General features: G+C 38.6%; 1 protein-coding gene across 1 annotated transcript; it reads right to left on the reverse strand.

Moving 5' to 3' along the window:
- Positions 1-18,496: 18,496 nt before the first annotated feature.
- On the reverse strand, positions 18,497-172,865 carry LOC127528037 (uncharacterized). Its single transcript, XM_051928678.1, has 2 exons — positions 172,180-172,865; positions 18,497-19,328 (listed from the first exon to the last, which is right to left on the reverse strand). The coding sequence occupies exons 1-2, from the start codon at positions 172,275-172,277 to the stop codon at positions 18,647-18,649; spliced, it is 780 nt and encodes a 259-aa protein (XP_051784638.1). The 5' UTR covers positions 172,278-172,865; the 3' UTR covers positions 18,497-18,646.
- Positions 172,866-288,358: the final 115,493 nt, after the last annotated feature.

The raw sequence follows: 288,358 nt of genomic DNA on the forward strand, positions 1-288,358 counted from the left end.
GAAATAGAACTTTCTTAGATATATTTGATGTACAGAGTGTTAATTAAGCCAGTTAGGAAATAGTCTCACTGCTAACATGGACTGTTAGATAAGTTTGCAAATAGGAGATTGGCATACAGTTTTATAGCCGTGCTTAATGTTCTTCACATAATTCAACTGTATGACCAAACTTACAGAGTAAGGAAACAAGATAAGTAAACCTTAAATATAACTTTCTTTAAACAAGAACCTTTCTTATTTTTAAATTAGTTTTTTCACTATTTTTTTATGCTCTTGCTTTGAAATTTTTTTAAAACTTTTAAAATGAAGAAATGTGTGTCTGTGAAATTATTTGAACACGTGTCATACTATTGCCAGCACTGTCCTGTGAAGCAAACTAAAGTATGAAGGATGTTGGTAATTTGGGACAAACACAGCTACAGATCATGAACTGTGCATCGTTTTCTTTGTTTACATTAGAGTTTTTAAAAGAATTGTCAAATTACTACCACTCAGGAAATTAAACTATGTCTCTGTCTCTATTAAAATTAATTAATTAATTAATAATTGGGCTTGAATTTCTTCCAGCACTTCATCCTTTTCCTGAATCGAACCCTTGCACAACTAACCTACTCTATCTATTTACATCAAAAAGCATTTAAACACCACATGTCAGAAGATATCAGAGGTGGAGGAGCTTGCCTGTACCACTACAGATATGTATTTTGTACAATGTTACACTCATTTGGCTTATTTTGTTGTCCCTTATTAAGACACTATTGTGACTGAGGTTAGATTCTTCCTTATGTAAAGTCGAACAAAACACAAAAATTGCTAATTTCTGATAAGGCTGTAACATAACAAAAGGTGGAAAAAGTGATGCGCTGTGAATACTTTCTGGATGCACTATATATATATATATTATATATATATATATATATATAATCTCATAGGAATCTGTGTGATCACTCAGTTCTCCAAGCTAATCCAAAAAACATCCACAAGCAGATACACAAAGATCCTTTGGAAATTACACTCATGTTTTGAAGACAGCTGGAAAAGTGATGAAAACAGTAGAGGATAGGAGACTTGCATAGTCAAATGTGTTGTAGTGAGGCAGATTAACAGTAAGAGGTAAATGTAAATATAGTAATAATGTAAATGTAAAGAGGTGTGCATATATCCAGTGAACATTCCCCACTAACTTATTGTAGGTAGCATTAGAAATTCTGCACTGTGAGCAAAACTTATTTGTTCAAACCAGATATTTCCATCAATGCTGTGGCACAACATTCAGGAACCTGAAAAAATAATTGTAGTTACCAATTTCTGATCTTTGTACATCTCTCTTGTATGTTTGTAATGAGTCTGTTATTTGGTGATGTTCAGAATCATGCAGGTTATACAGCCATGATCTGTTGTGGGTCTCCTTGCCACATAAATGAACATAGAAGCTCGCTTTCTTTGTCACTTCAAGTAAGAAACAGTGGTCACAACCATGTCCTTGAGAATACTGAGTAACATTTTAGTTTTAGTTGTTAAAAAGCAGACCTAATAAACAAACAAACAAAAAATGGATTTAAGGTACATGAAATCATCATCATAAATTAGAGCCAGCACAAGACTTGTTTACCAAGACTGAGTGAAGTAAATCTGCGTGTGACAAAATTCTAGAAAGTTGATTCTGTTCATCTGGACATAGTTTTTTTCTGGTACGTTTCATCACTCATCCAAGTGACTTCCTCAGTCTCAGTTGTCTGCAGGTTTCTCCAACCTTATAAACAGTACCTTTGCATAATGACCGAAACTAGCATCATTGACTAACAATGGGCTGTGTGATCAATGATATGCAAATTGTCCATTGATCAATGGCCATGAGTACCATTCACAGAGAGTTGGGGAATGGCTGCAATCACCGCATTGCAATATGGTGAAAGATGTACCCTTAGGCCCCCTCCTCGGTTCAGAGGTGGTCATTCCTTTTCACGTAAATGGCCTCCTTGACTCCTTGCTCAAACCAGTGTTCCTCCCTGTCCAAGATTTGCACATCTTCATCACTGAAAGAGTGACCACTGTCCTATAGATGTAAATAGACTGCTTAGTCCTGGCCTGACGAGGTAGCTGTTCTGTGTTGTGCCATCCGCTTCGCCAATGGTTGTTTGGTTTCCTTGATGTATGATTCACAGCAATCTTCTTGGCACTTAACTGCGTAAACTATATTACTCTGTCTGTGCCGGGGCACCCGATCCTTGGGGTGGACCAATTTTTGCCGTAGCGTGTTTTGGGGAATGAAAGCCACCGAGACCTAGTGTTTTGAAAAATTGTGTCTCAGCTGTTCCGATACTCCTGACACATAAGGGATCACCAAAGGTTTTCGCTTAGACAACAGTTGTCCTTCTTCTCTCCTGGATTGCTTAGAGCATTCTTTAGGTGTCTTCCCTGCTTTGACAAAAGTCCAGCTGGGATAACCACATTTACTCAGGGCCTTTTTGATATGATGCTCTTCTGCTTCCCTGGCCTGATTTGATTTTCACCCAGGTGTCGTCCACATACCTGAACCAATGGCTCGGTGGTGTTTCAGGATAAGATAAAAGCGCCCTCTTTTCCACTTCTTCCATATACAGATTGGCCACAATAGGTGAAACTGAGGAACCCATGGCGCACCCATGTTTCTGCCTGTAATACATGCCTTGGTATATGAAATATGTGGATTGAAGACACAGTTCCAAGAGCAGACACACTTGGTCGGTGCTGAGAGTGGTCCTTTTACTGAGTGTGGGGTCATCCTGTAATCTCTTACGGACCACCTCCACTGCTTCCGTAACTGGAACACAAGTGAATAGAGATGTAACATCATACAAGACCATAGTTTCCTCTGCCTCCATAATGACATCTCTCACCTTCTCCACAAAATCCAAAGTGTTCTGAATATGGTGTTTTGAGCTGCCTACCAACTGGTTGATGGCAGCGGCCAGGAATTTTGAGATGTTATATGTAACCGAATTGATCATGCAGACAATAGGTCTTAACAGTGCATCCTGTTTATGTATCTTCGGTAAACCATACAGACTTGGTGTAGCTTCCCCTGGGTATAATCTGTGGTATGAGGTCCGGTCAATAGCGTTGTCATGCACTAACTGCTTGAGACAATCTATCACCTTTTTCCTGTAACCACTACCTGGATCTCGTTTTAGGGGTTCATAAGTGTTTTTGTCACTAAGCAGAGACAAAATTTTCTCATGATAGTCCACCTGGTTTAGCACCACTGTGCCCCTCCCCTTGTCTGCTGTAAGGATGATGATGCTGTTATCCTTACTGAGTGCCATGAGAGCCTTCCTCTCCTCAAAACCGATATTGGCTGCAGGGGGCTTAGCATTGCTGAGACATGCCGAAACTTTTATTCACTGTTGCTCCACTTCCACATCTGCAATGTTGTTGTTTCTGATTCTTTCACCATCTTACAATGTGGTGATTGCAGCCATTCCCCAACTCTCTGTAAATGGTACTCATGCCCGTTGACAATTTGCATATCATTAATCACACGGCCCATTGTTAGTCAATGGTGCTAGTTTTGGTCATTATGCAAAGGTACTGTTTATAAGGTTGGAGAAACCTGCAGTCAACTGAGACTGAGTAAGTAACTTGGATGAGTGATGAAACGTATCAGAAAAAAAAAACTATGTCCATTTGAACAGAATCAACTTCTAGAATTTCCTTACCTGGATTATTCAGCATGCATCGAGACAGTGTGTCAGAATTATTTTTGAACAGTAAAAGATCTGCACACTGGACATTATAAAAGCACTGTCCATGTGTATAGACATAGCTCTGATTTACCTTGCCATATGTACTTCTGCATTACTAATAATGTCCATAATTGCTTTTGGATTATTATGGAAAATGTACGTAATAGGCAACTACATTTTAGAAGTAAAAACACTCCTCTCTAATCTGAGATGGTGGGAAATGTAAAAGATTTATCAGCGTTCCAGCAAATCCACTGAGGGAAAAAAAAGGCAAAAATGTTGTCAAGTCCAATCTGAGTGATGATCAGCAGTGTGTTTTTTCTCTAGTTATGTGCAAACAAGGGTTAAACTCTGGGTTAGAAGGCAGACATCACAGTGTGTGGGGGGTAAAAGGTCATGAACACCGCACAATTTTTACTAGGGAAAACTCTACCTTATACTGAGTATTTACAATCATCTTTAGAAACAGAGTTATATTTTATTTCTTGACTGCACATACACACATCTATCTATCTATCTATCTATCTATCTATCTATCTATCTATCTATCTATCTATCTATCTATCTATCTATCTATCTATCTATCTATCTATCTATCTATCTGCTAAATATAAGTCAGTCAGTCAGTCATTTTCCAACCCGCTATATCCTAACAAAGGGTCAGGAGGGTCTGCTGGAGCCAATCCCAAGTAGCACAGGGCGCAAGGCAGGAACAAATTCCAGGCAGGGCACCATCCCACTGCAGGGCACACACCCACACACCAAGCACACACTAGGGACAATTTAGGATCGCCAATGCATCTAACCTGCATGTCTTCGGCTTGTGAGAGGAAACCGGAGCACCTGGAGGAAACCCATGCAGACATGGTGAGAACATGCAAACTCCACTTATTTTTTCACTAGGAACATGGCATGTTGCTGGTCATCATGTTTCTTGTATTGCATGAATGTAATTTTATAATGTGCAGCTATAACAGATGGTCACATGCAGCAACTCATTCCAGAACTTTAAAATCTCTTATAATGACGAACCCCTTATCACTAGTGCTAAAGCAACGTTAAAAACTTCTATGGAAATCTGTTCTGGCCTTGAATTGCTGTTTATGCTTTGACTATAGTTTCTGTTTAGTGATTTGAATTTGTCAAAAAATAACAAATCTCTGTGTAACAAACCCTGGCTTTGAACTTGGCTGTCCTATAGGTAAATCCCTTATGAAGATGTTTGCACATCTCTAAATTAAATCCAGTCTGATTGGACTTTATTTGTTGAACTCAGACACTACAGTAAGCTATCAGAAATGGGGAAAGCTAAGCTTGACCTACTATTTGAATACACAGCTGCTACCAGAAGACCATATGGGAAAAAATCAGTACTAGACAATATATGTGAGAAGCTGCTTGGGTCTTCTGCTGTAGAGAAAATTAAGGCACAAAGACAAAGAGGCTAAATTGTAGGAAGTTAACTCTCTAGGCTGGCAGTTTGTAAAATGGACTGAAGCTTAGCCTCAAGGTGGAACACCATGATGCTGGTGCTTCATATTTTCTTTACTAAGGTCTGGTAGACACTGCATTGTTACATCTTTTTCATGACACAGGACTACCTGTCACTGGTTGGCAATTGCTCACTTCCATGTTAGCTCTGGTCTAATACATAATATTGTAAGATTATTCAACATGTGAGCTTGTTACAGTGCAAAAATGCAGAAAGACTTGCAGGAAACAGCAATAATAGCCTATAGGGGTGCAGATGTTCTTGTATAGCTCAGTCATTTTTGCTACAAGTGCATGGCTATTATCCAAGGTAACGGATAAACCACATTAGATGCCAGGAATGAAATATGTCTTGATTAAAAATGTGTCAGAGATGTCCTTCCAGATGCTGACAAATTTATGTACAGAAGAGTGTAACAGTTTCCTGTATTTGAGTCTGTTATGGTGTAATGATGACACCAGAAACACAGATTTCCAAGATGGCAGCAACTTAGTTCAGTTATGTTTCTTGACTGCAGGGATATGAGCACAAGGGCTAAGGTTTGAACCCAGGATGGTCCGAAGCAAATGTTAAGGTTAAACCTGATATTGGTTATGCTGTTCATATGTTTGTTGGAGGACCTCTCTGCTATTGTGTTGAGGGTGACCATACACAGGATAATTGCCTAATGCAGGAGGCACTTGAGCAATTAAGGCTAATTAAAGGTCAATGTGAACCATACTTTTACAATTACAGTGAAAGCACAGAGATTTAGAGAAGCCAGAGAGAAAAGCTTTTAGACAGCTCAGTTGTAATTTTATTACATGTCCTCCAGCCATGGATGGTTAGTATAATGGACACCTACAATACAGTAGATTTAGAATAGCTTAGGAGATAAACAACTTTCAAGAGGAAACAAGAACACTATAAGAAGGAACTATTCACAATTAGATGTATGCCTATAATGACAATAAAAATAAAATATGGCTTATATATGGATTCATTTTTGTTCTACACATACTATACTGCACTATATATAAATGCTATACTGTAAATGTGCCTTGATATTGTTGTCAGTATACAGTTTAAGTCACTTATTCTACAAAAGGTTTGCGGGGAGCTAGAGTCTATTTTGGATGAGGCACAAGGCAGACATTAACTCTGGAAAGGAAGCCGGTCCATCTTATAGCACCTTCACAATTAAAACACACCCTCACTCCTGCATCCAGTGAAAATACTTTGTGGCCAATCAATCAATCCTGCATCACTGTCAATTATGGCAGAAAAGAGTAGTGCATGCTAAATATCCAGTGAAAATGTGCAAATTCCCAGGGAAGTATTTGAAGTCATGTGTCTGAGCATATAAGGCAGCTATATTTTGAGCCCAGCAGCCATACAACATGCACTTCAGAACAGGTAATGCACCTGAAGCAAAGCATACTCGAGCCAGGCCTACACCTGGGTAGGAGATCATCTCGGAAAAGCAAGGGTTGCTGCTGGAAGATGTATTAGTGAGGCCAGGAGGAACGCTTATCATGTGGTTTATGTGCAGATCCTAATGCCCTAGTGTAGTGATGGAGACACTGCTGTAAAAATTGGCGCTGCCCTTTCAATGAGATGTAAAACTGAGATTCTGACTCTCTGTGGTCAAAAAAGATTTCTGGGCATCTTTAGTAAAGAGTAAGGTGTATCCCAATGTCCAGGCTAAACTGCTCATCACATCCTGGTTATTCTAGCACCCTAATCATCCTTTGTTCTTTATTGGCTAATTGTCTCCCACCTGATATCTAACTTGTGGTAAGTGTACTAACGCAAAAATGGGTGCCGGCACAATGGGGGGGTGGGGGGATAAAGGGGGGAGAGAAGGAGAGCAGGCTATATCTAATCTATTCTTCTAATCCCTATAACTATAAATATCAATGCAACAATAGGCTAAAATGCAATAACTCATGGGGAAATTTTAAACTAAGATTGAAACTGCCTCATTACCAGTTAAGACTATAAAATGACATTAAAAACTCAGAATCAATGTCTCCATGATGGGACAGTTAACTTTGTGAGCTGGAATGTTAAAGGCCTGAATCACGAATTAAAGAGAAAGAAAGTATGCTCTCACCTAACAGGCTTAAACGCTAAAATAATATTTTTACAGGAGACCCACTTACTAAGTAAGGATCAGTTCAGACTACAAAAAGACTGGACTGGCCAAATGTTCCATTCTAGTTTTATAAAGAAAACTAGAGGGGTGGGAATTCTCATACACAGAACACTTCCATTTGTAGCATCAAATGTAGTATTGGACCCCAAAGGGAGATATGTGATGGTCATGGGCAACTTATATAACAGTAAAATGATTTTGATAAATGTTTATGCACCCAATGCTGATGATAAGGAATTCATGCAAAACCTATTTGCATCCATTCCCAATGTGAACACTCTTAAAATTATAATGGCTGGGGACTTTAATTGTGTTTTAAATCCACTCTTAGATAGGACTCCTGTGTCAGGGGGGACGATATCTAATACTGCAAAGACAATTACACAGTTTTTAAATGATCACAACTTATCAGACCCCTGGAGGTTTCTTAACCCAAACTCAAGAACATATTCGTTCTACTCACCAGTGCATTATAGCTACTCAAGAATTGATTATTTTTTTACAGATAATAATTTCTTGTCTACAATTAAATCATGCAAATATGACACAATTGTTATCTCCGACCATGCACCTCTAGTCTTGGAGCTAAAATCAATAAGCACCTCACACTCACCTTGCAGATGGCGCCTTAACCCTCTTCTACTGGCAGACAAGAACTGCACAGAATTTATATCCAAACAAATCAGCTTCTTCCTAGAGACAAACACGCCCACAGAGGTCTCCGCAGGAACACTCTGGGAAACTTTAAAGGCCTTCTTAAGAGGACAGATTATTTCATTTGCTTCCCACAGAAATAAATTAGAAACCAAGAAAATATCAGAGCTAATAAGCGAAATTACTAGAATAGATGAAGAACAAGCCAGGCGTCCAAGCGAAGCTCTCCACAGGAAAAGGCAGGCCCTGCATACAGAACTTAACATCTTAACAACTAAAGAAACTGAACAACTTATTTATAAGTCTAGATATCATTACTATGAACATGGAGAAAAAGCTAATAAGCTTATAGCTCAACAAATTCACAAACAAGAAGTTCGCAATGCAATACCAGTAATTACCAACACGAATGGAGAAATTATAGACCATAAAAATATAATGCACACATTTAGAGATTATTATAAATCCTTATATTCTACTGAGCTCAAAGAAGACAACACACAATCTAATGCATTTCTGGATATATTACAGACACCACAAATAGATGCTTTAAGTGCTGAGGAACTGGATAAACCTCTAACGCTAACAGAATTACTAGATGCTGTAAAGTCACTACAAAGCGGGAAATCAGCAGGCCCTGATGGTTACCCCGTAGAATTTTATAAGAAATTCTCCACTCAGCTAGCTCCCCTCTTATTGGCAACATTTACAGAAGCTAGAGACAACAAAATACTACCTCAAACATTTCAACAAGCATTAATCACCGTCTTTCCTAAACAAAATAAGGACTTATTACAATGTGCATCATACAGACCAATTTCACTCCTGAATAATGATGTTAAGATACTCTCAAAAATTCTAGCTAGAAGGATGGAGAAAGTGCTGCCCTCGGTAATATCACAGTGATCCTGGATTTATTAAAGGCCGACATCTATCTTCCAATCTCCGACTCTTGTTTAATGTTATATATTCACCAGCAAAATCAAACACCCCAGAGATATTATTATCATTAGACGCAGAAAAAGCATTTGATATGATTGAATGGAACTACTTTTTCACTGCATTGGAGAAATTTGGGTTTGGCCCGAATATTTGTGCATGGATCAAACTACTGTATACCAATCCAGAAGCTTCAGTTTGTATTAATAACATTTGTTCAGACTACTTTAAGCTAGAACGTGGCACCAGACAAGGATGTCCCTTGTCACCACTGCTGTTTGCAATCGCCATTGAACCACTGGCGGTTCACTGCCAAAGTTCTTATCAGATAAAGGGGATTGTCAGAGAAGGACTGGAACAGAAAATTTCTCTATATGCAGATGATATGGTTTTATATATATCAGACCCAGAAAACACTGTCCCTGCAGTTTTAACAGCACTAACAGAATTTCAAAAGATATCTGGTCTTAAAATTAATCTGAATAAAAGTATACTCTTTCCAGTGAATTCACAAGCATATAATATCAGATTGGACACCCTACCTTTTACCATAGCAGATCAGTTTAAATACCTAGGGGTAAATATCACAAGTAAACATAAAGCTCTTTATCAACAAAATTTTGCTGTCTGTATGGAAAAAATTAAGCAAGACCTGGATAGATGGTCAACCCTTCATCTCACTCTAGTCGGAAGAATTAACATTGTTAAGATTAATATCCTTCCTAAACTTCTTTTTTTATTTCAAAACATTCCAATATATTTCAATAAATCATTTTTTAAGCAATTAGATTCAACAATAACCTCATTCATTTGGAACTCAAAACACCCATGTATCCGAAGAGCAACCCTACAAAGACCTCAGGCAGAAGGTGGCATGGCTCTACCTAATTTTCAGTTTTATTACTGAGCAGCAAACATACAAGCCATAAAAACCTGGACACAAATAAATGAACATACACAGGCCTGGTCCGCAATAGAAATAAAATCCTGTAGTACTTCTTTATACTCCCTGCTCTGCTCTCCAATAAATACAAGTTATCGCAAATATACTAATAACCCAATTGTGCTTTACTCACTTAGAATATGGAACCAAATTAGAAAGCATTTTAAGATGGAAAATTTTTTATCGGTGGCACCTCTGCAAGAAAACCACCTCTTTCAACCCTCGCAAACATATCCAGTTTTTAATACCTGGAAAAGTTTTGGGATTAAAATGTTCAGAGATCTTTATATAGACAACATATTTGCATCTTTTGAACAATTACGTTCAAAATTCAACCTCCCAGCTACACATTTCTTTCACTATCTTCAAATTAGAAATTTTGTTAAACAGAAATTGCCCAATTTTCCCCACCTCGCACCCTCCACAATGCTGGAAAAAATACTGCTCATTGCCGAGGAATTAAACACCATTTCCGCATTATATAAAATCCTATTAGAGTCCCTACCTTTCAAAGATCCAAGACGACATTGGGAAGAAGATCTCTTAATCAATATATCAGAAAAGGAATGGAAGGTAGCAAAGCAGAGAATTCACTCGAGCTCCATATGCGCAAAGCATAGAATTATTCAACTAAAAATTATGTATCGAGCTCATCTGTCTCGCTTAAAACTGTCCAAAATGTTTCCAGGGCAAGATCCAACCTGCGAACGCTGCAACCAAGCTCCTGCCTCACTGGGTCACATGTTCTGGGTCTGCACCAAATTAAGATCATTTTGGACAAAAATTTTTAAGTGCCTTTCAGACAGCCTTGGGGTCACAATCCCTCCTAACCCACTAACAGCTGTGTTCGGTGTTCTTCCAGACGGACTTGAAGTGGAAAAGGACAAGCAAACGGTAATTGCATTCACTACACTTTTGGCACGCAGACTTATTCTGTTAAATTGGAAGAATCCTAACTCTCCTCTGATAAGTCAGTGGGAAACCGATGTTTTATATTATTTGAAATTGGAAAAAATCAAATTCTCAGTTAGAGGATCTGTACAAAATTTTTTCAAAACCTGGCAGGATCTGATCAATATTATTTTAGAATAAGAGAAATAACTATTACTGCATTAAATTCCCTTCTCCATCTCTTATTTACATATATATTTATTTCTCCCTTTCCTTTGCTTATTGTTGTCTTATTAAAAAGCCCTAAGCAATTCTCCTTTAGCTAAGTTCTCCTTCTCAGGGGTGGGGTTTGATTTGTCTTTAATTTGTTTGGTTATAAATTGATCTATTTGTATGGAATGATTACAATAAAAATTAATAAATAAAATTTAAAAAAAAATGGCTGCCGTCACAGGTGGATGCTGCACATTGGTTATAGTTGAAGTGGCTTCCCTCTCCCAGCGTAAAGTACTTTTAGTGTCTTGAAAAATGTTATATAGATGCAGTGTCTTCTTCTGTATTATCCATTAGGACGTTATCCTGCCAACCTATGTGATTTTTTTAATGTTTGTAAAATATAAATAAAAATTAAAGTAAGAGCTTAAATGAGTGTAAGGCATTTAGCAGTCCCTCTGCAACCTACCTATGCAGTTGCTACAAGCTCTAACTATCTTGTTAGAGTAGTCTCTCTCTTTCACAGTCCATTACACCTTTCTCTTTAAATTGACACATTTGGCCACCATTTCCTATAAAAATATCTTCTGTACATCTTGCTCAAAAAGCAATAAAGCTTTTTAACCCCATTCTCTTCCTGAGGTTCACTTGTGGAGTCTGAGTGGGCCTATAAAACCAAGGGCTGTTAGCCCATAGTCCCCCGATCCCTTTACAATCTAAAGACTAACTTCTTTCTGAAGAGGTAATGCATCTTTGAATACTCCGTCTCTACTTGCCCATGCATACATGAAGCAGAGTTCATTTTCTTGTTGACAAAGTTTGCTGTCTTCTATGGTACCAGACAAAGGGTGATCCCTCACATACTTGTAGTTCATGATCAAATGTGCCAAAAGTATACAAAGAAAAGACAACACACTAACATTCAGTACAATATGTGTCAAGCAAAAATTAAAACAAAGACAAAAATCCTAAATTGTTTACAAGTACAAATGTTTAAAAAATAAAACAATATGTTTTTCAGATTAGCCTCATTAAAATAAAAAGTCAAATATTTAGAATGCATTCCTTTCCAGACAAGAATAAGTACATTACATGGCAATCAGGTTTCCAATATCCATTTAAAAAATCTTACACAAATTATTTTCCATTTTTTTTCTATTTTTTACACCAAGAAAATGGGGAAAAAAGACCAACAAAATCAAACCTGATCTCCACATGTGATATTGACTTCAGGATTAACCACAATTTTTAACTAATTAACTATTATTAATTATTTATAATTAACTATTAATCTATCTGTGCCTCATTGAATCGCTTAGGTATGTTGTCTTGAGACTGTGAAATGATACGCCTTGAATTATCAAAAAGGTTTGGGGCAAATTGAAGGTACAATGTTGTACAGTTTGAGTCCACAACAGAACTGATTCACAGAAGGAAGTATGATGGTGTGGGTCCTGCTTCCTGGTCTCTTTTCCATATTCGGGAGACCTTGTACCCAATACTGTCGGTAATGTAACCGGATGAACTGGTAGATGGGGACAAATCAAAATGAGCAAGAGGATGGTGCAAAAGGTGCAAGTGCTTTTATTTAAAAAAATAAAAAAATAAAAAAACAGTGTTCATAGTGCAGTAATTCATAAAAACAACAAGTGATAAGAGTAGGTTAAAAATCCAAAATAAATAAATCAATTAAAACGGGGTTAAAAACAATAGGATGAAAACAGTCCCTTTTTAAAAACCTAGTGCCTTCTTCATTCTACTTGTTGGCTCCCTTGCTTCTCCCAACGGGCTTTGCAACAGGGGAATCACCGTACCTGCAGCTGCAGCTGACCTTCAGCTGGTCCAGTAGCCTTCCGTACCCTGGCTATGTTTAGCTCCTGTCGGAGCGAGACTTTGGTTCCCCAGCTACCAGGGTGCTCACACTGGGGTCACTCTCTTAAGCCTCCCTGACTCCCGCTGCCTTCCGTGGCGAGTCAACCATCATCTGGGACACTCCAGCTCCTGAGATCTCTCAGCTGGAGCTACTGCTTCATACTGCCCCCACTGAGTGTCAGCCTAACACTCCTCCTGCAGGGCTCTCCTCCTAGCTGCTTGCATTTATCAGCGAGCCTGCTCTCTCGCTCGCTCGCTCGCTCCCGCACCGGCTCTTACACCTTCCTTCTTTTGTCTCTCATTCTTAACCTCCATCTGTCTCTCTCTCACTTCTTTCTCCCCTCTGCACTCTAGCTACTCCTACTTATAATGGGGACGTGGCCATTCTTTCTGAGCCACGGACCCTCTATATCACAGGAAGTTGACTGGGTGTTAAGGCAAAGCAGGGGAAGTGATCTCATCGGTTCAGAACTGGAAGTGACATCATCGGGCCCAGAACCAGAAATGATGTCAGAGGTTCCAGGCAGAATTTCCTGTGATTGGTCTGCAGGAATAAAAGAGAAAGGGTTACTGGATCCCTCCACCCCCTGGCCTGATGTGGAATTACCTTCTTTTGGTCATTCTAGCTGCCTTCCATGTACATATGTGTGACACCACAAATTGGTGAAAGGCAAGCTATCTATAAATGACTTCCATGAATGTTGTCTCACAAAGGACCTAGATCATATCTGAAGCCAAGCCTTTGGATGGTATTTGCCAGACGATGACCAAAAAAGCCGTGTTGAGCTGCCATGTGGGGTTTACCCACAAGATGAGAGGTGAGGGTGAAGGTCAGTTGACAGACAAGAATGGGACAGACCGAGGCATACTACGATGGAAACTGCCAGTTATAATATAATATTTCTGGTAGTGAAGACACTGAAGCTTGTTCAGGATTTTGAAATGAACTCATATCATCTCTATGCACAGCTTTGGCTCTGGAACCAAATATCTCTATCAAGGGTGGTGTCTCCCCTACTTCACAGAGGCCCTGGGTGAATAAGGGGATGTTCACAAGTCCTTAACTGGGTGCTTTATAGATGGAGCTTGTTCTGGTGGACAAGAGTATTGTCTAAATGCAGTTCCAGTGAGGAAAACCTTGCCTTTTGTTTATGTATGCACTAAATATTATAAAACTGTCCATAATATTCAGCCTTATCAGATACATTGGATTTGGTGCCCAAAAGGGTACCATCTATGACTAGTTTTACTAGGAGACTTTAACACACATTTTTTTTTTTTTTGCTTTATCAGTTGTCATTTGTAACAATTCAAGTGCTACTGTTTCTTGTTGGTGAACAGTTTAACTAAAATGCATATGCATTTACAATGCAAATTAATAGAATACTTTTATGCACAATGAGAAACTTAGTTGAAATTTCTCTGTTAAATATGGAACAAGTGTCTTAGAAAACAAGTTTATTTAATATCACTTGCAGATGATTGTGTTGGAGAGTCGCTGTGTGTTGCAAGTTGCAAGTTGGTCAGGCATTCAAGTAAAAATTTCACTGAACTCTGTGACAAAACTTTAAAAAACGTCTGTTCTATTGGTCAGATGTCTAACATCTCAATTCGTTTGAGTATGCCACCTATACTCATGTTAGTGAAAAAGGAATACTAAAGCTTGAGAAATTAAGGAACACGCTTAAGGAATTATTGCGTAGTCTAGACTAATTCTAAGGTTGTAAAATGCAGAGTTCATTACTTCTAAGAGAAACCCTCTTTGTTTAAGAAATAATCAGGATGAGCCAATCGGTCATCAAAGTGAGATACTCTACATCTCTTCTGCATCTAATTGTTCAATTTATTGTGGATTTTAATGCTATAGAAAGATAGGCAGTGGCATTTAGAAGGAAAAGAAATGAAAAATGCATCCTCCTTCTTTAATACTGTAATACTGAAGGATTTAAAAAGCTTTCAAGTGTGTAGCTGGCAGTGTTTCAAAAGTACTACTTGTGCCTTTATACTTTATACTGTGAATGTTAATTCATACAAGATTATAAGATCAAGATAAGAAAAAATATATACTGAGTGGAGGTAAATCCTTTAAGTAAACAATGCTTGTGAGTAAGTATATGATAAACTTTCTTGATATTTTAATATTTTATTTTAGGGGAAACAGTGGAATGGTGGTTTTGAGAATGTATTGGAAACGTATTCATCATATTTGATTACTGTACTTACCATTTATTTTCAGCTATTTTTAAATAAAACCCGAAGGCTCAAACTATAAGTACATTTACATAGCCACTGACAAAAGTTAAATGTCAGAGATATGAAGAACTTTTAACTGTAACACTTTACACAGCAGATGGCTCTCTTTGTGACTCTTCACATCCATAAATTAGCAAGCAGGCCATTACTCTTTTAAAGCACATCTACCCAGAAACCAAATTGTTTGCTGTTTTCTTACAATTATTTAAAAGTAGCCAGCCTCTTGTATTTTGTTTTTTTTAAGCTGCTTGGAACAGGCATTCTCTGTGCCATCATTGGGTACCATTGCAGAGCAGTTTTATGTTTTCACATAAGATTTTTTACATTCCATGCTAGATTTGATTATGTTTTATTAAATGCGGTAGTTTAAAACATATGGACTATTCTTTAAATATTTATTAACTATAAACATTTCATATTAAGATATTCATGGTCATTGATCAAAACTCTTACTACTTGCTCCTTTGTCCTACTTTCTCCAGTCTGGAGATTATCTCCTAATTACCAGCACCAGCTTCTACATAAAGGTGTACTTCAGAAGTACTTATCATGACATTGTCCTTTCAGTTACAATCAATGGTTTAATTGCTTCAGTCTTCACTATTAGTATACAGTATGTAATTTTTTCACAGCCGGCCACAGTGTTCTTTTTTGATTAGCAAGTCTCCATTAATCTCTCTGGTGTAATAACCCTTCTGACCTTTTGAAACCTTTAAATGATTCACATGATGTAATTGCACATGATTACAGTTTGTGCAATTGCAAGACTAGACACTTCAGATGTTTCCTGTAGTTCAGTGCTTTCTTGTGCATCTGGTGTTTACAGTGTTTTGTTTTGAATTATATCTCACATATTCCTTCTAAGCATTGCATCATATTCAGCGTGAATAATATAAGATCTTGTCTGTATCTGTTCCTTAATCTTGTAAGTATTCACATTTTTGCAGAATCTTCTTTTATACTTTGTGTTTAGCACTGGAAAAATCCTAAGTCTTTTTCATAATGCCTTGTGTGTTTTCTTTTGTGAACTTTCCTTCTTCCTATCAGTTCTTCCTTCCCAAGTAACTTTGATACTCTGCATCTTCTTATGAGCAACTGTGCTGGAGACGTACTATCTTCCAGTTGTGGACATTAATACAACGGAAGACTTATGAGAATGATCTCCATTTTCACCACACTTTGTGAGACACGTAATTGTGTAAATGGACTTTTTTTATTATTCCATTTAATTGTGGAAAGTTGAATTTGAAATATTGTGACTGAAATCTCATTCTTTTGCAAAGGTTTTGAATATTAAATTTGCCAACTGTAGACCTTTTTCACTAAAGACTATATTTGTTCAACAAATCTAGCAAAAAGACATTTTAATGCAAATTTACTGTTAGTCCTGTTTAACTCATACACTTCAGGGCCATGATTCAAAGTTTCCTCCATAAAAAGGAAACAAGTCCACACCAGCTATCTCATGTGGTCTTCCTAGTCTTAATGGTTCTTCTTTATTGCTAGCTCTGTACTTCCACACAGGAGACACAATCTTCATTAATTATGTTCTGATTAAGCTGGCATAATACCCAATTTTATAAAGCTCTTTTGTTTCACTTTGCATCTTCTAAATCAGGGGTCCCCAACTCTGGTCCTGGAGGGTTCTAGTGGCTGCAGGTTTTCATTCTAACCCTTTTCTTAAATAGTGACCTGTTTTTACTACCAATTAACTTTTTTTTATTAATTTTAATTGACTTCTTTTCTAAGATTTGTTCCCCTGAATGTCTTCATTTTTTCTCTGAATTGCTTTATTTCATTCCTTAAGTGGCACCAAAACAGAAATGAAATGTTAAGTGAGTGAGCCAACAGAAGACCAACTAAGTCAGGGCCACAAACTCCAACCAATTTCACTCCAAACAGTTTCTTAATTAGGTGCCGAGTCTTGTTGTTAATTAACCCCATTCTTTAATTCCATGGCTTTTTGCTGCTGTCATTGTGCAATAGAATCTTCTTCTTCTTTCGGCTGCTTCCGTTAGGGGTTGCCACAGCGAATCATCTTCTTCCACATTTTTCTGTCTTCTGCATCTTGTTTTGTTACACCCATCACCTGCCTGTCCTCTCTCACCACATCTTAGGCCTTCCTCTTTTTCTCTTGCCTGGCAGCTCTATCCTTAGCATCCTTCTCCCAATATACTCAGCATCTGTCCTCTGCACATGTCCAAACCAGTGCAATCTCGCCTCTCTGACTTTGTTTCTCAACCGTCCAACTTGAGCTGATCCTCTAATGTACTCACTTCTAATCCTATCCATCCTTGTCACGCCCAATGCAAATCTTAGCATCTTTAACTCTTCTACCTCCAGCTCCGTCTCCTGCTTTCTGGTCAGTGCCACCATCTCCAACCCATATAACATAGCTGGTCTCACTACCGTCCTGAAGACCTTCCCTTTTACTCTGTACTGTTGATTCCAAGTATTTAAACTCATCCACCTTCACCAACTCTACTCCTTGCATCCTCACCATTCCACTGACCTCCCTCTCATTTACACAGATGTATTCTGTCTTGTTGTTACTGACCTTCATTCCTCTCCTCTCCAGAGCATATCCCCACCTCTCCAGGGTCTCCTCAACCTGCTTCCTACTATCACTACAGTTTACAATGTCATCAGCAAACATCATAGTCCATGAGGACTCCTGTCTAATCTCATCTGTCAATCTGTCCATCACCATTGCAAATAAGAAAGGTTTCAGAGCCAATCCCTGATGTAATCCCACCTCCGCCTTAAATGCATCCGTCACTCCTACTGCAGACTTCACCACGGTTACACTTCCCTTGTACATATCCTGTACAGCTCTTACATACTTCTCTGCCACTCCCGACTTCCTCATACAATACCACAACTCCTCTCGAGGCACCCTGTCATATGCTTTCTCCAGGTCCACAAAGACGCAATGCAACTCCTTCTGGCCTTCTCTATACTTCTCCATCAGCACCCTGTAGTGCTCTTTCTTGGCATGAAACCATACTGCTGCTCACTAATCATCACCTCACTTCTTTACCTAGCTTCCACTACTCTTTCCCATAAGTTTATTCTATGGCTCATCAATTTTATCTCCGTGTAGTTACTACAGTCCTGCACATCCCCTTTATTCTTGAATATCGGCACCAGTACACCAGTTCTTCTCCACTCCTCAGGCATCTTCTCACTTTCCAAGATTCCATTAATGAATCTGGTTAAAAATTCCACTGCCACCTCTCCTAGATGCTTCCACAGGTATGTCATCGGGACTTGACGGCTTTTCCATTCTCCATCCTCTTCATAGCTGTTCTTACTTCCTCCTTGCTAATCCGTTGCACTTCCTGATTCACTGTCTCCACATCATCCAGCCTCTTCTCTCTCTCATTCTGTTCATTCATCAGCCTCTCAAAGTACTCTTTCCATCTGCTCAACACACTCTCCTCACTTGTGAGTATGTTTCCATTTTTATCCTTTATTACCCTAACCTGCTTCACATCTTTCCCAGCTCGGTCCCTCTGTCTAGCCAATCAGTACAGGTCCTTTTCTCCCTCCTTAGCGTCCAACCTCTCATACAACTCATCATACACCTTTTCTTTAGCCTTCACCACCTCTCTCTTCACCATGTGCCTTATCTCCTTGTACTCTTGTCTACTTCCTGCATCTCTCTGATTATCCCACTTCTTTGCCATCCTCTTCCTCTGTATACTCTCTTGTACTTCCCCATTCCACCAACAGGTATCCTTTTCCTCCTTCCTCTGTCCAGATGTCACGCCAAGCACCCTTCTTGCTGTCACCCTTACTAAATCTGCTGTAGTTCCCCAACTGTCAGGTAATTCTTCACTACCACCCAGTGCCTGCCTCACCTTCTCCCTAAACTCAATCTTGCAGTCTTCCTTTTTCAACTTCCACCATTTGATCCTTGGCTCTGCCCTCACTCTCTTCCTCTTCTTGATCTCCAACGTCATCCTACAGACCACCATCTTATGCTGCTTAACTACACTTTCCCCTGCCACCACTTTGCAGTCTTCAATATCCTTCAGATTGACTCTTCTGTATAGGATGTAATCTAATTGTGTGCATCTTCCTCCACTCTTGTACATAACCCTATGTTTCACCCTCTTCTTAAAATACGTATTCACCACAGCCATGTCCATCCTTTTGGCAAAATCCACTATCCTCTGACCTTCATTCCTCTCCTTGACACCATACCTACCCATCACCTCCTCATTTCCTCTGTTCCCTTCTCCAACATGTCCCTTGAAATCCACTCCAATCACCACTTTCTGTCCCTTGGGTACACTGTTCATTACTTCATCCAACTCACTCCAAAAATCTTCTTTCTCATCCATTACACACCCAACTTGCGGTGCATATGCACTAACAACATTCATTATCACACCTCCAATTTCCAGCTTCATAATCATTACTCTGTCTGACACTCTTTTCACCTCCAGATCACTCTTGACATACTGTTCCTTCAGAATAACCCCATCTCCATTTCTCCTCCTATCCACACCATGATAGAACAATTTGAATCCACCTCTGATTCACCTAGCCTTACTCCCTTTCCATTTAGTCTCTTGCACACACAATATATCAACCTTCCTTCTCTCCATCATATCTGCTAACTCTCTCCCCTTACCAGTCATACTGCCAACATTCAAAGTTCCTACCCTCAGTTCCACTCTGTTTACCTTCATCCTCTCCTCCTGCCTCCAGACATGTCTCCCCCCTCCTCTTCTCCTTCTTCTTCAGCCAACAGTAGCCCAATTTCCGCCAGCACCCTGTTGGCTAACAATACTGGTGGCAGTCGTTGTTAACCCGGGGCTCGACCGATCCGGTATGGAAATTTGTATTGTTGTCCGCATATTGATTTTGCAAAAATTTACACCGGATGTCCTTCCTGATGTAACCCTCCCCATTTATCCGGGCTTGGGACCGGCACGAAGAAACACACTGGTTTGTGCATCCCCTGTGGCTGGGTTTGTGCAATAGCATACATTTCCGAAATTGTTGATTTTCACTTTTCTAAGAACACTGTTAAAATGTTTTGTGGACCTGAGCAGATCAGCATTCCTGAGACCTTCACCTTTCTTTATTTTCAGATATTGTGTGATCTACACATTTTGATGGTCATGTTTTGGTCATTTTATATCTCATTATTGTTTGGCTGCTAATTAAGGAAAAAGAAACAATTAAGGGGTCTGAGTCTTCAAGAGAAAGTCAAATAAAATTAATTCAAAAGAAGTTAATTAGCAGCAAAAACAGGTCATTAATTAAGAAAAGAGAATGAAAACCTGCAGCCACTGGGGCCCTCCAGGGACCCCTGTTCTAAATATTCTTCATGAACCTTTTCCAATATATTCTCCATAGCCCTGGTATTATGCATCACCATTTGTGCCAAAATGAAATTAATAAAATGGCAATTATGAAATACTTAACTACGGGTGAAAGTATAGAGATACTATATATATGAATAAGTCAATAATTAAGTAATCATAATCACTGAATTGTTATGAAATACAAAGTCATTATTTTATTATTATTACAGGTTTTATTTCACAATGCCCATATTTTTAAAGACAGTTTTTATTTCACAATGCTTCTTTTCTGAACAGCACATTTTCGAATGGTTCTCTTAATGCCAACACTATTTATTTAGAAAGGTCTCTTTTCATGATGGTCTAGTCACTTGTCAATCAAGACCTAAGGGCTGAACCTTATCCTATTGGTTAATCCTTTGCTGCTGATTACTTTTGCCTGGTATAAGCAGTAGGCTACCAATAATCTTTTAGCACCCATATTGACTTATTTCATAATTGCCACTTTATTTATTTCATTTTAGCACAGATGTTATCCCATATGACAACACAATTTTACTTTATATAGAAAGAATTGCTGCTATAAATATGAGTTCATCTCAGTATTTCCAGAACTTCCAGTTTTTAAGGGCACAGCCATTTGTTTATTTATTACCCTGGTAACGACAGTGCATTACGTCACAGGGACAACAGGACATAACATCTAACATCTTCTCCAATGACATATCGTTTTGCGAGTTTGTAGACACAAAAAAGGTTGACGTGGTTTTCGAAAAACTATTTTTCTTATTTGTGCTGTTCTGCTTAAGAACTTTCACACATCCTGTTTGCTTCAGGTTAATAGTTTTTTTATCCTTATTATGATCTTTGCCTACCTTTTGACCACATTTTTCCTTGATCCCTTCATCTCTTCTTACTAGTTTTCTCCTAGCACAATATCTGTGTCCTTGGCAATCCTACTTTATTCCATCTATCATCTTTTTCATCTCTTTGTTTAATCCTCCTTTCACCCATGCAATCTGAATTTTTCTGTCTGATACAAGCATTGGTTTTACAATCATATCCACATACAGTAAGCATTTAAACCTTGGGTGCTGAATTTCAGCAAGGGTTTTTTTCCCTGACTTTTCTTTATTTTCCTTTTTTGTGCCTTCTTTGTTGGTTTTAATGCATTTTTTCATGAAACTATTATAACTATGTATTTTTTGTTAATATTTTTCTGTTTATTTATTATTCAGTGTGTACGTATGTACTGTATTGTGCTTGCATGCTCCATGTGTTTTGTGGGCAGGACCACACTGATGTCACTGCTGAAGGTCTGACTTTAGCCTTTATGTTTTGAAACTAGAAGTGGATCCTTAAGTGGTTCGTTGCAATTTGGAGAGTTCTGTGCTATGGTTGGTATTGTTTTTGGATTCTGGATTTTTGCTATTGTTTTGTTGGTTTTGACTTTTGATTTTGTATTGGGACTTGTTTGTAATGGATTGACTTTTTAGTGAAGTCATTTAGCCTTGTTTTGCCTTTTTTGCAATTTTTGTCTTATTTTGTTTATAAAAAAATATTTTATAAATATTCTTTGCGGACTTTCTCAGGCCAAAGGTTTTTTATGGCTTTCCTTTCATGTGAGAGACATTTTAATATATTTTAGGACATATAAAGTTATTTGAACATTCAGAACCTGTTTCCCATTTTTAGGCCTAGACAGGCCTAAATCCTGCCTATGGAGTTGGGTAGTGAGGCTGCCTAGGGTGAAGCCTAATCTAGGAAAACCAAGGCTCTGGCCTTGTTTTGTTTTTTATTTTCGAGGCCTCGCACCATTTATCTGTTTTTTGCACACCTCCACCATAATACTGTAAAGTTTTCAGTAAACTAATATTTTACATCTACTGCCCTTGCTAACAAGTCAGCAGTAAATTTTACTACATGGCATGAATGTTACATCCAGCATATATATGTAGCTTAATCACATTGTGTTGTGAATGTTTTAGGCAGTCATTAATAGACTTTTAAATGGCACACTCAATGTCTCAGGATCTCTTTCAACCTTTATCGCTTCCTCCATTACAAACTGAGAAAATATGTCACGGCAGCTCTTTCCTAATATCAGCAAACCTTTTTCCTGTTCCTGTAATTGATCTTGATGTATACTGGCTACCAAATATCTTCATATTTTATAACAATGCAGTTCCTAAAAGTTTTTGTGAGACATCAAATTGATTTATGTGGATCTAAAAATGTAAAACTGGGTGTTTAAATATGTTTTAACAGCCTCACCTCTTGTTATGCAAATAAATTATGTGGTCAGTAGTTAAACTTAAATTTTTAAAATGTATATAACAACGCTAAGTTTTGCCTCCTTACAAATTTTTTTCCAATTTTCTATTGTATGATCAATGTAATTACTTATTTACAAAAATAATGCTTGTTATAATACTGTATGTTTCAGCTACAATCACGTTTCCAGCTATGGGGCTGGACCAATTGGGCCTGCAGTTTTCTCTATACCCTTGGGTGTGTCTGTGTCGTACAGGTGGTGTTATTCCTGCTCAGCATTTGCCTGACGCAACTCCGCCACTGCCCATTAGGTAAGCTGCAGGGTCATCAGCTACAGTGTCATCAGCTGGTGCCACCGTTCACTGATGTTTCTCCCCCTACCCAATACATCTCCTGCTTAAGTGGCCAAATGCCACTCCCTACAGCTGGCCTAACTGTGTGGTTAAGTCCGAAAAACTATCTCTCCTCCATAGCTACAACCAATAGCTAGCCTTCTCCACCTCCTCTGCCAGCTCTTAATGGCCTTCTGTAAGTTGGCACCAGTCATACTTGTAGCCCGGAGAAGCTAGATTACTGATTTACCCATGAAGTCCCTGAATCCAACTTGGGTTGAAGAAAGTTGCCCAGCCTGCCTCTTTGCATTCTTCTGCCAACTCATAGTACTTGAGGCACTTGTAATCATGTGCTACTGGTAGTCCCTCCTCCCAGGGAATGGTACATTCAGTGATGACCTTCCTGGCAGCTGTAGACCACATTACAGCATCTGGTCTTAATGATGTTTAAGTGATTTCTGATGGAAAAACCAGCTGCCTATTGAAGTCCACCCTCTTCTCCCATGCTATCCTGGGGGTCAGCACTGACTGTGACTTTCCTGCTGCTGTTTTTGGTCAAGTCTCACCTTGTTTAACATATACAATGTCTGGCCGATGGAGTTCTGAAGTGTTATTTGCCAACACCTTGCAACTTTCTAATAGCTCGGCCAACTTCCTCAACACTAGTTTATGCCACCTCCTATAGTGCCCCTGTGTCAATGCAACCTTTCATCCTGACAAGATGTGCTGGAGACCTGATTTGCTGTTGTTACACAGTGGGCACTTCTCCTCACTCCCAAACCATAGAGCAATGTTCCTAGGAAGGTAATCATATTCCATGCTCAATCAGAACTTTCCATTTTAGCAATGGAGTTTGAAGGTCATCAGCAGTAGCAAAATAAAGACCACCTTTTGTTATATTTTTTTAATTGCACGTTTGAGCTTATGGTTCAAATGTTTCTCAGGTTGTGATCATGCTGCACATGTCAGCAAAGACGTTTGAAAAGTCAAATACCATTTGTTCCCTTAAAGGTAGCCATAGTAATTAAAAAAAAAATCTATACCTGGAAAGCACTTTTCACAAGACGTTATAATGAATCTTGATTTTCATCCACCACTATTAATTAAAAACCATGTTAAATTTGAAATATGCATCAAGGATGCCTACATATGCTCCTTCCACTTTGTGGTATGGGAAGAACAGGCGTGTTTGTAGAGAAACATTATTTCAATTTGTTGCTGGCCTTGAGTTGACCAGTAAGTAACTGCCCACATGGTAGTTAGAGCTGCTAACAAACAGTGCTACACAGTACAGTTTAAATTGTGCATAGTGTGTAGTCTGTGTGTTCTTTCCATGTTATTGTGGCTTGTACTTTTCACCTCAAAGTCATTTATGTCTAAACCAGAGATGCTGCTGTTTCAAATTAGGCAGTTATAAGCCTATAGATTTTCCTGAGCAGTGGGTGGTTGCAAGGCTCTCACTTTATTTAGTGTTTAAATCTCCACTCTTCAGCCTCAACATTAAAATCTCCTGCCTAATACTGTGTAGGTCCCCCTTGTGCTGACAAAACAGCTTTGACCTATCAAGGTATGGACTCCACCAGATCTCTGAAGGTGTCCTGTGGTATCTAGCACCAGGACTTTATGTCTTGTAAGTTGTGATGTGTGGCCTTGATGGATCAGGTTTGTTTTTCAAGCACATCCCATGAATGCTATACCAGGTTAACTTGAAGCCAAGTTAACACATTGAACACTTTGTCATGTTCCTCAAACTATCCATCCATCCATTATCCAACCCGCTGAATCCGAACACAGGGTCATGGGGGTCTGCTGGAGCCAATCCCAGCCAACACAGGGCACAAGGCAGGAACCAATCCCGGGCAGGGTGCCAACCCACCGCAGGACACACACAAACACACCCACACACCAAGCACACACTAGGGCCAATTTAGAATCACCAATCCACCTAACCTGCATGTCTTTGGACTGTGGGAGGAAACCGGAGCGCCCAGAGGAAACCCACGCAGACACGGGGAGAACATGCAAACTCCACGCAGGGAGGACCCGGGAAGTGAACCCGGGTCTCCTAACTGCGAGGCAGCAGCGCTACCGTTGCGCCACCGTGCCCGCCTCCTCAAACTATTCCTTAACAATTTTTGCAGTGTGGCTGGGCAAATTATCCATCTGAATGTAACCACTGCCATCAGGGCATAGGATTGATTTGAAGGGGTGTACATGATCTGCAACAATCTTTTGGTAGGTGGTCCATGTCACAACAACAACAACAACAACATTTATTTATATAGCACATTTTCATACAAAAAGTAGCTCAAAGTGCTTTACATAATGAAGAGAAGAAAAATAAAAGACAAAATAAGAAATTAAAATAAGACAACATTAATTAACAGTAACATTCACATGACTGTTAGGACCCAAGGTTTCCCAGCAGAACATTGCTCAGAGCATCACACTGCTTCCACTGGCTTACCTTCGTCCCCTAGTGCATCTTGTTTCCATCTCCTTGCCAGGGAAACAATGCACATAAATCCAACCATCGATATGATGTAAAAAAAAAAAAAAGATTCATCAAGCCAATCACATCCTTGCATTGATCCATCGTCCAGGTCTCATGCACGTGGGCACAATGATCGGTCTGCAACTACACACCCTTTAATGCAGTAGGCAGCAACTCATTGTTTGTTCTGACACCTTTCTCAAATGGTCAGCATTACATTTATCAGCAATTTGTGCCACAGTAGCTCTTCTGTGGGATCAGACCAGAAGAGCTAGCTTTGAGTGCCCAGGACCCTGTTGCCAGTTGATGATGTTTGGTAAGTAATAACCACTGCATAAGGGAAACACTCCCAAAAGACCTGCTGTTTTGGAGATGCTCTGATCTATTCATGTAGCCATTGCAATTTGGTCCTTGTCAAAGTCACTAATATCCTAATAACCATTTTTCCTGCTTCTAACACATCACTTTCAAGAACTGACTGTTCACCTGCTGCCTAATATATCCCACCCCTTGAAAGGTGCCATTGTAACAAGATAATCAATGTTATTTACTTCACCTGTAAGCGGTTTTAATTTTGTGGCTGATCAGTGTATATTGCAGTACTTTGTTATGCTGTATAATGGCATCTTCAAAATGTATCACAGTGATATGATGCCAATCGAGACAGACCAAGCACCAGCATTCTTGTTTTTTGATTTTTTGTGATTTAAAAGGTGCATGAGCATGCATGTCACAGTAGATATTAGCAAAAGAGGCACAGATATTATTAATTATGTAAGTTAATGTTAATGTTAGCGAGGTCTTCATACATATAAGATAATTTTGATACGGCTCCACCACTATTTCATACAAAAAATGCCCCAGGACAACACTCTAGTAAAAGGCACTATTTTTCTGTACTATACATACCGTATATTACCATTTGGATATCCAGCTGACTTAATAGGAAGAGTCACCAGAGACATGAATGTCACTGCTGAGGTAAGTAAACCTCTCGACCAGGTCAACACTCTCACCGCAGACAGACACACTGCTGATGGCTGTGCCTAAAAGGTCATTAAAGGCCTGGATCTTGGCTTTTATCCAGGACACTCATAAGCCCAGACACTCAAACTCCTCGCTGAGTTTCTCAGAGCCTCCATTGACACCATGAAGATCACAGCATAGTTGTTGTATATGATTGTTTAATGATGCTTTTGTCCATTGCTTTATGTTTGGGTGTTGATTGCTATGGTCTGTGTCTTTTGAGACGTATGATGGCCGGAGGGAGGGGTGTGGTTTAGGGACACGCTGTATGGAGAGTTGGCAAAACAACATTAACAATAAACAGCATTCGAAACGTTATTCTGAGTGTGTCGCTACTTCAATCTAGAAAACACTACATTTGGTGAACGAGCATGGCTGAAAATGTCCCAATTGTTTCACTGCCACCCCCCAAGCCTTTCTTGCCTCAGCTGGGTGAAGCTCCTGTTCTGTGGGACAGATGGAAGTCTTCATTTCAAACGTACATGCTTGCGGTGGGTTTGGACGCAGTTGCTAGTGCTAGAAAAAGAGCCAATCTCCTGCATTGCCTCGGCTCAGAAGGACTCCGCGTCTTCCAGACTCTCGGCAACACTGACACATACGAAGCCGCTATTGGGCTCCTTGATGGCCACTTTACAAAAAAGCAAAACGTCCTTTTGAAACTGCTACAGTTCTGTCAGCGGACACAACGTGCTGGTGAGTCTATTTCGCAGTATGTGACTAACTTAAAGGGTTTAGCCGCGTCTTGTAAATTTGACCTTCTTCGTGATGAAATGATTAGAGACCAACTGATTGAAAAAACTGCTCTTCCTCTGGTGCGTGAGAGGCTTCTTTTGGAGGATGATGACTTGACGCTCATTAAAGCGTTGACTATTGCGTGCCAAATAGAATCATCTTCTCAATGTGCACATAAAATAAGTGAAATACAGATGCCGTCTGCGAATCCCTTAACTGCTGTTCGGACAGTGAATGAGCCACAGGGCGTGGAGTGTAACTGTGCATCTGACTGTCAGTCTCAAGCATCAGTACAGCAGATGAGACCTCATACAGCTCAGTCTCGCCAGCGCTGTGGAAATGGTGGTTCTACTAGACATATGTCTCATGCCATGGATTGCCCTGCACGAGGACAAATATGTAGGCGTTGTCGAAAACCCAATCATTTCGCAAAATGGTGTTGGTCAGCACCAGACCCTGGAAATAGTAACTGTACACAGCAAAAACAATGCTCTGCTGAGTCTTCCCCTGCAGTTATTCACACAGTCTGTTCCTCTCTACCCGGGTTTCGTTCCTGTGCCGTGTACCTGGATGATGTTTGCATTCCTCTTCTGCTTGACACAGGAGCAAAAGTGTCACTTCTAAACATGGCCACCTATACAACATTCTTATCGCACTTACCACTTCAGCCACGTAACCTTTCCCTCTACGGATATGGCAGTTCCAGAATTGATTGATTGTGCGCTGCACTGTAACGTATGGCAAATACACTGTGTCTGATTTTCCTTTCCATATCACAAGACAATGTAGCAATATTTTGGGCCTGGACTTGTTCACCAGTCTAGAGTTCACACTACTGGACAATGATGGATTATCTATACTGAATGTGACATCACTGTGGCATCAGAAATGGCCTACCCTGTTCACTGGCTTAGGACATCTTAACACATTTACGCACAAGTTCCTGCTTAATACAAGTGTCACTCCTGTTATTCAACCACTGCGGTGTGTGCCCCTAGCTCTGTGGGATGCTGTCACAACAGAACTACAACATCTCCTGACAGATGGCATTACAGATCCAATTCATGCCTCCCCCTGGACATCGAATTTGGTCATAGCAAAAAAAAAAGTCAGGAGGGCTGTGGTTATGTGTGGATTTAAGGGCAGTAAATCAGGCTATCATCCCTGATCGTTACCCCTTACCAACCATCGAAGAGCTCACCACTCACTTCCATGGCTTAATGGCTTTTTCAAAGCTCGACCTTCATCAAGGTTATCTTCAAGTTCAAGGACAGCAGGTATTTGACTGCATTCACCACCCACGTTGGAATTTTTCATTATACCAGAATGCCATTTGGCCTGTGCCCCGCTCCCAGTTGTTTCCAAAAAATAATGTCCACTATCCTGGCAGGAATTCCAGGGGTGGTTGTTTACTTGGATGACATTGTAGTAAATGGGCCAGATAATGCTGTCCATGATGAACGTCTGCAAGCAACCTTTGCAACTCTTAGCCACCACAACCTTACCTTAAATGCAGATAAGTGCCTGTTTGCTGCACATGAAGTGGACTTTATTGGGTTCCGCTTGTCAACTCAAGGTTTATCACCCCTTCAGTCGAATGTGGAGGCCATTCAGCGTGTTCCAGCACCTACTTCAGCTTCACAGTTGCCTCATTTCTGGGGATGACAGGGTACTACATGAGATTCATGCCACAATACTCTGCACTCACTACGCCCCTTCGGCAGCTGCTTAAAAAAGAGGCATCCTGGAGTTGATCGGCGGACTGTGCATAAGCCTTTTGCAAGAGTTGCTTACTACTTCACCAATCTTGGCACATGTTAAGTCCAACTATTGTAACTTGTGATGCATCTGCTTCAGCAGTAGGTGCAGTTCTTTCACAGTTACAAGATGGAGTGGAGAAGCCTGTGGCTTTTGCTTCCCGTGCATTGAGCCCTGCTGAACAGAAATACTCAGTAGGGGAGAGGGAGGCACTTGCATGTGTATGGGCCTGTGAAAAGTGGCATACCTACCTGTATGGGCGTCCATTTACTTTAAGAACTGATCCATCAGGCCCTAACATCTTTGATGTCCTCTGCTGGTTCAGGTCACATTCTGCTGCGCATGCACCGCTTGGGTGAGCGTCTCCAGAGGTACAATTTTAAGTTACAGTTTACCCCAAGACGAGACAATGTAGTGGTTGATTTGTTGTCACGTTCTGTTTTTCATCCCCCTACCACTATGCAAATTGATCATGAGGAGGATCTGATTCACTTGCTGCACTCTCCACTCCAAGATATGGTATCACTCCAGGAACTTACAAAAGAATCTGCATTGGATCCAGTTTTCACAGTCCTATGACAGTATGTTGCTAATGGCTGGCCATTGGAGAGTGCCCCCTAACCTCCAGTCTTACATCCGATTTAAAGATGAGCTTTCGTGTTGGAATGAGACTTGTCTTGCTCGTGGACATCGCACGGTTGTGCCCAGCAGCCTCAGGGGTCGGGTCCTGGCCATGGCTCATCAGGGCCACCTCGGAATTGTGAAACTAAAGCAACACTGCAGGGACCTAGTCTGGTGGCCTGGCATTGACCGTGACTTAGAGGAGCTGGTGCGCAACTGTGCACCATGCTTAACAAGTGGTAAGACTGGGCCCCAACCAATGCCTCCTCTCCAACCCTTGACCTGGCCTGATCAGCCTTGGTAGCACATTCAAGTTGATATCTGTGGCGAATTAAAAGGTGTGCCACATCACCAGCGTTACTTGGCAGTAGCATACGACCTCCATGCAAAGTGGCCAGAGGTCACTCCAATGGGCTCAGTCACAGCGGAGTCCCTCATTGGTTTCCTGGACACACTGTTTGCTCGCTGGGGTTTACCAAAACGCATTACAACGGATAATGGTCCGCAGTTCACATCTGCTGTGTTCACTGATTTTGTCCAAAACCGGGGTATACGCCATATTGAAACATCCTTTTATCACCCCCAGGCTAATGGAGGGGTTTGAACGCTTTAATCAAAGCCTAAAAAATGGCCTCAGGGCTCACCTGTCGCAGGGTTTCTCTTTTAATGAAGCACTGTCACAGACCCTGCTGCATTATAGTGCTGCTCAGCATGTTACGACTGGGGTTTCCCCAGCCAAACTTATGCTAGGCCGTGAGCTGAAACTACCCTTGCATAGACTTCGTCCCCCTACAACTTTTTCACCCACCAAGTCAGCTGAGTCAAATGTGCAAAAACGACAAGCAAAGTCCCAGCATGATTTCAACAGGAAGAGGAGAATACGGATTCCCAATTTCAAGGTGATGGACTGGGTTAGGGTCTGCCGCCCATGTCACTCTAGCAAGCTTCACTCCTTCTGGTCATCACCCCTTCAGATTAAGAGCCAGCTTGGGCCTGCAACCTTTCAGTTAGTGAATGGGTCTCGGTGGCATGCCAGCAGGCTGCGCAAGGTGCCAGCCCCTTCAGGATCTGATAACTTCATCAAGAGCAACCCTACCTCAGATGACACAACTTGGATGTCCCAGGCCCCCCTTCTTCTTTCCCTGAATACGGACCCTCAACCCACTGCTAGAAGTGGAACCCCAATATCTCGAGCAGCAAGACTGCGTTCAAGGCCTGCCCACTTCCAAGACTTTCTAACCTTCTTTTCACACCTAATTCAATTGGTGGGAGAGGGGGGGAAATGTTGTATATGATTGTTTAATGATGCTTTTGTCCATTGCTTTATGTTTGGGTGTTGATTGCTATGGTCTGTGTCTTTTGAGACGTATGACGGCCAGAGGGAGGGGTGTGGTTTACAGGCACGCTGTATGGAGAGTTGGTAAAACAAGGTTAACAATAAACAGCATTCGAAATGTTATTCTGAGTGTGTCGCTACTTCAATCTAGAAAACACTACAATAGTCAGCAAAGTCAAGATGAGTGAATCTTTTTTCACCAAAAGACGCCCCACAACCGCTGGACCCTAAGACCTTGCCAAACACCCAGTCCATGCAAACACTGAACAGAGTAGGAGCAAGAACACACCCCTGACGAACCTCAGAATCAACTAGGAAAAACACAGAGGTTCTGCCTCCACTCTGCACAGCACTCACAGTACAAGTGTACAGGCCGACCAACATATCTAGTAACCTTGAGGGCATCCCGCGAAGTCTCAGGATGTCCCACAGGGCAGCTTGATCAACTGAGTCGAATACTTTGAGAAAAATAATAATAATAATAATTCGTTACATTTATATAGCGCTTTTCTCAGTACAAATGACAAAGGCTGCAAAGAAACTCTGTCGATATTCGTGTTTGCGCTCCATGAGAACCCTCAGTGCCAGGATGCGGTCGACGGTAGACTTCTTAGGTGTAAAACCAGACTGCTCCAGTCGCTGGTAGGTGAGCAACTGTTATCCCCATGTAGTTGCCGCAATCAAGGCGATCACCCTTCCCTTTCCAGATAGGGATGACAAGGTCGTAAACACAGCCAAATGAGGTGACAAATAATATGATGAGATAACAACACTGATGTGGCACCAATACATCTTGTTCATCCACTACTATCAGGCCTATGAGTGGCCATGATACCAAAATTACTTTAAATGTAAGAAAATGAATAATTCAGTGTTTCTGTCAAAACTAGTATGGTACTTTCAATGCACCGTAACATAAAACTTTCCCTTTCTATTGTGATGTTTTACTGTGATAGTGTTAGAGAAAAATTAATCACATACAATATGCTTATTATGTATTAATAGTTCTTCAATAGTCATTGTATTACTAAATATTATTAATGATTAAAGGATATATAAATTAAAGTGAAACAGATCACTCATATGTGCATGCTTGAAAGTTTAAATAAGTAAAGACTTTAAAACTTTGGCCACCAAACCATGTTACTTAAAGTGAACAAGGGAAACTTAAACAACTGATCATATTACCCACAAGGAGACATTTGTTATCTGTTAGTAATGATAGAAAATATGACCTGAAGGTTAAGAAGCTAAAAGATCCTGATGACCATCACCCATTTAAAAACTCATTGCGATCTTAATGCTGCTAAAACTGGTCTAAAGTAAACATTAATGATCTAAGAAGATTAAGAGCCTTGTGGAACATTCTCATAATACACAGTTACACTTGATAGGGTCAGACCCTTTGACCTTTTATAAGGTATGCTGTTTAAATCATAGTTGTTTGTTTTTTTTTGTTTAGTATCCGGTGGCACAGTGGTGTACAGGGTAGTGTTGCGCTCTCACAGTACTTGGAATCCAGTTTGGATTTTAAATTGAGAGTCAGTCGTTGGAAGGCTGTGCATAATTGTCCCTTGTGGTGGACTGGGGCTCCAGTCACAAATGGTTCTAGTCTTCTGTTTGAGGTTGCAGGTTTAGCAAATGGATGGATGTATAATTTAGCAAACCATTAAATGTTTACCTACATAGACCTGTTTTTTTCTTTTATACATTAAGTAATATTTTTGTACAGTAATCAATATTTTTTCTGCATTGTTTGTTAGGTAATACATGTTTATAATTAACAGCATGTGAAAAAGTTAAGGAAAGTCAGTAATGCAGTCTCAAACCTGCGTAAATCATTGGTTGCAGGGACTGAGCCAGTCATGGCAGCAATACGACAAGCCTGAGAAATGCCCAGCACTCGGCTCCAGACTTTCACTGTGACCACTCATGTACACTCCCATACTCAACCTCAGGTCAATTAGGAAACTAATCTGTCATTTTTGGGAATGTGGGAGGAAAATTGGAATATATAGAGGAAAGCACATGCAGGTATGGACTATAAATTAAAAGAGTGTTAGTAAAATTTTCAGTGATTTAAAAGGTTGGCATGTTGACACAGAAATTAGCACTGCTACCTCACAGATAACAGTGGGTTGCGTTCAAGTTCCAGCCTACTATGTGTGTGACATTTACACATTATCTGTTTATTCATGTTTCTCTCGACAATTTGATTTCCTGCCACATCAAAAAAAATTGCAGCTTTAGCTTAAGTGATGATTATTCTTTGATCACATGTATGTATATGACATGCAAAGACCATCATGGTTGTATTTTGGCCTAAGACCAATGTTGCCTAGACAAGCTAAAGTATCCTTTAATCCTGTAATAGTATAAACTAGTTCTAAAAATAGCTTTTTGGATGGATAGAACAGCATACTGAGGTACAACATAGTGTATGCTAAACAGTAACACAAAACATATGAATAAAAGTCAGCTTAGACATCTTTAGAAATCTTTGATATTGGTTATTTTCCGCCTTTCTCTCTTTGACCTAATGAGTTCAATTCATAAAGCATTATGTTGTAGGCCAAGTCCATTTTACTAACTAACCTTAATAATATTAATGCCTTTTATTTACATAGCACCATTAGTTAGTTCATTTACCAGAGTTCTAGTAAAAGAAATCAGTGGAATATTTTAAAGCTCTCTTGGATTGTGTTCACTGTGGGAAAGACAATATACAAAATAAAAATGATGTTTGACATCAAAATATAGGATTACTTTAAAATATTTATAAAACTGAAAAATACTGAGCAAATATACACAATAAAAATATATCTGATTGAGTGAATTTTAAAGTTTAAATAATTAAGGTAATGACATAGCAGGTTGAACAATGACTGGCTGACCGACATTTTAAAAAGAAAGTAAAATGATAATAAAGAAAAATGTAATAAATTAAAACCTATACCAATATTACATACATATGAAGTGGGGAATACTTCATATAGTAAAAATGGAATTAATCACCTCAAATTCTGCTTTCTGTAGGCTAGGAAACTGGAAAATGAGTCCTATGTGATTGAATGTGAGAATATTGACTTGATAACATCTATCTGTCTGTCTGTCTTTCACTATTTGAATAAATGCATTGCAGTAAAAACAACAAGTGCAGGAACCTACTTGTTAATTTCAGCAAATGTGCTTTTTAAAAAGTTTTTTTAAATTAATTTTTTAAAAATGTCTTTAAAAAAACTATCTGAAATAGTTAACATTTAGAGGAAGTCGTTTACATACCTATTACATCTTGCCTTGCTTAACTTCTCACTATTGGTCAGACAAAGTGCAACTTGCTGAAAAGCTTTGAAAATGTGAACTGAGTAAATGTTATTCCAGTATGGTTAGATATTGAACATTTTACCCATCTTCAGTTTGTGTTTCCTCCCCCACCATCGAAGCCTACTCACCACCAGGTGGTGATCAGTTGACAGCTCCACCCCTCTCTTCACCCGAGTGTCCAAGACATGTGGCCACAAGTCCGATGACACGACCACAAAGCCGATCATTGAACTGAGGCCTAGGGTGTCCTGGTGCCAAGTGCACATATGAACACCATTATGCTTGAACATGGTGTTCGTTATGGACAATCCGTGATGAGCACAGAAGTCCAACAACAAAACACCGCTCGGGTTCAGATCAGGGGGGCCATTCCTCCCAATCACGCCCTTCCAGGTCTCACTGTCATTGCCCACGTGAGCATTGAAGTTTCCCAGCAGAACGAGGGAGTCCCCAGAAGGTATGCCCTCTTGCACCCCCTCCAGGGACTCCAAAAATGGTGGGTACTCCAGACTCCTGTTCAGTGCATATGCACAAACAACAGTTAGGACCCGTCCCCCCACCTGAAGGCGGAGTGAGGCTACCCTCTCGTCCACCAGGGTAAACCCCAATGAACATGCTCCAAGTCGGAGGGCAATAGGTATGCCCACACCCGCTCGGCGCCTCTCACTGGGGGCAACTCCAGAGTGGTAGAGAGTCCAGCCCCTCTCAAGGAGATTGGTTCCAGAGTTCAAGCTGTGTGTCGAGGTGAGCCCGACTATATCTAGCCGGAACTTCTCGACCTTGCGCACTAGCTCAGGCTCCTTCCCCTTCAGAGAGGTGACATTCCACGTCCCAAGAGCCAGCTTCTGTAGCCAAGGATCAGACCGCCAAGGTCCCCGCCTTCGGCCACCACCCAACTCACACTGCACTCGACCTCCTTGGCCCCTCCCATAGGTGGTGAGCCCATGGGAAGGGGGACCCACGTTACCTTTTCGGGCTGTGCCCAGCTGAGCCCCATGGCCATGATCTTCAGCTCTCTCTGGATCGGTTCGCAGCTGAGTGTGAAGCGGCTGGGATGGGAATCAGCACCTCCAAATTCGAGACCATGGTCCTCAGCCGGAAAAGGGTGGAGTGCCCTCTCAGGGTTGGGAGCGAGATCCTGCCCCAAGTGGAGGAGTTCAAGTATCTCTGGGTCTTGTTCCTGAGTGAGGGAAGAATGGATCGTGAGATCGACAGGCGGATCAGTGAAGCGTCCGCAGTGATGAGGGCTCTGCATCGGTCTGTCGTGGTGAAAAAGGAGCTGAGCTTTTAAGGCAAAGCTCTCAATTTACCAGTCAATCTACGCTCCTACCCTCACCTATGGTCATGAGCTATGGGTAGTGACCGAAAGAACGAGATTGCGAATACAAGCGGCTGAAATGAGTTTCCTCCGCAGGGTGTCTGGGCTTTCCCTTAAAGATAGGGTGAGAAGCTCAGTCATCCCCAGAGACAGAGAGCCGCTGCTCCTCCGCATCGAGAGGAGTCAGATGAGGTGGCTCGGGCATCTGATCAGGATGCCTCCTGGACGCCTCCCTGGTGAGGTGTTCCGGGCACGTCTAACCGGGAGGGGGCCCCGGAGAAGACCCAGGACACGCTGGAGGGACTATGTCTCTTGCCTGGCCTGGGAACGCCTCAGGATTCTACCGGAAGAGCTAGAAGAAGTAGCCGGGGAGAGGGAAGTCTGGGCATCTCTGCTCAAGCTGCTGCTCCCGCAACCCAATCTCGGATAAGCGGAAGAGCATGGATGGATGGATGGATGGATGGACAGTTTGTGTTTCACAGTGAAAAGGAAAACCAGACAACACGATTCCATCATTGTTGACTTGTGACCATGAAACAAGAACCAGAAACAAAATGCAAAGCATCAATTCGCAAATGACAATACAAAAGAAATATATTGTATGTAACACTTAGATGTCATTATTTGGCTTAATGAATGAATAATACTTTCAAGGTAAAATGCATCATAAAAACAGTTACGAAAGTTGTGTTATATATAGCAATAATGAATGCAGGCACTACTCAATAAAGTCACAGTATCATATACATTACTATATTTTTCTACTTTACTCATGATGTTCTAAAAACTAAAGATAATTCACCAGTTCCTCCACAAGTACACATATCATGTTATTCTGATTTCCTTAGTCACAATACGAGGACAGTATCTTAAACTATTCCTGTCCTATGATCGTGTAACGCATAAAACTGCTTATTGAGATAAATGAAAGTGTGTAAAATAATAAACTTCACTGTGCTTCTTTAACGCTATTGTCTTATTGTCCCATCTGTCACACTCTTGTTGGTGTAAAATAAATCTGTTCATTTAAACACCCCCCCCCCCACCCCCGCTGTGTTTCTTTACAACATATGAACGACCCTCATTCTTAACATTGTTCCTCAATAACAGCATATGAACGACCCTCATTCTTAACATTGTTCCTCAATAATAAATAAACAAGAACAGTTTATCCAAAACTCAGTTTTTAGTTTATTTTCTTACCTGAACAAATATTAATGGAGATGAATCCATACATTTCACTAAGCCTTAAAGCCATTAGAATGAAATTTAGTTAAATGTAGATGGATGTCGTCCATAAAAAGACAAACTCTCCATGCAGCACCTTGAAATTAAAGCAATGTAAATCGAAGAGAACTTCTGATTGCTCATAATTTGCTAGTTTAATTTAAACTCCTGTTAGGAAGGTAAGAGATGAATCATTTGAAGAAGGAATATGCAATCGTGAAAAATTAACATCCTTCATCTCCTCATTGATGATAGTGGATGTCCTTAAAAGCAAATTATTGTATTTCTGAGACTAATTTATTGAAAACTGATTTGTCAAAATGGAAGATGTTGTCCAGAAAAACTTGGGAAAATATTAAAATGTGTGCAGAGGTTGGAGTGCAGCATAAACATAGTTTATCTATTAACTTTAATTAAAATGCAATAAGGAATTTGTGCCTACCCTGTACAGAATTTGTGTTTGTGGTGTAGAAGGAAGGTAAAACACCCAGAAAAAACCCTTGTTGATATCGGTACATTGTGCAAGCTATACAAAGACATTGATAAGACTGCAGAATAAATCCAGATAACTAGAGAAATAAGTGAGGCAACAAGGATTAACTACTCAGATAACACTGAGAAGAAAGTGCGCTTCAAAGCTACCAGATTGTACAAGTATAACTGTAAAGTGTGAATGTTGTACTGTGTGTTACATGACTTGAATATCACACGTCAAAACAGATTTAGATATGTTGTTTTTATTGGTGATCTGAAAATATTTTTTGTTTCCATTTGTTTCTACCTGTGAACTTGTCACAGCCCTCAGTGATGAGCGCTATCCATATTACTAACCGAGAATGGTAAACCGGAAGGCACGGACCCAGGTACATGGCGATGGACGCAGGAGACATAGTGCGCAGGCGCCTACAGCGCGCATCTCATAAACCGCAAACGAAGTCTGATCCACCGCGAACGAAGGAGTCACGGCTCAAAAACGAAAGAGCTCAACTAACGTAAATAAGAAAAGAAGCAACAACGCGCCCATAGCTAACAACTAACAACACAGCCACACAAAAAAGAGGATTCTGCACTGCACCCCAGAGTCAAACGGAAGAGGCTATGGAGGCCCCACAGGTCCACAAAGATAGTACGGAAGGCGCGGGAAAGTACAAAAGGTGCAGGCGCCTACAACACGCTTCTGAACTAAACGTCCACACTACACAGCATGGTCCACGCACTTCTAACACACCTCAAGAATAAACACGAGATAGTACAGAAACCCCACAGATCCGAACTCCACAACATATGTGAATCACATTACAGTAATACAATATTAAGCAATTTACACATGGACAACTCTATGTAGCCCTCTCAAGACAGTACAGAACCCTACACGTCCACACCATCCACACTACACGGCATAGTCAAACCCGACATAGTACGGAAGGTGCAGGCGCCTACAATGCGCTTCGAAAGCACCGCAAGCAAAAACCCGAGATAGTACAGAAGCCCCAAAGATCCGGACTCAACAGCATATGTGAATCACATTACAGTAATACAATACTATAAGTACTCACAGAAAACACAAACAGAAGAGGCTTCGGCGTCCTGTCCCACAGTCAAACCAGAGAAAGTACGGAGTCCCCAAACGTCCACAAAACACAGCATAGTCAAACCCGAGATAGTACGGATGGCGCATGCGCCTATACACCGCAAGCGAAGGAGCCACAGCTCAGAAATGAGAGAGCTCAACTAACGGAAATAAGTCATTTTAACAGTACGTGCAATTATCCATATTACTAACAGTAAACAATGTGTAACTAATGGAGTCACGGTCACGGCTCCAAAACGAGAAACACCATTAACCCGGCCGGATTACCACAACACAGTCTTAACCAACTTTATGTAGCCTTCTCAAGAGAGTACAAAACCCTACACGTCCACACTACACAGCATAGTCAAACCCGACATAGTGCGGAAGGTGCAGGCGCATACAACACGCTTCTAAAGCACTGCAAGTAAAAACCCGAGATAGTACAGAAGCCCCGAAGATCCCGAATCCACAGCATATGTGAATCACATTACAGTAATACAACACTATAAGTACTCACAGAAAACACAAACAGAACAGGCTTCCGTGTCCCGCCCCACAGTCAAAACAGAAAAAGTACTGAGTCCCCAAACGTCCACAAAACACAGCATAGTCAAACACGAGATAGTACGGAAGGTGCATGCGCCTATGCACCGCAAGCGAAGGAGCCACGGCTCAGAAACGAAAGAGTTCAACTAACGGAAATAGGTAATTTTAACATTAAGTGCAATTATCCATATTGCTAATGGTAAACAACGTATACCTAATCAACAAATCCCAAGGACAGACCATGGACAGAGTCGGCCTTTACCTCTCTGAGCCTGTATTTAGACATGGACAACTTTATGTAGCCTTCTCAAGAGTTCGGCATGCATGTGACGTTAACGTCAAGATTATAATAAATCTATACCAAGGAAATCTCATTCAAGGACAACACGCCATCTTTACTACAAATGTGGTGTATGAAGATATCCTTTGTACGTCATCTACACCTTTACACTCCAATATATCTCATACATAGATCTGTGCAAACTCAAAGACATTCTATACTTACATAACATAACAATTAAACTGCTATTGTCATTTACATATATTACACAGACCTACAGATGTCGTGACGGTGAACATGATACATATGTAACAATTACCAAGACAGACAATAATCTCTTTAACATATATTTCGGGTTACCCAAGACCAGGGGTTGGTGAGCGAAGTGAGCAGGGGGCAGAGCCCCCTAGTATAAAAATAACTGAAATGAAATTGAATCTGTAGATACACCATGGGCACTGTATCAATATTTACAAACAGATTTTTAGAAAATATACTGGAGACAAATCACATGAGTAATAATTAGTGATGAGAGGCATTTTCAGTAATTCTGCATTTGTTCAAGTTGGGACAACTGAAGAATGCCATCCGTCCATCCATCCATTATCCAACCCGCTGGAGCCAATCCCAGCCAACACAGGGTGCAAAGTCATATTTATTAAACCGTGCCCTTTTAAATTTTCTTGCTTTAAACCAGGCCATATGTGAATAAGTAATGTGTGATTAATTTTGTGATTTAACTCTATTAAGGTATTATGAATTGTTTTAAATGAGAAAAATGTTCTCAAATATCAAGTATTAATATCCAGTTGCCTTTGAGGTGATAATTTTTGGACTACTTCACGGTTAAATATATTCTTCTGTCACTTACCATTTTTATGTATTCGAGGGAAAAATGATTTTAATCATTAAATAAAAGGGTTTGAAACAATTCAGATATGCTGTAGTTTTCTACTTTTTGATCCAAAATTATTTTTGAATTAAACCTTTGTGCATTTCCAGTCCTGTGTTTATTGTATTATAGCTTCCTGCTATGAGGCCAGTATTTTAGAATATGTGTCTTGTCGATGGTGTTGAATTTATAGCTTGTTAAAAGTAAGGTTTTGACATCACTGGAGACAGCAGTCTCTCTGTTTATCTACAGACTAGACATAGCATGATCAGGCATAATGCTGCAACAAGGTGGCCTCACCCTGACCCGTGAAGAATTCTCCCAGCTTGAGTGAAATCTTGCTGGATGCAAAAAAAAGAAATCTATAAAAATATATTCTGAGCATAACTGAGCTTTCACAAGTACTGATTAAATAATCAAGAATAATGATTCTAATGCTGGCATCTGTGTTGTAACAGAAGTCAAAAAATAGTAGATATTTAAACAGATTTTACTGTGGGAGATTTGTTTTATAAGTGTAAATATGTAAATTATTCCACAGTAAATATCGAAGTAAACTAAAAATGTAAAAAGGAAAAACAAAAATAAAGTAGTCAACAACTCATGGAATAAAATAATATCTGCAAGGGTATCTCTATGTATTACTGTATTATAAATATAAAGTCTCAAATCAAAACCTAATTTTGAAAATGATTTCTTATGTTTAAAAACAAAAATACTAATTGTTATTTTCTCATACTATCCTGTCAACAAATGAACACTGGCATTACTCAAACCCTAACTATCTGGCTCTTTTGGTTCAACAAAGCTTGAGCAATAATTACTTTTAAGAGCACCAATCTGGAACAATTTATTGAATATACACAAACTAAATATACTATATATTGGGACTTCTCCACATACAGTACAACAGGTTGTTTTATTATGACTTATGAATTATGCCCACAACATTTACATGACTATGTTATAGAGCTGAACTAAACAATCACTTTTAACACACACCAGTCCTATTTTCGGATAATAAAAGATACCATAATTACATTGTTATTTACAGTTTATCAGAACTTGTTTTAACTGTTTCTTCTTCCACATATGTTAGTTTCTGCTCCTACGGGGTCTAACGTTCTGTGTTAGCTAGGAAGTGAAAATCCCATTTCTCTTGTGCAAGGTGATGATACCACATCATTACTTTAGTACACTGTTACACTACTGTGACAACACTGACCTAAACTCATACACAACTTTTGAATGTAATATGTTCGTCAGTACTGCCTGGCCTTCTCCTTCCTCAAATCAGTGGCCTCTTCTTTCTTCTTGACAGCTAAACCCTTGTATATGCTCTACTCCTAACTCCAGTCCCCACTAACTGAGAATATGGAAGCTGTTATAAGTCTTCTTATAGAAATATTCCTAGGAAGCACTTCTAAGCTAACTTCCATCCCACAAAGGCTCCTGTAGAATCTACAGTAGTTTTTCGAAATTTTAATACATGCCAGCAGATATTGTTACTGCCAGCTAGCGGCCTGGGTTATTCCTACTATATTGTAGTGTATCCTGAGCAAAGAATGGACTAACAAGTCATCCAGGCCAGGTAATGGCATCCACAGTAGAATGTGCCTTTTCCTACTGTTCTCTATTAATAGCTTTGTTTTTTTTTTCTAATTTTCCTTAACTAATTCAAGATCACTGCAACATTATATTGTCTTTCAAGTGAAGGCCTGCAGTATCACAAATGAATTCACAAAGGGAATGTCATATGTGTCATATTGACCTGAAACAGAAATAAATAGAAAAAACAAAAATTCTGGAGGCTGAAATGCATAATTGAGTCATGTGGTTGTTAACAGCAAGACAAAATGCACCATGACAGGCCCAATCACTAGACCTGAAAAAACTCTAAATGGTTGAATTATGTATAGTCATTAGACTTTTAAAATCTCCATACTCATTTTCAATTTCTCAGTCTCATTTGTATTCTTCTTTTGGTATCCAGAAGTGGAACTTCTGCACATAGGAGTGTTGTCAACAAAGATTCACAAGATGTAAAACTTGTATTCTGCTGACCTAAGAAAAAGGGAGCTTGGGACGAAACATACAGTATACATTGTTGCAGGTGGCTGGGGGGGGCGACCCTTCCAGGACACCCTGGAGGACCAGAAGAGGGCTTACGCCTTCCCCAGACCACGTGGGGGCCGCACCTATGGGGACCATGGGTACAGAGCTTGGAAGCTCATCCCTGTAGGGGCCCGTGGTCACCGCCAGGGGGTACCCGAATGCCATGGGAGCCATGGACCTCAGCACTTCTGCCAAACCCGGAAGTGCTGGGGGGAAGAGGATCGGGGACACCCGGAGTGCTTCCGTGTACACAGCCGGCACTTCCGCCACACTGGGGAATCCCGGTGGAAGATTGCCGGGAAGCACGTGGAGCACATCCAGGTGATTATAAAAGGGGCCGCCTCCCTACATTCAGGACCTTAGTCGGGTGGAAGCAGGACGAGGTCTGGGAGGAGGCAAGGAGGCAGCCTGAAGAGAAGTAAGGCATTGTGTTGTTGTGGCCAGGACTTTGGGGACTTTGGGACTGTGGAGCACTGTTGTAAATATGGACAATGTAAATAAATGTGTGTGGGGTGATTTGAACGTGTCTGCCTGTCTGTGTCTGGGTCATGTTCCACAACATTAACTTTCATAAATATAATTTATCCATGCAACAACAACAATTTGTCCACAAGCCAAGTTCAGAGCTTCGGAGACTATTTCATTTGTAGCACAGCCAGAATTATGCACAGGTTAACCTAGGCTATAGTCTAAGGGCCCTGAGTTTAATTAGCACATATGAAAGAAATGTGCTCTTTTCATAAAAATATCACTGCTGCTAGATGGGCTGATCAAGTCATGTTTAACCCCTCAACTATGATCCCTGAGATATCTCATCCAGAGTTACTTACACATACACCATCATCCTCATGAGTTATGTCATCTCTAGTGAACAGCATTTCACTAGTGTAAGGCAAGTCACCAGTGATGGTGGGCATCTGCTGGAAGAGCGTTTTCAGCAGCAGGGTGAACTGAATATGGACTGTTGGAATGTAAAGTATATGAAGAAGAAAGCAACTTTATTATGTGACAATTCTTAGGAATTGGCCAGAGACAGCATAATAGCTTCTAGTTCCAGTGATACTGAAGTTATAATGAGGAATACACAGTTAATAATTTTGCTCAAATGCTGAATTGTGATGCCACTTCTGCGTTTGTGTGGTTTTTCAAGAGTGCTGGGCAAATTTAAACAGCTGCCATTTTTGGATCACCAGGGCACAAGATAGACACATCAAATACAGATAATCCCTAACAGAATTTCTATCTGTTTATAGTTGATGGCATGTTAGAAGTATCTGTGACTGAGTGCAATAGACTTGCACAGCAAATAATCCAACCACACACACTTAAACACATTACACGGTGCACATGTGCTCTGGTGTCAGTTGGGACAAGTTGCTGGTTTTCTTTGCACTTATTGTAGATAATTCAAAAGTCAGAAGCTGAAATTCACTGTTCAACAAAACCTTTACTTGGCATATCTTATGAACAGCAAATCCATAAGCAGTAAAAAAAATATTTCAGTGTACTTACCTGCCACTTCACAGTAGTGAAAAAAAATACAGTATTAGAGAGATTAACTAGAGTTTACATGCCTGAAAAGAATGTTGTTGATGAATTATGTGTGCTTTGGAAATTTCATTTGGCACGGAAGGGATACAAACATTGTAGGATCACTGAATTAGTAATATCTCCACTGAACAATCGTAAAGTTTATTGCTAGCAAGACAAAAGTAACCTGGGGTCTATAAATCGGAGAAAAACTAAACTTGTAGATATTTTTATTTTATGTTTTCACATTTATTTTTTACTTCTTTTCATTTTAGGTGCATTTACATATAATGCAAAAAACACATATAGCTATCAGCTATAGCTGTTATGTCTACCTATACATCTGTCCAAATGGAACAACTCTGCTTCTAATTTTGTGAAATTTGGTGACCTTCCATTACCAACAGCAAACAACAGAACATCACTCACAGCTATTTTTGCATCTTTTGAATCTTTTCAATTGGAATCTATCTGTATTGGAACTAATTGAGTCACCATAAGCCAATGTGGGTTGTTTAAAAAGTGTGTTATTTAATGTAGACTACTAATACATATAATCACATTCAATTATCACTGTTATTTTTGAATGACTCACTAATGCAAAAATATTTAATAAACAAAAAATGATAACTGAATCTTTGAAGCAACAAAAAATGCTCCAACTTTCAAATCAGTTAACTATGTCCCCAAGTGCACCTGAATGTTACGCTATTTGTATATCTTCTTGCTTGTTTTTTCTTAGTTTTACCTTCACATTTGAAAAAATCTGATACTGTGAAAATAATTTGGTGATACAATATATTTTTTAAAAATATTTTCTCCTTATCTCTCTTTCACTCTCTTTCAAAATAGATAGTTGAAGGTTTAGACTCTGCTTTTAATATTTGACATGGCATACTGTCAAACTCTTGATGCTCTTGTGCTATGCTCTGACAGCTATGTAATATAATTTTAAACTTTGACACTGCATACTCTGTCTCTCTTTTTGTGTGTGTATATATATGTGTGTGTGTGTTTACACAGGGTGGACAAAAGTACTTTACATTTCATATAGAAAAAGACATGCAGGTTATGATTGCACACCCAAACACACTAATAATAATAAAAAGACACATAATACAAATAAATTATACAATAATGTGCAATTGAATAATCAGGTGTGCAATTGAAAAGAAAAGAACAGGTGATATATATAGGAGGGGAAGGAAGCAACAGAGCCTAGGCAGATGAAAAGAGTAAAGCTGAGAGTAGGCAAGAAAAAAGTATCTATTAGTGAAGATGAAAAAGTTATTTGTCATTAAGACCCAAAGAAATATGTGATCCCAGGCTAAGAGAGCATCTTCTGTGATTGTTTATTTATTTATTTACTTTTTTGAAAAATATCTTTAAAGCCATGATCAAGGGATGTGAAGTATTTTACAATAGGCTTTGTAAGGTGTTTGATTTTAATGGTTTGAATGTCATCCCTGAAACAGACTGCCTAGGGTTGACCAACCCCACATGGGGCCGGTTACGTCAAACGCTCTTACTGGTATGTCTGGACTGTATAAACTTGAGCACAAATTTAATAAAAAAATGTTAACATTCATCGGATTTTCCCATTACAGTATTCAGCTAAATTTTTGCAAGATAACACACGGACTATATCAAACTATAACTGGAGAATATAACTTGACAAATCTGCTCAAACAGGACATGTGGACCTCAAATGCAGGGCCCCCTTAGGTGTGGGGCCTGGGGCAGCTGCCCCACTTGCCACCCCCAAACGCCGCTCTTGCTGTAGGGCACCACCTGACTGATGCAAAGCTGTGATGTATCTTATGTACCTTCTGGCCACTTATTGCCAATGTTTCTATCTCAGATGATTTGCACATTCATTGAAGGAAATAAATCCATCCATTTTCTAAGCCCTGTCCATCCAGAGCAGCAGGAGACACAAAGCCTATCCCAGCAAGCACTGGGCACAAGTCAGGAAGTTGTTAGTCCTTCACAGGAAATCCTGTTTTACAAACAGAATTGAGGTTTGTCAATGAAAGAATTAATCCCAAAACATTTGTCATAAATCAGACCAATCATACTGTATTTGAAAACACACAAAATGCACATTTTAAAATTACCAGTGTTAAATGAACTCTTAAAGTGTTAAAGTAACCGTTGAAGAGTTCACCCATATTTACACTGTATATTCAATAGTATTTCACTGTGCATGAAAACCTCCTTTAACAGAGGGTTGTGTTATATAGTACTGTAAAAAGATGAATTTGTTTGGTGCAGGTTAAAGGCACAGAAAACAGACAAAAGCAGAAAGTCATCTCAGCATGGTATTACTACAACCACATATTCACCTTACAGCACAAAAAAAAAAACTCCTTTTCACTTTCTGTCTTCTCTTTTCTCATGCATCCCTTACACAGTTCATTACAATATAGAAAGCAATACTGTTAATGAGGCTTTGGCTGTCAGGACATTGCAAACACTGGTAAATGAGCAGCTTATTTTGGAAGTGCTTGTTCCTAATATATCTTCCAAAATATTGTAAAAAGAGTAAGACAGGGCACACTGCCATCTTATTTACCCTGAAGCAGAAGGTTTGAGTGTAAAACAAAGACTTCTTACTATCTCCTCATTACTTCCTTTGTAAATATATTATAAATACTAATTTGCCTTTCATTCACTTCTGTGGTGTGTCTTTATCTCTGTTGAGGAAAATTTTGGAACCTTAAGCAGATGGCGGACAGTAAAAATGTCAGTTTCTCATCTGCCATCATGATGAAAACTGTATAGATTCAACCACTTGAAAGGGTTCTCACCCCCTCCCGAGGCTCTGAGAGTTTACACCAATTCTTTGTGGCGAGCGGCTGGGGGTGGAAGGACTGGAAGAGGGACTATGCTTCCTCCGGACCACGAGAGGGCAGCTGCCCTGGATAGTATAGGGACCACACGAACAGAGTTTGAAAGCTCAACCCTATAGGGGCCCGTGGTCACCGCCAGGGGGCGCCCCGATGCCTGTGGGGAAGAAGACCAGGGACACCCGGAGTGCTTCCGGCTGAACAGCCAGCACTTCCGCCACACCTGGGAATGCCGGCGGAAGGTTATCGTGTGGCACCTGGAGCACGTCCGGGTGAGCTTAAAAGGGGCTGCCTCCCTCCATTCGATGGCTGGAGTCGGGAGGCAGAAAGACAAAGCTCGGGAGGAGAGGAATGGAGGCGGACCCAAAGAAAAAGAAAGGCATTGTGAGGCCTGGACTTTGGGGTGATTGGTGCTGCCATACTGGAGTGTGTGTATTTCCACTGTAAATATTGTAAATAAAGCGTGTGTGGTGACTTACAATGATGTCTGCCTGTCTGTGTCTGGGCTGTTCCCTACATCTTGCATACACTTCGAGAAAGCCAGTGAGTTCTACCAAGCTCTCCTTACCAGTGAAAAAGCTTCAAGAAACTGGCTCTTTGTCTTGAATGTAGACCCCTAGAAGACTGCCTTACACTCTTCACTGTGGTCTGTAGTCAATAAGGCATTTGATCTGTTGGTACCTGCCTGACTTTTTTATATACAGTAGTATTTTTTGCAGTGGATACTGTCACTGATTGAGCAGTTACATGGTAAATTCAGGAGAACCCAATAAACTGTCAACGTATTGCACAGAAATCAGTTACTTTGAGTTGCTTTCCTCCGACTACCCAATATTAAAATATATCTAAAAGATAATGTACTATTGTTCACACTTACTTTAAGAAAAATGTGATAAAGCACATAAACAGTAAACCTGCTACATTTACTTTGTTCATTGTGTTTATTTGAGTCATCGCTTGTAAGAAAACTATTACCATCCATGGTTTATGAGTTATTTTAATAACAGACCTCAAATTTAAGTGCTCCTGCGTAATTGGCCTTCATTATTCCTTCTCTATGTGACATTTCAGTCTCACATGTGGCTTTATTATGTAGTATTCTATGTAGAATGCAAACAGCTTGTTGACCCATCAATTTAATTCCTGTGACCCATAGTTTAAGAACCCATGGTTCAGCAGTCCTAATTACAGCACTTATATTAACATTTTAAAAGCTTTTAGATCAAATTACCATTATTGTACATGCAAAATGTATACAGTATATGTATTTACATTTTAGATTTATCTATAGATTATACAAATTACCAAGTAAGTATATGCCAATACAAGCAATTAAATGGTACAATATGGTCTTGTTTGTTCCCTGTCATAATGGTAAATTAGCTGGTAATATCTACTTAGGGTTAAGTACCAAGGCAAAGGTTAATGTTGTAAGCTAATGGAATCTTAAGGTATTTAATCGGGGTTTTGGCATTGATCAGCATGAAATGCTCTGTAATATCAAAGTGACTGTAATATTATAAATATCTTTGTATAGTCTTCTCTTAATTATAAAAGAACACAGAAAATTACTTATTCTGTACATTTGTACAAACTTTATTACATCCATCCATCCATCCATCCATTGTCTCCCGCTTATCCGAGGTCGGGTCGCGGGGGCAGCAGCTTGAGCAGAGATGCCCAGACTTCCCTCTCCCCGGCCACTTCTTCTAGCTCTTCCGGTAGAATCCCAAGGCGTTCCCAGGCCAGTCGAGAGACATAGTCCCTCCAGCGTGTCCTGGGTCTTCCCCGGGGCCTCCTCCCAGTTGGACGTGCCCGGAACACCTCACCAGGGAGGCGTCCAGGAGGCATCCTGATCAGATGCCCGAGCCACCTCATCTGACTCCTCTCGATGCGGAGGAGCAGCGGCTCTACTCTGAGCCCCTCCCGGATGACTGAGCTTCTCACCCTATCTTTAAGGGAAAGCCCAGACACCCTGCGGAGGAAACTCATTTCAGCCGCTTGTATTCGCGATCTCGTTCTTTCGGTCACTACCCATAGCTCATGACCATAGGTGAGGGTAGGAACATAGATCGACTGGTAAATTGAGAGCTTCGCCTTGCGGCTCAGCTCCTTTTTCACCACGACAGACCGATGCAATGCCCGCATTACTGCGGATGCCGCACCGATCCGCCTGTCGATCTCACGCTCCATTCTTCCCTCACTCGTGAACAAGACCCCGAGATACTTGAACTCCTCCACTTGGGGCAGGATCTCGCTACCAACCCTGAGAGGGCACTCCACCCTTTTCCGGCTGAGGACCATGGTCTCGGATTTGGAGGTGCTGATTCTCATCCCAGCCGCTTCACACTCGGCTGCGAACCGATCCAGAGAGAGCTGAAGATCACGGCCTGATGAAGCAAACAGGACAACATCATCTGCAAACTTTATTACAACACCATATAAATAGGCTCTAGTATCTATAAAAAGTACATAAGTAGTTGAATGGATGCCTCTTGGGTGCAGTTAAGGGAATTCTCTTAAATTAGTTTTAAATACTTTCATGGCTGAGAAGTTCCCATTAGTTAGTTACTACACATCCTAATAAACACTACATCACAAAACTAAATTAATTTTTGAACAAAAAACGAGTGGCTGGTTATTGAAATCCAGTTATCAATAGGAAAATGATTAGGTGACCTGAAGAAAAATGTAAAAATAAATCAGGCTACACGTAGAGCTTGGTTAAATAGACAGACAGATAGGTAGAACTTTTTTTGTCTCCAGTGGGAAAATCCCTTTTTACAGAAGCTCATTAAATAAAGTAATACATAAATAGATTGATAAATAAATATATTTACACATACACTATGGTCTGAAAACACACCAGAATGACTAAAAATCAAGAAAATAAAAACGAAATAAAACTCTGACTTGGCTGTGTCACAGTGAGGCATTATGCAGACGTATTGCTGTTGGTATAAAGCGTTTCCTGACACACTTCTGCTGAATAATTCTTCAACTGAAAGTACTCACTGTTAGTGTATCAGAGAGAGAATTGCTCATAATGGCACTCAGTTTTTATTTTTAAATGATTTTATTTAACTGGAATCCTCTGTTTGTTTGTCTGGGTCAAATCTTGCAACTGATTTTAAACCCACTTTTGGTAAAGCAGATTTCTTCAAATTTTGCATATGTGTTCAGTTTCAATGACAATACAATAATCTGTCAAAAATGATGCAATTACATAACAAATTTCACAGTAATTAATGATTATGCGATTCCAATTAATGCACACACAACAATGACGGAGAGAGAATCTAGTGAGATATAGGAGCATACAAGTGAGAGACGCATCGGGTTGCCCCCGCTTGCCTCTTCCAGTGAATGGAGTGGTAAATATGCGTGCCGACTTTACCTGTTTTCTCTTGCGAAGGAGTAACCTTGATGATCACGGTGAGGAAATATTGCCATAAGCTTGCCGTTCTATCTCCACATTTTTTTTACACTGACTGATCTCTAATCCCAGAAGAGCCTGAACAGAAAAATTGAGACCAAAATATATATTTTTTTAGTATTCAAATAATTCTACAAAGAATATATATTATGTAATACTTATATGTAATAAAGTAGTTTCCCGTTCATGAAAAATGATTAAAGAAAAATCTAGGAGATCAGATACTCACAACCTCCATTCATATGCAAACATTGCTTTTAAATCCTTAAATTAATGTTTGGTTGTGGGGAATTACTTTCAAAAGTTACATTGCTGATGTGCTCACTGTGGGGCAGTATATTTTCATGCTAAAAACAAAAGAATGTGTGGCCATAATGGAAATGTTCAGCTTGCTCTATATGAACACCTTTATTCAAGGACCGGTGGACCGCACGTTTCCTAGTTAGATAATAATTTCTTTATTGGCACTGATTGGCTTTTAATTAAGCAAGAGGGCTTTAGGAGCCATTGTAGCAAGTTAAGATTAGATTTCACTAGTTAGATTTATCAAGAGTGTTTCTTGATACTAAATGGAATTTATCTTATAACTAAATCAAAATGAATGATTATCTACTATACCAATAAATCCTTAATTTTTAAAATGTGTTCTGTATGTGTTTATTTTTTACAATGTACAGATTTTTATATCATTAAGCCTTTTGTATTTAATTTTATTTTATGACAGATTTTCAGTCTCTTAAGGAATGTGTTGTAAACTGCTATATTTCTACACTATTTTAGTTCCTTTTAGGCACTTTAAATTTTTTCCAGCTCTTGCTTCCCAAAGAGAACTGAGTTCAAAGCATTCCTTACCCTGTGTTATTTGTTTAGTCCTTGGCAGTCTAATATTTAATTTCGTTTTGAGTTAACTTTCTGCTACTATAGGTGTTAACCTCCCCATACTGTGTAAAAGATTGACTTGCTCCACATTAAACTTGGCTTCTGACTGCTTCTAAAAAATTACTCTGTTCAGATTGTATTTTTTTAGCTCTTTCCACTTCCTCCTTCCTCTTCATTTTGACTGCTCTGTGATGTGCCCTTCCCATCTAGTCTGGCAGTGGATTATTCTATTCATATGTGAGATAATTTAGAGTCTTCCTTTCCTGTCTGCTGCTTCAGCCCATGTAGTTTTTTTCTTTAAGGTCTGTTTTTCTATCGTATTTCCTCTGTTTTTTCAGAAAACTACCACATTCACCACCCACCAACCTGTAAGCTACAGTGTGTGGCAGCACACTTGAGTATTTTCCTTTAACTTACCCTATTGTCAATGAAACAAATAACACAAGCACAGTGCCATGAAAGGTATGTAGCTCCTAATTTCTTCTTGTTGCAGTGTTTGACATTGAGTGTTTTCAGGTGTTCAATCAAAATCTAATATTACCCAAAGAACACTTCAGTTTGTCATTTATCGAATGAACAGACTGGCAATGTGAGAAAAAGTATTTGCCCCCTTGTACAGTGGAACCTTGTGTCACAAATGTCTCGGACCACGTACAAATTGGGTTACGACGAAAAATTCACCAAACTTTTGCATCTGTTCATGACCACACACTCGGGTGACGAACAAGCCAGTTTCCTTTCCGGTTCGTACACGCCGATGATTTCTGCACGTGTTCAGTCTCTCCCTGTGCATTCGCTGTGAACACTTTGTGCTCTATTTCGTTTCCCTTCTGGTTCATACGTGCCGGTGATTTACGCACGTTTTCAGTCTCTCCCTGAACAGTACATTGTTCTCGGTCAGACGTGCATTACGCAGAGGGACTTTGTGGTAAAGCGGGTCCACAGCTCACATCAAGAGGCCAGTTTTAAATAAATAATCGCCGCACTTGCAGCTTAGTGAGGGGGCGTGGTCGTTGATTGCTACAGCAAAGAATGCACCGGGCTTGTTTCTAAAGAGACTGCTTCGAGCACTGTTTTAACCTTGTTGTATTTAATGAAGACTTTTTTCTATTGGAGCAAGAGAGTGAGTGAGTGCATGCTCGCAGGCAGGCAGCTGGACAGTGAGCCCAAGCAGGGGTGTTTTGGCTGACACTTGGTGGGGCAGAAGGAAGCGGTCACTCCAGCTGAGCGATCAAGGAGCTGGAGTGACCAGAAGAAGGGCGGCTGACCGTGTAAGGCTGAGAAAGCAGTTAAAGAATGCACTGGGCTTGTTTTTAAAGAGACTGCTTCGAGCATTGTTTTAAACTTGTTGTATTTAATGAAGACTTTTTTCTATTGGATTTTAATCTCCACTTCACTTCTGTTTTTATGGGATCATTTATTTATTGAAGGATTCTGAAAGCACTGCACTTTATTTAATTTGGACTTTGTTTTTGATTGTTGTTTTGTTCATTTTAATAAAAGCACTTGGCACTTTTTGCACCATCCGATTGCTCCATTGTAGTGCCTCACTGTCGTGCTCATCGGTAACATTACCGACGGTGATGGGTTTAAGGGCTCCCGGAAGCGAGATGGGAGGATGCAGCGAACCCGCATCACCATAGACTTTACCTCAAAACTGTAATCTCCTCTCCACTCAGTTACTCCTCACTTCCTTCATGCCAGAACTCGACTCATGCAAGGTTAGTTTTCTTGGTTGTTTATGGTTAGTTTTTGTATAAATTACTGATTTTTCAAATGTTCATTTTTTACCCAGTGCTTAAAACTGATTAAAAAAAAGTGTTTACAGTGAGCGGTTCGTAAGGCTATAACGTGAACTCTTGCAATGTTAGTTTTCTCTGTGTTATTCAATGTTTTTACATTTAGTTTACTATTACACGGTGCATTCTATGGCATAATTAACTATTTTTGCGCTTAAAAATCTTTAAAAAAAATATATTTACAGTACATACAGCTAGTACGGTCCGGAACAGATTGATTGTATTTACATACAATCCTATGGGGGAAATTACTTTGGGTCACGACCAAATCAGGTTGCGACCAGAGTTTTGGAATGAATTACGGTCGTAACCCGAGGTTCCACTGTACTTAATACTGTAACACATTTCTCCACAATTCCTTGCAGAACATTTTGCAATTCTGATACATTAGGAGGCTCACAGCCATGAACAGCTCATTCCAGGTCCTATCACAGCATCTCTATTGGGTTTAGGATACACCTTTGACATTGATTGTGCTTGTTTTCTGTCCTTCTGATATGTTATTGCTTTTGCATTTTGGATCATCATCTTGCTGCATGACATTGCAGAATTCTTGGCAAGTCACCCAGGTAAGGCTTTCTTTGTTATAATTAGCTCTTGCCTTGCTGCTTTACAAAGAAGATCCATTTTCGCCTAGTGCCTTTTTGATCGTGGAGTCAAGAGCACTGACCTTTGCTGAGACAAGAGAAGCTTGAAGTTGGATAGATTTTTTTCAGGGACATTTGTAACTTCCAGAATAATTCTACACTTCATCCTTGGAATAATTATGGCAGGCGGGACACTACAAGAAATATTATCTATTGTTCCAAGTGCTTTCCATTTGGCAGTTATGGCTGTCACTGTGGTTGGTAGAGTCCCAGAGCCTTACAAGATTTGCAGCTCTTTGCAGACTGATAGTAACAATTGATCTCTGCAGGAATGTCCTTTGTTCATTACATTATTTGCTTGTTGAATCTTTATGCTGGCAACTAGACTTTCATGGTAAGGTTCATAATAAGTGAGAATTAATTTAAACAATGATGACCGTAATCAGGCCTGGTGTGGATGGAGGAATAAATGTAGGGTGAGTCCCAAAAAGTGCTTGGGCACCAATTGAGTTACACTTTTTAATTCTAAATACATTTAAATTAAAAGAGGTGCTCGCGGGGACAAAACAGAAATAACAATATTGCAGCCATCTTAGCTTCCTGGAGTTGCTGGCTCTTGAGAGCCGGTTGGTCACGGGGAGCCCCATCCTTTATCAGGTTCAGGTCCAAATGAGATGCTGGCATCAAGAGGCGTTGGACTTTTATAGCCCTTCAACTAGAAAGGGTAGGTTAATTGCCTTCAAGGGTCAATTTCTCACTGCTGCAGAGGAACGAAAAGATGAGACTGTTAGCAACAGTGCTCCCTCTTTTCCTGGTGGTGTATTGTGGGAAGGTGTTCCTCTGATGCACATGGTGACACTGGCTATCTTCATTTTGCTTCCCTAAATTATGTTTTCATGCAGTACCAATCAGTGTTGAGTAGCTTTTTACATTAGCTATATAAAACAAGTAAAAAGAAAGACATGTGATCTGTTCACTCATGTTTCCTTTATCTCATATTACCATTTTAGTTGAAGAGCCACAATATCAGTATCAAAAATGTCCAATAATAGTGTAAATCAGGAAGGGGACAAATATTTTATCATAGCACTGTATGTGCAACAAAGTATATATTTGGTGTCCTTGGTATATATTTGGTTTTCTACACAGAAGCAAGCTTGACCCAAATCCTGGTATAGAGTAAAGGAGCACAAGTTTATGTAAAACTAGTACACTGTTTGGAACAGATGAGATAGATTTGATTTCAGCTTGGGGGCACTCATGTATTTCCACCAAATTTAATTATGAACTTTTACAAAATCTTACCTGGTGTCAGCTAGAAGAACTATTGAAAGTGTTTTTTTAAGACAAGTTTAAGAAGATGGATACCCATTGTCATTCTCAGTTAAACAGTTAAACTTTTTAAAGTTGTCTATTTAAATTGCCCCTGCCTGTCCAGTTTGTGTTTTATGCATTACTTACTCTACTCCCTCCACGACTACTTTAGTAGCTTTTTTCTCAGGGTAGTGTTTCAGGACAACTAGAACATAATCAGGTTGCCCCCACATTTTTTTCCATTTCCTTTTTCCAGAAGAGATGCTTCTGCCAAATTTCATATTTAATTTCTTATTGACGTTGTCTTTTGAAGGATGGACAAACTATTTAAATTTCCAGTGCTGACCATATCTGATTCTTAAGTTTAACATATGCAAAACCTTCAGGAAAGCAATGACTGTCTCAAAATTAAAGAAATTTTGCATTTTTATTATACTCATATTGTGATTTCAGATTGTATATTTTAAAGATTGTAGTGTGGCTAAGCATCTTAAAGTGTCAGTAGAGTGGTATAGTGGTTAGTGCTGCTTCCTTCCAATTGGTTTAGTCACTGTGTGAAATTTTCTCCTAGTACTCTGGATTGCTTCCCTGACTCCAAATTGGCACTATGTGTGCCCTGTGGTGGACTAATGCCCTATCTTGTAGGTTCATGCCATGTGCCTAGTCACATTGACTTAAAATTGAACAAAGCATATTGAGATAATGGATGGATCTCTCTTAAGTCATATGTTATGTTTACCTAAGTAACAATGTTTTTGCCATTATGATAAACCTAATTCTAAATCTTTAAGTTAACCATATTTAAACATTATACTATGTGATATACTGGCCAGGTTGGGTTCTACCTCGTATCTGATGCTTTTGGGATAAGTTCAGGCTCTTTGCATCCATGATCTAACTTTAGATAGCTGAGGAAAGAAATGGACAAAAATATACTTTAATATTACTGCTAAATGACTTTATGCATTTTGTTAAAATACAGTCATTAATGTTTCAAATTTTGCCCCATGAAGACTATTTCATCAGAATATATAAGTACACAGCAGTTAAGTAACATGACATAATTAAAATCAATCTGACTTTTCCTCATAACAGCTACAGTTAAAGATGCCAGAAACAATAGTTATGGATGGGGACTTTTGATTTTGTTTTTTATTTATTGTGGTGTATGATTTTCAGTGATATCAGAAGAAATAGTATCTAAAGGTATTGACAAGACAGACATAATATATTAGTACTTATTAATAATTTGAAATGGCTTCTTTGTATAAATGAAAGGGAGAATTCCACACAAGATGGCAGGTAAGTCCACTACTGTGAGAGGCAAAATCTAGAATGAAACCAACTGTGCAGAACATACCATCAGCATCTCTTAAAGTTATGTGCCAGAATAAATCTTTTTCAAAAGCTGCAGCATATAAACAAACACTGCCTATCAACATTCCCTTAGCGTATTTAAAACATTCCTGCATAAAAGTAGTTGAAAGAACAGCAATATTGGTTATATCACAGATGCATTTAATCAAAGCATTAGTGTAGCTTGGATGGATTTCACTTTTCTCTTAATGTCAGCCTGCCTTTGGTATTGCATTCACCTGTTAACTGCTTTTACAAATTTATTTTTACCAGGTGGCATTGTCATGGTCTGGGCTGACTGCAGCTGCCGTACTTCCCTGAACCCAGGACAGTCGATAATCATGTCTAAGATGAGCTGGGCAATGAGGACACATAACAGAGCAAGTAGTAGGTGTAAAATGCTTAGGTGCTTCCCTAATATATGAAATATATAATAAAAACAGAGATGAAGGTGGAAGTTAAAAGCATCAATAAATAAATAAATCCAAAACAGGGTTAACAGCGAGGTTAAAATACAGTTAGGACCTTCTTTTTAAAATCCATTATGTGCCTCAGTGTCTCTCTCAAAAAATCACGTCCCTGCTGCTCACTACTTTGGGTTTTCTCAGCCCACAGAGATGCCCACCAACAAGTGCACTCACCTCTTACAAGGATTTGCACCCTGGTCACCAGTGGAGTGTTCCAAGCCCAACCCTTGTCCCTCGCTGCCATCTTTGAGTGTGTTCAGGGACCCGGACCCCACAAGCCCTGGTCCCACTCCCACCTCTACCATCTATCATACGGTCTCCAGCAAGTGCCCACTTGGAACATTTGACTAGCTCCTGCTCTCTGATCCATCAGCAGGAGTGACCTTGCCCCTCAAGTGGCAGCTGCTCGCTCTGTTGGGGCCACTTCCCAACCACTTGCCACACAGACACACTGACAGACTGAGAAGATCGTTCCTCCCCCAAACTATGCGACTCTTCAATTCCACCCGGGGGGGTAAACATTAACATTATAAAAAGTTATTATCTGTTTTTACCTGCATTATTATCAATCTTTAATTTAATATTGTTTTTTGTGTCAGTATTCTGCTGCTGGAGAATGTGAATTTCCCCCTGGGATTAATAAAGTATCTATCTATCTATCTATCTATCTATCTATCTATCTATCTATCTATCTATCTATCTATCTATCTATCTATCTATCTATCTATCTATCTATCTATCTATCTATCTATCTATCTATCACCCGCTCTTCCTGACTCTGACATTCCATTCAGTTTTCTTTCTCTTTTAGAAATGTTTTTCTCAGCAAAAATTTCTTTCTTGATCATCAACTAATGTCTCTCATGATAAAGCTCCCCTTTTTACCTACATGAGCTTGGTGTCCTAATTATGATCCTTCAAGATTCAATGAGGAAAGATTAACCAAAAACACCCTCACATGCAAGTGTGATTACCCCATATTGCCCCCACAGACAAACACATCCATGAAGTCTGAGCCGCAATGTTTTTATTTAAAAACCTACCTGCATCCATGGACCCTAATGTGCATAACCACTTGCAGTGGTGCACTTGTACCGCACCTCAAGACCATATTATATTATGTGTTGCCAATCTGAAAAGTTGGCAGCAAAGGAAAAATTGAATAAATGATCTGGAGCACAAAGGACCAACACTACATTCCTACTAGCCACAACAACAAGTACGTAGGACACCGACAAAAGCAAATGTAAGAATGAAAAATAAAATTATTATAAATATTGAACATAACCACGGTAAGGTCAACAATTTACAATATCCTTCACTGCAACCAACACTCTCACCCACTCCCTCCAATGCAAAACAAAAATTAACCCCTTATACATAAATAACAATCATAGTAATGAATTTACAGTAAGCAAAAAGAGTGTAATAAATTCCATCAGAAGTGTTAATGTTTGCCTTACTGTTCTTTAGTGTAAGGATTTTGATCCGCCAAATCTTTATCTGATCAATTTCTGTTGTGTTCAATAGAAATGAACCTGGGTTCAACTTGATGGCTTCCTGTAGGTGGTGTAATTTATCCTCAAATGCAAACAACTTCCAAACATTTCTCTCTTGTGCAGTTTGCTTCCCTCTTTTGGCTACTGTAACCCTTTGATGCTTGGTCAGCCCCCCTTACCACCTTTGAGTACAATCTGAGACTCTAAGCAAGGTGCTCCTTTCAAGGTGGTCCACAGGCTTCCACTACTTATTTAGACAGTTTTTACTATTTACAGAAACAATGAAAGGTAAAAACAGAATAACACCAAATACCCATGACAACTGATTTACGTCTTATAAGAAATTGGTAATATTTTCTTTTCTAAAAAATAACATTCATGAAGCACAAAGCAAATAAAATGGGAAGATTAAAGAAAAAAAAGTGCAATAAACATTTAACATGAAAAAGCTTTTCTCTATAAAGTTACTTGTTAGGGTTTTACATCACAAGCAGCACTAGTTAAGTTCTTAAATGTGCAGAAACAGGTCAGAAGATTTAATAATAATAATAATAATAATTCATTACATTTATTTGCAATTTTTTGTTAAAAAAATTAAGAGTGCATTATTTACATTGTTATAAAGTAAAAATTGGGAGTGGTCTCCCCTAGACTTTCTCGTATACTCATATATGGGGATTGGATATTTGAGAAGTAAACCGCAAGGCAATTATTATATTTTTATATTATGAACATTAGAGTACTATCAACAACAAATCAAATCAAAATAATAATGTATTGAACAATTATTATAAAAGTAAAGTTGAATAAATTGGCAGCTGCATGAATAAAAAACTACCATTTCCGGTTAGCAGAAATAGCTCAAAAGTTGATAGAAATCTACGTTTTGTACCTAATATTTGTTTGTGAAATTTGGTTGACCTAAGTGAAGCGTACTCAAGTTATCATGTTTACATACACACACACATGTGCACACACAGACAGACACATGGACATAATTCCAAAAATGGAATTTTCGGACTCAGAGAGGTCTAAAACATTGAGGTTCATCAAAATGTCAAGGGCAAATTTTTGGATGATTAGAATACTTTCCCATTCTTCGTATACAAGAAAGTAAAAACAAAGAAAAATACAACCAATTCAGTAACAGAACAGCTTCTGTAGATATATCTACATTCCTTTCAAATGCAGACATAAGAGAGAAACTATTTTTCTGTATTCATAAATTGTTCTAAATAATAACCACAATCACACATTTATCTAAATAAAAATTAGACTTTAGTGCAATTTACAATGCTCATGTAAATAATAGGCAAAATTAAGCTCCGCAGTTTACGAGGAATGTTTAAAAAGTTTCCAGACTTTTTTAAACTATTTATTTAGAATTTCAAAAACAAATTATGTCACTTTCTACATAGTCACTTTTGTTTCCAATGCAATTTTCCGAGTGTCGTAACCAACTTTTTAATGCCCAATTACTACTTCTCCTGCCTTCACAGTTTCCAGCAACAATATAAAAGTGCAGAAAATTTTTGAAAGTCCCTCGTATTTTGGGGTGAAATTTACACATTTATGGGTTTTCTTCAAGATACTTCTCATAGGAATACAGGTTAGGTCATGTGGCCTTGTGTGAGTATGGTTGCTTGTGCCCTGCGATGAACTTATCATATGTCTATGTCTGTTTCCTCCCTTCTGCCCAATGCTTCCATGATAGGCTTCAGTCTCCCGTGATCAAGATCTGAGCTGACCCTAATTAATTCTTACATTATTTTAAATATACATGTGTTTTAGTAACAGAAAAGGCACAATTACATTATAGTAGTTACAGTATAATATGCTGAAGTTGTAACAGATGCTTGCTTTTCCCATTTGACTATGTGTAAGGTGGAATGATTAGAAATTTACTGCAAAATAGTTGAAAGAGATCTGTAAACTCCTTTGGGAAGATGATCTGAAGTCAAAGTTCTGTGATGTTAACACAACGCATATCTTGTTTAAAAACTACAGTACAAAACATCCAAATCTATTACATCCCTAGTCTCAGACCCACCACTCTGCCCATGAGCTAGACCATCAGATAAAGCCTCAGTGAAAGGAAATAGTGTCTATATCAGCGAGTCTAGCTTCAGTAAGAAAAAGACTTCAGATATGCACTTAAAATAATGTCATTTATTCAAACGGTTTTATTTTCTAACAAAGCAGATGTTTAATAGACAACAAATTTAATATGCTTTGGTGCTTCAGACAATGAAAAGAACCAATTAAAAAGGAAAACATACTGGCAAGACATTTAAAGTCTGACATATTTTTCCTTTTTGTACCCATTAAATTTCTCTTTATTTCCAGCAATTTTTTAGAAGTTGTAAAGTGTTGTTCATACTGACAAGCAAAATCAAGATGAATTCATCATCACTTGTGAAAATTAGTTTTAATGTGAGATATTGTGGCAAAAATGGAGCCATTTGGATGCACTGCCAAGTTTTCATAGCAGGGAAATTTTGAAATTCTCAACTGAGGAATTAACAATAATTAGCATTTTATTTTCTGATATTCATCAATATACACACTGCTGTGTGCCACCAACCTCTTCTGAGTCCAGATTGGTGACCTGAGTGTTAAGAATCAAACTCTTGATGCTTTTAAGTTTCTGTTGTCTATAATTGCTGCTTTAGGCCACTCACTGGGAATAGCAAATGCTGGCCGAGTGCCCTAAAGAAACGTTTTTTCAGTTATTCCTAAAGCTGTCAGGGTCCAATTTTTCAATTCTGTATACCTTTCCCCCTTATTTCTAACTTCACTTGGCATTTTTGACATGTAAAACTGGCTTTAATGTTTGTGAAATAATCTAGATTGAACACACTGCAAGACATGCAACATTCCCACGAACTCTTGTCTTTTGCTTACATTTAATTTGGAATACATAAGAAGCAAACAGTAATGAACACAACAGTAGATCATAGGAAACCGGATGTTACTGTATATAGCTAAGGGTCTGCTTCCTTTTCAAGTCACTCAAGTTTGTGAGATGCTATACAACTGTTTAACTTTGAAATACGGCATAATTACAAAATTTAATTGTTTCACATAGATAGATAGATAGATAGATAGATAGATAGATAGATAGATAGATAGATAGATAGATAGATAGATAGATAGATAGATAGATACTTTATTAATCCTAAGGGGAAATTCACATACTCCAGCAGCAGCATACTGATAAAAACTATTTATGAAACAATATTAAATTAAAGAGTCATGCAAAATGCAGGTAAACCAGACAATAACTTTGTATAATGTTAACGTTTACCCCCCCGGGTGGAACTGAAGAGTCGCATAGTGTGGGGGAGGAACGATCTCCTCAGTCTGTCAGTGGAGCAGGACATTTTTATGACATTTGATTGAGATAATCCACCCTAGTTTCTCGTTTCTTTGTAAAATTAATGAAAAATATGCTCTGTAAAGACACAGAGGTAAGAAAACACCCTTAGAGTTATGTATTCTTATGACAGGAATGTAGTGTTAGTGTTGGCAATAAACATTCATATGGTAAATGAAGAAGAGTTAGACTTTCATTCCTTGATACTAAGCAGAAGCATCAACTGTTTATGACTTCATTAGACCATCAAATCTGCAGTCTTCTGGTCAGTGAAATAGCACCCAAAGGACTGGTGATAAACAAGCGAGGAGACTGATCCTTAAGCTTCTATCACCTAAAAAGAATCTCTTTTGGTTATAGAAAAACATTTACATTTTAGTAAAGTGTAAAGGCTTGCTTCTCCTGTAAACTACAGTGATACACTATATTTTAATGCAGTGCCAAGTTTTCAATACATTCTAATCTCATCTTGTAAGTTTTTTTATTTATATCATTTACTGTACACACGAACCCAGCCACAGGGGATGCGCAAACCAGTGTGTTTCTTTGTGCCGGTCCCAAGCTCGGATAAATGGGGAGGGTTACGTTAGGAAGGGCATCCAGTGTAAAATTTTGCCAAATCAATATGCGGACAACAATACAAATTTCCATGCTGGATCGGTCGAGCCCTGGGTTAACAACGACCGCTACCAGTACTGTTAGTCAACAGGGTGCTGGCAGAAATTGGGCTACTGTTGGCCAAAGAAGAAGAGGGGGGAGACGTGTCTGGAGGCAAGAGGAGAGGAGAAAAGCAAAGAGAGTGGAACTGAGTGTAGGAACTTTGAGTGTTGGCAGTATGACTGGTAAGGGGAGAGAGTTAGCAGATATGATGGAGAGAAGGAAGGTTGATATATTGTGAGTGCAAGAGACTAAATGGAAGGGGAGTAAGGCCAGGTGGATTGGAGGTGGATTCAAATTGTTCTATCATGGTGTGGATAGGAGGAGAAATGGGGTAGGAGTTATTCTGAAGGAACAGTATGTCAAGAGTGTTTTGGAGGTGAAAAGAGTGTCAGGCAGAGTAATGATTATGAAGCTGGAAATTGGAGGTGCGATGATGAATGTTGTTAGTGCATATGCACCGCAAGTTGGGTGTGCAATGGGTGACAAAGAAGATTTTTGGAGTGAGTTGGATGAAGTGATGAACAGTGTACCCAAGAGACAGAATGTGGTGATTGGAGCGGATTTCAATGGGCATGTTGGTGAAGGGAACAGTGGAGATGAGTAGGTGATGGGTAGGTATGGTGTCAAGGAGAGGAATGAAGAAGGTCAGAGGATAGTGGATTTTGCCAAAAGGATGGACATGGCTGTGGTGAATACGTATTTTAAGAAGAGGGAGGAACATAGGGTTACACACAAGAGTGGAGGAAAATGCACACAGGTAGATTACATCCTATGCAGAAGAATTGATCTGAAAGAGATTGAAGACTGCAAAGTGGTGGCAGGGGAAAGTGTAGTTAAGCAGCATAGGATGGTGGTCTGTAGGATGACGTTGGAGATCAAGAAGAGGAAGAGAGTGAGGGCAGAGCCAAGGATCAAATGGTGGAAGTTGAAAAAGGAAGACTGCAAGTTTGAGTTTAGGGAGGCGGTGAGACAGGCACTAGGTGGCAGTGAAGAGTTACCAGACAGCTGGGAAACTACAGCAGATGTAGTAAGGGTGACAGCAAGAAGGGTGCTTGGCATGACATCTGGACTGAGGAAGGAGGAAAAGGAAACCTGGTGGTGGAATGAGGAAATACAGGAGAGTATACAGAGGAAGAGGATGGCAAAGAAGAAGTGGGATAGTCAGAGAGATGCAGAAAGTAGACAAGAGTACAAGGAGATAAGGCGCAAGGTGAAGAGAGAGGTGGCAAAGGCTAAAGAAAAGGCGTATGATGAGTTGTATGAGAGTTTGGACACTAAGGAGGGAGAAAAGGGCCTATACCGATTGGCTAGACATAGGGACCGAGCAGGGAAAGATGTGCAGCAGGTTAGGGTGATAAAGGATAAAGATGGAAACGTACTCACAAGCGAGGAGAGTGTGTTACGCAGATGGAAAGAGTACTTTGAGAGGCTGATGAATGAAGAGAATGAGTGAGAAAAGAGGTTGGATGATATGGAGATAGTGAATCAGGAGAGTGCAACGGATTAGCAAGGATGAAGTAAGGACAGCTATGAAGAGGATGAAAAATGGAAAGGCTGTTGGTCCAGGTGACATGCCTATGGAAGCATGGAGGTGTTTAGGAGAGATGACAGTGGAGTTTTTAACCAGATTGTTTAATGGGATCTTGGAAAGTGAGAGGATGCCTGAGGAGTGGAGAAGAAGTGTACTGGTGCCGATATTTAAGAATAAGGGGGATGTGCATGACTGCAGTAACTACAGGGGAATACAATTGATGAGCCACAGCATGAAGTTATGGGAAAGAGTAGTGGAAGCTAGGTTAAGAAGTGAGGTGATGATTAGTGAGCAGCAGTATGTTTTCATGCCAAGAAAGAGCACCACAGATGCAATTTTTGCTCTGAGGATGTTGATGGAGAAGTTTAGAGAAGACCAGAAGGAGTTGCATTGCGTCTTTGTGGACCTGGAGAAAGCATATGACAGGGTGCGTTGAGGGGAGCTGTGGTATTGTAGGAGGAAGTCAGGAAGTCAGGAGTGGCAGAGAAGTATGAAAGAGTTGTACAGGATATGTACGAGGGAAGTGTGACAATGTTGAGGTCTGCGGTAGGAGTGACGTATGCATTTAAACTGAAGGTGGGATTACATCAGGGATCGGCTCTGAGCCCTTTCTTATTTACAATGGTGATGGACAGGTTGACAGACAAGATTAGACAGGAGTCCCCGTGGACTATGATGTTTGCTGATGACATTGTGATCTGTAGCGATAGTAGGGAGCAGGTTGAGGAGACCCTGAAGAGGTGGAGATATGCTCTAGAGAGGATAGGAATGAAGGTTGGTAAGAACAAGACAGAATACGTGTGTAAATGAGAGGGAGGTCAGTGGAATGGTGAGGATGCAGGGAGTAGAGTTGGCGAAGGTGGATGAATTTAAATACTTGGGATCAACAGTGCAGAGTAATGGGGATTGTGGAATAGAGGTGAAAAAGAGAGTGCAGGCGGGGTGGAATGGGTGGAGAAGAGTGTCAGGAGTAATTCATGACAGACAGGTATCAGCAAGAGTGAAAGGGAAGGTCTACAGGATGGTAGTGAGACCAGCTATGTTATATGGGTTGGAGACGGTGGCATTGACCAGAAAGTAGAGGATACAGAGCTGGAGGCAGCACAGTTAAAGATGCTAAAATTTGCACTGGGTGTGACGAGGACGGATAGGATTAGAAATGAGTACATTAGAGGGTCAGCTCAAGTTGGACGATTGGGAGACAAAGTCAGAGAGATTTGGACATGTGCAGAGGAGAGATGCTGGGTATATTGGGAGAAGGATGCTAATGATAGAGGTGCCAGGAAAGAGGAAGGCCTAAGCGAAGCTTTATGGATGTGGTGAGAGAGGACATGCAGGTGATGGGTGTAACAGAGCAAGATACAGAGGACAGAAAGGTATGGAAAAAGATGATCCTCTTTGACAACCCATAATGGGAGCAGCCGAAAGAAGAAGAAGAAGAAGACTGTACACACGTACCGATTGATAGTACTGCAACATTTAAATAAACAGGAAAACCTACAAGTTGCCCTACTATAAATTACTTTACATATTAACAATAAGCCAATTATATGCAATCATATTTTTAAACCATTAACACATGAATCCAAAATTTGGAAAATAAAAATTTGACAAACAAGAAAGGAATCGCTTATTTTTTTTTTTTTTTTTTTTATATTTTTATTTTATTAATTTTCATTGTAATCATTCCATACAAACAGATCCATTTATAACCCAACAAATTTGAAAACAAATCAAACCCCATCCCTGAGAAGGAGAGCTTAGCTAAAGGAAAATTTCTTTAAGCTTTTTAATAAGGCAACATTAGGCAAAAGAAGGGGAGAAGTAAATATCTATATAAATAAGAGATGGAGAAGGGAGTTAAATACAATAATAGTTAATTCTCTTATTCTAAAATAATATTGATTAAATCCTGCCAAGTTTTGAAAAAGTTTTGTACAGATCCTCTAACTGAAAATTTGATTTTTTCCAATTTCAAATAATATAAAACATCAGTTTCCCACTGACTTATAAGAGGAGAATTAGGATTCTTCCAATTTAACAAAATAAGTCTGCGTGCCAAGAGGGTAGTGAATGCAATCACCGTTTGTTTGTCCTTCTCCAATTCAAGTCCATCTGGAAGGACACCAAACACAGCTGTTAGTGGGTTAGGAGGGATTGTGATACTAAGGCTGTCTGAGAGGCACTTAAAAATCTTTGTCCAAAATGATGTTAGTTTGGTGCAGGCCCAGAACATGTGACCCAGTGAGGCAGGAGCTTGGTTGCAGCGCTCGCAGGTCGGATCCTGGCCTGGAAACATTTTGGACAGTTTTAAGCGAGACAGATGAGCTCGATATATAATTTTTAGTTGAATAATTCTATGCTTTGCGCATATAGAACTCGAGTGAATTCTCTGCTTTGCTACCTTCCACTCCTTTTCTGATATATTGATTAAGAGATCTTCTTCCCAATGTCCTCTTGGATCTTTGAAAGGTAGGGACTCTAATAAGATTTTATATATTGCGGAAATAGTGTTTGTTTCCTCGGAATTGAGCAGTATTTTTTCCAGCATTGTGGAGGGTGCAAGGTGGGGGAAATCGGGCAATTTCTGTTTAACAAAATTTCTAATTTGAAGATAGTAAAAGAAATGTGTAGCTGGGAGGTTAAATTTTGAACGTAATTGTTCAAAAGATGTAAATATGTTGTCTATATAAAGATCTCTGAGCATTTTAATCCCAAAACTTTTCCAGGTATTAAAAACTGGATATACTTGCGAAGGTTGAAAGAGGTGGTTCCCTTGCAAAGGTGCCACTGATAAAAGATTTTCCATCTTAAAATGCTTCCTAATTTGGTTCCATATTCTGAGTGAGTAAAGCACAATTGGGTTATTAGTATATTTGCGATAACTTTCATTTATTGGAGAGCAAAGCAGGGAATATAAAGAAGTACTACAGGATTTTACTTCTATTGCAGACCAAGCCTGTGTATGTGCATTTATTTGTGTCCAGGTTTTTATGGCTTGTATGTTTGCTGCCCAGTAATAAAACTGAAAATTAGGTAAAGCCATGCCACCTTCTGCCTGAGGTCTTTGTAGGGTCGCTCTTCGGATACGTGGGTGTTTTGAGTTCCAAATGAATGAGGTTATTATTGAATCTAACTGTTTAAAAAACGATTTATTGATATATATTGGAATGTTTTGAAATAAAAAGAGAAGTTTAGGAAGGATATTCATCTTAACAATGTTAATTCTTCCGGCTAGAGTGAGATGAAGGGTTGACCATCTATGCAAGTCTTGCTTAATTTTTTCCATACAGACGCCAAAATTTTGTTGATAAAGAGCTTTATGTTTACTTGTGATATTTACCCCTAGGTATTTAAACTGATCTGCTATGGTAAAAGGTAGGGTGTCTAATTTAATATTATATGCTTGTGAGTTCACTGGAAAGAGTATACTTTTATTCAGATTAATTCTAAGACCAGATATCTTTTGAAATTCTGTTAGTGCTGTTAAAACAGCAGGGACAGTGTTTTCTGGGTCCGATATATATAAGACCATATCATCTGCATATAGAGAAATTTTCTGTTCCAGTCCTTCTCTGACAATCCCCTTTATCTGATGAGAATTTCGGCAGTGAACCGCCAGTGGTTCAATAGCGATTGCAAACAACAGTGGCGACAAGGGACATCCTTGTCTGGTACCACGTTCTAGTTTAAAGTAGTCTGAGCAAATTTTATTAATACAAACTGAAGCTTCTGGACTGGTATACAGTAGTTTAATCCAAGCACAAATATTCGGGCCAAACCCAAATTTCTCCAATGCAGTGAAAAGGTAATTCCATTCGATCATGTCAAATGCCTTTTCTGCGTCTAATGATAGTAATATCTCTGGGGTGTTTGATTTTGCTGGTGAATATATAACATTAAACAAGCGTCGGAGATTTGAAGATAGATGTCGGCCTTTAATAAATCCAGTTTGATCTTGTGATATTACCGAGGGCAGCACTTTCTCCATCCTTCTAGCTAGGATTTTTGAGAGTATCTTAACATCATTATTCAGGAGTGAAATTGGTCTATATGATGCACATTGTAACAAGTCCTTATTTTGTTTAGGAAAGACGGTGATTAATGCTTGTCGAAATGTTTGAGGTAGTATTTGGTGGTCTTTAGCTTCTGTAAATGTTACCAATAAGAGTGGAGCTAGCTGAGTGGAGAATTTCTTATAAAACTCTACGGGGTAACCATCAGGGCCTGATGATTTCCCGCTTTGTAGTGACTTTATAGCGTCTAGTAATTCTGTTAGCGTTAGAGGTTTATCTAGTTCCTCAGCACTTAAAGCATCTATTTGTGGTATTTGTGAATTATCCAGAAATGCATTAGATTGCGTGTTGTCTTCTTTGGGCTCAGTGGAATATAAAGACTTATAGTAATCTCTAAATGTGTGCATTATTTTATTATGGTCGATGATTTCTTCTCCATTCTTGTTGGTGATTACTGGTATTGCATTGTGAACTTCTTGTTTATGAATTTGTTGAGCTAAAAGCTTATTAGCTTTTTCTCCGTGTTCATAGTAATGCTGTCTAGACTTATAAATAAGTTGTTCAGTTTCTTTAGTTGTTAAGATGTTAAGTTAAGGAATCGCTTATTTGAAAGGAAATTCTTTATTTTGGATTATCAGTTTCTAACTTATGCTATCTAGCTTTAAGTGCCTGGAATTAATTAGGATTTTATAATCCTAATTTTTAAGTTTACAGAAACTTAGAGCATAACAAACTCTTGAAATCTAAAAGTGATACTACTATACGATTAATTCATCATTGCTTCAGGATTGTTGTCATTATTGTACATATTTTATACAAGTAGCACATGCCTGTCAGTCGCATTTTATCTTGTAAGCCATCTTGGTTGGGGTCCTTGATTCCAAAACATTTTTCTTTACTTTCATTATTTAAAACACTTGCACAGATCCCTACCTCCTCAAACTGTTCCAACCTGCTCTGTCTCAACCCACCCAAGTGCCTCATTCCCTCTGTCCCTCAAATAAATTGACAGAAAGCATTAATTGTTGCTGCTGTACTTCCTTTTTTTCACCCCATGAAACATTATTTTATTATTGATAAAATGTCACATGCTGATTTCTGATATTCCTTTTTGGCAGTGTTTTGTCTAAGGGCGACCTATGTCAGGAAGAGTAAGAGTGCCTTCTGCTGAAAGGACAATCCTCTTTGCAGAATGAAAGCTGGAGTTGTGCAATTTCTTCTGAATACTGATCAGTGGTCAGGGATGCAGAATGATCAGAATATTTCTGCTTCACAGATAAATGATGTTTAACTCTCTTTATAGTTAAACTGCCCCACCAATCCACCTGTCATATGTGGCATATGAAGTGAGGGCTTACAATCTTTCCTTTATTTTTTTTAAATATATATTTGAACTTTTATATTCTACAGTGATTTATTAATACTTAACAAATCTTGACGGAAGAAAAAAAGGAGTTTATCTACTGTATGTTTTCTGGGGTTGATTTGAACACTCTTCCTTTGCTTCCTTCTTCCTTTGGTCATTTGAATCTGGGAGCTGTCCACGAGTATTGCTGCATTCAATTTACCTTGGATGTTCACTATTCTAAAGGCAAAAACAGAAGGCATGTTAGTGGCTACACAACAGCACCTCACTTCCTCCTATACACTCTTAAATCAGTCCCTGTTGGACACTTACCTGACCCACGGATTTGGCACATTTAATAAAGTCAATCACTATTAAAGTGATAAAGTCAAACACTATCAAGTATATGTATTGTCTTGTGCTCAGCCCAAAAATTTGGGAGTGGCCATCCTCTTACAATGCAACCTTTCAGTTAAAATTTTTGGGTCAGTTTCTGATGGCAAAGGTCGGTTTTGCTATTTACAAAATGAATTTGTGTGAACTGTGCTCCCGCCTTTTATCAACCTTCCTTTTTCGCATCTCTAACTAACCAACTCCTAAGCTTTGATGGTTATACACTTATTCTTGGCATGGATGCAATTTCCTACATGAATCCATTATTGGATAAACTCCCCCCTCCAGTGCTTCACTGTACCGCTCAATCGACGCGTTCACTTTGCAAATTTGTACCTGACTTAAATTTCACAGACTCTTTTAGGTTGCTCAATCTCACCGCTAAGTAATTCTCATTTTAGTCTCTCTCAAGTCTAGACTATATTTTTGTTTTTCGCTCTTTTGCCTCATCTCCGTCTAAAGTTTGTCTGGCCTTAACATCTCTTACAGACCACAGATGTGCCTTGTCCAAATTTTACTTCTCCTCTTTACCATTCTGTGCAGTTTTCTGGCAATTTAACTCATTCCTGTTTCATGACCCCATCTTTTGTCAGAAGTTATCTTCCATTCTGAAACAGTTTATTAAAATCAATTCTGTGTTTGTGTGTGTGTGAGTGAATTTTTTTTTGCTTCTTGAATCCTAAACTGGTTAAAAAATGTAATCAGTTCTAATTTCATCTGCCCAGACCCTGATGATGGTTATAAATGAGACAGACTGGTCTAACTCTCTTTGTGTCGGTAAAAAAATAAAGAAATAAATACACACACAATACTGTTTCAGCCTTTCTTCTGGTGAATGTGCACATATACTGTATGTAATGGAGTTCATTACTGCTTGGTCCTCTGAAGTTTCAACATGGTTGTAAACAACAAGCTTTCATCCACCAAACTGATGAATACAAATTGAGATTTTTTATTAAAAGCACACCTTGCTTGCATTTATATTTTATTTCATTCTGTTGAAAAAAAACTTACTAATCTTAATACTATGATACCATTGTACTAATCATACTTGCTGATCATGTTGCCAAATAATGACTGGAGGTTGTACGTTGTTCAGAAAAGATTTTGAATGGACTGTACATACATGATGACAACATCAGTGTGAACTTGAATTGTTGTCCTTTTCTTATGTACAAATTAGGCCTATAATCATAACATCTTTTTGTAAGCTACTGTATTTAATTTTTATTTTATAATGTATCCATGTTTGTTGTATACATTGACTTTATTAAATGTGCCAAATCCGTGGGACAGATGGGTATCCAACAGGGACTTAAGAGTACACAGGAGGATGAGAGGAGCTGTTTTGTAACCACTAACGTGTTATGTCCAGAGCAGGGTAAAATAATTAGCCAGCCATGGATTACTCAGAACATTAACTTCTTTATTTTACGACAGGCCTGCACTGATCTCCAATCAAGAAGACTTTCTTTTTATTCCTAGACTCCTTTTCTATCCTTTCAACAGGTAACACATTTTATAAGAACTCCCCCTAGTGTTCTGGCAGAAACTACAACTGAAAACAACAACATGCTTTCTGCTTTTGCTTAGAACAGTGAAGATCCTGTCTGAAGATCAGTCATATTATTTCTACACCTTCCATGAATCCTCACCCTTTGTGACACCCTAAACATGAAAGGATGTAACAGAAGGTTGTCATCAGTCTAAGACCAGTGAGCTGTTGAGCACATTACGACAAGTGAGCATATTATTTTGGATAGGGGACTTAAATGATAACCTCTCTACAACCCAGCAATTTATTTCCCAAAGATTTGATTTTATCTTTTCTACAGCAATTGAATAGTGTTTTCCTATCTGGGGTCACTATATTTTCTAACATGTTTTCTCTCCTTCCATTACAGTGGTGACTTAGAAAATAAGCACTGATTGATCCAACTGAGCTAAAGAAGCATTGTAAGAAAAATTCAATTCACTGTTCATGGTTTTTCTGGTTTGGAAATACAGGACTTGTTGTCATCAAATCACATAAGTCGTGCTACTGATATGTGTAGGAGGACAACAAACAGGGCAGAACAGCACTGTGGCTTTACAATGGACATGCTTTCAACTATGGGTCCACTGCTAAAATCTGTTGAGCAAATATATCTTTATTTCTGTGTCACTATTGCTTTTACCAAAAGACAATAATGACCTTTGTGGTGGACGGCCGGGGCTGGGGGAGAGAGCTTGGTCAGGACATTATCTCCCCCAGAATGATACAGGGCAGCCCACCTGGCTTGCAGCAGCACCACAGGTTTGGAGCATGGAAGCTGAACCCTACTGGGGCCCGCAGCATCCTCCAGAGGGCGCCTGGACGTTTACTGAACCCTGTTTGGCAGCACTTCCGGCACACCCAGAAGGTCATTGGACAGCTGGAATCCTTCCGGGTGTCCTATAAAACGGTCCAGTCACCACCACTCAGAGGCCAGAGTCGGGAGGTAGAATGATGAAGCTTGCAAAGAGGAGTGGAGGTGGAAGGACTGGGAAAAGGAACGAAAAGAAAGGGACTGTCTTGGTTTATTTTGGCAATGTATTGTTCTGTGCTCTGGGGAGTGAGGAAAAGCGCTTTCAAGCTTGAAATAGTGTTGTGTGTTGCACTTGTCTCTGCCTGTCTACTTCGGGGTTGTGGCGGCTGTACGTGCCCCTGGTTTCTACAAGTGGCATCCCAGATTGGCAGAAGACCCATCACAAAAAAATTCTTGCGGCAACTCAACACAGCAGCGTGAGCACACGCACACACATGGCAGCAGTGCAGAGAATCATGCCGAAACCGCTGGGCCCACAGAAGCACCACTCCTGACCATTGGGGAAGCAGAAGCCCAGGAGAGGCCTGAAAGCAGCGGGCATCCAGTCGCCTGGTGTCGCAAGTGACTACTGGATAGGCATACTTGAAGAATTGGCCCCCCCCGGAAGTAACATGCTCCAGAAGGCAGGATCCTTGAGGTAGGTGTCGTGCCCAGGGAAGGTTATTTGTCCATCCCGTACACCTACTTCATAGATTGGAAATGTTTGGATCTGCTGCTGTGGCCAAAATATGCCGATCTGAACACCTTATAAACCTCTAAAAATGTAAATTTGTTTTTAAGTGAAGTGATAACATATTATACTTATTTAAATAATGTGTGGTGTTTTTCTTGTCGATTGGCTGAAATTATAGAAAAAAAGTATATAACATAAGTATTTTCTCAATGTAAAGTGAAAAAAAAATTGTTTTAACAGCCTGAGTGCTAAAGTACAATCCTTCCATTGCTGGAACCACATCTAATTATTAACAAGGGAAAATAATGAAAGCAGGAAAAAAAATTCAACTTTGGGGCTTTGAAAACAGTCTGTCACCCATTGCGGCTGGGATAGGCTCCAGTTCCCTACTACTCTGTAATGAAAAAATGGGCTCAGAAAATGGACATAAAATCTATGTCCACACACTAGATGGGGGATTTCAGGGCTCAGGACTATAATTAAGGAGCATGTGATCTGGGGTTAGGTATGTTCTTCTAATTACCTACAATGTTGAAGTGCCCCATGAAAGGAAAACTGGGGGAGCTCTGGAGATCAGTAAAGGGATTCAAGATTCTTGCAAGTCAACCCTGAGAAAAGACAAACAAATGGGAAAAATCCATTTAAAATGAGTTGAGTTACAGGAACAAAAGTTTAAAAAAGGTGAAAAACACTAGAATAAAAATGGAAACTATTAAAAAGATAAGTTAAGCAGAGATCAGAACCAGCCGCTACATAGTTCATTATACTTTTGGACAATGTGGGCAAAACATCATTGAGAAGAAGTAATAGCATAACAATTCTCAAAATTCAGGGTGATTTGGGGACAGAGCCAGTCCTGGCAGCATCAAGTGGAAGCAGAAACAATCCCGAAAAGAGCACTAAGACCATTGTGCCCACACAAGGCCAAAGTGTGACTGCCATTTAACTGAACCTGCAGGTCAGGTTGGGGAGCATGCACTGGTACAGTAACAGCGTAACAGCTCAGGATCCCAGTTGGCAACTGCTCACAGAGTAAAACCAGCGGTACCCAAGTATTTTCTAAGAGACGTAGTACAGGAGTCCAGTCTTCATCTCAGATCACTGGGTAGCGTCCATGTCTTCCAACCATATAGCAAAATAAGATGCACCAGGACTCTAAAGACATGGACATTTGTCGTCCTTTTGCAGAGATACCAGGAATCAACACACACCCCTTTCCAGCAACCTCATGACTCTCCTGGATTGTCTACTGACTTCATAAGAAGAGTCACCAGAGATATGATTGTCACTGCCAAGGTAAGAATACCTCTCGTCAAGGTTGATACTGTCTCTGCATACAGACACACAGCTGATGGCTGTGCCCAAAAGGTCATTAAAGGCCTGGATCTTGGTTTTTATCCAGGACACTCGCAAGCCCAGACACTCCATCTACTCAGCGAAGATCACAGCATCGTTGGCAAAGTCAAAGTCAGTGAATCTTTCTTCACCAACAGATGCCCCACAGCCGCAGGACTCCATGACTCTGCCCAGCACCCAGTCCATACATGCACTGAGCAAGGTAGCAGCAAGAACACACCCATGACGAACCCTAGAATCAACTGGGGAAAAATGCAGAAGTTCTACCTCCACTCTGCACACCAGGCAATGTACAGGCCAGCCATGACATCCAGAATGTCCCACAGGACAGTTCAGTCAACTGAGCTGAACAATTTATGAACATCAAGAAAGGCTGCAAAGAAACCCTGCCAATATTTGTGTTTGCACTCGGTGAGAACCCTCAATGCCAGGATATTGGTCAGTGGTAGACTTCTTAGGTGTAAAACCAGATTGCTCCGGTCGCTGGTAGGTGAGCAAGTGATCATGGATCCTATTGAGAATGACCTTAGCAAGGACCTTACCCGGCACCAAGAGCAGTGTGTCACACACGTGTTCTTGGGAGACAATCTAAGGCCTTAACTAAGGGTAAGACACGGAGTCAGGGGCTGACAAAGTGCACTAATCTCTCTTCTCCCTCTCCTACAGATTGTCAGAAGGGAAGCCCAGCTAAAACACTTCCAGCTCCCGCACTCCCTTCCTGACCACGCCTCCCTCTTGACCTTGCTTTCACCCTATCCCTTATGGACCCACCTCTTCTTGACCAGCACCTTGTTGGTAAATCACAATTTTCATATAGAAAAAACCAACAGAAATATTTTCAGATTGTAGTAAATTATGTATGACAGTACTTATTGTTATGGATAAGACAAGAAGGAAGTAACTGGCAACACTGAGAAGTCCAGTAAGGAGGCAATATTCTTTATTTCATATAATCTGCACAATGGATTGTGTTATATTTTCCAACATTTATTAAAATTAAGAAAAGTAAGATATATTTTTATTTAAAAAACACTGGTTTTTAAATTCAAGTGGAGATCTAGATTCCCAAGCTTCAATAGCCTCATAGCTCCATCAGAAAATAAATGCCTCTAATGCCTCTAATGACCAAGAGCCTCTTAGTATTTAAATGTATTTGAAAGATCAGAAAAGAAAATTTGACAGAAGGAAAAGTTATCTAGATCACTTCTGTCGTACTGAATGAGGAATGTGCAGCAGAATGCAGGGTATAACCTAAGGGCCTAAGGACACCGTCAGATCTTGAAACTTAAATACCTAAATATTCATAAGATTAACAGTTAATACCTGGGTCCACACACAGTGCTTTCATATGTTCAACCACATGAGCAAATGTATATTACAATGCATCCTGCAAAAAAATAATTCAGACAAAAAGCTTGTCTCGAGTGGATATACTATATCAGAAAAGATGACTATACTGCAATATTTATTGTAAAACAAGTACACACATGTCTTTCAGTAACAAGCTGTCCACAACTAAGAAATTACTTGACTTTATAAAATGATGGATTGGTGATGCTAAATTAGCCCTATTGTGCGTGTGTATGTAGTGGGTGAGTGAGTGAGTGTTCACCTTACAATGGACTGGCATTCTGCCCACATTTAGATAAAAGAGACACCACGATAAACTACAAAGCAGACAGAATCATGCCATGACTAATGTTTCTGTGTCATCTAGAGATTTGTTTACCAGAGGGAATCAATATTCTTAATATGTAGGAAACAAGGAAATAGATCTTAGTTGTGTCTGCAAAAGAATGAGACTCTTCTAATAGAAGAAAGTGAAGACAGAGTCACTTTATTAAAATGTGTGTGGAGGAGGACACTGAACCAAAAAGGATGTCAAGGCATTGTGAACAATGTGCATGATGAGACCTCATTCAAATTTGAGAGTACAATTTTATGTGTTAGAACGGAGTTCCCTTTAGAAGGAGCATGATTCTTAACTGTCTGTTATTTGATTGTTGGGTGACAATAAAGCCTGAAGCACGAACCATGTGAATATAAACTGTAGTTGGATTTTGACAAGTGCAGGAACATTATGAAGCAAGCAAAACTTGTACACCAATGGGACATTTAGAATGCCCTTTGAAGTTATAGATTAAAAGGTGTACTAAAGTAAAAAATATCTGATAACTAGAAACAGGAAAATAAAGTACAGTATTCCAAACTCCAAGGATTACATCTTGCCCGAAGAAGGGGCCTGAGTTGCTTTGAAAGCTTGCATATTGTAATCTTTTTAGTTAGCCAATAAAAGGTGTCATTTTGCTTGGCTTTTCTCTAAACTCCAAGGAGAAAGATTACTATAGTCCTGTAGGATGATCCCATGCTAGAAAATTCCTCAAGTAATATTAGAAAAAATTAGTTGATGATGGACATTCTGGTGGCCTATTGTGTAGGATAGAAAAAATATGCAATTACTAGTGCAACAGTTAGCCAATCTGTTCCTGCATTTATAATTAATGAAATGTATAGAAACACTGATTACTGTTGCATTACCTAGGTGATACAGCTTGTAGTGCTGATGCTCCGTTGATCCAACGTCCTGAGTTTGTATCTCATCTTGCACTGAGTTGTACATTCTTCTTATGTCTGCATGGGTTTTCCTCTCATACTGCATAGCTGTATGCATTAGATGAATTGCCAATTCTGTGCTGTGTGAGTGGACCCTAAAATGGATTAGGGTCCTGTCCAGAGTTGATTTCTGAATAAGGCCTTGGTCAACATAGGCTTTAGCCCTCCATGACCCTGATGTTGAGTAAGCAGGTTTGAGTATGGTATCTTCTGACAGATTTCTATTCATTCTGCAATATTCCTGTCAACATTTTGGTATGAATTATAAATTACACTATTTTTGTGTGTAACTGATTCTCCATCTATGGTTTGTTCTTACCTTGTACCAAATGATTCTGAAATTGGTTTTTGTTACTTAAGACCCTGTGTTGGTTATGTGGAATATGCAAACTAATGAATCGATTTTATGGGGATAATATGCTATTAAAAACTTTTAGAATCAACAATTGTAGGGATGTTTCCAAAGAGTGTTTAATATAACTCATGTGGAAGGATCTGACTCGACACACTTAAAAAGGTTCTGGGCAGCCACCTGTATATTATCCCTGGCTGCAATGGGTTTTTTCTTTGTAGACAGAAGTGTCTCTGATGGAGTCCAGACATGAAATGCTTGAGGTCTGAGAAGATGGTGGTTTTAACTGACAAGACCGAAAGTGATGTAGGAGAACCGGAAGTGACCTTCTTCTGAAGTCATCATAGGCACCGGTACCAGAAGTGACGTCAGACTAGGCGCCGGAACTGGAAATGACATCTTCAGCAATGAGTCAGACAGGTTTTCCCGTGGCTGGTCTGCAGAGATAACAGGAGAAGGATTAGCGAACCCTGCCACCCACCCAAGTGGAGTTACCTTCACTTGGTCCATACAATGTCCTCCTACTTGCATGTGCGTGACACTCTTTAGATTAGATTAGATTGGAATTAACTTTTTTTATCACCAGGGGAAGCTATTTAAATAAATAAATGCATAAATAGATAGATATTAATAAATGCTCTATAAACTCCTTGTGGAATATGACCCGGACACAGACAGGCAGACATGTTGTAAGTGCCCCACACACGTTTATTGTGTATCTTCCATCTTTATACAACAATGCTCTAAAACCCCAATACCCCACAGTTCTGGCCAACACAATGCCTTCAAACCGCCTCCTTCTCTCCTCCAGAGACCTCGTCCACTCTTTTCTCCCGACTCAAGTCATCATCTGAAGGGAGGCGGCCCCTTTATATAAGCACCCGGATGTGCTCCAGGTGTGTTCCCCAGCAATCTCCCACCGACACGCCCCAGTGTGGCAGAAGTGCCGGCTGTATCCCCGGAAGCACTCCGGGTGTCCCTGCTTGTCTTCCCCTCAGCACTTCCGCCACACCCGGGTCCTACAGGTATTGGGGTGCCCCCTGGTGGCGACCATGGGCCCCTACAGGGTCGAGCTTCCCAGGGTCCCCAGGGCGGTCGCCACCTCGAGGTCTGGAGGAGGCACAAGCCCTTTTCTGGTCTTCTTGGGCGTCCCGGCTGGGTACCACCCCCATCCGGGTACCACACTCTATAAACGCACAATATTGTCTGAACAGAATGACTAAAAAGAAAAAAAAAATTCTGACTTGGCTATCACAGTCACAGTGAGACATTATGCAGATGTGTTGCTATTGGTATAAAGGAGCCCCAGTTGCGTTTCTTGACACACTTCTGCTGAATAATTTGTTGGCTGAAGGAGGAAAAGATAATAACTAGCCTTTGATGGAAGGCCAAGTTATCACAGAACACACTCCAATAATTGGCCAGATTTACTCAAACCACAGCTAATTAACTAAAATAGATGTCTTTGGTCAGTGACAGGAAACCATACTATATTAGGTAAAACTCAAATGTACACAAGTAGAACATGAAAACTTCACAGAAGTCACCTCACCTGGTAACTGTTCCAAACAATGTGATGGAATCTGAGTTGATGAGCAGCACTGGAAAAGAATGTAGGCTACATGTTGCTTTGGTTAGGATCCTCTGAATCACTTAATGCCTTCAGCATACATTTGTCAAACAAAATGACACGATCAGCTGATAAAGTGGAATCTTAATGCATTAGCTATCACTCTCTCTGTTAATTTCCAACATTCTACATGCAAAGGGCACAAGTCTATTCATTTTAACTGTATTAAACATAAACTCTGCTTGCCTATGTTTTTCAGATCAGCTACTACAGATAGGCCCATCTGGTTTATATTTAGACTCTTGAAAGAACAAGCATACTTCCCTTAAATGTTCAACACAACTAAACACATATGCCCAAACTTCTGACCTATTCATGATAATGTGTTCCTGGTATAGTTTTCTGGTTACTCAGAGGAATTTTATCAGACAATGCAATATTTATTTGTCATGCTGTGAGTGGTTTTCCTTTTTCTAGTAAAATAAGAATTCAGTTATCTAACAAGCATTAAAGATAAAGCAGTGCTTAAAATTAGGAAAACAACATGCTATATTTAACACCAAATAAAATCTACCCTAGTTTTTTGCAGTTTTGGTTTATGCATTGTATGTATATGCAACAAGAAAAAGTAGATAACAGAACAGTTGAATTCACTAGGATCTGTATCCTGCAAAAACATGGATTGCCTTGTTATGATTTACAGTGTAAATGTGAAGGTGGACATCTGCCATCTTCTACCACCATAACTACAACAACAGCTGACTCAACTCAATATCTTGGCCAGAAGGGCCAAGATGTCTGACAGTTATTTGACAAACTCTCCAAAATTGCATTAAACTTTTCAATATGGGTTGATAAAAGTTTGTGTGGGGTAAAATAGATTTTACACAAACACATTTGGCTCCTTGGCCATAGCCAGGGCCAGCTGTAACATTTTTGCTGCCCTAGGCAAAGCTGTAAATTACGCCTCGCCACCCGCTTTGCTTTGACTGGAATCATCACCGACAGACCTATACTTAGAAACATGGAGACATGACAGAGAAGCTAGGAATGGAGAAAAGCAAAATAAAGAGAATTTGGATACAAAAAAGTGTATTAACAATTTACAAAAGTCAACGGGATGTTGAATTTTATATATCAAAATTTGTTTAAAAAACTTTCTCAGAAAAATAGGCTCACAAGGGGAGACATTTCAGAAAACATGTAGGAACTGTGCTCTATTAGCAGGCTTTATGTACTTAAAATTTTGCAAAAGAAAAAAAGAAAAACAATATTTTCACATACTCAGATTACCACTTAATTACAGAAACATTTTCATGTAGGTCTTCATTTAAACTGCTAACTATACCTTATGATGATGGTGACAGTCTAGTAATAATCTTAATAAGGAAGCTCCTTAACATATAAAGTTCATTTAAATTAATCACAGAAATGCAATGAAAATGAAGTCCAGCAAAAATATTTAAACATTTACTCAAAATGCCTATGAAATAATGAACTACAACACTCCAATCGATGCTGGAATTCATAGAGCTTTCCCAGTGACAGGTGAACTTTTTTAGCATTCCAAGAACAAATCTCATGGATGGTGGTGAATCATGGAGATGACATTTGCTAAGTTATAATGCAAGTTTCAATATAGCCCATCTGGGAGATGATTACAGTTTGATTATTATTGATATTTATTCATTCCGGGCACTGTGCAAGCAGCAGCCATTTACAGAAGCTCCATTTTTCTCACTGCTTTTTTCTGAACTTATTTACTAGTTATTAGTCTTAGTTAAGGTTAAAGATGATCTGGCTTCTAGCTTGTCACTGATAGTAGTGTGTTATGATTCAGTCCATGGAAATATGTGCACTCAGGCAGAAGTGCACATGGCGAATTGCAGATGTGTGCGGCAGTCATGAGCTTGATATGTTTCCCAGTGGATGCTGAAGGAAGCAGCGAGGGCAGAAGTCAGTTTGAGGACAGCATTTGCCAGTGTGTCCGCCCTGATTAGCAGGGGAGACTAGGGAAATGGAAGAGTCGATTCTGACTGTAATTTTATCCTCAGCTTTAATTATTTATTTACCTTATTTATTGGATTTTTCTTCCTCAATGCACTGTTTAATCAATCATTTATTGAAGATCTGAGTGCACTGCACTTTTTGGATGCTTTGTTTGCTGACAATAAAGTTGCAGTCTGCAACCATTAACCTCTTGTTGTGTCCTCACCTGCCATAGTTCATCCTTGGTTATGACAATCGGTGTCTTGGGAAACGAAAGATGCCCAATATGCTGGGCACACTTTCATTTCAGTATTATTTTTATCCCCAAGATAGAATAAAGAAGCATGTGGAACATCAAATGCATACACACTTCTAGTGTATATACTATATATCTACTTTAGCATTTTATTACATAACATTTCTTCTGGGCAACCATAACGTCTGTTCAAAATAAGAGCAGGAATTATTTATTTCTAGGAATATTTTTTTTATAAGTTGGGTGTCATTTTAAATTCACTTTTACCTGTCTGCTTGTGTCTTGTTTGGCTGCTAATCACCTTTGCAACAGAGTCACAATCAAGGGGTATAAAGTATATGCATCAGGCAAGATTAAGTTTCGGAAAGGCTATTGTGGCAAATGGACAAACTCAGTAATCATGAAAAACATTTTTATTAATTTTCTTTATGTCAGTAGCATTGTGCCTGCAGTAATGCAGACAATCACTCCAATCAGCAATTTTCTAATTGAGCCTGTCTTTAGCTCCAATACCAGAACACATGCAGCAGGTAGCATCAGTAAGTGATGGCAGGCAAATGCAATCACCTCCTTAAACAGACTCTTATTAGCAAAAATCACAAACAAATACAACAAACAGTTTAAAGCTGAACATCAAAGAAATTATAATTAAAAGTCTAGTATTTTAGCATCGCAGAGCACTATGGGATGTCAAATCCTTCTTGCACTACAATATAGATTTTTTGAGAGTGAAGCAGCATTAAATTAATTAATATATTCTTGTGGTTGCTTTGCTTTTTGTTGGCCTAATTTGTTTAAAAAAAATATGCTGTCAGAGAAAAAAAAGGAATGAAGAGAGGCAGAGTGGCGTATAGGTGAAAAATGGCTGACTTTAGTTTTATGGCTGTATTGAGTGCATGCATGTATTGTTCTCAAGGCATTTACTGAGGAATTTTGTGTTTGGAGAGCAGTTTGACTTCCCAGTTGAATTTGTGCTGGCTCATTCAAACTGATAAGAGAATCTTTCCATCCAATGATCCCAATGCTCCCATATCCGAGATTTCATTTCCATATGCATGAGAGTAGAGGAGGGTCAGAAAAGGTTTAAAAATATTGTATTACTTATATTTCTGCACAAATGACTAATAAACCAAAATGGAGTATGCATGGCTAATCAGCAGCTCTAGTCAGGGTATACTAAAGTAAAAAGTCTTCAGCCTGGATTGAAAAGCTGATACTGAAAGGGCATCTGTTGTATTAGCAGACAGATCATTCCACAACTTCTGGGCCCTGTAATTAAAAGCTTGACCTTCCACTGTTATTTAAGTAGGTTGGCACATTGACAAGCTCAGTGTGCATGCTGGTTTGTAGGTAATAGTAAGTTCAAATAAGTAAGCAGGGCCTTGGCCATTTAAGGCTTTTTAAGTCAAAAAGAGGATTTTGAAATCAACTCGAGCTTAACTTGGAGCCAGTGCAAGGACTTAAGAACTGAAGTTATCTGTTTGTATTTTCTGGGTTGTGTAATAAGTGTTACAGCAGAACTGTGTATTAAGTGAAAGGTGCATAAAAAACAATTAGAACAGCCATTGAATAATGCATTCCAGTAGTCAGCCCTACTAGAAATAATTGCATGAATTAATTTCTCAGGCCTACGCCTGAACACTTTACAAGGCCTAAGGACTGCACTTCCAAAAGGCACATAGGTGTTGTGATATGCTTGTTTATTAATTTTTTTTACATTTTTGTTTGGGGTTTTCAGTTATTTAAATCTCTGTTCTAGGTTTTTCTTAACCCATGATTTTGATTCTAGCATCAGAATTTTGATTTGTCTTATTGATCTAGCTATGACTATTTATTTTGAAATGTCTCCAAAGCCATTTAGTTTATAAATGGAATCACTACTTTTTTTTCCATCAGTTAATTTGTTCTTGAGAGTCACTGAAGCAGTGATCTGACATTAATTACACAATGGGTTAAAATGCCAGTGAAAATAATCTTGTGTGCTATCTTTTGCATCTGTTAATCATTTAAACTCTTGTAATAAGATTTTTTACTATGATTTTTGGTTCAGGTTTTGGTACTTTAGTCTGAGGGCTTTCAATTTCCTAGTGTTCACCTTCTCTGCAAATCTTGTCCCAATCTTCTGATAAAATCACCCTGTGCTTCTTAACAATTTAATAATAACGTTTAAAAATTGCTGGCCCAAAGACAAAAACTATAATTCTTTCAAAAATAAAGTTTATTAAACAAGAAAAGTTTAAAAAGGCAAAGAATAAAAGGATAATGATTTGTGAAACAAGAACTCCTAAATAGAATAACATTTTCAATTTAAACATAACTAGGAAAGAGAACCAAATTAAATAACAAAAATAAAGCCAAAATACCAAAAAACAGAGGGATAGAACCAAAATGGTCAAAAGATCAACAATGTTATGAATCTGCCTGCATAAATAAATACTTTTTTTCATCAATAATCCTCATTGGCTTTTAGGTTACAATCCAGACCTTTTTACATTTTCTCCCTCTGTGTTGCTTTTTGAACTTTAAAACTAGTTTCCCAATTTTCTTGGCCTAGTCAGGCTGAAGCCAACTGATAGTATTTGGGAGGTTAGCATCTTCTAGGCTGGCCAATGAATGTCCCAGCTGGCTTTTATGGTCTTTTTGGAGGCTTCAAACCCTCTTTCACTATGTCTGAGGCTTCATCTCAAAACAGGATCGCTCTTTGCCTATATATTTAATTGAAAATGCTCCCAGTTGAAATTCATAGTTTGATTGATTATGAGAAGGTATTTTTAAGATTTTTCGGTTTTCTGATTATTTTCACTTGGCTGAGACCAATCTCCAGACAGGCTTTTTGAGGTTCTGACCTGATTTGTGGGTCTTTTTGGGGGCTTTCATTCTTTTTTTTTGTGTTCTCATAAACAGAATTAAAGCGAACTGAACAATATGGGTTTGCTAATGCCACAGCACTAGTGTAAGTCATTCTGGCCAGTAAATCCATCCATCCATCCATTGTCTCCCGCTTATCCGAGGTCGGGTCGCGTGTGGGCAGCAGCTTGAGCAGAGATGCCCAGACTTCCCTCTCCCCGGCCACTTCTTCTAACTCTTCCGGGAGAATCCCAAGGCGTTCCCAGGCCAGTCGAGAGACATAGTCCCTCCAGCATGTCCTGGGTCTTACCCGGGGCCTCCTCCCGGTTAGACGTGCCCGGAACACCTCACCAGGGAGGCGTCCAGGAGGCATCCTGATCAGATGCCCGAGCCACCTCATCTGACTCCTCTCGATGCGGAGGAGCAGCGGCTCTACTCTGAGCCCCTCCCGGATGACTGAGCTTCTCACCCTATCTTTAAGGGAAAGCCCAGACACCCTGCGGAGGAAACTCATTTCAGCCGCTTGTATTCGCGATCTCGTTCTTTCGGTCACTACCCATAGCTCATGACCATAGGTGAGGGTAGGAACATAGATCGACTGGTAAATTGAGAGCTTCGCCTTGTGGCTCAGCTCCTTTTTCACCACAACAGACCGATGCAGAGCCCGCATTACTGCGGATGCCGTACCGATCCACCTGTCGATCTCACGCTCCATTCTTCCCTCACTCGTGAACAAGACCCCAAGATACTTGAACTCCTCCACTAGGGGCAGGATCTCGCCCCCAACCCTGAGAGGGCACTCCACCCTTTTCCGGCTGAGGACCATGGTCTCGGATTTGGAGGTGCTGATTCTCATCCCAGCCGCTTCACACTTGGCTGCGAACCGATCCAGAGAGAGCTGAAGATCACGGCCTGATGAAGCAAACGGGACAACATCATCTGCAAAAAGCAGTGACCCAATCCTGAGCCCACCAAACCGGACCCCCCCTCAACGCCCTGGCTGCGCCTAGAAATTCTGTCCATAAAAGTTATGAACAGAATCGGTGACAAAGGGCAGCCCTGGCGGAGTCCAACTCTCACTGGAAACGGGTTCGACTTACTGCCGGCAATGCGGACCAAGCTCTGGCACTGATCGTACAGGGACCGAACAGCCCTTATCAGGGGGGCCGGTACCCCATACTCTCGGAGTACCCCCCACAGGATTCCCCGAGGGACACGGTCAAATGCCTTTTCCAAGTCCACAAAACACATGTAGACTGGTTGGGCAAACTCCCATGCACCCTCCAGGACCCTGCTAAGGGTATAGAGCTGGTCCACTGTTCCGCGACCAGGACGAAAACCACACTGTTCCTCCTGAATCCGAGGCTCGACTATCCGACGGACCCTCCTCTCCAGGACCCCTGAATAGACTTTTCCAGGGAGGCTGAGGAGTGTGATCCCTCTGTAGTTGGAACACACCCTCCGATCCCCCTTCTTAAAGAGGGGGACCACCACCCCGGTCTGCCAATCCAGAGGCACTGTCCCTGATGTCCATGCGATGTTGCAGAGGCGTGTCAGCCAAGACAGTCCTACAACATCCAGAGCCTTGAGGAACTCTGGGCATATCTCATCCACCCCCGGGGCCCTGCCACCAAGGAGTTTTTTGACCACCTCGGTGACCTCAGTCCCAGAGATGGGGGAGCCCACCTCTGAGTCCCCAGGCTCTGCTTCCTCATTGGAAGGCATGTTAATGGGATTGAGGAGGTCTTCGAAGTACTCCCCGCACCGACCCACAACGTCCCGAGTTGAGGTCAGCAGCGCACCATCCCCACCATATACAGTGTTGACACTGCACTGCTTTCCCTTCCTGAGACGCCGGATGGTGGACCAGAATCTCCTCGAAGCCGTCCGAAAGTCGTTCTCCATGGCCTCCCCAAACTCCTCCCACGCCCGAGTTTTTGCCTCAGCAACCACCAAAGCCGCATTCCGCTTGGCCTGCCAGTACCTATCAGCTGCCTCCAGGGTCCCACAGGACAAAAGGGTCCTGTAGGACTCCTTCTTCAGCTTGACGGCATCCTTCACCGCCGGTGTCCACCAACAGGTTTGATGATTGCCGCAACGACAGGCACCGACCACCTTACGGCCACAGCTCCAGTCAGCTGCCTCAACAATAGAGGCACGGAACATGGCCCATTCGGACTCAATGTCCCCCACCTCCCTCGGGATGTGGTCGAAGTTCTGCCAGAGGTGGGAGTTGAAGCTACTTCTGACAGGGGGCTCTGCCAGACGTTCCCAGCAGACCCTCACAACACGTTTGGGCCTACCACGCCTGACCGGCATCCTCCCCCAACATCGAAGTCAACTCACCACCAGGTGGTGATCAGTTGACAGCTCCGCCCCTCTCTTCACCCGAGTGTCCAAGACATGTGGCCGCAAGTCCGACGACACGACCACAAAGTCGATCATCGAACTGAGGCCTAGGGTGTCCTGGTGCCAAGTGCACATATGAACACCCCTATGCTTGAACATGGTGTTCGTTATGGACAATCCGTGACGAGCACAGAAGTCCAATAACAAAACACCGCTCGGGTTCAGATCGGGGGGGCCATTCCTCCCAATCACGCCCTTCCAGGTCTCACTGTCATTGCCCACGTGAGCATTGAAGTCTCCCAGTAGAACGAGGGAGTCCCCAGAAGGTATGCCCTCTAGCACACCCTCCAGGGCCTCCAAAAAGGGTGGGTACTCCGAACTGCTGTTCGGTGCATACGCACAAACAACAGTTAGGACCCGTCCCCCCACCCGAAGGCGAAGGGAGGCTACCCTCTCGTCCACCGGGGTAAACCCCAATGTACAGGCTCCAAGTCGGGGGGCAATAAGTATACCCACACCTGCTCGGCGCATCTCACCGGGGGCAACTCCAGAGTGGTACAGAGTCCAGCCCCTCTCAAGGAGATTGGTTCCAGAGTCCAAGCTGTGCGTCGAGGTGAGTCCGACTATATCTAGCCGGAACCTCTCAACTTCGCGCACTAGCTCAGGCTCCTTCCCCTTCAGAGAGGTGACATTCCATGTCCCAAGAGCCAGCTTCTATAGCCGAGGATCGGACCGCCAAGGTCCCCGCCTTCGGCCACCATCCAACTCACACTGCACCCGACCTCCTTGGCCCCTCCCATAGGTGGTGAGCCCATGGGAAGGGGGACCCATGTTGCCTCTTCGGGCTGTGCCTGGCCGAGCCCCATGGGTGCAGGCCCGGCCACCAGGCGCTCGCCATCGAGCCCCACATCCAGGCATGGCTCCAGAGTGGGGCCCCGATGACCCGCGTCTGGGCAAGGGAAAACGCCGTCCAAAATTGTTTTTCTTCATAGGAGGTTTGTTTAACTGGCCAGTGAATATACCCAGAAAAGTAGCATAAACAACTTAGTCAGGCGGCCCGCCCCCCTCGGGTTCAACATTAAAAGAACAAGACAAACTAACAAACTATGCTGACATATGAAGAAGACAAAAAAAAAATACACAAAGGTCAAGAACAAAAAAGTATGAAATAAAAAACAACACAATGCAATTAGAAAGAAGCTAACAAAAGCATATTTGTTAACAACTAACGACAACAAAGATAAAAAAAACAACAAAATGAACAAACAGAAAGTAGACTAAAGCCAGAAATGAAGCCCTGGCCAAAACATAACACATACTATACACCCACCCAACACCCAGGGAAGGATGTAAGTTAGCTTAACAAGGCAGTGCCTCTCACCCTTTTTCTTGATCTAACCCCTTTTCAGTTGTGGACCCTTTATGAAAATGTGTCCATTTCTCTTTGAAAACAACAATAGTGTCTATATATCCATACAGATATTTACAGGGTTGGCATTTGAACCCATACTACTGGAACTGTACAAGAGTGACACAAAACACTGCAACATTGTTGGGCCCTCACAAAAAACTGGACAAAAATTAGCAGATTATAGGCTAAACGATTAACTAAGCTTCAGACCACTGCTTGCTACAAAAAGTGCACTGCAAAAAATTATCTGATTGAGATATGTACACAGTTTGCAATGTTTTGACAATTTATGCATTTTGTTGAAAAAAAGAGAATTCATTATGTACGTGGAAGTATAAAATTCCTAACAAGGAGGTATAAAATAGAAACAGAATGGATGAGTAATGATGTATAATATTTTCTACTTGGTCACTGAAACTGGCTTATCACCCACAATAAAAGATGCTCAACAATTCAGATTCCTTTTAACAAGGTAATAAGCTACTTAACAACACAAGAACTGTGGATCTGCTCAGCATTACTTTACATCACAATTTTAAATGCACAGTTACAAAAAATGTCATTTATTTCAATCACATGCCCAGTTCTTGATGATGAAAAGCATCCCCACAGCATAATACTACCACAATCATACTCCACTGTAGCTGTGCTGTTTTCTGAAGTTTGAGAAGTGTTACATTCATGCCATATATACAGTATCTCTTTGAGCTTTGCCCAGAAAACACTATCCTAATTTCATGTGGCATCTGGCTAGTTGAGTAACAACCTTTTTTGTATGACACACCCATAAACGCAGTTGTTACACTTGTTGCACTTTACTTCTAATGTTTTTTAGTCTCCATTTTCACAGCTGTCCTTTGGCTTAACAGTTAATGATTCTTTACCTGGGAGTTGTTTATTCAGATAATGTGGCAGTTACTTTAATGATTCACTGATGGAGACCAGTTGTATTGAGATTGTGTCCTTGTTAGCCAATTGTTTTTGATCTGTGTTAACAAAGAACTTTCACAACAGAGATATTGATTTCTTAAGCAAACAGCGTATTTCCTTCATTCCCTTCTTATGATTGTAACATAATAAAATAATGTCATAAAAAAAAAAAAAAAATTTCAGAGTATAAAATTTATCATTCTGTAAATTTTAGCTTGTCAGAAGGCTGTATACTTTTGAAAAGCACTGAATATTTGATTATTATGCTATTTTTACATGTGTTAAACATAGATTTACCTTGTATATAAAACATACATCTAAAAATATTTGACCTGTAGTGGAAATATGAGATTGTATGTGAACAAGGTCTTTTGAATTGTTAATATCCCAGAAAGAAAATTTTGAAAACAAGATTAAAGCTTCAGGCCTAGAAACTTTTGATTACAATGGAAAAGGGAGCATATAAGAAGTTGTTTTACTTATTGAATGTTGCAAGTATTATTTAACACTACAATCCCTGAAGCCTACGAAAAAACTCACAATCCCGGGCCACCTCAAATTCCTTCACACCTCTCTGTCAGCGTCTTTTGTTTTGTAAATGTGTTGAACAGCATAAGCAGCAAGCAACTTTTGAGTTATATGGCAGCAGTTCTTACCCCTGCACCATTCAAGATCACATATCAACTTCCTGTCGACTGACATTTGAGCGTGGGTTTTTAAGTCACTGATAGCAACATGCAAATTGAGTGATTTTTTTTTCTACGGTTATATTCTTGAATAAAAGCGCACGGACTCCGCTCCGTTGGTTCAGGGGGTAAATGAGATAGCAGACTGCTTGCTGCTTGCGCTGATCAAAACATTTGCAAAATGAAAAACACTGTCGGAGAGGTGCGAATGAATTTAAGGTGGCCCGGGATTACGAGTTTTTTGAAGCCTTCAGGGATTCTAGTGTTAAATTTGATAAAAATAAGCCAAAAAAGTATCCTATTGCTGCTATATTTTGAATGTACGTACATGATGTAACATCTCAGTACTGACTTGTTGTATGTCACCAAGCCACCAAGACTTTGAACCAACTCTCTGAACCAAGCAACTGGGAAACAGCTTAAAGAGACAAAATTTGTACATTGGACAAGTACTACGCTTGCCCTGTTGTATTGTACACTCTTGTTTGAATTTGTTCCTTCACAGCTCTTTGTTCCAAGAGAAACCAGCATAAAACCAAGCTATTTTTTTGTAATGTTTGTAAATTTTCTCCTCTGTGACAACTTGCTTTCAGGTGTGCATAGATGTGTTTTTGGGCTTGCATTTTGAACAGAACTGTCATCTCTGTCTTGTCAAGGAGCACATTTAAACTTTTGAAAGAGGCAAATGTTCATTTGCAGTGTTTGAGTTCCTGTCTCTAAAACTTTCTGTGTTTCTGTGCAAATCTGTGACCCAAGCATGACTATATGCTCCCTGCAACAACTGTATTCTATCTAACAACTGTACCCATTTAACCTTATGAAGTACTTTATCTTCTTCTTCTTTCAGCTGCTCCCGTTAGGGGTTGCCACAGCGGATCATCTTCTTCCATATCTTTCTGTCCTCTGCATCTTGTTCTGTAAAACCCATCACCTGCATATCCACTCTCACCACATCCATAAACCTTCTCTTAGGCCTTCCTCTTTTTCTCTTGCCTGGCAGCTCTATCCTTAGCATCCTTCTCCCAATATACTCAGTATTTCTCCTCTGCACATGTCCAAACCAACGCAATCTCGCCTCTCTGACTTTATCTCCCAACCGTCCAACTTGAGCTGACCCTCTAACGTACTACTTTCTAATCCTGTCCATTCTCGTCACACCCAATGCAAATCTTAGCATCTTTAACTCTGCCACCTCCAGCTCTGTCTCCTGCTTTCTGGCCAATGCCACTGTCTCCAACCCATATAACATAGCTGGTCTCATTACTGTCCTGTAGACCTTCCACTTCACTCTTGCTGATATCCGTCTTTCACAAATCACTCCTGACACTCGTCTCCACCCATTCCACCCTGCTTGCACTCTCTTTTTCACCTCTCTTCCACACTACCCATTACTCTGTACTGTTGATCCCAAGTATTTAAACTCATCCACCTTCGCCAACTCTACTCCCTGCATCCTCACAATTCCACTGACCTGCCTCTCATTTACACACATGTAGTCTGTCTTGTTCCTACTGACCTTCATTCCACTCCTCTCTAGAGGATATCTCCACCTCTCTAGGGTCTCCTTTTTCTGCTCCCTACTCTCGCTACAGATCACAATGTCATCAGCAAACATCATAGTCCACGGGGACACCTGTCTAATCTCGTCTGTCAACCTGTGCATCACCATTCCAAATAAGAAAGGGCTCAGAGCCGATCCCTGATGTAATGCCACCCCCAACTTGAATGCATCCATCACTGCTACCGCAGACCTCATCACAGTCATACTTCCCTCGTACATATCCTGCACAACTCTTACATACTTCTGTGCCACTCCCGACTTCCTCATACAATACTACAACTCCTCTCGAGGCACCCTGTCATATGCTTTCTTCAGGTCCACAAAGACGTAATGCAACTCCTTCTGGTCTTCTCTAAACTTCTCCATCAACATCCTCAGAGCAAACATTGCATCTGTGGTGCTCTTTCTTGGCATGAAACCATACTGCTGCTCACTAATCATCACCTCACTTCTTAACCTAGCTTCCACTACTCTTTCCCATAACTTCATGCTGTGGCTCATCAATTTTATCCCCCTGTAGTTACTACAGTCATGCACATCCCCTTTATTCTTAAATATCGACACCAGTACACTTTTTCTCCACTCCTCAGGCATCCTCTGACTTTCCAAGATTCCATTAAACAATCTGGTTAAAAACTCCACTGTCATCTCTCCTAAACACCTCCATGCTTCCACAGGTATGTCATCTGGACCAACAGCTTTTCCATTCTTCATCCTCTTCATAGCTGTCCTTACTTTCTCCTTGCTAATCCATTGCACTTCCTGATTCACTATCTCCACATCATCCAACCTTTTCTCTCTCTCGTTCTCTTCATTCATAAGCCTCTCAAAGTACTCTTTCCATCTGCTCAACACACTCTCCTCGCTTGTGAGTATGTTTCCATCTTTATCCTTTATCACCCTAACCTGCTGCACATCTTTCCCAGCTCAGTCCCTCTGTCTAGCCAATCAGTAGAGGTCATTTTCTCCCTCTTTAGTGTCCAACCTCTCATACAACTCATCATACGCTTTTTCTTTAGCCTTCGCCACCACTCTCTTCACCTTGTGCCTTATCTCCTTGTACTCTTGTCTACTTTCTGCATCTCTCTGACTATCCCAGTTCTTCTTTGCCATCCTCTTCCTCTGTATACTCTCCTGTACTTCCCTATTCCACCACCAGGTTGCCTTTTCCTCCTTTCTTTGTCCAGATATCATGCCAAGCACCCTTCTTGCTGTCACCCTTACTACATCTGCTATAACTGTCTGGTAATTCTTCACTATCACCCAGTGCCTGTCTCACCTTCTCCCAAAACTCAACCTTGCAGTCTTCCTTTTTCAACTTTCACCATTTGATCCTTTACTCTGCCCTCACTCTCTTTCTCTTCTTGATCTCCAACGTCATCCTACAGACCACCATCCTACTGTATGCTGCTTAACTACACTTTCCCTTGCCACTACTTTGCAGTCTTCAATCACCTTCAGATTGACTCTTCTGCATAGGATGTAATCTACCTTTGTGCATCTTCCTCCACTCTTGTATGTCACCCTATGTTCCTCCCTCTTCTTAAAATATGTATTCACCACAGCGATGTCCATCCTTTTGGCAAAATCCACTATCCTCTGACCTTCTTCATTCCTCTCCTTGACACCATACCTATCCATCACCTACTCATCTCCACTGTTCCCTTCACCAACATGCCCATTGAAATCCGCTCCAATCACCACTTTCTGTCCCTTGGGTACACTGTTCATCACTTCATCCAACTCACTCCAAAAATCTTCTTTCTCACACATTGCACACCCAACTTGCGGTGCATATGCACTAACAACATTCATCATCACACCTCCAATTTCCATCTTCATAATCATTACTCTGTCTGACACTCTTTTCACCTCCAGATCACTCTTGACATACTGTTCCTTCAGAATAACCCCTACTCCATTTCTCCTCCTATCCACTCCATGATAGAAGAATTTGAATCCACCTCCATTTTGTCTCTTTCATGCACAATATATCAACCTTCCTTCTCTCCATCATATCGGCTAACTTTCTCCCCTTACCAGTCATACTGCCAACATTCAAAGTTCCTACCCTTAGTTCCACTCTCTTTACCTTCCTCCTCTCCTCCTGCCTCTGGACATGTCTCCCCCATCTTTTTCGCCTTCTTTGGCCAACAGTAGCCCAATTTCCGCCAGCACCCTGTTGATTAACAGTACTGGTGGCGGTCTTTGTTAACCCGGGGCTTGACCGATCCGGTATGGAAATTTGTATTGTTGTCCGCATATTGATTTGTCAAAATGTTACACTGGATGCCCTTCCTGACGTAACCCTCCCCATTTATTTGGGCTTGGGACCGGCACAAAGAAACACACTGGTTTGTGCATTCCTTGTGGCTGGGTTATGAAGTACTTTATAAGATGGGAAATACAGTGCTGATAGAAAAAAACTGTTTAAAAGTAATGCAATAAAAGTCAAGTATAACTGCTCAGAATACCTTGCTGTAAAAGAAATAAAAAGAAAAAAAGATTTCCATTGAGACCCATTAGCTAAGAAAACACAAGTGCTCACCTCAAAGTGTTGTTTTCTTCTTCTGCTAGTTTGATTGCTTAAGGTGTCAATGTCCCTGACAGCATGGGGTGTGAACACAGTAAATCAGAGCAGAACAGCATATGCTGAGTAATTATATTTCAGTGCTCATATGTGAAAAAATCTGAATTTGGTTCTCAACTTTGCACTTATGTCCTTGAGTTATAAATGATAGCTAGAATGTCAAACATAGTATGTTGACACATAGTAATGAGTCTTAAATAGAGTTTAAATAATCAGCTTATTCAAAAACTACATTTACTTGGCATATTAAATAATTAACAAATAAGAAAATAATAAATCAGCAGCATGTACTGTTGCTTCTGTTTGACAAAAGTACACTGAAGTTTGGTAATTAAGATTTTTTTAGCTACTTTAATATGCCATCTGTTTTTAGTAGAAAAATATTGGCTTTCAAGGTACTGTGTTTACACAAGGTTAAAAAACACAGTGAAGGACATGAAGTAGTAACAATGGATTTACACAATTGTATACATTGTTCCTATTACTGCAAAGCAAATTCTCAACTCAGTCCACTGCATCCAAGAAATAGAGGTAGAATTAAGATAATCCCTAACTTGCATTTTGGGGCTGTTAGTTAGTTATATGGGAAGCACATATCAATTTTACATCCAAAAAAATAAAACAGTAGAACACACATATGAGGGGGTGTTCAGAAACAGAAAGAATGGTTTGTAAGAATGTAAATTGGTTCACATAGATTGATTTGAATACACCTTTTCAGATACATACATTGGTTTGAATACATCTGTTCAAACATATACATTGGTAAAATACATTGATTGAGATTTATATACATTGAATTGTATAGCTCTTTTCTGATATATACAGTATACTGTTCATTGGTTGAGATACATTGGTTTGGATATGTACATTATTTTGAATACATCCATTTAGATATATACATTGGTTGAGATATATACTGTATACTGGTTGATATACATTATTTTGGATATATATTGGTTGCTTACATATATACATCTCTTGGTTTGAAAAGAACAGTTTGAATTTACATGCAAGCGCAGCGTGACCAACTAAATTGAATTAAAATTTAAAGAAGTCCAACCCAAAAAAATGTTCTACTCTCAAAGGTCTGAACCTCACATTTGTGCTATGATTCAGATCCCTATATATGTGATCATTGAGTGTCAATAAAAATAAATAAACTAGATTTAATTACCACAGGATTTCATTAATATTTATTTTCAATTTTCAGTAAGGACTTTAAACATGGACTCTTTGAATGTAATTGGCCTTGTATTTGTATTGAATACACATAGCCATCTTTAACATAACATATAAAACAAATAAACAACTCTGTTTAAAAAAGTTCATCACATTCACATTATAAGTAAAAGAAAACAGAGCCATCTGAATCAAAATTAAAAAGTGCACTCCTTTACAATGGCCCCATAAGAAAATGTTTTTATGTTGCCCCAAAATCCACGCTACTTTAATTGAACATTCATTTGGGCTGTAAATAAATGTGAGAGGACTTTGGTGGATCTTTATAAGGGGCTCTCAGTGCGGTTATTTTACGTGACCTCACTTCAGACTGCTGTGGAAATATTTATGCCAACGATCTGTGTTTTCTCTCATAGTGACACTTCACGTTGCTACTTTTTACTAAAGAACAAATGGGACAAACTGTACAGTATATAATATATTAGAGAGTATAGTGTATAGTATACATAATAAGAGAGACAAAAATTTGTTAACCACACTTGTTAAAGTGGTAAATAACTTACAGGTTAATGCGGACTCAGGCCACATATTTGTTCTTCTTCTCCTAGACGTGAGTGCAGCATTTCACACCACAGACCACAGTATTCTAATAAATCACCTTACGCAATGGGTGGGTCTCTTTGGTAGTGTCTTAAGCTGATTATTTAAGTCAGTCTTATTTAACAGGTAAAAAATTCTTTGTTAGTTCTGGTGATTGTAGTTTGGAGGTCCATGATATTGTATATGGTGTACCACAAGGATCTATATTGGGCCTGCTACTTTTTAGAATCTCTCATTAAGTCAGATATCTCAAAACACAAGGTGACTTGTCATAGCTATGCAGATAACACATAGCTCCACTTATCTAGAGCTCAGGATTACACTGATCCATGATATTTAAATACAGTTAAGCATTTTTAAGAGATTACAGAAAATACGTTTTAAAGGTAGTTGACACAGGAACTCAACATAGTCCAAGAGCTTAGTCATTTTCTTTTAGACAGTTGTATTTTCTGTATCTTTCGGAAAGTGACCTCAGCCTGTTAATAGTGTGTCTTTATTTCCAGGTTTATATTACTAAATATTTACAGCCCTTGAAAACCACCTTCTTTAAACATAATAGCAGGCATTGACCGACATTCTTAAATGATGATGATTCTTTATTTATTTGTCACATACATAGTTATACAGGACAACATGTAGTGAAATGCATCTTTTCGTATACCCCTTGGAGTCAGAGCACAGGGTCAGCCATTGTACAGCACCCCTGGAGCAATTGAAGGTTAAGGGCCTTGCTCAAGGGCCCAGCAGAGTAGCATCACTTTTGGCAGTGACGGGGATTTGAACCGACAACCTTCGGGATGCCAGTGCAGAGCCTTAGCCGCAGAGCCACCACTCCACCCACCACTGGTAAATATAATGCTGTGTTACACATCATTCTCTCATGTACTCACTAAATGTTTACGATCTTGGATTCATCCATCCATCCATTATCCAACCCGCTGAATCCAAACACAGTGTCACGGGGGTCTGCTGGAGCCAATCCCAGCCAACACAGGGCACAAGGTAGGAAACAAACCCCGGGCAGGGTGCCAACCCACCGCAGGATCTTGGATTCAATAATAAAATAACTTTAGGGAACTTTAGGGAGGCAGACAAGACAGTTTTAGTTACTTTATTTTGGATTTCGCATTGGGCTTGTTGATTTTGTTGCTATATGCCTATTCTCTGTTCATCTCTGGTCCATTTCAAACATTCTTTTTTTAACCATGTCAGAACAGCACTAAGACTGGATTTTTTTAGCATTATTGAAAACTATTTTATAAATGCATACAATACAATTTTTATGTGACTGGACTATGTATGTTCTGGAATTGCAAGATGTTCGGACTATATTTTGATTATTAAATATATGAGGGGAAAAAGAATAATATTTGGAAAATGTAACAAATGTTTAAATATTTTGCATTTGATTGAAACACACATGTTCATATATTTATTTTTTTGGTTGCATTGTCATAATTGTTTACTTATTTGGATTATTTGTATATTTCCTGTTATCGAAATAAAAGCTTATAGTACATGCCTAAGTCCAGTTTTTGAGAAAGCAAATATTAAGCTTGCATTTTCCAAAAATGCCAAACAAGTTTTTATCCATTGCTCAGAAACAACTAAATGAGTAATTGAAACAAAACATTTAAAAAATACATTTTCAAAATAAATGTGATTTTTTTTATAATCTCACTATTTGTGTTTAATTCAGTATTGTAACATTCCATCATAGACAACTTGTTCTTATAGCATTTGTACAAAATAATAGAATATTACAAATTCTTATTTAACTGAATGTAATACTTTGAAAACAATAAAGCATGCTGTAGCAGGCGTTACTGGTTACTCCAAGACAAGGTAGTCTGTATTCAACTAAAACAGATGGGTAACTGAACTGTTGTCCTAAAGGATTTGAACGCAGAGGCTATAAAGTTAAACAGACTGCAAACAGACGATCAAGAAAATGATAATAAAATTGCAACTGAGAGAAGGACTGAAATTTATAATTGGTTTCAAACTGTGTTTCAAGGCTGCAGGCTGCAAAGGTATTCCTTTTCTTTTAATTACCTTCTCATAGAAGTCCCTTTTGCTCTCTAAAAATAAAAAATGGATTCTGTTGCAAAAAAAGTAACTTTTCTGATTTACAGATCTGCAACAAATTACTTGGTAGCAATCAGTCTGTATCACAGAAGTATATCCAGAACTTCCTCAAATGGTGTAAGCATTTGGAAATGACATAGCTTTTCCTTGATTGCAGCAGTCTTGGGATTTAGTGTAAGGTTACATCCATGAAGGACAGTGATTCTTGCATTCATGTGTATTGTAAATATTTATAGGAGGTTAGATCCTTGAACAATTTTACTTCATACAAAGTGCATACTTGATTTTACCTTGAGGTCATACAATAGGTTTCAAACAGAATTTACTTTTTTGGTGTCTCCAGATGTGCACCCATATCTCAAGCTTGATATAAAATTACTAGTTTACTAGTAATTGTAGGAATTACAATAAGTTACTAGTAAAAGCTGTACTTATTATTATTTTCCATATGGTCCATCTGCTATTGATTAATGAAGGTGTAACTAACTTTTAATTTGCCACATTGTAGAAAACAAATCAATAAGTATTTTATTGCTGGCTTTCCATCTTAACCACATCTTTTTTTGAAAGACTGCCTTTATTTCTTTAGTCCTAGAGACTCCAATACTATATGTTCAAAAATAATCATTTTGCCTTCTGTCCTTAATCTTAACCCTCCATTTTCGCACAAAGTATGTATATTTCGGAAAGGAAATTTAAGCTGTAAATACACATCAACCAGTATTATTATTACAGCATACAATTAAATATTTCATGGTTTATGTGTTATTTCGGCAACATACAAACAAATATAGTTTTGATTTGTTCCCCAAAAAAAATGTATGTTATCGAGGTTAATAAGACAATCTATGCACAAATTTGCAATATATAACAACCACCCAGAAATTTTCTCCCCAACCAACAAAATTGCCAGGAGTATGGAGTACTGTTCCCTAGACTGAAGGTATAATACTCGACAAAATAGTTTCTGGCTGTGATAAAGAAAAATCATTGGGCTTATTTTCAACCTCCTGCACAGAGGATGCAGTTGCATTCATGATGGGAAAACGTTCTTCTTCCTATTAATATGAGGCTTCACCAGGGAATGACCTAGTTGCTCCAAGAAAATTCTTCTCCATTTCAGTTCTCCACATGCTGATGCTGATTTCATTTTAAACAAGTATTGTGAACAGTAACGTTGATGTTAAAAATGACCAAGGGCTAGTAGGCAGTCTTTTGTGGCAATAGTTTTATCTAAATTGCTTACCTCACCTTTCTTGAATCTCATTGTCACCCATTTCATGAGCTTCCCCAGCTCTTAGTTCCAGCTATAAACTCTCTGGTAATTGTCAAGAGATCAATAAAGACCCTGATTGGCTGTCATACCTTAGACATGGTCGAGAGATCACAGAACTCTGGTTCTGCAGACTTTACAGTCAGACTCATCACAAGGGCAAAAAGGATCGCAGAGGTGTTACAGATGGTGCTGATTCTGACCTCCAACATGTGCCACTCCAATGCAAATGACCTTACTGAGAGTCCCTTCCTGATGTGGTCATAGTAATCCAAGAGAAGATTGACTACCTTGGCCTGAGCATGCTTGTCCATATTTATCTGCACCAGCCTGTGGGTAATTGATCAATGTGCATTGGCTAATTTGAACCAGAGAACTACCAGGTCTCCTTTGCTCCACTGTGCCTCTGTAATGTACAGAGTTACCACACCTTTGTAGTCCAAGCACCTAGACAATCTTAAAATGGCCCTTTTTTGCACAGATGCATCAATATATTTTTTGCTCAACAGGTAATTTGCCTGCCACTTCACAACAATGATGAAAAGTATCTTTGCTACAATGTTGACCAAGTAGATGATCGCAAACTGATTAATTCTCCTGGAATGTTTTTTTCTTTTACAACATTGGAACATTAGAAAAATTTTCTCAAGAACTGGCCATTGAGCTCAACAAATTCTTATTCACCTATTTTCTCCAAGATAACATTGAGTCAAGTTTTTCTGGTCTCTAAAGTTCTATGTTCTACCACACTACAAGGTAATTAATGCCATGTGTCTGTGGTACTCTTTGTGAAGCAAAACTTTATAATGTGTGTGCAAAATTTACCTTTAACAAGTTTCCCTGTATATCACTTCTTATTGAACTAATTTTAAAGTAACAGTCCAGATCCTCTGTACTAATTCATTTCATAATTAAAAAAAAACTTTAATCATGTCTTCTCCTAATTTCCATTATCTTAAACTGAAAAGGTTCAGTTCCTTTAATCTTTCCTCATTGCTCATAATTCTCAGTCCTGGATCAAAACTCTATCAGAATACTTCAACTACTCCGCCACCTTTCCTTTCCTGCAGATCACTTTCAATATCTTCCAAAGCCATTAAGCAGCTTTGGGCAAACTAGGAGCAGAAGTAGACTTTGCCTCCACACTGCCTCTTTAATCCCTTCAGGAATGTTTCAAACTCAGTGTTGGGTATGGTGGATATATCAAAATAGAATAGAACACCAGCTCTTGCTCGCCATTGGTGATCTGGCTGTGTAGGTTCCTCTTTGGAGCACATTAGGCTCTCAATGCTTCAGGTCTGGTAGCTATTTAGTGACATCCCAGGGTTTGGCTATAAAGGCTGTCCATTTTCTGGCTCGTTGCTTTTGGCAAATTCCATGCCACTTAGCTCTTCACAGATTCATGAGTCTTTTCCTAAAGGAAACTCCCCAGCTCTGCTGGGGTGAACTCTGCTCATCATTGACCTTCTTATACTGTTATTTCAGGTCTTTCAATTCGTGATAAATTTTGTGGATCTTGACAACTCTCTGTTCCACTGTGCCAAAACTCTCAACATACATTTTAGGGAGGGTTGGTATTGATTGAACTGTACCCTGAACACCAATAATTGAATTATAACGTTTAAAAATCTGCTGCATTGAATGTTTTTAAACTGTGCTCATCAAGACCCCAAACAGAACTTAATGACTTCTGAAACATGTCATCAAGTCAAAGGTATGTTTATAAGAAGTTCTCAAAATTGACAGAAAGCCATGCAGTACTTAATAGGTTTTTTGGCAATTAAAGATGGTGTCTTATTTAAATAACCCCAAACAGAAGAAAAAACATCAATAAGACCAAGTACAGCCTTGTTTGTCTAATTTTGTAGCAGTAAGTCTCTAAAATATGCACTATACATAGTCTTCATTCTAAAGCGTTAACATCTATTTCTGGGTTGTGGGATCTAGACCCTGTGCTGACAGTGTCAGGTTAAAGCAGGGACTCACCCTGTACTGTGTATCAGTCCATCACGAGACATTCTCTCACATACTCACTTATTCTGGTCTAATAAATATAAAACATATTTTAATATACACACATGGTTAATGCTGCTGCCTCACAGTTTCAAAGTATTCAAATCCCAGACTGGGCACCGTCTATGTGGAGTTTATGTGTTTTTGCATTGTCTGCATCAGTTATCTGTGTGTTCCTAGTTAAGTGGGGCTGTGAGGTTTTAGTATTAGCCACTTACTGGATCCCCCACTATGTGACATATTTAAAGGTAAAAACAAATGTTTTCAATAAATATTTTTGCCTCTACTGAAAAAGAATGAAACTTCAGACAGGATTTGTTAACATTAACACTTCAACAAACATGTAATCAAATGCAACAAAAAGTAAAATAACCGTAATATAGCCAAAAGACTATAACTTGTGTTTCCTACATTTTTGACAGCAATTTCCTTCCATTTTTTTTTATCTCATGTTATTTTCTAACCTGCTTAATCCAGAGCAGGGTTAAGGAGAAGCAAGAGCCTAATCAGGCTAACATAGACTTCAAGGCAGTAACAAATCCTAGACAGGGTGCCACACACACACACACACACACACACAGAGGCCTATTTAATATCTCTGATTCACCTAACCTGCATGTCCATGGACAGTGGGAGGAAACCCACACACACAGGATGACCTGGGATGCAAATCCTGGTCTTCATAATGCCAGGCAGCCTCTGTGCTGCTCCCTTCCATTTTTATGGAGTTGAAGTTTAGAAATAGTGAAAAGATAAAAATAAAATCAATACTTTAAAAGCAATAAGGAATAGTACCATTGAGGTACACTGTCCATGAAACTTTATTCTAGATTACTGGGATATGAAGAACAGTTTAAATGCCTTTGTATAACTGCAATTTTTGGCATTTACAGAGTTTCATATATAGAAAGTTCCAACTTAGATACTTCTGTTTTTCTATAGTTTTTTTACTACCTTCAAATTTTACTTTTTTTTTTTGGTACTCTACTTTTTCTTTAATTTTAAACGTTCTTTTTTGACATTTAGGCATTCCTTTACAGTGTACTCAATGTCTGCAGTGCAGCTGCACATATTTACACTTAATTACTGGCTACCTGGGGACTATAGAACCCAGAGGTAGAGGACACGTTCTTTCCAAATGCACTTTTATTTTACAGTTGAAACAATGTAAAAGATATTGCTTTCCATTCATTTTCCATTTGACTAATAATACATTCCTAGATATTCAAAATAAAATAGTAAGTAAAATAGTAACTTTCATTATGTGAAATGTTGGCCATGGGAACTTTTAACATCAGTTCCATATTAAAATGCTTCATTATTAGATTTATGGCATTTACTCATAAGTAGACAGGCTAATTACAGTTCTATAAAAGTGATTCACCTAATTGGAATTATAAAGGGATATAGGTATCTGGCATCCCTATTGATGATCATGGCATTTCAATTCTCAACTTAAATTTCAAGTCTACATAAGAATTACAAATTTAACATGGCTAAAAATGCAACATAAACACAAAACCATAAAACACATTTTAATATCAACATGAAAATAAAATTCTAATGATCCTTCTGTATAAAGCAAATTAACAGAAACAGAAAATATCTCATTCTTGAAGTGTTTACTCCCTGGAGTGTAATATAGTAGAACCTCTTTTCACAGAAATTTTAGCTAATGGCCTATCTAGACAAGTCTCCATCAGTGTTGGATAGCTGGACATTCAAAATTTTGAATGGCACATTTTTTTAATATATTACTAGGGGACTTTGCCCCCTGCTCGCTTCGATCACCAACCCCAGTGCTTGCAGTATGCGCTAGCCTCTTTGTGGTTCTGCGCTCGCGTATGGGGATGAGGATGTACAATTTACTAACTATTTTACATTACAGTGAGTAATTAACCATATTAAAAATAATAAAACGTAATAATTTGAAGGTAAATTGTGTTTCATGTTGCATAATACGATTTCATTCTGTTTGGCTTTGAAATTAACACGCAAATACTTACAATTTTTAAACTTACACTTTTACTGTAAAACTTCAATAAAAACAATTTTTTGAATTACATTTTCATCTATGTCGCATTGAATTGTGATTCTGTGTTTGGACTTTCATCGTGACAATTAAATGTATAACTGCCTGTGATTGAATTTTATTTCTTTCTCTCTATTAAATAAAATTACTTGTTCTAATGTTTGGCTCTGAGATTTGTTAATTGTCTTTGCAAAAGCTATTTTAACGAGAAACTGTTAATGCTTTAATATGAATTTCATATCAAGATCTCCTTTGGTGTCTAATGTTGTCTGCAGATGATGTACTACATTACTATTCTTGGATACATCCTTCTTTCTACAGTAATTCGTATGGAGGAAGACCAGACAGTGTTAATGGTTGTTGATATTTTTCGGGATATTGTAAGTTGATGTTTTCATCTTCAGCACCATCACCACCAACTGTCTCAGCATAGTCTATTGATATGCATTTAAACAATTTGCCATGAAACCAATCAACATTTTTGGCATTAATTTGTTTGACTTCATCGTTTATCGGTGCTAGGATTGCCCGTGTACACATTTTTCTGTTGATAACCAATTTGTGAATTGAAATTATTCAATAAGATTTGGACATAATATGTTTTCTTTAATTGGGAACTTAAAGTGAGGAAAACGTTAACATTTATAAAAGCTATGAGAGCAAGAACTGTGTCTGTCAAAAGCATTCACACGAATGAGAGATGAGATTACTGTGGGTGTGGTTGAATATGGTTGAGAGGAGGGAGTGACTTGAAAACATCTCATGGCCAAAGTCTCAACTCACAGGACTTGAAAAAATCTTTTTATTATTATTATTACTATTATTATTATAGAGAGATGGTTATCCGCATTTTCTCCACCCTGTAATGAACCTTTATTTATAATAATCTGTTTCTTTTGCCATGTTTTGAAAACTAGAATTTAAAATGCATATTTTGTTTTAATGTTTCTGTTTGTTTTTTAATCTGTCTACTTACTGTAACTGTTTCTTGACACTTTCCTTTTTGCTTTGAATTATTTTCATAGATAGATAGATAGAAATGAAAGGCACTATATTATACACAGATAGATAGATAGATAGATAGATAGATAGATAGATAGATAGATAGATAGATAGATAGATAGATAGATAGATAGATAGATAGATAGATAGATAGATAGATAGATAGATAGATAGATAGATAGATAGAACTTTATTTGTTCATAGGGGGGAATTTGACTTTGTACAGAAGCTCATTATATAAATAAGTATGTAAATATTTATATAAGTAAGTTAAGTAAATAAATATACACACATACTTTGGTCTGAATGAACAGCACAATGACTTTAAAACAAGAAAATTAAAAAGAAAGAAAAGTTCTGACTTGGCTACCACACTCACAGTGAAGTGTTATGCAGGCATATTGCTGTTAGAAGAGCTCTAGTAGCTTTTCTGGAGACACTTGTGCAGAATGATTTGTTGGCTGAAAATAATTGTTGTTAATGTGTAAGAGATAGGATGTGCAGCATTGTTTATAATGGTTTGGTTTTAATTCCCTGCTTCGTTACTACCTCCAGGGGGTCCAGAGTGCATCTTATAACTGAGCTTGCCCTTTTAATTAGCTTCTTGGTTCAGTGGGCATCTCTTGAAGTGATGTTACCAGCCCAGCACACCACCATGTAGAAATCTTACTGGCCATCACAGAGTTATAAAAGATGTGGAAAAGTGCCTGGTCTGCCCTTTCTTATATAGTTCCTGTGTTCTCCAAGACCATGTCTAACCTGTCATTAATATGGACCCCCAAACACTTGTAGGAGTGAACCACTTGTACATCTACTCCTTGAATAGTGACTGGACATAGAGGCTCTTTGGTGCGACAAAAGTCAATACCAGTACCTTGGTTTTGCTGATGTTAAGTTGCAGACAATTGTCTTTGCACTAAGAAACAAACATCTCCACCTGACTCCTATACTCTGTCTCATCCAGTTTATGAATGCAACCCATAAGTGCAGAATCATCTGAGAATTTCTGCAAGTGACAGGACCTGGTTTTATATTTATAGTTTGAGGTATACAAAGTAAAGTGAAAAGTAGACATGACTTATTCCTTTATTCTTATTCCATTTTTATGCCATAATACATTTTAGCCTTCTGGTCTAAGGTTCAGTGCTTGAGCTACTAGGTCATACTGGGATCATTTACAAGGACAGATCTATCTATCTATCTATCTATCTATCTATCTATCTATCTATCTATCTATCTATCTATCTATCTATCTATCTATCTATCTATCTATCTATCTATCTATCTATCTATCTATCTATCTATCTATCTATCTATCTATCGCATTAAAATGCAAAATAGAGAATTTAGAGGAAATAGAGGAAATCTCATTTTCACTCATCCTGATATTTCTTAAAACAAAATCTTTATAGTGTGTTCTGGATTTTTACTACCCAACACACAATGAAAATTTTACTTGTTTCAAATGACAATTTAGCTTCTGGATACCTTCATTATTAGCAACCATCCAGATGTCAATTTAACAAATATTTTATGATTGGCTAGGGAGTTTCATGCAGTGACCAAAGCAGATCTTAGGGATTAACATTGCTCAACTTCTTAATCAAGGTACAGTATTTAGCATTAAGTTAATTTTACAATATTATTACAATTACAATATTTAAGTTGTTTTTTTAAACAGTCATGTGTTTGTTTTGTGAAAAATGGACATTAGAAGTCATAAACATTTCATTTCACAACTTAAAAGAGTTATTTCTGACTGTACAGTAATTCCTTAATTATGTCATAAGTGACCTTTCAAGCTTTAGTATTTCTTTTTCCCTAATATAAGTAAAAATAGCATATTAGTTTCTGTCTGAGTTGAATTGAGATGGTAGACCAACACAACAGAAGTTATTTAATGTTGTGTCGAATTCAAGTTCTTTTGTCACAGAGTACAGTGAACTTCTGACCAAATTGCAATGCAATGGTACCCTCCTACACCATGATCTGCTTGTAATCATTTTTTCTGAGACAGTTTAAGGTTGTATTATCATCCATCCATCCATTTTCCAACCCACTGAATCCGAACACAGGGTCACGGGGGTCTGCTGGAGCCAATCCCAGCCAACACAGGGCACAAGGCAGGAACCAATCCCGGGCAGGGTGCCAACCCACCGCAGGACACACACAAACACACACCAAGCACACACTAGGGCCAATTTAGAATCGCCAATCCACCTAACCTGCATGTCTTTGGACTGTGGGAGGAAACCGGAGTGCCCGGAGGAAACCCACGCAGACACGGGGAGAACATGCAGACTCCACACAGGGAGGACCCGGGAAGCGAACCCAGGTCCCCAGGTCTCCCAACTGCGAGGCAGCAGCGCTACCCACTGCGCCACCCTGTATTATTATTTATTCATTATTTAAATGTCCAACACAACTGTTTTTCATGGTGTATGAAAATATTCTATTCTATTTATTACGTGTATTTTACTTACAATAATCCATGTCAGTATACAGTGCCTTTTCCATTTATATTTTGACTAGTAATACTTGTTGGTTAAAGTGCCAAGGAGTCACATTGTGTTCCATGTATGTCAGACATTTAATGTAAAAAATTTTACTGTACTTAAATTGCAATTTAAACTTTTTCACATCTTTAGCTATTTTAATTTTTTTTCCATGGGCTAATTTTCACAAGTTTTTCTCTCACATGAGTAATCTTTAGAAAACAGCCAATTTTTATAATCAGATTATTTCTTCTTTAAATTCTCCTCAATTTCCCAATCTTCCTATAATGCCTAAACTATTTAGGGTATATGTTGAAGTAAAATAATATGTTGAATAGCTACAGGCTTGGTCTAAAATATATAGATTTAAAATCAAAAGGCTTCATTAGGATCTAATGAAAATCCTTAAATCTTCATACACCTGGAAGTACTGTATACCTTTTCCACACTGAATATGACCTTGTCTATTTTGATTACTCTATGTATAACATTCATTATGTCTTTAGAATATTACAGTATTAGAACATGCCATTCAACCCAACAAAGCTTGTCAATCCATCCATCCATCCATCCATTTTCCAACCCGCTGAATCCGAACACAGGGTCACGGGGGTCTGCTGGAGCCAATCCCAGCCAACACAGGGCACAAGGCAGGAACCAATCCCGGGCAGGGTGCCAACCCACCGCAGAGCTTGTCAATCCGTCTCTAAAATATCAAGTCTAATTTTGAAGGCCCCCAGAATACTACTGTCTACCACTTTACTTTGTAACTTCTCTCTCTCTCTTTGTCCTTCTCATTGCAATGCACAATCACACATCTCTGTCTATCTGCCCATAATAATAATAATTCTTTACATTTATATAGCACTTTTCTCACTACTCAAAGTGCTCAGCAATTGCAGGTTAAGGGCCTTGCTTAAGGGCACAACAGAGCAGAGTCCCTTTTTGGCATTTACAGGATTTGAACTGGCAACCTTCCAAGTGCCAGTGCAGAGCCCTAGCCTCAGAGCCACCACTCCGCCATGAAACTATATACAAGGCTAAGCTGCTTTTCTGTTATGATGGAGCTACATAAACAATTCAAGCTTGTTTACTGTTGCTTTCACTCTAGTGATGAGTCACTTCAGCTATCACAGTGCCCTTTCAAATGTAACTCTCAGTTTTGTACATCATTCTTCTGAACTGTACATCTTTATATCGAGGACAGACTTTCCAGAAATTATAGTCTAAAAACACTGTTGTACCGTGTTATTTTCTTACAATGTCTTGTACTACCTAGATAGACAGATAGATAGAACTTTATTTGTCCCCAGGATGAAATTAGTTTTTCTACAACAGCTTTTTAAATAAATACATTATGGAAACCAGGGGTGCTCCAACTGGCTCGAACCCGACACAACAAGCACAGACCAAAGTGCAGCACAACCCACAGTTTATTTATTCTTCCTTGTAGGAACCACTCTCCCTCATTCCCAGTGTTACAGCACAGTTCTAAAGCACAGTCCCATACACACAGTAATTCGTCTTCCTCATTCTGACTCCACCCCTCCACTGTCAAGCTTCGTCCTCTTCCTCCCGACTCTGACTCTTGCTCTTCAAATGGAGTGAGGCGGCTCCTTTTAAGCAGGTACTGGGAGTGCTCCAGGTGGCTCATAAGTGTTACCTGGAATCACTCCCAGGTATGGTGAAAGTCCATTGTAGGGCTCTGCAGTTCTCCCTGTGGTGGCACACGCTGAACCCAACAGGACTGTGCCAAACTCCAACTCCCAGCGTGCCCTGCAGGAATCTATGGTGCCACAGCCACCAAGGAGGGGCCCTCTAGCATCCCAGGGAAGGTAGTGCCTTGTGGCTACTCCTTCCCCTGGTTCTTCCATCCAGCTGGTGTCCCAGCCGGGTATTGGCCATGGCCGCCCATCACAACATATCTAAACAGATAGATATGTAAGTAAATAAATAAACAGACACATACACTTATTATTAAAGACTTATTATACTTGTTTCCTGGTAAGGTTTTCAATAACCTTACCCTGTATTGTCTTTTATCGTTTATGAAAAGCAGATAGTTTTAGATACTTTATTTGTCCAATGGAAAAATGAGCTTTTACAGAAGCTCAACAATATAGAAAAGTAACAAGCAACAACAAGCAATTAACAAGCAATAAACATCCACACTACCCCCAAACACGAAAAAGAATTACAAAAAAAGAAGAAGAAACAGTTTACAAGACCTCAGCTCAGATACAGAGGCTGGAGCTTAAGAAAGCTGTGCATAAACAATGTTCCCAAACTTCAATAAATATGTGTCTGTGCAAGATGACTGAGGTCTTTAAATCATTGAGTCTGCTTTCTTTTTCAACACTGGTGACCACATGTTAGTTTACTTTATAAAATAAATAATTACAAAGTAAAATATGTTTTGTACTGTTTGTCAACATAGTTTTACATTTATGTTGGCTGAAGATTTGGTGAGGAGCAGATGATTGTTGATTATATTCTGATAAATAAAAAACATAAAATTAAAAGAACAGTAATACTTTAGTATAGGTGCTGCAAGAAGTATGCTATTACTCATTTGCTCCTACGTAACAATATTCATATTAACAAGTAATTTTACTGTCATCAATATGCCACACTGTACTTGAGATGATTCAGCTATCTACTGATATTTTCTAAGAGTTATGAAGACCAAAAGAAGCCTTTGTTAAGGTCTTGTTGCATAACAGTAAATGAGCATAAGATACATTTTTTTTCAGCACCTACACTGAAGTGTTACACAGGGAGACTATGTAAGTTCTACAGATTTACCAGGACAGTATACGAACCCAATCCCATGGAGCTCTGGTACAGCAGTAACAAACACTGCAAAAATCTTCAAAGAAATATCCCAGCCAACAATTCTATTGATAGCATGTGTTTTTTCAGTGCTTTGACATTATTTGCAGTTATATCAGGTTAATTTAATTCATGAGGCTATACATACTGGTAGCATCCTTATTAATGCTATATCTCAACAACACTTTTTTAACTATTGTGTTACTTACCTACACAGTTCCGTAATTAAACAGACTAGTTAATATTTCTCTATTATGTATCTTTATTAATATATTTTATATCATTTATATGTTAGAAATTATCAATATTGTAACTAGATGCTGGGTTAGCAAGGCACTGCCAGGTTTAGAAAAGTGTATAGATGCAGTGTTTTTACAGGACACCAAGTAAGGATAGTCCATACTATGTTGGAAGAACTAGCAATTATAGGGATGTGAGTATGAAGGCAACAGAATCTCTATACCTCATCTGTATATAGACAGAGTATTTCTGTACCATGTGAGCTTGTGAAGGCACTAGGTTAACAAAAATGCTGAATGAGATAGGCAGGAGACTGAGAGATTTCCTTTAAACTGTCAGTTGACAACAGAGTGTTTACATGTGACTTACTCTAGAGCAGGGGTCACCAACCTTTTTGAAACCTGAGAGCTACTTCAAGGGTACTGAGTAATACGAAGGGCTACTTGTTTGATACAAACTTCCTGAATAACATAAATTTGCATGGTTCAACTTTAATGATATTATTAATATACTGGAATTTTTTTCTTGAATCTTTCAGTCCCAATAGATAGATAGATAGATAGATAGATAGATAGATAGATAGATAGATAGATAGATAGATAGATAGATAGATAGATAGATAGATAGATAGATAGATAGATAGATAGATAGATAGATAGATAGATAGATAGATAGATAGATAGATACTTTATTAATCCCAAGGGGAAATTCACATAAATATAATCGTGGAAAGATATATTACCTTAAAATTAAACATTTAGTGGTGTGGCTCACTTATTTATTTATTTATTTTTGTTCAAACGGAAGAAAATGGTTGAATACATTAGGAACACTGTGTAATTTTATCCTAAAGAGAAATCCTTATCAAAAACACTCAAGGTAGGTTTCATGCTGCTGAAAATCTACACAAGGATACACTCAAAGTAAATCTAACACTATTCTAAATCCTTTCTCTAAAAATGTTTAATAGACATGGCAACTCATTCAACAGTAGCATCTAAAATGCACATTGAAATTTGTCCATCCCCAAATTACAAAGTTTAGGAGACAGCAACCCACAGATTTTGAAATCTGGAATGTGCCCAGTCTCAAAGGTGCCATTCACTACAGTCATTATTATAACACATAATTGATTTTATTCAGTTGAACAATCTTTTCACAACAGTAAGAAATAAATTGTAGTCACTGCTCTTGTAGCCAAGGCCAACTGTACAAAACACCTGAGAAAGAGGGAGATGTCCACACAGGGCACTATAGTCTACTATTAAGGCAAGGGTGACAACTGCAAAACTCAACTGGGAAGATGACAAACTGTTGCAGAATGCTGTTGATGACATTTTTGAGTACATTACACAAAAATGTCATCAACACGCTTTCCAACACTTTACAATACATTGTTGGATTATTGGTTTATACCATTAAAGCACCAGGCTCCAAATGATACTGTATAGATAGATATACAGTACATTACATGGTTTTGTATTTTGCACATGCTTGGTATTACAGGCTTTTCTCAAATTATAACCACACCACTTAAATAAACATATGGGTATATGTAGAAAGTATTTTTTTCATCTTACAAACCACTATGAAGGTGAATATTTGCAGTAAAAAGACAGAATCTGTAACAGTTTTCAAAGTAATCCACTAGTGCTAACACCTCATTGTCTTTGCACTCATTCCAAGTACTGTAAAACTTGTTATAGCTTGCAGAATGGTGCTTGGCTGGATATTTGTGACACACGATCATAGTCTCAGTAATTTTCACAGCTGCTGCTGTGCTTATGTGCTATAGGTCAGTCAACTTGGCACGTGTGTTGCACGCATGTCTTCTTGCATTATCTTGCACATTATGGATCTAGAAAAGATGATGAAAAAATGTGACAACAACTCTAAGGATCATACAGATAATAAAGTGCTGTTAAAATTTCCTGCTGGCTTACATTTACAGTGACTAATAGCTTTATTCTATCAAAATATGATGTTTAATGATTCACTATTTTTAAATACACTACTGTGCTGTAGTTAAACCCATCCACTAATTTCCTGAACCCAATTTGTCCATTTTAGTATTGCAGAGACACTGTTCTATTGACATCTATTTACAGATGTACAGATGGTTTCTCCATCAAGCCTGCTCTTCCTACTTTATTCTTCTCCATGTAATTGTGTTATAGTGATAAATTGTAAAAGCCTGTGGCACCTCAAATCTTACCTTTTCTCTCCATTTCTTGATTATTCACAGACCAGTCAAACTGTCTTCTGTGTTCTCCTTGAAGAAACGTTTGACGATGAAAGATCAGGCTTATGGCTTGTTCCTACAAGACCTTGTTAATATATGCAGAAGAATTTGTTTTTTCAAAGAATTTAAATATATAAGCCACTGCTGGAGCCTATCCCAGCGATCCCTGGGCAGGGAGACAGTCCATTGCATGGAGAGTACACACATACATACCTCATACACATTAGGCACAATACAGTATCACTAATCCACCTAACCAGCATGTCTTTGGACTGTGGGAGGAACCTGGAGAAGCAAGAGGAAACTCAAGTGGACATGAGGAGAACATGCAAACTCCACATAGGGTGCACCTAGGATGCAAACCCTGGTGTCCTCACTGAAAGGCATCATTGCTACACTACAGGTGTTGCCATTTTGTTTATTTTTTAATGATTGTTGTTAGTGATGGGTTCCCATTGCTACCACGTGACAACAGCAAGTGAGATATGTGACATGATTGCATCACTGGTATTCAAGATGGCAGTACATTATCCCCAACTTCTGAGCCTCTGGATAATTTAGCTATTTAAAGATGTGTTTAGGGTGTTAGGATATATCATGGTTTCTTTAACTTTGATCTTTTGTTTAGTATCTTGCTTCAATTTATTGCATTGTTGGTTATTTGGCTGCTGATCCCTGTCTCTCATTTTCTGTTCCTTGTGGATAATTTTAAATCTACCTTTTATCCATTGTGGTAAAACCGTATTTTACCAATTATGTTTTCTTATTCAGCCTCCTTATATTATGCTCTGTCCCTGTTTTTTAAATTTATTTTATGCATTGACTAGCTGATTACCCAGTGGCTTCGCTCACTGAGTGCAAGGGAAAAAAATAAAATGTAGTCTGCAAGTTATTAAACAATAAAACATTAACATTTAAGAAGTAAAGATACATTGAGCACTACTGGAGTGGTTTTGGGTAAACTACATTTTAAAGGCGCTATAACACAACAGGTACAGGTAAGTAGTACTAACAGCAGCTAAAATGTATTTGGATCATTTCTCAGTAGTAGATCCCTTGTGAAAGGCGCAACATGACCACTGTGGTATAGAAATTACATTTTCTTTGTGATTGTCCATATTTCTGTCTGACAACCTTGCACTACATGCCTGTGATTTACTTCTTAAAATAATTAATCACAAAAGCAACCTTGAATGTTGCGGGGTTTTAGTGACCCGAACTCACCTTAAGGGACAGTAAGTAGTCGTGCAGGGCAATTTACAAACAGAGTCCTGCTTCGATGGCGCCGATTACACTCATTTGCAAAGATTTCCACTCTCCCAGGAGCCGACGGGGCACTTGAAGTGTCTCAAAAGGGGCGAGAAGAGTTCTCACGACCCCTCGCCGCTGAAGGCGGTCTCGTCTTCACATTGTTTACAGCTCGGCGCAGTTAAAAAGTAGAAAGACGCAAAGCTGTTTTCCTCATCTCCTCTACTATCAAGTACTGCCAACTAAAAAAAAAGTTACAATAAAAATAATAATAATAATAACATTTATTTGTATAGCACATTTTCATACAAAAAGTAGCTCAAAGTGCTTTACATAATGAACAGTAAATAAAAAAAAATATATAACAACATAAGAAATTAAAATAAGACAATATTAGTTAACATTAAAAAAAAGAGTAAGGTCCGATGGCCAGGGTGGACAGAAAAAACAAAAACAAACTCCAGACGGCTGGAGAAAAAAATAAAATCTGCAGGGGTTCCAGGCCATGAGACCGCCCAGTCCCCTCTGGGCATTCTACCTAACATAAATGAAATAGTCCTCTTGTGTCTAGGGTTCTCACGGAAGGACTTGATGATGATGGACATGCAGACTTCTGGCTTTTAATTCTTCACTGTTGGAACATCATGGTGCTTTGAGTACATGGTGGTGGAAAAGGACACCGGAAAAAGAAAAAGAAAAGAGAATAGGGGATAGTACAGATTTTAGAGCTACCATGGATAGTTATTATAATGAATTGGATATACAGAGTATCAGGATTAAATTACAGTGAAATTATGAGAAGGCCATGTTAAAATAATGTGTTTTCAGCATGTTTTTGAAGTGCTCCACTGTATTAGCCTGGTGAATTCCTATTGGTAGGCTATTCCAGATTTTAGGTGCATAACAGCAGAAGGCCGCCTCACCACTTCTTTCATGTTTTGCTCTTGGAATTCTAAGGAGACACTCATTTGAGGCTCTGAGATTACGATTTGGAAATAAGATGTCAGACATTCTGATATACAGTGGTGTGAAAAACTATTTGCCCCCTTCCTGATTTCTTATTCTTTTGCATGTTTGTCACACAAAATGTTTCTGATCATCAAACACATTTAACCATTAGTCAAATATAACACAAGTAAACACAAAATGCAGTTTGTAAATGGTGGTTTTTATTATTTAGGGAGAAAAAAAAATCCAAACCTACATGGCCCTGTGTGAAAAAAGTAATTGCCCCCTGAACCTAATAACTGGTTGGGCCACCCTTAGCAGCAATAACTGCAATCAAGCGTTTGCGATAACTTGCACTGAGTCTTTTACAGCGCTCTGGAGGAATTTTGGCCCACTCATCTTTGCAAAATTGTTGTAATTCAGCTTTATTTGAGGGTTTTCTAGCATGAACCGCCTTTTTAAGGTCATGCCATAGCATCTCAATTGGATTCAGGTCAGGACTTTGACTAGGCCACTCCAAAGTCTTCATTTTGTTTTTCTTCAGCCATTCAGAGGTGGATTTGCTGGTGTGTTTTGGGTCATTGTCCTGTTGCAGCACCCAAGATCGCTTCAGCTTGAGTTGACGAACAGATGGCCGGACATTCTCCTTCAGGATTTTTTGGTAGACAGTAGAATTCATGGTTCCATCTATCACAGCAAGCCTTCCAGGTCCTGAAGCAGCAAAACAACCCCAGACCATCACACTACCTCCACCATATTTTACTGTTGGTATGATGTTCTTTTTCTGAAATGCTGTGTTCCTTTTACGCCAGATGTAATGGGACATTTGCCTTCCAAAAAGTTCAACTTTTGACTCATCAGTCCACAAGGTATTTTCCCAAAAGTCTTGGCAATCATTGAGATGTTTCTTAGCAAAATTGAGATGAGCCCTAATGTTGTTTTTGCTTAACAGTGGTTTGCGTCTTGGAAATCTGCCATGCAGGCCGTTTTTGCCCAGTCTCTTTCTTATGGTGGAGTCGTGAACACTGACCTTAATTGAGGCAAGTGAGGCCTGCAGTTCTTTAGACGTTGTCCTGGGGTCTTTTGTGATCTCTCGGATGAGTCGTCTCTGTGCTCTTGGGGTAATTTTGCTCGGCCGGCCACTCCTGGGAAGGTTCACCACTGTTCCATGTTTTTGCCATTTGTGGATAATGGCTTTCACTGTGGTTCGCTGGAGTCCCAAAGCTTTAGAAATGGCTTTATAACCTTTACCAGACTGATAGATCTCAATTACTTCTGTTCTCATTTGTTCCTGAATTTCTTTGGATCTTGGCATGATGTCTAGCTTTTGAGGTGCTTTTGGTCTACTTCTCTGTGTCAGGCAGCTCCTATTTAAGTGATTTCTTGATTGAAACAGGTGTGGCAGTAATCAGGCCTGGGGGTGGCTACGGAAATTGAACTCAGGTGTGATACACCACAGTTAGATTATTTTTTAACAAGGGGGCAATTACTTTTTCACACAGGGCCATGTAGGTTTGGATTTTTTTTCTCCCTAAATAATAAACACCATCATTTAAAAACTGCATTTTGTGTTTACTTGTGTTATATTTGACTAATGGTTAAATGTGTTTGATGATCAGAAACATTTTGTGTGACAAACATGCAAAAGAATAAGAAATCAGGAAGGGGGCAAATAGTTTTTCACACCACTGTATAAGATGGGGTGAGATTATTTAAGGCTTTATAAACCATAAGCAGAATTTTAAAGTAAATCCTGAATGACACAGGTAACCAGTGTAGTGACATCAAAACTGGAGAAATGTGCTCGGATTTTCTTTTCCTTGTTAGGATTCTAGCAGCTGCATTCTGCACTAGTTGCAAACGATTTATGTCTTTTTTGGGTATTCCTGAGAGGACTGCGTTACAGTAATCTAGTCGACTGAAAACAAATGCGTGAGCTAATTTCTCAGCATCTTTCAATGATATAAGAGGTCTAACTTTTGCTATGTTGCTTAAGTGAAAAAATGCTGTCCTAGTGATCTGATTAATATGCGATTTAAAATTCAGATTACAGTCAACAGTTACCCCTAAGCTTTTTACCTCCGTCTTGACTTTTATTCCTAATATATCCAGTTTATTTCTAATAGCCTCATTGTATCCATTATTGCCAATCACTAAGATTTCAGTTTTCTCTTTATTTAGCTTGAGAAAGTTACTATTCATCCATTCTGAAATACAAGTCAGACATTGTGTTAGTGAATCAATAGAATCAGGGTCATCAGGTGCTATTGATAAATACAGCTCTGTGACATCAGCATAGCTGTGGTAGCTCACGTTGTGCCCTGAGATAATCTGACCTAACGGAAGCACGTAGATTGAGAAGAGCAGCGGACCCAGGATAGAGCCTTGTGGAACACCATATTGGATATCATGTGTCCTTGAGTTGTAATTACCACAACTAACAAAGAATTTTCTCCCTGCCAGGTAGGATTCAAACCAATTTAAGACACTGCCAGAGAGGCCCACCCATTGACTAAGGCGATTTCTAAGAATATTATGATCAATGGCGTCAAATGTGGCACTCAGATCTAAGAGGATGAGAACAGATAAATGGCCTCTGTCTGCAATGTGGCAGTTTCTGCAACAGTCACGTGGACAAATAAATAAAACTTCTCTGTCAGAACGTGCCTGGCGGCGGATGTCTAAGCACTGTAGTCTAGACAGGAGGGCTGGAATAGGGTGACGCAGGGCACACTTCTATGAGATAGATCGGCGTGTTTGTGTTTACTTCTTTTCAATATCAGTAAAATAACTCTCACACAAATAATAACAATTCTTAAAGACGATATAAAAATGGCATCCACAAATGAAGTGATTAGTTCCTGTATTATAATATGTTCTGTGGTCATACGTAATTTCCATATTACGTGGTCATACGTAATTTCCGTTTCATACGTAATTTCCATATCACGTAATTTCTGTTTCAAACACGAAAAGAATTTTATATAAATGGATTGTTAGTTTTTATATAAAATACATTATAGCAATTGCTTATTAATCACTGCACATTTATGATCAATGTACAAATGTACAGCACACTACAAATGCAAAAATATATTTCAATGAGCATCTCTACTCAACAAATCTGAATTAGTTCAAATACTACCTGTGTAGTGTTTGGAGTATTAATGGTTGACACTACAAGCTAACTGCTACCATTGTGTTGGAAAAATAGTTAATAAAATATAAATCATGCTTTAATATTTTTTGTTTAAAATATATAATACATACATATTCATCTTCCTCTTCATCTGTTCCCATTTCTATGTGGGGTCGATGCGCTTGATCAACCTTCTCCATGCAGCACCGACCTCCACCTTTTCACCAGTCTAAGTCCTTATCCTTCAAATTTCCTTTAACTTTATCCATCCACCTCCACTTTGACCTCTGTCACCTTCTCTTCCCTTGTACTTTCATTCCATCACACTTTTCCCAAGTATTCATTATCTCTCCTCATCATATGTCTATATCACTTTTGTTGTACCTCTGATTGTCTCATTTCTTATTCTTTCTTTTGTTGTAACTCCAGACATTCATCTCAACATTCTCTCAATATTTAATTTCTTCTGTGCTCCCTTTACTGCCCATGTCTGAGCTCCATACATTATTGCTGGTCTCACAACTATCCTAAAAACCTTACCTTTAACCTTCACCTTAATTATTCAATCACACAATACTGCTGATACCAATTGTTCCATTCACACAGCACTCTATGGTTTATTTCTGCAATTAATTTTCCATCTTGGGATGCCACTAATCCTAGATATTTAAATGTATACACTCTTAAGCCTAACCTCTGAATCCTGCTCATCATTAACCCTTATTTATTCTGTATTCTTCCAATTTATCTTCAATCATCTCTCTCCACTTAATCTTTTCTAGTAAACAAAATGACACAATGTCATCCGCAAAAAGCATGCACCAAGGAGGTTGGTCTTGTATCCCAGGATTCAACACATCCATAACCAGATCAAAGATGTAAGGACTTAAAGAAGATCCCTGGTGCAGACCTACTCTAACTTGGATCTTGTCTCTTACCTCTACACTGCTTTGAACCCAAGTCCTCACCTCCTTATACATATCCTGGAGAATCCTAACATACTTCTCTGGTGCTCATTTCTCTCTCTTGCACCCCCAGACCTCTTGACGTAGCACTCTATCAAAAGCCTTCTCCAAATCAATAAAATATAAAATACTTTTATGGTGATTATAAAATATAAGAAATAATATCTGAAAGGGAGAGCATGCATATTTTGTTATGTTTTCATACATTGCATATTCCAAGTGACAGCAACTTGCGATTTCTTACTTTAAAAGTGTTTTGTTTAATAGTATTAATAATATTCATAATTTTCTGTGGTTGATTATAAAGCAATACAATCTGAGTGGAAATCTCTTAAAAATATCATAAATGAAAATTTCCTTTTTAGTCCATTTGTTAGACTTCTCTAAATTTTCCAGATGCAAACAAAAATGAAGGAACAAAGTGAAAGAAAAAAATGTGATTGTTGCCAGATTGATTGAATGTTGAGAAAATGGTGGCTACACCTGCACTTTGCAGACTTTAAGGTCATTTATTTTACTCAACTTTTGGGGTTTTAAATTCCCAATCAGAGGTGGTAAAACAGATTTTTTTTTCTATTCGTTTTCTTTTTTATGATCATAAGAAATAACCATAATGGAAGTTTGAAGCTTTTTATAAGTCTGATGCCAAGTGGGTTTTGGAATTGTATTTAATTAAAAATGAAAGGTGAATTGTTAACTGTTGTTGTAGTAATTCTTATTAGATATTGAATGACTTCTTTAATATAACTGATATCAAAGAAAAAATATAAAGTGATGACTAAAATATTTTTGTAAAAAAAATTTTAAAAGAAATTATAAAAAATAAACATTTCTAAATGACTGTAGACTTATATTAATGTTTTTTGTTTGTTTCCACCTAGCAAGGGCAGCAAAACTCTGATTTACAAATATTGACAGCAGTGTCCAGCCTTGTTTACATTTTTTTTTGTGTTTATCGTTTATCCCCTGATTCCTTATGTTCATCGGGTCTGTTGCAGCATAGCAGTCTGGTGCCACTCAGATCCACAATGTCATAGGGACGGCAATTTGTTTATTTTTTTTGTGGGGCTCCCAGGAAACACACCTAGCCTTGGTCCAACTCACACTACTCACACATAGAGACACGAAATACAGCAAATCAAAATAAATAAATGACTTAGTAATATATTACATGAAACAAAAACACAAACAACAAATAAATAGCTAACCCTCTCATTTCCCCATGAGGATATTAAATACTAAAACAATAAACAATGGTCACAAATGAAGTGGAATGGTGGAAAAGATGAGAATCTAGGGAAAAGCCTTCTGTAAGTAATGTATTAAACAGTCCTGCTAGTAGTCCTGATGTAGGGAGGGGTGAAGAGATCTGGAGAGTGCTCCCTCCAATGAAGTATGATGATCAATCCAACACTACTCACACGACAGGCAGGCACAAGACAGTCCATACATCTTTACAGGTTCGACGATCCAGGATAGAAATAATATTGCTCAGATGGTATTCGAGACGAGACAGATACAAACACAAAATAATGGGGGCCCCATGACACTTAGCTGGGTTCCTTTTAAAGTTCCTGTCGGCCCTTCTTGTCCCCAGCAGCCCCTGCATCCATAGCAGATGTCCAATCAGGGCAGTACCCACGGGGCAGCTGAGAAACAGAGTCCATTATTCTGTAGTGCTGCTACAGCAGTATGATATACTGTAAACTTGGGATAATCGTGGTGCTGATCTGTACGTATTTATGATAACAAGGACATCCATATGCAGAAACGAAATTCACTATTCGGGTCTTAGAAAACCAACAGTGCACATGATAACCCCATAAAAAACCATAATAAAAAGTGCCCCATAAATAGCCACATTTACTCCATAAACTCCATGATAAAAGTATCACAGATAAACACAATAAGATTGAATGAAACAACAAAACTATCTTTCGAGTTTAGCTATGTTTCAGTGTGCCCCAGATCTATGGACTAGCAATAGACCAAGATTAAGATTACGTGCAGCTGCAGTGTGCTTCTTGAAGCTGGAGAAGGGGAACAAAGTTGCATAGTAACTTAGACCACCTTGTGAGCAGGTTTAGCATACTTATTACAGTAGGTAAAGTTGCAGAATAAATTCTGCATGCATCAGACTGACTATTAAAGACCAGAGAAAGCACAAATATGCCAGTAAAAAAGACAGGAAAGCATATGTTATATTTATGTTTAGATTGAAGTATGGTGTGAAAAAAATTAAGGGAACACATAAATCACACATCGGATTTTGATGAACGAAACATTCAAGTGAAAAATCTATAAAGTCAATTGAAATCACAGGTTGATCCAACTTGTGTGAATTTCATCATGGCAACTCATAATGTGACTCAGTATTGTGTATGGACCCCATGTATCTGTATGCACTCCCGACAATTTCTGGATATGCTCCTGATAAGATGGCGTAATGGTGTCCTGGAATATTTCCTCCCAGAACTGGATCAGGGCATCAGTGAGCTCCTGGACAATCTGTGGCACTACTTGGTGGCATAAGATGCACCAATAAATAATGTCCCAGAGGTCATTGCATTCCATTGCAGGCCAGTTAATGGAATCAATACCTTTGTCATCCAGGAACTGCTTACACACTCTGTCCACATGAGGTTGAGGATTTTCCTGCAGCAGGAGGCCCACTGCACAAGCATAAAGTCTGATGATGGCTCTAAGGCTTTCATCCCGGTATCTAACAGCGCTCAGGGTACCATTGCCTAGCACAGGGAGTTCTGTACGTCCCCCCAAGGATATGCCTCTCCAGACCATCACTGACACATCGCCAAACAAGTCATGCAAGCTTCATAAAGTTCACCATGGCGTCCTGCTCTCATCTGTGAAGAGAATGGGGAGCCAATGGTGGAGCTGCCAATTGTTGATGCCCTTCTATGGTCCGGTCCAACTCTCCTCATGTAATGGCCCGTCTCCTGCTATCTCCTCCATGCTCTTGAGATTGTGCTGGGAGACACAGCAAACCTTCTTGTGAAGGCACATATCGATGTGCCCTCTTGGAGGAGTTGGACTACTTGTGCAACCTGAATCAGGTGCAGATACTGCCTCAGTAGTGACAAGGACACAAGCAAAACACAAAACTAGAGAAGATTTAGTCAGAATAAGGAGAGAGCAATTGTCTGTGGCTAGCACCTGTAAATCCATTCTCTTTTTGGTGGTTGCCTTGCTGTTGCCTCTGCATTGAACCTGTTGTCTCTTTCATTTGCAGCAAAGCTGGTGAAGCTGGTTCACAATCACTTATTCTTCCTAACTGGACAGATTGATATCCCTGAAGCTTAACGGACTTGGTGGTAGACTGTGATAATTAAGTGTTCCCTTAATTTTTATGAGCAATATATTTGATTCCACAAAAAAAAAGACAAGCAATGCATAAAACTATATATATATATATATATATATATATATATATATATATATATATATATATATATATATATATATATATATATATATATCTTGTGTAGAAGGGCGCTGAAACAGAAGAATGATGCCATTTTCTTGCAGATACCAAAGCTCCTTACCAAACAGGGCCTCTGTGCACACAGGTCACCCTAATAGTAGATTCACCCATTAGTTATACAGAGGCAATTGTGCTTCAGGTATGATTCTACTAATGTAAAGCTTTTGTTGTCATTACTTTCTGTATAGGGATTTCTGAGCTTTTTCATATCCCTAAAGGGGTATAATTTGTAATAATTGTCATAATATTTTTATAAGTCAAAATTGTTATAATAAGTGTCATTTATAATAATGATTCTTATTCTAATGTACCTTAATGATTGCAATTAATTTTTAATCAAACGGCCAGCTGAGCAAAGCAAGGAGAAACACAAAGCCAAAACAAGATAAACTGTGTATTACTTAAACTTGGTATTGATTTTCCACTTTTCACTGTTTATTGCTCTTCACTGAGACAATACTTCGACCTGAGGATTATCTCCTCTTAGTATCATCCTATGTAGTCTGGTCTTGACCCAATGCTGGTACATTACTCTTTCAGTTACACTGCAACTGATCCATCTAGTCTGTGTTTTATTTTGTGTTTTTAATTTTTTCCAGTCACTTAAACTTTATTGTTTTCTGGGGATATAGTGGTGGATCTTCTAATTGAATTATTGCCATCAAGTGTTGCGGTCATTAGGGCCTCAGTTACCTTACTCCAATCATCTTTATAACATCGTCATCTAATTAATATTTGTGGGCATTTGTTTATGTATAGCTCTATTTAACCTACATCACTGTGTCAAAAAGTGGTTGAGATTCAGACTTTGTTATTTCAAACCTTGACCCTTTTCTTTATGTTGCCTAATTCTACACTTGCTATGTGCTTTGCATCATTTTCCCTTAACAATAGTCGGCTTCAACTAAATTTTAGGTGTCAGACAGATGAAGTTACATCTTCTTTTGGAATACTCTGGGTTAAAGAGAAGTTCATGGTGGATCTAAAAACTACTAGGTGGTACTGATCCCATGCCAGCAAAAGGGTCCCAAAATCATATACCTTCCATGTTATATTAGGTAGAAGTCTGCATTAAACTAATTTTTCAGTCTCATTCCAAAACACACCCACTGAAGTTTCATTCCACTCCAGGCACCTGACAAAATTCTATTCTGTTTACACCCATGCCCTCCCACTTTCTCCCAGGCCCACTAAATTTCCATTCCGGTCCTGACAATGTTACCACTGCCTCCTCTAAAAGACACTTGAACTGGGGACACAGTCTGAGTGGATTCTTACAATAGCAAGGATCCATAAAAAAAAATCTGTTTTTGACTGTTTTTGTTTTTCACAATATACTTGGAGTTGATCTACTGATATTGTATTGAAATAGATAGATGAATAGGTAAAGGTTGACCAAACATCCTCTTTTTCCTTTCAATGTCCTCTTTTTATGACAAAAATAGTGGTCTTTCTGGTATTTATAAAATCCTGAAAAACTGTGCAGGATTATGTCTTTACTGTTACTTAGATTATGCAAACAAACAACAGAGCTACAGATTTTGACCAAACTATGTGTGACAGGTGTATATGAATCTGTGGTCAGGGTAACTCATGTGTGGCATAGGGTTTGTTTAAAGGAAAGCACACATGGCAGTTTGACTCGGGTGACATCTAGGAGGACTGGCCAGAGCCATATTACAACTTAAAAGTACTAAACTTGGCCCAAAACAAGTGTACATCTACAGATAAGTAAGAAAAAGAATCCTAACAAAATTTTAAAAATGAACACATACAGTATGTTTACAACTAGGGCATAAAAAATAGGAAGTTGAATGTACAATCAGTAGAGCTGGCACATGCGACTTAAAGTTCATGTTCATTTTGAAAAGTACAAACACTGCTTTTAAAGAGAAGAGCTCATTAGCAAAAGTGTCAAACTATTTGGTGAGGCTATTTTCATTATGTTTCAAAATGTTCCATTAAAACTGATCAGTTTTTAAACCAATGAGGACTTCTCCTAATTTAGCATGCATATAGCTGTCTTTATTACTACTTCAGATGTTAAGATGTCTATGTGTTAAAAAAACATTAATAGTAAAACACAGTAGTACTGTATGTTTTTGTGTTTTTCATTTATTGCTACTAAGGAAGAGAAACAGAAACTGTACAAGTCCTTGAAAACATTACTAAGTAGCTGAATATAAACTAAGACATTTAAATTGACCAAATTCTTTGATAAGAAAAATTTCTTTAATTTAATAAAGAATAAAGCATTTTAATTGAACCCTCCTGATCGATGACCCAGTCCTCCTGTTACTCTTGTGCAAGAAACCAGTACAAGCAAAAGTGGCAGATGTTCCATCTCTGATGGTCCATTTATCAGTAACTTGCAAGGACATGAATAATACCCACTAATCAACTACTCTTGTAATTAACTGTGTATTTAAGAAGTCTAATTATCAGCTGTAATTTAGTTTAGTTTACTTCCGTGACTCCATGTGCATGACAATAAAGGTATTCTTCCCATCCTCCTCTTTTCTGACTGTTTTTTCACTAGTTTTGCATTTGGCTATGATCAGTGTCACTACTGGTAGCATGAGGCGATACCTGGACCCTACAGAGGTTGCACAGGTAGTCCAACTTCTCCAGGATGGCACATCAATATGTACCATTGCCAGAAGGTTTGCTGTTTCTCCCAGCACAGTCTTAAGAGCATGGAGGAGATTCCAGGAGACAGGAAGTCACTCTAGGAGAGGTGGACAGGGCTGTAGAAAGTCCTTAACCCATCAGCAGGACTGGTATCTGTTCCTTTTGGCAAGGAGGAACAGGATGTGCAGTGCCAGAACCCTACAAAATTACTTTCAGCAGGCCACTGGTGTGAATGTATCTTACCAAACAATCAGAAACAGACTTCATGACTCTAGAGGGCCCTGTGCTCACTGCCTGTCACCGTGGAGCTTGATTGGCATTTGCCATAGAATACCAGAATTGGCAGGTCCACCACTGGCACCTGTGCTTTTCACAGATGAGAGCATGTTCACCCAGAGCACATGTGACAGATGTGAAAGGGTCTGGAGAAGCTGTGGAGAACGTTATGCTGCAATTAACATCGTTCAGTATGACCAGTTTGGTGGTGGGTCAGTGATGGTCTGGAGAGGCACGTCCATGGAAGGACACACAGACCTCTACAGGCTAGACAACAGCACCTTGACTGCCATTAGGCATCGGGATGAAATCCTTGGAATCCATTGTCAGAACCTATGCTGGTGCAGTGGGTCCTGGGTTCCTCCTGGTGTACAACAATGCCTGGCCTCATGTGGCAAGAGTATGCAGGCAGTTCCTGGAGGATGACGAAACTGATACCATTGACTGGCCCCCACACTCTCCTGACCTAAATCCAATAGAACACCCCTGGGACATTATGTTTCAGTCCATCCAATGTCGCCAGGTTGCACCTCAGACTGTCCAGGAACTCAGTGATGCCCTGGTCCATCGTCTCGTTAGGAGCATACAAACTACTGAGTATGATTTTGAGTTGCTGCAATTAAATTTTGGCAAAATGGACTAGCCTGCTGTGTCATTTTTTCACTTTGATTTTCAGGGTGTCTTTGAATTTTGCCCTCTGTAGGTTGATAATTTTCATTTCCATCAAACATATTACCCGGTCCATATCAGTATACATATCAAGCATGATATTTTTTCCATTTGAGATCTGATATGTTTACAAAGTGTTCCTTTAATTTTTTTTAAAAAAAATTTTATGAGCGTAAATAAAAAAGTAAAGGCAATTTAAACATTATGCATTTGAAAAATGTGCTGTAGTGAGATTTCTTTGACAGAGGGTGACAAACATGCTGAAATTCACTGCAGATCAGTAAGCTGTTTGGGTACCCATATTGCACAAATTTTATGGTACCGCAAGCCAACATGTACTACGGCATGTGTAGATCCAGAGCTGATATTCACATGTGCAGGAACAGTGGAGAATGTATTCTTTCTTCTTCTTTTTTTAAGTTTATTGGAAGAAAATAACATTCTATCCAGTCAAGTCTAACTTATACAATGAAGAAGATAACATGAATGAATGAAGGAAGGAAAATTTTTATTGTCATTGCACATATACAACAAAACTGAATGCCAACCTATCAGTGCAAAACAAGAAATTATAAAACTATAAAAATACAGTATATAAATATGAAAAGTTATAAAAACATATAAAGATTTATTAAAGGGACTCTAAAGACTGCGGTGGGTTGGCACCCTGCCCGGGATTGGTTCCTGCCTTGTGCCCTGTGTTGGCTGGGATTGGCTCCAGCAGACCCCCATGACCCTGTGTTTGGATTCAGCGGGTTGGAAAATGGATGGATGGACTCTAAAGATAAAAAAGTAAAACAAGCATCATACCACAAATACAAGACATTCTTCAGATTCTACTGGTATTCATTGCATAATTTTTCCCTCTAGGGTTTCTGAATATGAGTAGCATTTAATGCAGTCATCACCTTTAAGTAAAAACTGTTTTGAATCTAAATGTTCATGTTTTAATTTTCCTAAAACATTTGCCTAAGAGCAGTATTTCAAACAGAGAGTGATTGGGGTGGGATGGATCTTTAAGTATACTCTGGGTATTTTTAAGACGGTGGGAACTGTAAAAATTTTCCAGGGATGGGAGAGGACATCCAATAATCTTCTCAGTGGTATTGATGACCCCTTGGAGCACTTTTTTTCTGATACTGTGCAGTTTGCAAACCACACACAGATGCAATAAGTCAATATGATCTCTATAGTGCAACAATAAAAGGGCATGAGTAGTTTTTGGGTGAAATTATTCTTCTTGAGGATCCTCGGGAAGTATAGCCTCTGCTGTGCCTTCTTTAGCAGCTCTGTGGTGTTAGTGGTCCAAGTCAGGACATCCTCTATGACAGCCTGTGCACACCCTGGAACAGGAAATCCGAGACCCTCTCCACACATTTCCCGCAAATAAATATTCATTTTCTTCCTCTTAAAGTAAATGATCAGCTTCTTGGTTTTGGTGGTGTTGAGAACCAGATTGTTGACTCTGCACCACCCAGACAGCTGCTGCACTTCTTCCCGATAAGCAGACTAATTCCCTCCAGAGATGAGTCCCAGTACGGTGGTGTCATCCGCAAATTTGGTGTTGCCATTGCTCGAATGTGTGGGGGTGCAGTCATGGGTATAGAGGATAAAGAGAAGAGGGCTCAGCACGCAGTGGAGAACCAGTGCTGTGGCTAAGGGCTCAGGAGATGTGGGGTCCTAATCTTAACCTCTGGGAGCAATAGAGAGGATGTCCATAAACCTGAGGCAGATGGCATGAGATAACCCCCAGGTCTGTCAATTTGGTCACCAGTCAGTGAGGGAGGATGGTATTAAATGCAGAGGTAAAATCTAAAAGAGCAGTCTAGCATAACTCCCCTGCTTCTCCAAGTGGGTTAGGACAGCATGGAGAGTTGTGGCTATGACGTCCTCTATGGATCTGTTTGCCCTGTAATCATACTGTTGTGAGTCTAACATGGGTAAGGAGGCTTTAAATGATGTGAGTCTGGACCAGTTTCTCAAAGCATTTCATGATCACAGGATTGACTCCCACTGGACGATACTCATTCAGGCTGCTGACGGTAGTCTTTTTTGGCAGTGGAAACATAATAGAGAATTTCAGACAGGGTGGAATAGTGGACTGGGATAAGGACTGGTTGAAGATCTTGGTGAAGACCACAACCAGCTGATCCACTCAATCCAACTGCTCTTGTCTACAAATGCCATCAGGTCCTGCAGCGTTCCTCAGGTTCATCGCTTCTGTGCACACCTCATCTCATTCATTTCCACCATGAGGATGTGGCTGTTGTGAGCTGGTGGATGTGCTGTAGCTGTTTCTGATGACTTCACCTCAAAGCGTGCAAAGAAGTGGTTCAGCTCCTCAGGCAGCAAAGCATCACTGTCAGCAGCTGGGGTGATGCTGGATTTGTAGCCGGTAAAATGCTGAACCCCCTACCACACATGCCTTGTATTGTTACTGTAGAAATAGTCCTTAATCCTCCTTTTCTAAGCAGCTTTGGCCAATTTTTATAGCTCATTACAGTTTTTCTCTGACAGCGCTGTATTGTGCCCTATCACCAGACCTGAAAGCGCCATTTCTGTCCCTGAGCGTCATCCAGGGCTTTTGGTTTGGATAGACTCGGACGCACTTATCCGCAGTGACAGTGTCCATGCAGAACTTAATATAGCCCAGAACAGTTGTAAGGTGCTCTTCTAGGTCCTGATGTTCAAAAATATCCCAGTTTGTTCTCTTGAAGCAGTCCTGCAGCTGTTGAGAAGCCCCTTTGAGCTACTTTTTAACAGTCTTCGAATTGATAAGAGCACTTTTCCTAAGGGGGAGGTTTATGCCAAAATTAGAAGCAGGGACATATGGTTGGACTGGCTCAAGTAGATAGATAGATAGATAGATAGATAGATAGATAGATAGATAGATAGATAGATAGATAGATAGATAGATAGATAGATAGATAGATAGATAGATAGATAGATAGATAGATAGATAGATAGATAGATAGATAGATAGATAGATACTTTATTAATCCCAAGGGGAAATTCACAAAGTGAATACCACAAAGTGTGGTAATAGTTGAGCCCTGAAGTCCTGTTTGATATTGGAGTAGACCTTGTCCGGTGTAATTGCTCCCCTAGAAGTATGATCTCATTCACTGTGACCTGTAGCTTCAATTCTTCCATCTTATTTTCAAGGGATCTAGAAAAATGCTAGGAAGAGGCGGCTTGTATGTTTGCCTCTGTGGCTTTGCTAGCACAGCAGCGCTGCAGCCCCACTTTTGCCTCCCTGTTCCACCTCCATCTCCTACCTGAGGAGATGGTAATCTATGTGGAGCAGGGGCACCTGGCTATGTCTGCTGGGATGTCGTGGAAGAAGAGAAACTCAGCTGTAACAGTCCACTCTCTGCCTAGTGCTATTTTTAGGGAATATTGCTGGCTGTAGCAATTATTCGCCCAGCAGAATGTCGTTATGACGAATAGCAATACATACACAAATGGACAACCAGAGTGCTAAAAGGAGGAGCACTGAGCTGTTGTGTTTATGCACACCGCCAGTCCCTTAACATAACATACAATTAAGTTGAACTTAACAAAACAGAATTCAATCCCCACCTGAGAGAAAGAAAATAGAGGCAATATTGAGAATGTCCTTTTCCCTGATATAAATGCTTATTCTAAAATTTTAATTAGATGTTGCTATATTTTAAAAAGTATTGAACAGATACTCTAAGCGAGAATCTGATTTTTTCCAGTTTCAAATAGTATAGAACATCAGTTACTTACTGACTTATAAAAGCTGGTTTGGGGTTCTTCCAATTGAGCAAGATAAGTCTGTAAAGGCAATTACAGTTTTTGTGCACTTCTCCATTTTAAGCCCATCTGTAAGTACCCCAAACACAGCTGTTAATGGGTTAGGAGGGATTGTGATACCAAGACTGTCTGAGAGGCATTCAAAGATTTTTGTCCAGAATTATGTTGATTTGGTGTACTTCCAAAAATGTGGCCCAGTGAGGCTGAGACTAGATTGCAATGTTCATGGGTTGGTTCTTGCCCTGGATACATTTTGGACAATTTTAAATGAGATGAATGTGATCGATAAAAGACTTTAAGTTGAATGATTGAATGCTTTGCGCATATGGAGCTAGAGTGTATTCTATGCATAGCTGCCTTCAACTCTCTTTCTGAGATGTTAAGTGAAAGATCCTTTCCCCTCTGTACCCCACTGGATCTTTGAAAGGAATAGACTTTAAAATGTTTTTCTATATCATTGAGATGCTGTCCGAGTCTTCAAAATTGACTAGTATTTCTTCTGGAAAAGAAAGGGTTGAGAGGTGAGGAAAATTAGGCAGGTTCCTTTTAGCAAAGTTTCTGATTTGAATGTAGTGGAAAGAGATATCTAAGGGGATGGGCACCAACTGTCTGTGAGGGTAAATGGATGTTAAATTATAAACATAGTCCCACACTCAGCTCTAGACTGGAGTCACAGTGTTTCATCACAAGGCACATACATACATGAATTTTTGAGTAACAATACTGAACATTTTGAATGTACTAATACAATAAAAGCTGAACAAACCATCATTTAATTTAAGTAAAATGTTTTTCTTATATACAATTCTACCATTTAATGTTTTTGTTGTGCTTGTTTCTGCATATTCTGATTAAACTTTTGGAAGACATCAGCACGTGGACAGGTTAACATCTTGCAAGCATCAGAGACTGTTAAAATTTTGCAGCTTTTCACTCTACATGATCAGGAGGATAAATTATTCCCCTTACAGAATGTATTCTTTTCTGTCGTGAAGGAGTTTGATTTCAGGTTAAGTGCAACAAAATAGCATTCTGCAGATGTTCAGTCTTTGGCATCTGAGGCTGTTGGATCCTAACATTCCTTTTCTCTGAAAAAAAGAAGAAAAGTAAGATCACAGCATTTACAACTCAGCATATGAGAACGAGCTGTTGCATAAGTGAGAATTGCTGTGAGCACTTTCACCGTTTTTCTATTGCTTTTATTGTTCAATAAAAGAAAATATATCTTTCTGAAAGACTTTTATGCGATTGCCAAAACTGCTGGCTTTAGAGGTAATTAGTTCCATGCCTAGGAATTAGAAATTAGCATGTGTGCAGCTGCTTGTGATGTAATTAGGCATGTTTTTTGAAAGATATACAGTATAATATAGCAAAATTTGGGGGCAGTAGGAAATTCCTGATCTTCTATGGTTGTAGTGAAGTAGACAGAGGAGTCTTACCATAAGTAAGTTTTTTTGTTAGACATTCATTATTTGGAGACCTCTCCTTGCATGCAGTTTTTGGCAGCTGCTTACACTGGTAATCTCCCATTCATTTTTATTCTGTATATAGAATCATTAACATTGTCTCAGATGGAAAACTTGACTGGCACACAGCCATTCATTGTGCAATTTATGTAAGCTTTTGAGGTAGATCATGGGATATTAGTTTGCTCACATTAGGTGCCAGTTCTTATCCATAAATGTTTTGCTTTGGTGAAGGCTCTCAGAAACCACAATCGAAGCAGAAGGTTCAACTAAACATGTAAAAAATGTAATTGCATATAAAATGAACCCCTTATTATAATAATAATAAAAAACTCTTTTTTTGGGTTTGCAGGATATTTCAGGCTAAATTCAGGCTAAATTCACAAGCATAACCATTAATCAAGGTAAAGTGGAATATCTTTGCTACCTTATGTTTTTTGAAAGGTTAGCATGAAGACCATATACTGTACTTAAATGATTTTAGTAAGTTTAACAGAATCATACATTGATCCATCCATTCTCTTACAACAAGTGATCTAATTCATGATCATAATAAATGGAGCCAAAGCCTGTTCTAGTAGCTTACGGTGCATGAAAGAAAATAACTCTGGACCGGGCTGCAACCCATCAAAGGACACAATCCTACAACTTTGAAAAGGGCCAGATTGGAGTTGCCAGTTAATCTAATATGCATGTTTTTGAGATATGAAAGGAAACCTGGAGCAGATAGAGGAAAAAAAAACATGTAGACATGAGGGGGTCCAGTGAGTGGGTGTGAAATTTAATCCTAGTTTGCTGGAGCTTGTAGGGATTAGTTTTAACCCCTGTGTTACAGTGCCACCACTACAAAACAAGCTCCAAAAAGTTTAAATTTTCCATAGTTGCAAGCTGGTAAGGAACTGTACTCCTGTTCTCCCAATTAGAAATTAAAACATCTTTACCACTGGAAAGTTCACTTTAAATACATTCATTTTAACAGGAGTAAAGGAAAGTGATGCATGTTTATGAACAGGTGTTTTCCTTTTGACAAACTGTGGTTAATTGAAGAAATCAAAATGTGTCCCATTTGCAACTCTTCATATTTCGGAATCTGGATACTTTACAAAAAAAATGAGATTTAGGCACATTTAATGTTTCCAGTAAAGCACTCCGGAACAAAGTCTGCTACATCTATTGAATCATTATGTAGATTTGGTAAGTTTATTGAAACATTACACGACCCATGTAGAGGGTATTATTTTTTTCATCTGAAATTGTTGGAAAACGGTTCAATTCTTTGCCTGTGTAAGTTATTAAAAACAGCACCTGTTTTTCTGTATAGTTCCGTATTAGCCTTAATCTATATCTTTTTTGTTGAACAAGTGTAATTGACTCCAGACTTTGGGTAATGAGGTGTTACTGTGCCCAGGAGATCAAGGATAAGGAGCCCAAATTTGAATCCCATAAAAAAAAGCATTTGGATAGTTTGGGCTATGATTGTTTAGTGGTGTGACTATATAGTATCATTTGTCTGCTTTATTTAATTTTATTTTTATAGTGCCTTTCCACAGTAGAGCAATTGATTATTGATTTTGCCCATTTAAGTATTGAAGGAGTGTAATGTACACCCAAAAAATATAACATCAGGGAAATAGAAGACTATGGCATATACCACCATATTCATTCATATTCAACACAGTTCGGCTGTATGAGAGGAGATTCAGAAGTGTTTTGAGCGTGGGAAATGCTCTATATAAATTCTTCTTCTTCTTTTGGCTGCTCCCGTTAGGTGTTGCCACATCTTCTTCCATATTTTTCTGTCCTCTGCATCTTGTTCTGTTACACCCATCACCTGGATGTCCTCTCTCACCACATCCATAAACCTCCTCTTAGGCCTTCCTGTTTTCCTCTTGCCTGGCAGCTCTATCCTTAACATCCTTTTCTCAATATACCCAGCATTTCTCCACTGCACATGTCCAAACCAACACAATCTCACCTCTTTGACTTTGTCTCCCAACCATCTAACTTGAGCTGATCCTTTAATGTACTCCTTTCTAATCCTATCCATCCTCATCACACCCAGTTATTATTATTTAAAAAACTTTCTTTTGAATTTAATGTAACTTCACTAGACAATAAAACTAATATCTCCACTGATACAACATTTGCGTTTTAATTCTTACCAGTCAACTTTAAGATAACCTGCTGTCCTTTGTTAGATCACTTAGAAAGCAGATAACATGCAAATATAATATATCCTTATTGGCTTTGATCTTTAGTTTTCAGCTCTGTTTTTAGTTTTTTTTTCCCTGTGGAAAACATAAGACAAGATAAAATGATGGAGCACTTTGAAGGTGGTGATGGGATAAAAACAACAAATATTAATACAGTGTTTTCAAACTAAGTCAAACAATAGACTGACTCAAAATGGCGGCAGAAGTGATGTCACTTGGATTGCCAATTGTCTGATCTGTAGGGGAGAAAGAGGTGAACCATTAATCAACAGCGCCAAACCTCAACTCAGAGTTGGATTACCATTAGATAAGCCTTCAACTTGTCTCCCAAGCATACGTGTAAGACAACTATAAATACGGGTACAGCTACAGTGGCCTCTTAGAGACATTTTGTTGAAGTGGACTGTTCTTTTCTTTACTGTTTCATATTACATTCTTTTAACAGAATTATAATGGAAAGTAAATGTCAACACACATACATAAATGTAGCTCTGTTACAGTAAATTATGAAATAATTGGCCTACGTTATCTTTATCCGTCCATCCATTTTCTAACCCGCTGAATCCGAACACAGGGTCACGGGGGTCTGCTTGAGCCAATTCCAGCCAACACAGGGCGCAAGGCAGGAAACCAATCCCGGGCAGGGCGCCAACCCACCGCAGGACACACACACACACCAAGCACACACTAGGGTCAATTTAGAATCGCCAATCAACCTAACCTGCATGTCTTTGGACTGTGGGAGGAAACCGGAGCACCCAGAGGAAACCCATGCAGACACAGGGAGAACATGCAAACTCCACGCAGGGAGGACCCGGGAAGTGAACCCGGGTCTCCTTACTGCGAGGCAGCAGCGCTACCATTGCGCCACTGTGCCGCCCCGTTTCCTTTATTTCATTGCTTATTTAGGTAATGTGTACCCCTTGAATTGCTTAAAACTGTAAAAACTGCACACAGTACTCCAGATGAGGCTTCACAAGTGCATTAGAAAGCTTGAGCATAACTTCCTTGGACTTTGTACTCTACACATCAGGGTGCTATATAACCTAACATTCTGTTAGCCTTCTTCATGGCTTCTGAACTCTGTCTGGCAGGTGATAGTGTTGAGTCAACAACAACTCCTAAATACCACTCATAATGTGTACTTTTGATTTTCAGCCCCCCATTGTGTATTAAAACCTAATATTTTACTTCTGCGTGCAGTACTTTACTGACATTAAATTTCATCTGTCACAAATCTGCCCAAGCCTTTATGTTGTCCAGTTCCCTGTGTAATGATTTAACAGATTCCAGATTATCTGCCATTCCACCAATCTTGGTGTCATCTGCCAACTTAACCTTGTTACTTATATTCCTATCCAAATCATTTATATACAGTAAATATTAAAAATAGCAGCTCCCTAGCACTACCCCTGTGGATCACCACTTTTAGCATCAGTCATCTCTGATAAGGTTCCTCTAACCATCACCCTGTTTCCTGTGTCTGAGCCAATTTCTCACCCACTTACAAACAACACCCTGAACATCTATGTCTTTCAGTTTGATGCCCAGACTCTCATGTGGCACCTTATTAAATGCTTTCTGAAAGTCAAAATAAATAATATGATATGCTCCACTTTGATTATATACTTTTATTGCTTCCTCATACAATTCCAGCATGCTAGTAAAACATGACCTCCCTCTTCTGAAACCATACTGATTGTGTGTAATATGTTGCTCATTAGTTGGAAATATTAGTTGGAAACATTATTAAACTATATGATTTACACACATATATGCTGAGGCAAGTAGTGCCCGATTTTACCAACATTGAGCTGCATACAATAATTACATGGGTGGCAGCAACATCTTCTCTAATTAGATTAGTAATCAATATGTTAACAGTTATCATTTGATTTACTGATGTTGATTTTTACTGTATACTTACTACAACTGCAGCTTCAAGCCCCTCTTTTTTCTTTTGTCTCTTTTTTTTGACTTCCCCCAACTTTTTCTATAGCCAGGAAAAGACATTATAGTAGTTGAAAGTCAACTGCAGTAAGTGAGAACCAGACAACAAGGTGAGCAACATATGTAACTTTGGATAGAAAAATACAGAATTTATATTGAAAGACAAAAATATCGACACATTTCAAAAAAATGTTATGACACACTGTTACAAAACATCCTACAATTTTCTCAAAAAAAATTCATTCACTTAATGCCATGAACACAGAGAGCATTCTGTCACAAATGTGCAGTTTCAATGAGGGATACTATAAATGAAAAACTTTGTCTCTGTGTTTCTGTGATAGGAGAGGTCCTTGGTGCAGTGCGATTTTAAATAATCAGGAGTCCTGAAGCGTGCAGGCTCCAGGCGCTTGCTAGTGAACGTGTGAATGTACATACACCACTCTGAGGTTGATTGGGGGCTTAGCTGATAGCGCATTCACATGCAAGTGTGAGGAGGTTGATCAAGTGCTTCATTCACACCTCAGAGCAGGTGGGGGACAGCACCTGCACCCAGTTGATGCTATAAAAGGAACCTGCATGGCAAAACTGGGGAAGAAACAATACAAAAGAAGAAATAGAAGGATGAGGAATGAAGGTTAAAGGAAAGAAGAGAAGAGCAGGATTTCTGAGGAGCTGGTGCTGCAGGAATGAAGGCTGCCAGTTGGGAGTAGCCCTATAAGTAGCATTTTGGCCAGCACCCTGATGGGTAGAGGTCACTCCGGTTGAACCCTGGAACAGCTGGAGCAGCCAAGTGATTGTGAAATCTTCTGCAGTCATCAAGAGAATGATGACAGGAATAGGAACAAGGCTCGGTGTGGCAGAGGAACTGGCAGAAGGGGGCCCAAACCAGGATTTAATGGTTGATGGTGCCTGTTGAGAAGCATCACTTCATCTGGGAAAAGCAGAGGAGATGTCAGTTTTAGAGAGGCAACACTGTGGATTGGATGGTGTTTTTAAAGATATTTTCAGCCCTTGTTTTTAAACTCGTTTTAATTTATTTGCTATTTTAACTTCCACTTGCACATCATTTTATGGATTATTTATTTGAAGAAATCTGCACTGCAATTCTGGATACTGTTTTGTTGTTAAATAAAAGCATTATGGATTTGCACCAATCCATGCTGATTGTGTGTGTCCTCACTTGTCACTGCTCACACTTAGGTGCGTTACCAGTGATTCCGGTTCAAGTGGCTCCCAGAAGAGACCAAGGAGTGTGGACCTGGTCTGGACAGTCATAGTTCCTCAAACCACCTGTTGTTGATTCTTGCAGCCTGAACTGAAGCCTTGTTGTTTTGGAAAACTGTCTTTAAATCTAACAAAATATGCAGTACGTGACAGAAGAATTCATAAATGTAATTTAAAAAACAGAATCAGGTCAAATGTGTATAAATGAGGCATAAATAATTCTGAAACCTCCATACAGAGTTCTATCTTTTTGGTCCATCAGTTGAAAACAAAATAAAGAATGATCTCATGCTGTATCACATTCTCAGATGATTTTTAAAACTACATGCTGTAGCTTCTTTATCAGAGGGTGGTGCATATTGTAAGACATATCCACACAGCAATATTATTTTGTTACGCAACTGAATCACCTTCTCTTTGAAAAAAAAATTCCAATCCACTTTACATTGTGAACACACGTTCCCTACTTTGACTTACAGTCTGAACTAAATGCTAAGTAGTTTGCCTTTGGCTCACTGCTGTCTGTGTATTCTTTCCACTAAAACTTCAGCCGCCAAAGACACACTAACAATTGAAATCCATTCTTGGCCAAGGAGGTCTTAGGTTGCAGTATCTGGTTTCGAACACTTGCCTTGAAGTCCAAGCTGCATATAACAAATGCCTTGTATCTACTTCCATTTTATGGCTGCAGCAGACCAAATCCTCCACAACTTAGCTGCCCTAGCCACTGGCCCACTAATTAAGTTTCATAGCAGCCTCAATTATCAGGCAGTCATTTGATGGGGCATGGATATTTAAACAAGGGTTTCCTATACTGTGGTTCTCAGCCATTGTGCAGTGCTGTTTTTGGTGAGTCATTTCTGTTTTTTTGGGGAACAAGAAAAAAATCAGTTTTATTTCTTGTGCACGGACTTCTTTTAACCTCTTCTGTCATTTCAGTATCTTCTTTTACCTGTTCCTGTGTTTGACAACTGACAATTTGTATTTTATGATTGTGTGTTAATAGTTTGTCACACAAGTCCCATGAATCAACATGGTGGTGTAAGCTTTGGCAAGCAGTGCCAACCCAATTCCTATCCACCATATTGATTCTTTCACCAGCTCAATACAAGACCAGTGGTCAGCTCTTCTCTGTCAATTTAAACAAAAATGGCAACATTGTTTCATGTTGCAATTTTTTTAAAGCACCCACATGAAAGAGTAATTTTCACAATTTAAAGAGAGGCAAACAACACTGTTCCCTTTCAAACTTTCAAACATTGTCATTGGAGCCCAGTTTCCTCTCCATGTCAGTTGATCCAAATTTCTGTGTCATGACGATGCAATAACTTAAATGCTCCTTTAGGCACCTGTCATATCTACTATGCAACAAAATTACCATCACAAATTTACTGTCGTCTGTTGTTTAATTCTAATAGACATACACAGCAAGCTACATTAATACTCCATCTAAGAGGTCATGTGTTGTGATGGCTGGTGCCATGGATAATTTTCTTTGCCTTGGTCCAACATCACTTGGTGTAGTTGTCCTGGAAGTTTGACAGTATACACCCAGTGATGCTTTCGCCTGAACATACCAGTGTTTGCAGAGCCTTGCAGTCCTGCTATGTGCTGTTTTCAAAACAGGCAGTGATACTTCTTGTCAGGATATTTTCAGTAGTATATATGTAATAGTTCTTTAGTAACTGAGAGGGCAGCCTGAAATCCCTGAGGCATTGGAGGCAGTAAAGGCTTTATTTAACAAGGTGTCAATGTGTTTGGACCATGTTAGGTCCTCTGTGATGTGGACAACTGTCAACACTCTTTACCTTAGTTCAGTTAATAATGAAGGGGTGGTGGTGCCTCTGCTGTTTTAGCCCAAAGTCCACAATCAGCTTTGTTGTCTTGCTGGTATTCAGGAATAGACTGTTGTTCTGACACCAGTGTGATAGACTCTGCAGTCCATCCAGGTAATTACTCATTGCTCATTTAGTGTCAATTGCAGTTTTTCTGGGCAGTGTTGGCGTGTGTTTAAGATAGAATGTTCACAGCCATAACAATGACCAAAGTAAACTCCTGGGGAAGATAAAAATGATCTGCATTTAATCATTAGGAGTTTCATATCTGGCAAGCATAGCATGATAAACATTGTTATGTTCCTGCTGTTGCACTAGTTGCTGTTGACCATGACACATACACTTCCACCTTTTGATTTGCTGTACTCCTCTGTTCTGTCCATATGGTAAACAGACAGAGATTCAGCAGGCCGAATTGCATTTTTTGGTATCATCGGAGTCAGCCATGTGTCTGTAAGACAAAAGATGTTGCAGTCCCAGATGTCTTGCTGGAACTTGCTATAAAGTCACCCAGCTTGTTCTCCAATGAATGGACATTGGCTAATAAGACAAACCCAATAAATAAAAAATATCTTAAAATTATTACAACTTCGACATACAGATATCTGGAATGAGTTAAATAACATCAAAAACATATAATAAGAACAAAATTATGTGAAAGGATATCAAAAGAATGGCATGAAGAACCAATCGTGACAGATGTAACATGTTGCGAATGTTCAGTATCGGTTATTGACAATGGCTGTAGTTGCTCGACACTTTTTCAAAAGTCATTCATTCAAACACAGGAAGTCCGCAAGGATGTGTCTTATCACCATTACTATTTACTCTGTACATAAGTGACCTGAGAGAGAACAATTACCATTGCTCCATTATCAAATATGCGGATGAAACTGTGCTCATAGGATGCATATCTAGGGAGGAAGAAAGCCACTATGTAAATCAAGTGGACTGTATGGTAAACTGGTGTAATAAAAACTTTGTCACTCTGAATATAAAAATGACCAAAGAAATTATATTTGATTTCAAAAGACAGAAATATGTATGTTCACCCATTGTTGTTCTGGGGGAGGAGGTAAAAATAGTAAATTAATATAAATATTTAGGAACTAATTTAGATTACAATCTTAACTGGAATGCAAATATAAAAAAAATATTCTCTATATGTAATCAGTATTTATTTCTTCACCGTAAACTCAAACTTTTTAAAGTAGACAAGGACCTCACGTTGTCCTTTTATCGCAGCATGATCCAGTCTGTTATCACTTTCAGTTCCATTGCCTGGTTTAGTGGTCTAAATTACAGCAGATTGCTAAGCATGCAGCTAAAGTTATTAGAGTCACTTTGAAAACCCAAACAAGTTGCTCTAGAAATTCCTTTCTTCCTAGTGCCATACGACTTTTTAATAAGGAATTGCGGAGATAATGTTTAAGGTTTGATGTGTATCCTGTAACAATTATTGTGTAAATATGCATTATCAAACTGCCTTACCTTAACCTGTCTTGTCCCTATTTGTTTTGTTCCATTTTTTTCTGTCTTGTTATTAGATGCAACTGAGAAGGCAAATTTCATGTTTTCTTGTCTAAACATGACTAAATAAAGCAACCTTGAACCTGTTGCAAATGTTCAGTATCAGTTATTGACAATGGCTGTAGTTGCAGTATAGAACATGGCTGCTCTTATGAAAAACATAGAAGAAAAATGGCATTCCCATGAAAAACAAATAAACTGCAAATACCAAAAGGTAATGATAAAAAGCAAAAAAGTCAAAGGAAACAATTTCCAAACTCAAAACAATAATACAAAATAATCAACAATCAGTTATTGAGTAAACATTTACACCACAATTTCAATGCAATTGAAAAATTTCCTGAACCATCCAGACCAGGCTTGGAATCCCATTTATTTCCACCACCGAATGCTCAAAGCCCCTTCAGCACTGTGTCTTTCTATTGTAGTTTTACAGCCACAAAAATCTTGTAAAATGTTGTAATTTAATTCAGTCAAATTACTTTACGTGTTGAATTAGTGAATGTTAGAAGAACATTTATGCTTAAAAATAAATTATATATGGACAGATTTAGAAAAATACATGATCTGACATAAAAGGTGAATTAGGGCCTTTAAAATGACCTATTATAAATAAGTGTGGGTGTTTATGCACAAGTTTACCCTGTGATGCTCTGACTTCTAATTCAGTGTTGGTTCCAAGATGCTGCCAGCATAGGGTCTAGTTCTCTGTGCCACTCTGCTAGCCAACCAATGTTCAGAAAATGTATGGGTACATGGTTATAATTTGAAAAACTAGTTGATTTTTGAACATTTTGATTCTAACTGGCTGATTCTAACTGATTTTGATTCATAACTGGCAATAAAGTTAGTGTGACTAGTAGGGGGTGTTGCAGCACCCTAAACACAACCACACTAGTCTAGTCCTGGGTTCAAATAACTTGGCTTTATTAACCAAAATACCTTCTAATAAGGTTCTTTAACAATATTCTTCTTCACCTCTCTGTTTCTTCCTCTCTCTTGTTCCTCCACTCCTCCTAGGCACATCTTGCCTGTCTCCACTCCTGACTCTGACTCGCCTGAATGTGGCAGAGCAACTCCTTTTATCTTGGACCCAGGAGTACTTCCAGTGCCAGGGCATAGCCTAATGGAAGTATTTCAGGTCAATCGGAAATCTTGTAAAGTGGGAATTACCAATTCCACCAGCTCCCCTTGGCGGCTCCCACTGAACCCAACCAGACTACCCCATGGGACCCCAACTCCCATTATTCCCTGCAGGTATCTGTATGGAAATCCTGGTCTGTGTGTACTGCTATCTAGCGTTTTGTGGAAGACACTGCTCCGAATAAAACTTCTCCCCTTGTTCCTTAATTACATTGGCATCCCAGCCAAGTAATGGGTTATGCCCTGTCCTGGTCTGGACACCAGCCCATGCCTGTTGTCCATTGCAATAGTTAATGATAAACATTACCAAAAAGAAACACAGATGTTTATGTATTTCTGTGAAGTCTGTCAACAGTAAGTTATTGTGCAGAATGAGCTCTAGTAAGGTTGATCTACATTTTAACCTCCCTGGCATTGTTCAAAGTGCTTAGCAAGGCCAAAAAATATCGACATATGTTCATAGACTTAGTGGCAATGGAAGAGTAGCCAGGAGGAAGTCGCTGTTGTCCAAAGTTGGAAAATGGTTTTGAAGTAATATGATTTTTATTTAACTGGAATATTCATTGACAAATGGAATTCAACAAGCTCCATCTGCTACACACATCTAAGCATGGAGAAACACTGGGAATGAGTTGCAGACATGTTTCTTACACGTGGGTTGTGTGGTGAAGGTTTCAGCTGCTATGTTGTACAGTAGTAGCAGAAATGTATTTTTTTATCAAAGGAAATTAAAAGTTTGCTACATGCATAAATATTCTCAGAGTTAAATGAAACAAATGGGCATTTTGTGGTTTTCAACAGCTTTAATTCACAAGGACAGAGTCACCTGCTACCTCTCTTCCATCACATCATCATTGAAGTGTCAAATTGGGCTATGGCTATATACCTAGATTCCCCAGTGGCTGAATGTAAACACTGCAGAAACTGTCTGGAAACATTTGGAAAAAATAAAAAAGATCTAAAACAGAACTTAAATATTTGGAAAAATCTGGATCAGGGGACTATCTAGGAATACAATTATTGTAAAATGCATACTCACTGAGTTTGAAGCCATGTATAACTCAGAAGGTTAGTGTGATGATTACTGGATTCAGATTCCTAGCTGAATAGTCTTGTTGCTTGACCTTAAGCTACAATATCATGAAGGCTGAGGATACTGAAGCAGAGACAGCTGGTCGTTTACTACATGACATAGCCTCAAGGTTGAGTTGAAAAACAAGGGTGTAAGCTGGAAAAAAAGAATGGCCACTAAAACCAAGTAAGCAACAACACTGTGAACAGCTTTATAATGTCATTAATGATAAAGAAGGATGGGCCACTAAAGAACAATACTGTATGAGATGATGGAGTTTCTAGAAGTTGATGTGCATGCACATATGAATTAAGCAATCAGACATTTGATTAACTATTTATAAACTTTTAACCTATTGAATTAAATGAAAAAAGTACATTTAATATACTTTAGAATATTTTAAAGAGTAGCAGCAAAATCGCATTTTGAAAAAACATTGCTGCAGATAGAGAGGACCAAAAGATAAGGTTCTATATGACATATTCCTCATTTAGCCCGTTGCTTATAATCCATCCATTTGGGAAGCACTCATCCTTTAATAAGAGGGTATAAGCTCTGTTTGTCATTAGTCTTTCTGGTCCACCATGAGAGGTGCATCTCATCATAAGCATACAGTCATTCAAGTTAAGGAGTTCAAGAGGTGTGGCTGTGCATGTGCTTACAAGTTAAGGTGAGGTCATGTTTGATGTCTGGAGGAAGGACTCACAGCTAAGGGGGTGTCATTGGTAAGTGGACTACCAGCTGTTAGGGGAGACAGACAGAGAAAACCACTGCTGTGATTCATAGCATAAAATATCAAAAAACAAACATATAACCATTACAGTTAATCAACAAAAATATGCATTTAACTGTAGAGCATAATTATCAGGATTTTGTGATAAAATAAACCCAACAAAAATATTCTAAAATATTCTAAATACTGTAGAATACTATATGTATATAGGTGCCAGTTAAGAAAAAAATAAAGGTTATAACTATGGAAGAAAAAAAATTACAAACTGAGATATGCTGGTTTTTACAGATGATTTCTTCATGGGACACCCGTTAATGTTACATCATTACAAATTTCAATAATAATATATTTTAAAAAGGATTTTTAAGTGAAAAAAAATATATATATATGTAGTTACCGTTGAAGGAACCACACAGGTCACCAGGTGAGCTTTTTGTAGATGCCAGAGCCCTTTACTTTAGTTATGCAATTCAGTCCTTATCCTGATTAGCCTGATGTTAAGGTCCTGGGCACAACATCAAAACAAGAAAATCACAAGCACCTACGGTCTAATTCACTGCTCTACCTCAGTTTTCCTCCTATCTCTCAGTATTCTGTCTCTCCTATGCTCCTGAAGGCTCCTCACCTACTTGTTCTTTTTGTTCCCCAGGGCACTGCCCCTAACTGCTTTCTCACTTATTTTGTAGAAGCAGTTGAGTTGCTTCTTCTTCAATCCTACTATGGGTATGTGGGTTGGGGAAACTCAGTCAGTGTTTTACAGTCAAATGAAAAAGTTTGGGAACCCCTCTCAACCTGCATAATAATTTACTCTATTTTCAACAAAAAAGATAACAGTGGTATGTCTTTCATTTCCTAGGAACATCTGAGTACTGGGATGTTTTCCGAACAAAGATTTTTAATGAAGCAGTATTTAGTTGTATGAAATTAAATCAAATGTGAAAAACTGGCTGTGCAAAAATTTGGGTACCTTTGTAATTTTGCTGATTTGAATGCATGTAACTGCTCAATACTGATTACTTCCAACACCAAATTGGTTGGATTATCTCATTAAGCCTTGAACTTCATAGACAGGTATGTCCAATCATGAGAAAAGGTATTTAAGGTAGTCAATTGCAAGTTCCCTTTGACTCTCCTCTGAAGAGTGACAGCATGGGATCCTCAAAGCAACTCTCAAAAGATCTGAAAACAAAAATTGTTCAGTATCATGGTTAGGGGAAGGCTACAAAAAGCTGTCTCAGAGGTTTAAACTGTCAGTTTCAACTGTAAGGAATGTAATCAGGAAAAGGAAGGCAACAGGCATAGTTGCTGTTAAACCGAGGTCTGGCAGGCCAAGAAAAATACAGGAGCGGCACTTGCGCATGATTGTGAGAATGGTTACAGACAACCCACAGATCACCTCCAAAGACCTGCAAGAATATCTTGCTGCAGATATTATTATCTGTACATCTTTCTACAATTCAGCACAATTTGCACAAAGAACATCTATATGGCAGGGTGATGAGAAAGAAGCCCTTTCTGCACTCATGCCACAAACAGAGTTGCTTGATGTATGCAAATGCTCATTTAGACAACAAGATGTATTTTGGAACAAAGTGCTTGGACTGATGAGACAAAAATTGAGTTATTTGGTCATAACAAAAAGCGCTTTGCATGGCAGAAGAAGAACACCGCATTCCAAGAAAAATACCTGCTACCTACTGTCAAATTTGGTGGAGGTTCCATCATACTGTGGGGCTGTGTGGCTAGTTCAGGGACTAGGGCCCTTGTTAAAGTCGAGGGTCGGATGAATTCAACCCAATATAAACAAATTCTTCAGGATAATGTTCAAGCATCAGTCACAAAGTTGAAGTTACGCAGGGTTTGGATATTCCAACAAGACAATGACCCAAAACACAGTTCGAAATCTACAAAGGCATTCATGCAGAGGAAGAAGTACAATGTTCTGGAATGGCCGTCAGAGTCCCCTGACTTGAATATCATCGAAAATCTATGGGATGATTTGAAGCAGGCTGTCCATGCTCGGCAGCCATCAAATTAAATTAAACTGGACAGATTTTGTATGGAACAATGGTCAAAAATACCTCCATCCTGAATCCAGACACTCATCAAAGGCTATAGGAGGCATCTAGAGGCTGTTATATTTGAAAAAGGAGGCTCAACTAAGTATTGATTTAATATCTCTGTTGCGGTGCCCAAAATTATGCCCCTGTCTAATTTTGTTATGATGCATATTGCATAGATAGATAGATAGATAGATAGATAGATAGATAGATAGATAGATAGATAGATAGATAGATAGATAGATAGATAGATAGATAGATAGATAGATAGATAGATAGATAGATAGATAGATAGATAGATAGACACTTTATTAATCACAAGGGGAAATCCACATAATCCAGCAGCATATTGATAAAAAACAATATTAAATTAAAGAGTGATAAAAATGCAGGTATAACAGACAATAACTTTGTATAATGTTAATGTTTACCCCCTGAGTGGAATTGAAGAGTCGCATAGTGTGGGGGAGGAACGATCTCCTCAGTCTGTCAGTGGAGCAGGGCAGTGATAGCAGTCTGTCACTGCAGCTGCTCCTCTGTCTGGAGATGATATTGTTCAGTGGATGCAGTGGATTCTCCATGATTGACAGGAGCCTGCTCAGCGCCCGTCGCTCTGCCACAGATGTCAAACTGTCCAGCTCCATGCCTACAATAGAGCCTGCCTTCCTCACCAGTTTGTTCAGGCATGACGCGTCCCTCTTCTTTATGCTGCCTCCCCAGCACACCACCGCATAGAAGAGGGCGCTCGCCACACCCGTCTGATAGAACATCTGCAGCATCTTATTGCAGATGTTGAAAGACGCCAGCCTTCTAAGGAAGTATAGTCAGCTCTGTCCTCTCTTGCACAGAGAATCAGTATTGGCAGTCCAGTCCAGTTTATCATCCAGCTGCACTTCCAGGTATTTAGGTATTTATAGGTCTGCACCCTCTGCACACAGTCACCTCTGATGATCACGGGGTCCATGAGGGGCCTGGTCCTCCTAAAATCTACCACCAGCTCCTTGGTTTTGCTGGTGTTCAGCTGTAGGTGGTTTGAGTCGCACCATTTAACAAAGTCCTTGATTAGGTTCCTATACTCCTCCTCCTGCCCACTCCTGATGCATCCCATGATAGCAGTGTCATATTTTCTGTTAATCGAATAAACTTAATTTCACTGCTGAAATACTACTATTCCATAAGGCATGTCATATATTGAAAGGAAGTTGGTACTTTGAAAGCTCAGCCAATGATAAACAAAAATCCAAAGAATTAGGAAGGGTTCCCAAACTTTTTCATATGACTTGTATATAGGTTTTGGTGCACATGATTCTATGACAGTAAAAAAAAAAAAAAAAACATGTTTTCAAGATAAGAAACACCTATAGTACTAGGAAAGTCTAAAATTATAGTATGTCCAGAGAAATATACCACTGAATTAATTTCATGGTTTGATCACTGATTATAAAAAATTGGTTGACAAGAAAACCAGCAGGTACTGATGGTGCAAAAAAAAGAGTTCAAAAACCACTGTATATACTCATTACATTACACATATAAAACATGTTAACTAATTTGCCTAAAATATTATAAATATGCAGAGGTTACTGACATGCTGCCATACACAATTAACAATATACCAGATTATGATATCTATCTATCTATCTATCTATCTATCTATCTATCTATCTATCTATCTATCTATCTATCTATCTATCTATCTATCTATCTATCTATCTATCTATCTATCTATCTATCTATCTATCTATCATCCTGGAGCATCCAGTTGTTTCCAACAAATCACAGAATGAGTGCATGTATGTGTAGTTCTGCTTCATAGGTTTTGACTGTCTGTTAATGTACAGAAAGAGATAAATAAAAATAAACAAAAATGATAAAGACTAAGAATAGTTAATGTTCGTAGCCCAAGAAATTCAATTTGAAAGAATAACATTTTGATGTAAACCATTCAGTGCTGAAATATACTCTGGTATGTGACAATTTCTCTCCCCATATTATTCTTACTCAAGGTGAAAAACTTTGCTCCATCTATATTGCCACACCCTTTGTTTATGTTGCCTACAGGGTTGCCAGCCACCTAAGAATTTATAGACTTGTAAGTAGGAAATGAACTTCTTAAAATGTATAGCCCATAAAACCTTTAAAACATTAACCCATTTGAGATGGCTATAAAAATAGGTCCTGCTGTTCAGATGGGTGTGCCCACATATGGCCTTTCAAGTCCTTTGAACCAAAATGCAAGAATATTAGTGTACAGGAAAAAGAGACTTTCAGTTTGTTATGGGTGGCTAACCTATGTATGAGAAATAAAGAGACATAGCATCTTTAAAAAAAATAAATCAAAAATTGTTTATCATGTTATTAGAACATACTGCCTATGGTGAGTAAAAAAAGACAAAAAAAGTTTTTCTTTTTACTTTCACTATCATAGACAGAGAAATTTGTGAAAGCCAGCAGCCAGCTGAAAAGACATTTATTGTACAGTATTGTCTATGTATCTGTCATCAATTAGGACTATATACCATTAAATTAAGACTAGCTGTATACAGCACATTTTAGCCATGTATGGTCTTTTTAATTTCATATTTTTGGCCTGCTGTCCTTCACAAAGTAAAGTATTAGTTTCCACAGTTTTCTTTCTGCTCTCATGAGGAGCCAACAACATCTGCAAATATCACTTAGTACGCACTCAGGAAGTGGCCTCTTCCATGAAGCCAGCCCTGCCAATCTGGGCACTTTTCTGCAACTTTCTCAGATCACTTTGTATTATACCCTGTAGAACAGTACTTGACCTTACATAGTCTCACCACAAACTATTCGTTCATTTATTTTCTAAATCCACTTATTCCAATACAGTGATGTCAGAGGATGGAGCCTATCCCAGCACCATCAGGCATGAGGCAGAAGCCAAACCTTCTAGGGGCGCCAGTCTACCACAGTGAACACTATCTCACATTTGAACAATTCAGAGCAGTCATTTATTCCAATAAAAACGCCTTAGGAGTATGGAACGAAACCACAGTACACACACACACACATACATAAACAGGGAGAATGTGCAAACTTCACTTAAGCAGTCAGAGTGTGAGTCAGCATTTGAACCCAGAACTCTGGAATAGTGAGGCAGGAGAGCTAAGGAATTTGTCATCATGATGTACCCATACAAATTAAGCCCTTATATTGTACAGTGTGTGTATAAAGTATATATACTATATAGCCATAAACTGGAAATATCAGAATTGTGCTTAGAAATATTGTTGGCATACAGGACCATTAAAGGACATTTATCCCATGGTGGCTAACAAGTAGAAGTAATGAGGAAGCTGCTGTCACTTCAATAATTATAGGAGACCCTTATAATTATTTTCTGGTCAACTGGAATGTGAGGGCCTTATTGATGAAATGTTACATTAGATTACTTCTTATAAACTGGAAAAAGTGTATTTCTTTTCACAGGAAGTGTGATTTTGAGAAATTGCCTTGTTTCCTTTTTAAGTAACCAATTTGGTAAATATTCACAGATGGTGTCAGTATTTTCGGCAAAGAGACAGGAAGCTAAACAAATGCATAGTGCCCAGTTATGGTAAGCTAAGGTATTTGTTTCTGTAGAACTTTTGGATGATCCTTAGTGTGCGTTTTCGTTAATGTGGTATGGTTTCAAGGATTGTCAAGTGAGAGAACACATTTAACAGGAAATTCAGAAGCAAATATTCTTGTAGCAGAAAAGACACATAAAGTAAAGCCTGTGGATTACCTAAAAACCATCCAGAGTAGATCTGCTTTAATAATTTCATCTACTGTCTAGGGAGGTTCTTCCTGAAATACTTAGAGATACTGTGTAGATGGATGTGTTCAGTGTTTAGTGTGTTACACAAATCAATATCTTTAAAACGGAAAAAAGCCTCAAATGTTACCTATGATCACAATTTTCTCTTTTGTCTGTATTTTACAGACTATCTTTATATATAATATGCTACCGTGGCTGTATCTCGCAAACTGTTTCACCTACTGACATAAAATTTGGTACACATATTCTACGTGACGTCTACTATCTGCTTTCAGGGTGATGATTGTACCTCCAAGGATATTCTTATACTTTTTATTTTTATTTTATTGTAGAATTAACTCTCACATGTGTACCAGTGCCGTTCTCATCCCTACCACCTTTGCCATCACTTCCCCTACCTCTTCATATCTTAAATCTTTCTTGAAGCAGATTGAAGACTTAAGTGCCAGCTTAAGTGAAAAATTAAGGAAAACGTACTAAGTAATTGTAATACAAACACTGACTTAATCAGATGCCGACGAAAGAAGAGACGAAGCGGGCTGCTAATGTGGAGAAAAGAAGAGCCGCTCAGGAAGCAGCAAGCGTATCAACTTCTGAGCAAACGAATGGTAAACGTACAGAAAAAGAGTATGAAAACTATAAATGCTCAAGTCAAGTGTGTTCACTGCATGTTATCATGCAGTGTGCCGTTACTGGTATACAATAATAGGCAACAGAGTCACAGTTATGGATTGCTTATATACATTATGGTTTATATCTGGTTTTTTTTTGACAGTCACTATTTCATTAATAGTTCCAGTTCCTGCTAAACAGCACTATATACAACAAATTACACATAATGAGTAATCACTTATCTTTCAATGCTTACTCTCCATGATATGTTTAAAAAGAATATCTTTGCCAACTCAGGAGGGCAAGTGGTTGCATGTGCAACTGAAAACACCAGCTTGGAGCAAGGCAGCTGAAAGTGCAACAAGAATGTTCTGACTCAAAGAGAGCTCACAATGGCAGCAGAAGCATTCCTGCAAATGCTTATGCAGGAGCAAAGGGGCCACTGTTATGTGTGTTAGGGCTAATGAAAGAAATAATAGGCACAGGAATCAGTACATAGAAGAGGAAAGGATAGCCTGGGCAGAAGCATAAACACATGATGCCCCATGGCATCGTGTCTTTATGCATGTCAGCAGATACTTGATCCATTCTGTCATGCATGAGCATCTGGGAAACATCTTCCAGGCTGTGATGAAGTAAGCAGTTCCTTGCTGGGATGAGAAAGGATGTTGACTCTAACATTATCTTCTTCTTATGGGCCATTGTGTTGCCTTTTCATTTGTGTATTAGTAAATGGGGTGACCCAGCTGGTAACTTAACCATTTTTTGGAGTACCCCTGGTTTCTCTTGTCCCATGAACCAGTGGAGCTGACAGAGCTGGTACAGCAGCTAGTAGAACAAGTGGGCCATCTACAACTGCAAGTAGCAGCCCAGCAATACAAATCAACCAAAGCTGAAGCTAAATGTGAGGCTGCTGAAGCAGAGTGCATCACGGAGGTGCAAAGCCCTGCACAAGTGTTAATCCTAACGCATTTGAAAGAGGATATCGAAACGTACCTGCTAATATTTGAGCATACAGCTTCTTGACAAAAATGGACTTGGCAGGACTGGGCACATATACTGGGCTCCTTTCTTTTCAAGGAGGTGCAGTGTGCCACTATGATATGGGCCACCACGCTGCCAGCAATTATCAGCCCACAAAGTTTATTGGCTTTACTGCTATAACTAACTTTCTCAACATAATTATCCCACTCCTGTATGATAACTCCATAGACAATAGTATAATGATAACGCCAGAGAGGGAAGGTACAAGGTTGTTGTATTCCACAATTGCTAGGAGAACATATGGGACCTTACTGTATAGCATAGATGCTGCCTGGGAGGCTAGGCTCTTTAAGGGTAACCAAAGACTCCTAAAGTGCAGTGACACCTGCAGCAAACATAGAGCAGCTCTTGTTCCCAGAAACAATTCTGGCCTTGGCTTTGAAGTGATCCCAGGATGGTCTTTAAAGGGGAAAACCACCTGAATGTGCAATGCCGCTCTTTATTCAGGAAAAGATTCCAGTTGTCCCATGGGAGAAGGACTTTCTGAGACTAAGGTCATAAAGCTTATGGAGCTGTTTCTGCACAAAGGCAGAACCAAAACAACAGTTGCATAAAGTGCAACAGGAGCTTCCAACTGAAACTAAAGTCATTCGCGTACTGAAGTAACATTGCACATGTACTTTGTGAGTATGCCCGTGTCAATCAAACACAGGAAGCTCTGCAGTCTACTTATGACTTTCTGCTGTAGGAAGATAAGTAAATAAATCAAGGTAAATAGGTAAATAACATTAAATCTGGCTTTTATATAAATAACATATAAATGTTTTTTATATAAAGACCATCACAAAACATAATCACAAACAGAACTTTGCATGATACCTTGTTGAGCTCTGTAAGCCCTGCTGTTTCATTGAAGAACATTCGTGCGGCAGATTGACTGGCAGGATGACACCCACCCTGTTGCTGCATCCAAACGATGCCATCTTTCTCCTTTGCGCCTGGTGCAGCTGTGTTTTTCTTATTTGTGAGTGGACATTTCTTGCGGGGAGGGCTTCTGTTCTCTTTCTCCAATGTAGAACCCTCATCCTCATCTGAGTTCACCTCTGTTATAGCACGTCTTTATTTGAAAACAGCAGTGTCAGATCCAGGGGAGCATTAACGTGACTGAGAGAAAAAAACTGAAATAAAAAAAAAAAACCCTAACCTTTACAAGTGCCATAAATTTACACCAGTTGTTACAGACTCAAATCAAATGTATGTTTTTACTCTTTAATAGTAACAATAAGAGCAGATCACTTCTCAAAACTGTAATACTGGGAAACACCTGGAATCAAACCCGCAATCTCTTCTATGAGTCAGCAGTTCTTACCGCTGTACCACTCAAGCAGTCATGTCACCATTGTAACCTAACCCGATTTCTTTTTCTTTGGTTATATTCTTGAATAAAAGTGAACTTGTTTTGTTATACGTGTACCTTTTGTGAAAGTGTTTATTTGATATTTGGACTTCAGTCTTCACACATTATGTACTTCATGTCAAAATTTTGTAATTAGTACTATAACATGAAAAAAGTGTCTGTTTTAGGTATGTGTTCAACATTTCTTGTCTCGCATTTCCTGTCATCCTACTGTACATTTACCCAGATCGTTGCAGTAATGGAATACACATGAAATACATGTGTTCCAAATAATGATACATTATTTACCCTATACAACTCCAGGCACCTCACACCCAGATAAACACACTTGAGCTGGGAGATCATTTTGCCTGAGTTGAGCTGCGGCAGTGGGGGGATGGGATAGCAGGCTGCTTGCTGCTTGTGCTGATCAACACTTGCAAAACAAAAGATGATAATGGGGAGGTGCGAAGGAATTAAAGGTGGCCCAGGATTAAGAATTTTTTCGTAGACTTCAGGGATTCTAGTGTTAAGTCTTAGGAAACACCTGGTTCCTCTCCGCTACACAGCCTCAGTTAATACCAGGACAATTTTGGGTCAAAAATTAACCTGAAACTCATATCTTTGAGATATGGAAAAACTGAAGTATATAGAAAAACTCATACGGACAAGGGAGGAACACTCAGACCCTGCACAGAATAAGAGAAAGTTGGTGACAATAACCCAGTCTCCTGGAGCTGTGAGGCAGCAAAACTCCGAGCAGACCACTGTGACACTCTGCAAACCCGAGGTGCGTAGGTTTAAAATTAGCACAGTGGGTGCAGGAAAGTCAGAGAATAAGAAAGAGGAATAAGGTGATCTCAAAACAATAGGTGAATCTTCAGTCACAATCTGATTGTCAATTCAGTTTGAACCTCATGGACAAGCCTAACAAGGGAGTTCTAAAGGGCAGGAATCACAAATTTAAAAACTATTTAGCAAGACTAGATCAGTATAAGTAGGTCTTTCATGTCAAAAAAAAACAATATGGGGTATGCCAATTTAAGTATTCTGTGATTATAGATTTAAAGGGTCATTACTGTCTTGTGAAAAGTGAAATTCTTAATTGTATGTGCTAATCAGCATGCAATACATTGCCACAAGCTGGTACTAAGCTTACTGTACGTAAGTATTGTACCTTGAAACATATGTCTTCATTAGGTTTGAAACATCAAAACATTGTATTAGCCACACATAGAAACCATTTTATTTAGCATGTACTGTTAATATTAGGTGCTATATGAGCTGACAGACATTGTCATTTTAAGTGAAAACATCCAGATTTAAAGGTTTATAGATTTTTAAATTCTAAGCATTCGTCAAAAAGTTTTTTCAGATATTTTTGTTTCTAAGCCATTTGTGTGAGGGAGCTTGCTGTAATATTGTAATTCATTAACCATATAGTTTAGTACCCTGTTACTGTTGACCTTGGATTCAATTTGCAAATTGTTACCTAGTCACATACATTGCTGCAAGTAGGGATGTCAAAGGAACCAAAGATTGTTGCAAAGTCGACTTTTTTACAGTATCAGTAGTATCGACTGAAAGTCAGTACACCACACTCAAGGCTATTGGCTTTGTAAGAGAAAATCAAAACATTCTCATAAAGGGTCTGGGGCACCCAAAGGCAAACCCCGTATATTTAAAGGTGCACAAAAGAAAAAGCGTGTTAAAATTAAAAGTCAAGTCAAAGCGAACTTTATTTTCATCTCAACCATATACAAGTATACAGATAGATGAAATTGCAAAGCTCAGGATCCACAGTCTAACAACATGAAGTGCAAATAATAAATTAAAAATAAATTAAAAATAGAATTAAAATTAAAATACAAACAAGACAAGACATTGTGCAAAGACAAGACAAATGAGTAGCAGCAATATTGATGTGTAGTAAGCAATATGAACATTGATGCAATGTATGGTATTTGCAATCTAGATACATAAATATAGTCAATAGATATGTAATATAATAAATAAACAAATAAATCAATCAATCAATAATAGATATAGATAATACAGAAATTATCAGTGTATGATAATAGTTGTTCAAGACATGTGTAAACATTGACAGGTCAGAAGGTTTCACAGCAGAAGAATATCAAGAATGTCAAAATACTTAAAGGTCAGTATGAGATTTTCAGTTCTTTTCTACATGCACACTAGTCTTTGCAGGACAGTAGCTTGCATGTATAAAAGTTCTGTTTTTAGAGGTGGTTGAGGCAGTGTGGAAGATCCCAGGTGTCAGCATGGTGTTAAGGAGTCTGACAGCTTGGGTGTAAAAACTATCCTGCAGCGTGGCAGATCTGGCTCTGATGCTGCAGTATCTTCTCTTGGATGGCAGAAGTGTGAAAAGTCCATGTGAGGGGTGTAAGGCCTGCACAATGCTGTAGGCCTTGCGGACACTGTGTTTGTAAAATATGTCCTGTAGTGAAGGGAGAGGCACCCTAGTAATGTTCTCTGCTGTCTTCACTATCCTTTGCAGGCGCTTGCGGTTGGATATGTGACAGTTGCAGTTATGCATCCACATAAGTTCCTCAGTCATGTGCACACCGAGGAACTTGGTACTCCTAACATCTAGGACATCTCTACATCTAAACCGTTGATGCTGTGTGGGATGTGGGCAGGATGTGATTTTCTGAAGTCCACAATTATCTCTTTTGTCTTGTAGACATTGAGAGATAGATTGTTGTCTTCACACCATGCGGACAGCCATTCCACCTCATGTCTGTATGCTGTTTCATCATCCCTGCTTATCAGTCCCAGCACCGTCATATCAATCGCAAACTTGATGATGTGGTTGGTGTTGTGCATGGCTGTGCAGTCGTGAGTCAGCAGGGTGAAGAGCAGTGGACTATGCACTCAGCCCTGCTGCACTCCAGTGCTCAGTGTGATGATGCTGGAAGTGTTGCAGCCTATCCGAACTGACTGGGGCCTCTCTGTCAAGAAGTCCAGGACCCAATTGCATAGGGTGGTGTTCAGGCCCAATCTGCTCAGTTTTACAACCAGCTTTTGAGGGATGATTGTGTTGAAGGCGGAGTTAAAGTCTATGAATCCTGACATCCTGACATATGTGTCTTTTTTATCCAGATGTGTCAGGGAGAGGTGAAGGGCAGAGCATATGGCATCCTCAGTTGACCTGTTTGAGCGGTATGCAAACTGAAGAGGGTCAAGGGAGGCAGGGAGATTGGTCTTTATGTGTGACATGACTAACCTTTCAAAGCACTTCATAATGCTTGGCGTGAGTGCAACTGGTCAGTAGTCATTCAAGCATGTCACTGATGACTTCTTCGGCACTGGTATGATGGTGATCGACTTGAAGTATGCTGGGACTGACGACTGGCTCAGAGATGTGTTGAAGATGTCTGTGAGGACACCAGCCAGTTGACTGGCACATTCTTTGAGCACATGACCAGGTATGTTGTCAGGTCCTGCAGCCTTGTGTGGATTGACTCTGGATTGAGTCTTCTTCACGTCAGTTATGGAGAGACAGAGTACCTGGTCAGTGGAGGGAGGTGTTGCTCTTTGTTCTGTGCCTCAAACCGTGCAAAGAAGTTGTTCAGCTCATCCGGTAGGGATGCATCATCATTACTGCTGTGTGGGTAGGGGCTTGTAGTTTGTAATTGTCTGAACGTCCTGCCACATACGACGTGTGTCTCTGGTGCTGCTGAAGTGTTTGTTAATCTTCTGCGCGTATGCCCACTTAGCTCTCCTTATAGCGCGAGACAGGTTGTGGCCTTGTCTCCAGATCTGAAGATTGCATTTCTGACCTTGAGCAGCTTGCGCACTTCTCTCGTTATCCAGGGCTTTTGGTTGGCTCTTGTGGTAACATCCTTGGTAAGAAGAAACATCCTCTATGCATTTGGAGATGTAGCCAGTCACAGAGTCTGTGTACTATTCCAGATTGATGGAGTCACCATCCATAGTAGCCTCCCTGAAAATGTCCCAGTCTGTCAATTCGAAGCAGTCTTAGAGAGCTGAAACAGCACCAACCTGCCACACTCTGATTTTCTTTCAGGCTGGTTTAGTGCGCTTCAGCAGGGACTTGTATACAAGAACCATAAACATGCTGATATGGTCTAAATAGCCGAGGTGGGGGCAGGGTAGGACCTTGTAGGCGTCAGGAGCGCTGGTGTAAACATTGTCCGGACAGCTTCCCCCTCTAGTAGCAAAGTTCACATTCTGGAAGAATTTTGGGGGAACTGATTTCAAGTTGGCATGATTGAAGTCTCCAGCAATAATGAAAAATGCCTCGGGGTGCGTCGTTTGCAGTTTGCTGATGATCTCGTAGAAAAAAAGCGCTTATTCATTGACTAGTTCAGTGTGGAAATTGAGTTGCCCCAAGATGGCGGTATCTTCGGCTATGAAGGTTCCTGGGAGGAAGAGGCAGGTATAGTTGGTTGAGTGATGGCCCATCAATCTTTCTTTCTACAGAGGGGAAAGAAGAAGAGATACTGTTATTGAGCACCACCCTGAGGTGTCCCAGGGTAATATTGTCATCAATTAAGCCTGTAAGCTGTTTCCTAAGCAGTAACCCCCAACTTAGCCCAGGTCCATCAGATCAGGAGGTCCAAGCTGTGAGGTCATAAACAGAAGACAGAGCATCGGCATTGGCATGGTGAAGACAGCGGTGACGCTGGACTTTACACCTAAACGGCTGGAGGTCTAGAAACCACCTGGTTACCTGAGGGTTGGAATCCTGATGCAGCGCCATCCATTGCAAAGGAGTATGGCCCATCACCAGGGTAAACTCACAGCCCAGAAGGTGGTATCTCAATTGATTAACAGCCCATTTGACCGTCAGGGCCTCTTTTTCCACCTTGGCATACCTCATCTCGCGGCCCAATAGTTTCTGACTGAGGTTCATTTTGGGGTGTTCAACATCATCAATACTTTGGATCAGCACCACCCCTAGGCCTGTGTCCAAAGCATCAGTCTATAAAATAAAAGGTAAAGAAAAATTCAGAGTTATCAAAATAGGTGATGAAGTCAGGGCCTCTTTCAAGTCACGAAATGCATCCTCTGTTTTTTTCATCCCAGACCACCATGTTGGAAGCATGTTTCTTTGTTAAATCGATTAAAGGGGCAGCCCTCGGCAATTGTACCCCACCAGTCCTAAGAAAGCTTATACTTGCCATTTAGTTTTTAGAGAGGGCCAGTTAACAATGGCAGCTACTTTGGAACACTGAAGACATACAGTTTCTCTGCCCACCGAATAGCCTAAATATTTGGTCTCAACCAACCCAAAGAAACATTTCTTTATATTAATCGCCAGCTTTATTTAGTGCCAGAAGAACTGCACGCAGTTGTTGTATATGATTCTCCCAGGTGTCAGAATACACGATTATGTCATGAGATAGGCGGCACTATTGGCTTTCAGAAGCCAAACGTGCCGAGGTGTTGGATGGTGGCCCGTCAATCTTTCTTTCTACAGAGGGGAAAGAAGAAGAGATACTGTTATTGCACAACACTCTCAGGGTAATATTGTCATCAAATAAGCCTGTAAGCTGTTCCCGAAGCGCACGTGTGTGACAGCTTCAAAGCATAAAATCAGAACTGCCACATCATAATATGGACTTGAATGAATATCTACTTACCAGAAACGGTAAAAGTTACTAATTACTTTTACTCACTCAAAAAAACATCCTCAGCCTTACTGTTTCTATCATAACCTCAAGAACAGCAACTCTGCATACACTAATAAAAATAAATGAGTAATTGGTCTGTGACACTTCATTCTCTTTCATTGTGGCTTAGCTCTAAGACATAATATGCTATGTTAATGGCTTCATATTTGTGTTTATCATGTTTGCAAAAAACATGCAAGGAAACTGTGTAATGCCACTTGTTGATGGCTATTGTGTTTATAAGAATTACTGTTGAACACTTTAAAATCAATCCTGACTCACCAATACATGAAAAAACTCACAAATGATATACCATTTTAAGTGCCTAGATGTCTAGTTATTTAAGACATCAAGGTTTATTCCCCTCCATTTTTGACTATCTAGATAAAAAAAAAAACTCATTTTTGGGCCATTTTGGACCATATTTTGTGCAAGAGATTAGCCCCTAATGATAAACAGTCAACAACAGGAGTCTTCAGTAAAAAATTACCAGGACCTGAAGTTGTGCACGTCACATCAACCAGTCCCAGGGATACATTTCAAAGTGGGATATGAGGAATCAAAGTTACCCCTTTTCACAAAACTTCAAAAAATGGGGATTGGTAATATAAGCATGTAGATTGTTGTTTTATCATATTTCAAGGTTGCTGAAAATGATAATATTTTTCATATTTAATTCTTTAGCAGTAATTTTATTCTCTAGGAGTCACTCCCAGAAGATTAAAAACGACAAATTTCAAACATAAGCATGTCAGGTATTGCTTTAGACTACTTCAAGGTCAATGATTATGAATATGTTATTTTTGGTACTTTTCAACTTGCAGGGAAATGTTGGAGGGGGTTGGAGGCACTACAACCACTGTAAAAAAACTCACACTGTTCCACTGTGGTGTTGAGGTGTCACCTTTGCACGGCTGCATTTAGGTCCCAGTCTGGGTGGTTCGTCATGTGGTGGGTGCGGCAACATGCTGTAATCAGCGCATGCTCCCAACCTCTCTGGGGACCTAGACCCACGGTTTTCAAACTGTGGTACGCGTACCACTGGTGGTACTTCAAATCATGCCAAGTGGTACTCGTGTGGTCCTTTATTTTCCACGAATCGATGTTGCTAGAATGCCAATATGTTGCATATAATCATATATAGTATAAGTATACTACTGTAAATGCGTGGAAGACTCCAAGCCGGCTTTTATTAGTGCGGTCATCCATTTCCTTAAATAGTTTAATATCACTTTAACGTCATAATTATAGTCATTATAGTGATTATAGTGACTTTTTCTTCAAAACAACACGGGCGTAAATTAACGATTCATTGACAGTGGTACTTCAGTTTACTGGTCCTCGCGGAGTGGTACTTGTTCAAAAAAGTTTGAAAACCATGGACCTAGACTATGACAGCAGAATTTTGACATTTGAACTTAAATCTGTTTGTCTCCAGCAAGAAGCATAACAGAAAGCTGCAGTATTCTGATAGAGAGCTAATGGAGCCTTAACTGAGCAGTTCTGTATCAGAAGAGAACAGGAAAGCTCACTCACTAGCAAACTACCAGTTTTATGTAGGTAACAAAAAGAAGTTTAAACTGCTGTCAAGATGCAAAATTCAAAGATTGGAGTGTGGCTGAAAATGACTCCAAGGCTGATGACTAAGCACCATGGGCTAATTTGACAGGAGTGCATATAAAGTGATGATGTTTCCGTTTTGCAGTTTAACACTAAAGCAATAACTAGAAGAATGTTCCTTTGCTAGTTTTCCTTTTATGAGCATGATAACCCATTATGTAATACATGTTTCCTTCACTGACTTTTCCAGATATGAGCCATGCATCCTAGCTGATATTCATATCTAAAGACAGCTGATTACTTGACTGGAATTGTCACCACAGATTCATTAATCACAAGGATTTAAGCATTGCTGATTCCTAGTAATTTGTTCTGCCTATCATACAGTCAGACTACTGTATATTTGACATACGCAGCTAGATATGTAAGAAGAAGGTAATTTTTTTTCTTGTGACTTGGAATGCCAGCTAATGATTTTGATTTTTTTTTTTTCATAATGGCCTTATAATCAAAATGTTATGAAGGCTGGAGTTTTGCATTTGTTTTCCATATTACTGGCTTCCGCACAATAGCTGCAAAGCCAAAAGGCATTGGTTTCTAATCATCGCTACAGAAAAAGCTAAATAATGAGAACAGATATGTAATCATTATTAAAGGAAAATCTCCCTAGATGCCCCCAGCTGCTTTTTAGTAATATAATAAATAGTTATTATAAAGTAAGATCAGATTACCTCAGGGAATGCTAATTACCTTTTTAAATAATTACCATCAGCAGAACATCTGGCCCCCACTAGTTGTTTTTTCTCATCTAAATTTTAATATGGAGTTTGTTTTTTGCCTGGAGTAACTGTAGTGCAACATGTCAATGTAGGACAGGCTTCATTCTGCCTTATCCTTCCCACAGCTAACACAGCCTTTAATACTATTGTGAAATATTAAAGATTTTTGAAAAAACATAAAAACATGAGGTAGAAGGTTTAATAATTAATGAAAGACTCATCATTAAAATATGTGACATGTTTCTTGGTGTTAATTGATAACTGGCATTCAATGACCAAAAATATCTCTGTTTGCTCTGAAATAAAGAAAGATTGCTCAATAAACTGGTGTTTTCTATTTGCCTCATGCTTTTGGCCACAAATTCGGTATTATTCAAGGCAATGTTCCCACAAACATCTGTTCTAGCAACCTCACTTTCTGACTCTGATGACACTGTAATTTGCCAATATGCATCTTAATGTGACTTCCTTTACCAGCTCCATCTCCTGCTCTCCCACACTCACTACTTTCACATTGGTTCATCTTATCGCTACAAAATCTAAATCAACTACATTGATTTAATTGTTCTAGTTGAGAGTAATCAACTGAAGTACGGTCTTGTCTTTGGTGTTCTAAAGAACTGACAGAAATCTTGTCATATGTGATGCCCAGGTTACCCGCAGCTGGCATATTCTTCTTGAACCCAGGACATTGATAGACATGAACCGAGGATGAACTTGGCAATGAGACACACACATAGCAAGAGATTCTGCAAAGTGCTTAGTACTTTTATTTCAACAAACAATAAAATGCCCCTAAACATAGTGCAGTGCAGTTTTTTTTCAATAAACAAGTTAATAAACAGTGTCACTGTGGAGATTAATTTTCAACTAAAGAAATAAGTGCAAAAAAGGTCGAAAGCAAAGGGTAAAAACAGTCAGGATCAGTTCCTTTTCAAACCAATCAAGAGCTTCAGTTCCACCTTCTTATCCCACATCCCACAACCTTACAGTCTGCTTAGCAAATACAGATGCACTCCGACAACCACAGTCAGACTTTTTATGTGGCTCATGTTCCTGTCGCCATTCCTCGGTATTCTTCTGAGACCCCGTAAGCTCTCACACCACAACCCTTAGCATCCACGGGACTTCCTGTACCAATTGGTCACACTTGCTCCTTAGGTGCTCAGCAGGAGTTACTCTGCCCGTGAACACCTTCTGCTTGCTTCATCTGGGGCCATTCCCAACTGCTTGCCTCCACATTCTCTTGGTTCATTCTTTCTCTCCCTTTAATCTCTGGGATCTGTATACCTCTTTCTGGGCCCTCAAGCTTGTTTATACTTCACACTAAAACATTGGCGTACAGACAAAAGTGGAAATGTGAGTATGCACAAAAAAATCCCGATGCATAAATCTGTGCGTTTGCCAACTTCCACATTCTTCCACTCCATAAATCCCGGTCAGTGTGAAAGGTAACGCACGTGCACGCGCCTGCTGTCCCGCCCCGTCTCCTCCCAGAATTACACCTCTTTGAATATGCAAATCAATATAAATAGCCCTAAAGCTCAGCATTCTTTGAAAAGACAATGGCAAAAACACGAGGGAAAATAGAAGAATTTCAGTGACTACCAAGTGGAGGTAAGAAAAAATGTACTATTTGTTGGTTTAAACAGTAGTATAAACCCACGGTTTTCAAACTTTTTTGAATAAGTACCACTCCGCGAGGACCAGTAAACTGAAGTACCACTGTCAATGAATCGTTAATTTACACCCGTGTTGTTTTGAATAAAAAGTCACTATAATCACTATAATGTCTATAATTGTGATATTAAACTAATTAAGGAAATGGGTGCCCACGCTAATAAAAGCCGGCTTGGAGTCTTCCATGCATTTACAGTAGTATACTTATACTATATATGATTATGTGCAACATATTGGCATTCTAGCAACATCGGTTCGTGGAAAATAAAGGACCACATGAGTACCACTTGGCATGACTTGAAGTACCACCAGTGGTACGCGTAACACAGTTTGAAAACCATGGGTATAAACAACAAAAGGAAGTTGATCGAGTAACATAGAGTGTTGGAGAAACTCGAAAACTCAAGTTCACAAAGTCGCACAGTGCCCGAAATAAAAAAGGAGTTGTCAGATATCAAAGTCGCTGTGAAAAGGCGAGTCGTAGCCCATCGTCTGAGTGTTATATGAAAACTTATTAGGGTACAGAGAAAAGAAAAAAAAAATAGGGACACAGTGGGAAAAAAGCTTGAAATGTCAACTTTAATCTTGAAATTTCCACTTTAATCATGTAGTTTATTTTGTTATTAAAGTAGAACATCATAAACTTCATCTTAAAATCATTTAATTTACTAGTTTCTCAAATCCCATCGTAACTAAAGTAGCACATTAAATGCTTTGCTCTGTATCTGTTTTTCTATGTGCTCTATGTGTGTGAATTAAATGGGCTTTCTCTACCTCCGACAGGACACAGAATCCATTACATTCGTGATATTACAGCTCTCTGAATAATTTAAATACTGAGATGTATACTTGATATCATTTTCATGATGATAGGAATTAAAGCATGTATTAAACATGGGAACACAGTGGTGCAGTGATTGTTCATGCCTCACGCAAGATGCTTGCTGTGCTGTGCGCGATCTTCGATAAAATAATTTATTGCAGCAGTACTGTCTCTTTCAAACGTACTAACCCCCAATTCCTGTCCTTCCTTTTCTTTCTCCAAATACCCAATCGCCACACAATCAGCTCTCTAATAGATGTTAAGCCATCTGTAAGCTGAGAACGCTGATTCTTCAAAACGTTTAAGGAACATTGAAATATCTTCGTAGTACATGTTTAATTATTCTATCCATCTATCCTTCCAATGTTGAGCCAGCCCCTGCAAGAATACAGCGCGAGGCAGGAACAATCCGTAAACGGAGCGCCAGCTCCTTGCTAGCGCTGCGACACCGTGTCCTCACATGTTTAATTATTAACAATATAGATTATTTAAATGAAGTTAAAGTTTTATCTGTATAATATAATAAACATATTTTGCTGCATTTCATCTTAAAAATGATATTGTCATCATATGTAAATACGCGCTTTATAAAGTGGCTCAGGTTGTGCAATATTATAAGTATATCGCAAATTTACAGTGAGGTAATTGTACTTATAAGAACAAACAGTTCTACAAAGAGCACTTGATGGACTGATTGATTGCGTTTATAGTTCTTGGGATGAAACTGTTTCTGAACCATGAGGTCAGTTCAGGAAAGGCTCTGAAGCGTTTGCCACATGAGAGCAGTTCAAATAGGCAGCATGGCTGAGGCAGCATTTGCTAGGTGCTGCATACCGATAATTCTCTTTCCGATCAGCTGCTGTAGAGCTGTGATTCCACACTCAGATGCAATGATATAAATACTCCGACTGGTGCAGTAAGAGTAATATGGAAAAAGATGATCCGCTGTGGCAACCCCTAACGGAAGCAGCTGAAAGAAGAAGAAGAAGGTGCAGTGAGAGCAACAATGATAAAGCAGCTATGGTATTTGGAATACTTTGGCCATTCCGTGGACCATTATATTGCTGCAGGTTAATTACAATCAGATGCCTTAAACTAATAAACAATATACAGTTAATTTCAGTGTATATGATAAAGCCATGTCAGGGATGTGGATCTAAAAAAGAAAGGGAAATCACACTGGAACAAAAGCACTGCTTTGACGCTGGGTGCCGCCAGTTTGCAAAACCGAGCGCAGAACTTGCGTATGCCGGGATTTTAGCTGGCGTGAAAATGTGCATGGCTTTACGACAAGTTTAGGTTTTATACATCATGATTTGAGCATGGAAACGGGAGTATGCAACATTTTTGTGCGTACATACCATTTACACATGAAGCCCCAGGTTCATAAAGTATATACTGTACTTTGAGATACTTAAGACAATATAAAACAGCATTCATCACTAAACTATGTATCACAAAATATACAGTGATCCCTCGCTATATCGCGCTTCGCCTTTCGCGGCTTCACTCCATCGCGGATTTTATATGTAAGCATATTTAAATATATATCGCGGATTTTTCGCTGCTTCGCGGGTTTCTGTGGACAATAGGTCTTTTAATTTCTGGTACATGCTTCCTCAGTTGGTTTGCCCAGTTGATTTCATACAAGGGACGCTATTGGCAGATGGCTGAAAAGCTATCCAGCTAACTTTCTCTCTCTCTCTCTCTCTCTCTCTCTCTCTTGCGCTGACGTAGGGGGGTGTGAGCAGGGGGGCTGTGTGCAGCTGCTTCCTGAAGGACAGGCTGCACGGAGCTTCGCACACTTAAAAGCTCAAAGGGCACGTATTGATTTTTTTTATCTGTCTCTCGCTATCTCTCTCTCTCTCTCTCTCTCTCTCTCTCTCTCTCTCTTCCTGCTCCTGACAGAGGGGGTGTGAGCTGCCGCCTTCAACAGCTTTGTACCGGCGGTGCTTCGCATACTTAAAAGCCGCATTGATTTTTTTTTTACTGCTTGCTTTGCACTCCTTTGAAAAGGAAGATATGTTTGCATTCTTTTAATTGTGAGACAGAACTGTCATCTCTGTCTTGTCATGGAGCACAGTTTAAACTTTTGAAAAAGAGACAAATGTTTGTTTGCAGTGTTTGAATAACGTTCCTGTCTCTCTACAACCTCCTGTGTTTCTGCGCAAATCTGTGACCCAAGCATGACATTCTAAAAATAACCATATAAACGTATGGTTTCTACTTCGCGGATTTTCCTACTTCGCGGGTGGCTCTGGAACGCAACCCCCGCGATGGAGGAGGGATTACTGTATTCAGGAAAGAATAAAGGTAGTCCAAATGCCCTGTAATGTTAGGCAAATTCATTCACTAGAGTGCTGTTTCATAAAGTATAGCCTCTGACCCAAATTGGATCGTGGACGCATTTGTAATGGGTCACCACATGACTATGTATTAAAACTAGTCAAGCCTGTCTACCGAGGACTCTGGATAAATGATATACCACCCTCAATTTAGAAACTATTTATTGAGATAGCATGTTAAAACAACACAGTTGATACATCACAGAAAGCTTTTGTTTTTATGGAATGAAAATACAATAAATATTCCACAACACCACCACTCCTCTTACAGCGTGTGAAACAATCAACTGTGATGACTGACATGGAAAGACACATACAAATGAGGAAGAGAGGAAAGAATGAAACAGAAAAGCTTGTGTGATGAAGGGAAAACTGCTCTAGATTAAAATGCTGAAATGAAAATAATAAGTGTGGCACAAGGATGTGACCACTTTCGGGGTGTTTTGGTTTGCGAGTAAATATATAGTGGCATGGCAGTGTTGTGTGTTAAACGCAGATTCCATGACGAGGAACAATTGGTCTTTGCCTCCTCAAGTGTCCTCCATTAAGTCATACATTGAATCAAGGTCTGTAGCAGAGGTACAAAAATATTATGCTTTTAATTTAATGTGACTCAGTGAGGAAGAATTCTTTCTTGTCAGACTATTTTAAAAGTGATTTTATAAATGTATGTCTACCGGTAGTTTGAATGCTGTGCTTGTTTGACCATTGAGAACTGTATGAATATCAGAAAATATCAAAATGGTGAGATGGTTTTGAGAATGGAGCATTCTCTGTTCAGCAATGTCAGTTGGTTGCATTAAACATTTCAGACTGGACAGCTTGTAAATTATTTATCAAGATCTAACCTATCCTCCATATAAAATAGAAATTGCACATTAATAGTTTAGGACGTCCTGCGGTGGGTTGGCACCCTGCCCAGGATTGTTTCATGCCTTGTGCCCTGTGTTGGCTGGGATTGGCTCCAGCAGACCCCCGTGACCCTGTGTTCGGATTCAGCGGGTTGGAAAATGGATGGATGGATGGATAGTTTAGGAATAATTTTGCCACGCAACTAAACATTGTTACTTAGTCTCTTGAAATGATACATGAAAACCAAGATGTTGAAGTTTTTGTGAACATGTTTAGAAAATTGAATTATCAGTGTAGGTCATCTGGAAAACTTTATTTAAGACAAAATAAATAAACTGCATCAATTAATTATTTTTGACTACTTTATTCCTTATCCTGTGTCACAAGTCAAGTGACTAATTACATGACTATTCATACTGTTCTTTCAAAAATTATTACATCCTCACACGCCACCTGTTATAAAGAATATTTCTCTCAGCTTTGCAAAAGCTTACAGTAAGCATTTACAATGGAAATGGTACAGTATATGCACTTTAAAAAACTATTCCCTGTTTTGAATGATAGTTATTGTTTTATTAACAATATGTTTACTTTCCAGTTGTCTCTTTTAGTACTATTCATGTGAAAAAATGCTTGAATGGAAACTAAAATGTTTCCTGTTTTTTATTATATAACCATTGTTGTTTGTCTATTTTTGCCTCTGCTGTCAGTATGGTAATAATCTTCTTCTTGAGTCACAATATGGTACTGATTTTCTTATTTGGGTCCTCAGGTTAGGAAGTTTAAGAACCCTTACACTAGAGAATCACACCATACTCTAAACACTTCAGTTTTAGGCGTGGTGAGAGACATTAATTTTTTGCACATACAATCAATAATCTGGGAGACCTCATTTTCTGTTGCCTCATCCTTTTATTCCTGCCTTAGTATCCTTGTTATTGCCATTTAAAAATCCTTTTAGCAAAGAAAAAAGTGTAACATGGTCTCTTAGAATTTGCTGTACACATAAAAGCAGCATATAGAATATACATATTTTGTCAGTAACAAAGAACATTACTCACACAGCTTACCCGATCATAATCTCCCAATTAACTTGTTTTATTTGCGAAAAGGACAGAGGAAGCAATTCATCTGCTTCTCTGATTCTTTTCTTATATTTTTTTGTCTGAAACTGAGATTTGGCTTTATTTCACTGATTCATCAAATTAATTTCATTACTCAATTGTATAGGACAGTAGTGCACAGAAAAATATAATGATGTACCTCCTCAGGCTAACAATATTTAAGGGGAATGCTCAACATGAAATAATGTGTTTGGCCCAATGGAGAACATCATGATGCCAAGATAAGAGCAATGTAAATGATGGTAGATCATCAAAAAAAGTACATTGAGTGGAGTGACTTTGAAGAAACAATGCTACATATATCTTCCACACATCTCTCAACTAATAAACAGACCCAGCACTTAAAAGATTACATTCTTCCCATGACAACCAAACAGCAGCAGTTACAATCACCCCAAGCCAACCACTTTGGCTGGCTGTCAAAGGATGTCAGGATATGACTCTGTTTCTCCATCCAGCTGCGGGATCTGTTTAAGCGATTCAAGGAACTCCAGCCTATCACAACAGCTTCAGCAATATCACTGAAAACAAACTCTGGATGGGGCACTGGTCTTTAAAAGTGTTCTACATATATTTGAAGTGTGTAGTCACTATCCATCTATAAATAACAGTTCAGCATCACAGAGGCTAAAGCCTGTTCAGTCTTACTGTACTTAGTCACATCCTGGATTGGGCAGCAGTACATCACGGGCCACACTAACCCAACACAAGGACAATTAAAGCATCCTGGTAACGTAATATGTATGATTTTGAGATCTAGATCTAAAGTACATAAAGATAAATGCACATAGTTTAAAGTAGAACTTCTAGATTCCAGGTAAACAACAACCAGACTGCGATTCAAACCCAGTCCTTTTGTGCAGCACTTAACATTATGTCTCCATGCAGCGTATTGCTATTTTCATCAACAGGGAGCATTTGCAAACAAATTTTGGGAAGATGCCATGACATATCTCAATGTTTGTTAAGAGAAGGGTTTGGAATAATTGAAAAAAAAACACAAAGTAATGACGCATAGGCATATTTGGTTTGGTAAAAAGTTATTTTTTCATTTTAATTTTTAAACATATTGCTTAAGAAATTCTTTTGTTATTAAAAATAAACTTTCAAATGTTGTTTAAGGGCAAGTCTATGAAATTATATAATAAAATTTCTTGTACAAAATTACGAAAATTAAAATCACCTATAATGTGAAAACAACACATGGTCTTCATCACATTCAAAAACTGTTATTGTATCGTAACATACAAAAACAAAAAAAAAAAATAATGTTAGTGCATCAACATCACAGACTTTGCTGATTCATTTGTTTAAAAATATATATTTCCACATTAAGTCACAAAGCAATTATATTTCTTAAAAAGTGAAAGAAGAAAGATCAAGCATGACAATAAAGAAATAAACCACAATGGCCTAGGGCTATATCAGGGGTACATTACAAGATCTTGTGAAGAGTCTGAAAATGTAATTAATGCAACACGCCATTCATACTGGCTCACTACTTTTAGTACAGTTAATGATGACAAAGTTTTAATTTTTCATTTTTTTGTTTATAATAGCTTGACTAAAATTCAGCATATTTATAAATAAGTGCTATAATTAAACTAAACACTTCTGTGTTGGTCAAAATGTTGAAATAAATTCCTGGCTGAATGTAGGAGGGTTAAAGTTGTGTTTTTTTTACTTTAAATGTAGGCAAAAACATAGTTTACATCAAACATATGTCTCATTTTGTCTGAAGAATAAAGGCTGTACTGTGCTAAAAAGAGAGTTGAACAATAACAAAATCATAATGAACCCAAATGTGTTTATTTCTTTTCCCATTGATTGTAATATAAAAAATAATAATAGGTGGACAATACAATGTATTATTCAGGATATGTTTTATAATAAAGATGAGGCAATAATGGGATTATAACACTCTGCAAAAAACAAAGACTTTATTTTCAGCTAGGGTAGCCTTTGAGACTTTATTATGAGCAAAATTAATGAAAATTTCCATTTTCACATCCTTGACTGAGCTAACAAGAATAACGCCTCAGTTATTTGCATGTCAATATATGGTAAATTAATCATTAGTGGTGTTCTGTGTTTGTACTCATGGTTCCCAGGAACAAGCTCTGATACTCGATGATTTAAGATGAATAAAAGGCAGTGAAAACCGATGTGGCATTAAAATAATTAGGCTTTCTTTTATGTAGATTGCACACATACCAAAAAAGTCTCTGTACGAGCAAATAATTCTTAAAATTGGGGTCAGCCTTTATAAATATGTATATGGAGTCAGAATTTAGATTTAGATTTATATTATTAAAAGCAGAGGTATGCTATTTCAAATATTTTAAAGTATTAATGTAATTAGTACAGTACTATTGTATTTCAATGTATTTGGTGGTATAATTCATGCAAAACCAAATTTACTAAAGTATCTATGAGACTTTTAGCCTATATTGTTATTAACACATATCTACTATCAGTGAATGGCATCACGTCTGCACTATAAAGGTTTTGAATTTTAGAACAAGGATATTCAGCCTATACTTTTTATTTGTCTTTATCTGAAGTAACTAAAAATATTTGTGGTCCTATTGGTTGTAATTCTTTTGTTTTTCCAGTTTGAGCACAGGCAGGGGCAGTTACTTGCTCATAGTCACACGCAGGATTTGAACATCAGGGTTTTAAGTTCAAAATCTTAACCACTACAACACACTGTCTGCTATTTAATATTTATATTGTCACACACGTTACAGGAGTGTGTTGGAGGCTCCGCGCAGACGGTGAAACAGGGACATGTTTGGCCAAAACACAGCCACTAATCTCTCATCCCCTTTCAAATCTAGAATGGAGGAGAAGCCCACATAAGAGCACTAACTTCAGTTCTGGACCTTCCTGGAAGTCCTGTCACTTCTGGTCCAAACCCTACTTTAAAAATGATCTCCATGAGATCCCATCTCTTCACCTTACCATATCTCTCTTCTCCTTACAATATACAGTACACTGTATGCTGCATGATATGTATGTGTGACTTTGCTGGTACTGAATTATTGTCAACTGTTCTGAGAAGACATGAAAACAAGAATTTCATTATATGTACAAATATTATTATTGTACACATAACAATGAACTTAAACTTGAACTTGAGTATTTGAGTAAATAGTTTAAAATGTGGGTACCATAGATTTAAAGATGATTATATTTTTGACATAAAGTCAGTGCACATTATCCATCAGAGGGTAACCTGTTTGCATTTTTTGGTCCTGGCCAAGATTTTACCAGCAGCATTTTGAACTTGTTGATTCTTTCATTATATAAATTTCAGTAGTACAATTCAGGGATGTTTAAATTCATTTATGACCCATCACTTCAATGGCTGCAGGTTTTTAATCAAAGAAATTTAACAATAAGTAAGTCATCTTTACTTTTTAATTGTTTAGTTATCTGAATTCATCTCCCACATCCAAAAAGATGTTTTAAGTTGATTGCAGATTCTAATTTGACTTTATATAAATGAGTATAGGTGCGCCTTTATACAAAGCAAAGTAACTTAAACATATGGATATGTTACACTTTACAGATATTTTTACAAGGTTTGGCCACAGACCTGTTATGTGACTTACTCAGTGGTCACACAGTGAACCAGAGATGGAAACTGATCCACTGAATATGGAGTACAAGTCCAATTCTATAGTCAATACACCTCACTGGATCTATTGCTGGACCAATGATTCTGGGAAAGGCTTAGGCCTCTATGGCCCTGAACTGGATTAAGCACTTTCAATAGTGGATGGATGAATGCAAGTTATTGTCAAAACGCATAAAAAGAAGTGAATAATTTGACAGCTGTATGACCTTATGGAGCAGTAATAAAGTGCTATGAAGATCTAAAGGGCACAAGGTTTCTTTTCTTTCAGCGAAGCATGAAGAATTCCTTTGGTCAGTAACTTGGACTTTTTATTGCTTACAAAAAGACAGATCACACCCTCCAGCTGACTAAAAACAGTCTACTTTATACTTTGAGTAATTATATTTTGTAATGCACTCAAGATGCAGAATCAGTAAGCAGTATAACTGCTGGAAAGACAGCAAAAGTGAATAGAAAAATTTGAGATATATTGTAGTGTCACAAGCACTATTTTAATATGTTTTCCACATTTGCTTTTGTGTACTATTAAAATGAATTTTTTCAGTTTTTTATATTTTTATTTGTTAAGACAAAAAATGAAATACCATGGCTCAGGCTTTATTTTTCCCAATTCAAGTATATTCATTTTTTGTTTATTCATTTTTTATCTGCTAAACATTATTTTGTATATTATGTTGGATAATTCTCTTTCGGTTTGTTATATCTCATGTATTGATTATTGTTTGATTTAATTATTGCTTATTTTTGTGTACCTGTGCAGGCTGTGAGCTTGCCTTTTGATCTGGGGCTAGGCTGCCTAAGGTGCTGAGGCCTGCTGCTTTGTTACAGACCTCACTTTTGTTTTTTAAGGTCTACATCACTTTTTGAGATTTTGGAGGATCGGGATCTTGACATGACCAGTTACTCAAGGAATTCTTTTGGCGGTTGCTGCAAGAGTATGGGGTTCCAGGTTATTCTTTCTTTATATAACTGCAGTGAGAACTGTGCCTGTATAATCGGTAAAACATCAACGTTCGCAGTGTGTGTTGGACTCTGCTATGGCTGTCCTTTGTCTCCTATCCTGTTTGTGATTTTCATGGCCTGGAGAGCAAGGCACAGTCAGAGATAAGAGGTTGTCCAGTACAATGGCCTTAGAATTGCATCACTGCTCTTTGCAGACAATGTAGCCATCTTGGCTTCATCAGGCTGTGAAATCCAGCACGCATTGAGAGTGTGAAGCAGCACGGATGAAGATAAGCACCTTCAAATCAGAGGCCATAATCCTCAGTATGAAAACGGTGGACTGTCCTTTTAGAGCAGGAAGTAAGTTACTGTTAAGTAGAGGAGTTTAAGTATGTCTTGTTCATCTTCTTCTTTTGGCTGCTCCCATTAGGGGTTGCCACAGCGGATCATCTTCTTCCATATCTTTCTGTCCTCTGCATCTTGTTCTGTGTACACCCATCACCTGCATGTCCTCTCTCACCACATCCATAAACCTTCACTTAGGCCTTCCTCTTCCCTGGCAGCTCTATCCTTAGCATCCTTCTCCCAATATACCCAGCATCTCTCCTCTGTACATGTCCAAACAAACGTAATCTCGCCTCTCTTTGTCTTCCAACTGTCCAACTTCAGCTGACCCTCTAATGTACTCATTTCTAACCCTATCCATCCTCGTCACACCCAGTGCAAATCTTAGCATCTTTAACTCTGCTACCTCCAGCTCTGTCTCCTGCTTTCTGGTCAATGCCACCGTCTCCAACCCATATAACATAGCCGGTCTCACTACTGTCCTGTAGACTCTTGCTGATACCTGTCTGTCACAAATTACTCCTGACACTCTTCTCCACCCATTTCACCCTGTCTGCACTCTCTTTTTCACCTCTCTTCCACAATCCCCATTACTCTGTACTGTTGATCCCAAGTATTTAAACTCATTCACCTTCACCAACTCTACTCTCTGCATTCTCACCATTCCACTGACCTCCCTCTCATTTACACACATGTATTCTGTCTTGTTCCTACTGACCTTCATTCCTCTCCTCTCTAGAGCATATCTCCAACTCTCCAGGGTCTCCTCAAACTGCTCCCTACTATTGCTACAGATCACAAAGTCATCAGCAAACATCATAGTCCACCGGGACTCCTGTCTAATCTCGCCTGTCAACCTGTCCATCACCATTGCAAATAAGAAAGGGCTCAGAGCTGATCCCTGATGTAATCCCACCTCCAACATGAATGCATCCGTCACTCCTACCATAGACCTCACAAATGTCACACTTCCCTCGTACATATCCTGTACAACTCTTACGTACTTCTCTGCCACTCCTGACTTTCTCATACAATACCACAGCTCCTCTCGAGGCACCCTGTCATGCTTTCTCCAGGTCCACAAAGATGCAATGCAACTCCTACTGGCCTTCTCTAAACTTCTCCATCAACATCCTCAGAGCAAACATTGCATCTGAGGTGCTCTTTCTTGGCATGAAACCATACTGCTGCTCACTAATCATCACCTCACTTCTTAACATAGCTTCCACTACTCTTTCCTATAACTTCATGCTGTGGCTCATCAATTTTATTCCCCTCTAGTTACTGCAGTCATGTACATCCCCCTTATTCTTAAATATCGGCACCAGTACACTTCTTCTCCACTCCTCAGGCATCTTCTCACTTTCCAAGATTCCATTAAATAATCTGGTTAAAAACTCCACTGCCATCTCTCCTAAACACCTCCATGCTTCCACAGGTATGTCAGCTGGACCAACAGCCTTTCCATTTTTCATTCTCTTCATAGCTGTCCTTACTTCCTCCTTGCTAATCCCTTGCACTTCCAGATTCACTATCTCAACATCATCCAACCTCTTCCCTCTTTCGTTCTCTTCATTCATCAGCCTCTCAAAGTACTCTTTCCATCTTCTCAACACACTCTCCTCGCTTGTGAGTATGTTTCCATCTTTATCCTTTATCACCCTAACCTGCTGCACATCTTTCCCAGCTCGGTCCCTCTGTCTAGCCAATCGATACAGGTCATTTTCTCCCTAATTAGTTTCCAACCTCTCATACAACTCATCATATGCCTTTTTTTTAGCCTTCGCCACCTCTCTCTTCACCTTGCACCTTATCGCCTTGTACTCTTGTCTACTTTTTGCATTTCTCTGACTATCCCACTTCTTCTTTGCCATCCTCTTCCTCTGTATACTCTCCTGTATTTCCTCATTCCACCACCAGGTTTCCTTTTCCTCCATCCTCTTTCCAGATGTCACACCAAGCACCCTTCTTGCTGTCACCCTTACTACATCTGCTGCTTTAGTTTCCCAACTGTCTGGTAACTCTTCACTGCCACACCCAGTGCCTGTCTCACCTCCTCCCTTAACTCAACCTTGCAGTCTTCCCTTTTCACCTTCCACCAATTGATCCTTGGCTCTGCCCTCACTCTCTTCCTCTTCTTGATCTCCAATGTCATCCTACAGACCACCATCCCATGCTGCTTAACTACACTTTCCCCTGCCACCACTTTGCAGTCTTCAATCTCCTTCACATCAACTCTTCTGCATAGGATGTAATCTACCTGTGTGCATCTTCCTCCACTCTTGTACAAAACCCTATGTTCCTCCCTCTTCTTAAAATATGTATTTACCACAGCCATGTCCATCCTTTTGGCAAAATCCACTGTCCTCTGACCTTCTTCATTCCTCTCCTTGACACCATACCTACCTATCACCTCCTTGTCTCCACTGTTCCCTTCACCAACATGACAATTGAAATCCGCTTCAATCACCACTTTCTGTCCCTTGGGTACACTGTTCATCACTTCATCCAACTCACTTCAAAAATCTTCTTTCTCACCCATTGCACACCCAACTTGCACTAACAACATTCATCATCACACCTCCAATTACCAGCTTCATAATCATTACTCTGCCCGACACTCTTTTCACCTCCAAAACACTCTTGACATACTGTTCCTTCAGAATAACCCCTACCCAATTTCTCCTCCCATCCACACCATGATAGAACAATTTGAATCATCCTCCAATCCACCTGGCCTTACTCCCCTTCCATTTAGTCTCTTGCACGCACAATATAGCAACCTTTCCTTCTCTCCATCATATCTGCTAACTCTCTCCCCTTACCAGTCATACTGCCAACATTCAAAGTTCCTACCCTCAGTTCCACTCTCTTTACTTTCCTCCTCTCCTCCTGCCTCCGGACACGTCTCCCCCCTCTTGTTCTCCTTCCTCGGCCAACAGTAGCCCAATTTCCGCCAGCACCCTGTTGGCTAACAGTACTGGTGGCGGTCGTTGTTAACCCGGGGCTCGACCGATCCGGTATGGAAATTTGTATTGTTGTCCGCATATTGATTTGGCAAAATTTTACACTAGATGCCCTTCCTGACGTAACCCTCCTCATTTATTATAAGTTCATGAGTGGGGTAAAAAGGGATGCTGAGAAGTCTCCAAGTGCAGATACAGTATTTGGTTACTATATAAATCAGTACTGGTGAAGTAGAAGCTGAGCCAGAAAACAAAGCTCTTGATTTACCAATCGATCTATGTCCCTACCCTCATCTAAGGTCATGAGTTTTAGGTAATGACCGAAAGCATAAAATCATGGGTATAAGCGGCCAAAATAAGCAGCCGCAGGGGGGCTGGGTGCTCTCTTGGAGATTAAGTGAGAAGCACAGATATCTTAGAGAGGCTAGGATTAGATCCACTCACCCTCCTCATCAAAAGGAGCCAGTTAAGGTGGTTCAGGTGTCTTTCACGTCTCATCTCTCTTGTTATTTATTTTAAATATGTTGCACACCAAAATTTTAGTGTCTCCGCATTTTGTTGGTAACTTGCTAAGAAATGGAACAGGTGGCGCAGTGGTAGTGCTGCTGCTTTGCAGTAAGGAGACTGTGGAAGACTGTGGGTTTGCTTCCCGGTTCCTCCCTGTGTGGATAGCGCTTTGAGTACTGAGAAAAGCACTATATAAATGTAATGAATTATTATTATTATTATTATAAGACACATTAAACAGTTTCTAATGATGTCTACCAAGAGGCATTATGCATCACATCATGAGGACTCCACTGTATAACCCTCTGTCTTAAAATATAAATTTAAATCTTAAAAAAGTGTCCTAAGCTTACAACATTATATATTCTGGTAAACAACTCACAGCTTCCCACTTCTCAAATCTATTCAAAGTCTTAGCATTTTGATTCTGTTGATATTCTTGCAGTTTTGATAGATAGATAGATAGATAGATAGATAGATAGATAGATAGATAGATAGATAGATAGATAGATAGATAGATAGATAGATAGATAGATAGATAGATAGATAGATAGATAGATAGATAGATAGATAGATAGATAGATAGATAGATACTTTATTAATCCCCAAGGGGAAATTCACATACTCCAACAGCAGCATACTGATAAAAACAATATTAATTAAAGAGTGATAAAAACACAGTGCAAATTAAAAAGTGCAAGGTGGAGAGTGAGAGGCAGGTATAACAGTCAATAACATTGTATAATGTTACTGTTTATGGTGGAATTGAAGAGTCGCATAGTGTGGGGGAGGAACGATCTCCTCAGTCTGTCAGTGGAGCACGACAGTGACAGCAGTCTGTCTCTGAAGCTGCTCCTCTGTCTGGAGATGATACTGTCCAGTGGATGCAGTGGATTCTCCATGATTGACAGAAGCCTGCTCAGTGCCCGTTGTTCCTCCACAGATGTCAAACTGTCCAGCTCTGTGCCTACAATAGAGCCTGCCTTCCTCACCAGTTTGTCCAGGCGTGAGGCGTCCCTCTTCTTTATGCTACCTCCCCAGCACACCACCGTGTAGAAGAGGGCGCTCGCCACAACCGTTTGATAGAACATCTGCAGCATCTTATTGCAGATGTTGAAAGACGCCAGCCTTCTAAGGAAGTATAGTCAGCTCTGTCCTCTCTTGCACAGAGCATCAGTATTGGCAATCCAGTCCAGTTTATCATCCAGCTGCACTCCCAGGTATTTATATGTCTGCACCTGCTACACACAGTCACCTCTGATAATCACGGGGTCCGTGAGGGTCCTGGGCCTCCAAAAATCCATCCACCAGCTCTTTGGTTTTGCTGGTGTTCAGTTGTAGGTGGTTTGAGTTGCACCATTTAACAAAGTCCTTGATTAGGTTCCTATACTCTTCCTCCTGCCCACTCCTGATGCAGCCCACGATAGCAGTGTCATCAGCGAATATTTGCACGTGGCAGGACTCCGAGTTGTATTGGAAGTCCGATGTATATAGGCTGAACAGGACCGGAGAAATCACAGTCCCCTGCCCGTTCCTGTGCTGCTGACCACAATGTCAGACCTGCAGTTCTCGAGATGTACATACTGAGGTCTGTCTGTAAGATAGTTCACGATCCAAGTCACCAGGGGCCTCATGTATAAATGGTGCGTATGCACAGAAATGTTGCGTACGAACCTTTCCACGCTCAAATCGCGATATATAAAACCTAAACTTGCCGTAAAGTCACGCACATTTCCACGGTAACTCATACCTTGGCGTACGCAATTTCTCCGCTCGGTTTTGCAGACTGGCGGCACCCAGCGTCAAAGCAGTGCTACTGTTCCTGTGTGATCACCCTTTCTTTCTAAGACCCACATTCCTGACGCGGCTTTATAAATACACTGAAATTAACTGCATATTGTTTATTAGTGTAATACATCTGATCGTAATTAACCTGTAGCAATATAATGGTCCAGGGAATAGCCATAGTATTCCAAATACCATAACTGCTTTAGCGTTGTTACTCTCACTGCATCTTGTTCTTCTTTTTGCTGCTCCCGTTAAGGGTTGCCACTGCGGATCATCTTTTTCCATATTACTCTCACTGCACCACTCGGAGTATTTATATCACTGTATCTGAGTGTAAATCACAGCAGCAGATGATCGGAAAGAGAATTATCGGTATACAGTTTCAAGTACACACTACCTCAACCACGCAAAAAGCGTCAAAGCCTTTCCTGTACGGACCTCGCGTTTCAGAAACAGTTTCATCCCAAGAACTATAAATGCACTCAATCAGTCCATCAAGTGCTCCTTGCAGAACTGTTTGTACTTATAAGTACAATCACCTCACTGTAAACTTACACTACAGTCATAATATTGCACAACCTGCGCTACTTTATAAAGCACGTATGATGACAATATCATTTTTAAGATGAAATGCAGCAAAATATGTTGCTTATAGTATACAGATAAAACTTTAACTTCATTTAAATAATCTGTATTGTTAATAATTAAACATGTGAGGACACGGTGCCGCAGCGTATAGCTAGTTCATGGATAGCTCCTGCCTTGCGCTGTATTCTTGCTGGTGCTGACGTGACACTGGAAGGATAGACGAATAGAATAATGAAACATGTACTACGAAGATATTTCAATGTTCCTTAAAAGTTTTGAAGAATCGGCGTTCTAAGCTTACAAATAGCTTAACGTCTATTACAGAGCTGATTGTGTGGCGATTGGAGAAAGAAAAGTATGGACAGGAATTGGAGGTTAGTACATTTGAAAGAGACAGTACTTCTGTAATAAATTATTTCATCGAAGGTCGCACATGGTGCGACCTATCATCATGAAAATGATATCACGTATACATCTCAGTATTTTAATTATTCTGAGAGCTGTAATATCTCGAATGTAATGCATTCTGTGTCCTGTCGGAGAAAGAGAAAGAACGGAAGCACGTAGTGATTCATACACATAGAGCACATAGAAGATCAAACACAGAACAAAGCATTTAACATGCTACTTGAGAAACTAGTAAAATAAATGATTTTAAGATGAAGTTTATGATGTTCTACTTTAATGGCAAAATAAACTATGTGATTAAAGTGGAAATTTCGAGATTAAAGTTGACATTTCGTGCTTTTTTCCCCACTGTGTGCCTATGTTTTTTGTTTGTACCCTAATACGCTTTCATATGACACTCAGACGGTGGGCTACGACTTGCCTTTTCACGGCGACTTTGATATATGATTTCTTTTTTATTTCGGGCACTGTGCGACTTTGTGAATTTGATCTTTCGAGTTTTTCCGACACTCTGTCACTCGATCAACTTTCTTTTGTTGATTATACCACTGTTTAAACCAACAAATAGTATGTTTTTCCTTTGCCTCCACTTAGTATTCGCTGAAATTCTTATATTTTCCCCTGTGCTTTTCCCATTGTCTTTTCACAGAAGGCTATTTATATTGATTTGCATATTCAAAGAGGCGTAATTCTGGGAGGAGTTGGGGCGGGACAGAAGGCGCGTGCACGTGCGTTACTTTTCACGCAAATCGGGATATATGTAGTGGAAGAACTTGAAAGTATGCGTGCGCACAGATTCCTGCATCTGGATTTTTCTGCGCGTACGCACAATCCCGCTTTTGTGCTTACGCCATGTTATAGTGTGAGTTCTACGCACGGCGTTATACATGAGGCCCCAGGTATGGATCTACTCCCATCTCTGTCAGCTTGTCCCTAAGGAGCAGAGGTTGGATGGTGTTGAAGGCGGTAGAGAAGTCCAGAAACATAATTCTTACTGCACCACTGCCTCTGTCCAAGTGGGAGAGGGATTGGTGTAGTATGTAGATGATGGCATCCTCCGCTCTCACCTTCTCCTGGTATGTGAACTGCAGAGGGTCAAGGGCGTGGCGGACCTGTGGCCTCAGGAGGTGAAGCAGCAGCCGCTCCATGGTCTTCATAACATGTGACGTTAGGGCGACAATCCTGAAATCATTCAGCCCACTAGGATGTGATTCCTTTGGGACTTTGGTGATGCAAGATGTTTTCCAAAGCCTCGGGACTCTCCCCGTTTCAGGCTCAGGTTGAAGATGTGCTGTAGAGGACTCCACAGCACCAATGCACAGGCCTTCAACAGTTGTGGCGATACTCCATCTGGACCCACTGCTTTGCTGGCACGAAGTCTCCTCAGCTCTCTGCTTACCTGGGCTGCTGTAATTATGGGTGGGGGAAAACTCTCTCCTATGCTGGTATCAGCAGAAGGATGGGTGGAGGATGCAGTACTCTGAGGTGAGAGTGAAAGTGGGTTAGGGTGGTCAAACCTGCTAAAAAGGTTGTTCATTAGGTTTGCTTTCTCCCTGTCTCTCTCGATGGTAACAGCTCCTAGCAGTCCATGTTTTGATTTTACTTACAGTTTATCCTCCAGATTTGATTTTAATAGTATTCTAGAAAACTGTTTTTGTCTCGGTTTCTTCAAACATGCTCATCTCCATATCTATTTTTAACAACACTTTTGTAGTTGTTCACAATCCACTGTACCAGGAGAAGATCTGAGGAAGTTTGCTTGGTTATAAAGAGATAAAGGGTAACTTACAAAATAAAAAAATAAAAAACAACAAAAGTAAATGCAAGTATAATGTTATTGTTGTTTCTATGACAACACAAACTCAGCATTTTGTCTGTTTGTTTCTCATGGATGCTGCCATTTTCTCCATTTTTTATGGGAATTTCCAGTTTTGTCACAATGATGCTATGGCACATTTCTAGGCATGTCCTCTGACTCAAGGCATCATGGTGGACATACTTATAAAGTATGACTTGCCAGAATCATGCCAGAATTTTTAAATTTAAAATTTTAAACTTAAACACTTTAAAAGGCTTACCTCATACAAATACTAACAAGGGGAAAGTTTCATATTTTATTCATGGTTTCGTTCTCACTTTGTTTTTGTCTGCCATTTGAATTTTGGTGATCAAGCTCACTATTAGTGAACTGGCTCTTACCTTTTGTTCTGCCTTTTCTATAGAATTCTCCTTTAAATACCAAAGCAAACACTGATCTTTGGAATCTCAATTTTCAATCTGTTTGATAGAATTCTGGTGCTATCATCATGACAGATAGTGGAGGAAAAAAAATAATAAAAAAGAGAAGAAGGTTTAAGAAAAACATAAAACAACTAAGCAGTGAATCAGATTAGTCACTCTGACCTTGCCAATAACTCTGAAAAGTGACAGTTAGCTAAAAATGCTTTACAAAAGCAGTTCATAAGAATACAGGTGAGGCTGATGAAGGTAACATGCACAAGAGGAGGATACAAATCGACTTGCAGAGCTGAAACACAAACATGAATTAAACAGAGAAGGTGCAGTTCAATCCCATATTCTCGTCTAGCCACACAGCACCTAAGGAAAATTTTAGTTTGCAATGAAGTGGAGAATAATTTAAAAACATCTAAAGTAATAGAGGAAAGAAATGTGGTAGAATTCAAATAAAAGTACACACAGAACAAGAGGAAAATCTGGAAGCTGAAATATTAGTTAGAATATGAATATCTATCCTAATGCTCATGCCCTCTTCTACGCGGTGGTGTGCTGGGGAGGCAGCATTAAGAGGAAAGACGCCTCACACCTGGACAAACTGGTGAGGAAGGCAGGCTCTATTGTTGGCATGGAGCTGGACAGTTTAACATCTGTGGCAGAGCGAAGGGCGCTCAGCAGGCTCCTATCAATTATGGAGAATCCACTGCATCCACTAAACAGTATCATCTCCAGACAGAAGAGCAGCTTCAGAGAAAATATTACACTATAGAAACACTAATACAATATAGCTCTGGGCAGAGTGTAATCAGCTGAAATATCACCATGCACATTGAACACCCAAAACATTTATTAGATTCAATGAGGTAAAAAGTAAGGTGTGTCTAAAGTTAGTCTTTGCATGCACCCAGAGCAGTGCTATGAACCTAAGAAAACAATATGCTGACTATGAATAACATGGCCACTGACTCAACTCCTCTAAAACTGTTACTTGAACAGTAAACAGAAGTGTATTGCTTGAAATTGGTTTAAACAGTCCTGTCTTTGTATCTAACCTAAAATAATAAGCTAAATTGTAGTAGAAGTTTAACAATAAAGTGCCATGGCCAACACCAAATGACATTGATTTTAAACTTTAATTACTTCCTCAGTGTGGATGTCCCGCTCCTATTCCTCCTTTACTTTTCCAACTTTGCTGAACTGCAAATGCCCATATTGTTGTAACTCTTAATACGATTTTTCTGTTTTTTACACGAAAGACACCCTATTAATGCTGTAAGTAACGCCATTAAACATGGATACCCAGGTATGAATTGCTGTATTTCTCCTCTGTCAGTCACTTGACTGCAATTATATACGGTATTCTTTTCAGTTCAAAAAATTAAATCTAGCCCCCTTTACCCAAATTATAGCATGTTGCTATCAAAATGTGAATTGCACTCTCTCTCTCTCCACCAGATGGCTAACAATAATCACAGAAAAATATATCACTTATACTCACTCATATTTCTTTAGTGCATGTGCTACAGGGTTGAACTTGCATTTGTGAAAGGGAGCACAATTTTTATTATATATTTTGATTGCACTTGTGGAATGCAGCACTATATTTTATATATATTTTAATTACTGGATTTGTTTCTGTATGTTCTGTCTGGATATTGGACACAGTGGGGAAAAAAGCTCAAAATGTCAACTTTAATCTCGAAATTTCCACTTTAATCACATAGTTTATTTTGTCATTAAAGTAGAACATCATAAACTTCATCCTATATCATTTAATTTACTAGTTTCTCAAAGCCCATCATAACTTAAGTAGCACGTTAAATGCTTTATTTTGTAAGTGTTCTTCTATGTGTGTGAATCACTATGTGCTTCTTAAATTGGCTTTCTCTTCCTCCGACGGGACACAGAATCCATTATATTCGTGATATTACAGCTCTCTGAATAATTAAAATACTGATATGTATACTTGATATTTTCAGGATGATAGAAGTTAAAGCATGTTATTAAATTTGGGAAAACGGTGGTACAGTGATAGCCTCCAGCAACATGCTTGCTCCGCGACCTTCGACGAAATAATTTATTGCAGCAGTAATGTCTCTTTCAAACATACTAACCCCAAATTCCTGTCCTTCCTTTTCTTTCTCCAAGTAACCAATCACCACACTATCAGCTCTGTAATAGATGTTAAGCCATCTGTAAGCTTAGAATGCCGATTCTTCAAAACTTTTAAGGAACAGTGAAATATCTTTGTAGTACATGTTTAATTATTCTATCCATCTATCCTTCCAGGGTTGCGCCAGCCCCAGCAAGAATGCAGCATGAGGCAGGAACAATCTCTTAATGGGGCGCCAGCTCCTTGCTAGCGCTGCAAAACCATGTCTTCACATAGATTTAAATGATGTTAACATTTTATCTGTATAATGTAATAAACATATTTTTCTGCATTTCATCTTAAAAATTATATCGTCATCATATGTAAATACGCTCTTTATAAAGTGGCTGAGGTTGTGTAATATTATAACTGTATTGAAGATTACAGTGAGGTAATTGTACTTATAAGTACAAACAGTTCTAGGAGCACTTGATGGACAGATTGATTGCATTTATAGTTCTTGGGGTGAAATTGTTTTTGAACTGCAAGGTCCATATAGGAAAGGCTCTGAAGCGTTTGCCATATGGGAGAAGTTCAAATAGACAGCATGGCTGAGGCAGCGTGTGCTAGATGCTATATACCGATAATTCTCTTTCCGATCAGCTGCTGTAGAGCACTCAGATACAGTGATATAAATACTCCAAGTGGTGCATTGAGAGTAATATGGAAAAAGATGATCCACTGTGGCAACCCCTAACGGTTGCAGCTTAAAGAAGAAGAAGGTGCAGTAAGAGTAACAACACTAAAGCAGCTATGGTATTTGGAATAGTTTGGCCATTCTGTGGACCATTATATTGTTACAAGTTAATTACAATCAGATGCCTTAAACTAATAAACAATATGCAGTTACTTTCAGTGTATTTGATAAAGCCGCGTCAGGGATGTGGATCTAAAAAAGAAAGGGAACCACACAGGAACAGTAGCACTGCTTTGATGCTGGGTGCCGCCAGTTTGCAAAACTGAGTGGAGAACTTGCGTACGCCAAGGATGTAGCTGGCGTGCGAATGTGCGTGGCTTTAATCCAAGTTTAGTTTTTGTATATCACGATATGAGCATGGAAACGGGCGTACGTAACATTTTTGTGCGTACACACCGTTTATACATGAGGCCCCTGGACATCTACACAAAAACCTTTCACCTATGAAAGCAGAAGGGTGTGGACTTTGGGCCAATCAGGTATGAGCTGGGGGAGGGGTTGTAGGTTATTAAGAGATGCAGCTGTGTCCCTAAAAAGATGGGGAGAGACAGAAAAGGGTATACACAGGAAGAGACACGCCACACGAAATCAGACGGAACATTAAGAAGTGACAGAAGCACAAGTAATTATTATTTCAGCTGGAGGCTACTGAATCCCATTCTTTGTTTCCGAGAAGAGCCATAGAGTGAGCGCTGTAGAGCAAGAGGAAGTGTCTGTCAAGAACTTTGGAGGAAACACAGCCGGCAAAGGTGACAGTGGAAGAGTGGCTTATTCAGTGTTAACACCACAAGGTATGAACAACCCTGGTCTTGGTGTGTGGCATTTGTCCATGGCCCACGCAGAGTGTGAGTAACCCAGTTTATTTATTGGTGGTGTATTGGGGTGACTCACAATTGTGGAATGCTGTATGTTGAACGTGGAGATTATCCAGTGTGTATTTCCTTGTAGATGCAATTCTAGCGAAGATTGTTTGCTAGGACTCCGGGCTGAGGGCATGTTGACCAAGGGATTTTTTTTTTATTGTTTCCCTATGCTCTTTTTGAGGAAGGAACCTTACACAGCACTTGATGATACTGTGTGACTTTGATATTCACTTTGTTATTGTGACTGATTGGGACTCAATGGGGTCTTGTATGTATGTTTTTAAGAATGTGTTTTAATTATTTTACAATTAAAAACTAGTTTTTTGTAACACTGGTGTTCTGGAATTACTGCAGAGCCACAACTCTGGGATTAAAGTGCCTGAACAGCAGGGGCGAATTAGCGCTGAATACTATTTGGGTTCCCCATACCTTGTAAACATGGGGTGGTGTAGTCAGTTCTCTGAATATCTAAGAGGGAATAAAGTGAGAATACCTGGGTTTTAGCACTTACATATCCGTTGGGTTGGAGTTTATTTATTTATTTTTATGAAAACAATAAAAGGCTAATCTGAAAACTACCAGTACTTCAGTTATTTCATTTAGATAAAAAAGTATATAAGCTCACCTGAAATTGCTTTGTAATGTTTTCCTAGAATTTGGAATACAAAGTGCACTGTCAGCATTAATTGTGGATAAAGGAGAACATGCAAGATGGCACATTGTGGATGAAGCAAGTTGCAAGTGAAGTGGCTTGCTTTCAAAGTCTTCACACACCTGTCAATATATGTAAATGTGAAAATAAGTAGTAGCTTTCTTTGTGAAGATAAAAGGACTGATGCAACATGGTACTTTGCTATGAATGGGTTGCCTTTTAGAAAAAAGGCTTGATTTTAGTACAGTTATATTGCAATGCTCTCACATACATACACTCACAAATTTTGTAATACAATTTTAATCAAGTTTATATATTTTTTTAGTTAACTGAAATAGCTGTAGCTTTTACAGAATGTCAACAGTTCTTCATGCCATTTGCCCTTAACATACATATAGTTTTCCATGAAATATGTAAGTATGCCTTTAATTGTTATAAATAAAAGATAGAAAAATAAATATAAAAATACTAGTTTTTACTTCCATTTATTATTTTATTTTTTCTTTTCACTAATAAATACTCAAGCAGTTTTTGGCAACACACCCCAGTTTTTTTTAACTGAAAACATATGCTAATATTAAGTTAGCTTAATACTGAAATATACTAATATTAAGCTAAGTGAAAATATATGCAAAGAATGTATGCTGTGTGTCAATGAATTGTCTATTTTTGCTTTCCTTCAAGCTGTATTAGGCTACCTGTGGTTTGGGTGTTTGGCGTTAGTCATATGTTATCAGAATTCAGAGCTGATGGGCCAGAAGCATTCAAAGGCCAATTGGTGTAGCCTGGTGGATTAGTACTGAGAAAATGTGTTGTGGTTCTAGCGTTCTAGATCCTTTACACAGATTTACACGCACAGACTTAGTTATATATGATTCCCAAACTCAGATAACATGGGGCCTCATGTATAAACGGTGCATACACATAAAATGTTGCATGTGCCCGTTTCCACACTCACATTGCGATGTATAAAAACTAAACTTGGCTTAAAGCAACGCCCATTTACTAGCTCAAACCATTGCATATGCAAGTTTTCAGCTCGGTTTTGCAAACTAGCGGCACCCAGTGTCAAAGAAGTGCTACTGTTCCTTTGTGATTTTCCTTTTTATTTTATATTCACATCCCTGAAGCGGCTTTATCAAATACACTGAAATTAACTGCATGTCATTTTTTAGTTTAAGGCATCTGATTGTAATCAACCTGTAACCATATAATGATACACGGAATGGCCAAACTATTCCAAATACCATAGCTGCTTTAGCGTTGTTACTCTCAGTGCACCATTCAGAGTATTTTAACCCATTGTATTTGAGTGTGGAATCAGAGCTCTACAGCAGCTGATTGGAAAGTTCTTTGGCAGGCTGTGTCAAGAGCATAAAGGATTATAAGCATACAGCTTCCATCCCTGGAAGACATTGATAAAACATGCTGCATCAGGAAAGCCACCAGCATCTGCATGGATTCCACTCAGCTATGCGCGCAATCTATCTGAACTTCTCCCATCCAGCAAACACTTCAGAGTCTTTCCCGCAAGGCTAAAAAACAGCTTCATCCCTAGAGCTATAAACTCACTCAATAAGTCCATCATATCCTCCCGGTAGAACTGTTTGTACTTATTTTTACAATTACAGTACCTCACTGTAAATTTGCACTACAGAAATAATACTGCACAACTTAAGCCACTTCATGAACCATTTGCACGGTCTTCACAATATGCACATATATACAGTGCATCCGGAAAGTATTCACAGCGCATCACTTTTTCCACATTTTGTTATGTTACAGCCTTATTCCATAATGGATTAAATTAATTTTTTTCCTCAGAATTCTACACACAACACCCCATAATGACGACGTGAAAAATGTTTACTTGAGGTTTTTGAAAATTTATTAAAAATAAAAAACTGAGAAATCACATGTACATAAGTATTCACTTCCTTTGCTCAATACTTTGTCGATTCACCTTTGGCAGCAATTACAGCCTCAAGTCTTGTTGAATATGATGCCACAAGCTTGGCACACCTATCCTTGGCCAGTTTCGCCCATTTCTCTTTGCAGCACCTCTCAACCTCCATCAGGTTAGATGGGAAGCATCGGTGCACAGCCATTTTAAGATCTCTCCAGAGATGTTCAATCGGATTCAAGTCTGGGCTCTGGTTGGGCCACTCAAGGACATTCACAGAGTTGTCCTGAAGCCACTCCTTTGATATCTTGGTTGTGTGCTTAGGGTCGTTGTCCTGCTGAAAGATGAACCGTCGCCCCAGTCTGAGGTCAAGAGCGCTCTGGAGCAGGTTTTCATCCAGGATGTCTCTGTACATTGCTGCAGTCATCTTCCCCTTTATCCTGACTAGTCTCCCAATTCCTGGCGCTGAAAAACATCCCCACAGCATGATCCTGCCACCACCATGCTTCACTGTAGGGATGGTGCCAGGTTTCCTCCAAACATGACGCCTGGCATTCACATCAAAGAGTTCAATCTTTGTCTCATCAGACCAGAGAATTTTCTTTCTCATGGTCTGAGAGTCCTTCAGGTGTCTTTTGGCAAATTCCAGGCGGGCTGCCATGTGCATTTTCCTAAGGAGTGGCTTCCATCTGGCCACTCTACCATACAGGCCTGATTTGTGGATTGCTGCAGAGATGCTTGTCCTTCTGGAAGGTTCTCCTCTCAAAACAGAGGACCTCTGGAGCTCTGACAGAGTGACCATCGGGTTCTTGGTCACCTCCCTAACTAAGGCCCTTCACCCCCGATCGCTCAATTTAGATGGCCAGCCAGCTCTAGGAAGAGTCCTGGTGGTTTCGAACTTCTTCCACTTACGATGATAGAAGCCACTGTGCTCATTGGGACCTTCAAAGCAGCATAAATTTTTCTGTAACCTTCCCCAGATTTGTGCCTCAAGACAATCCTGTCTCGGAGGTCTACAGACAATTCCTTTGACTTCATGCTTGGTTTGTGCTCTGACATGAACTGTCAACTGTGGGACCTTATATAGACAGGTGTGTGCCTTTCCAAATCATGTCCAATCAACTGAATTTACCACAGGTGGACTCCAATTAAGCTGCAGAAACATTTCAAGGATGATCAGGGGAAACAGGATGCACCTGAGCTCAATTTTGAGCTTCATGGCAAAGGCTGTGAATACTTATGTACATGTGCTTTCTCAATTTTTTTATTTTTAATAAATTTGCAAAAACCTCAAGTAAACTTTTTTCACGTTGTCATTATGGGGTGTTGCGTGTAGAATTCTGAGGGAAAAAATAAATTTAATCCATTTTGGAATAAGGCTGTAACATAACAAAATGTGGAAAAAGTGATGTGCTGTGAATACTTTCTGGATGCACTGTATTGTACTTATGCCTTCATACTGTATATTTTTCATTGTTTTTTTATTATATTGTTATTATTATTGTTTTAACTTTTTATGGAGGATTTGCATATTGAATTTCATTATACCATATAATGACAATAAAGGAATTCAATTCAGTTCAATGGAAGAGAGCGCTTATTTACAGATGATGATTACTAGCTTCTAAGTCGATTTAGATTTCCAAGAGGTATCCTCTTGGAGCTCTGTGCTGTTAGAATACTAGGATTATATTTGATATCATTTTTTAGATGAAATGCATTAAAGTATATACATTAAGCTATACAGATAAATTGTTAACTTAATTTAAATAATGCACATTGTTAGTAATTAAATATATGGGGGCACGGTGACGTAGCAGTAGCAATGAGCTGGCACCCTGTCCAGGGACTGGTCCTGCCTTGCACTGTATGCTTGCTGGGACTGGCGCGACCCTGGATGGATAGGCGGATGGAATAATTAAAAATGTATAATGAAGATTTTTCAATGTTCTTTAAAGGTTTTGGAGAATCTGTGTTCTAAGCTTACAGCTGGTTTGACATTTATTACAGATCTTATTGTGTGGCAAATGGTTATATGGAGAAAGAAAACAGAAGGACAGAAATTGGGTGTTGGTATGTTTGACAGAGTCAGTACTGCTGCAATAAATTATTTCTTCCAGGGTCGCGCATCTTATGGGAGGCAGGAACAATCCCTCTACGGGGCTGCAGCTCATTGTTACCACTGTGCCTCCATGTTTAATACATGCTTTAATACATTTCATCATGAAAATGATATCAAGTGTATATTTCAGTATTCTAAAATGTTCATAGAGCTGTAATATCATGAATGTGATGTATTCCAAGTGGAGAGATCAGTGCCTGCGCACTTCTGTCTACAAAAGAGAAAGCCCGTTTAAGAAGCACATATTGATTAACTCATATAGAGCACATAGAATACGAAGCATTTGTAAGTTAAACATTGATTTAAAGATGAAGTTTACAACGTTCTACTTTAATGACAAAATCAACTACGAGATTAAATTAGAAATTTCGAGATTAAAGTTGACATTTCAACCTTTTATTCTTCACTATGTCCTTATTGTTTTTCTTTTCTCTGTACACGAATACACTTTTATTTGACATTCAGACGGTGGGGAACGACTCATATTTTCATGGCGACTTTGATATCTGACCACTTCTTTTTTATTTTGGGCGCTGTGTAACTTTCTGAACTTGAACTTTCGAGTGTCTCCACCACTCTGTATTACTCGATCAAGTTTCTTTTGTTGTTTATACTACTGCTTAGGCCAACAAATAGCATATTTTTCCTTGCCTCCACTTCACATTCGCTGAATTTATTCTTCCCTTCCCTTGCTTTTGCTACTGTCTTTTCATAAAAAACTGAACTTAAGGAGCTATTTATATTGATTTGCATATTTAAAGGGGTGTATTTCTGTCAGAAGTCAAGGTGGGGTGGCAGGCATTTGCACGTTCGTTACATTTCACGCTGACCGGGATTTATACACGGTTTTGTGCAGTTCAGTTTTTTTGTGTGTATACACATTGCCATTTTTGTCTGTACGCCATGTTTTAGTATGAATTCTATGCACAATGTTATACATGAGGCCCCAGGTACGGCCATAAAACCCTAATTGCAGCATCAGAGTGCAATTGTCCAAGCAGTTTTCTTAACTTCGAACAATAGATGTAATAGAGTGAAGGGGACTTGAAAAAAACTGGAAACAGAATAGCACCAACAGAGTGAGGCAAAATGAAAAATTCAACAATAAATGAAAAGAGAGACACAAGACATAACAGAAATCCTAACAAATTCAGTCTTATGTAACCCTAAACGAATAGAAGGGTGGACAATTGAAGGCACATTTTTGCCTAGTGGAATGGAAAATGAGCGTAATCTCTGTTCTTGCTTTTTCCTGATTTCTTCATGTCAGAATTATTATATCTCTGTTTTTCTTCACGTTAGTTTTTCATTGTTTTTATTTCTTTTTGATATTTTAATGAGGGCATCAAATCGGGCCACATGTTGATATTTATGATGGCTGAAGACACAGATACACTATAATGCCTTTAAATATTTACTACATCATTACCAGTAAAGTTTGTTGAAGTCCACAGTTGTTCCCCAATGTAAATAGCTTTGGAAGTATTAGAACAATAAAACCTTTGTGGAAAGTCTGATTTGTAACTTCAGGAGAACAGTTGTCTCTAAAGGTTGGATAGGTAAGCCTGGGACATGCATTGTTGTTGGAGGAGGCACTGCTACTCCTAGAACAATGAATGGAGATAATTTCAGACTTGCTCATGTCCTTTCTTATTGATTAACCCAGTACTATTTCCAAGGTTATTAAATAATACATTTTGTCTGCAGTTTGATATCAAAGGCACAACTTAAAATATGGTGTGGTACCCTCTGGATTTTTAAATCTTGACCCCTACAGATTTTAGGTCACTGCTGTATATTCTGTTTATTTATTAAAGTGTTTCAATATAAACTTAAGCTACATTGTGCAGAGGCACTGCTTTGAAGCAAAATTATATAAAATTAATGCTGAGCTTTTACCTTATACCTATTAATTTTAATGTGTTATGTATGTGCACCCTGACACATCTGCAATGATTTTTTCTGATTTATCTTGTATTAAAAGGTTTTTCTGTTAACAGCTTTTGATGCCACTAAATGTTTCTTGCTATAAAATAGTAAATTCATTTTCCTTGTTTTAAATCATGGCATTAGCTCAGCTACTCCAACGTCCTTGAAATGAAATATAATTTTGTTTTCCCGAATAACATACATTGTATTATTCAAGATTAAACATATTATATTTACACAAGTTTTCAACATATTGGTGTAGTATAACATTCACTTGAGCCTGTCAAAACCAGTAAGATGAGTGCTCACAGTACTGAGTTTCACGCCACATGCAAGTTTCATTTTCCTTTCTTTCCTTTGAAATAAGAGCATTTTGGGGGTTTTACTAGTTTTACCTCATAAGACCCCATGAATTTTGGTTTACCTTGGCAAGAGAACAAGCTGCACATTTGCATATGGCTTCTGTCCACCAGTTTCGATGAAGGAAACATGCAAGCAATGAAACTTCTATCCCAGTGCCAGCTTCATTTTCAGGGGTAACAATATATGAATCCTGCAACTTACCACTGCCATCAAAATATTGCAGAACGTTCACAGAATATTTTCTCCATGTTTCCATTTTGAAGTTTTTTTGGAATGGTTTATAGCACAATGATGTTATTTTACTATGCACTGCTAGTTGTTTTTCATTCATTTTGGAACCAACAGTGTGTATTCTTATTAAAACATATGTATGTTTTTTTGCAGATCTTAGTGTAGGATGTAGAATATCTGGTTCTAATTTTGAGACCTTTCAAAATAATCCAAAATGACTGAAGCATTACCTTCAGACAGGAAGTTGGATAGGAACTTGTGTGCTTTGGATACAAGGTGCGCTTCCCCAGATAGTTCATTTAGCAAGTTTTTTGGAAAGAGAAGATGGGAAGCTGGCTCATAATTACAGATCACTTGAAAATATGTTGAACTTAAAATAATACACTTTTTTGTATCATATATTTCTTTGGTGCATGGCCCCATTCAATTTAAACTTTCATGTTAAGTATCATACAGTATGTATTTATAATATCCATCATATTATAATGTGAAATATTACCAATGATTTGTATGAGGAAGGTAATTGTCTGGGTGTGAATTGAACCTGAGCTGTGAAAATAAAAACAAAATCTAGCTGCCATGTTCAGTGTCTCAGCTTTGCATTTGTAACACTAGATTGAAATTCACACTCCTTTTTTGTTAACTTGTTGACATAAGTCACCTTAATTGGGTTCATCTGTCTTTATCCTCTGTGTTTCCCTTCTCAGTGGCTTCCTGGCCTTAATCTGTTTGTGTCTGGGGCAGGAGCCAGGCATTTCTTTTTAGCTTAGCCTATTAGCTATGCTCATTAGGAAGTGCATCATGGTTATAGTAACCCCATTATCCTGAACTCTAGATGAGGCCAAGCTGTTTTCTTAAATGGCTGTTCTGTGAGTAAGTCCTTGAAATGACAACCAGTCTAATATACAATTTCCACAATACACTATTTTAATGTTACAGGTTTATATTTGGAAATTCATGTTTAAAGAAATAGTTATCAGAAATAAAGTGGGTGGAGAGGCAAACCAATGGCATTTCCTTTAAATTGAAGTTTACAAACATGTACATAAATTGTGTGTGGTAAGCATAATATTCACATGAAGTTTTATACGATGCCACCATGTATGTGGACACTGTGACATCAGCAGTTGAGGACTTCCAGTTATGTGGTAAACATGGTACAAGCAACCTAAAAAGATATGACAGCCACCATGGAATCAAAGCACACATGATTACAGCGTTCATGAAAATATGAATAAAAAATGATGGCAAAAATTATAAACAAGTTCAAAATGAAAATAAAATGTAAGCTGTCAGTACCTCTATGTGTCCATCCAGTTGCTATGTCTCTGCCATTCCATCAGATAGCATATAACAAACATTTATGGTAATAAAATGCATTGCATTTGTCATTCGAACAGATGGCACATCACAAACATTAACACTGCTTTTATGAAATCCATAGCAAATGACATACAACAGAGACATATGAATTGCTTTTGTTTGTAGAAATGCATTTTATTAGTACAGATGCATCATCTTTTGGATTGACAAAAGCAAAGCATTTTATTACTACATGCATTACAAAATACATTCCAATAAATGGTGCACTGCAAATGTTTACGCTGAGGTCTATGTTGATTTCAACTCATCCTAAATGGACAGCGCAGCTAGTGTACATATAAAACCTCAGAATCATTACACTCCCTTTTATGAAACACCAAAGTTGATGTCACATGCCACTGCTTATGTGTGTGCACACCTAACAAAGAAAAACTGTATTCCTGGCAAATGCTAGAATGACAGAAAGATCACTGTCCTCCTACCAATGAGCAACATATACAACAATAACAACAGCATTTATTTATATAGTACGTTTTCATAAAAATGATGTAGCTCAAAGTGCTTTACAAGATGAAGAAAGAAAAATATAAAAATAAGATTAGTCAATACTAAGTAACAAAAAATAAAGTAAAGTCTGATGGGCAGGAGGATGGAAAAAAAAAAACTCCAGAAGGCTGGAGAAAAAACAACAAAACCTGCAGGGGTTCCAATGCCACAAGACTGCTCAGTCCCCACTGAGCCATATACAGTAAATAAGACAATTAATAAAGAATATTTTACTAAATAGCATACTGAAATTAAAAACAGCCACATAACTACACCTACATTCCCACAAGGCCTGGCTGTTAGTACTCAAAAAAAAAAAATGGTGCAACATGTTTGTGTCACCCCTGCAAAATAATCAATAGAGTGGAAGGAAAAGCGTTATAGTCTTAGGGTGTTCTCACACTAGAAATTTTTTCCGTGCCTGAGCACATTTGTTCATTTGTCCCCCCAAAGTCTAATTAGTTTGATCAGTGTGAATTGCTCCATGCTGGGCCAACCATACTGTGCCCTGGCCTGCTTGGAAGAGTTGGTCCCAGACATGGTTCAGTAAGATCAGGGAACAGCGTGATTGCTAAACATGCCTGAGCACAGAACATAAACGTGACGTCAATGATGCAACATCATTTCATTTGACACCATTTGAGTTAAAAACAGGTTTTTATTCTTACCTTACAGGTGAACATGAATTGGAATTGGCAAGAAAAGCTGCAAATTCTTCCCTTAACATCATTTGTCTGTGTAAAAATCTTCTCGTAGGTTTAGCACAATTAACAACAAAACACTGCGCTGCACACTCAATAAATATGTATGAGGGTAGAACGTTATCCTACCCTACACAACTCCAGAAAAAAACACAAAATAAGGAAAAATATTATGACATGCCTGCTGTCATTCCATGTTCAGATCTTGTTTTGGTTTTACACAAAGTTGCATGGTGATGATGAAAATGTAGCCAGGCCCAGAATATTAAAGTGCAGTGTGAGTGCAGGCCAGCTGGGGAGTACGGAGGGATCAATCGTGCTTGGGCATGCTACGGAACAAACATGCCTAGTGTGAGTACACCCTTAGAAGCTGTTTAATGCAACGCTTTCTCAATTCCTCAAGTTCATAATGAATGATAGTGTGTTTTTGATACCTGTTTAACAGGTTAACACCATGGTCTCCCACAGCACAGTCCCCCAGCAGGAACAGAGCTAATGACAATTTAGTAACCAGCACTCTTTTGTATTGAGGTATGAGTGACTTAGTCTGATTAGCTAAAGGCTCTTTCTCATAACTTGAGGAACTCTAGTTGTTTTTCTTTATTGTGAAGCAGTGCCTTGACGTCATGTTGTCAACATTGTAATATGTTACCTCCTTATCTCTGTTATAACATTCTCAACAATTAAATATTACTAAGAAGCTATGAATAAATATACCAGAAATACTGATGTTACAAATATTACTGTGATATAGTCATTTGCAGTTTTTTTCACTTCAGTCACGCCTCATTGTTTAATATTAATTTCTTTTTCGATCAATATTTGCTGTATATACTCACGTATAATTTGGGTGTTGAAACCCGAAAAATTGATCATAAAATCATACCCCGACTTATACGCCCATTCAAAAATGCAACACTTGCCTCTTTCAACCTCGCATCAGTTTCTCAGACACATCGAATTTTGTTGCAGCAGCACAGTTACCAATTTCTTTTGCTACTTCAACGATGTTTAATTTAAAACCAGATTCATATTTTCTTCTGATCAAACACTCCATCGTAGATAAGGGATGTTCTTACGATAAAGGTGTATGAGGGTGTGAGTTGTAAAAAAAAACACAAATAAGTGCAAATGTCGCGTCGGAATAGTTCGGGTATTACTGTGTGGTCACGTAGGCACAATACATAGAGAAAAAAAAAGGCAGCGTTCTCCATGGTTACTCTCTCAGGTGGACATTAGCATATCATAATCTCTTGGACCAATAGCATGAGTTTTCCACTTTCGACTTATATGACCAACATTATAAAATAACAGAAATTATACAGTAAAATCAAGTCCAGACTTATCCGCGGGACAACTTATCCACGAGTATATACGGTTAGTTTTTTTTTTAATTTCCTGACATTGGTCATCACTTTGAAGTTCTAATCTGACAGGAATTAAGTTAAGTTAAGTAAGATTTTACTATGTGCTTTTCTGTTAGTATTTACTTTGCTTTGTCTTTCTGTTTGGCCGTCATTCTTTATCATACTGAAGATTAAAACAAATGTATTTGTCCCCTGGGGGTAAATAATGTTCTATCTATCTATCTATCTATCTATCTATCTATCTATCTATCTATCTATCTATCTATCTATCTATCTATCTATCTATCTATCTATCTATCTATCTATCTATCTATCTATCTATCTATCTATCTATCTATCTAACTAAGTTTATTTTATCCTGTGCAGGTCTGCTAAATGGTTAAAATGTTGCTGGGGCAAGGGCATCAACAAAGAAGCAACAACAACAACAAAGTTTATTTATATAGCACATTTTCATACAAAAAGTAGCTCAAAGTGCTTTACATAATGAAGAAAAGAAAAATAAAAGACAAAATAAGAAATATAAAACAAGGCAACATTAGTTAACATAGAAAAAGAGTAAGGTCCGATGGCCAGGGGGGACAGAAAAAACAAAAAAAAAACTCCAGACGGCTGGAGAAAAAAATAAAATCTGCAGGGGTTCCAGGCCATGAGACCGCCCAGTCCCTCTGGACATTCTACATAACATAAATGAAATAGTCCTCTTTGTATTTAGGGTTCTCATGGAAGGACTTGATGATGATGGTCATGCAGACTTCTGGCTTTTAATCCATCACTGTTGGAACATCACGGTGCTTTGAGTAGATGTGCCACCACCAAAAGGACACTGGAAAAGGAAGCAGAAGAGAGAGTAGGGGTTAGTACAGATTTTAGAGCCACCATGAATAGTTATTATAATGAATTGGATATACAGAGTATCAAGATTAAATTAAAGTGAAGTTATGAGAAGGCCATGTTAAAATAATGTGTTTTCAGCAGTTTTTTAAAGTGCTCCACTGTATTAGCCTGGCGAATTCCTATTGGCAGGCTGTTCCAGATTTTAGGTGCATAACAGCAGAAGGCCGCCTCACCACTTCTTTTAAGTTTTGCTCTTGGAATTCTTAAGAGACACTCATCGGAGGATCTGAGGTTGTGATTTGGAATATAAGATGTCAGACATTCCGATATATAAAATGGGGCGAGATTACTTAAGGCTTTATAAACCATAAGCGGAATTTTACACAGGGCAACGCAAAGTTCCGCAATAATCCTCCCTCAAGAGAAAGACTCACATTGACAGGGAAAAAATAACTTAGCAGGCCACCATGAAAAGACAGGTTCTGCTAGACAATAGTAAATCATGTAATTCATGATACCCCAAAAGCACAAAGAAAGAAGGACAGTCTGTCAGGAAACATGCAACTGAAAGGAGTAAACCCATAGTATAATTGCATGTAGTGAGAACTGCAGATACTCAGCTTTCTTATTTCTTCAGAATGTTTTGTTCATCCTCATGGCATTCATATGCCATGGTCAAGTGAAAGAAATTTAATATGTTACACATGCACTATGATAATTTGGCTAAGGCATTGAAATATAAAAAATAACACAAAACTTCAGCAGCCTTTACTGACTCACTCTTTGGCTCTGAGCGATGAACTTAACCTTTTGGTGCTTCATTTGTTGAAAAGCAGTGAAATGCAGCTGTGCATAAAGCCTAAATAGTTTTAACTTAAAACAAGATTTTAAGAATGATCAGCATGGTGGATCCTACATACTGTATCTATGAATACTACAAACCATACACAATCTAAAAGTTTAGGACATACATACTGACTTGAAGTTTTTGAATCTGGTACTGTAAGATCTACATCTGTTAGCACTCAAATCAGGCAAATGTAGTTACTACAGGGTGGCTCCATGATTAGAAGGCCTACCTCCACAGATTCAGATATCAACCCACACACTGCTGGTGTGGAGTTTGCAGGTTTTTCTTATGTCTGCGTTGGTTTTTCCTTGCATTTATTAGAAACACATGTATGTTAGATTAATTGGTAGCTCTAAACTGAACTTTGGTAAATGAATATGCCTGGTGACAGAGGAATGGTTCCTACCTTGTGCTCAATGATGCTCGGAAAGGTCCTGGCTATTGTGGCACCCGGCTGGGGTTCATTCCCGGCCGGGATGCCCAGGAGGACCGGAGGAGGGCTTGTGCCTCCTCCAGAACACAAGGGGGTGACCGACCTGGTTGCTTTGGGGGCCAGGGAAAGCTGGGAAGCTCAACCCTGTAGGGGCCCGTGACCACCGCCAGGGGGCGCTCCAATGCCTTGGGCGCCCTGGACCTCAGCACTTCCGTCACACCTGGAAGTGCTGGGGGGAAGAGGAGCAGGGACACCTGGAGTCCTTCCAGTTACACAGCCGGCACTTCCACCACACAGGCGAGTGTCGACGGAAGAGTGTCGGGAAGCACCTGGAGCCCTTCCGGGGGTGTATAAAAGGGGCCGCCTCCCTCCATTCAATGGCAACGGGTGGAAGTGGATGAAGCTCAGTGGAGAGGAGTGGAGGCGGGCCAGAGACTATGAAGGCATTTTGTTGTGTGGCCAGGACTGAAGGGGTGATTGTTGCTCGGGCACTTGTTATTGTGCACCATATTACTGTAAATATTGTAAATAAGCGTGTGTGTGGTGAAACCATCATGTCTACCTGTCTGTGTCTGGGCTGTTCCCCATACTATCTACGACCTTGAACTGAAAAAGCCCATTAAAAGGAAGCTGGATGAACAATATAGTACAGTGAATGGTCAAGCTTCTGCTTCATATTAATTGATTTTTAATTAACAATACCACACATGTTCAGGAAAGGCTGTGTGAAGCAAACCAGCTTGGACCAGCAGCTGTCTGAGTCATTTTGAGAATGGAGAAGGCAGATGGCTTTGAATGTAAAATGACAGAGGACATTACAAATGCCAACATTATTCCATTACAGTCCGAGCCTTGTTGTGTCACATATTGATTACAATTATTGTATCCAAGAGTGCCACAGAAATTTTCAGCTCCCAAAAAGCATTCTTCCAGTAGTATCTCTGTAATTAGGGACAGACTGTTGAGAAATGGGGTTGTTAGGTGGTGTTCTGTAAAGTAACAGGCTAGAGTAAGAGTGTAGGCTGAAATAGACATTTCAGAATGCACATTTTTTGCACCTATTTGCAATCCAACTTGTTACATAGGTCAAAGCCTAGTAATAGTCGCATGAATTGGGTTTCACTTCATTCCTGCATTAGCTGCCTCAGCCTTTAGTAAGCATTGTGCCATCATTCCCTCATAACTAATTCATTATTCAATAACAAAAAATAGACACTGTAAAGGATAGCAAACATGGGCCAGTGTCCCAGCCGGGATGCATCAAGATAGCTTACCCAGCCTGGAGGCCAAGAAGTAATTGGAGCCAGTAAAAGGAAGGCATTACATCCCCTACCTCAACCAAGAGATTGACAGAAGGTGCCAACACTGAGGCAGAGATGCTGGCATCAAGGAAAGGGATCAGTCAAGGATCCTTACCTGGCCAGGAATCCAGCATGCTTGAATGACAGAGGGAGATAACTTATGTGAACTATTTGCTCCCCCAAGACTCTAGATGGCAACATCCCTGGACTACGGTACCTACACAGACAACTGTAGGGCATGTTAGGAGCTGTAGTTCCATGGACTGGCCCTGTTGGATTCCAGGGGTGCAATCGGGGGCTCATACAAGGACTTGTGGTTCCTACTTTTGTGAGGCTTCCTCTTGACCCAGAGTACTTCCCAAGGACAATGCCCTGGTACAGGAAGTACTTCTGGATATTGTAAAAAAGGAGCAGCTCTACATTCACTCAGATGGAGTCGGAGTTAGAAGTGTTGGACAATACTCGGTGGGAAAAAGTGGAGGAGGGAATAGAGGGAAGAGAAAGAATTACAATGTTGTACTGTGATGTGCTAACAGAGAGAAACCTGTTAAAGGCAGTCTGTTCAATAAATATAAATAAAAACCGATGATCGTGTCTGTGAGGTTGTTTTCGGGGTTTGGGTGGCTTCTGTTTGTCATTATGTGACAAATATGCTCTGAGATTTTTTCAGGTGAGAAGTATAGAAGTTGCGAGGTTAGTTAATTATGCCATTGGAGAGGGGCAACATGTTGCATGTCGATTAGCACATCCAAGTAAGAATTTTATTGTACTCAGTACACAGAAAAAATATTGACTCTATAACCTGTGTTTGAGCAAAGTCAGAATTTTATTAACTTAATCACTTATAACTTTTGATGTTCTCAAGTAAAAAGTTCTCACACTGACATTAGTGAATAAATTACAAGAAACGTAGGCAATGATGAATTTTAGACCACAGATAGATTGGTTATTTAAGTTAGCTATTTGAAAATTCTTAAATAAAATAACTGCTCTCCATTTCAAACCAAAGCAAGATGGTTGCTTCAGATTCCATTCCAGAAGAAGAGGAAAGATCTTGAATGTTCTATGAGCAGGACAGCAAAATCAGTTTACTGCAATGGCCACTCAATCACCAGACCTCACTCCATTGGCATCTCTGTGGAGCAAAATAAAACATATTAATTTGGTAATGTGACATAACTGTTGGAAATATTAAAGTTGACAAGGGGCTGCATCAACTTATGTAGGTTTCAACCAGAATTTTTTGGTTTCTTGTGAACACAAACAGAGCATCAATTCACTAAAATGACCAGTTAATAGTCTGCTAGATTGCTGCCAATGTACATTGGCATCCATTTACTTTACTGTAGTATTTTTTTAAAAACTTTGCTAAATAATTGCATCAAATGTTGTGTATTACATTGTTATGTTTAACGTTTAACTTTATATAGTGTATATTTTTAGCTTATGCCTTTATTTTCTGGTTGCTATAACAGTATTGCAGTGTGTGTTACTGTAGTTGTTGCTGTTATTTCTACTAACATTATTTACCCTTAGTTAGTTAACCCTTATTTACTACAGCATACAACCATAAACTGAATTACAAAACTGTGTTCCAGTACCATGTTCAGCTGCTATCCATGTGAAGCTTGTTCATTCTTCCTATGGCTGCCAGAGTTTTTCTTTAAGTACTCTGGTTTTCCTTCCACATCCCCAAAGACATTCAAGTTAGATTACTATATGAATCTAAATTGGCCTTGTGTAAGACCAAGTGAGGGTGAGTATGTGACTGGGCACCTATGATGGACTGGTACACTGCCCCGGGCTGTTTCTGCCTCACACCTCGTGCTTCTGAATTGGATTAAGCAGATTTGAAGATGTAAATGCTATATTAAAAAAATAAAATAAAAATTCACCTGCACACATTCCTAATTTCTAGACATTAGCATTAAATACATACTGAGCACTATAGCTAAATCATATACTGGAATGTAGAAAATCACACAGATTAAAATTAGATTTGAGTGACTAAAAAGTAGAAAGAGAACATTAAATACCACTGCTTAATACATAAAATCTGGCTTTATCAATTAATATATAAACCAAATGCAAGGTTTTAGGGACACTTTACAGTGATTTGCCTCACACATTTATTTAGCCAGGACAGTTATTCTCATTTCCATAGTGATATCTACTCTAGGGCGATTACCCAGTAATGCAACACTTTTGAAGGCCCAGAGTTTTAATGGTGGTATTATTATAATCACAGATTATTTCAAGTCTTATTTTTTCCCAAGCAACATAAACCCATGCAATAAATCTAGAAGTACATGATGAAGTCCAATGCTGTAGTTCATAAAAGCTTATGTTATTTTTAGTGTAACACACTAAAATGTTTACAGCACTACACGCTACTCATTAGTCTCTTTTGACATATCTTCTCTGCAAGAATGACAGATAAGGCAGATTGATGAGATTTTTTTAACTTTGATTTTATTTTCATTAGTATCATTTTTCTGTCTTGTAGATCTATAACACATGTGCCACGCAGCACACCTTTGTACCCATGGAATCTTCTACTCCTTAATGTTATCTTCAGATGATTCTCAGGTCTTTCTCTGGGCAGCGCCAGTTCAGTCTGGCATCAAAAAAAGAAAGAAAGAAAGAAAGATTATCAATGACTGCTCTACACATCATTTTTTGTACAACTCAGACAGCTTTTGAAAGCTTCTGGTGTTTTGGCTTCTTTGATCTCCAGCAAGGTACTTCAATTATGTAGATTTTTTGAGTGAAAAAATGTGTCCTGCTAACTGTTTGTAGTTATCATTTGTGCCCTATCCCTACTGCTCAGCAGACATTATAGGAATTCAGAACACCATCTCTCATTTCTCCTGCATTAAAATAGTTAAACACTCCGCTTTCAAATAGTCCTGCATTCCTTTTCTAGCCAAATAAAATTTTATTGATCACATGCAATCATATACATAGTGCAAATTGTAGTGAAATGCTTAGTTACAGAAGTTCAAGAAAAATATAAATATTATATAAATATTAAACACAGAAACATGAACACTTCTGGCTTGAATAAGAGTTCTGCTGCTATTGATCACAGGCTTGTAGGTGGTTGTAAGACGGTCAGATCTGCTCAGCTGTACTGCAGGTTTTCATTTAAAAGCATTGAAAGTTGACTAGAGCAGGTGCAGCTTGTTGTTTCCACAAACGTTTCACTGACGTTTGTTCAGTCTAATGTCACCTAGTTAAGTCAACATCATTCTAGGGTCAGAATGACTTGCTTATTGGAATATTAGTACAAAGTAAATCATTGCTATTCCTGAGTCAATAAATATTAATCAGGAAGATGTAACTTATCCCTAGTAGTAACTTTGTCAAAATCAGTCAGTATTTCAGTGACTGGATAACATATTTTAGTTTTAATTGTAATGTGCTTGGTTTTAATCTTTGCTCATTCATTAATTTCCAGTCCCATTCTTGCCTTTTCCACTCTGTCTGATCCTATCAAATAAAACCCATTTAGCATTAGAATTGCATCTGAAATGAGAAGTTTAAGGTGGTTCTCCACAATAAACTCTGATGGGAGAGGTCTGTGGCAGTGCAAATGTTTTTTTTTTTTTTAATAAAACACCCTTGGGTTCCACAATTGAGATCCATAAGTGTGTGTGAAGACAAGTTAGTCAGCTGTTCAACATTGGCATTCCGCGGGTTGCAGGTAATTAGAATGCCACACTCACTGTGGTATAAGGGAAAAGCCTGGACAGACAATAGCAAAGGAAAAAAAGATGAGAGCTGAAGGAGATCGCAGGTTAAATTGAATGCAAAAGTAAAAAGAAAAGGCAGAATCTCAAGGGAGCCATTGCTGATGAAGAGTGGAGGAGCATGTTGGCAACTTTCGAGGGAGTTGAGATCACTCCTGTGGAGCATACCAGGAGCTGAAGTGACCTACCACTCCAAGAGGGTTTCAATGTAAGGAGTGGCTATAAGAGACAAGGGAGCCAGTCTCAGAATGCATACCAGAAGCCTACAATGGAAGGCAGAGACCCAAGTGTGGATTTAAGGGTGGACTGTGCTAGTCAGTGAGTGTCTCTGCCTGCTGCAAAAGCCTGGATGGTTGATGCAGCAGAGACACTATGTGACAGCCCGCATTGTAGGAAGGATGAGACTAGACTACACACAGGGTATCTTGTAGTTTGGAACTGACTGGGATCAGAATGGAGAGGTGTTACACATGGAGACACAGACATAAAAAGATGGTATTACAAAAACACTAGTAGGTTTTATTTACAGGTTGTGATATATGGATGGCCGTTTATCCCGGCCAATACCCCCAGGCCGCCAGGTGGATCTCTCCCTGCAGCATGGATGTGCTCTGAAGGCCAACAGGGAATCCTGGACAATGGAGTTTTAATCCACAGCCCTGCTAGATACAATACAATACAATACAGTTTATTTTTCTATAGCCCAAAATCACACAGGAAGTGTCGCAATGGGCTTTAACAGGCCCCGCCTCTTGACAGCCCCCCAGCCTTGACTCTCTAAGAAGACAAGAAAAAACTCCCAAAAAAACCTTGTAGGAAAAATGGAAGAAACCTTGGGAAAGGCAGTTCAAAGAGAGACCCCTTTCCAGGTAGGTTGGGCATGCAGTGGGTGTCAAAAGAAGGGGGTCAATACAATACAATACATAGAACAGAACAAATCCTCAATACAGTATAAAATAAAAAGTTTTTTTTTAGAAGTAAAAAAAAAAAAAAAAAAACAATTTTAGAAGTACGGAGCAGAATTTAACAGTAGATGACATCACATAATAAGATTTGGATATTTTTAGAGTCCTGGAGACCTCATCCATCAAGCTGCCTCCCCCATTTGGCCATTCCACGGGTGAAACAGTGCTGGGCCAGCCAATCCGATGAAAGGACCCCTTTTTCCATGATAGATACCATGGGGGCCAACAGAGAACGCTGCAGGGAGGCCCAGAGACTCATACGTGCACTATAACACTGATGTATGTCTTAGTCACAGCGACAGGAGGAATGACGTGCTTCCGGGATGAAGAAGAAGAGTTTTTATCTGACCCGGCAGTGTTCCTACTCACATGGACAGAGAGAGCGAAACACTTCCGGGTCAAGGACTATAAAAGGATTGTGGGAGATCCCAGACGTCGAGCTGAGCTGGGTGGAAGGGTGGCAACGCGTTTGGGAGTGTGGAGGATTGTTTAATTATTAGTTATTGTGTATTATATGAGTATTGTGGAGAGGAGGGTGCTTTGTGCACGTATTTGTTCAAATAAATATTATTATTGGACTTTTATCTGCTGTTTGGCATTTGATCGGAGGGTTCAAGGGAGCGTTAGCGCCCCCCAACCTGTCACAGGGTGCACAAAAAAGGTATCATGTGGGCTTTTTTAACACAGTCCTCACTACAACTGACACACAAAACACAAAAGCAATATCCCAAGGAAAAAATAAATAATATTTACAGTGATTATTGCCAATTTCCAAACTGACACAGGTGTATCCTGTATATGTGCTACATCTAACCCCTACAAGGCCTGTATTAAATAGCATGGTGTCCTCACATGCATACACAAGTACACCCATGACAGGCTACATCTGGATAAGCAGAAATGTTCTCTGGATTTACTATAGTAAGAGATTACATCTTGCCTGAAGAAGGGGCCTGAGTTGCCTCGAAAGCTTGCATATTGTAATCTTTTTAGTTAGCCAATAAAAGGTGTCATTTTGCTTGGCTTTTCTCTACATTCATAATGGCTAACACGGTACAACACCCTAGTACTACAAGTATCCTTCTTGAAATTTTGTCTCAGGATCTTCTTCTTTGATATAATGCATGCAAGCATAAAACACTCCATGCCTCTTACTTTGCTGTGGCAGGTGGCTATGATGATGCTTACATTTTGACCAGGCATAGGCAAAGTCCAGTAGGCCTTTCCCAGACACATGTCTACCCTGCCATCAGCATCACACAGCACGGTTCTGCTGAAGTGAAAGTTAGAATATTCATGGAAGTGTACACTCACACTTTTAAAAGGTAAGTGCCTTTATTGTTCTAACTTGAAATCTTTTTTTTCAGTAGTCCAGAACTTTTCTATAATTTGGTAATGCTTGGCAGGTGCATTACCACCCCACTGTTTTGGAAGGAAGCATAGTGGCTCATGGTTTTAAAGGAAGGATTTCTGCCAGAGTTTTAACGTAGATTTTATTGGATATATATTGCTTATTTATTTAACTTTTTAACCTCCACAAATGGCACTGATTTGAAATTTGTGTTGGATTCTATCAAAAATAAAAGCACTTGAACATTTTACACTTGCCTGTTATGTGTCCTCAGTGACCTGCTCATACCTATCGATGGCCCTGGGTGCAAGAGGGTTATAAGAGCTCTAGCCAAACCTGAGTACCTGAACTTGCCATGGTTCACCATGAGATGTAAAAGTTCATCCAATTTATTTAAAAGTGATTGGACAGTGCATATTTATGGAGAAAGGTAAGTTCTGAGTCCTTTCCACTTTACTTTAATCCTTGCTCCAGAGCTTTGCTCTTTCCATCTTCGGTTGAGCTGCCTCTGCTATAAGGTGCGACAGACAGTGGTAAGCACAGTGCTACATGCTTTCCATCATTAACATTTATTATTCAATTCAATTCAAGGGCGCAGGGAGCCAGATCATTTCTTTGCTGCAACGAGCACAAGAGTAACTATTAATCTATTTCAGGGTGAACCTCAAATATTCACATACCAATAACGGCACACTGCACGATAACGTGCAGTGAATACACTTGACCTGAGCGTTCATAGTTTTCATACTCTTTCTCTGTACGTTTAGCACTCGTTTGCTCAGAGGTTGATGTGCTTACTGCTTCCTGAGCAGCTCTTCTTTTCTCCACTCTAGCAGCCCGCTTCTTCTCTTCTTTCGTCGGGCATCTTTTCGCGTTAAAACTGATTAAGTCAGTGTTTGTGTTACTTAGTACGTTTTCCTTAATTTTTCACTTAAGCTGGCACTTAAGTCTTCAATCTGCTTCAAGAATGATTTAAGATATGAAGAGGTAGGGGAAGTGACAGCGAAGGTGGTAGGGATGAGAACGGCACTGGTACACATGCGCCACATGGCTACCCTGTTGGCCACTGCTGAAAGTTGATTCTACAATAAAATAAAAAGAGGAATAACCTTGGAGATCAATCATCACCCCAAAAGCGGATAGTAGACATCACGTAGTATATGTGTACCACATTTCAGGTTAATAGTTCAAAAGGTTTGCGAGCTACAGGTGATTTAAAATCCTGGGTAGACAAACGGAGAGCCACGGTAACGTATTATACAGTATAAGAAGATACACACACACACACACACTGTCAGAGCAAATAAGAAACACCATTTGGCCTACACTTATTTGGACTTCTTTAGGAATCCACATTAATACAAAGACAATAAAATGTGCATGTACAATTTTAAAGAAGTCTGAATTAGAGTAAGCTACCCTAATCTAATTCAGGAATAAGCAAATTTGCTGATATAGAGGGCAAGGCAGTAAACAGCCCTGGATAGGCCACCAATCAATCGTAGCACCAATACACACAGAAACAGTCGCTTGCACTCATACAAAACCATTTATCAATCACCAGTTAGTCTAACCTACACAAATATTGGGATGTAGGAGGAGTATACCTAGTGGAAAACTTATACTGTACATACAAGAGGAGACCATGCAGTCTTCACACTGGGCCCTGGACTCTGAATCTGTGAGGGAAAATGTGCTAACCACTGTGCTATAATGCTGTCCTATCTCCTCTATATACTATACATACTGTATGTCAGGGGCAGGGTATAGATACCAAATTGTGATTTGCTTACTGTGCAGCAAAGAAAACAACAATGGCAAATGATGGGATGTTTGTAGCTATTTTCTAGAAATGTTTATCAACAAATAGCATAGTCTATCTATCACATATATAATACACACAGTCATTTAAGAGAACAAAGGATATGGATAGTACTCAACATACTGTAGAAGAAGATACATGTAAGCCTTGATTACAAATGTGAATGACGATAAATGTTATGTTATGCCATAAAACTCAGTAAAATCAGTATCAATATTTTTAACAGCTCGAAGAAGCAGGAAAAGGGTGGAGTGCCCTCTCAGGGTTGGGGACGAGATCCTGCCCCAAGTGGAGGAGTTCAAGTATCTCTGGGTCTTGTTCACAAGTAAGGGAAGAATGGAGCCTGAGATCGACAGGTGGATCGATGCGGTGTCTGCAGTGATGTGGGCTCTGCATCGGTCTGTCATGGTGAAAAAGGAGCTGAGCCATAAGGCAAAGCTCTCAATTTACCAGTCGATCTATGTTCCTACACTCACCTATGGTCATGACCTGTGGGTAGTGACTGAAAGAACGAGATTGTGAATACAAGCGGCTGAAATGAGTTTCCTCTGCAGGGTGTCTGGGCTTTCCCTTAAAGATAGGGTGAGAAGCTCAGTCATCTGGGAAGGGCTCAGAGTAGAGCCGCTGCTCCTGTGCATCGAGAGGAGTCAGATGAGGTGGCTTGGGCATCTGATCAGGATGCCTCCTGGACGCCTCCCTGGTGAGATGTTCCGGGCACGTGTAACCGGGAGGAGGCCCCGGCCAGGACACGCTGGAGGGACTATGTCTCCCGGCTGGCCTGAGAACGCCTCGGGATTCCTCCGGAAAAGCTAGAAGAAGTGGCTGGGGAGAGGGAAGTCTGGGCATCTCTGCTCAAGCTGTTTCCCTCGTGACCCGATCTCGGATAAGCGGAAGAGGATGGATGGATGGATAGAATCAAATATTAATGAAATCTTACTTGCAGCATAAATACTTGTAGGAAAGCCATGCATTACTAGATAATGATCTATATCTAGGTTAACCTATTACTGACTTATTACCCTAATATTTGGCACACTGATATTAATCCCAGAGGGGAAATTGACTTTTTGTATGACCTTTATGGAAAGAGACCAGACAAGTTGTTAAGATTACTCAGAATTAAAGGTTCAACCTTTGTTTGTGATGCATGATATCCAAGATCACACAGTGCATAATTTAGTCCTCCCTGCACCATGAGTGATGCCTCTTCTTTACATCCTGTCCACAAACAGCCAGCAGAGACATCTTATTTGGCAAAAGATTGGCTATGTCGCTGGGTTTGTCTACCTATGTTACAAATGTATTGCGCCAAACCAGTGGACTTGTTGTAACATACCTTGTTACACACACAAATATTAATCACAACAGACATTATTTGATTCATTGCACACCACCAATTATAACACTGAAATGACTACATCCGTTATCATCTGCACTACACAAAATAATAGGAACGGTTGTGGCGCACAGCAAATGTTCTGCCTCATTGTCATTGTTCCAAACAGAGGTCTTCTGCCAGAAAAGCAAATAAGTTGATAATCTCTTAAAGCAGAGTAAGGTTGTCAAACAGGTAGCTGAGATTCATTCATTCATAATACAAATTACAAACACACTATTGCCTTTTTCATTTATTTTGTTTTGCATTGTATCAATTTTTTTTAAACTTAAACAAATGTATGAAAATAGCTAGGTGGAAATTATAGCACTTTTTTGTCATTAGTTATGTAGTTAATCACAATACTGTATATAATGTTAGTTTTTTATTAGGTTATTAGTGTTTATTGGCTGGTTGATTTCTTGTTACATTTTTTACATATACAATATACTGATTGATTTTATGACCATATTTGTGTGATCAGTTGCTAATAGCTTATTATATAGTATCACGTTGTATAGCAGTAAACATGTATAATTTATTTAAGCATTATTCCTTTCCATCATCCATTTAAAGTACTGTTTTATTTTTTAGTAGAATTGTTAAATTTACGCAAATCCTAAGGAACTGTCTCTGGTCTTAATGATTGCAAGATCTTTTCATTTTGTTTTCAAGTTCCACCTCACAGCAAGTGAGGAAAGATGGGAATTCACAGCTGCTTAAGCATTCAGCGCTTGTTCAAAGTGAACAGTTCACTAGCTAAATGTAACCTGTACCTTTTGACCTGTATAGCGGAGTCATAGGTCAGCCTTATGAAAAAAAGTCAACCATGAAGAAAGATTCAATGATTTGTGAGATTCATTACTGTCACAAAAGGTGCTCAAGTGAAAATCAAAGTCTTTTGGGCTGCGAATAAGGTTAGGTAGATTTAGGAGGGCATGGAGAGATGAGTTCTTAGTACATTTGGCCCTTATACTTTCCTACAGTTGCCTGTACTATGTTACTTCTTGGACTACTGAAATGTTTCAATGCAAAATATATGCTAAACATTTCACTTGCTCCAGCCTCACATTCATAGTAGAAAAACTGTCAATTTTATATTGCTTTGCAATTGTAATTTTACTGTGAGTAACCACCCAGAGACTGAGCTTCATATGCAGTATTATGAAATCTGCACCTTAAAAAAGTATGATAAATCGTGTGCTAATCAAGGTGATGCAGCACTAAATGAATGTAAAATTACTGCTGAGCTGCTTTTATAGGTCCCTCTATTCTTGCAAATCCATAGTGCTCTACAGGTGTTCTCTCCAGGTTCACAAGGGGGTCTCGTCCCACATACTGCAGGTCCACCAGGCACATTGCACAACAGCAGTGGGCTAAGCATAATTACAGTGAGTAAATTATGTTATACTTTAACTATAAGCAACACTGTGCTAGTTTTTAAACAAACTGTATTTGCAGTCATTGAGAAGACAGAGAAGCTGCTGAGGCTCCTCAAAAAACATTATTGAAATGATTTGTTTTCAAACTACCTTTTAATGAATTTTAAAATATTAAAAATGTATAAAAAATAAATATCATCATCTCAACCTGAAATTTACAAAGAGAATATTGAAGGTTTTATGCACTGTAAAAAATATATGGAAACCCCAAGAAAAGTTATTTCAGTCACTTCATGCAGCCGCTTTCCATTTAGTTGGGATCTAATTAGATTTTCTCCTTTTTACGAAATTCTCCATTGTACTATTAAGCCTAAATAAACTTTTTAGGGTTTATATATTTGTTAGATTCTATATAAAGAGTAATTTTAGCTGGGTCTCTTTGTTGGCGCTGATTTTCATGGAGCATCTTTGGAGCACAGTGTTGTACTTGCTATGTTATTTTCATTTGACTGGATTGTTGTGTTTTTTTTATCAAACGTTATTTACAAGCATTAGTACTAATAATTTTTTATTTCCTATTTTATTGTGTGATCCAGTAATTAGATTTTTTGCTATTGTTTTAAAAAAGTAATGTCAATATTTTTTGCATACACAAAGAGAATAGTGTATACTTGGGAAAGAGAAAGAGGAAAAGATCAGGGGTCTCATTTATAAACCTTTGCATGGATTCAGTTGTGACAGTATGTGTACGGCAAAAAAAAAAAACCTGATGTACACATACTTTTATGCAATTCGCCCTTTATAAATCACAATCATCTTGTGAATGTAAATGTGCCTCAAACCACATCCATTTGCCACTCTGAAACAACCATATATGAACTATGCTAACCAACCTCATACATAAGCAGACACATATACATATGAAATTACGATGCAGCAGAACTTCATTGGTTTGTAGAGCACCCTACCTCCTGACGCACTGAGGCACTGCCACCTGCAGTGAGAAGTCCTGTGCTGCACTCCACGACTAAGCACACAAGAGTGTGCCTAGCATTACAGTGCCTCTCCTTTGCATTCTGGGGGCTGCCACTATCACCTACTATATGTAAAGACATGATTGTTGTTACAATGAATACCACAAGCTATATGAAAAACTCAGGGTTCAGCTTGTTAACCTAATAACAAGCCAGCCATACAGCACCAGAAGCAAGTCATCCACGAAAGATACTTTGCTTCAAAATAAATTAATCATGGATTGATGCCAGGCTATGGAGCAACTGTTGTATTTTTCTGCCACAAAAATATTGACCTGAGACTTTTTCTCCCAAATCTGGCCCCATGCTTGACTGAGGTGTGGAAAAGTAAAATCCTAGCACCAAAATAATCTCTAATTTTTCAATAAACCAAAATTGAATACAAACTGTTATAACTCTGGCTCTTTAAAAATTATAAAGATGGATTACACAGAAAATATATATTTACAAAAAAGAGCAAAATGAGTACAGTGATCCCACGCTATATCGTGCTTCGCCTTTCGCGGCTTCACTCTATCGCGGATTTTATATGTAAGCATATTTAAATATATATCGCGGATTTTTTGCTGGTTCGCGGATTTCTGAGGTCAATGGGTCTTTTAATTTCTGGTACATGCTTCCTCAGTTGGTTTGCCCAGTTGATTTCATACAAGGGACACTATTGGCAGATGGCTGAGAAGCTACCCAACTTACTTTCTCTCTCTCTCTCTTGTGCTGACTTTCTCAGATCCTGACGTAGGGGGTGTGAGCAGGGGGGCTGTTCGCACACCTAGATGATACGGACGCTCGTCTAAAAATGCTGAAAGATTATCTTCACGTTGCTACCTTCTGTGTGCAGCTGCTTCCTGAAGCGACATGCTGCACGGTGCTTCACATACTTAAAAGCTCAAAGGGCACGTATTGATTTTTGACTTTGTTTTTCTCTGTCTCTCTCTCTCTCTCTCTCTCTCTCTCTCTCTCTCCCTGCTCCTGACGGAGGAGGTGTGAGCTGCCGCCTTCAACAGCTTTGTACCGGCGGTGCTTCGCATACTTAAAAGAAAAACAGCCCTATTGATTTGTTTGCTTTCCTCTCTGTTTCCTTTGAAGAGGAAGATATGTTTGCATTCTTTTAATTGTGAGACAGAACTGTCATCTCTGTCTTGTCATGGAGCACAGTTTAAACTTTTGAAAAAGAGACAAATGTTTGTTTGCAGTGTTTGAATAACGTTCCTGTCTCTCTACAACCTCCTGTGTTTTTGCGCAAATCTGTGACCCAAGCATGACAATATAAAAATAACCATATAAACATATGGTTTCTACTTTGCGGATTTTCTTATTTCGCGGGTGGCTCTGGAACGCAACTCCCGCGATGGAGGAGGGATTACTGTATACCTAAAGGCGATCCACATCAAACAAAGCCAATTCAAAATCCAGTAAACATAATCCAGAAGAACAGAGCAAGGTATTTCAGAAAATAACAAAACACAAAGAATACTTATTGATGACAATGTTCAACAAACAAGTTTTAATGCCAATCAAGAGAATTAACTTTCTTCCTGGAATATACAGGCAGAGTATCATGTTTCAGCCTACATGTTTCCCCTGGGTGATGTTCACAGTTTTGTTTCGGGTCTGTATTTTTTTAGTTGTGTATTATTTATTTGTATTAATGTTTCTTTTGTTTATAATTGATGTTTATCTTTGTGTGTGTGTGTGTGAGTGTGTGTGTGTGTGTTGGGAAGTGGCGTGGCCAAGGTAATGTCCCTCGTGATTTGTGGGTGGGTCCCCAAGGGGTAAGGCCACCTGCCAATCACTGCCAGGAATGGCCCTCCACCCTATTTAAGGGAGAACCTCCCATAGTTCCTGGCGGTTCATTGAACATGCTGGGAGTGAAGTGTTTTCTTGTGTTTCTTCTGACCCCTTGCTCTGTTTTCAACCTTGCCTCTGGAGTTTATATTGGGACTGTGTCTATTAATATTTTTGAACCTCTGCTCTGTTTTATAACCATGAATTTTGGTGACTGTATTGAGACTTTGTTCACTGTGAATTGCCTTGTTTATGCAGGCAAATCCTTGCGCTCCAAGGAGCTTTGTGTATTTCAGAGCCTTTTGAAAATTAGCCTTTTATTTTATAAAGATTCGTCTTGTTCCTTTGGGTTTCTACTCAGGGTTTTTGACAGTGTTTTCTCCCCCACTAGTAGGCAACTTTTGAAACTATTTTGTACCTGTGCTTTTGGGAGTCCCCAGATCACAACACAGAGGGTGATACTCCAGCTGAAACATCATGGTGGCCCTGCTCCCTGAAACACCATATAAAGCAGACAGGGCACATAACTATGGCAAAAATGTTGGACACTAATAATGACAAAAATAAACTGTCTATAATAACTAATTAATAGCTAAAAAAATATTGAAAACATTACCAAAGACTAGCAAAAAGAACACAATATATGACACTAATTTTAAGACAGGGTCTGCCAGGGTTGTGACCATGACGGAAACATTAAACAAACATACAGAGGTCAGTGTTCAACTGCTAAGATCTAAGGACATTCCAATGACAACAATTGCCTGAGTTCCTAATTTAAAAGGTCTCACATTGAATTGGCATATGAGAGATGGTGAAAGGAAATAAATGACATTTTTTATTCTAATAAAGATAAAATGTATTTATTTATTTAAAAGTTTTGTGAAAGCAACATATTGTGTATTACCCTGAAAATGCCATTTTCTCTATGACACGTTGGAGATGCTATGATGTATTGCATGAGATTAGTCTTATATTGACATCTGTGATGCAATAAAGATGGACATAATTTTCAAATATTCTGTTGTCAACTACATTATTGAATTTAGATTCTGTAATATCGAGTGTCATAAATGTTAGGATAAATTATCTGCATTGGAGTGGCACCATGTCCAGGGATTGTTCCTGTCTTGTGCCCAATGCTTGTTGGGACCGGCTCCAGCTTTCTGTAACTCTGCTCAGGATAAAGTGGGTTTAGAAAAAGGATGGATGGATGGAAGGATAGATAGATGATAAGTGTTATGTGTTATAAGTGCCTCCTTCATTGGAAAGTTCCTACAAAAGCAATATAGTAATCTAGATTCACACTAAGTTGCAAATGTAAAAAGCAAGACTTTAGTTCAATTGAATGTTTATGGAACAAGTTGAAAATTGCCATTAATCAATTTAAATTGAGGACAATTGAGCAGATACATGGAAAAGAATGGGCAAAGCCTTAGATGCGCAAAGCTTGTAAGAGACTTAACCAAAAAGACTTTAGCCAATGTGCTTTTTCCAGATATTGCCTAAAGGTGACTTAAATTTATCAAGTCAGAGCACAGTCATGAATTTGTTATTGGGGAATGAGTAAGTGCATGAGTCATAATTCAGTCTATGATAAATCAGTTACAACTGTGTGATTATTAGAGGACACCATTGAGCACCAAACCTCAGACACAGTTTCACCAAATAAAGATCTGGGTTCAAATAAAAAGACTTTTATTTGTAACCACCATCTTCCAAGTGAACACAACCAATTTAACACAGTAGTAGATTCATCAAATGCTCCTTTCTGTCTGTTCCTCCTGGTGCATGTTGTCCTCTGCCTCCTGACTCTCACTCCCCGAGGTGAGGCGGCGGGCTTCTTTTAAGGAATACTTTCAATGTTAATATACTGCCTGTCATGAGCAGTTCTGGGTCATATGAAAACCAGGGCTGTCCTCCCATGGCAGCACCCTCTGGGGGCATCCAAAGACTGCAACAGGGCTGGACTTCCACATTCCAAGTCCTATGTAGCCCTGCAAGTGTCCTAACTGGGATCAGCTGAGAGGAACACTTCCATCTTCTGTGCAGGGGAATGAACTGTTCCTGGCACCTAGCTTCATCCAGTTTATCCATTATTCTATTAACCCCATGGGCATGAGGATCATAAGGCTTCATAGACATGCTATGCCTTCATCTACATAGTTCTTCCGTTGTGACCTCTGGGGTGGGCAAAGAATCATCCTCCATCCTCCATGGCACGCACAACTGTCATAAAATATATAGGGAGCGGCGTTCAAACCAGAGCAACAGCTGTTCTGTACATTTTTTTGATTCAATTGGACCAGTTGCAGGTTTAATTAATTGCTTTGAGTCACATAATGAATCAAAGAAGAGAGCAGAACCCACAACCATGTGGCATGAAATTCAATACCTTGACAACTACACCAGTTTCCATTCATTCAGTATGAGACAGTCTCTAATTCAGTTTACTGTATAAGCAAGATCAGGGCGTGAAGCAAGAACCTTGACAAGGATGAGGCATCATACACTCACAGGGTACACTCACATACACTCACACACACACACACATTGACTCATACTGAGCTAATCAGAATTGCCAATTAACCTAACACTTACATTTTTGGGTTATGGAAGGGGAAAAAAAGTATCTGGCAAAAAGTCCCCATAGGCACAGGAAGAACTTGCAAACTCCACACAGACAGTGACTGGGCCAGGATACAAATCCAGAATTCAGAAATTATGAGGCTAAGCTGCTAAGTACTGCTGTACTAGAGTTACCAAAATAATAGTGATTCTCAAATTCTATTCCAGTTTACTACACTCTGTACATTTTCAAGTCCTGAAGGTTGTTTTTCTCAGTACAAATGTGTCAGGAAAGCCATCAAACTCGAATTAACATACAAAAGGATGAGTTATGACAGGAGCATATAAAAACTTTGAAGTTGCTGCCACTAACCAGTCAGCATACCTCAGTAAAAATATTAAAAGCCTGGAAGTGGAAGGCTGCCTACAGATGGTCCTTTAATTATGGATCAGAATTTTGGTCAATTTACCACACTCCTAAGACACTCGGTGTTAAATACAGACAACTGTCATTTATAGGATACCATAAAATGGGTTGAACTTCAAGCATTCACTCCTTTGTCTGTTCCAGGTGACAGAATATTAGCCAGCTGAGTCTTAGTACTGTAAATCCTCTGTGTTAGGCTTTAAACCGAATACTTCTGCCATGACATCCTTAGACGGTTGGCAGACTGAGTGGGAAGGAGATGCAGTAACTGTTATAAATTTTAAACTTAGTATGCTTGTCATTTGTTAATATGGAGGAAATGGAGCTCCTTGTCTATTGAAATGCTGATTATCATTTATAGCATAGGAAAAAAAACTGAAAATAAATTTTCTAGTGTTTATTTTTTTCTTATGTTACTAAGTAAAAAAAACAGAGAGTAGCACACTGTCCAGCTAATGATACAGACATTGTGTTAATCAACATCAATCAAACTGAACCCCTACCCACTTTCCAAACCCAATTCAGAGTGCTATATAATAAAAGGTTGGGTAGACATATGGCTTGCTTATTTTAGAATGACATGCATGAATTCTTACATTCTGAAAAAATCTTTAACTGTTCCTTCCAAAAAATATTTATTTCTTTCAGTTTAAAATAACATATAAAGTATCACTTTCCCATTCTATTATGGAAGGTGAGTTCAGATTCTTCATCCAAGGAATATAGTTTAGGACCTCAACCCTAGTGAATACATTTGAGTTGAATTATAGGTCAGGTCTTCTCATGCGACATCAGTACCTGACCTCACAAATGCTCTTTTGACTGAATGGACACTAATTCCCTCAGACACACTCCAAAATCTTGTGGGAAACCTTTCCAGAAAAGTGGAGATTGTTATAGCAGCAAAGTAGGGGTGAGGGGTGTAACTCCACTTTAATGACAATGGCTTTAGAATGGGATGTCCAACATGCTCATACAGGTGTGTCTACAAACTGTTGGCTATAAAGTGCATGTGTGTAATTATGTCTTATGACAGGCTGGATAGAGTCTTGTTGAGGGCTGTATTGCAGAAAATTTGTTGAGAAAAATGAATGGGGTCTTCAAAATAAACCAATAGACATCCAGAATGATAATTGACAAATTTCAATATAGTACAGAGCAGGAGGTAGGGAAAACATTAAAAAGGAACCCACTATTCCAATTCTGGGATATGAGGGACAAGCTGGATTATCATGGCAGCAATGGGAACAATGCTGGAATTAGCACTGGCCAGGGTGCTAATCAATTGCAGGGTCCACTAACTCACAAATCCACACCAGGCAAATTTTGAGTTACCAATAAACCTATCCTGCACATCTTTAGAGAAGTGGGAGGAGACCCAGGGTATGCATAGAAAGAATGTGTAAAATCCACAGGGATGACAACAAAACATGGAATTAGAAAAATACATCAATGAGGCAATGTACTATTCTCCTGTGCAGAAGACATAATGCATACACAAAATACATCTTCTAAGAAGTACAAAGGTGGTGATGGAAACCACATTTTAAACAGGTAAAGTACTTTATTGATTTAACTGCCATTTCCAACTTTTTTTGTCTTCTGCTTACTACATATGTGGGCAAGTGGACCAGGATCACTACATATATAGATATCCACTATGAGCCAATGGCTTTAATATTTTCCCTTTTCTTTGTACTTTTGTGTTCTCTGTGTTTCTTTGTAAGAAAAACTCTCTTTTCCTATTTATCATATTTTAGGGACAACTCAAGAGCACCCACACCAAAGCTCATTCTAATTCTGAAAAATAACATCAAACACCTATAATGCTGGTAATATGAATTCTCAAAAATAACACTAAACACAACTCTTCTTAGGGAAGAATGACTTGGTCCAAATGAGGGTCCATAGCAGAAACCTGCACAGCTCTTGTTTTCCTTTTCTTCTTTCTAACCAATAAGAGACTTCATTTTAAAATCTAGTGGATATAATACTCTTCCACTATGACAATTAGCCACTGTTTAAAGCCTGCTATATAGTACAATGGGAATGGTAATCACTAAAAAATGTAAAGTGTATGTTGGATTTCATTATGCTTTTTAATGAAAAAAAAATCAAATGAAACATATTGCTGGCTGGTTTTACTTATGTTAAAAATTTGCCTGATACTGTTATGCTCTTTTCTTATTTCAATGTACAGTAGCATCTGGTGTGCTAGTATCCAAACACAAGAAGTTAATGAATTCATGAATAATGATTAAAACAGTTATTTTATCCATGCATTGGTTATTATGTTACACTTTACTTTTCTTTTTTTTAATTTTATTTATTAATTTTTATTGTAATCATTCCATACAAATAGATCAATTTATAGCCAAACAAAATTGAAGACAAATCAAACCCCACCCCTGAGAAGGAGAGCTTAGGCAAAGGAGAATTGCTTAGGGCTTTTTAATAAGGCAACAATAAACAAAAGAAAGGGAGAAGTATATATAGGTAAATAACAAATGGAGAAGGGAATTAAATGCGGTAATAGTTATTTCTCTTATTCTAAAATAATATTGATTAGATCCTGCCAGGTTTTGAAAAAAATTTGTACAGATCCTCTAACTGAGAATTTGATTTTTTCCAATTTCAAATAATATAAAACATCGGTTTCCCAACACACACTTTACTTTTCTAAGTTTTTCATGTCATAATATGGGGTGTATTGTAGTGACCCAGCATGGATTGCAGGAGTGGGCGGAGCCTTGCATGTTGGAGCAACATAAAAGGAGGAGCACTGAATGGTATGGCAGTTTGGAATAAAAAAGGGAGGAATGGAGTATGGAATGCTCATGAGGATGGTGATGCCCCTGGAGATGCTCCAGTACTAATCAGGTGTCCACTAACACTAACAGTGGGAGTCACAGTCTACCACAAAATAATTGGTCATGCCAAGGACCATTAAGTGCTGCTGGTGTCTGTGTGCACAGTAAGTCCTTCTTCCACTGCATCTCAGGTTGTTAATAATATCTATTAAATAAGTGCAAACAGAATACAGACATTACTGAAGCATCTTGTTCAACGGAGTCATTTTGGCTCTTTTAACATATTAGTCACCTTTTATTGGCTAACTGAACAGATTATAATATGCAAGTTTTCGAGGCAGCTCAGGCCCCTTCTTCAGGCAAGTTGTAGAACAGAAACTAGAGTACCCAGTGTTTAAAGTATATATACACTAGGAAAGAAACAGCATTCGAAAACCTTTAAGTGGGTTATTTTCAATGTCAAAAATTAACAGATCTCTCCAGCCTAAGATTCCTTTAGCAGGAGACAGAACATTATATAGTCAAGGTCTTTTGATAAGATAACTGTCCAACAAAGTCTTTTGAAGTTTTACATGAGTCTTTTTATAATGTGCATCTGTAATCAAATCAACTGAGTCAGACAGAGTGATGTAAATAGTCCTCATATCTGGTCATAAAACTCTTGTCTCTATTTAAACAATGTTGTAATGTGTTCAATGTTAGCATCAGTTTATCATTCCATTACTTACTCTCTTGCTGTGTTGCCCATAAGCACTGTACCTTTAAAGTCCTTCTCATATTGTACATTGCTGCTTTTCTATAATAAGGGAAATGTACCATCATCTGTTGGTTCACTCAGGGAGCTTTGGACAATTAGTTGTTGCAGGTTTGGTGGTTGTCTGTATGCCAGAATGGGAGGTTCTGGGAATAAGTCTCTTAGCTTGTCATCATTATTTATTATTGACTGAAGATCTTTTGTAATTTTGTGAAGTACTTCAAGATGTGAGTTATACTGTAGGTGACAACAAGGATGATACATTTGTTTTGTTTGTTTTTATATGCCTGAAGGTTCTCTCTGGGTATGGCAATAGCTCTTCTTATTTGAGTGTTCACTGCTTTGGGAGTATATACTTGTCTAATGAAATCTTGTCTAAGCTCCTGCAATTCTTTATCCCTGTCTGTCGGGCCTGAGCAAATACTATTGTAACATATTGCTTGGCTGAAAATAATGGAACGCTTTATATGTTGTGGGTGGAAGCTATCACTTCTCAGGTATGTCCATCTGTCTGTTGGTTTGTGAAAAACAGGGGTCACAAGCAAACATATTAGCCCAAACTTTACACATCAATACCATGTCATGTTTAACTTTCTTGGAATTCATTGCACAGAAACCTTATGAAAACCAAGGTTGTTATAGATGAATCATAAAGAGAACCATGGCAAATCTACAACTGAAAAGGACAGATGAGTTAATCATTCTTCATCTGTGACATTCATGTAGCCATTTTGGAGTTTTAAAGCAATTTGTGGATGCTTTACTGTGGCAAAAGACTGTTTACATTCTGTGCTGAAAGTCGACACTGGATCTTTGCTCTTGATACACCTTCAGCATACATAAAAAGGAATAATAATACACTATTCTTCTTTGGGTGCATCCAAAAAAACTCCATAACCAGATTAAGCATGTCTATGCAGTGTAGACAAAGCTTACACGTGAGTGCACAACTGCTGCTCCAGGCAATAGTATGAAAATATTCAATCATTTTTGTGAATTCTCTTGGGTATGCAGCAAGTTCATATATCACATTAACAAACATATTAGTATTTAAGCTATGAAAATATAGAATATATGAATAATTATTAATAGAAGCTCCTGTTAACCATTTTCCTGGTATGTTGTAAAGCGGTAGCTAACCATGGATGGGATCATTTTGCACAAAATGCAAAAAGTAATTTGTTCAGAAATTAGTTTTTTACTCCCAAATGCAATGTGGAATGTGGGCAGAAACACACAAAAGCCCACTTTCATTTAGATTTTGTGGCATAAGCAGGCTTCATTGGAGAACCAGATGGTGTACTATTGATTTAAAAAAGAAAAATTAAATCTTACAAAGAAATATGGTTTATCTTCACTCTGCACTAAATTAGAATAAAGGATGTTCGCTTAAGACAAAATTGTGAACTTTTTGAAACAACACAAATCACATTACTATACATAGTTTTAAACAAATAAGATAAACTGCAAGTAAGCTCCCTGTTATGCTAGTCTTATTTAATGAATTCACTCTTAATAATAAAATCAACATAAAGAAAGATGTGACTGCATAAAATTAAATGGCATTTAAAGTGATAATGTCTAAGAGTTAAATAACTAACATATCATTAAGCTTATTTCTAGAAGAATGTGCGTTCATTTAAACTCACCAAATAGTTACCAGGAAGACCACACACCAGAAGCATTCTTTTTAAGCCAGAGCCCCAGGGTTTACCAGGTCAAGGCCCTGGAGAAATTGGTGTTGCAGTTTAAAAAAATACCAAGGAATTAAGTAAACATAGAATACAGTGCCAAGGGATTTAACAAAAAACAGAGACAGAAACAACTACTCATAGCAATTTGTGCAAAAGGTGAATGAAAAGCAATTTTTTTAATGTATTTGTACATTTACAAAGAGCACATTTTACTTTTGGAGTCTGGCTGAGATATGTTTTAGATTTATAAAAAAAATCACTAAAATAATGTTTAAAAAAAGTTCTTTTTGCATATTTTAAATTATATTTCAGGTGCAGTGTAGTTTATTTGAGGAAAGCCTGAGATATCCTTCTTGTGAATAGCATTGTATTCAGATTTCTAGCACAACATAAAAGAAACTGTGCAATTCATTTTGTTTATATATACACACAGGCATATTAATCTTTTTTTATAGTTCAAGATTTCTTTCTGTTTTTATATAAAATGCAAAATCACTTTCTTTGTGTATGAGTAGGATATTTGATGCTTTGTTGTTTCTCTGGAGTCAAGTCCCACAGTATTCTTGTTTTTCATAAACATATACAGCTGCACTGTATAATGAAGTGACTGAAAGTCATATAATCTTCCAAAAGTCATAAGCTCGTTCACATTACCAAACCATAGAAATTCTTCAGAGAAAACTAAACACTTCTTACCAGAGTTGACTGGAAGTCATGCAGTTTAAGGTAACATGAAGCACTAATGAAATATATTTTATGTTTTCAAGTATTCAGATTATTTCAACTGTAAATTAAAAGCAAATGTTGAGTAAGCAATTGTAAATAACCTTTTTAACTGAAATTGTAACTGGATTTCATTTCTTAAAGGCTCCATGTAATATAATTTAAAATCAGTGTATGTCTGAGGGATGTGCTGTAGGTAGTGCTGCCACCTCACAGATTCAGCATTCTTGGTTTGAATTCTGTGCCTGATTGTTGTCGGTCTGAAGTCTGCATGTTCTCCCTGTGTCTTCATAAGTATTCCAGTTTCCCTCTCATACCCCTAAATACATGTGTGCTAGGTTAATTGTGAGTGGGATCTGTAATGGACTGGCACTATGTCCAGTGCTGTTACCTGTCTCGATGCTGCTTTTAGTGAAGCGAGTATGGGGTCGGTGTTCTTGTGGGTTTTTACAATGAAAACAGTGTGGCTGAGGCTAGCTAGTGCGGGTGTAAACTACTGCAAAGACTTGTGGCTGTGGGGTGTTCGGTGGGGAGTCAAGCTGATTTTACAGGTGCCATTAGTTCAGCTGTTCCCCAGTGGCACTCCGCAGGTCGTCAAGGCAAAGCACCTGCACTCACAAGAGTAAAACAGGAGCCTGAATAGGTTAGAGAATGTTTGAAAAAGGAAATTGAGGAGGAAAAAGAAGATTGAGAGTAAAATGGGATAAGATCCAGGACAATAATTATGTCAGCGTACAAGCCAGTGCAATGGATAGGAGGCTTGCTAGTTGGAAGTTGGCCTCTTGGTGAGTGGCAGGAATAGCACTGTTGAGGTAGGGTTGCTTCTGCTGAGTATCCAAGGAGCAGACACGACCAAAGGGCTTTGGAAGATCATCCCGCAGATGGCAGTGAGAAGGTGGTGGAATGATTGATGTGGTGACCAGCCGTGGTGGCTGGGATGCATGCCATTTTTAAGGGTTGACCACATTTGCCGGTGTCTTGGCTGTGTGGACCTGATGGGTGAGCGGAGGTTGAGAACAATAAGAGAGAGACTAAGGTTTAGATAATTGAGGGAAGCAGACTGATTTTATTCTTGTTTTTACATTCATTTGGATTATTTATTGTCTACTGATTTTACTCTCACTGAACATGAGAACCATAGAATAATCTAGACGAGAACAGGCATTTCAGCCCAACAAAGGTCACTGTTCCTATCCTATCTGAAATAACTTCAAGTCTAGTTTTGAAAATCCCTAAAGTCCTACTGTTTACCACACTACTTGGTAGCTTAATCAATGTGTCTATGGTTCTCTGTTTAAAGAAAAACTTCCTAAAGTTTGTGCAAAATTTACCCTTAACAAGTTTCCATTTGTGTCCACATGTTCTTGATGAACTCATTTTAAAACAACAGTCTCGATACACTGTACTAATTCCCTTTATAATTTTAAACACTACAATTATTTCTTTTGCTTAAACTGAAAAGGCTCAGCCCTTTCCTCATAATTATCCCCCTGTAGTCCTGGAATCAGCCTAATCGCTCTTCTCTGGACTTTTCCCAGCACTGCTATATCCTTTTTGTGACCCAGATACAAAATTGTACATTGAAGAATCACTTGTTTTTATCATGAAATATTTATTTATTTGAATTGAATGCACCACACTTTATGTAATGGACACTGGTTTGTTGAATAAAATGCGCTGCATGTTTGATTTGCACCAACTTTTGTTGTTTTGTGTCCTCATTGCCCTAGCCATCCAGATCATGAGTATCAGTATTCAGGTTCAAGTAAAAAGTATGCCAACTATTGGGCACCTGTTCATCACACTGCTTATAAATTAAGAGTAGCTGAAAATTTGAAACGTCTTGAATGTCTGAATAGCATAATGGGCAATCATAGTACTGCAGTGTCACAGGTTTATAGTATGATTTTTTCCAAATGCCCTGGTCAGGCAATGCAAGCTAAACAAAGATTATTTTATTAAAAAATGGTAAGGCAAAATAATGAAAAAGTCCAAAGTACTTTTAATTCAAAAATACCAAAATAAATACAAAAATAATTTCCCAAGAATTCCTCAAAGAAATATAAATAATAAGGCAAAAAGAATCAAAAATACAAAATGAGAACGCAAACATCAAACACTAAAGTCAAACTGAAAAAACAAATTGCCATGAACAAGGTTTTAAAAGAGAAAAATTCACAGATTCACTAATCAATATTACACTTGAGAGTAATTTGCATTATTTCCATCAAAGTCCATTTATTAGTTTACGCCTGAGCACTCTTGGGTGCTGTAGTGATCAGTGGGCAGTGTCTACAATGGTACAGTAACTTCCTGTTTGTCAGTTCTAGCAGGTCAGTATTTTCTTAATATTTCAGCAATGGACTGTTCTAACACACTTTAGCTGCAGGTGGAAACTCCACACGACTGTTGTTATGGTTCTGCCTTTGTCCAGAAACGGATTCATAAGCTTTATGACCTTAGTCTCGGAAAGCCTTTCTCCCGTGGGGCAACTGAGATCTTTTCCTGAATAAGATCAAACAAAGTTGCGTAGGGTGCGACAGGAGCTTCCACCTGCAGCTAAAGTCACTTCAGTACACATGCCCGTGTCGATCAAACACAGGAAGCTCTGCAGTCTATTTGTGACTTTATGCTGTAGGAAGATAAGTAAATAAATCAAGGTAAATAGCATTCGAAGTAACATATAAATGTATTTATATAAAGACCATCACAAAACATAATCACAAACAGGACTTTACACGATACCTTGGCAAGCTTGGCATGCTCTGTTTTTTCTTTGAAGGACACGTATGGGGCAGACTGACTGGCAGGATGACTCCCGACCTGTTGCTGCATCCAAACGGTGCCATCTTTCGTCTTTACGCCTAGTGCAGCTGCATTGTTGTTATGTGTGAGCGGACGTTTCTTGCGGGAAGGGGTTCTGTTCTCTTTCTCTGATGTAGAACCCTCATCCACATCTGAGTTTACCTCTTTTATAGCACATCTTTATTTGAAAACAGCAGTGTCAGATCAGGGTGAGTGTGAACGTGACTGAGAAAATAAAACTGAATAAGAAAAAAAAACACTAACCTTTATAAGCACCATAAATTTATACTGGCTGTTACAGTCTCAAATCAAATGTATGTTTTTATTGTACAATAGTAAGAATAAGAGCAGCTCCTACTCAAAATGATAATTCTGGAAGGCGCCCAGATTCAATCCTGTGATCTCTTGATTATCAGTCAGCAGTGCTTACCACTGCACCACCCAAGAAGTCGTATCTGCAGTGTACCCTAACCTGATTTCTTTTTCTTTGATTATATTCTAGCATAAAAGTGTTTTGTTATATTTGTACCTTTTGTGAAAGTATTTACAGTAATCCCTCGCTATATCGCGCTTCGCCTTTCGCGGCTTCACTCCATCGCGGATTTTATATGTAAGCATATTTAAATATATATCGCGGATTTTTTGCTGGTTCGCAGATTTCTGCAGACAATAGGTCTTTTAATTTCTAGTACATGCTTCCTCAGTTGGTTTGCCCAGTTGATTTCATACAAGGGACGCTATTGGCAGATGGCTGAGAAGCTACCCAACTTACTTTTCTCTGTCTCTCTTGAGCTGACTTTCTCTGATCCTGACGTAGGGGGATTGAGCAGGGGGGCTGTTCGCACACCTAGACGATACGGACGTTCGTCTAAAAATGCTGAAAGATTATCTTCACGTTGCTATCTTTTGTGCAGCTGCTTCCTGAAATGACATGCTGCACGGTGCTTCGCATACTTAAAAGCTCGAAGGGCACGTATTGATTTTTGCTTGAAAAACAAACTCTGTCTCTCTCTCTCTCTCTCTCTTTGTCTGCTCCTGACGGAGGGGGTGTGAGCTGCCGCCTTCAACAGCTTTGTGCCGCGGTGCTTCGCCCTATTGATTTGTTTGCTTTTCTCTATCTCTGTGACTTTATATGCTCCTGACGGGCACTCCTTTGAAGAGGAAGATATGTTTGCATTCTTTTAATTGTGAGACGGAACTGTCATCTCTGTCTTGTCATGGAGCACAGTTTAAACTTTTGAAAAAGAGACAAATGTTTGTTTGCAGTGTTTGAATAACGTTCCTGTCTCTCTACAACCTCCTGTGTTTCTGCGCAAATCTGTGACCCAAGCATGACAATATAAAAATAACCATATAAACATATGGTTTCTACTTCGCGGATTTTCTTATTTCGCGGGTGGCTCTGGAACGCAACCCCCGCGATGGAGGAGGGATTACTGTATTTGATATTTGGACTTCAGTCTTCACACATTATACACTCCATGTTAAAATTTGGTCGTTAGTACTATAACATGAAAAAAGTTTCTATCTTAGGTATTTGTGGCGGCACGGTGGCGCAGTGGGTAGCGCTGCTGCCTCGCAGTTGAGAGATCTGGGGACCTGGGTTCACTTCCCGGGTCCTCCCTGTGTGGAGTTTGCATGTTCTCCCCGTGTCTGCGTGGGTTTCCTCCGAGCGCTCCGGTTTCCTCCCACAGTCCAAAGACATGCAGGTTAGGTGGATTGGCGATTCTAAATTGGCCCTAGTGTATGCTTGGTGTGTGGGTGTGTTTGTGTGTGTCCTGTGGTGGGTTGGCACCCTGCCCAGGATTGGTTCCTGCCTTGTGCCCTGTGTTGGCTGGGATTGGCTCCAGCAGACCCCCGTGACCCTGTGTTCGGATTCAGCGGGTTGGAAAATGGATGGATGGATGGGTATTTGTTCAACATTTCTTGCATTTCTCGCATCCTACACTTACCCAGATTGTTGTAGACACAAAACACACATGAAATGCATGTGTTCCAAATACCGATATATTATTTACCCTATGCAACTGAAGGACCTCAAGACTTGACCTGGGAGAACTTTTTGTCCAAGATGAGCTCCGGTGGTGGACAGGATGGTATAGCAGGCTGCTTGCTTCTTGTGCTGATTGACAAATTTACAAAACAAAATACGCTGATGGTGAGGTGCAAAGGGATTTAAGGTGGGCCGGGATTACAAGTTTTTTTGTAGGCTTCAGGGATTCTAATGTTAAAGAAGCTACCAACATAATTGTACAAAGTTTGAACTAGGTAAATGAATAACAAACACTCCTTCAGAAAGTGAGACTAAACTGATGTGAAAGTCCATACACCCCTCATCAGATGATGTGATGTATTTGATAAGATAATGTAATTAGAAAAATGTATAAAAGCACATGAATTGTTTAATTTATTGCTCACTCCATGAACTGTGCATAACCCTGTTAAAAAAAAAATGTCCTGCATTCTTATCTGGGCTCCATGATGGAAGAAAGCTTTTTCCACGACACAAGCAAGCCTATTGGAAGGAATTGGTGCTATCACCCTGAATATTTTTCACACCATTGGAAGCTGTTTCAGGTGTATTTCAATTATTGATCACATCCACGTTGTTGGACAATTTTATCATGTATTTCGACATTTTCTGAAAGTTAATGGTGAATCTAATATGGTTAAAATTTGTGTGTACCTTATATATATTGGTATGTTGGACATTATGATGAATTATGCCCCATTATCAAGTAAGAATTTCAGTTTTGCAGTAGTGTGTTGCTGTTTTCCATGATTCTTTAGTTATTTTGTAAACCTAACCCAACCACACACATATTCTCTCACACACACACACACACACTAACTCTTATTTTTACCTTTATTTCTAGTACCATGAACTCAGTATTAAGGTGTCGTAAGATGAGAATTGAGTTAACCATTCTTGTTGTACTGTGACATGTACTCGTTTATTATATACAAATGGTTATCTCTCTAGGATATTTTACTAACTTTAACGATTTAAACAAGATCTTTGAAAAGTGATAGCATTACTGAATGTAAAATCTGAACCCTGTTTTGCACTGCTTTTCAGATAAGCAGAAAAGTACACAATGGGCTGGTTAGAGAGACGCTTTATGGACTATGGACAAGTAATAAAACATGATGCCACAATGCCACATTGACAAGAAAACACTATGGAATTACCTTATCACACACTGCTCCCATCTAGTCTAGTCTAAGAATCTTTGACTTGACAGGAATGTTATTATTCAATAGCTCCGAATCTTCTGTATTTGAAGCAAGCTTCCCTACCTGACCGAGAAAAGTTAACACAGAAGTGTCACCTGTTCTAAGCGGCACTGCCCTACATCTTTACACACAGCACGGCATCTCCCGTCATTTCGTTTCAGCCTTCATATAAGCCAATAACCTCTGCTGGGAATGTCCTTGAAATATGTGTCACTTTACGAAATAATGTTAAAACATCTGCCAATTTTAATTTTAATGTGGGTTAACAGCCTAGTCAGTATAGGTTTATTGTGAATGTTAATGAAGCATGTAATGTTAATGACTGTTTACTTTAAATGCCACCCAGAAATGAATATAGAATCTTCACAGCTTGCTATCCAGACATTACTCTTGCTACAATAAGTTTTGAAAATGGGAAGTTATGTTATTAAGAGTAAGACTGAAATCCTTAGTTAATGTTTCATTTAATCCATTCTTTCAAAGTCTGGAGCATAAGACATACTAACGGTATCATTTATAGAAGAGCACACATATACTAGATCTGCTCACAAAGCAGTGTTCTGCAAAGGTAAGCAACAAATTAGAAATCCTAGAGAGAGCCTTTCATATAATGGTCGCAGAAGGCCTCCCAAATCAATTTCACATGCATGAACAGAGGCCGCCAGGTTTTAGAAAGTTTTCTTTTTTTTTTTCAGGCAGCTTTCTCTTTACCTCTTTCCAAACTCAAATCCCAGCTTTCTCAAACTCAACTGAAGTAGAATATTTGCTACATTTATGGTTTTTTTTTTGCAGTTACACCATTATGTTTTTTCCAGCTGCAATGGCAGTAAGCTAATAGATTCACAAGGGACAACTGCCTTTGTGGTCACTGTAAGAGCTAAACCAGCACATCGTGTTTCCTCATGAAGCAGTGACTCGAAACGATGCATTGAAAGAAACCGGTGGAAATTATGGGGAAGTGCATTTAAGACTGAAAACAGAGAGCACCTCTTTATAGAACGGGTCGTGGGTGTTTGGAACAAACTCACCAGCTGTGTTGTTACACAGATACCCTGATGTCTTAAAAATATGAATACTTGGATCAGATAACCAGAAGTAATGAAATGAGTACATTGGAATCAATTGTTTCCTTTCTTATTCAGGTGGATACGAAAACTGCCTGTGGGGTTTGCTAAGAATAACAAAATTCATCACTGTTGAGTGGCTGTCCCAGTGTGTCTATATGCTAAACTTAATCATACAGGGTGTAAATTATCTGTGTAACTTATATGAAAATCACTTCACAGTGCTTATTTATGTCTAATCTCTGATTTATATTGAATTGCCTGAAAACACTGAATAAATATACTTTGTCAGTTTGTGCTGGTTTCCAGTTCAGACCATTCCATGTAAAGGATGTTGCCATTTAATACAAGAACAGTGTGGTGTGTGTCAAAGCTCTGGACTCATTAGAAATCGCCAACAGGTAACAATTTCACAGTGTCACAAACGTCTCTTTAAAAATTTCCATCCGTACCTCTTTAATCCAATTCATGTTTGCTAGGGCAAACTGCTACCTATTCCAGTAGCAGTGGACACAGGACAGGGCTAGAACTCCAGTCCAACACATGCCACATTTAAGTACGTAATAAAGTCCATGATTTGGCTGTTAGTGCCACCCTTTGCAAATGGATTTTGGATTTTTAAACTTACAAACTCAAGCTTGTATTGCTTATCAGGACCACTAATTTTTAACACAGCCATCCCATACAGTAGCATGCAAGGGTTCTATTCAATAAGGGCACGCACAAAAAGGAGAGCTTCAAAAGGGAGACCTCAACTGGGCGCGGCGAATAAAGGCGGGCGTAAATTAAGGTGAGCTTCAAAAGGGCGACCTCAATTGGGCACAGTGAATAAAGGCAAACGCAGCAAAATTATTACAGAAAATTTATTAGATAAAGGCAATGATTGAATGTATAAAAAGGCGAAAGCAAAAATATTAAAACATTCGCTCAATTGAGGTCGCCCTTTTGAAGCTCGCCTTTATTTACGCACGCCTTTATTCGCCGCGCCCAATTGAGGTCGCCCTTTTGAAGCTCGCCTTTTTGTGCACGCCCTTATTGAAGGATACCGCATGCAAGCCCACTTCTATACTCATTATTTACCTTTGACTGTAAGACTAAATACCGCTGTAAATCTATCATTAAGTTTGCTGATGACAATAACATTTCAAGCCTGATTCCTAGCAATGGCTTACAGAGATGAGAATTGCCTTCTGACACAAAGGTGCCAAGACAATAATCTTCTCTTAATAGGAAGCAGGAAGCAGGCCACAGTCCCATTTACAATGATGCTGTCTAGAGGGTCAGCAGCTTGAAATTTCTTGGAGTTACTATCACTAACATCCTAAAGTGGGCATAACACATCTTGACTGTTGTTAAGAAGACTCACCACTGTCTTTAGTTCCTTAGACACCAGAAATTCTTACTGTGCTGGATTATGCTTCCCAACGTCTGTAGCTAAACAGTTTAGTTCATCCTCATGGACTGCATAATATTCTTGTTTGGCTTCTGCTCAGCTTAGGACCACAAAGCAATACAGATGATGTTGAAGTACAATATTACCAGCCCTCACCTGTTCTGTTCAGGACAAAAACAACACACACTATTTTAGAAAGGCAAAGAGTATTATTAAAGTCTTTTGCCATCCTGCAGTTATTTGTTCAAATTCTTTGTTCTGGTAAATGACACAAGATCATTATTATTCATACTCCCATCAGTCTCCTCAACAGCTGCCTGTAGAGACAACTGCATGAGTGTAACCTTAACCATATATTGTCTGACATTGTATTTAATGTATGGTGTTATATTCACTATCTGAATTTCTGTTAGTATGGGTAGAGTATCCCTAACCCAAAATGCCTGGGACCAGAAGTATTTCAAATATTTTTGGATTTTGGAACATACACATGCATAATGAGACATCTTGGGGGCATTGTTGATTAAGTAGTAAAATGCAGTGAAACCAGCTAAATGATTGCTTGCACATATAATAATTTATATTACCGAGCTCTTCTTATAATGTGCGTTAACGTGACAAACATATAAAGTCTCAAAGGTGATGAATGTGAAGTATAGACTCTATTTTTGTACCCTTTTAAGAGGGCTAATTCTGCCAATTTGCACTGAAGAGCCTTTTTTTGTTTTTTCATAAGTTCATATCGGCTACCTATTGCCACTTCTCAAGAAACTGGCCGACAGGTCAGGAATATTTCAGCCAAGCTTCATTCCATCATGCCCGCTATGCTGGAAGCCATTAACCGATCGATGAGATGACACATTCACTTTTCTTATCGTGTGGGTGTACATACATAAAACATGTTTTTGCCAACAATAAAAGACAATTTGGAGCAGTGTCTGGTTTTTCTAATGCAATTGGAGAAATTTACTGCACTTATATTGCAATAAGGGTACCCAGCAAAAGTGATGCTGCTTTTGCAAACCATGAGCAGTGAAATTCCTTTAGCACATAGCACAGTTGTTTTCATTTCAATCTCAAAACCCCAGCAGACTCTATCCAGTGTAACAGTGCTACACTGATGACACCCACACACCCCCACCCCACCCTCCTTATACTAGACTGAATGATGGTGTTTTGTGGCTCTCACTGTTTCACGGGGGACCCCAAACATGGTCATCAATAATGTGTCCTGCCTTTGTGGTGCTTCAAGGAGGCTCAGAATGAATACATTTGTTTGGAATCTGAGTGGATGGGTTCACATCTGCTCACCAGCAAAAAAAAAAAAAACTGAGGGAAAATAGTTGGCATCATGTAGTTGCTCAAAATATTTTAGATGCTGGAACAGTTCAGATTAAGGATACTTAACCTCTACTGTACCATCTGAAGTAGACAATCAAATGTGAATACCTTGTAGTGTGTGTACATAACAATAAGCATCAACTTGAACGTGATTTACGTTTAGTCACTTTTGGGACAGAACAATTTTCCAATTTACAAGGGAAGATAAAGCAGAGTGCCTAGAGAAGTAGCCACAAAAGCTTGGAAAGAACATTCAAACTCCACTTTAGTGAAGCAAGACATATAACAGTAGCTGAAAGAAATTTGGAGTTGAGAGAGTGGGTGTTTTGGTGCTTTGCCAAATACAGATTTGAACCCACAACTTTGCAGCTGTTAGGCAACTCTATTAGTTAAATATTCAAGGAAATGAAACACACTTGCAATTCTCTAACTGTTAGATCTGTTACCTTTGTTGCATTTGCTATACAGTTTAGTTTATAATGTTTTTGGCATCCTATTTGAAAAGAAAATCAATTTATACATAAAAATAAAAAATAATAATAAAGAGAAAAGAAATACATATTATTTAAAAGTACATTTCTATATACTAGAGTATAATGTACAATTAATGGCTGTTGCACAATGTAACTCACAGTTGGACATATTTTTAGACAATCAGCGCAAAGACCTCTTTTACTGTTTCATGATAAAAAAGTCCATTAGAGCACATTATTAGTGGTTGGACAAGTTTTAGTTTATTTTCTTTGGAAGCTGCATGCTTTGAAATTCTTGCATAAGAGATGTTATCTAGAACGATACTCCATATGCAAAGATTTATCTGAGCTGGACTTGCATTTTTTGGTGGATCTGTGAATATGAGATACAATGGCAACAAATGAGATGATACAACATCCCAGCCATAACATCAATCTGCATTATTTTTCGCAGGAATGCTTAACTTTATATAACCAGTATGCTGAATGTGTATATGTTGGCCAAGACCTGAGGTTCTGTAGCCTTATTTTTTCCAGTTAATACTTGAGGAAAATGCCTAGATTTACCCAAATGCTATTAAAACATCAGATTAATTTGATTTACAGTATGGGGAGAATTTCCTAATTAATTTTTACTTTTTTAAATGGTTCATCTTCCATGTAATCCATAAGGGTTTCCTTCAGACATCTCGTCACATCACTAGGTTCACTTAAAAGATAATTCCAAGGTATTAACAAAGTTAGTAAGCTTACATTCTTAAATTTTTCTGATAATTTTATACATATTGTAATATATTTCATAAAGAATACTAATTAGAGCAAATATTGCAAAAACTAATTTTGTACACTGTAAATTTTAACAGCCAAAAGAAGGTGGGGACAAAACTGAAAAAAGAAATGAAAGTAGACAATAATTATGTGTGCCACACTTATGCCATTTGGTATTATGGATGAAATAACTAAAGCAGTAGGTGCTTAGCATGCAGAGTATAGGCAGACTGGACAAAGATGCTGACTGTGGAACTGAACACTGCTAACAGTGGCTGCTAGTGTAATGGGCTAGAATTCAGTATTCTAAAGAAAATTACATTTCGGTGTGTTGCTTAGTGTAATGGGCTATAAACTAGTGTTTTAAAGGAAAATTCTGCTACAGGTTATTGCTGATGGCTATCTACAGGACACAGATATTTACCTGTCTTGCTATAGAGTCACCTGTTTTGAATAGTCAGACTGCTTTGATTTAGTATCTTATCTACACACAATGTGTAGATACAGAACTGTTTGCTTCCTTGGAAAATTAACGAGTTCTGGGGACATTGGTTTCTAATCAAATACTCAAAGTAAATGTGTTTACACTATTTGTTATACAGAGTAAATTGGCTTGCACTATTGTTTTCACTGATTACCATGTTCATCTACTGCAGAAATGGAAGCATATATATATTTCTGGGAAAAGGAGAATAAAAGTAGAAGAGAACAGAGAAGTATGGTCTGAGACTCGGGACTGCTGTGTGTTTCTTTTATGCTCTACACCATATCGCTGTGGCTACACCCTGTAGCAACAGTGGCTTGTAGCTGGCCCAGGTTCCCCTAGACCGTGAGGCCGGTAACAATTGGGGGCTCGTCCGGGATCAGCACCCTGTCATGGAGACAGTCATCACTACACCTGGTAATTCCTGTTGTGAAACTTCAGGGACGACTCCTGTAATTGAGTCACCCAGAGAGCCCAGCTTCAGGTACAGAAGGGAGATGGCAACATCCGGACCACGCAAGATGCTGATCTGGGATATCCACAGGAAATTAATATTACTGGATTACAATCAACTCAGCATTCTGGCTGCAATTATAGAAGATGAAGAAGGGAATGAAACTGTAGAACTCTCACAACTAGGTGAACAAGAACTTTATTATTTCCTTTTTGATTATGTTAAGGGTGATAAGTTGAGAAATTTGGAGGACGAAGGCATGTCACACCTACTTCACCTCCAGGATATGATTTCACAACTCCTAACCGGAAAGGATTTCACCCCTGCTGGGGGTAAGGATTGTACAGAGTGTTATCAAAACAGGACTGGATCAGGACACTCATTTGAGCCAAGCTAAACATCTTGGCACAAACTTTGAAAATAGGAGGAACTCTGAGGACTTGGGGAAAGGATGCCTCCCCTATATCACTTCAGATCAATTGGTAAGACTTACTGATGTTGCTGCTTTTCTGCCTCGCAGGGAGTTCAAAGTCCATGGTGGCCAAATCTATGATGGGGGTTCTGAAATTTTATACAGTAACCTTTGCAAACAAATAGATGTAGGGCTACATGAGGGATTTACTGAGTCTGAAATTGTTAAGTCTGTACTGAAAGTAGTTAAACCAGGTATCTTCAAAAATTTTCTCATGAGTAGAGATGATCTCACATTAGAAGAACTCAAACTATTTCTTAGGCTACACATTAGGGAAGAAAACAGCACAGAACTGTTTCAGGAACTAAGCAATACGAAGCAACAAGATAGGGAAGCACCTGAAGAATTTGTATATAGAATAATGAATCTTCGACAGCGTGTGCTGCTCACATCAGAGCAGCATGGAGCTGAATTCAGCTATGACAGAAAATTAGTGCAGGGCATATTTCTTCATACCCTTTATCAAGGGTTGAATGAGAAAAATAACAACATCAGACAAGACCTAAAACCAATTCTCACTGACCCGAAGGTGACTGATTTTGTAATACTAGAGCGGATAACTAGATTGACCAGGGATGAAGCAGAGAGAATAAAGCGACTCAACCCACTGAGTAAACATAGATCAGTCACTGTAAATTCAGTAGAGGCAAAAGACGATACACAGGCTGATCAGACTAAAGTGAGTCAGGCCAATGATAGGATGCAAGTGAACAGTAGGATGCAAGCTCAAAGTACAACTATTGAGCAGCTAACAGCTCAAGTATCTGTGCTAGAAAGAAATTTTGAATTAATAGCTCGAGTGTCAGAACTAGCAGAAAATTTTGAAAACATTGTGAAATATACTGATGCCAATAGTTGGAGAGCCGTTCGTGCAGTTCCACAACTTGGCTCTCAGGTATCAAGTCTTAGTCCCAAACAAAGATGCAGAGGATGTGTCCAGCAGAGAAAAGAATTGTGCCCCCACTGTTTCCACTGTGGTCAGATGGGACACAGAGCAGTTGGCTGTGCCAAGAGGCGGGAATCGGGAAACAGGAGTAACAGGTCCTTTCAGACTGAGGAATCCACAACGCGACACACTTGTCTAAGAACCGTCAATGACTTACCTATTGAAAGAGACACTAAATCGAACACAGTGAAAAAGAAAATGCAGAGACCAGCAAGAACATATAGTGAGACACCAGACTCAGCGTCTGATCACTCCGATGAGGAAGCTGAAACCGCATATGGCCCTTGCCACTTGCCACGCTTTCCTGCGCATGTCAGATCTGAGGTCACAGAACCTGAGTCATGCTCCAGGCTCAGAGCCAAGGCCCGAGAGTTCTACCCTGAACCACGAGAACCACGACAACCTGACAGAAATCCTTTGCAAGGAACATCAAGGGAACAAGGACTGGAAATGGAGACCAGTGTTACAGAACCCCAGGTGGGAAACATTGATGAAGCAGTGGAACCCACAAATGGTCAAGTAGACCTGGCAACAGAACACCAGAGTGACAGAGAAGGGGACACTTTAAGGAGATCGGCTCGCACTGTCAGACCCAGAGAAGTATTCACATACCACAGACTGGGGCAGCCATCATACCAGCCTTGGAATCCTGGCGTCCATGCAGTTATACAGAATTCTATGTATCTGTCACCAAGCCACACAATAGTGTATCCAGCATACCCAGGATTTGATTATTACCTAAGACCATTGGTTGAAACACAATAGACACTGAACCAAAGGCCAAGCCTTTGGAGCAAGATGTCAGGAGACATCTCAAAAAAAGTAGGGGAGAGTGTAATGGTCTAGAATTCAGTATTCTAAAGAAAATGAGATTTCGGTGTGTTGCTTAGTGTAATGGGCTATAAACCAGTGTTTTAAAGGAAAATTCTGCTACAGGTTATTGCTGATGGCTATCTACAGGACACAGATATTTACCTGTCTTGCTAAAGAGTCACCTGCTTTGAATAGTCAGACTGCTTCCTTTGAAAATAGTTTGTCTGCTTCCTTGGAAAATTAACGAGTTCTGGGGACATTGGTTTCTAATCAAGTACTCAAAGTAAATGTGTTTACACTATTTGTTATACAGAGTAAATTGGCTTGCACTATTGTTTTCACTGATTACCATGTTCATCTATGCAGAAATTGAAGCATATATATATTTCTGGGAAAAGGAGAATAAAAGTAGAAGAGAACAGAGAAGTATGGTCTGAGACTCGGGACTGCTGTCTGTTTCTTTTATGCTCTACACCATATCGCTGTGGCTACACCCTGTAGCAACAGTGGCTTGTAGCTGGCCCAGGTTCCCCTAGACCGTGAGACTGGTAACACTAGTGATGCATTTGCACTCTATCCAGAGGCTGATATGTCATAGAACAGGAAACCATTTGGTTCCTCAAATTTTGTCTGCAGGTGTTTTTTCTCCATCTATAATGTAATGAGAGAATGCTATGACAGCTCCTCTTTTACCCAGAATAATTCCAAGGCAGCCAGAGTATACAAAAATAGATGATTTATTAAATAAGCAAACAGTAGAAAGTGATTAAATGCATGGCGAAAACAGAGTAGCAAGTATAAAGAAGCGATGCAACAATGTTAAAGAGTTGGGGCACCACCTCGCTTTAATTGCAAGAATAGAAAACACAAAAACACGTAACAAGTTGTGGATGCATGTTTTCAGACAAGAGCTCAAAACATAACTGAAGCCAGCATGGCCGGTTCCAGGCTAATGTGGTGATTTCAGCAGGAAAGGGCGAGTTCAGAAAATGGAATTAACGTCAGCAGTGGAGTGGCAGTCAGTTTTCCATTCTGCAGAGGAAGGAAGAGAGAAGGCAATAAACCACAGCACCAACCCCTTGTTTGGCAGATTATTACCATCACCAGAGCCTCTCATGTGCACACACGTGACACAAGTAAATAGAACAAGATAAAATAAATCTTGTAGCTTCTTCCTACATAACAAATTAGGGTTTGATCTCTAACTGTCTAGTGAGATGGATCATCCATCTTCCAACCAAAGTGCAACAAAAAGCCTCCCTTCTGTCTTTCTCTTATATTTTCTATCCTTCACCTCACCAATTGAGCTCATGCTCCTGTCTCACCTCCACAGTCTATGGTCTTGAGGAAACTTTTAGCCCTATCCTGTGGTCACTTCTAACCATGGTCTGGAATTACATCTGCAATCAGAACATCCCTACATTTGTAACAGGTGCACAAGGTTACAGTTCCCATTAGCAGCTCCTAATATCACTGCACTTCTAAGCCTTAAAATGACCAAGTCTCCAGAGTAAATATCTCCCATGCTGTCTTAGCCTGGGAATATGTGATGGCCTATCTTGTCCTTGAGGTCTGTTAATCTTATCCTAGGCATCTATTGCTTCTTTTCTTTTTTATATGGATGATCAGGCATTATTGGCACATGCTAGGTCTCTTGTCCTACACTTCCCTAAGGGTACAGTTACTGTAATTCATATTTAAGTACTTTGGTACCCCTATCCATAGCCTATTAGGTATCCTGTACATATACAGTGCATATTAGTCCAATACATTGTGATCAAAAGGGCAAATATTTTGCCCAGTTTACTCAAAGAGGCAGAACGGTGCTGACAAAATACTTCTGGAAAAGCAACTTCTGCAAAAGCAGTTTCTATGTGTGCTAGGTAAGACTCATAACATTTGTCTACATGTGGGGTTGAAGAAAGTTTAACTCAGCTAAAAGTTATGATTGGAAACGAAGTAGCAGACAATTCTGAACCTCCAGACTCCCACAATAAATAAAACTTTAAGAGACACATAATTATATTGTGGCTTGACCCTTTTGCTTATACCCACAACCTGAACTCTCTTTGCCAGGCTTCCATCTTTCAGGACAGCACTGGCCGTGGTGGAATCCAGCTGCTGAGAATCCAAGTCTGACATTATTTGAGTTTTACTAGCATTTGCTGCCTGATCCAAAACATTTTATGTTCTGAAGAGCCACTGATGTGTTTTCTGGGTTGGCATGAATTAAAGTTTTTTCATATTTTCCTTTCCCTGTTGTGAATGTGAAGAAACTGTGAAATTGCATGGAAATCCTTCGAGTACCACAGATCTTTCTTTAGTAAGAAGAGTTTACTTTGTTTTTAAGTACTGACATGTTGTTAGTATATAAACTAGAATGATTTTATTAGCACAGCTTTTTGGGTTGTTTACAAAGCTTAAGGAATAAGTTATAGCTACGTACATTAAAAAGGAAATACTACCTCAAATTAATAATTGAATTGTGCATTAAGCAAAAATAAAATCAACTAGGTGATAACACACATGCCGGTTTCTTTTTAAAATAAACATGAATTCATTCACCTATTTTCTCAACTCTGTTTTTCCAAGCAGGAGTCAACGGGACGACAACACAAACTCATGCACACACCCACACTGACTCCTATTGGCCAAAATTAAACTCACCACCTAAACTGACATTCTTGTTTGAGATCTATGGGAAGAAACTGGTAGTAAAAGAATACATTCTCCTCAAATAAGGGATGAATGTGCAAACTCCAAATGGAGGAGCTGAGCCCAGGCCCTTGAATCTGTAAGGTAACTGCAGTAACACCACCTTGCTTTCCTAATGTAAATCGGTATATTCTAATTACACAAAAGGATTCTTTCAGACCTATGTCAATATGCTGCTTAGAAAAATGCCATAGTTTCGACAAAGCATGTGCCATGCCATAATAAATTGCTATGTTTTAATTAATTAGTTTTCCTGTTTTGAGCAGTTTGTTCTTGAGTTAGTAGCTTTATGTTATTAAATATCTAGATACCTTTATCAGAAGAGCAATGATCGAAGGGCGATGACTGTTGTGTGACCTGTTTCGACTTCTTATTGAAACTAAGAACTTGATCTCTGAGCTGCTTTTATCAACTTGCAACAATATTTTATTATCCAATGACATCATTTAAAACAATCAAATAAACTGAATTAAGCAAAATGCTATTATACCATATACAATATGTGCACTTTCCTATTTTAATAATGAAACAATCAGAAGCCTTGAAAATGCTGCAGTTTTCTTTAATACAATGCAATGAATTTGAATGTTACAGATAATTATAGGCCAAGTCAAAATTAAATCCATATATTTCTAATCTGCAGTAGTTTGTTCAATTCTTTCATTAAAAGTTATTATGAGTTTGTGATTGTAACATTTTTCATATGCCCATTTCATGCTAGGCTGTAGTAGTTTCAACAGTCTAGTCATACATATTTAGAAAGTTTAAAAGTTCATGCCTGCATTTAGTAACATTCAACCATTACATCTATTGATGAAAGCATATAATTTGTGGTGCTTTATTTACCTCAAACGTGTAACTAATGATCTGAGTACTGCTGCTTGTTTTTTTGGTTCTGGTCAATGAATTAATTAAATATTTTTAATAATGCTTACAATAATGTCATTTATTAAGATCATTGTTAAAAAGCTGCTTTTAAAATACTGTAGGTGTTGGTGCCACCTACTGGTAACTTTCATAGGTGCCTTTCACTATATACTCCAAATTCCTTTATACTCTTTTTTGCTTATCTTTGAAATTCTTCAGGTTGCAGTGCATTATACCAAGCACTTTGTGAAAATTGAGCTCAATAATATTTTTCATAGTCACATCAGGGAAACCACAAATATCATCACTTTCCTTAAACTAAGGAGGAACAACAGTTACTGCAGTTTGTGCTGGCATGTTCACTCACCTATAAGTATAAAGAAAATGAAATGTTAGTATGTACAATATATTGAGAAATTAGCTTGCAGCAGTCTGTATTCTGTTTTACAAGCTTATGTTATTATTTTCAAATCTTATAAAGGAGGTAATAAAATAGAAACCAGTGACCAACCAGTGATCAAAGAGTGACCAACCATTGGGGATTTGTAGAAAATCTTAAACAGAAAACAAATTTGTAATTTGATAAAATTATCAATCTGATCACTCAGGGTTAAAGATGGGAGAGCACTATGGCATTAAAATTGCAGTCTGTTAGTTTCAAAAAAGGAATTTCCATGGTAAAACATGCTGAAAAAAATTTTAGTAATTCATAAGGTGGAAATATTTTGCACTTTTTTGAATTAAAGAAGCCTTTTGCTTTCCAGTCCAGCAGTTTCAATACCTCCATACTGGCCATGATTCTGAAATCAATGACAACAGAGTCATACTCCATCTCTTATCTTAAATATTTAATTAATCAATATTTGTCTTAAATATTTTATTATTCTTCCTGATACTGTGCTTTAATACAACATTAGTTATTGGAATTTAAGCCATACACCGTAACAAGTGTCTTTTAAGTCTTGTGGGAGTGTGCACATGAAAAGATTAAAGATTCAAACAATTTTCCAATATGGCACTAACCCTGTTCTTTCCCACTACTCTGTTTATTGCAAACATACCAAAAGTACTGAGCATATTAATTTTACAATTAATTAAAGACGTGAACAGGAAATTCCTACATGTTAAATAATTTAGCTTTCTCCTCTACAGATGTTCACTGCACTTTCGATGGTTCTAGATGTATGAAAATCCCTTTATGGCAGAGCTCAGTTACAGCCATTCTGCCTGGGCAGTCTCTAAGAGTCTTGAGTTGATGCTGTCTGAGGAGCTCACCCATTTTTATTTTGGGCTGTTTCTACTTGTTTTCAGTACAGGAAGTTTATGTAATGTGACTATTAAGGGAGTATTTGGTGATTAATGTGTTTTCACCTTTTAAGTGCCTTACCCATTGTCTGAGGCTGCTAGCATTCTTACAATAAAGATGCTTCTATATTCTCATTAAAGTTGTGTGCAAGCATCTCCTTCACAGGAAATGTAATCATTGCATTTCACTGAAACAATATTTTCTTTGCAGCCATTTTCAATAAAAATTATAAACACATAACTGTTGCAGTTTTTTAGAGCATTAGAATAATTTACACGAGAACAGGCCATTCAAGCTCAACAAAGCTCACCAGTCCTACCCACTAAATTCTTTCAATATAACATCAAGTCTCATTTTGAAGGTTCCTAAAGTTCTACTGTCTACCACACTACTTGGTAGCTTATTTCATGTGTCTAAAGTTCTCTGTGTGAAGAATTAGGTGTAAATGTTAAAAAAAAAGGTAAAGGCACTCAAAAAGTCCAAAAAAAGGGAGGAGGAAAACACTAAAACCCCTTATCCAAATAAACAAAATCTTTAATTTAATTTATTGAATTAAAGAATGTTCAACAAAATAAAGAAAAGCATAACATCCCAAAATTTAAAGCAATCTGAAATAAAAAAAACAGAATAAATATCATAAAACAGAGAATAGACTGAATATGTGGTTGGAGCTGAATGATTTTTGTTGTGTGTGAGAGAAGGCCCAGCACTGGAAAGGCATTCTGTCCATTGTTGGTTTATAACTTGCACACTATGCTTTGACTCCTCCTTATCCTGACTTGCATTACATGGGTTTGAGAATATAAGGCTATATTAGAATTACACAAACTCTGCAAATGAACAGAAGGACATGTTACAATACTGTGGCATTTCATGGTTTTATTATTTTTCTTTTATTTGAAAAAAAAAACTCTTTATTCAGTAAATCTGGTTATTCTGTGTCACATGATGTAAAATGTATGACACAATACATTTTGTTTAATATATTAATAAAATTCTCTGTTTTAAAGTTCTGAATTATGTATTCAGAAAACCTAGGTTTATAATATATTTATTTTCCTAGAACATGTAAGGAAACCCTCACAGCCCTCCAGCAAAGCTTGATGTATTTCTTACCCACAACCTTTCATTGAAAAAGGATGAGTGTTAACTGAAAAAACTATTACTGAAAATAAATGAAGCAGAATGGAAAAGAGTCAATAAGCATAGATGGTTCTGCTGTGATTTCCCTGGTAAGGCTTATGTTTGCTCACTTTGAAAACTGCAAAATGAAAACTAACCAATGATTTGTACAGATTTACCACAATGGCATTAACAACTCACACACTTTCCTTGCTTCAACAAACACTTACCTTTCATAATATTGCACAGAATTCACTACCAACAACAAATACTCAGTTTGACAAACAAGGTATAAGCCAAGCTTGTGTTACAATCAAGAATTGCTACACTCATAAATCCCAAAGCAATCACTTGTTTTTGTGCTGTTAGTACTCTTTAAGATAATGAAGCATTAAATGGCCCAAATCGTTGGGTGGAACCTGCAAGTCTGTACTAATACTCTCATACTGTGTAGTCTTTTGTGCAGAGCAAGCAAGTACATTTCTGTTTATTTATTTTTTAAATCACAGCAGTCTTAACAATTTTAAGAGAATGATTATAAGGACAATTATGGCTTTAAATAATATCTTGAAAACTGAAACACAGAAATAACTATAGAATATAAGAGAAGAGCTGCCTAATTTAGGATATGCTTGTGTTCTGCACCAGTCCTTAGCTGAAGTTAGACCTTCCTTGGAGTTGTTCTTTCTTTTTACATATTATATGCTTCATATTTGATAGCATTAAAATTCCAATTTTTTAAATTTGCGGATAAGTATTTAATAGTCATATTGATGTACACATAATGCTTTATGAACTAGTTATTCATTTTGCCTTAATGTTTTTCAAAATTTCCTCACTAACCACTTTATCTATGTGACATATAGTACTTATTTCAATCTCAATTACATTTATACATTTAACTTACATTTGTAAATGACACAACCATTTACCGCACTAACATATAGCCATTCAGCCTTCCACCCACCCATTTTCTGGTCCACTTTTTTGTTTTTGGAGTTTGCAAATATATTATAGGTCATAACATAATATTTTAAAACCCACCCAGTCTATTTCAGTGTGATGGCAGCATCAGGCACAATGTAGAACTACCTCTGGACATGGCACTAGTCTATCGCAAAGCTCATACATTAGAATGGTCAATACATGTAACACACAGTACACCTCTTAGAAATATGACAGAATGTGAACCATTGCAATTATGAGAAGAATGTGCAAACTCCACAAAGACAGTTGGTATTCATTACATTTAAGCCCAGTATGTAAGGTGTGGTTGAAATCAACATTGTAATTAAAGAAATAAACTTATCCTCTAACAGGACAAATCAGTAATCAGGAAGGAGAAAAGCTGCTCATTGTATCTTTTAATTACTCTTTAGCAAAATGCCTTAATGCCTCGAAAGCAGTCTGTTACAGCATGGTCAGAATGATCAGAGAAACAGAGGATATAGGTTCATTTTATAAACTATTGAATTTACATACAGTGTCAATCAATGCATACATTTACCCTGGTTGGTTCATTGGTTTAAACCTAAATGATCTATATAAAATCTATATAAAATAACAGTCTACATTATTATATCCTTATTAATCTTATACCCTTTGGGTTGAGCTACCACCCTTGAAATTTCTGTGTCTGTAACAACTGTCCATTGTGGCTGTTCATACAGTAGGACATCTGCTGATTTCTTATTCATCTCTAAGTCATCTTTCAGTTCATTTTGTTGTTCACTTGACCTTTATCTGATTGCCTATTATGCCGAAAAGGTTTTTGACATCTGTTAAACCTTTTGTTCCATTTCTTTAAGATGAATGCTATATTTTAATATGGAATTCATATCAAAGCACTTTATCATAAATGACTATACAACATCTAAGTCTAATTTTTCTCCCACAGAGGAGAATGAGAGTGTGGAATAAAAATAACAAAAATAACATTAAAATAACCAAAAACAGTACACCCTGCAATAAACACAAGAAACATGGGAATATACTCACAGATATAAATGCAGACATTAACATAACTCAGAAAAGGATAAGTGGGTTTGAAAAATGATGGATGAATGCATATAGACTATATATGTATGCATGTATAATTATATGAAAATACATGCTTACAGCAACTAAACATTATTATGTAAGGTATGAGAGTATTAAGCCACAGCCTGCTGATGACACAAGACAAAAACAAAATTCCAATCTACACAGATTCTAGACCAAGTAAACTTCTGGCCTATGGGCACTTTGAAACGCTCAATTTAAGACTATGACCTAGGTAAATGGCCACATACAGCCACCGCCGAAATTCTACATTGTACCATGAATTTGGCAAATGGCAGTCATTTTGGTTTAAAACAACCTGGGTCTGATGATGGATCCTACACTATAGTGAAAAGGGATCAAAACAGCACTGCTGCTTAGTGCTATTTTCACTAATTTCTTTTAGTAATTTTCACCTCTTTATTAATATTGGAAGTCACTTTGCATTGTTCTACAATTACCTAAATGAGTAGAATGATTTCTCTAGATTTGTATATATTATAGATACATCTCCATTCAATTAATCAGTCATTCTTCTTTTAATTCCAGTTCAGGATTATACTGTAGATACAACTATGCAACATTTGAGAAAAGATACTGTATTCAGCATAAGTAGCACACTTTGGTCAATTGAAAATACAATTATAAACACATCCATTCATTACTAAACCCCCTTAAATCAATCCACAGCTGCCAGGACCTAAACCTATCCTAGAAACTTTAAGCTCAAGTCAGACATCAATCCTAATTAGGCTGCTATTGCACTGTACCACCCAGTCAAGCACACATCCACTCTCCCTCGTATGGGGTCACTTTAGATTTTAACCTACAATATATGTCTTTAGGATGTTGGAGGAAAACCCACATTGACCTAGGGAGATTTCACAATCTCCACACAGTAGCCAAGCCAAGATTTGAACACTTATACTACCATACACCAAACATATAATATTATAATACATTCTTTTAAATACCATTGATATTACAAGTACTTGATTTGGCAAAAAGCAAATTGTCAGTTAGTGAATATAGTGAATTAGTTTAAGCTACATAAAATACTGAGTAGTTCTATTTTTATTACACTCAGTTCAACCTAAACAAAGAAAGGAAACAATTATACTGTGCAGGATCTTAAAATTAATTTCATCATCTCTTTTGTATAAAAAAGCTGAAGTGTACAAGCTGCTTACAATGTGTAACAGAAAAATATGAATTGTACATCAAAGTGTCGGGGCTCCAACCAGGGATCTCATTTAATTCCAGCTGGCAAAGAAAAAAATAAGAAATTGAAGAAACAGTGCTTGATATATTTACAAGTGTTCTCGGATTCAAGGTGTCCTTTATCAAGGTGGTCTATCATCTTACTGTGTACTTCCAGTTTCCTTTATCCTGAAATTCCTGAAGGGTTGACCTTACGTGGGTGGGAAAATTGTTATGGATCATTGTCCATTCTAAAGAGGAAAATGGGAGATCTGTTAGAGGCTGTGTCCTTATTCTTATCTCCTGTTCCCTTACAGTTGGGAGCATGGACTGATACAGCACATTGCCACACGACAAACCACCTCAAGATCCCAAATTAGGACCCGAGCGCAGCTGTGCAATGGGTGACACCTCAGCACTACACTACTTTGAATGGAACAGTGTGAGATTTTTACAGTGGCTGGAGCGTCAGTCCCACCACCAACCTCTGAGTTTTCCCTGCAAATTGAGGGACTTGCTTGCATGGTTGGATGCAGGTTAATGTCATACCCAGGACGGAGCAATTGCAGGTTAAGTGCCTTGCTCAAGGGCCCAACAGAGTGGAATCACTTCAGGCACTTAAAGGATTCGAACCAGCAACCTTTCAATTGCCGGCACAGATTCACAACCTCAGAGGTACTACTCTGCTTGTTCTTGTACATTGGACACCGCAAAAAACTCACCAAGCTCACATGTGTGACAAGGGTAATGGCCTAGGTTAGTGGCTGCACATAAATATGTGTAAGAGAGAATGTGTTAGTTTTTGAAATTCTGTGATGATGTGTTTATTGAACATAAAAGGCATCTAATAGTTTCATAATAACCTGTTTTTGGTAGCACCAAGAATCACAGTCAAGTACTGGAGAGCATCTCTCTTTCTCATTATTGCATGAATTTCTGGCTTTTTTATTGTTGTTTATATTTTTTATTAATACATATGATGAGTTTTTGGTTACTGCCATTTTATGTGTGTTTTGTAAGGTTGTGGCCTTACTGTTTACCGTTATTATGCCCACTGGCAGACATATGACACACAAGTCATGTGATATCTTATGGTAAATGGCAAACATGCAAGGATTAGCATCCTAGTTTTGACCTTAAAAGAAACCTTACAAAGTAACATTTTCTTTAGAATTTGTTAAGGATAATCAGTCTAAATTTGCATTAGGACCATGCCTAAGCTTTTTTTTTTTACTTCCTGATCTTGCATATTGAGCTTTGAAAGTTGCCATTCTCTCTACTCCTTCATGCTTTGACATTTTTTTTCTTCTGCCCCTTACTATGTCTAAGCCTTATACCTTGTGAATAATCCATCTCCTTATCTTTATAATATTATCTCTGACTCTGGAACATTGTGACTTTTACAACACAGTTCTCTTGTAGTAACAGATTAAAAGTAAAATTGTTACAAAATAAATAACTTATGCAGGGTCATGAAGACCTAGGTTACAAATAATGATTTAGGTGGTTAGCTTAAACAGGGAGTCATGGAAAAAAATGCTTCAATTATCTTATATGATTTTTATATATTGTTGTGAGCTGAATTCAAAAATGAAAAACTTTTCTCTTCATCATTTACATTTTTTTACAAAATAAATGTTTTTGTTGTCACAGTTTTTTTATTGCTTTTGCATTATAATTAATTTTTATTTGAAATGTATTAAAATCTATGTTTAAGGCATTTTATTTGATAATCGGTCAGAAAATAGCTGGAATTAAACCTGGTAATGATTCCTAGTAGCAGGTATTCAATATGCCTGGCCTTGTCCTTCCCTCACCAATGATACACTTGACTGGAGTGGAGCAAACATATACAGTATGTATCTCAGTCAGTAAATGATCAGTGGAGAGTTTCTCTTTTTGTTGTACTGTTAATTCCTATTATGGCCTCCAGAGGTTGTGTAAACAGTCCTGATGTTTTCTGTTGCATTTCTGGAAAGGTTAAAGCGCCTGTTTTGAAAAAGTTGGAGACCAGGGAAAACAGTGGGTCCCTCACAGTGTCTGGTCTGTTGGTGTTGAGGAACTAAGAAAATGGACAAAAGGTAAGAAGAAGGTGCTTTCCTTTAGTTTTCCGATGATATGAAGGGAGATCAAAAATCATAGTGATTTTTACATCTGTTCCCTTTTATCCTAATCTTCTAACAGTAATAACACCTGTAGCAAAATGACCTGATATACAAATCCCTACTCCACAGTCTCAATTCTGTAGAAATTCACTCTCAGGGAGAAGGTACTTTAGGTAACATTGAAGAGTTTGTCTCAACATGTTCAAGCAATGAGTCATAGCCACTGACTTACAGTGAACTGAATAATTTAGTAAAAGGTCTAGGCCAGGGGTCCTCAATCACAGTCCTGGAGGGCTGCAGTGGCTGCAGAGTTTTGTTCTCACCCGCTTGCTTAATTAGAAAGCCATTCTTTCCAATAATTTAATTTCATGGCTTGTTAGTGCTTTATCTCTGCTATGCCAGGTAACTCTTATATCCTAGATTTTATTCCCCTTTCTAAGGATCTCATCCAAGTGATTTGGAGGCTAAAATGGATGAGTAATTCTCAGTCCTTCACTTTTTTCTCTTCACTTTCCTTCCAAGTATTTAATTAAACCCAATAAATACGCACAAGTGGTAATGGTTACAAGCTAAATGGAGAAATGCTGGTCTCTTTTGTCATTTGCATGTTATTGCTAATTAGGAGCAATTAAAAACCAGGAATACAGCTGTTTAAGACTAGAATAAGCAATAAGGGTTCAACATCTTAACGAGCGAGACAACTAAAGTGAAGCGGAAGTGTTACTTCAGCAATAAGTGCTTCTTATTAAACAACTGGGTTGGAGCAAAAACCTGCAGCCACTGTAGCCCTCCAGCACCGTGATTAAGGACCCCTGGCCTAGGCCTTCTCAAAGATGTTGCTGAGCTCCTAGGGTACTGATTAAATAATAAAAACATTAAATCCACACACAGCTTTCTCTTGGTATCAAAACAGAAAAGAAGAATTTGCAGCATATTTCAAGAAAGATGGATCCTTGGTTTGCTGCACTGGCCTAAGTGGCCTAGTGCAGAAACTTGGCAGAGATTACAATGAGTTGAAAATCTTCTTAAGAAAATTAACTAGAATGAGCACATTTGGTTCATGTGCTAGGAACCTGAAAGTTCTGTGTATCTTAATGGATTAGCAGTCAGGGCATGCAAAATTCCCATATTTTCCCTCTGAGTGGGACAGCACAGCCAAGAATTTACAACGAGTTCAGAAGGAATGGCCAACTAGAAAAAAAGCTACAGCTTGGTGCCAAAGACATCATTAGACCCAGCTTGGTGGATCCAGATAAAGTGCTACTACCTTCGCTTCCCAATAAGCTTGGTTTAATGAAGCAGTTCGTCAAAGTCCTATCAAAAGATGGAGCCGGTTTTATGTATTTGTGCCAAATGTTTACAGGATTGTCTGAGGCTAAATTAAAAAGAAAATTAATATTAGAAAGCTGATTTGTGATGAAGAATTTGAAGGTGCAATGAATGATTTGGAATGAGAGGCTTGGGTATCATTCAAGAAAGAAAATGTAAGCTTTTAAGTAACATTAAAGATCCAAATTATAAAGCATCTATGTAAACTTTATTAGTTGAGTTTAAGGAACAGGGTTGCAGCATGAGTCTCAAGAGTTCACTTTTTGGATTTGCATTTGAAATTCTTCCCTGAAAATCTTGGAGTAGTAAACTGAGTGTAGAACAATATTGTATACATGAACTACTTGTGTAATTTGTTACATTAAGTTTCTTTTCAATGTTGTACTTAAATGTGATATAATGAAAACATTCTAATTATATTTTTTCATTTGTTCATGAATTCAAATAAAAATAATTAATCACAATTAAAAGATTATTTTATGAGTTTAACTTTGCATACGTGTATTACCATAATGGCATCTCAGTTCATATACGATAGAATAGGCATACCCTACGGGTGACACATAGAGATGAGGTTGTATTTTAGGGAAAAAAAATGTGATGATTTAAAGGCTGGGAGATTCTGAAGCCACTTTTTATGTTTTGAATTTTGTGTTTCTTACATGATGGTTTAGCATTTATACTAATTGAATAGTCCTAATTTAAAAGGTTCATGATCTCTGATTCAATTATAAAGATATAAAGATGCTCAAACTTCTTAAATATTTTAAGAATTTTTATTATTTCTAGACTGTTGCACTTACCATGATTGGTCATAAAGCTCATTGACACAGACTACACATTAACACACATATCAACTTATTTCACACAAATTATCATCAGTTGAACATGAATAGATACTGCATATATTGACAGATATACTATTAAAACTAAATATCAATGACTTTCATTTACAAAAATATATAGTTATATTCAGTCATTTTTAAATCTTTTGTCCTGAATAGGGTTGGGGTTTGGTGTTGGAGCCTATCACGGATAGTATAGGGTGCAAGGCAAACCCTGGACAGGGTGCCAGTCCATAGCAGGGCGAAAATAGACACACACACACACACACACACACACCAACCCCACACAAGGGCAAATTTAGGAATGCCAGTCCACCTAACCTGTATGTCTTTGGAATGTTGAAGGAAACCAGAGCACCCGGAGGGAACCCATGCAGACATGGGGAAAACATGCAAATTCCACACAGTGAGGTCCCAGAATGCGAACCCTGGTCTCCTTAGCAGCACCACCACTGTGTTGCTGTATATTTATATTCAATAAATAAAAATTTTTGCATGTTTCTTAATAGCATACTGATAATAAACCAAGTGACAGCTTTAGCAGGCTTAGTCAGCACATCCTGGCCCACCTCTGTGCCACCAATGAATGCTTATTACATCATATCAATGGAGTGATAAACTAAAGACTGATTGAGACTAATGTGGTAGTTAAAATGTGCCCATACCCCAATTTGAGAATTCCAAATAATCTCTATTAGACTACAATAATACAGAGCAAAATAACTGAAGCATTATTAGACTAATAAGATCGTAGGGCGACACAGTGGTTGGTAAAACTGCTTCACAACTCCAAAGACTTGTACTGAATTTGCACATTCTCCAAATGTGTGCATGGGATGTTTTCCAGCATTCCTTCCACATCCAAACACATGTATATTAGGTAAATTGGGCCCATATAAATGAGAGCGTGTGTGCCCTGCAATGGATGAGCGCCCAGTTCAGGCTTAATTTCCACTTAATGCCTATTGGATGAGTGGGTTAGAAGATGGATGAAATGAGTAACATCGTGGTGTAGGTTAAAACTATAAAAGTGCTTTATCTAATTTGGAGCTATTTGCACTTCTCAGTATTGTTTAAGTCAAGGTGACAGAAACTACAGTAGAAGGACTGAAAGCATAAAAAGCCTGGCAAAATAAGTTGGCCTAAACAAAGCATGTATTCTGGAAATTGAACGCCACATAAGCATATTAATTGTGACCACTCAAGCTCTCATCGAACAGATGGATTTTATTAACTTTCAAGACAGGATTAATGCTGCATTGCTTACGTAACTGCTTGGCCCAAGTGTTCATCTAAGCAGGCAGGAGCCTGGGGTGTGTTTTGACAAGTCTTCGAGGCAATAATAGCACCAGATCTCTAGGGAAAATTGTGCTGCAGAGACAGCACACAGAACATTTTAAAACTAAGACGAACCACAGGTAAAACATTTCATTTGCTTTATTTAATCAGATGGAAAAGCAAAACTATTTCTAGAATGTAAGGCAGTGAATGCAAATAACATAGGTAGCACACTTATTTAATGTATGCAAATTCACTAAATATACAGCCATTTACAGATTTTGAGGTTATTGGGGAGTAGCAACATGTGCATCATGTTTCAGTTTTCAGTTCCTATCTGAAGTATAATTGAAATAAATATCTTCTGTGGACAGAATACTGCATACAATCAGTTTATACACTACCACAAATCAATACATTATATGAAGAATGACACATTTCAAGATTAAAGTAGTAGTTGGTGTATTGGTATAGTGGCCTCAATTACAGGTTGTGGTTACCTGTTAAGTAACCTGGAGAGTCTATATATGCCTGATATGTTACTGATATGATTCAAATTAAATGCACAAAAAAAAAGAAGCCTGACAGTAGGCCAGGGGTCCGCAACCTTTTTTCTTGGTGTACCACTCCCACCCCCAGGAACTGGAATAATTTAAAGTACCACAATTTTTGATTGTGGTTTTAAATTGTTAGGTGCTAAACTCTTAATAACTAAAACAAAGGGTAATTTTTTTATCTTTATGGAATAAAATTTAGGAGGCATAAAAGTTCCATACTTTTAGTTTTTAATAGCCATCAGTTCAGGGATTTCAACCCAAGGTTTATAAACAGCAGTGTGATTACTGTGGACTGCCTGATTTATCTCACCATGTGCACATACAAAATTTATTCACTTACAGTTTCTGTCTGTTAACTCAAAAATAAACACCAATATGCCATTGTTACATGAATTAGTTAATGCAAAAATAATTCAAGATATTTTCATTTACATTAATTAAAGCTGATTTTATAACAGCACACTTTTCAGGTCAGGTTTTGTCAGAATATCTCTTTATCAGGTTTGTGAGGTTGTGAGCAACCCTTCTGAAAGAGTAATATTTGATCTATGAACAAGTAAAATTAACTCAGAATTCTAAATGTCCCTGTTGCTTTAATTTTCACAATTGTTCCCTCCTGTTTTAGTTTTGTCAAAAATGTAAGATTACTTTCATGAAAAAAATGCATTGTTATTATTAAATCATGCTTGTTGCTGTAAGATTATTATTTCAGAATTACTGTAAATCAGCTGTTGTTCTGTTGCTTTCAAGTTGCCTCATGTAACTAATCAGAATGTATTACTTACGCTTGTGTACTAATCCAGAATTGGATAACAATAGTTGCTCATAACTGAAGACTGCATCCCATCTACTCTTGTACTATGATCCAAACATGTCATTTGTGATTTCATCACATTTAAAATATTTTAATTGTTATAGTAATGATTATATATGTTATAGTCGCTGGTTAGTTGCCCATAACAGTTGCTTTTAACAATGGTGACTGTCGCTCATGTGCAGTTCAGTAGTTCCCCTGCTCCGTTTTTCCTCCCGCATAGCACTGCCAGCACGATCTTAACTGTGAGCTGTTTCTCTGTTAAACAGTGAACCTATGGCAAAGAAAGACAGCTGCTCTCCAGAAACTCCCTCTCAAACAATATTTCTATGAGTAACACACACGCTCTTACCCATCCCCTTTGCGGGATCAGCTGCAGGCTTGAAGGCTTGCAGGCTTACCATGCTACATGCTTTTCATATGAGTTTAGAACATTTAGAAGACAGAGTTCCGGCTAACCTGACGGCTCACTCTCCTGTCCTCTCTCCCTCAGACTGCGTCTGCTCCAGTCGCTGCTTTCGAGCCCTTCAACCCGCTGGATTAGGAGGACTTTGTGTTCTTTTGACCTGAAGAAGGAAGCTGGACCGCCACATTTGACGGCTACAACCTGTGTTCTTCTCTGCTGTTGACAAACCCCTTCTGATTAAGGTCTTGTGTTTGTACCTGCCAGTTCAGCAATAAATATTTTGTTCCTTGGAAACCTTGTTTCCTGTCTCCTGGACAGAAGGTTGACAATATTTACTATAGTTTGACTTCAAAAACACAATGAACATCATAAGTGTAGTGTTTGCTAATTTGGTTTCAGCAATTCAGCACTGTGTGTCATTGAGATTACATGATTCTGTTGATGCATTGCTTGTTGTTTTGTTTGCCACACAAATGTCTGGGCACTGTGGACTTTCAGATACACTAAATAAATAAACTTTATTTTGGTATGAACATACAGAGCAGGTAATTTTGTCCCCTTTGATGGTGGACATGTGCGAGGGTTGTGCCTGCCTTGTGTATAGTGCAGTCAGGATAGGCACCTGCATCCAACAATCATAAGCTGGATAAGCTGGTTATAAAATGTATGAACAGTAGGGCTCTCAACTGTAGCCATGTTATTATAATCAGAGGAGGAACACAAAGCCTCCATTCATTTGTCAAGGCAATGTATGGTGCTGTATTAAAATGAAATTAAAAAGTGTTAATAACAAAAACATTATTTTTTATTGCCTTGAAAATGCAACAGCATTTTTGCACTTCTTGAGGTAAAACTGCAACTGCAACACTGTTGCTCAGTGGAATGGGTCTCCCTCCCTCTGGATTTTCTGACACTTGCTGCTCCTGACTTTTTTTATTTTGTGCTCCCTAATGTACCACCCTGTAACTTATAGTTTGAGAGCCCACTGAAATGGGCCATCTAGTGCAGTGTTCTGAATATATTTAGTATAAGATGCAAAATGAGTTTGTTAAACTTGCATCCCTACTGCTGTTAAAAAGAACAAGGGTTCAAAGTGGCAGCACTAAAATTAAGTTCTAGCACAGTGTCTGTTGTCACGCACATATCTATAGGAGACAGCTTATGGGCTCTGGTGATTATAGTTCCCCAATGTGTATAATTTCAATGTGTATACAATGTGTATACCTTTTCTTTTCCTCCCTCTGCAGACCAGAAGATTGACGGCTATAACTCAAATGATGTCACTTCCGGTGTCCATCCAACTGGACCTGCCTCTTCCTGCCAGAAGGATTTAAGCTTAGACGATGCAGTTCAATTGAGAACTTGTATCTGGAAAGACATCATTGCAATTATTGTATTTTTTTTAGTTGTTATTCATTTTCAATTATATGGTGTAACCAGGGTGGTGTCCCAACTCTTTATCGTGGTCTGTCTGATCTCTTACACTGTCTATCAGAAAAGAACTGCCTAAAAGAGTGGCCTGTAAATAAGGAATCATTTTAAGGATAGGGGATCAATCCAGCAGTCTGGTGTAAAATATTAAAAATAATTTTGAACTTTTTACTTTTGCAATTAAAACTGAAATGGTTGAGTTCCTACTGCTGCCCTTCATGAAAAATAAACAAAAGAAAAGTTGAAATTCACTTGCTGGTCCTGTCTCAGTTATCAGACAGACAGACAGACAGACAGACAGACAGACAGACAGACAGACAGACAGACAGACAGACAGACAGACAGACAGACAGACAGACAGACAGACAGACAGACAGACAGATAGATAGATAGATAGATAGATAGATAGATAGATAGATAGATAGATAGATAGATACTTTATTAATCCCCAAGGGGAAATTCACATACTCCAGCAGCAGCATACTGATAAAAAACAATATTAAATTAAAGAGTGATAAAAATGCAGGTATAACAGACAGTAACTTTGTATAATGTTAATGTTTACACCTCCAGGTGGAATTGAAGAGTCACATAGTGTGGGAGAGGAACTATCTCCTCAGTCTGTCAGTGGAGCAGGACAGTGACAGCAGTCTGTCGCTGAAACTGCTCCTCTGTCTGGAGATGATACTGTTCAGTGGATGCAGTAGATTCTCCATGATTGACAGGAGCCTGCTCAGTGCCTGTCGCTCTGCCACAGATGTCAAACTGTCCAGCTCTGTGCCTACAATAGAGCCTGCCTTCCTCACCAGTTTGTCCAGGCGTGAGGCGTCCCTCTTCTTTATGCTGCCTCCCCAGCACACCACCATGTAGAAGAGGGCACTCACCACAACCGTCTAATAGAACATCTGCAGCATCTTATTGCAGATTTTGAAGGACGCCAGCCTTCTAAGAAAGTATAGTCGGCTCTGTCCTTTCTTGCACAGAGAATCAGTATTGGCAGTCCAGTCCAATTTGTCATCCAGCTGCACTCCCAGGTATTTATATGTCTGCACCCTCTGCACACAGTCACCTCTGATGATTACCGGGTCCATGAGGGGCCTGGTCCTCCTAAAATCAACCACCAGCTCTTTGGTTTTGCTGGTGTTCAGTTGTAGGTGGTTTGAGTTGCACCATTTAACAAAGTTCTTGATTAGGTTCCTATACTCCTCCTCCTGCCTACTCCTGATGCAGCCCACGATAGCAGTGTCGTCAGCGAACTTTTGCACGTGGCAGGACTGAGTTGTATTGGACGTCTGATGTATATAGGCTGAACAGGACCGGAGAAAGTACAATCCCCTGCGGTGCTCCTGTGCTGATGACCACAATGTCAGACCTGCAGTTCCCGAGACGCACATACTGAGGTCTGTCTGTAAGATAGTCCACTATCCATGCCACCTGGTATGAATCTACTCCCATCGCTGTCAGCTTGTCACTAAGGAGCCGAGGTTGGATGGTGTTGAAGGCGCTAGAGAAGTCCAGAAACATAATTCTTACTGCACCACTGCCTCTGTCCAAGTGGGAGAGGGACCGGTGTAGCATATAGATGATGGCATTCTCCGCTCCCACCTTCTCCTGGTATGTGAACTGCAGAGGGTCAAGGTGCTTGGCGGACCTGTGGGCTCAGGTGGTGAAGCAGCAGCCGCTCCATGGTCTTAATCAAATGTGATGTCAGGGCGACAGGTCTGAAGTCATTCAGCTCACCAGGACGTGATACTTTTGGGACTGGGGTGATGCAAGATGTTTTCCAAAGCCTTGGGACTCTCCCCTCTTCCAGGCTCAGGTTGAAGATATGCTGTAGAGGACTCCCCAGCTCCAACGCACAGGCCTTCAGCAGTCATGGTGATACTCCATCTGGACTCACTGCTTTGCTGGCATGAAGTCTCCTCAGCTCTCTGTTTACCTGGGCTGCTGTATTTGTGTGTGTGTGTGGTGGGGGGGACTCTCTCCTATGCTGGTATCAGCAGAATGATGGGTGGAGGATACAGTACTCTGAGGTGAGAGTGGGTTAGGGTGGTCAAACCTGTTAAAGAAGTTGTTCATCAGGTTTGCTCTCTCCACGTCTCTCTCAATGGTGGCACCCCACTTCGAGCTGCAGCCAGTAATTATCTTCATCCCATCCCACACTTCTTTCATGCTGTTATTCTGCAACTTCTGCTCCAGCTTTCTCCTGTACTGCTCCTTCGCCACCCTGAGCTGGACTCGGAGTTCATTCTGCATGCACTTAAGCTCATACTGATCACCGCCTATAAAACCCCTTTTTTTCTGGTTCAAAAGGCCCTTGATGTCACTTATAATGCATGGCTTGTTGTTAGCATAGCAGCATACTGTTCTTACTGGAACTACAATGTCCATGCAGAAGTTGATGTAGTCAGTAGTGCAGTCAACAACCTCAATGTTCTCACTATGTGACCCCTGCAGGATATCCCAGTCCGTAGTTCCAATGCAGTCTCTCAGAGCCTGCTCTTCCTCAGGGGACCACTTCCTGAATGAGCGTGTGGTTGTAGGTAGCTTTATGATCTGCTTTCCCAAGCGCAGGCAACGGGGTGGCACTGTATGCGTCTTTAACGTTTGCATACAGTAGGTCAATAGTCCTATTTCCCCGGGTGTTACAATCCACATACTGGGAGAAGGCAGGTAATGTTTTGTCCAGCATCGCATGGTTAAAATCTCCAGAGATTATCACAAGCACCTAGGGGTGCTGTTTTTGTAGATTAGCAACAGCGGAATTGATGATGTCACCTGCTATCTCCACAAGGAGGGATGTAAACAATAAAAACAATGACGTGTCCAAACTCTCTGGGAAAGTAATAGGGACGCAGACTTATGGCCAACAGTTCGATGTCCCTGCAGCAAGTGGAGATTTTGACGTTTACATGTCCAGGGTTGCACCACCTTGTATTCACATAGAGAGCGAGTCCTCCTCCTTAACACTTCCCGCAGGTATTTGCGTCTCTGTCCACTCTAACTGTCCTAAACCCGGGTAGCTCCACGTTAGCATCTGGGATGTTAGTTGTTAGCCACGTTTCACAAAAAGACAACAAACTGCTTTCTCTATAGGTCCTGACATTTTTCACTAGCGCAGCCAGTTCGTCAATCTTATTTGGTAGTGAGTTCACATTTCCCAGGATCACAGAATGTACCAAAGGCTTGTATTGCCACTTCCTCGCTATCCTTTAGCTTAGCGCCGGTTCTGCTGCCACAATACCGCCTTCTTACCTCGTCAGGTAAATAGAGAGCCACACCGGCACGGGCCTTTGTTCTCAGCCCTTGAAGTTTACTACATGAATAGACAAGTCTCGGAATGTAAAAGTCCATTTCCAAGTAGTAAAAAGTGTCCAGGAAATGAGTCCACATAAAAGAAAGTGGTAGGAATGATCAGTGAGATAGAGAAAAAGTTAGAAATATAAAGTCGTACACAGAGCTGCTGCAAAGGCTGCCATTCACAGCGGCGCCAAACTGTAAGTTTTTAACACAACATTCGTTGGACACAATGGAAACCTGCTAAACTTAGAATAGTACAGTCAGTCAGTCATCATTCAACCCGCTATAATAGCCTTCCACCATGAATGGTATGAGAAGAAATTGTTGCTGCTACATATGTATTTCCACCAGCCACCATGCTATCAAACCTTAGTGTCTAGCTTTGTAATATGTAGTGTCCTCTATAAGTTTTGAGGGAATTATAGGCATTATTTTTACTGATTATATTCAAACAATTCAGATTTCAGAATATCACCTTTTTGTCTGGACGTTTCTGAATAAATCCAATTTAGTTTAGATTACAACCAGTTTTTGTTATACCGTGTCACGACTTCAGAGTTCTAGGCTTGAATCCTGATTTTGTAAAAATGTGTGAAATATAAATGTTTTCCCTGCATCTTCATATTTTTTTAAAATGAACACATGATTAGCATGAACAAGTAAGAATTTCACTATTCTCTGTACATGTGACTGTTATGAATGAAGTTCATTTCAATTATGTTTTCTGTATTCTTTTTATTCCCCTTTTGTGTTTTGAAACTTGCAGAATTCTAATTTAGTAATGTTTTTTCTTTATTAAAATTTTCTTTAAGTTAACAGATACATTTTTTTATCTTAAAAATTACTTAGCTTACCAAGAATATATTTTTATCACCACTTCCTTATCATCCAAGATTGCCAATAAATCCTTTACAATGTAAAAAATCTTTATTTTGTGTTTTCTGGGAGAAGAACTTAGGCTATCATTTTTCAACTTTGTTTTAGTGTTTTAATTTTTGTCTTGTCAACAGATTATTTTGAACTCCTGGTTTTGAACTTTGTGTAGCAGTTAATGTCCCTGTTCCATTCCCCTTCTACTGTGTTAGTCACTTTTACCTAGCAGAATGGTGACAATAATGACCCTACATACTTTCAGACGTTTATGGATGTTAGGATAACTGGAATCTCCCTGTAAAAGCGGCCTAACACAATCAATAATGAGATGGCAGTGAAACTGAAGCCACTCCGCTCAAACATATTCTTATGTTTATTTTACTAGAATCTGACTCTTTCTGTCTTTGAAACCACACAATAATTAATTGTTTCATTACACTGACTCACTTAAAATATTAGGTTATTTAAAACTTTGGAGTCATATTATTGATCCTTGTCAACTCTGATTTGTTATCCATGAATTTTTATTTAACACCACTGGACTTTTTTTGTGCCTTCTGAGTCAATTTTTCTGGTCTTACTTGGCCACTGATTTGTGCTAGATTTCTATGATTCACAAGAATGTGGATTGTATTATTGACTTTGCGGATGTAGTGCTGTTGATCTGTTTCTGTTGCTCCTCATTCTGTAAAATTACACAGTTGAGATATACAGCACTATGAAGAAGGAACGTTTTAACTGAATTGTATAGTTTTCAGTTGAGTTTATAAAATGTTTCTATTAGTCTTGAGTATCAGGACCTGTGGAGTATTCATTTCAACTACAGCCATCAAAGATCTAAGAGAAAGTCTGAGACACCTACCTGTAAATCTTCCTAGGCGTGTATTAGTCAAAGCAATTAATTGTGGAGCACACATTCAGATGATTAATGCTAACTATAAACATTCCACTCTGTTCTGTTTGACACCCACTATCTGAATAAGACTTTGTTTCAGAAAAAAAATCAATATATTATTTGTAACTAAAACCTAGCAACTACTCTATTAACATTGGTCTCTTTTTGTTGGTGTTGGATTCCCTATGGGACAAAGGTTGCCAGGCAGATAAATGTGGCAAGGGATGCCTAGAATAAACACTGCAATCCACTATGAGTGAGTAAACCTAGAAAACAGATAGGCAAGAAAAGGCAAGTGTACTTCAAAAACACAGTTCTTTAATGACTATTCAAAGTTTAGGAGTGCAGCGGCCTTGGACATCACTAGAGGGCAATATGATTTGGTCACCCTAAGAATTTATAGAACAACTCTTGGGCTAGCTTGGGTGGAGGTTAAAAGCTGTGTCATGTCAGAAGACTTATGAGCCTAGAGTTGGCAGGTAAGGTGGGATAAGAGCTCACTGAAAGGAGGTCAACTCAGTATTGTGACTAAGAGTAAGCAATATAGGAGAAGAAGGAGAGACGGGAAGTGAGAGAACAATGTGCTCTTGTGCAGTACATTAACGCTGGCAATTGGCCAACAGACAGGAACCAATGTGTACAATGTAGGCCCAGAGAAGAAGAGAAATTGCTGAAATGTAGGCCCAGAGAAAAAGAAAAATTACTGTTTGTCCGTTACTTTCTTTCTTATGTATTCCTCTTTGTAGATAGATAGATACTTTATTAATCCCAAGGGGAAATTCACATACTCCAGCAGCAGCATACTGATACAAAAAACAATATTAAATTAAAGAGTAATAAAAATGCAGGTAAAAACAGACAATAATGTTAACATTTACAAAAGCCCCCCCCCCGGGTGGAATTGAAGAGTAGCTTAGTTTGGGGGAGGAATAATTGATAGGAGCCTGCTGAATGCCCGTCGCTCTGCCACAGATGTCAAGCTGTCTAGCTCCATGCCAACAATAGAGTCTGCCTTCCTCACCAGTTTGTCCAGACGTGAGGCGTCATTCTTCTTAATGCTGCCTCCCCAGCACACCACCGCGTAGAAGAGGGCACTCGCCACAACCGTCTGATAGAACATCTGCAGCATCTTATTGCAGATGTTGAAGGATGCCAGCCTTCTAAGGGAGTATAACCAGCTCTGTCCTTTCTTACACAGAGCATCAGTATTGGCAGTCCAGTCCAATTTATCATCCCAGGCATTTATAGGTCTGCACCCTCTGCACACAGTCACCTCTGATGATCACGGGGTCCATGAGGGGACTGGGCCTCCTAAAATCCACCACCAGCTCCTTGGTTTTGCTGGTGTTCAGGTGTAGGTGGTTTGAGTTGCACCATTTAACAAAGTCCTTGACTAGGTTCCTATACTCCTCCTCCTGCCCACTCCTGATGATGTATATTTATTTGTCAATAAAGCTATAATTTTTTCATGCTCTTTAGTATTATTCTGGCTAAGAGGACCTCAATAACAGCATCCTATTTGGTTTCACTGTTTCTATAACAGTATATGTTCAGTATGTGCAAGAATGTGAAATGTAATAACCTGACAACCGATCCATGGTTGGTTCCTGTTCATGTGCCAAATCCTGCTTAAATAGTCCAAGCTCTCCAAATCCTTGAACTAAATTAGACTTATTGAAACTTTAGTGACCAAGCATTGAATCCTGCTGTTTCCTAGTTATGGAATTCCCTTCATTTTCACAATGACCTCTTTCCTACCATTTTTTATTTTTCTCATACTTTGGTACAGTGAACTTGGGTATCAATCTGGAACATTTAAACAAAATGTATTATGAAGGAGTTTTGAGGGTGTTCATGAGTGTGCCCTTTAATGGACTTATAACCCCATCAAGGGTTAGTTCAGGCCTTATTCCAAAAGCTGCAAGGGGAAGGTGGTTCCACTATTATAATACAAACCAAGCCTTGCCTTCCTGCTTTGATGGGCTGTGGCTTTTTGGGGTCTTGAGTTTCATTAGGAAGGCTTATGGGAATGGATACATATATATAGTAAATGTGCACACCACAGTTCTAGCTTAATGTGTCTTAGCCAGAAGCTAGAAGTAGAGTGTTCTGGGTGCCTGCTCAGGGACCTTTGACAGTTTGGTACCTTTTTAGCAAAAACGATCAAGCAAAACGATCCCCCTCTCATAACGAAATAATCAAGTATCTGCAAGATGAAATGACCAAGGGACATTGAAGCAATCAAGTCCTGCACCAAAATCAAGAGTGAGAAACTCTGCACTGCATACACACTGGTGTCTGCACGCTGCTTTATTAAAGGTATGATCAACATTTGTTATAGAGCTAAGTCACTCGGAGGCTTGTAGGGGTCTTAATCTACCCTTTGTTTTAGCATGTAAGTGACTAAGCCTATTGCAAGGGGGCCAATCCTGGTCCCACATGGCGCAATTGACTATGGGCTTTGGTTTCTGCCAATGTCTTCATTTGGGCACATTGGAATTCTGTTCCTATTGTTAATATAACTTTCTGTCTATAGATTCAGAAAGATATTTATTGCAGGTTTGGTTTTGAGCAGACAAACTTATTTCTTTTTTTATAATTTGTGTATTTAAAATGTCAAGTACTTTATTGTTTCATTTTTCTTAAATCAGAATGGATTCAGCAAGCCAACACTTAGCCAGCTTGGTACCATATTTTCTTATGTGATTAACTTTACATTATTTATTCATTTATCTTATTTTATAAGCCTTTATGTCAAACATTAGTGGCATCACATGCTTTTTCAACTTATCAGAAAATACATTCTCCGTTGCCATGTAGTTAACTATAAATGCTGCTTGGAGAGAAGTGGGAAGACAATTAAGGAACATTACAGTACATTTTCATTTACCTGCAGTAGCAATAATGTTGAAGAAGTTTGATATATCAAACTGTGATTGAATAACCAGTAGAAAAAAACATTGGTTTTGGGAGCAGACCAAAGCACATACAGGGTCATAAAGATAAAAAATTATAATTGCCAAAACTAAACCATTTTCAAAAACAAGTTGTTAAAAATTAGTTGCAAAAGGGGCTTTAAATAAAAGAAGACTTTGAAGGAATTTGCTAGAGTTTTTGAGTGCCTCACAAAGCTAGGATACTGTCTGTACATCTTAAAAAGAAATTGTGCAATCACTCTTCGTGTCATGAAGCTGGTGATCACTTGAGCAGAAAGTGGTATTGATGTTATGAAAAATTTGGCCACAATTTTGATCTCAAAGAAACTGTAATATTTTGACCAAGAGAAACAAGTGCAACATAGGGGCATCCAATGAGGAAACTTTTCACAAAATGGTGATGGTGCTGTCACCATAATAATGATAAAAATAAACAAAAACCAGCAGAATGAAAAAAATTGATAGACAAATGGTCAAAAACAAATCCTCAGTCTCCAAATCTCACAATCACAGCAGGAAGGAAGAACCCCTAAAAAAACACTTTAAATTGACCTGTTTTGAATGGGTGCAACTTTTCTGCTTCTTTCTTATCTCAGGTCAATGAAATGAGGATCAGGTTTAGTGGTTATTAGTGTTTTTACTGAAAAGCAAAACAGCAAACTTCAATCAGCTGAGCACATAAAATGACAAATGAAGTAGAAAGTTTTTTTGTAGAAATGCTTTAAAAATTATAACCATACGTACTCACATACTTCTGAGGATATCCAAACATTTGTGAATGACAAGCAGCTTTTATAGTTTTTCAGTACATGCACCAGCATTACCTCAGTTCACATGTTGCCACGCTTCTTTTGATCTTTATAACATGTTGGTCTTTGTCACTATGATAAATGTGACGTCAAGCGTCATCCTTGCAGTTTGTCAAAATTAGGAAAAAAAAAAAATCAAAGGGGAGGTTGACATAAAGGATTTTATAAATAAAAGGAAGGGCAATGCTGAAGTGAAGAGTCTCCGTAAATTTCTGTCAACTTTTCCACTTCATCCAGCCGTTATTTTATTTTATTTTATTATGTTTGGGAACAGTTATTTTATTACTACCTAATAAATGTTGCATTTCAACATATACTGATAGGAGAGGACAAGGGTAAAACGCAGGAAACAGGACCAGCTAGCCACAAAACCCTAGCCAAATTTTGATATTGGCATTAAATCTCCTCATGTACTTTAATGGGTTCAAATATAGAAGGGAAACAATGGGTTAAAGTAAATATACAAATGTAAACTACCGAAAACTCGAAACAACTTGTGATATTGGGGGATAGCTATATTAGCCAACGAAGGAAAGACTAATATAATACACATTTATAGAGGAAAAAAATATAACATACTGTATACCAAAAATTAAGTCAGTGAAACAGGAATCTATAAATAATCATTTCAACCAGACAAAGAGCAAGACACAATATACTTACCCTCATATGTAAAGAGAGAGAAGGTTACAAACAGTTTCTTCCAGCAAAAATATTATTAATTGGCTTTACTATGGAAAACAAATCAAGTCTCATACATAGAGAGTAAGCATGTCAAATGACCCATAATATTCAGGTCTTCAACTATAGTATAGGAAAGACCAAAAAGGATAATAAAACACGTTCCTCCTTGTTTGAGCTCTATTGTGTAGCACACTGTTATATCAGTGGAATTAAAACATGAAAGTGTAGAAAAGATTAGATAAAACACGTGAAAAATAATTGGCTACAGTAATTCTAAATGAAAACAGCAAAACAGGCATACTACTGTTAAACCTGAGAAACACAAGAGTGTAACATGGCTGGCACAAAGTAACACTGTGGCCTTACAGCTCCAGAGTCCTTTGTATGACTCCCTGGATGTGTGGTGGTTTGCATATCCCCCCTGCATCTACATCAGTTTTTCCCAGGTTACCTTAGTTTTTGTCCCACCTCCATAAGATGACTGTGCACAAGCTGCTACAAAGCATTACACAGCAAAAGAAAGAAAACAAGATGTTTTTCACTCTGGCTCATCATTTTATTGATTAAAACTCAACACCAAAAGCACATATGATTCACAGATTTTGCATATCTTTATATTTTTCCTTTGTTTTTCCAGTATTGTCCTGCATTGGTAAGACACTAAAATGGGTGTACTGTGTTAACTGGTGAATCTAAATCGTATGACTAAACAGTATGTTCAGAAAACTGAAGGATGGATGGAATTGATGAGGTGTGTTTAGATGAATGGCATATTTCACAGAAAACCTTTAACAGAGCAAGAAAGCTGGCTCCATTTATTTAAACTATCAATGGTTTGCAATGATTTCTGTGGTGCGAAAATAAGTAATTGGGCCCAATTTAAAACAGGGCAATGTGCCTTTTACTAGTTAATCCAGAGTTTTTTGCACTGTTATGGAGTTGGATATGATTTATTTACTGCTTGATGGATAGGTTGAAAAAATATTTTGCTAAGTTAAATAGTGACAGATGCATATTTAATCTATGACAGCTGAAGACACTCTCTTATTGTAGGACAACAATATCATTTTTTAAAACGTTTATTTACAGCAGTACAGTATAAGGCAAACATAACCACACTGCTGCTCAGTATCAAGAGCAAAACATTGTCCTTCCAAAGTTATTTCAGGCTGCATATCTAAATCTACCAAAATATTATACTATATGTTCAATTTTCAAGTAAGACATCAGTACCAGCAAATGTTATAAAAGAATGTTATAATGTGAGTTATAAAGTGAAATTCATTAAGAACAGTAGTTATTGATCTATGTCATGGCATTACTATGAATCTGTTTACCATAATGCACCTATTCAGGTTAGGGCTGTAAGGAGCAGCTGTCTATCCTAGAAACATTGGTTGCATGGTGGGAACCATGCCCAGGATGGATACTAGTCCATTACAGGGCATACTCAATGATTATATCTAATATGTTTAAGTAAACATATAAAAAAGATATAAATAAGTAAACTTAAGAGAACTGGCTGTTAGTGTTTAGTGATTTATTTCTCACAGGTATGTGCTGTTTCTGGCTTATGAAACAGAATGCTATGATTCCTAATCAGCATTTTAAAAATGCAATACCAACCTAACCAGAGTTTGCATAAAATAATGAAACAGAAGTAATGGCAACCTACCACTATTGTTTTGATAAAATAGCAGAAGGTGAAGTTTGAATAGAAGGAAGTTGCCCCTATGTTATTCAAAGCTATCTATGACCTTCAGTGCTTGAAATAAATAAGCACTGCAGCCAGTTGGCAAGTGTATCTCATACAAAAAATAAAATAATAATAACAATTCAGTCTGAACTAGTGGCCAAGGTATAAAAGTATGAAGCACAATATTTTTGTTTCATTTTGCATATTTGACTGACTTAGTTGTAAATAAATAAACATTCATTTTGTAAAGAAACTGCTGACTTTTGTGTCCTTTCATACAGGAGCTAAAAACAATACTTAACGAATATATTTAAAGATGCTAAGTGTTTACTTGAAAAAAATGTGTATCAGAAAGTAAGATTATCATAATTTGATGGATTAACAGTATTATAGAAATTAAAAAGAAAACAGACAAACAGGGAAAATTTGTGGGGTTAATCCTAATATAATCATTTTTATTTGTTCTTCTATTAAAAATTTTCCTTATACATTCATTAGTATTTTTTTGGATTATAAAACAATCATTGAAGTTTTAGACAACTTTGTATAAAGACAAGATAATGTGAAATTAATAGTGTTTTTAATTCTGCAAAGTTGTAATAAAAACTACTAAAGATCATTCAAAATGTGTAACTTAAAAAACAGATAACAATGAAAAAATAGAAAATTCAGCATTCTGTGGGAAAAAATATAATCAGCAAATATGGTAGAAGATCATTTTGCATATATCTTGGATTATTTTTTTTATCACAACTCAGCAAGTTGAATTGATTAGTTTAAAGGTTTATTTCAACTTTTACTGTTACTTTACATCCATTCATTTCTAAATGTTTCCTTATATTATTCAACAAAGTTGCTTGTGGCAGTATGCCAGTAGCTTTCACCACTCCTGCTTAAAATACAAAATAAATACTACTTGAAGTTATTGGTGAAATTCGAATTCCACTGGGCTTCAGATGTCAATGTAACAAGATGAAGAGTGGCGACAATAAAAATACTGATTTTTAAGTTTAAGGATTGAAGTTTTTATGCCTTGTATTTTATTTTTCCCATACTTTACTTTTATTATATTATGGTGGCTTCAAACATGCACTCCTGGAAGTCTGCACAATCTCTAAGGTGGAGACATTTTGACATATTACTCTGAGTGGTGCCCAATATGGGCCAAACTGCAAAAGTTAGAGAATCAGAAAAAGATATTCTTGTTTTAGGCTGCTCACATGCCTTCTTCAAAACAGGGCAGAAGGGTGAGTGTGCATTAGGAGTCCATCTGTGGTGTCAATTGTATGATGTACACAATGTAGATAGCCTTGGACACTGCATACACGATAATCAAGCAGTCATACTCACAAAAAATGAAATCTTTGTTGAAGTCAATCAGTAGGAAAATTTGAGAAATAATAATACTGTTCTAGAAATGTTGAGAATTGATAGCTGGGATAGAGAAATACAGTAAATCATTGCATTATATTTGGACAATTCTGGCCATTATGCTGACAGAATTTTATCAAGTCTTATTCCCTCTAGTCCATCAATTATTTCCATTATTGATAGAAATTAGTATAAATTTTAACTCTGTGGTCATCCTAGAGAATGACAGTCTTGACAAAAATAAATGTTTGAGCTCAAACCTGGCCATTCCTGTTTACTTTAAATGGAAAACAAAAACAAACACTTGACGGCAACAAAACAGACGAAAACAATAACAACTAAATAACATGAACTAGATAATTGAGGTACTCCTCTCTGGTCACTCAGTTATGAAGTGACGCCTCCTTCCAGGTGATTGTGTTTTTATGGCCCAGGTCCCAGCAGTCAGTTGCTCTCACATTCCAGTTTCTCAAGGGGCCTGAGTTGCCTCGAAAGCTTGCATATTGTAATCTTTTTAGTTAGCCAATAAAAGGTGTCATTTTGCTTGACTTCTCACAACATTCATAATGGCTAACACGGTACAACACCCTACTATTCAGTACAGTGGAGGAAAAGGAAGACAAAACAGTTAATGACAGCACCCCTTCTCAGTCTGGGGTGGAACTACATATGTGGGAGAAACCCAGAGGGTGACCCTTTGACACACATGGGTGAAAACTCCTAATGCAAGGGAAATAACAATTGTTTAACAAAGACTAGAAAATCTACCCATGAAAAACCTCCATGAATATAAGTATGCAAAAAAAAAATTTGAGATGGATGCCTGAAAGTGCACAATCACTAAAGTCCAGGTATGTGTGAACAGCATAAATTTGTTATGTCTGAAATGATGTGTGGTGTAGATTTGGGAAGCTGAATTATCTGGAAGATGTTAGTTTTTGTAATTTCTGAATTGGATTGGATTGGATTGACTTTATTGTCATTCAAACCATACAACAAGTAGTGCAGAGCTGAACGAAATTGCGTTTCTCCTGGCTAAATGAATGAACACAAACATAAAGACAAGGGCACGTTATACAATAGCAGATAGACATAATAAGCATCATATCAGACAGAATATATGTATAATCCAATAGACACATTGATGAATAGATGTAAAGTGTTCAAGCAACAAAAAACATGATCATAATGCACAGACATAACAGTATTTTAGGAGGTATGAGATTCCAAATATATGTGTTCAAACAGTGTGTAAGTGTGTTCAGGATGTTAACATATCCGATAGGTCAGCAAGTTGTTTGCTGTTCGTGAGAGTTTACTAGTCTGAACTCCTGCTGAGTCTAGCAGTCTTGCACTGCAAATTGCGGTAGCGTTTGCCAAAGGACAAAGGTTTGAACAGTCTATGGGCTGGGTAGGTGGTGTTCCTGACTACCTTAGTAGCTTCCCTAAGACAATATAGATGTTTTATAGATGGGAGGGTGATTCTGATGATTTCCTCTGCCATCTTTACCACTCTCTGGAGGGACTTCTTATCCGACACAGTGCAGCTGCCATACCAGACTGTATTAGACAATAGTATATAGAAGGACATAATTGCTCATTAATTCCACATTGTGATTGATTTAACTGTGATATTGCTATAGTAAGAGGAAGGTAAGCAACTAAGACTGCACAATTCAAAACTGAGTTTGCATCTACAGCAATGAACACATCCACAACCTGCCTTAGTGAAATTAAAACCTGGATGGAGCAGAACTCTTTAAAATTAAATTGCAATAAAACTGAACTCCTGCAAATTGGGACTAAAATGCAACTTAATAAAATGAGCTCCTTCCCAGTCCATCTTGGCAGTGATCTGATCAGACCTGCCTCTACTGTAAAAAATCTTGGTGTCATTTTTGATTCCTCCCTCACTTATTCCGCCCACATAAATCACATTAAGAAACTTTCTTACTTTCACCTCCGTAACATATCCCGTGTTCGCTCCTTCCTCTCCTTCTCTAATGCTGAGAAACTTGTCCATGCTTTTATCACATCCCGCATCGATTATTGTAATTCCCTACTGGCAGGTGCCCCTTCTAATCTTATATCACAGCTCCAGCTTATTCAAAACTCAGCTGCAAGAGTCCTTACTCGAACTAGCAGCTGCGAGCACATCACATCCATCCTGCTCCGTCTTCACTGGCTCCCTGTGTCCTACAGAATCGAATATAAAATCCTACTAATAACCTACAAAGCTTTAAATAACCTCGCACCAAACTACATCAGTGACGTTCTCCATCACTATGTGCCTGCCCGCCCACTAAGGTCCTCTGATTCTGGTAATCTTGTTGTGCCCCTCACTAATCTACACTCCATGGGTGACAGGGCCTTCAGCTGTATAGCGCCCAGACTCTGGAATGACCTACCAAAATTAATCAGGTCAGCTGACTCCATGAATTCTTTTAAAAAACAACTCAAAGCTCATCTGTTCAGGAAGGCTTTTAGCTCTACTTGACTTTATTACCTTTCTCTCAGTTTACTTCTCTGTCAAGTTGCTAATGTAACCTGTATGTGTGTGCTAGACCATCAATTATGTTGTCTGTTTTTTTCTCAGAATTTACTGTCTTAATCTTCTTTATTTATTTATCTGGTTTGTACAATGCTATATACTGTATATTCTGCCGTTCTTTATTTATTCTGTAAGTGCCTTGAGCATGGGAAAGGCGCTATATAAATAAAATGTATTATTAATCTGAAAAGATTTTCAATGTTCAGCAATGAGGAATTGCCATAAGTTTAATTAGTGTGTTGTAACTTCCACATAACTGAGTGTGGCAGGACTGTGGCAGAGCAGGTAGGTTGAATTTCTGGACTCAATCACTGTGTCTCCTTTTGATAAACCCATTTCCTTCCAATAAGATAGATAGATAGATAGATAGATAGATAGATAGATAGATAGATAGATAGATAGATAGATAGATAGATAGATAGATAGATAGATAGATAGATAGATAGATAGATAGATAGATAGATAGATAGATAGATAGATAGATACTTTATTAATCCCAAGGGGAAATTCACAATATGTATGTTAGGCTACTCTAAGTTAACCCAGTATGAGTGTGGGAGAGTGTTTGAATGTATTGTGATGGACTATCATTCTTTTTAAGGAATCGCTACTGCCTTACTCCCGATGTTGATGAACAGGCTTTCTTCAACTCTATAATGGAAAAAAATGAGTTAAGAAAATGGAAGAATGGAGAAAAATACTTATGATGTTGGCGTAATATACACTTGTGACTTATCCTCTTTGTCATTTATGAATTAACTAGACAAAGAGCCCGTTTCAACAACGTAAGATGAAACGGGCACGAGTGGAATAGTAATAAGTATAAGCACCACAAACCTGATATAGGTGTATTGAATGAATGCGTAATTGAATCAGAATGTGTAATTAGGCCTCAAGTTGTAGTCGAAATCGCCTTTCAGGCCTCTAGAGTTTTAATTGAAGTCGCCTTTCTCTTTGAATTTTTGCGGCCGTAAATCCGCCGCCTGCCGTGATGTTGGGGAAGGATGTCGGTCGAAGTCGCCTTTCTCTTTGAATTTTCGCGGCCGTAAATCCGCCGCCTGCCACGATGTCGGTCTCGTAAGGTTTTTCGGGCAGCTGCGCAGAAGGTGACTGCGCATTTGGCTTTGGACGTGCGCAGAAGGCGACTGCGCATTCGGCTTCGGATGGACGTGAGTGAGTGAGTGAGTGAGTGAGTGAGTGAGTGAGTGAGTGAGTGAGTGAGTGAGTGAGTGAGTGAGTGAGTGAGTGAGTGAGTGAGTGAGTGAGTGAGTGAGGAGGATGGCGAATTATGTGTTAAGATGTAATTATTGTCTATCACAGAAAAAGAAAAATTATCTAATTACGAGATGTAATTAGCACCATCTATAAGTTATGTTAAGATTTGACCATAGCCAGGGCAAAAAAGAGAAAGAGGTACAAATAATGGGCCCTTAAAATATTGGTATTATTCTCATCATCATTGACCAAGATAAAAAAGGCAAGGCAAAAAGTGTAATAAGTAAGAAAAGACACTAAAGTGAACATCAGTAGTGATCCAAAACCATAACTAGTGCTAGTAATTTAGATTGTCTCTGAGGCTAATGATCTGCATTGGTATCGGGAAGGTTGCCGTATTCAAATCGAATTACTGCCAAAAGGGATTCTACTGCATTGGGCTTTTGAGCTAGGCCCTTACCCTGAAAATTGCTATAGAGGCACTGTAAAATGGCTGACCCTGTGCTCTGACACCCAAAGGTCATGAGAAAAGACAGTTTCCCCTCAGGGATTAATAAAGTATATCAAAATCAGTTTTAAATTCAGCTAGGAGCCTGCTTGAACATTCACACATTATTTTGCTGGAAATTAACTCAAGATCATCAAAGTTATAATTGATGTCACTAGGCAATGGCTGTTCGCAAAAGAGACCAGGAAGATATCGAAGGGTGAAAAAATAACGCAAAAAAAAAAAAGTCTACATACAACCTTTGATTTAAGCACTGTGCAAACAGGAAATACACTAATTTGAAAACTAATCACACTTTGACAGCAATCTCTGAAAAATAAAAAATAAATACTGTAAGCCAAAATAGCAACCCAGTGAACATATGGGAGCTGGGAAAAAAGGTGCCTTTTATGACACTGAACATTCATTATACTGCTTGCTTTAAGTACATCTGGCATTGTTTCTAAAACCAGAGTATTGCTGCACTTAAGAATTTTGAATGATGATGATACATTTCACACATTTTTGGAAGCATGTTGCAGGGTATCACCTGACTGATTAAGTGTTCTAAAGTGAGCTTTAATCCAGTATATGTACCCCTAAATAATTTATCTTTTGTTTATGTGCCACATATTGTATCGTTCCTTTGACATCTATACAATCAGTTCATTAGGTGGGTTAAAGATTTCATTGTTAGCCACTTGTAAAGGATTGATGTGGAACCCAGTGATGGCACCTCTCTAGGCAAGACAGAGTGAAGTCTTCCTTACCTCTTTATGTGAGATAAAATGCAATAAAACTTACGTTTAAGTAGTTTTAAGCTTGTATTTTCACTAAATGTGAGTACTGGAAATGACTGAGATGATGCTGCAAGAGTAATTTAGGGAGTACCTCCACAGCATTTATCTTTGTTACATGTGGAAATGCACATTGATATTCATAGGCTGTTAGAAAGCCAGCAAAATGTGTCATTTGAGCCAAAATACTTCTAACAGAAATTAATGCCATTCTCAGGTAATTGCCTACAGCAACAGAATGGAAATGTTTCACATCTTGTTGTGTGGTTAGTGATTCACTGATGAAATGATTCTTTGTGGTTTACAAACATGAAGCATTTCCATCCATGATGTCACACATATCTTAGGAAAACTTTTCATACAGTGGTATTTAACTGATTTAATCCTTATTTCTTTAATCACATTGTAGAATTTGTATGTCACAAGTGAGAGCCTTCTTTCTGGGAATGGCTGATTTTATATTCTTAGGGCCCTCCTGGGCTGTCTTCTCTGAGCTGGGGAGGAAACAGACAAGACAGCTAGTGAAAGCTCCCCCTCTTGTCCCGGGCTGGTACTGCATATCTGATCAGAGCTGACAGGGTAATCCTGAGGCGTGAATGCCTGACGATATAATTGTATTGTGACTATCCCATCCCATAAAAATTATAGTAGTGGGATTCAAATCATTTCAAACATACAGTGTAATTATAGGTCATTTTAATACTAATATCATGAGGCAGTTTAACATTTGAAACAATACAAATGAATCAGAATTTGAATGACTAATGGATACCTTACAAAAATATTAAAATTGTACACATCATGACTGGAAATAATGTAGCATAACACACATGAAAAGAAATTTAAATTCTTTGTAATGTGAATCCACACTTAAACCCCCAGCAAACACACCCAAACTAAAAGCTCTTATGGCCACAGCATTCTGATGTTGTTTTAAATGTGCTATATAAATAAAGTTGACATTGACATTATAAAAAGAGGAAACAGGAACTGCTTCACATTGTATTACACCTATAAAATCTTAAATTGCACTGTCCAGAAGGGAGTGTATCCTAGTTTAAAACAAATACATGAATAAGAAAACAGCCTCCAAAAACACCCATTCATAAAAATAAAAAGAAAACCCACCACTCTCTGACATTAACCCCATTTGATACTCCATCAACAAGGAGACCAAGATTTTCCACTTCAATATTTGTGCAAAAGACCACATCAAAAATTTAAATCCTCTAAAATGCATAACCACAACCAACCCAGATGGTTACCTTGCCTATCTGTCTCTATCAAAGCATGCACCATCTTTCCCAGAGACTGGTATTTAGCTTCAGGGAGACGACATGGTTCTCACAGCTTAATTATTTAGCTGTGTTTCCATCTGAAACCAAACTTCCTGTTTACCAAGCAGACCAGCAGGACCTTGCTTATTTCTAAACGAACTACTGTATGATTCCTTGTGCAACACTGAAAGCAGCAGACAAGATTAACATTTTTTCAGAGCATTGTTAGAAACATCTCTTTACGTAATGCCACTAATAGTCTGCCAGTGAGTAATTTCACATTTAACCTTCTTGCTGACCTCCAGTCCAGTTTGGTCTACATTCTGTTGCTAATAGCAGACATGTAATACAGAGCTTTGTTCATCATTCCTAGAGAAGACCCACTTAACACCCTGATGGTTTTTCCTAGAAGACAGCACAGATTTGCTATTTCATTGTGCGTTCACCTCTTTCTGTGGCCTCTTAGGTGATTCTTATATCTAAGGAAATTATTTTTATGTCAATCATTATTTATGTTGCACAAGGTTTTTTAGGTTTTCTTGGAGAGCAGTATTAAAAAGCAAATCTAAATTAACAGAAGCTGCAGTAATTTGAGGTGTTTATAAGAAATGTAATGAATTACTTTTGTGATGTAGAAGTACATAATAAACAAGGACAGATATTTGAAATATTAAAATGTATGTATCAATTTAAAAGTTTAAAGGATAAATATTCTTGATTGTAATAGAAATTTGTTATTTTTCACCTCACATAGTCCATAGAAGGCTATTTCCCTAGTAAAGGAGCAAAACTCAAAAATAACATCATATTCTTAACCACTGACCTAGAAATGGTCTAAAGTGATTCCATACATGCTTATGTTTCAAATGTGTCATTTTTAACCTTCTGGGAGTGGCTCTTACATGACTAGGACCACCGGTAAATAATTAAATATCAAAAATATTATCATATTCATGATCAGCAACCTCATATAAAATAAAATGCCTGTATTACTGATTCAAATTTTCTTGACGTTTTATGAAAAGGAGTAACTCTGAATTCTTGCATCGCATTAAGAGGTGAATATCTGGGGTCAGTTTATTTGGCATGCACAACTTCAAGTCCTTCTCATCGTTTTTGTTCAAGACACCTAATGGTTTACTCTTTATCATAAGGGTGCAATTTCCTGCAGAAAATGACCTAAAAATGAGGGTTTTTCAGGTATAGAGAGACAAAAATAGAGGGGAACCCCAAAAAGTTAGACATGTAAACAAGTTGAATGGCATATATATGTTGGGGTTTCTCATACTGCTGAGTCTGTAAGTGATTTCTATATACACAAAGTTATCTCTTAGTTTTTTTTATGTATTAGAATTCTTCTACATTAGAAGCCTATCATTATCACTTAACAATAGTATAACATTCTCTAGCCTGCTTTATCTAATTCAGGCACTTAGGGGTTAGAACCTATTCCTGCAGCATTAGTCAGGTGTAAATTTTAAAAATGTCAAAATACTTTGTTGCATTACAATAATTAGCATGGTGTCAAATAAAAATCTCCTCTCCTAAACATACGTGTATGCGCACAATTCTCTCCATTTGACATATTTTGTGTAAGTAGCCTATGATATGTTAAATCTAAAACTTCAAATTAACTGTCAAAGTTATAGCAAACCCCATAAGCTTTAGTGAAGTTCACTGAAGTCACAAAGCATGCTTACACGTAAAGCACATTATTACAGGAATACAGCATATATCAATAAATGTAGAAAAATCTGGTTACTTGAGTCAATATATTGAATAAATAGTGGATGTTAATGCTGAAGCTAGGCATTTGGAGTTTACTTAATCATTAGGGCACATTGCTACTGGGATTATCAGGTAGCTTACAATATGACAATAATTTTGGACCTCAGTTCAGGCTCTATTTATTACAGAAATAAAATTTTCTGGTATAGAGCATTCATTGTTCTTAACTGGCATGACTTATCCAAAACTAATACATTTCAGTTTGTTTAGATAAAAATAACTAGAAACCTTGTTTTCTTTTTATTGTAATACTTGCCACGACAGTTAACAAAATAAATTAAAAACAAAATTTGATATTGCTTCCCTTAGGTCCTTTCCTTTCTTGACAGGCACTCCCTCTGTCTTGGGTATTCCCATAAAGCCTGCTTCTCAGACTCTGATTTCAGGGCACCTTGCTTGCTGTAAACTGGTGGCTGTGTGCTGCTTGATGTTTTATACTTTGTATTACTGTTGTGGGAAACTATTGGGAAAGAGTTTCCCAAGAATAAAAATCTTGTTTGCTGTACAAAACTTGTGCCTGTGTCTGTCTGTGTGATTGGCTTGACATGAGATTGGAGTGACATGGTAGTTACTTAGTAAAAGCAAGAGACAGTTTAAGCTTGAAATCATATATATTTTTTTTATTTAATTCTTGTTGCATGAATATTGATTTTCAGTCAAAAAAGTAATTCAGAATGTGCACATGATTGACTAATATTTAACATTCCTAAATAGAACATAGCCCTGTAATGTTTTTCTTTTATTAATGTCATAAAAATAATTGCTCACTAGTAATTTGTTTGTGATCAGATAATAACAAGTGCAATAGGTAATAATTACCTTTTAAACCAAAGGTTTATATAATATAAGAGGAAACAAACCGCAGATTCAAACAATTCACACTTACCAGTCTGTGTTGCTATAAGATTAGTGCAACTGCAAATGTTTATCTGATGAGATTATGTAGTCCAGCGTACAACTGCGGAAAGCAGATAGAGCTTGTCTTTGAAAACAAATGGAGGCCCAACTAGTGTGAAACCAGCCATCACCTGCTTTCTAACTGTTTTAAAAATAAGCATTTAGCTCACAGAGCTAAGCTTGTATTTTTTGTTTTGTTCTGTACACTTGCTGTCTAGAGTGTAAAATAAAAAAGTTCCCTAAGTGATAATATGATTTCAGACTACTGTTTAAACAAAAAAAAATGTTTAACTATTTCAATGAATCTTTTCTCAGATAACTTTATAAGACTAGACGTGAAACATGCCAAGTTACTTGCACTTCAGCATACCATACCTTAGTTAGAACTTGTATTAGAATTCTAGCATTATGATCATGCACTTTTGATTTCTAAATGATTTAAAATGAAAGAATGAATTAATGTATCTTATAAAAAAATGCATAGAAAATTATATTACAGAAACCTTCAGAAATTACATTCTGGCCATATGTGGTTCAGTAACAGTTATCATTATCAAAATATAACAATGGTATAATTCATAGTTAGGATTTTAAGAAAAAGATGTATTCTGTTACTGCGGTGGGTTGGCACCCTGCCTGGGATTGGTTCCTGCCTTGTGCCCTGTGTTGGATGGGATTGGCTCCAGCAGATCCCTGTGACCCTGTGTTCGGATTCAGCAGGTTGGAAAATGGATGGATGGATGAATTCTATTAAAAATTCACTTTTTAATATTTTGCACAGACGTTTTAAATAATTTAAAATGGATAAAGATCATGTAAGTGCAGAAGTGGGTGGACTTGTATTCCAACTGGGTTTGATAATTTTCTACCTGGCCGGTTGGCCGTAATGGAAGAAGTGTAGGAATGGAGGCAGAACCCAGCCAGGAAGTAAGATCATACTTTTCTATCCCATTTTGGAGGAACAATTAATCAACAGGCAATTTATTTAGCAGAACAAGAGGTTGCGGTGCTCTTCTGACCGCATCACAGTTTGGATACACACAGGGTTGCCTGGGGTTTGTAATAACAGAAGGGCAACACAATTGAGGTCCTGGGGTGCTGCCATGGGGCACTGTCTGGAGAGGCCCGCCCTGTTAAAGGCAGCTTCTGTGTGAACCAGAAGTGCTTCCATCATGCAATAGTGTGGTACCAGAAGTTCTTCCAGGTCTAAGATAAAAGGAGACATCTTGCCTAACTCGGGGAATTGGAATTGGGAGGTAAAGGACAAGGCTTGTCTAGAGGAGAGTGGAGGAAATATATTAATGGATTGTGCTTGTGATTATTAGTGTGTTGGAGGAAGAGTCTGTGAAATGTGTTTAGTATAATCAAATACGGTTCATTTGAACCCATGAATCTGTTTGTGTACCTGTGTCTGGAGCTCTGGGGTGCCCCCTTTTGGCCACAATATATTGGCAAGAATGATGCAATCTCTTCAAAAGGCCATAATCTTAAAATATTCTGAAAAAAATTAGAGGAAACTGAAAATCCTTTTATTGGAATTATAGTAACAATGTGGAAAAAAGTCTTTAGAAGATTTCAAAAAGTTGCAGTAATAAATGTGTCATGTTGAATGTTTGCTTTTAGTCGAAGCAGCTGCTTATGTGTGGCCTAGCCTTAGTTAAGCTATTTGACCAAACAGGTTGCCGTTTTCTAAAATATAATTCAAGATAAAGGACAAAGCTGTTAATACACAGAGGCAAGCCAACATTTTTCTATTCTGAGTAATATCCTAGAAATGATAATAATTTAAAAAGTTTAAAAAATGTCACTGAATTTTTCATTTATAAATCAATAAACCAGATGTTCTTTATTGGTCCAAAAATTTAAATTACAGAAATGTACTGTATTTTGATGTTTGTGTCATGAATTGAAAAATATATGTATATGAACAAAAATTAATCCTTGTGATCTTACACTGAATTAATGACTTGTAGAAATTGCATCAGCATATAGGACAAACTCCACAGATCTTCATGGCACACGATTAAAGACAGTTGTATTTTTAAAATGTGTTGTATGTTTATGAGGCCAAGTATCTCAAAATCAAAAAAATAAAAAATAAATAAAAAAAGGAGACAGAAGGATGGCCTCAGACTGTGGCAGCTCTTCAAAGGCAATGAACGAAAGATCACAGACATCTGCTTGAAAGCACATTTTTGCAAGCATAGTTAAAGCACAGATCAGAAAAAGTGAAAGTGTCAAAAACAATGAAAAATAATATTTAAAAATAACAATTAATTATGTAGAAAAGCATAATGGCAAAAAGGTTACTGCTTTGAACTCTGGAATGACTTCCCGAGAAGTTAGGTTTGTTTAGGTAGATGTTAACATGCCCACGAGACTGAGATCTTTCTGAAATGGTGGTCTTGGTATAGTACTAAGCAAACACTGGGGCAATTCACATGAGGTATGAATGTGATCCGACACTGGACTGATGCATCTACAGGAAACATTATGGGGAAAAATACGCAAGTTTACTGAGATTTTCACAGTACTCCATTGCTACCTTACATAAAAATAAATAACTAACCACAAAAAAAAAACCAGTACATTCACATGTGACCAGGTCGATCATAACAGAGGTGGCAGGAAAAGAAAAGAATAGGAAAGAAAAGGAAAGAAGTGCCTTCTGTGACTAATTATCAAACCCCCTAGTCTTACACTGCAAGGCTGATGCACGCAGTGGTGGTGTCATCTTAACACCACTGCTCTTTGGGCATGAGGAGGACACTGGAGACATCTTAACTCTGATACTAGACAGAACATTTATTTGTCCCCAGGAGGAAATTTATCTTTTTACAGAAGCTCTTTAGATAGATAGATAGATAGATAGATAGATAGATAGATAGATAGATAGATAGATAGATAGATAGATAGATAGATAGATAGATAGATAGATAGATAGATAGATAGATAGATACTCTATGGTCTGAACATACACCAGAACAACTAAAACGCAAGAAATTTTAAAAAAGAATGAAAACCTCTAACTTGACAGTCACAGTGAGGCATTATACAGGCATATTGCTGTTGGTACGAAAAGCAGTGGTGTATCTTAACACAGTTTTGCTGAATGATTCATTGGCAGAAAGACATCAGTGTTAGAGAGAGGATATGCGGCATTGTTCATAATGGCATTCATTTTTGTTTTAATTCTCTCCACTTGAATCATGTCTGACTTATAAGCACACCAGCTGACTTGTTAGCAGTCAGATACTGTACACTTAGGCCACACTTGGGCAGATTTCTCTGCATTATATGTCACGCTTCCACCTCCCCTCAGCCCACAGTGTCTGTCTTGGATTAGCGCGAATATATTGCTCCTAAAAGTGAACTATGATTCTTTGTGCGAGGAGAGAAGTCGCAAAATCAACCTGAATGGTCAAGCAAATTATAGAATTAATCCAGATCTAAATCCAATAAGTAGTTCTCTCGTGAAAAACGGACTGACATACAGACAGACGTTAGATTTTATATAGAGAGAGAGATAAGGAAGGTGATGTGGTTAAAAATTGCCTTCAAGTTTTCAGCAGGTTTATACATTTTAGGTATCCCTAAATAACATTTTGTCACATTGAAACTAATGTTTGTGTGTGTCAATGTATGTCAAAATGTAATCTGTGAACACAAACTATCCAGATAAAATGTGGTATAGTTAGAACTATAAAATGCTGGAAACCTTTTGCTTTTGGAGCACTGGAATAATAGTTTTACATTTTTTGCACATATTTGTGCTCTAAATGAAGTACAATTAGTGAAGAACAACGTGCATTTTTTAACAAGATAAGAGATTTGTATTTTCATTCCTCCAAAAAGATATTGGCTTGCTATAGTTTACTACTAACATCACAGGACACATGAGATTTTTAAACTGAAATAAACACATGAGCTAGGCAACATTACCCCAAGAAATGATCCTGATGAAAAATAGTTGAAATAATTTTGACATTAACCTAAATGGCTACTGCAGAATTTGTTATATTTTCATTGAGTAACTTGATCCTAAATGTAGGTCTTATTTCACAATATTAGTATGAACAGATCAAAATAAAATGTAGTAGTGCAATTTAAAAAAATTACTAGATAACATAACACGGCATGAAATATTCACAAATCAATGAAAAAAATATATTTTCAACTTATCCTAAAAGATGTTGCTGCCCTAGACTGCTTGGGTTATCTTGATTTTGCTTTGGGAATTCCCTGTTTAAACAATTTAAATGATCAACTCATGCTCCAGTGTAACACTTCCAAAAAGATGCTTTCAGGTTGGCTGATAAATTTTGTGGTGGTCTTGAAGGAACGGATTTCTGGTCAAATGGCTTTATCGAACAATCACTTGATTTTGTTAACACAAAATGCTGCTTTCCAAGACTCTTATCAAGAAAAAGATCATTTGTACATTGTGAATGTAACTGGTGTTACTTAGGATAAGGCTAAATAAGGTCCCAATGCATCAAAATCACTCACTCAACCAAACCAATAACTGTTAAATTATTCACCTTCATATTCCACCGTTTTCCTTTTCAACCTCAGTCCAGACTCTCACCATTTCTATACAGTATATCGTTATATTATTTCTTTCCACAGTTCACTGGTTGTGCATTCAGGTTCCCAATTTAATATGAATCTTGTGCAGATGACCTTGAATTTATTACTTTGGCCACTGCTAAGCATGAAACCATTAGAATAGCTTTCCCATGGAATAAATGTATGCTGTTAATAGTATTTCTTTTTTTGAACATTCCATGTATTTTGCTCTTGACAGACAGCCAAAGTTCTTTCACGTTGCATTCCTCATCAACTATACACAGGATTCTTTTGATACAGTAGAAGGTAGTCACCACTCATCACTGACCTTCTCTTTTCCTCAGCCACCTACATGGTTATAGCAGCTGTGGTGCATTACAAACATAACTTCTCACATTAGGACTGGAGTTGAATACAGAGCTATGCAACTTACAGTAGCAGGAATGCTAGCATTGATCTAAAATAAACTAAAGTTTAACACTTTTCTTAAGTTAGGGGTTCTGAACACATTAGACTCTCTTTTAAGGCTCAAGAAAAACATACTAAACACTGTTGTACCAGCATGAAACATCATGAATTTCCTAATTGTATAAAACCTGCCTTATAAGATTTACTTTCAGTTCATGGCAAGTTTAAGAAGTACTTTATGGAAAATTATATGCAAGTTCTGTTTGCTTTTAAACATGACTAAATGTATTTAATTTATATGCTTTGACTCTCTGATTGGGGTTTAGAATGCCTCACAAATAAATATATACTGTAATAAAAAGACAGAGAAAACAAAGATTTGGAGCACCCACAGGCAAACCCCATATAACTGAAATAACAAAACCATTAACCTGTCTGTCTGTTTAGAAGAGAGTCTAGCAATAGACTGTCTGCAGATAGTGGTGGAGCTATTTCAGAGGTTAGTGGAGAGGAAGAGGTTGCTTTGGACAACCAGAAACTGGAAGTGATGCCATGACTCATCTTGCTGTCGATCATCAGATTTGCAGATAAAACAAGAGAAGAAACAATAGGCAACATCGCCAACCCTAAGTCAGGGGTGGAATTACAATCACATGGGCCCTTAGGTTGTTGCCTAATTGCACACGTGTACACTCACACTGGCTCACATGCACATGTAAATATGCACGGCCACATGCATCTTTGCAAAATCCCTATTTCTATAAGGATGTCTCTTTAATAAACATAAAGACAAACCCAGATAAAATCAACCACCATAAGGTTGCAATATTGTTACTTCTCATTACTTCAATGTATGCAAAGAAAACTGCAATGTACTTTTTCCCATGCACTCTCTATTTTTTTCCTCTGTCTCTATTTTTCATTCTACTAGAACAGAAAAAGAGTAAAGAATTATTTCTCGTCCTTTTGAACCAGTTCCTATCTTTCTCTGTTGTACTTTTTTTAAATATATAGTACAGAGATTTACTGCTACCATGGTTCTAGAAATATGCCTTAATGACAATGAAATTAATGAAGATAGGCCTGAGACTGATTGGAGCAATTCTAATTAGAAGGACCCTTCTCTGAAGAGAGTGATTAACTTGAGATTGGCCTTCCAATCCCAAGGAGAACTTATTGCTCAGCTACTGACAGCAGGCACCCTCACTTCCTAAAATAGCAAGTTGTCTAGGGAGACAGGCCAGACTTTATGCTGCAGATGCAATCAAAATGGTTTTAAGACTTGCCAGACATGCTGCTAGCCATGTTATATAACTTGGGAACTTTTGATAGACTTTGGTTCCTGGCATCTACAGAAAAGAAGTCCATGCTTGACAGTCTTGTTGACCAGGAGGAGGATGGTATATTATATATTTCAAATTTGAACATAGGTTAGGGTTGGGCAAATGCATGGACAGATATATTAGTAACGGCACACTACACGTGAATACACTTGACTTGAGCATTCATAGTTTCCATACTCTTTCTCTGTATGTTTAGCATTCGTTTGCTCAGAGGTTGATGCACTTGCTGCTCCCTGAGTACCTCTTCTTTTCTCCACCCTAGTGGCCCACTTCTTCTTTTCTTTCGTCGGGCATCTTTTCGCGTTAAAACTGATTAAGTCAGTGTTTGTGTTGCAATTACTTAGTACGTTTTCCTTAATTTTTCACTTAAGCAGGCACTTAAGTCTTCAATCTGCTTCAAGAATGATTTAAGATATGAACAGGTAGGGGAAGTGACGGCGAAGGTGGTAGGGATGAGAGCGGCGCCTGTACGCATGTGCCGCACGGCCTCTCTGCTGGCCACTGCTGAGAGTTGATTCTACAATAAAATAAAATAAAAATAAAAAGAGGAATAACCTTAGAGGTCAATCATCATCCCGGAAGCAAATAGTAGACGTCACGTAGTATATACGTACCAAATTTCAGGTCAATAGGTCAAACGGTTTGTGACCTACAGGTGATTTAAAATCCTGGACAGACAAACGGACAGCCACGGTGGCATATTATATATATATATATATAAATCTATACTAATAAAAGGCAAAGCCCTCACTGACTCACTGACTGACTGACTGACTGACTCATCACTAATTCTCCAACTTCCCGTGTAGGTAGAAGTCTGAAATTTGGCAGGCTCATTCCTTACAGCTTACTTACAAAAGTTAGGCAGGTTTTCATTTCGAAATTCTACGCTTAATGGTCATAACTGGAACCTGTTTGACTGACTCACTCATCACTAATTCTCCAACTTCCCGTGTAGGTAGAAGTCTGAAATTTGGCAGGCTCATTCCTTACAGCTTACTTACAAAAGTTAGGCAGGTTTCATTTCGAAATTCTACATGTAATGGTCATAACTGGAACCTGTTTTTTGTCCATATACTCTAATGGAGGAGGCGGAGTCACGTATCGCGTCATCACGTATTACGCCTCCTACGTAATCACGTGAACTAAAACGAGGAAGAGATTTACAGCACAAGTCAAACGCGGGGAACGAAGGTAAATGACGTTAATTGTTGACTGTCTTTTAATACTGTGTAATTGTTGAGTGTCTTTTAATACTGTGTAAGCACACATATTAACACATGTGCAATTAAACGTGTGCATTTACGGGGTGATTTCTCAGGCTTAAAAGCTCGCATTTTATTAAAAAGGTAAATGCAAACTGTTTTCATTCTGAAGGGCACAAACCACGTTAGATTTCAGCCGTTAAACGCGCAAAAATGTCAGTACACCAGATAAATAAGCGCAACATATTATCAGTTGTATTGTATGCTTACAATACATATAGAAATGTGTTAATCGTTAACTAATATTATGGGATGGTGTTTTTTCGACTCGCGCCTTGATTTAAACGATTGCATGTCTTGGTGGGTTTGCGTAGCTTATTGTCAATATCTTTACACCTCTTTTAAGACTTAATTTAAAAAGGTTTTCTTTTCTTCTTAATTAAAATTTAAAAGCAATACTTCACCGCTGCGAAGCCCGTCTAGCGCTGACGTCCGACGTTCGATGACCGTAAGCGAGTGCAGTGAGTGTGTACGCCTGATGAGCCAAGAATAAGGGGGAAAGAGGTGTCGCGTACTCTTTGCATTATTTGACAGTAAACTATTTTCATCCATTCTATGATCTGCTTCTCACAACTGAAGGCACCGTGGCTGATGTTACCTGACTTGCTGGCCAACCATAAGCGTTACCTGGTAGGTAACCACCAACTCACTTCACTCCCTTACGGGAATCGAACCTCGGACGTCAGCACTAGAGGCGAAGCCCCTAAAATTGCGCCAAGGCGTGTGGTTCGTTTATTTGACAGCATGTAGATCGGGGTAATTACATTCACGGCATTCGTAGTCTGATTCACATTCTGATTGTATGGGTGGTTACCTACCAGGTAACGCTTATGGTTAGCCAGCAAGTCAGCTCGAAGTGATCACTCGAGTGAACGCAGCGTCACAAAAAAACAGATCCTTAACCCTTTAACCGCCAACTCCCTAAATATTCCCCATGCCAGGAGAAATCTGAACAATTTTCGTTTTTTTACTTTACATTTATTCAAGCAGTATTTACCTGCTGAAATACCTGCTGAAATGTTTCAAATAAATGGTCAATCAAAGGACGTAGCTTGAACAAGCGGTCACGGTTTGGATCTTTCATATCTGGCTCAGATAACGGGCAGCAGTCCAGTTGAGATGCTGGGGATACACCCACTCATTGCCATCGTCCGATGCGTCGTCATTCACAGTATCATGCAGCGCACGTTGCTGATCATCATTGTCGCTATAATCTTCTTCAGAACTGCTACAATCATGATCAGAATTATTGTCCAAAATCGCCTGCAAAAACCTCACTTGAAGTCAGTTTACGTTTCGCCATATTCACAGCTTTCACTTTCGAATCACATCACGTGAGCGGCCAATACAACCGCAGAGTTGTCGAAATACAACGTAGTAATAATACCCATGCCAAACTGTCAGTTATACTACGCGCAGGCATTCACATAACCACAGGCAAATGTGCTGGATAATTCCGGCAGTAAGGCATCAGCAATAAGGCTACGATGCCGGATAGATCCGGCAGAGGGCGGTTAAGGGGTTAACAAACTGTTATTGGTATATTTTCCCTCAATTTTAAAAGGTTTTCTTTTCTTCTTAATAAAAATTTAAAAGCAGTACTTCGCCGGTGCGAAGCGGGGAGATTTGAGCGACTGACGCATACAGACATATGCATGAGTGCAGGTACTTCGGAAAGAAAAGCACCGTGTAAACCTAAAGTTTAAATTAAGTTCATAGACCTACAAAAGGTTGCCATTGATTGAGGCAAGATTGCTTTTCTCATGTACAACTATACGTTGCATTCTTAACAGTAAGCTTGCACAGCTTGGTCATATTACAACCTGAGTGCTGAACTGACAACGTCGTATACAAACAGAACTATAACAATCATAATAAACAAACAAAAAAAAAAGCGAAGAACCCTTGGATTTAATAAAAAAGGCTCTTTCCTTGGCGAAGCAAGGAAAAAGGATGACCTATATGGCGTTCGTTTATAAAACAGCGGAAAAGCTGTGTTAAGGCTGCTTCACAAAAAACAGATCCTTAACAAATTGCTATTGGGATATTTTCCCTCAATTTAAAAAGCTTTTTCTTCTTCATAAAAATTTTAAAAGCAGTACTTCGCGGGGGATTTAGATATATATATATATATATATATAGAGAGAGAGAGAGTGAGTGAGAGAGAGATAGATATATATATATATATATATATATATATATATATATATATAGATATACAGTGATCCCTCGCTATATCGCGCTTCGCCTTTCGCGGCTTCACTCCATCGCGGATTTTATATGTAAGCATATTTAAATATATATCGCGGATTTTTCGCTGCTTCGCGGGTTTCTGCGGACAATGGGGTCTTTTAATTTCTGGTACATGCTTCCTCAGTTGGTTTGCCCAGTTGATTTTCATACAAGGGACGCTATTGGCAGATGGCTGAGAAGCTACCCAACTTACTTTCTCTCTCTCTCTCTCTCTCTCTCTCTTGCGCTGACGTAGGGGGGAGTGAACAGGAGGGCTGTGTGCAGCTGCTGCACGGTGCTTCGCATACTTAAAAGCTCAAAGGGCACGTATTGATTTTTGACTTTGTTTTTCTGTGGCTCTCTCTCTTCCTGCTCCTGACAGAGGGGGTGTGAGCTTGCCGCCTTCAACAGCTTTGTACGGCGGTGCTTCGCATACTTAAAAGCCAAAAAGCCCTATTGATTTTTTTTTTTGACTGCTTGCTTTGCACTCCCTTTGAAAGGAAGATATGTTTGCATTCTTTTAATTGTGAGACAGAACTGTCATCTCTGTCTTGTCATGGAGCACAGTTTTAAACTTTTGAAAAAGAGACAAATGTTTGTTTGCAGTGTTTGAATAACGTTTCCTGTCTCTCTACAACCTCCTGTGTTTCTGCGCCAAATCTGTGACCCAAGCATGGCATTCTAAAAATAACCATATAAACATATGGTTTCTACTTCGCGGATTTCCTATTTCGCGGGTGGCTCTGGAAACGCAACCCCCGCGATGGAGGAGGGATTACTGTATAAAGATATACATATATAGATATAGATATATATAGATATAGATATATATATATATGTATGTATGTCTATATATATATATATATATATATATATGTAAGCTTATAAGTACTGCCTTACTTCTCTTTAAGAAAGGAAGATGTCATGATACTTGATTTAAACGATTCCATGTCTGGGTGGGTTTGCGTAACTTATTGTCAATATCTTTACACCTGTTTTTAAGACTTATGGACTGAAACGGGCTTTCACAAAAAAAGTTAGGGCTTTGCTACAGGATACACCCTCCACAAGTTAAGCAAGTAAAAATAAAAGTGTATATTTCTGTTTTATTTTAAACCTTTTAAGTTTATATGCATAGCCCCATTTGGCTGTTTTAGTTTTTTTTTTCTTTCTTCAGTAATATTTAATCTCCTTAAAGAAAAAGAACATATGCATTTTACTTTTGTTTTATCTTCTTTAAGTAATATTTTTGGTAAAAGGATATCCTGTATTTAAACTTTTATGTTACTTTATAAAGTTATTTTTACACACTGTTGAAAATTAATAAGAAAGCTACATAATTTGGGCAAGCTGCTGGCTTTAATTGTTTCAATGAAATGAAAAAAGCTCTCCAAGAGAAAACCCTCAATGAGAAGAACAGTTTGCAATATATATATAATATATTATATATATATATATATATAATATATGTGTAATATATTATATTTTATATATACACATATATATATATTATATATATATATACACTATGAGGGGCCGTTCAGGAAAAAAAGATTGGTTAGTAAATATATACATTGGTTCAGATATATATATCGGTTCGGATACATTGGTTTGAATATATACATTGGTTTTAATACATCCGTTCAGATATATATATCGGTTCACATATATACATTGGTTGGGATACATTGGTTCAGGTATATACATCGGTTTGAATACATCCGGTCAGATATATACATCGGTTTAAATACATTGGTTGAGATATACATCAATTGGTTTGCATAGATCCATTCTGATATATATACATTGGTTGAGATACATCCGTTCAGATATATACATCGGTTTGAATACATCCGTTCAAATATATACATTGGTTGAGATATATATATTGGTTGATATACATTGGTTTCGATATGTATATTGGTTTAAATAGATTGGTTTAAATATATACATCGGTTCAGATACATCCGTTCATATATATATATTGGTTCAGATAGATCCGTTCAAATATATACATTGGTTGGGATTTATGGGCAGGCACAATGTGGCCACCCATGTTTAGCATCTCCCTTTCACTTCATCATTGCTTCAACACTGTTGTAATTATTGTGCATATTTTATGCAAGTAGCATATGCCTGTCTGTCGTGTTTTGTTTCGTAAGCCCTCTTGGTTGGGGGTCCTCGATTTCAAAGCACTTTTTTTCCTTTCATTATTTAAAACACTTGCACAGATACCCGCCTCTTCACCCCGCTCCGTCCCGCCCCGGCTCATTGTACCCGCCTCACTCGCTCCCTTTTGTCCCTCCCATGACAGATTCTTCTCAAAAGCCGAGTTACCGGAAAGCATTGATCGCAACCACAGTATGTCCCATTTTTTCACCTCATGAGAGGCTGGTTTATCAGTGACCGAAAGCTGCACGGTGATATCTGTTATTCCGCATTGGCAGCATTTCATTAAAGGGCGATATGCTTTAGCAAGGAACTTAGTCCCATTTGCTGAAAGGATGTTATGGAGGAAAACAATGGAGTTGCTTTGTTTCTTTAAAATGTTGATCACGGATCAAAATGACCAGAATATTCCTGCTTCACAAATAACTGACGTTTAACTGTGTTTATAGTAAAACTGACAAAACGACACACGTGCACACACACGCACGTACACGCACACGCACACACTTAAACTCACAAATCGTGGGTCCCACATACTACTGATTAAGTGTATGTGTCAGGGGCGATCATCAAGAGACGCTGGTTTATCATTAACTGAAAGCCGCCCGGTGATTTCTGTTATTCTGTATTGGCAGCATTTCATTAAAGGGCAATCTGTTTCAACAGGGACATTAGTCCTGTTTGCTGAAAGGATGTTATGGAGGAAAACACTGCAATAGCGCTGTTTCTTCTGAATGTTTATCAGTGATTAGGGATCAGAATGATCAGGATATTCCTGCTTCACAAATAACTGATGTCTGTTTTTATTGTAAAACTGGCAAAACCACACACACGCACGTACACACACACAACACACACACACTCAAAGTCACAAATCGTAGGTCGCACACACTACTGATTAAGTGTATCTGTCACGGGCGATCATTTTTTTCACCCCATAAAACGTTAGTTCGTCAAAGATAGAAAGCAGCGCGGTGATTTCTATTATTCCTTATTGGCAGCATTTCATTTAATATAATGATATAAAAAATCATACAAAATGGTATAGAATCTGCGTCGTAGACTTATTTTTTGTCATATTTCTTCAAAGAAGTCTTTAATTAGTTTGCTTAAAAAAATCTTACGCCACACCTGTGAACCGTTGAAAATCGCTGATCTTAATCAATCAATATATATTTGAACCGGTGCTCTAAAATATCTGTGCCTCGTAGAGTTCAGTGTCCCTTCTCTTAGGTGCACTGAGATGTGATTGCTGCGGAACTCCTCTTGTTCGCGTGTCTTTGCGCGCCGTTTGTCTTTTGTTTTAACGCATGCTCTGTGCAAAATGCTGTCATATCTTGTTATTAAACATGCACGCGCAGCGATGTCCTGATGGCTGCGTTCTAAGGCTGCAAGTATATTAAACGCTATTGACGTTTTACCAAGGTGCTCTGTGATTGAGGGCAGACAGTAAACTTTGTTAAAATGATATCGAAAAATACCAGTCGTCAGTTGTATTTTCAGTCGTTTTGGCGTGTTTACTGTTCTGTTACCAAAAAATTCTTCAACGGGGCTCATCAACAAAGAAACATGCATAGTAAGATTTAGTAAAATATCAGTAATACTAATACATTGCTCGACACCCAGTAACACTTTACAGACATTTAAAAGACTGCTCGTTAAAATAAATGTAGCAATCCATTGTCATGCTATAAGTGATAGCTTGCTCTTAAACATTTGCACAGGTGGTTTTTCCTGGGGATAAAAAAGGGAAAAAAAATCCATGGGAAAGGCTTTGTTGTTGAACTCAAATTTCACCTCCGCCATGTGAGTCATTAAAACTATTGGAATGAAAACGCATGTCTCATCCACATGGTCGGGACGCTCATTTGCTGCAGAGCCGTAAAATGTGTGTCCTCTGACTGCTGATTAAAAAATGAACACTAGAGAGGTAAAATTATGCAAAATTGATTTTAAAAGGTCGTAGGTATAGTTTTATATATAATCTTCTCCACTATGTGTCTGTATCCTATCCCCTACAGGGAACACTCATTTCCATGGCTGGAGCAGATCTGCTTGTGTGCACCCTATCTGCTGCTTTCAAAATGAACCCTGGATAAGTAATATTATCTGAAATCCATGGTAAAAGATTGATGAAAGTCTTCTACATCACTTTCAAGTCTACTATGTCCCATTGTCCTCTCCACTCAAAGGGACACTCACTTCTACAGCTGAGCTTTTGCCTCAGAGTTGTGAGCCCCAACTGTTGCTTGCAGAATGAACATTAGACAGCTCAAATTGTTATTGGATTGGCTATTTTTTTCATTATATATTAATTTATGTATTCATTCAGCCTCTGTTAAAAAAAAAGCACATTTTCCCTTAGAGGACAAATAGAATTCTATCTATCTATCTATCTATCTATGAGATTTTGAAACATTCATATTATTTGTCAAATGAGGTACCAAATATCCACTGATACACATTTGTATGACAAGTCAATTAAAGAGTCCGACAAACAGCAACTGAGATATTGAAACATTTTATTGAATCTGTTCTGACAGTTATAGTCTTTTAATTAAAATAATGATTATAATTATCAGAAAACGTAGCCATTTTAATGTCAGCATAAAACCAGGCCAGTAACATCTTTGTGAAATAATATCAGCAGTTTTATAAATTCCAGAATGTACACCGATAGCACTGGCATGAACTTCCTTACAAGTATCCTTTGTCTCCTAAACTCAACAAATAACTTTCATATTCCTCCTGTTGCCCTGCTAGTCTTTTTGACAATAGTAAAGGTCATCCCCTTGAAAAAATTATATTCACTCACCAATTAATAATATGGTTATAATGTAAAACACTTCAAACAAACCTGCAAAATGTACATTTTCTTTGTTTAAGTTGACATCTTCAATCGATCTAACACTTACAACATGGGGCACCACAACACACATACACAAATATCTTTCAGTATTTTTAAAAATAGCCTTGAAAATTGTTAGTATCTGTTCTCTATCCAAGCCACCCATTTACAAAAGAGATTTACAGGCTTGGGCCAAAAGATAAAAAATTAGACGGAAAGAAATGCCAGTCTAGTGCTTGCCACACTGACACTCGCTCATACTACTACAGTTTAAAAGTGCCACCCAACCTGATGCCAACTCTTTCAGATGGGTAGTGAAACCTGGAAAATGTATTAATTGGCACAGGAAAAAAGTTTAAAGACTTATTCTGACAGTGACCAAGTTGGGGATTGTTGATCTGTGAAGTGGCAGTAAAAATAAAAAAATTTTTAAAAATCTGATTACAAAATATATCAAGAAACATCAAAAGGTATATAATGATTAATTTATGAAAACTCCATAGAATAGTTTCTAATAAATATTTTTCTTTCAACAGTCATGCTAATGTCAGAATTTGTGTGTTTTATTACCTATACTTTGTGCACATATTGAAGCTGTTTTATGGAAAACGCAAGCACATGAGTAAATAATTGTCAGCGGTTACAATTTAAATGTATATTTTCAGTATATACTGTATCATGAAATGCCAAATTAGAAATGAG

This window comes from Erpetoichthys calabaricus, chromosome 5 (assembly GCF_900747795.2).
Source record: "Erpetoichthys calabaricus chromosome 5, fErpCal1.3, whole genome shotgun sequence".
NCBI classification, from domain to species: Eukaryota; Metazoa; Chordata; class Cladistia; order Polypteriformes; family Polypteridae; genus Erpetoichthys; species Erpetoichthys calabaricus.

Bases quoted from the DNA above. Each gene is read 5' to 3' on its own strand.
- LOC127528037 (XM_051928678.1), bottom strand. From the start codon at position 172,277: ATGAACAGTGTACCCAAGGGACAGAAAGTGGTGATTGAAGCGGATTTC. The intron at 19,329-172,179 runs GTATGGTGTCAA...GGTGATGGGTAG, and splicing joins GACAAGGAGGTGATAGGTAG to GTATGGTGTCAAGGAGAGGA.